At 43.2% G+C, this 248395-nt stretch overlaps 3 protein-coding genes across 8 annotated transcripts; 2 read left to right on the forward strand and 1 right to left on the reverse strand.

The window, feature by feature from the left end:
• Positions 1 to 19435: 19435 nt before the first annotated feature.
• LOC137383258 (actin-related protein 2/3 complex subunit 1A-B) lies at positions 19436 to 78871 on the forward strand. Of its 5 annotated transcripts, none has more exons than XM_068055791.1 (11): positions 19436 to 19654; positions 29240 to 29383; positions 43776 to 43875; positions 52269 to 52373; positions 63335 to 63557; positions 66834 to 66941; positions 70904 to 71116; positions 72795 to 72870; positions 73564 to 73757; positions 76097 to 76187; positions 78450 to 78871. In XM_068055791.1, exons 3-11 carry the CDS (start codon positions 43812 to 43814, stop codon positions 78486 to 78488), a joined length of 1113 nt encoding a protein of 370 aa, XP_067911892.1. In that variant the 5' UTR covers positions 19436 to 19654; positions 29240 to 29383; positions 43776 to 43811; the 3' UTR covers positions 78489 to 78871. The 5 variants fall into 5 exon arrangements, with proteins under 5 accessions (XP_067911892.1, XP_067911894.1, XP_067911895.1 ...); XM_068055793.1 differs by having other exon boundaries at positions 19436 to 19573; XM_068055794.1 differs by lacking the exon at positions 29240 to 29383 and having other exon boundaries at positions 19436 to 19658.
• Positions 78872 to 89097: 10226 nt separating this feature from the next.
• LOC137383261 (actin-related protein 2/3 complex subunit 1B-A-like) lies at positions 89098 to 137001 on the forward strand. Of its 2 annotated transcripts, none has more exons than XM_068055799.1 (10): positions 89098 to 89269; positions 93651 to 93730; positions 116596 to 116700; positions 118140 to 118362; positions 123613 to 123720; positions 126266 to 126472; positions 128284 to 128359; positions 130328 to 130524; positions 135341 to 135431; positions 136535 to 137001. In XM_068055799.1, the coding sequence occupies exons 2-10, from the start codon at positions 93667 to 93669 to the stop codon at positions 136571 to 136573; spliced, it is 1110 nt and encodes a 369-aa protein (XP_067911900.1). In that variant the 5' UTR covers positions 89098 to 89269; positions 93651 to 93666; the 3' UTR covers positions 136574 to 137001. The 2 variants fall into 2 exon arrangements, with proteins under 2 accessions (XP_067911900.1, XP_067911901.1); XM_068055800.1 differs by lacking the exon at positions 89098 to 89269 and adding an exon at positions 89301 to 89362.
• Positions 137002 to 150078: 13077 nt separating this feature from the next.
• Positions 150079 to 231423, reverse strand: wipi2 (WD repeat domain, phosphoinositide interacting 2). Its single transcript, XM_068055795.1, has 12 exons — positions 231190 to 231423; positions 199757 to 199839; positions 191704 to 191873; positions 181280 to 181376; positions 180488 to 180585; positions 175300 to 175392; positions 170086 to 170156; positions 167454 to 167561; positions 165466 to 165630; positions 164801 to 164908; positions 157652 to 157782; positions 150079 to 153689 (listed from the first exon to the last, which is right to left on the reverse strand). The coding sequence occupies exons 1-12, from the start codon at positions 231261 to 231263 to the stop codon at positions 153571 to 153573; spliced, it is 1317 nt and encodes a 438-aa protein (XP_067911896.1). The 5' UTR covers positions 231264 to 231423; the 3' UTR covers positions 150079 to 153570.
• Between the last annotated feature and the right edge of the window lie 16972 nt (positions 231424 to 248395).

Raw genomic sequence — 248395 nt, forward strand, 5'->3', positions numbered from 1 at the left:
CCACACCTCGCCACTTCTTTCCCCTCGGCCACTTGCTCCCCGCTTCACCCCCCTCCCCACCTGTGGGCCACTCGCTCCCGACTTCACTGACTTCATCCCCACTGCTCTGTGACTCCTCCCCACTCCCTCCTGCTTCTGCTCCACACTCCATCCCACTCGCAGTCTCCCTCCCCTCCCCTGACTATCTTGTCACTATCTCTCGGCCCTGCTTCCCCAGTGCAGGGAAGAAAGGTGGCGATCACAGGAGGGAGCAGGGAGCTGAAGTGGGAGGGAGCAGACAAGCAGAGGAAGAGCAGAGGGGATGAGACGGCGAGGTCAGGCGCGAGTGGCCCACAGGTGGGGGTGGGGGGGGAGGGCGGGTGAAGCAGGAAGCCAGCGACTGAGGGGGTAGAAGTGGTGATGTGGGGAGTGAGTGGCCCACAGGTAGGTGGGGAGGAGGGGTGAAGCGGGGAGTGAACGACCGAGGGAGGAGAAGTGGTGATGTGGGAAGCGAGCGGTGAGCAGACATTGCAGTACACAATGACTTTTTCGCATGCATGCGTGAATTAGTCCTGGCAAGCCGGGTGCTGATGTAGGTTGCACATGCGCAGCACCATTCTGACAGCAAGAGTCCATTCTGCGCTTAGGCAAAGTTGGGAGCGCTCTGATGACGTCGGCTCTGGGTGCGTTGTCAGAAGTCACTTTGTTTGGTTTATGAGTTCCTGAAATAATGGAACAGATTTTGCTGTCCAGGTAATAAGGCTGATGGCACTTCCATTATTTATGCAGAGATGTGACAGAAACCACACCTGCCAAATGGGAACATATTAATTTCATCATATGGGACACTGCTTAAATCTTTTACTAGACACTACAAATTACTTTTTAAAAGAAAAAGGCAGAACTGAACAGCTAAAAAGATGGTCACACACTTGCATTCTGAGAAGGCAAGGGCTGGCTGAGAGACAGCTGAATAGATAGACAATGGGAGTGCTCGCTGATTCAATTAGTGTGATTGGTTTTGCCAATAGGGGTTATCAAAAGACAGTGACACCCCTTTGGCTTTGAAAGAGTCAAACTCCCCCTTACTGAGTATGTCTGATGGACTCTGAAGTGCAAAGACCCCTCTAGAAGTTGCTGTTTCAAACAAAGAGATGGTCACATGACATACCTGCTGGTAACACTGAGGTCTTTTGAATTGTGCCTCAGAGTGAAAAAAAGACTGCAATTGGACTGGCAGAAAAAAGTCTCTCTCTGTCTCCATCTCCAGCAAAGTCCCAGGGAAACCACGGTGGCAGATTTTAAACTTCAATACTGCAGAACTTTACAGACAACCATTAAAAAGACAGTTGAAACCTGCCTTTAGCCTTCTGGTACCAGAGAAGCAAGCCTGAAATTGTGCATGTGGCCCCAGCGAGGACTCCTAGACTTTAACTTCAATCAAGGATATTACATCAAAGACAGTAAGGACAATACCTGTATTCCATTTATTGCCAACTCTACTTCAACCTCCCAATTATTTCTTCCCCTCTGTATCTATTTATATGCGTGTGTACCTCTCGTGTGCATGTGAACGTGGACGTGTCGCGTATTTTAGTAATTTTAACCAGGTTATAGTGATAAGGTTAATAAACTTACATCTTTCCTGTTTCAACACAAGAAAACCTGTCTAATTGGTTCATTTGCAATTGTAATTAGAGTGCAGTGAGCAAGGGCTCACTGAGGTGGTAAGCTAAAATCACTGTGTTTTAAAAGATAAACTCTGTTATGGCCAAATCAGAGGAGGGACGAGAGGGAAGCCTGAGACCCCTTCCTCACCTGGTTGTAACAGGTACAGCAATTTCATGTGAGGTGCAGATGTGCAATTAAATACGAATATCCAAAAATTGTTGTCTGAGTTGCATGGCTCTGCTGTTAACTTCGATTTCTGGCTCACCATTGATATGCATTGAATGGCATAAAGCTTCTGTATTTGCACAATAGACATGAACTAAACTTGCTGCAGATATTTCAGGCTAGTAATTATAAGCATTAAGTACCCTTTTAATGACATGATGGATGTTAATGACTGCTAATCAACCTCTCTGGCACGTGAAAGTAACTATTGTAAGTGTGGAGTCTCATTCCTTCAGGTTGTGAACCGTTTTAGGAGATTTTTTAAATGTCAAAATTAAATTTACAATTTTTTCTTACTTTTACTTTCTCTCATTTATCTCTCTTAATCCAATCTTTCTTTCTCTTTATTTAACTTTCTGTACCTGATTTGACATTGAATTCACCCCCTTTAATTCACCACCTTTCTCGGGCCTTCGGCCATTTATTTCCCAATTCTTAAATCTCATTGGTAAAGGAGATTGTTGTATTGTCTCTTTCTAGATAGTACAGATGAAGCTGAAGGGCAGGCATGAAAATTTGAATGAAAAGCTTTAATGGAGATTTGTTGCTTCAGCTTACACATGCTAGCTGTGCTAAAGAACTGAATCACGTGATATCACATCACTTCCTGTGATACACATTAGCATAAACATATACTTAAATGATTATATTTAATATACTAACAAATGCACTATCACAACATCCCCCTTCACTTAAATAACAATCCCATGTTGTATAACATTAATAAGTATATGAACAAGCAACCCTTATGAGATATAAGAAATATGACAGCTCTACATAAAATATTCAACTGTAACAAAAACATTTGGAACACTCCTCTTCGAGGTGTTGTCTATGTTTGGAACTGTTCTGGTTATCGGCTGACTCGACCAGACCTTGTGACAACGACATGTGGGTGTGTTCTCGAACAGTCCGTCCTCTTCTCCTGAAGGTTGTGTTTGGGACGATTGACTTCAGTTATAGGTGTGTTGCTTGTTGTCTCTTCATCTTCAAATGTACGTGGGTACACGTAGGCGATGCTGGTTGGTCATCTTGTGCGTGGCGAGCAGAGTCCCCTGAGGTAAGATCGGTTCCTTCGTAGTACCGCACCATTTGGTGTTGTCATCTCATATGAATGTTGTTCTTTGCACATCTTGACACCACTGCTGGGATCCATGTCTGTTCTTGCAGGTGAAGGACCCTCACCTTCTGGCCAATGTATAGTGGCAGTAATTCTGCACCCACATGCATGTCATGTGCGTCTTTCATCTTGTCTTGTTTCCAACATAACTGGTCTGTGATCAAGGACTTGGTAGTGTGGTTCTCACCAAATATAATCTCAGCAGGTGATGGCAATCCGGAGTCTAATGGTATTATGGGAAGTTGCAATAACACAACATGGATATTTTGCCTGGTTTCCGAACACTTTTTGATCATCAATTTGACTGTCCTAACCATACGTTCAGTCATCCCATTCGAATGAGGATGTCTAGGTGATGATATGACATGGTTGATGGACCATTGTTCACACATATCCTTGAACGGTTTTCTGGTGTACTGTGGGCCATTGTCAGACACCATTTCTATTGGCACACCAAAAAGACTAAAGATGGCATGAACAGTGTTGGCCACTGCTGTACTTGATGTGTCTCGAAGCTTCTGCACAATAGGAAATTTGGAGTGATAGTGATTAGCAGATAGTCTTCTCTGCCCACAGAGCACAGATCAGTTGTTATCTTGATCCATGATGATTATGGCATGTCATGCAGTTGGAGAGGCTCTTCTGTGGTTGCATCTGTTCCATTTGTACCTTAGAGAATGTGAGATGCAGGATACTCAGTTGATCAACTTGACAGATGATCTGATTCTTGCTGGTTGTCCATTGTCAAGGCTTTTTCATCAGATTCTCTCCCCGTGCTGTCAGATTTTATAGGGGACTCCTGTACCAATCCAATGACTGCTGTGGTGGCCATGTTAAGTTCATTGCACGCCGCAACCCTGCTACTGCTGGTCCTGACACATCCACTATGTAGAACAACTGGGTAGACCATGTTGATTGTTTGTACCTGCATTCCAGGTCTCAGGAACCTAGGCACTTTACTGTCAAGACATTGTATGCCATAAGTTTCACACTTGTGGGTTGGACCACAGACTTCCATGCCTCATGGTACATATCCCTGAGAATGCAGAAAAGTAGAGTGTTGGCACTTGCACCTGTGTCAAACTTCACTCTTAATCAATGCCATCCAGCCTTATTGAGGCAGACGATCTGGAGTGTTGCAAAAGCTTCCATCTTGTAAATGGAATGGACCTGTTCTGCTAAGATGATCATGTGAAATAGTTGTTCACCTGTAGTGCCTTCACCTCAATCCACCTCATTTATTTTGCTCAGGCATTTCCCCATTTTGTGGACGGATCTATGCTTTTGCTGATGCCTGAAAGTGTCTTACTGCCCTTCGCCTCTGGGTGGCGGACCGCTGCAGTTTGAGCGCTGCCTGCTCTGACATCTGCCCGTGTTCCTGCTGCTGGACCTTCTGCAAAGTTTGGCCCAGTGCCCTCTAAGTCCAAAATGTCATCCATGTGTCTGCATATGCCAAGCATCTATGCAGTTGGCGGGAGAGCCCACAGTTACTGCGCACCTTGTTCTGCCTAGATGCCTTGGATATTGTACTGACAAACGTTTCGGACTCTAAGCCTCACATACACTGTCTCCCTTTGATAATTGCCTCTTATCTGCGTCCCTCCTGTAATATACTCTTCACACTGTGTCCCTTTGGCTTTTCCAGGAGGCCTTTCTGGAACGCCTCAATAGGAGTGGCAGTGATAAGCAACTCCATGATTTGTTCTGGGAGTTCAGTATCCGAGAAGTTGCATTCTCTTGCTTTCTCTCTGCATTGGTTAACAAAGTCGTCCAAGCTGTCGTCAGCTTTCTGTCTATACCGTATGAGTTCCAGGCAGTGTACTCTGAAATTAACTTTAATCATAAGCTGATTTTCTAATGGTCCCCATAGCTTTGGTGGATCCTTCAGGTCAGCATCAGATAAACCAGAGGTATTGATTCTGCACAGACTTTCATTTCTTATGGCGATCCTAAATTTTATTGCCTACTTCTCTGCATCCACAACTTCGTGGTCTAGAAAACACAAGTTCAATCCTCTGTTTAAATAGCATATCAGGTGTTTTCCAGTCCATCTCCAGAAATCTGGCTGCCACTGCCTAAGCCTTCTACTCTTTTCTCCCCCTGAGGAGAAAACCTTGCTTTAAAAGTTGCAGCAAGCTGCGATGCCTGCAGAGCTGAGCAGGAGCCACCCTGTGAGCTGTGTTGTTGCAGCGCGGGCTTGTGATCTTATAGGTGGGAGGGGCTAATGACATACGAGTCCATCAATGGCAGGAAGGGATCCGTGCCAAACACAATGCAGCAAAAACAACTGTTAATTTTCTTGCCAGCTCAGGGCAAAACCAGGAGTGTGCCCAAATCACCTTTGATCTCTACTCACACCATTGCTCCCCCGATGTGAGAGCTGTGATCCAGTCACAGCGCTTCAGGTAGAGATTCTGGCTTGCTGCTCAATGCTGTTGACTTACTACTGCTGCCACCATATTGTATTATCTCTTTCCAGATTCATACAAATGAAGCTGAAGGGTAGGAATGAAGGTTTGAAAGCAGAGCTTTAATGGAGACTTGTTGTTGCTTTAGCTTACACGTGCTAACAGTCTGTGCAAGAGAACTGAATCACATGATATGGCATCACTTCCTCTGATGACATACATATTAGCATAAACATATATTTAAATGATTATATTTAACATACTAACAAATGCACTATCCCAACAGAGATACCCTGTTGGTTTCCCAGTTCACTCAGGTCCCAGATGCCGTTTCCCTTGCTGTGCCGTTATCAGCTCAATCATTCAGCAACCTTGTGGGCAAAATTCTTTTGACCTGTAAGGTGCAGGCACAAGTCTAACGAAAGGTATAAAACAGAAAATGCTGAAAATACTCAGAAAGTCAGGCATAAGGTCACTGACCTGAAACATTCTCTGTTACTCTCTCCACAGATGCTACCTAACCTGCTGAGTATTTCCAGCATTCTTTTGTATTTCAGATTTTCAGCATCTACAGAATCTTACTGTGTCTAACTAATGGCAAACACCATTAGATACCCTGCTATAGCAAAATCTGGCCGAATAATTCATTGTATTACAATTACAAATTTTCTTTTGTTACACTAATCTGCCATGTTGCATAAAATCTCAATTAGTCTTCCAGAATGAGATATTTCATATCTCTCATATTGTTGCAAATTTTCTTTTCAAACATTACATAATCCATTGTCTGCTCTCACAAGCTAGCTGGTAACCTCTGCAAGGCACTCAGTTTTATGCTTGAGAACAATTAAACCTCGCCTGCAGATAGTATATCAGGACAATTTAACAAATGCCAAAGAGAAGAGTTACATAGAGAATATTAAATGACCAGGAGGGAATCGGTAGCAATTATGTAGTTCCATATGAAAAACCGAGACCAACTAGAGAAAAACCCTCATCTATCCCTGGGGTAGGCGGTGGTGTAGTGGTATTACCAATGGACTAATAACCGAGAGACCCAGGGTATTTCTCTGGGGACATGGGTTCGAATCCCACCACAGCAGAAGGTGGAATTTGAATTTAATTAATAAAAATCTGGAATTATTGTCAATTGTAAAAACCCATCTGGTTCACTAATGTCCTTTAGGGAAGGAAACCTGCTGTTCTTACCTGGTCTGGCCTACATGTGACTCCAGACCACAGCAATGTGGTGAACTCTTAACTTCCCTCTGAAATGGTCTAGCAAGCCACTCAGTTGTATCTAACCACTACAAAGTCTATAAAAAGGAATGAAACCGGACGGACCACCTGGCATCGACTGAGGCACCGGAAACGACAACGGCAAACCCAGCCCTGTCGACCCTGCAAAGTCCTCCTTACTAACATCTGGGGGCTTGTACCAAAGTTGGGAGAGCTGTCCCACAGACTAGTCAAGCAACAGCCTGACATAGTCAAACTCACAGAATCATACTTTACAGACAATGTCCCAGACACTGCCATCACCATCCCCGGCTATGTCCTGTCCCACCGGCAGGACAAACCCACCAGAGGTGGTGGTACAATGGTATACAGTAGGGAGGAAGTTGCCCTGGGAGTCCTCAACATCGACTCTGGACCCCATGAAGTCTCATGGCATCAGGTCAAACATGGGCAAGGTAACCTCCTACTGATTACCACCTACCGCCCTCCCTCAGCTGATGAGTCAGTACTCCTCCATGTTGAACACCACTTGGAGGAAGCACTGAGGGTGACAAGGGCACAAAATGTACTCTGGATGGGGGACTTCAATGTCCATCACCAAGAGTGGCTCGGTAGCACCACTACTGGCCGAGTCCTAAAGGACATAGTTGCTAGACTGGGTCTGCGGCAGGTGGTGGGGAACCAACACGAGGGAAAAACATACTTGACCTCGTCCTCACCAATCTGCCTGCCGCAGATGCTTCTGTCAATGATAGTATTGGTAGGAGTGACCACCGCACAGTACTTGTGGAGATGAAGTCCCGCCTTCACATTGAGGATACCGTCCATCATGTTGTGTGGCACTATCACCGTGCTAAATGGGATAGATTTCGAACAGATCTAGCAGTGCAAATCTGGGCATCCATGAGGCGCTGTGGACCATCAGCAGCAGCAGAATTGTACTCATCCACAATCTGTAACCTCATGGCCCAGCATATGCCCCACTCTACCATTACCATCAAGCCAGGAGACCAACCCTGGTTCAATGAAGAATGCAGGAGGGCATGCCAGGAGCAGCACCAGGCAGACCTCAAAATGAGGTGTCAACCTGGTGAAGCTACAACCCAGGACTACTTGTACGCCAAACTGTGTAAGCAGCATGCAATAGACAGAGCTAAGCGATCCCATAACCAACGGATCAGTCCTGCCACATCCAGTCGTGAATGGTGGTGGACAATTAAACAACTAACTGGAGGATGTGGCTCCACAAATATCCCCATCCTCAATGATGGGGTAGCCCAGCACATCAGTGCGAAAGATAAGGCTGAAGCATTTGCAACGATCTTCAGCCAGAAGTGCCGAGTTGATGATCCATCTTAGCCTCCTACTGAAGTCCCCAGCATCACGGATGCCAGACTTCAGCCAATTCGATACATTCAATATCAAGAAATGACTGAAGGCACTGGATACTGCAAAAGCTGTGGGCCCTGACAATATTCCGGCAATAGTACTGAAGACATGTGCTCCAGAACTTGCCGCGCCCCTAGCCAAGCTGTTCCAGTACAGCTACAACACTGGCATCTACCCTGCAATGTGGAAAATTTTTTTTTTTTAGAGATACAGCACTGAAACAGGCCCTTCAGCCCACCGGGTCTGTGCCGACCATTAACCACCCATTTATACTAATCCTACACTAATCCCATATTCCTACCACATCCTCACCTGTCCCTATATTCCCCTACCACCTACCTATACTAGGGGCAATTTATAATGACCAATTTACCTATCAACCTGCAAGTCTTTTGGCTGTGGGAGGAAACCGGAGCACCCGGAGGAAACCCACGCAGACACAGGGAGAACTTGCAAACTCCACACAGGCAGTACCCAGAATTGAACCCGGGTTGCTGGAGCTGTGAGGCTGCGGTGCTAACCACTGCGCCACTGTGCCACCCTAAATTGCCCAGGTATGTCCTGTACACAAAAAGCAGGACAAGTCCAACCCGGCCAATTACCGCCCCATCAGCCTACTCTCAATCATCAGTAAAGTGTTGGAAGGTGTCATCAACAGTGCCATCAAGCAGCACTTGCTTAGCAATAACCTGCTCAGTGACACTCAGTTTGGGTTCCGCCAGGGCCACTCAGCTCCTGACCTCATTACGGCCTTGGTTCAAACATGGACAAAAGAGCTGAACTCAAGAGGTGAGGTGAGAGTGACTGCCCTTGACAGCAAGGCAGCATTTGACCGAGTATGGCATCAAGGAGCCCTAGCAAAACTGGAGGTCAATGGGAATCAGGGGGAAAACCCTCCGCTGGCTGGAGTCATACCTAGCGTAAAGGAAGATGGCTGTGGTTGTTGGAGGTCAATCATCTGAGCTCCAGGACATCACTGCAGGAGTTCCTCAGGGTAGTGTCATAGGCCCAACCATCTTCAGCTGCTTCATCAATGACCTTCCTTCTATCATAAGGTCAGAAGTGGGGATGTGCGCTGATGATTGCACAATGTTCAGCACCATCCGTGACTCCTCAGATACTGAAGCAGTCCGTGTAGAAATGCAGCAAGACCTGGACAATATCCAGGCTTGGGCTGATAAGTGGCAAGTAACATTTGCACCACACAAGTGCCAGGCAATGACCATCTCCAACAAGAGAAAATCTAACCATCTCCCCTTGACATTCAACTGCATTACCATTGCTGAATCCCCTACTATCAACATCCTAGGGGCTACCATTGACCAGAAACTGAACTGGAGTAGCCATATAAATACCGTGGTTACAAGAGCAGGTCAGAGGCTAGGAATCCTGAGGTGAGTAACTCACCTCCTGACTCCCCAAAGCCTGTCCACCATCTACAAGGCACAAGTCAGGAGTGTGATGGAATACTCTCCACTTGCCTCGATGGGTGCATCTCCAAAAACACTCAAGAAGCTCGACACCCTCCAGGACAAAGCAGCCCGCTTGATTGGCACACCATCTACAAATATTCACTTCCTCCACCACCGACGCACAGTAGCAGCAGTGTGTACCATCTACAAGATGCACTGCAGCAATGCACAAAGGCTCCTTAGACAGCACCTTCCAAACCCGCGACCTCTACCAACTAGAAGAACAAGGGCAGCAAATACATGGGAACACCACCACCTGCAAGTTCCCCTCCAAGTCACACACCATCCTGACTTGGAACTATATCGCCGTTCCTTCACTGTCGCTGGGTCAAAATCCTGGAACTCCCTTCCTAACAGCACTGTGGGTCTACCTACCCCAAATGGACTGCAGCGGTTCAAGAAGGCAGCTCACCACCACCTTCTCAAGGGCAATTAGGGACGGGCAATAAATGCTGGCATAACCAGTGACGCCCACATCCCACGAATGAATTTAAAAAAATTTATTCCCACATTACATTTTTACTTAATGAAATATCTAATCGGTGATTTTCTTTCTTGTTTTCATTTGTGAAATTTGGTTAGTATTTTTCAAAAATGGTAGGCTTGATTTTGGCTACAGAAAATGGGAGCGATATTCTGAAAATAACAAACGTGGCTGTAATTTTGTAAAATTGAGCAAGTTGTACTTCGGGTTATCATTGTTGGGCTCTAAAATGATTCAGGAAATCAATGTCATATAAAACAAAAATCACTATACAGTTTTTATATAAGGCCTTGTTTAGGCCTCATTTAGAAAATTTTGTCCCGTTTTAGTCCCCTCACATAATGAGTGATATAGAGGCCCTGAAATGGGTTCAGAAAAGGGTCATTAGATTGATATCTACTTTAAAAGGCTTAAATATCACAATAGGTTTAGCGAGCTGAGGAAATTTACTATTGAAAAGTGTAGACTTGTGTTCGTCTTCACAGTAGAAGACACAAGTTCCATAACAGAAATAGGCAGTAACCTAGCAGCTAAAAAGAATGAGGAAATTAAGGAAATTGATATCAGCCGAGAAAAAGTATTGGAGAAACTTGAGGGACTAAAATCTGACAAGTCCCCGGAACCAGATGGTGTACACCCTTGGGTTCTAAAAGTGATAGCTGCAGAGATAGTGAATGCACTGGCTAGATTCAGGAATGGTCCTGTCAAATTGGAAGTTGGCAAATGTTACATCACTTTTCAAGAAAGGAGGTAGAGAGAAAACAGGGAACTATAGGCCAGTTAACCTAACATCAGTCATTGGGAATATGCTGGAAACTATTATTAAAGAAGTCTTAACAATGCACTTGGAAAAGCATAGTATGATTAGAACAAGTCACATGGTTTTACCTGATTGACAAATTTATTAGATTTTTTTGAGCATGTAATTAGTAGGGTAGATAAAGGGGAACCAGTAGATGTAGTATACCTAGATTTTTAAAAGGCATTTGATAAGGTGCCACATAAAAGATTAATAGGCAAGATAAGGGTTCATGGTGTTGGGGGTAATATATAAGCGTGGATAGAGGATTGGTTAACAGACAAGAAACAGAGAGTGGGCATAAATCGGGCATTTTCAAGTTGGCAGGCAGTGAATAGAGGGGTGCCGCAAGGATCAGTGCTGGGACCTCAGCTATTTACACTCTATATTAATGACTTGGATGAAGAGACAGAGAGTAATGTATCTAAGTTTGATGATGATACAAAGCTCGATGGAAAGGTAAGCTGTGGGGAGGACGCAGCGAGGCTGCAAAGAGATATAGACTGGTTAAGCGAGTGGCCAACAAGATGGCAATGGAGTGTAATGTAGGGAAGTGTAAAGTTGCTCACTTTGGCCATAAAAATAGAAAAGCATAATATTTTTTAAAAGGTGTGAAACTGGTAAGTGTTGTTGCTCAGAGAGACTTGGGGGTACTCTACAAGGAATGCATAAAGTTAACATGCAGGTGCAGCAGGCTATTAGGAAGGCAAATGGCATCTTAGTCTTTATTGCAAGGGGTTTGGAGTACAGGAATAAAGAGGCCTTACTAAAATTGTACAGGGCTTTGGTGAGACCGCACCTGGAATACTGTGTGCAGTTTTGGTCTCCACATTTAAGAAAGAATATACTTGCACTGAAGGCGTGCAGCAAAGATTTACTAAATTGGTCCCTGGGATGAGGGGGTTGTCCTATGATGACAGGCTGAGTAAATTGGGCCGATATTCTCAGGAGTTTAGAAGAATGAGTGGCAATCTAATTGAGACATACAAGATTCTGAAAGGGCTTGATAGGGTGGAAGTTGTGAGATTGTTTCTGCTGGTAGAGGAATCTGGAACACGGGGACACAGTCTCAGGATAAGAGGCCAATCATTCAGGACTGAGGGTCCTCAAAGAGTTGTGAATCTTTGGAATTCCCTACCCCAGAGGACTGTGGAGGCTCCATCGTTGAATACATTTAAGGCTGGGATAGATAGATTTTTGGTCTCGCAGAGAATCAAGCGATATGGGGAGCAGGCAGGAAAGTGGAATTGAAGCCCAAGATCAGACATGATCATATTCAATGGCGGAGCAGGCTCGATGGGCCATGTGGTCTACTACTGCTCCTATGTCTTGTGTTCTTGTAGACTTCAAGGAGATTTGTTTGAGGTCTTTACAGTAATGAAAGGATTAGATTTAGTCCACATGGATAGATTATTTGAATTAGCTAGTTTAGCGAGAATCTAGAGACATGATTATTTTATTTCAGCATAGAATTAGGTTAGGTGTTAGGAGGTATTTCAGAAGCATCTACCTATGGAACAAGTTGCTGGCTCATGCGGTAAGTGCAGATAAATGCAAGCACTCAAAAGTGAACTGTGTGACTTCCTGAGTATGGCTGACATAATTACATATAAAAAGGAAAGACTTGCATTCATATAGTGCCTTTCATGACCACCAGACATCTCAAAGTACATTACAGCTGACGAAGTACTTTTGAAGCGTAGTCGCTGTTGGAATGTAGAAAACACGGCAGCCTACTAGCGCAGAGCAAGCTCTCACAAACAGATAATGACTAGATAATCTGTTTTTGCAATGTTGGTTCAGGGATAAATATTGGCCAGCACACTGGGAATAATTCCCCTGCTCCTCTTCAAAATAGTGCCAAGGGATCTTTTACATCCACTTGGGCGGCACAGTGGCGCAGTGGTTAGCACCGCAGCCTCACAGCTCCAGGGACCCGGGTTCGATTCTGGGTACTGCCTGTGCGGAGTTTGCAAGTTCTCCCTGTGTCTACGTGGGTTTTCGCCGGGTGCTCCAGTTTCCTCCCACAGCCAAAGACTTGCAGGTGATAGGTAAATTGGCTGTTGTAAATTGCCCCTAGTGTAGGGAGGTGATAGGGAATATGGGCTTACTGTAGGGTTAGAATAAATGGGTGGTTGTTGGTTGGCACAGACTCGGTGGGCCGAAGGGCCTGTTTCAGTGCTGTATCTCTAAATAAAAAAATAAATAAATAAAATTGAGAGGACAGACAGTTCGTAGGAGAGGCAGGGGTTGGGGGTATGTGTTTCCCTGTCATCATGGTCTCCTGGAACATTTGGGGTCAGAGAGAAATTTATCAGAGTATTTTCTTAGTTGGATTCACAGGTTGATTAACAGTTAACAGGTTGACAACCAATAATGTGAATGCTCCTTTCATGCCTGTAGCCATCTTTATAGCAGCTGATGGAATGGTCAGTCCTAGACAGTGGGAGGGCTTTTATAAGTTATATAATGAGGATGTGGGTGCACCCATACACACCAGATGCAGGTTTCCCTGCTGGATGTCAACTCACAATTCAGAGCCAGAGCTATTCACAGAATCGTTACAGTGCAGAAGGAGGCCATTCAGCCCATCGTGTCTGCACCGGCTCTCCAAATGAGCAATTCACTTAGTACCTTTCCCCTGCCTTCTCACCGTAACCCTCCACATTCTTCCATTTCATATAACAGTCTAATTCCCTTTTGAATGCTTCATTGAACCTGCCTCCACCACATTCTCAGGCAGTGCATTCCAGACCTCAACCACTTGCTGCGTGAAAATGTTTTTCTTTGCTGATGATCGAGAATAAACTGATGGGGCGGTAATTGGTCGGATTGGCTTTGTCCTGATTTTTGTGGACAGGACATTCCTGGCCAATTTTCCACATTGACGAGTAGATGCCAGTGTTGTAGCTGTACTGGAACAGCTTGGCTAGGGGTTTGGCTAGTTCTGGAGCACAAGTCTTCAGTACTATTGCCGGAATGTTGTTGAGCCCACAGCCTTTGCAATATCCAGTACCTTCAGCCATTTCTTGATATCACATGAAGTGAATCGAATTGGCTGAAGACTAGCATCTGTGATGATGGGGACATAGCATCGTAGGAACATAAGAGCAGGAGTAGGCTATTCAGCCTGTCGAGCCTGATCCAACACTCAACTAGACCATGGCTGATCATCCACCTCAATGCCACCCTCCCGCGCTATCTCCATAACCCTTAATGTCATTAGTATCCAGAAATCTATCGATTTCTGTTTTGAACATGCTCAATGATTGAGATTCCACAGCCCTCTGGGGTAGATAATTCCCAAGATTCACCGCCCTCTGAATGAAGAAATTCCTCCTCATCTCAGTCTTAAATGGCCTACCCCTTATTCTGAGACTGTGTCCCCTGGTTCTAACTCACCATCCTATCTAGATCCACCCTGTCAGAATCTATATCAATGATTTGGATGTGGGGATCAAATGTAATAGTTCCAAGTTTGCTGATGACACAAAATTAGGTGGAAATGTGAGTTGTGAAGAGGATACAACGAGGGTTCATGGGCTTCACAGGGTAAGTGAGTGGGCAAGAACATGGTGGATGGAATATAATGTGGAAAAATATGAAGTTATCCACTTTGGTAGGAAAAACAGAAATGCACAGTACTTCTTAAATGGTGCGGGAAAATGGCGTTGAGGCAGAAGATCAGCCATGATCCAGCTGAATGGTGAAGCTGGCCCGGGGGCCGAATGGCCCACTCCTGCTCCCACTTCCCATGATCCTATGTTCCGATGTTCTACCGGCATGTTAATAGCAAGCATGTAGTAAGAGATGGAGTGGGACCTATTAGGGACAGTGAGGGTAATACATGCTTGGAAGTGCAGGGCAAGGCTAGAATACTTAATGAGTACTTTGTATCAGTGTTCAATAAAGAAATGAAATCTGATAAAATATCAGTAGAAGTAGAGAGGGTAGAGTCAATGGATAGGATAAAAATTGAGAAGGGGGAGGTACTAAAAAGGCTGGCTATGCTTAGGATAGATAAGTCACCAGGTCCAGATGGCTTACATCCCAGGTTGCTAAAGGAAGAGGGGATGGAGATAGTGGAATCTTCTAATCTTCCCTAGATATGGGGGAGGTGCCAGAGGACTGGAGAGTCACAAATGTGACACCCTTATTCAAGAAAGGGTGCAAGGATAGTCCTAGCAACTACAGGCCAGTTAGTTCAACATCCGTGGTGGGTCAGGTTTTAGAAACAATAATCAGTGAAAATAGCAACACACACTTGGAGAGGTTCCAGTTAATAAAGGATAGCCAGCATGGATTTGTAAAAGGCAGATCATGCTTGACTAATCATATTGAATTTTTTGAAGATGCAACAGAGAAGGTTGAATAAAGGAATGCGGTTGTTGTTTATATGACTTTAAGAAAGCAAAGTACCACATAAAAGGCTGGTTAACAAAATTGAGACTCATGGAATAGGAGAGTCAGTGTCCAATTGGATAAAAAAAATTGGCTGAAGGACAGATGGTTTCACAGGTCGGCGCAACATCGAGGGCCGAAGGGCCTGTACTGCGCTGTAATGTTCTATGTTCTATATAGATGACTTGGATCTTGGAATACAGAGTAGAATCTCAAAATTTGCTGAAGACACCAAACTTGGAGGTGTGGCAAACAGTGAGAGCAAGATGACAAAGGCTGGGTCCTGAATATTCAAGAGTGCATGACATTTTGGAAGGACAGGAAACTAAGAAAAGGTGGAGAACTCTATTAATTATGGATGACATTAATGCAATAGGGAGTTCCAAGTTTCCACTTGCTAGAACTGCCTGGAGTGGGGTTTGAACCTTACACTATCACATTTAGAGGTGCAAATACTACCACTAAGCCAAAGACTCATTCCCTCAAGGAATACAAGTGAAACCACATGGTGTATTGCTCAACAGGGAGAAAAATAAATTGTTCTTCAGGCCTAGCTGCTAGATGGTGAATGAATCAGCAGGGACTGTGCATGGTAAAATGTGTGACAGCACGAAGCTACAGTCTTGGGACAAAGCTGGAAGTGTGTACTTATATTTTCACAGAGGCTATGCCGGCAAAGAGGCTGTGGTTAGACAAAACTGGTAGACCACCTTCCCTGGCCCCCACCCACCCCACGATGACAAACAATACATGGAAACGTGGTTGAATTGAGGTGGCACCATGTAGTGCCACAAAGCTTAGGCAACTTTCTTCACAGCCTATGGAATTCTGAGATCAGGAAGAATCGGCAGTCACAGTCAGAGTATACACACTTCTCAACTACTGAGCTCACATACAAGGGCCCTTGCTCAGAGGGGCAGTTAACATGTTTCAAGATTTTTACTTTTGTCCTAGCAGGGGTTTTAGAATTCATTTGTATTATGATGTTGCTATGAAGTTAAATTCAGGCCACGAAGGGTTAACTTCCAGAGATACAAAAGTTATATGATAGGTTGATTTAGGCCCATTGGCTGGATTATCAGAAGATGTAAGTAACAGAAATATACATAATTGTAATACCATGTCAGTTTGAGACAATGGAGGATCTTTTTAACATATATCAGAAAGGTTTGCACCTATAATATTGGATTGGTTTCATTCATTGAGCATAGCAGGAGGCCTAGCTTGTTCGGGCAATGTGGCCACCACACCAAAAGGAGAGGTGGTAGTTTTGATTGGCTGATGAATGAGCCAAACCTCAATAAAAAAAGTTTGGGGAAGGGCAGAGCTTTTATCTTTTTATTCTTTCTCGGTGGAAAAAGTCAGGTTCTTGGTCTGGAACAGTGAGAGATATTGTTCTTTTTCTAAGTTAATTATAGTTAGTTCAGCAATGCTACTTGCTAAGTGAAGTAGGCCCAGATCTAGGACAAAGTTTGCATAATTTATTATTTTTGATGTTACAAGGAGCAATAGAAAATAGGTAAATCCCACTGTGCAAACTTCTATTCAGTCATGTATTTCAAATAAAGTAAACCAGCTTGCTGGCTTACAATTAGCCACATGTTACTAGTGTTTATCAGTCTGCTCTCTGGAAAGTAGGAAAAAGGCATGTGGTGGATAAATACATGATCACAGTATCCAGTGCACACAACAATGGGTCTTGTTGCTACGGTCCATATGACATGCTGTCATATAAGTAGGTACTGGACAGTACAGGAAAGTGTCTGGTCACAGGAGATGCAGGGCCACTTACCATATGACCATGACTTTGTTACTTCCAGACACCACTATTCCAATGTTGTCCTGGCTAAACTCCCATATACAACCCTCTATAAACTTAGACTCATTCAAACTCTGCTGCCTGTATCCTAACTTGCACTATGTCCTGCTCACCCCTCTGCTTGCTCCCGGTCTGGCAACATTGCAATTTGAAAATTCTCAGCCATGCTCCCTCCATGGTCTTTCTATCTCTGTAACATTCTGCAGCTCTATAACCCCCTGAGAACTCTGCACTCCTTCAATTCTGACCTCTTGCCCATCCCTGATTTTCAACACGTCAATTGGAGGTCATGCCTTCAACTGCCTAGGTCCTAGGTCTGTTAACCTCACTACCTCTATACCTCAATCTCCTCTTTTAAGTGGCTGCTTAAAACCTACCTCTTTGTCCAACTTTTGATCACCTGTCCTAATATCTATTTTAAAGGCACTACTAAAATTCAAGCTGTTGTTGTGACTCTGAATCCCGAATGTGTGACAGTTGGAAACCTGCAGTGGGTAGGTCAACTGATGAAAGAGAATTCAATGCCTTAAGATTTTTATGTCACGATGTGAAACTTTCTTTTTTAAGGTACACATTGAAACAGGTTACAATTTTAAATCCCCCCCAAAAATTAGTGTCATTTACAAGGTAGAACCATCCACCAGTCTAGGTTGGACATGGGCTGTGGGTGTGGGCGCTGTGACTGCCCAGCTGTCTTGCATTTAAGGAAAGGTTGAGCAGGCTGGGCCTATACTCCTTGGAGTTTAAAAGAATGAGAGGTGATCATATTGGAACACATAGCATTTTGAGGGGGCTTGACAGGATCATATGATCATAGGAAATAGGAGCAGGAGTAGGCCATTTGGCCCGTCGAGCCTGCTGCACCATTCAAACAGATCATGACTGATCATCTACCTCTACGCCATTTTTCCCAACTTTCCCCATATCTCCTGACTTTTTTTTTTAGTTTAGAGATACAGCACTGAAACAGGCCCTTCAGCCCACCGAGTCTGTGCCGACCATCAGCCACCCATTTATACTAATCCTACACTAATTCCATATTCCTCCCACATCCCCACCTGTCCCTATATTTCCCTACCACCTACCTATACTAGTGGCAATTTATAATGGCCAATTTACCTATCAACCATTAGTTGCCATTAGTATCCAGAAATCTATCGATTTCTGTCTTGAAATGCCCAATGATTGAGCTTCCAGAGACCTTTGGGGTAGAGAACTCCACAGATTCACTACCCTCTGAGTAAAGAAATTCCTCATCTCAGTCTTAAATGGCGTTCCCCTTATTCTGATTCTGCATTCCCTAGTTCTAGACTCACCAGCCAGAGAAAGCATCCTATCCACATCTACCCTGTCATGCCCTGTAAAAATTTTGTAAGTTTCAATGAGATCACCTCTCATTCTTCGAAACTCTAGAGAATGCAGGTCCAGTTTCTGCAATCTCTCCTCATAAGACAATCTGCCATATCAGGGATTAGTCTGGTGAACCTCCGTTGTACTCCCTATATGGCAAGTATATCCTTCCTTAGATAAGGATATATATGCTGAGAGGATATTTCCCCTCGTGAGGGAAGCTAGAACTATGGGCCAGTTTCAAAATAAGGGGTCTCCCATTTAAGAGGGAAATGAGGAGGAATTTATTTTCATAGAGTCATTTAGGACATAATGAGGCCATTTGGCCCATTTGGGTTCATGCCGGCTCTCCATGGAGAAATCCAGTCAGTCCCTCTCCCTCACTTGATCCCTGTAGCCCTGCAAATTTATATCATTCAAGTGCCCATCCAATTTCTTTTTGAAATCATTGTTTGTCTCCACTTCCAACAGCTATTCCCCCTTGCCCAACACCTTCAATCCCATAGAACTTTTCCAGAGGGCTGTTAATCTTTGGAATTATCTACCCCCGATAGCAGTGGAGGCTGGGTCATGAAATATATTTAAGGCTGAGTTAGACAGATTTTTGATCTGCAAGGGAGTCAAGGGTTATGGGGAACAGGCAGGAAAGCGGAGTTGAGGCCACAATAAGATCAGCAATGATCTCATTGAATGGTGGTGAAGGCTCGAGGGTTGAATGGCCTACTCCTGCTCCTATTATGTTCTTCCACAGCTTTGCCAATGACGGGGTGACCCTGATAGTTTGCCAGTACGCTTGAGACCTTCTGCGATCGGTGGGCACTGCAAGGTCTTGTAGGCATTGTCGACCCAGGTGGCAACATTATTTATTTTGTTGTTTCCTCTTTTTTATGATTTGGGTTTCTACTAGCTGTGGCTGTCTAAAAAAAAAGGGGACACTTTTTTTTTGGTTTAATGGGCAACCTCTTTTAAATTAGGAGGCTGACCAAGGAAACTGGGACGCTGTGAAGGGGGCGCACCCTAGCAACCGTTTGCGGGCGCGCCGCCGGACTCAGTGTCGTGTGCACGCGCACGTATGCGCGCGACAGAGAACCCGCGTACGTGCGTGCTCGCGGGTGCCGCGCCCGGATCCCGACAGTCCCGTCTCCGCCTGGTGACCGAATTCGTGTCGACTGACCAGAGTCCGCGAATTCAAGCCCGACACTGACACCCTGCGCCAGGTAACGCCTGGGAAGGGGAATCCGGGGCGGCTGTGTGAGGGGACGGAGTCGGGGATCCGAGACGAGGACGCTGGGCCCCAAGTAGGTGAAGAAGTGGGTTGAGGCCTAGGCCGGGAACGAGCCGGCAAACCGACAGAGCCGGCGGAAGGAAGGGGCGGGGTGGGGAGCGGTGGCGACGAACCGAGAGTGCAGCAGGGCCCGGCCTGACGGTCACACTCGGCGGAGAGCTAGGCTAGGAAATGACCGCTGAGACCCAGGAAGGAGAAAAGCTGCCCCCCCAATGACCTCCCCTCCCCAGGGGGTAGGGCCGGCGTGGGAGTGCGCGGGGGCGGCTCCGGGTTGAGGTCGTGTCCTGGGGCCGAGGCTGACAACAGAACCGAGGGAGGGGGTGGACAAGTGAACACAATACAGTCACCGGGACAGTTCGGTGCACAGAATTACTGCAGCGCCAGGGTAACGAGGTTGTCAGCAACACTCACATTTTCCACTGGAGTTCATCAAAGTCCATTTACGATTCTGTCCCAAACTGAAGTTCAAGTGTTTTAATAATTCTCTATTGAAACGAATGAAAAGTGACATTGCTGTCCTTTGAGTTGTGCCTTCTGTTTCAACCCCATAATACAATAATGTGGGGGGGGGGGGGGGGGTGATGAAGTCGGTTTGTAGATGCCATAGTTTGATTTTGAGGAAGAGAAAGCCTAAAATGTTAGGCATTTCAGGCATGTAATCGGGAAATCCTGTTTGAATACCTGGCAAAGGATTTAATCAGATTGGTGATGCTCCTCAGAAAGCCATTAGGTATCTATCCTTTGTCAGCTGGGAGACAAAGTTCTGCATTATTTTCTTTTGTCCAATCAATAGAATGTAAAGTTTGTAAAGGAATTTACATGGAAACTTTTAATCATGTGAAGATTCTATTTTTTTACGTTTGTTCACATTTGGTGTGGGGTTTTCAGTGAAGCATAACGGACATGCAAAATGTTATGCATATATACCCTTTCAGATTTAGGTTGTGTCTAGAAAGAGAATGTTGAGCCTTTTGGTACTAGAGTGAAGCATTTATGGGTTAGTCCAGGGGTCAGCGACCTTTTTTTACCTAAAGAGCCTTTTTTAAAAAAAAAATGGCCTAAAATAAAAACTGAGTTGCAAGGTGAAAAAAAATTAAAGAATGGAGTAAAGGCATAAGCATACCTTAAGAGGAAAATATTGTTTTATTGGGAATCTAAGGAATATTATGCACTTATTTGCTGTAAAAAGTCATTTTCTTTAACCTCTCTCTGAAGTTTGTATGATTGGCCACAGTTACTACTGTATTTCATGTGATAGGAATCATGTATATAGGTCAGGCAAAAATCCAGTTTATACATTTCAGGAATAGGTAAAAACCATTATTTTTATTTTCAAAGTTGAATCTTGATGCTATCCAAATCTTAGATTTGCCTTTGGCTTTATCAACCTTTTTTTGGAGAATCATAAGGCACATTTTTCAGCAAAGATTTTGAACTTTGCTAACAAATGCCCCGTTTGTGATATTTCTCCTAACCTCTATATAATTTAGTAAATTCCAGCATTAAATAATTGTGAATTTTTTTTTTTTTATTCATCCATGGGATGTGGGCGTCACTGTCTATGCCAGCATTTATTGCCCTTGAGAAGGTGGTGATGAGATGCCTTCTTGAACCGCTGCAGTCCATGTGAGGTAGGTATACCCACAGTGCTGTTAGGAAGGGAGTTCCAGGATTTTGACCCAGCGACAGTGAAGGAACGGCGATATAGTTCCAAGTCAGGATGGTGTGTGACTTGGAGGGAAACTTGCAGGTGTTGATGTTCCCATGCATCTGCTACTGTTGTCCTTCGAGGTGGTAGAGGTCGCGGGTTTGGAAGGTGCTGTCTAAGGAGCCTTGGTGCGTTGCTGCAATGCATCTTGTAGGTGGTAGACACTGCTGCCGCTGTGCGTCGGTGGTGGAGGGAGTGAATGTTTGTGCATGGTGTGCCAATCAAGCGGGCTGCTTTGTTCTGGATGGTGTCGAGCTTCTTGAGTGTTGTTGGAGCTGCACCCATCCAGGCAAGTGGAGAGTATTCCATCACACTCCTGACTTGTGCCTTGTGGTGGTGGATAGGCTTTGGGGAGTCAGGAGGTGAGTTACTCGCCGCAGGATTCCCAGCCTCTGACCTGCTCTTGTAGCCACAGTATTTATATGGCTACTCCAGTTCAGTTTCTGGTCAATTGTAACCTGCAGGATGTTGATAGTGGGGGATTCAGCAGTGGTAATGCCATTGAATGTCAAGGGGAGATGGTTAGATTCTCTCTTGTTGGAGATGGTCATTGCCTGGCACTTGTGTGGCGCAAATGTTACTTGCCACTTATCAGCCCAAGCCTGGATACTGTCCAGGTCTTGCTGCATTTCTACATGGACTGCTTCAGTATTTGAGGAGTCGCGAATGGTGCTGAACATTGTGCCATCATTAGCGAACATCCCCACTTCTGACCTTATGATAGAAGGAAGGTCATTGATGAAGCAGCTGAAGATGGTTGAGCCTACGACACTACCCTGAGGAACTCCTGTAGTGATTTCCTGGATCTCAGATATTTGACCTCCAACAACCACAGCCATCTTCCTTTATGCTAGGTATGACTCCAACCAGCGGAGAGGTTTCCCCTGATTTCCCATTGACTTCAGTTTTGCTAGGGCTCCTTGATGCCATACTCGGTCAAATGCTGCCTTGATGTCAAGGGCAGTCACTCTCACCTCACCTCTTGAGTTCAGCTCTTTTGTCCATGTTTGAACCAAGGCTGTAATGAGGTCAGGAGCTGAGTGGCCCTGGCGGAACCCAAACTGAGCATCACTGAGCAGGTTATTGCTAAGCAAGTGCTGTTTGATGACACTGTTGATGACACCACCATTCACGACTGGATGTGTCAGGACTGCAGAGCTTAGATCTGATCCGTTGGTTATGGGATCGCTTAGCTCTTTCTATTGCATGCTGTTTATGCAGTTTGGCATGCAAGTAGTCCTGGGTAGTAGCTTCACCAGGTTGACACCTCATTTTGAGGTCTGCCTGGTGCTGCTCCTGGCATGCCCTCCTGCACTCTTCATTGAACCAGGGTTGGTCTCCTGGCTTGATGGGAATGGTAGAGTGGGGGATATGCCAGGCCATGAGGTTACAGATTGTGCTTGAGTACAATGCTGCTGCTGATGGCCCACAGCGCCTCATGGATGCCCAGTTTTGCATTGCTAGATCTGTTTGAAATCTATCCCATTTAGCACGGTGATAGTGCCACACAACACGATGGATGGTATCCTCAATGTGAAGGTGGGACTTTGTCTCCACAAGGACTGTGCGGTGGTCACTCCTACCAATACTGTCATGGACAGAAGCATCTGCGGCAGGCAGATTGGTGAGGACAAGGTCAAGTATGTTTTTCCCTCGTGTTGGTTTCCCCACCTGCCGCAGACCCAGTCTAGCAGCTATGTCTTAGAACATAGAACAGTACAGCACAGTACAGGCCCTTTGGCCCACGATGTTGTGCCGAACCTTTAACCTGCTCTAAGATCAAACTAACTACCTACCCTTCATACTACTATCGTCCATGTACCTATCCAAGAGTCGCTTAAATGCCCCTAATGTATATGCTTCTACTACCACCGCTGGCAGCGCATTCCACGCACCCACCACTCTCTCTGTAAAGAACCTACCTCTGACATCTCCCCGAAACCTTCCTCCAATCACCTTAAAATTATGCCCCCTGGTGATAGCCCTTTCCATCCTGGGAAAAAGTCTCTGACTATCCACTCTATCTATGCCTCTCATCATCTTGTACCCCTCTATCAAGTCACCTCTCATCCTTCTTCGCTCCAATGAGAAAAGCCCTAGCTCCCTCAATCTTTCTTCGTAGGACATGCCCTCCAGTCCAGGCAGCATCCTGGTAAATCTGCTCTGCACCCTCTCTAAAGCTTCCACATCCTTCCTATAATGAGGCGACCAGAACTGAACACAATATTCCAAGTGTGGTCGAACGAGGGCCTTGAAGAGCTGCAGCACAACCTCGCGGCTCTTAAACTCAATTCCCCTGTTAATGAAAGCCAACACACCATACGCCTTCTTAACAACCCTATCACCTTGAGTGGCAACTTTGAGCGATCTATGCACATGGACCCCAAGATTCCTCTGTTCCTCCACACTACCAAGAATCCTGTCTTTAAGCCTGTATTCCGCATTCAAATTCGACCTTCCAAAATGAATCACTTCACACTTTTCCAGGTTGAACTCCATCTGCCACTTCTCAGCCCAGCTCTGCATCCTGTCAATGCCCCTTTGCAACCTACAACAGCCTTCCACACTATCCACAACTCTAGCAACCTTCGTGTCATCGGCAATCTTGCTAACTCAGCCTTCCACGTCCTCATCCAAGTCATTTATAAAAATCACAAAGAGCAGAGGTCCCAGAACAGATCCTTGTAGAACACCACTGGTCACCGAACTCCATGCTGAATACTTTCCATCTACTACCACCCTCTGACTTCTATGGGCCTGCCAATTTTGTATCCAGACAGCCAACATTCCCTGAATCCCATGCCTCCTTACTTTCTGAATGAGCCTACCATGGGGAACCTTATCAAACGCCTTGCTAAAATCCATATACACCACATCCAGTGCACTTCCTTCATCAATGTGTTTTGTCACATCTTCAAAGAATTCAATAAGGCTTGTGAGGCATGACCTGCCCCTCACAAAGCCATGCTGACTGTCTCTAATCAAACCATGCTTTTCCAAATAATCATAAATCCTGTCTCTCAGAATCCTCTCCAATAATTTGCCCACTACCGACGTAAGACTGACTGGTCTATAATTCCCAGGGTTATCCCTATTCCCTTTCTTGAACAAGGGAACAACATTTGCCACCCTCCAATCATCCGGTACTACTACAGTGGACAGTGCCCTTTAGGACTCGGCCAGCTCGGTCAGTAGTGGTGCTACCGAGCCACTCTTGGTGATGGACATTGAAGTCCCCCACCCAGAGTACATTTTGTGCCACCCTCAGTGCTTCCTCCAAGTGGTGTTCAACATAGAGGGGTACTGATTCATCAGCTGAGGGTGGGCGGTAGGTGGTAATCAGTAGGAGGCTACCTTGCCCATATTTGACCTGATGCCATGAGACTTCATGGGGTCTAGAGTCGATGTTGAGGACTCCCAGGGCAACTCCCTCCGTACTGTAGGCCACTGTCCCACTACCTCTGATGGGTCTGTCCTGCCGCTGGGACAGGACAGCTAATTTGTACGTGCAAGATTCCACAAACAGCAGTAAGATAAATGACCAGTTCTGGGACTGTTGTTTGAGGGATACATGTTGGCCAGGATGCTGGGAGAATATCCCATCTCTTCTTGAATAGTGCAATGTCTTTTACATCCACCTGAAGAGGCAGGCAGGGCCTCAGTTTAACATTTTACCTGAAAGGCAGCACTACAAGCAATGCAGCACTCCATCAGTAATTATGTTCCAGTCCTTGGTGTGGGGTTTGAATCCATGACCTCTGATAGGTGAGTACTGCTGCTGAGCCAAACGGACAGATTTTTAAATTGTCGCTGCATTTTTTTCTGTGGGCTTAGGAAACTTTGCAATTTTATAAATAAGATGCGGCGCAGTGGTTAGCACCGCAGCCTCACAGCTCCAGCGACCCGGGTTCAATTCTGGGTACTGCCTGTGTGGAGTTTGCAAGTTCTCCCTGTGTCTGCATGGGTTTCCTCCCACAGCCAAAAGACTTGCAGGTTGATAGGTAAATTGGCCATTATAAATTGCCCCTGGTATAGGTAGGTGGTAGGGGAATATAGGGACAGGTGAGGATGTGGTAGGAATATGGGATTAGTGTAGGATTAGTATAAATGGGTGGTTAATGGTCGGCACAGACTCGGTGGGCCGAAGGGCCTGTTTCAGTGCTGTATCTCTAAATCAAATCACTACGTATTTTAGAGAGATTGCACCAATGCACACTGCAAAAAAAAAGTGAATGGAGGAGCTGCTATCAATGCTTCCTCAGAAATGTCTGATTTATTTTTGTATACAGTTGAAGTTAACCATGTTCCCTGAAATGTTTATTGCTGCAGAAGGTTGTACTTTGCTTGGTTTTATAGTAGGTGTTTATTTTGTGAGTTTGCAGTTGCATTGTACCAGCCTCTCTGGTCTTCAGTGACTTGAGTCATTAGGTTGAAGTCTGAATAGGGTGGGGAACAATAAGATAAGAGAGAAGGAATGTAAAGTGTTCTTGTCAAAGATAAGAATCACAGCAAAAATGAGTTGATGGTGACTGCAGGCTAAAAGACTTTGCAAAATTATTTTCTTGAAGTTTTGAAAATACAGTTTTCATGTTTGCTTCAGGAACTAGAAGCATCACAATTGAAATTAGATTAGATTAGAGATACAGCACTGAAACAGGCCCTTCGGCCCACCGAGTCTGTGCCGAACATCAACCACCCATTTATACTAATCCTACACTAATCCCATATTCCTACCAAACATCCCCACCTGTCCCTATATTTCCCTACCACCTACCTATACTAGTGACAATTTATAATGGCCAATTTACCTATCAACCTGCAAGTCTTTTGGCTTGTGGGAGGAAACCGGAGCACCCGGAGGAAACCCACGCAGACACAGGGAGAACTTGCAAACTCCACACAGGCAGTACCCGGAATCGAACCCGGGTCCCTGGAGCTGTGAGGCTGCGGTGCTAACCACTGCGCCACTGTGCCGCCCTGTTTGTGCTGTTTAGTTTAGTTCAGTCAACTTCTGTACATTTTACCTGTTGTACACACTTGGACATTGAATTTAAATCAGCAGTTCAGTGCAGAATTGAGAGAGTTGCATTAACGGAGGTGTGATGTTAAACCAAGGCCCAGTTCTCCTGTTAAGGTGGGCATAAAAGATCCCATGGGCATGTTAATTGTATATTAATCATGTTTAATTGTATGCAAGGGTGGGCATTAACTTGGCATTCACTTGTGCCCCTATAAATAAACACACACTGAAACTGTGGTTGGGTTAGGAGGTGTGTATGCTTGTAATGTGTGACTCCGTAAATGTATGCTAATAGTGAGTAAACATTGGCTCCAGTTCTAACCTTTACCAACCGGCTTTAGTTTAGTTTTTTTTTGTTTTTAGAGATACAGCACTGAAACAGGCCCTTCGGCCCACCGAGTCTGTGCTGACCATTAACCACCCATTTATACTAATCCTGCACTAATCCCATATTCCTACCACATCCCCACCTGTCCCTATATTTCCCTACCACCTACCAATACTACGGGCAATTTATAATGGCCAATTTACCTACCAACCTGCAAGTCTTTTGGTTTGTGGGAGGAAACCAGAGCACCCGGAGAAAACCCACGCAGACACAGGGAGAACTTGCAAACTCCACACAGGCAGTACCCAGAATTGAACCCGGGTCGCTGGAGCTGTGAGGCTGCAGTGCTAACCACTGCGCCACTGTGCCGCCCTCTGGAATATAACTTGGTAACGGGACAATTGCCTAAAGGTGGTTGGAAACTAAGTAAATAAAATTTCAGTTAGAAAACTGCAATAATTGTGGCAAAGGTTGAAAATAAGTGTAAATTGTTGAGGTATGATTACTCTCCCATATTCTTGGAGTCTGAACCATATGACCAGTGGAAGAATGAAGTGTATAGGTTTACATGGGGTATATCCCGACCAAAAAGGAAACATAGTATGGCCTTGGTGTTGTCGCTTCCTACAAGAGGTAAAATCAGAAGTATTTTTGAGATGGATGCTTGTCAGGTGATGAAGGTTTGGACCTTCTAGAATTCTTGGGTGAAATCTGGAAGAAAACAGATGGTCCTTCCATGGAAGAATATATTGTGGACTTTAACAGATTGAATTTAGTCACTCTTTATACAGTTTGGGATCCCTGGATTAGTGCTAGCTTTTAAATTGCTGTATTGTGCCAAGGTGTCTCATAAGGACAGGCTACTTGGTTCTAATGGTGTTTGGTTCTCAGAGAGGGATGACCCCATAGAATCAGATGTCTGTTGCCTTGAAAAAGTTCCTGGGGAAACAGTCGTTTCTTTCAGCCTTTGTGGAATAAATGAGACATTCCGCAATGACAAAGGAATCAATGATTGACAGGTTTCAAAATGGTCCAGATACAGGACACAGACTACAATACAATGGAAGGATTAAGGACAGGCAGAATGAGGATGAAAGCACCTTTAGCAGGTCTGGCTACCCTTTACAGCAGAAGACCGAATTGGAACAGCAATAATAGGTGAATGAATCCCTATTATTCAAGGAACTGTTGGTGCTTCAGGTGTGACTCGAAGTATCATTATGTGGTGAACTGCCCAAGGCGGAGAGGCAGAGTCCTTGAAATGACACATGCCAAAAAGAGTTCTGAGAAAGAGGATGACAATAAATGATGCATTCGAACAAATTATATTGGTCACAAGTTTTAATCCTGTGATGAATGTGTTCGTCACGGACTTTCTATCTGTGCAGTACTAGATAGTAGTTGGACTTCAACAGTTTGTGGAACAAATTGGTCAAAATGTTACCTTGATTCACTAAGTAGTAAGGATGGACACAAGGTTAAGGAATAAAAAAGTACTATTTGCTTTAGGTTTGGTGATAACTCTTTTTAGTGGCATCAATGTGTTATCATTCCACGTAAAATAACCAGACTAAGCCATTTTATCAGGACAGATGTCGGCTCTAGTGAAATACATATGCTGTCGAGTTAACCTTCTAGGAAAAAGGCACAAATTAAACTGGACATGGAGCATGATAAGGCAATTACTTTTGAAAAGTCAGTGAACCTGCAGTTTACCCAGTCAGGGCATTAATTGTGCCCCCTTAACAAAATCTGATGTTTCCCATCAGAGTGTTAGAGAAGTATTAATGGAATCAAGTAATATGAATGAGAGGGGGTAAAAAGAAGATTGTCTTAGATACATAGACAATTTACTCACCCTACTTGTCAAAAGTTAAAAATCCTGCTAAAAGATACAGTTGTGGCTGAAGTGTATACGAGCTCATAGATGAGTTTAGTGAGAAGAGTGAAACCTGTAAAATGCATCCAAGGAAGCTGCTGCGTCCTATTTATTGTAAGCCTTCCATTGGCGTGTGATTTTAATGAAAAGGTTGCCATGGATTTAAAGGTTTGGGACAAAGAAATATTTACATTCTATATTTTGTAAACTTGGTGACCAGATTTAGTCTTTCTACAATAATACTTAGTAAGGACAAGAAGGTTATTATAGACAAAATTATAGAGGGATGGATAGGGAGTAGACTTGGGGCACCAGCGAAGTTTTTGACTTGTAATGGAGGGAAATTTGCCAATGACTAGTTCAGACGTGTGAAAACATGAACATCATGGTCATGAGTATAACAGTTGAAAGCTGACAGGAATCTTGTGATAGATGAAATGCTGCATAAAATTTTAGCTGATCAACCAGACTGCAAGTTGGCAACCACCCTAGCATGGGCAGTTCATGCAAAGAATTTGCTCCGGATAGTTGGAGTGTATGGTCCCTATCAATTAGTCTATGGGCGAAATCCCAGATTGCCTTCTGTGCAGTGCGATACTCCTGCCCAAGAAAGTAGTACAACTAATTCAATTTTTTCTGCACATTTGAATGCTTTACATGCAGGGAGATGGGCTTTCATCAAGGCTGAAGACTCAGAGAAAATTTAAAGGACACTGAGGCATTGCATAAGACCATCTGAGACAGAATTTAATTCAGGAGGTTTGGTGTATTACAAAAGAGAGGGTCGTAGGGAGTGAAAAAGCTCTGGTAAGATAATAGGTTGTGATCGTAAGTCGGTACTTAACAAACATAGCATTCAAACAGTTAAGGTTCATTTCACAATTAATCAGAATTAATTACGAAATCTCGGACTCTGAGCACCTGATAGAAGTAAATGAGACACCTTTTGCCTCAGATACTCATGTGTTTTGTGATAAAGGTCCTGAGGAACAAAATACGGTAAATCAAGGGCTGGATAGTACTGTGAGTGATCATGACACACATGAAAGGGCTATCATGTCGAAAGACCAATTGCCCAGGGTAGATACTCAGGTGACACATATTCCAGAGGGGTCGAGTGAATGCAGGGATGTGATGCTCGTGGGACGTGCAGTAAAAGCTACTAGCAAGTTTAAGTACTGGTTGAATGATCAGGCGGCACAGTAGCGCAGTGGTTAGCACTGCAGCCTCACAGCTCCAGCGACCCGGGTTCGGTTCTGGGTACTGCCTGTGCGGAGTTTGCATGTTCTCCCTGTGACTGCGTGGGTTTCCACCAGGTGCTCCGGTTTCCCCCCACAGCCAAAGACTTGCAGGTTGATAGGTAAATTGGCCATTGTAAATTGCCCCTGGTGTAGGTAGGTGGTAGGAGAATGGTGGGGATGTGGTAGGGAATATGGGATTAATGTGGGATTAGTATAAATGGGTGGTTGTTGGTCGGCACAGACTCGGTGGGCCGAAGGGCCTGTTTCAGTGCTGTATCTCTCTATGACTCTATGATGGCCAAGAAGCGGGGTCCATGGACTGGTAGAATGGGGTGAAAGTGTGAAGAGTAAAAAAGCGCAGTGCAAGTACTGATAGTGGGCCTGGAAGTAACTTGGGTCAGAAAGTCACCACATACTGGAGAGAGATGGTGCAAGATGGTGATTTCACAGTAGAAATCCCAACAGATGTAAAAGTGCAAGTGGAGGCCGTAGCTTGAATAGATTAGACAATGAAATAAAGGCTCCAAACTAGAAGAAAAAGTCCTCATGATCATGAAGTTTCGGTAGCTGCCAATAAACTTGAGGATAAACTAAGAGGCAAAAAAAGGAATTAGATAGTTGGAGAGAGTTTGGAGTACCAGATAAGTGGTAGCCAGCTTGTCAACAGATGGATTTGTACTACAGATGTCCTTGCAGATGGGACATAAGGCTAAAGCAAAGCCAGGAATTCTGAAGAGCGATTGGGTGATACAGATATTCGAGTGGACTCTTCCATAGCTGGAAAAGTAATCTTGAAAATCTTTTTAGCTCTTTTGACCACATATCTATTGGAGTGTAGATCAATCAGCATAAAAGCTGCATTTCATCAGGGTAATACTTTTCAGTGGAAAGTGTTTCTGAAATCACCCAAAGAGGCAACAGATGCAGACAGAAAACTGTGGAAACTAAACAAATGCATCTGTGGCCTGAATGATGCTTCCAGGATGTGGTATTTTTCAGTGAGATCTATTTTGCTGGAAATAGTTGTATCCAACTAAAAGCAGATCTTGCAATGTTATATTGGTATCATGAAGGAAAGCTTTCAGGCATCTTCATGATGCATGGTGATTTCTTACTGTGGAATTTGAGAAATCTGAAATTAATAGTTTAGTTTAGTTTAGAGATACAGCACTGAAACAGGCCCTTCGGCCCACCGAGCCTGTGCTGACCATCAACCACCCATTTATACTAATCCTACACTAATCCCATATCCCCACCTGTCCCTATATTTCCCTACCACCTACCTCTACTAAGGACAATTTATAATGGCCAATTAACCTATCAACCTGCAAGTCTTTGGCATAATAAGATTGGAATAGAACGTAAAATTGGGATAAAAGCAAAATACTGTGGATGCCGGAAATCTGAAATAAAAACAAAGTGCTGGAAATACTCAGCAGGTCTGACAACATCTGTAGAGAGATAAAAACAGTGTTAACCTTTCAGGTCTGTGACCTTTCTGATGAAATGCTAACTGTTTCTTTCTTCACATGCTTACAGACCTGCTGATTATTTTCAGCACTTGCTGTTATTATGTAAAATTGGAAGTCAGGCTTGTGGGGCTTTTAAATATATTGGGTAAGATATTAAGCAGAGTATGTCTGTAATAACTTCAAATCAACGATCCTATTTAGAGAGTTACTCCCATCCCAGTTAATTGTACTAGGTCCTCGCAGAAAGATGTTATATCTAAAGAAACAGAGCAATTGTGAGGTTTGATTCATCAATTGAATTGGTTGAACACTCAGACTAGACCAGTTGCTAGTTTTGATGTGTTGGAGTTAAATACTATGATGAAACACCCTAAAGTCAAGAATGTTTTAAAGGCAAATAAACCATTAAAAAAATAAACTTGGAGAAATGTGTACTTAAGTTCCCATCCTTAGGTGATCAGAGCATGTTTAGCATTGCTTCAAATGCTGATCTTCCTGATGAGTATTCGAGTGCAGCTGGTTTCATAATATTTTTTATGAGCAAAAATTAGAAACGTCCTTTAAGCTTAGGAAGCAAAGAAAATAAAAAGGATTGTTCAAAGTGTTTTGACTACTGAAATATTGGCTCTTGTGGAGGCAGTGGATATGGGATTCTATTTGCTAAAATTTTGAGAGATTCTGTACAGTGGGCATACTGAAGATAGTATACCCATTGAATGTTATGTAGGTAAAGTGGGAGTGGGGAAAAAGTTACAGATTGACCTTGCTAGCTTGAAACAAATGCTGGAGAGAAAGGAAATCACCAAAGTTAAATGGGTGGATGCAAGTCATCAAACTGTTTGTACGTGCGTTTCTTTTTGTAAAACAATTTGTTTAGGGGTCCTGGAGGGGCATCTCACACTATAATGCTATGCACAGAATATGGAGGTTTTTGATATTTGTTTTGAAATTTTGTTTATGCATATAAATTCTAATTTTTGTTCATAGAGAAGAATCTGTTAATTGTATATTAATTGTGTTTAATTGTATGCAGATGATGGGCGTGATCTGGGGATTCCAAGCAAACTGTGGTTGTTGGATTAGGAGGTGTATACTTGTAAAGTGAAACTCTGTAAATAAATGCTTAGAAAAATGTGTAAAAGATTGGTTCTAGTTCAATCCTTCACCAACTGGTTTTCTGGAATATAGCAGGGCATATTTGAAGAACTAGAAGTTCTAACGGTATCCTAGCCATATTTTCATCCCTCAAACTCTTAACGAGTGATTCATCTTATTGCTGTTTGTAGGATCTTGTAGCTTGCGAACTGGCTGCCACTGTTGCTGATTAAAACTACAATGAATACACTTTAGAAGTAATTCATTGGCTGTGAAGCACTTTGGGGATTCAGTGGGTGTGAAAAGCATTGTATAAATGTAAATTCTTTCTTTCTCACTCTTGTGTATATACTCAGATAAAAATGTTGTCATTTATGCCTCACGATTTTTAATCAGAAAATTAGTCATTAGTCGATTCTAATTATCCTGTTGCCAGTCCATTGGCTAAGCCCTTTTAATACATTTGATCTCACTGTTCAGGTTCTGTTGCATGGAATCATGTTTATGTAGTTGGAATCGCAATATTCCGAAATCTCTCGTCAGCCTTAGGTAGTCGTGGTTGATGTAATATGTGAAAATGTGCTATTAGGATGCTGGACAAGTTCCACAACTTTGTTGAATCCTTTTAGGTAAAGGGTAACCGCTTACCAACAAAAGCTGGAATGTACCTAATCAAGAATATTGTGATACAGTCGGCACCTTAGGTGGCAAGAACAACATTGCAGATTGACATTAATCCTATAATTTTTTTAGAAATGTCAAATTTTATCAGGGTACTAGGTTTAGCTCTGTTTTTAGTCTCTATATTAGTAAAGTGTAATGGGTATGAGAGATTTTCGTGCTGTCTCCTTGGACTGTGGAAAGCACCGAGGAGTACAACTATAGATTTTTGTCCTACCATACTTGAGAGCACTTTGAACTATATAACTTTTTGTGGTAGTGGGGGAGTGATTGCAGGTGAATGAATTAAGTGCAACATACATGCAGCTATCGTTCAATATTGAAATGTGATTAATTTTTTTCTCCATTGCCTATTTATGTTGTCCTAAATCTACTAGAGGCTATAGTGCACAGAACACGTGAATGAGGAAAGTTCATTGGACTCAACAACACATCTAGTCCATTAATTCTCCCTTCATAGCACACAATGTTTCAGTTACTCAAAAGTTTACCGATCAAAAGAGCCAGGAAGCAGAGAGTTAGATAAATATTTAAGACCGGCTGACTGCATAGGCAAAACGCACCAGGATTATTTAAAAACGAAATGCTGACTGCAGTTCAATGACAAACAGTGCCATAGCGTCGCACTCAGAATGACACTAACCTCTAATGGTGCTGTTCAGCCTGTCATTGCTGTTAACCTGTGCTCCACAGTAACCTGAGTCTAGGCACAAGTGAGATACTGTATTTTTGCATCAGTGTTTGGCAATTAAGAGCACATTGACTGGCCATAAAACCAAAGGCCCATTCAAAGGTTTTATGCACAATTGGTGTTTTGACAATGCTTCCTTTAAAGTGCCTCACAAAGTAATTTCTTAAATTGTTAGGAGTTAAGCTTTTGCCTAGAACATTAGAAATATATACACACACGCAAATATACGTAGTCGACTCTTAAATTGTCTGAGTTGAATTTTTAGCATGGAATTCCACTGAATTAAATATTGAATTATACTGAATTCAATAATTCGGTTTATTTTAGTTCCAAGAATATGGTTGAATCGTGAGTAAACAAACTCTGGTCGTTGCTACGTTGATCAAAGTTTTCAAGATATTAAGGTGAACAATAGGGTAATTAGAACTATTTCCGCTGGTTAGGGATCAAAGACTAGGGTGTATAGCCTAAAAATCAGATCCAGACCTTTCAGGAGTGAAATTAGGAAATATTTCTACAAAGGGTGTGGAAGTTTGGACCTCTGCCGCAAACATCAATTAAGAATATAAGAAATAGGAGCAAGAGTAGACCATATGAACCCTCGAGCCTGCTGTACCATTCAGTATGATCCTAGCTGCTCTTCTGCCCCAGCTCCATTTTCCCGCATGCTCCCCATATCCCTCAATTCCCTGAGAGACTAAAAATCTGTCTATCTCTGCCTTAAATATATTCAACGATAGAGCATGCACAACCCTCTGGGGTAGATGGTTCCAAAGATTTGCAACCCTCTGAGTAAAGAAATTTTTCCTCATCTTAATCCTAAATGATTGACCCCTTATCCTGAGTCTATACCGCATGGTCTAGATTCCACAGCCAAGGGAAACAACTTACCAGTGTCTACCCTGTCAAGTCCCTTCAGAAACTTGTATGTTTCAATGAGATCACCTCTCATTCTGCTAAACTCCAGAGAGTATGGGCCCAATTTACTTAGCATGTTATCATCGGACAACCCTCTCATCCTAGAAACCAATCACAGCATCTTTGCTGTACTGCCTCCAAGTATATTGTTCTTTAAATAAGGAGCCCAGAACTGCGCACAATACTCTGGGTGTGCTCTCAGAAAAGTCCTGTACAATTTGTAGCAAGACTTCCTTAATCCACTTGCAATAAAGGCCAACATGCAGTTTGCCTTCTGAATTGCTTGCTGTATCTGCCTGCTAACTTTGTGTTCCTTGTATGAGTGCACCCAAGTCTCTGAACATCAACATTTAAAGTTTCAGGCCTTTTGAAAAATATTCTGCTTTTCTATTCTTACTACCAAAGTGAATAACCTCACACTTCCTCACATTATATTCTATCTTCCACCTTGTTGCCCACTCACTTAACCTGTCTATATCTCTTTGCAGCCTCTTTGTGTCCTCTTTGCAGCTTACATTCCCACCTAGCTTTGTATCATCAGCAAATTTAGATACATTGCTCTCGGTCTCTTTGTCTGAGTCATTAATATAGATTGCAAATAGCTGAGGCCCCAGCACTGATACTTGTGGCACTCTACTAGTTACAGCCTGCCAACTTGAAAATGCCCCATTTATCATTACTCTCTGCTTCTTGTCAGTTAACTAATCCTCCATCCATATTAATATATCACCCCAACTCCGTGAGCTCTTAGCTTGCATATTAACCTTTTGTGTGGTCCCTTATTGAATGCCTTTTGGAAATCCAATATACTCTATCTACTGGTTCCCCTGTATGTACCCTACTAGTTACATCCACAACAATCTCTAATGAATTTGTCAAACACAATTTCCCTTTTGTAAAAACATGTTGACTTTGTATGATCATACTTGATCTTCTAAGTGCATTGTTAAGACTTCCTTAATAATAGCCATCAGGAAAATGCTGGAATCTGATGTCAGGCTAATTGGCCTGTAGTTCCCTGTTTTCTCTCCATATTTTGAATAGAGGTGTTAAATTTGCTAACTTCCAATCCGTTGGGACTGTTCTAGAATCTAGGGAATTTTGGAAAATCATAACCAAAGCATCCACTAACTGTTTTAGGACCCTAGGATGTAGGCCGTCAAGTCCTGAGGATTTTGTTTGCTTTTCATCCCTTATGTTTCTCCAATACTTTGTCTCTACCGATATTAATTACCTTAAGTTCCTCACTCTTGTTAGCTCCTTGGTTACCATCTATTTCTGGTATTTAATTTGTGTCTTCTACTGTGCAGACACAAAATATTTGTCCAATGTCTCTACCTGATTCCCATGATTTCTCCTGCCTTTGCCTGTAAGGGACCAATGTTTGTTTTAGCTACTCTCCTTTTTATATACTTGTTAAAGCTCTTACAACTGTTTTTATATTCCTTGCTAGTTTACTCTCATTCTGTTTTTTCCCTTTTTATCAAACTTGGTTGATTTTTGCTGGTTCCTAAAACACTCTATAACCTGAGGTTTACTACTATTCTTTGCAACATTATAAGCCTCTTTAAATCTAATACTATCCTTAATTTAGCTAGTATGCTACGGATGCATCTTTCTTGATGAGTTTTGGTTTTTTAATTAGATTTATTTTTGCTAAACATTTTGAATTGTTTCTTTAAATGTTACCCATTGTTTATTTACTGCCATAACATTCAGTCGATTTACCCAATCAAGATCTCTCCTCATACCTATGTAATTGGCTTTGTTTAAGTTTAAGATTCTTGTTTGGGACTGGAGTATGTCACTTTCAAACTTAATATGGAATTCAATTGTATTGAGAACCAGCGGATCTTTTACTATGAGATTACTAATTAAACTTGCCTGATTGCACAATACTAGATCTAAAATAGCTTTATCCCTAGTTGGTTTCACAATATATTGTTCCAGGAAACTGTTGCGAAAGGGTTCTATAAACTTTTCTTCAAGACTACTTTTGCCAATTTAATTTTTTCCAGTCCAAATGAAGGTTAAGGTCCCCACAATTATTCCATTGTCTTTGTTACAAGCTCCAATAATTTCTTGCTTAATGCTTGTCCAACGGTATAACTACTGTTAGGGGGCCTATAAACTACTCCCACCAGTGTTTTCTGACCCTTGTAATTCCTAATCTCCACCCATAAAGATTCTACTTCCTTGTCTTCTGAACTAAGATCCTTTCTCACTACTGTCCTTATGTCATCTTTTACTATCAGGGCTATTCCTCCTCCTTTTCCATTCCTGTCTTTTTGAAATGTTGTGTACCCTAGAATATTTACTTCCCTACCTTGGTCACCTCGTAACCATATCTCTCATTGTGCCGCTAGTTCACCTATCTTATTGCGAATGCTTTGTGCATTCAGATAAAGAGCCTTTAATTTTTAAAATACTATTCTTTGTATGACCTTAATTATTGATGCACTATTACCATTAAACACTCTCCCTTCCTGTTCCATTCTGCTTGCCTTTACCCAAATCACTACACTGCTCTATTGCCTCAACTTTTCTCTTTAGATTTTCTAACTCTTCCTCCACTTGACCCCTCCCCACTCCCAATCTTTCAGTTTAAAGCCCTATCCACAACCCTAGTTATTCAATTTGACAGGATACTGATGCGGCCCAGTTTAAGTGGAGCCCATCCCAGTGGAACAGCTCCCTCTTTGCCCAGTACTGGTGCCAGTGCCCCATGAATCAAAACCGCTTCTTCCCGTAACACTGTTTGAGCCATGCATTTTAATTCTCTAATCTGCTTGACCTATGCCAATTGTCACATGGTTCTGGTAACAATCTAGAGATTATTACTTTTTGCGGTTCTATGTTTTAATTTGCACCTCTCAAACTCTGAGCAGAATATCATCCCTAGTTGTATCTATGTTGTTGATTCTTATGTGGATCACGGCAACCAGATTCTCCCCCTCCCACTCCAAGCTCGTCTCCAGCCACGAGGTGATATCTTTAACCCTGGCACTGGGCAGGCAACACAACCTTCGGAACTCCCGGTCATGGCTGCAGGGAACAGTATCTATCCCCCTGACTATACTCTCCCCTTGCACTACCACATTCCTTTTCACTCCCCCTGTTTCAATGGCATCCTACACCATGGTGCTGTGGCCAATTTGCCCATCCACCCTGCAGTCCTTATTCTCATCTGCACAGGTAGCAAGTACCTCTCGTACATGTTGGTCAAAGTCGAGGGCCAAGGCTCCTTTATCACTACATGCTGGATCCCCATACTTGCCTCACAATCACACCCTCCTGTCCCTGTTCATTGACCAGTTCTAAAGTTCTGCTTAAGCTAAGGGGTGTGACTGCCTCCTGGAACAAAAAATGTCCAGGTAACTGTCCTTTTCACTGGTGCCTCACATTGTCTGCAGCTTGCACTCCAGCTCAGCCATTCTGAGCCGAAGCTGCAGACACTTACTGCAGATATGGTTGTGCAGGATCGCAGTGCTTTCCACAAACTCCCACATGTTGCAGTTACGGCACACCTGCCCTGCTATGTCTGTCTAGCCTTATTTATTTGATTACTAAATGATTAACTAGTTAACTAAAGTAATAGCAAGCTATAATCCCCTAGCTAGGAGGCAAAAGAGGAAGACTCACCAGCTACTGGGGTAAAACAAAAAGAATAAAAAGCAGCACCTCCTTCGCCCTGTGCATCAAGCTCCCATTTGCACCAAATTCCTGACCTCAGCACTCAGTTTACAAAGCACTCTGCTCCCCGATCACTCTTTGCTTCACACCTGAGTGGTTGCAAACATTGTCTACTTACATTGTTGACGTTTGAACAGTTGAAATCTTGAGATTGATGGATTTTTGTAAACCAAAGGGATATGGGGCAAACGTGAGCATATAGAGTTAGGTTGCAGATCAGTGCTGATCTCATTGAATGGAACAGGATCAAGGGGGTAAATAGCCTAATTCTGTCCTTTTTTGTATGTAGACTATTTGTAAAAGCATTTTATATGAATCCTCATGATTTCATAGGCTTTTTTATATTAAGAACACAAATATTGACATCACTAAATGATTACACCAGTGACAACATTGGTTTTTATTCCTTTGTTGCTGTTATGTTATTGTGGCTCATCAAATGAAGTAGGAAGAAGGAATTGAGTGAGTTCTATTTGTGATGTAGAGTTGTCAGTCCTATGGATTCAGCATCTGGAAATGTCATTTTAAAGTTGTTTCTGCATGAATGTATTGAGTATTTCAATTAACCTTTTCTTTAGAGCTAAGCAGAAAATGACCAACCAGCTCCAGTTGGCCAAAGGCAAATTCTTGAAATTCCGATGAGTGAAACTGTTAATCCTAGTTAGCTGGCAGAATGTGTGGATTTTTTTGGTTTTGATAGAGCATTTCAGTCACCTTTTCAAATGAGATTCAGTCACTGTCTTAAATCAGGACGCAAAGTCAAGTGCAAAACTGGCCTTGCAGTAAATTGCCACATTTGGCCCAGCCACATTGTGCCTGGTCTTACTTTACATGGGAACATGAGAAATAGGAACAAGAGTAGATTATAAATTTGATAGAGATGTCCAAAATCATGGATCTGGATTGAGTAGATAGGGAGAAACTGTTCCAGTTGATGGAAGGAACAAGGACCAGAGGGCACCGATTTAAGGTGATTGGCAAAAGAAGCAATGGCGAGGTGAGGAAAAGCATTTTTATGCATCAGCTGGTTAGGGTCTGAATCCACTGCCTGAGAGTGTGGTGGAGGCAGATTCAGTTGTGACTTCCAAAAGAGAATTGGACAATTTTCTGACGAGAAAAAATTTGCAGAGCTACGGGGAAAAGGTGTTGCAGAGAGCCAGCAGGGCTATGACAGACCAAATGACTGCCTTCTGTGCTGTAACATACAAACATCTGAATTAGGAGCAGGAGTAGGCCACTCGGCCCCTCGAGCCTGCTCTGCTATTCAATAAGATCATATCTGGTCTGATTGTAATCTCGACTCCACATTTCCACCTACCCCCGATAACCTTCCCTCCCCTTGCTTATCAAGAATCTATCTACTTCCATCATAAAAAATATTCAAAGACTCTGCTTCCACTGCCTTTGAGGAAGAGAGTTCCAAAGACTCAGAGAAAAAAATTCTGCTCATCTGTCTTGCATGGGCGACCCCTTATTTTTAAATAGTGACCCCTAGTTCTAGATTGTTCCACAAGGGGAAACAGCCTTTCCATATTCACCCTGTCAAGACCCTTCAGAATCTTGCTTACCCACTGTTTTTTTTTTTCAGGTTGTTTTTTTCAGGTTTTTTTCAGGTTTTTCTTCAGGTTTGCACTTGCTGCTGTTCAATATTCAGTGTATTCACACCTAATCTGTACTAATGCTTTGTCTTTCAAAACACCATTAACATATTGTTTGCCTTTGCTCCGTGACCTTTTGGTCAGCTATGTGGCCTGGTCCAATCTGCACCTTCTCCTTTGTTATCTCTTGCCCAACCCCCACCTCACTTGTTTATAATCTGTGACTTTTCTAATATTTGTCAGTTCCGAAGAAGGGTCACTGACCCGAAACGTTAACTCTGCTTCTCTTTCCACAGATGCTGCCAGACCTGCTGAGTGATTCCAGCATTTCTTGTTTTTGTTTCAGATTTCCAGCATCCGCAGTATTTTGCTTTTATCCCTTCAGAATCTTATATGTTTCAATCAAGTGGCCTTTTACTCTTCGAAACTCCAGCGGACACAAGCCTGTTTCAAGTATTAGTCTAGTTGCATTTTGTCTGAACTGCTTCTGACACACGTACATCCTTCCTTAAATAAGGAGACCAATAATGTACGCAGTACTCCAGATGTGGTCTCACCAATGCCTTGTATAACTGAGGCATAACCTCCCGACTTTTGTGTTCAATTCCCCTTGCAATAAACGATAACATTCTATTAGCTTTCCTAATTACTTGCTGAACCTGCATACTTATGTTTTGTGATTCATGCACCAGGACACCCAGATCCCTCTGCATCTCACAACTCTGCAATCTCTTACCATTTCGATAATATGCTGCTTTTTTATTCTTCCTGCCAAAATGGACAATTTCACATTTTCCCACATTATACTCCATTTACCAGATTTTTGCCCACTCAAGTAACATATCTATATCCCTTTGTAGCCTCCTTATGTCCTCTTCACAACTTACTTTCCTACCTGTCTTTGTGTCAGCAGCAAATTTAGCAGCCGTACCTCGGTCCCTTCATCCGTCTTTTATATAAATTATAGAGGCCCCAGTACTGACCCCTATGGCACTTCACTTGTTACACCTTGCCAACCAGAAAATGACCCATTTATGCCTACTCCGTTTCCTGTTAGCAAGCCACTCTTCTATCTATGCCAAGATGTTACCCTCTACACTATGAGCTTTTATTTTCCGCAATAATCTTTGATGTGGCACCTTATCAAATGCCTTCTGGAAATCTACGTATAATACATCCATCGGTTCCCCTTTATCCACAGCGCATATTACTACTTCAAAGAACTCATAAATAGGTTAAACATGATTTTCCTTTCACAAAACCATGTCGATGCTGCCTGATTACCTTGAATTTTTCTAAGTGTCCTGCTATAACGTCTTTAATAACATTTTCCCTAAGTCAGATGTTAAGCTAACTGGCCTGTAGTTCCCTGCTTCTGTTTCCCTCCCTTTTTGAATAAAGGAGTTGCATTGGCTATTTTCCAATCTAATGGAACCTGCCCTGAATCTAGAGAGTTTTGGAAAATTAAAACCAACACATCAACTATCTCACTAGCCACTTCTTTTAGGACCCTAGGGTTCTAGGATTCTTTGAAATGTGTCTATATCCTAGTGCTGAGATTCTAATTGTCACAGACAAACCTAGCATGTTCTGATGCTGTAGATGAAGAAGTAACTTTGGTGACTGGTATGTAGGATATTCTAAGATGTTCTACAGTGAAAAACGCCCATTGTTCCTCATTCTTGAATGTCCTGTAATGATTATCTATGAAAGGCTTCATAATTGTTTATAACAAATCAGTAGTAACATTTGAGAGTCAGAATGTATTTGGAGCACCAAAGCAGTTGCTTGAATTTGGCATTCTGAAAAGGAAGATGTTCTGTTACCCAGGCAACCTTAAATTTCCTGCACCATCTGTCATTATTAATATGGGAATAAGAAGTCTTTCTCTGATTTGAAAGTACTTTTCATTAGGTTGAATTGCATAAAATCAGTCTTAATGGCAAATATCTCAAGTAAATGTATTTTACTTTGGAACTGTTAAAAGGTGTCTTAATCAAGGAATTAGGTACAGGATTTTAAGCAACAGTAAAACTGCTACACACTCTTGTAATTAACATTGTTAAGACACTGTTTTACAAATATTTGGCTGAATTGTGTCCTTTATTACCATTAATAATTGCTTCTGTAAGTAAATTCTTAACCTTGCCACCACAGTTCTCACTTAAGTTCAACTTTAGTTGAACTTTTGACAACAGTTGCACCTCTGGTTATTGCTGCTGTGATAGTTTGTTCCCACAGTGCAGGCTTCCTCTATTATATCTTTTCTGACACAGGAAAAATCAGTGCCAATATTTACTTCAATGTGGAACAATCAATCTCTTGCTGCTTTGGATTACAATATTTTCCAGTTACAACTAAGTAGTGCAAATAGAATGGAAATTCTTGATCAAAATTGAAGACAAAATTTGGAGAGTGAAATGTTGCTAATTGCAACTGCCTAATTTTTTATTTCATATTGAACACATGCACTGTTTTGGCAAGTTGTGCATAGGCTGTTGGCCTCAATCATTAAACCTGATGTTTACAGGAGATTGTTTAGGAAGGAAATTATTGAAGACATTAAATATGCCATGTGAGGTTTCATTTCAGTTACAAATTTATATTTGCTTTGTAAGCTAAGTGATGCACTGTTGTTGTTCTTTCCCCATGGTGACTAGGAGAGTGCAGTGTTCCTTTCTGTTCCATTATAATAGTGTTCAGTGACCTTCATTTAACTTGGTTTGTCCCTCAGTCAGCTGTCCAGGAAATCGGTGCACGAGGTCAGAAGGCACAGAATAGGAACAGCTTTTCATGATATTTTGTTCCACACACTGGTTCATTATATGTGAAACTAACTACCTGCAGTGACAGTGGAGTCAGTGTTGCCAAATTTGAGAGGGACTCGATTATGTTTTGGTGAAAAAAGCAGTTGTGGAATATGAGCTATTTTTTAAACTTTGGGGCCAATCAGATAGCTCACAATGGTCTTTTCCAACCTCCTACATTCCTCTACTTTGATGTAAATTGTTGACAGCCAATGATCAGACACTTTAGTGTTCAAAAGAAACATGGTTCGATTCGTTGGTATCTTCAGGCTGTAAAGGTGTTTTGGCTGGCTGCTCTGGAGCAATTAAAGTACAGATGCTAACCATTCCAGAGTACCCACCCTTTGAACACTATGATTAGAACACAGGTTCAAGCCTGCGGTTTTCCCAATGATGTAATCCCAGACCTCTTTGGAATTTTGATAAAGTGCAGGGTATAGGCTTGGTGTTCCTCTCTAATGAATATCTTTTGTTATTTAGAGGCATTACAGCAGATCAGCTACCTATTATTTAGGCTAGAGAATAGAAAGAAAGACTTGCATTTATCTAGCGTCTTACCTGACCTCAGGACGTCCCAAGTGCTTTATGGCCAATAAAGTAATTTTGGACTGTAGTCACTTTTGTAATGTATAATGAATAATGTATTTCATGAGAAAATTTTAAAAGCCAAAGATTGCCTCCACCAGAAAAGCACAACTAGTGTGTCTGTATTCAGACAAAAGGGTAACATTACACGAACTGCTGTGATAACAGTTGTTGCCCATTTGCTTTATTTTTAAAAAGCCTGGTCTTTCATAGTCAGTACCGTTAGCTGCTGTTACTGTCATGAACCCCAGGTAGTGTCTTGTACAGAAAGTGTGACTGCCTTCCTTTTAGTAATTTGGCATAGGATACTGAAGATACTAATGCGTTAATATTTTTGACATGGGCAGAATTAGTTTCTTTGACTAGATATGTGTTCGAAACATTGAAATTTTATTTCACTCTTTATAAAATCTTACAGGTTCAGTGACGGTCATAAAGAAGTTTTGACACTAGAATGTCTCGCCATCAATTTTTGTTTGAGCCAATCACATGCCATGCCTGGAATCAAGATCGGACACGTAAGTTTTATATTTTGGGATGTCTCTCCAAACAGGCAGCAATAATCAGTCTTGAAGCAAAAATGGAAAATTTGTTTTTAACGCTAATAGTTTTGTGTTTATACATTGAAGGCAATTTTACACTGACATTTGTTCGTGGGGTGCTGATGTCTTTGTGCTGGCTCCTCATGTTTGCATGCTAAATCTCATCCCAGTGGTAGAATGATAGACCCACAAAAGTTTGCTGTGTAAATACATAGCCAGTACATTAAAAAATCTCCTATGTTTCTCAATGTAAAAGTGTCGATTCACACCCTGAATTGTGGAAATTCCATTAAAAAAACTGCAAATAAAAAATCTTGTACAATTGACAACTTAATTGAGCCTGTCTAAAAGACCCAGTGGGAATTTTAAAAAGGCTCTACTTGACATGCAAATTTCTTCACTAGCTTTTATTTGTTTAGGGAGCGGCTAGTGACTGATGGTTGGTTAATTACATGTTAGGGATATTTCCACTACCCAGGAATGTGATCAATTACCCTTGAGAAAACTATCGTTATATTTGCATGAGATGGTATATTTGAAAGTATGCCCTTATAATTAACGTGATCCAATGGGGATAGCCTTTAAATTGTGAAAGAATTGTTAGGTCATTCCTATAATGCAGCATTGCTGGCGTATCATTTCTGTATAGTTTCTGTTGCTTCCTGGTGGAGCAGTTCACTAAATACTAGTTTGAGGATGCCATGGATAAACAGATGTTAGAAACTAGTTAGAATTGAGGAGGAGGGCCTTTGAGGACTTTAAGAATATGAAAAAATAACTAGGTTACGAGCAGGATATGAAAAGCTAATAAGGTGTCTGGTGGAATAAATCAAAAGGAACATTAACTTTACAAGTGTATCATTAAGTTGAATTGTTGAAGGCAAGGTGGTTACCCCTGAGATGAGAGGATTGCCAATTCAAGATCATAAAATGGTGCAGGTACTGAATAAGTATTTCACATTAGTCTCTACTAGATAGAGAGGTTGTTAAAGCAGAAATGAATACTGAAGTGGCTGAGAGCAAGATGAGTGACATGATGGATTAAAAGAAAGCTTTTTGTCAGAAATGGTTAGTTAGACTGAAGGAAGACAAAGCACCAGGGCCTGATAGGATACATAATCTTGAAGGATATCACAATTTTAGAAATTATACCTCAAGGCTCCATCGAATGGGGTGTGTGCCAGAGGAGTAGAATATGGCCAATTTAGAGCCCTTTTTTTTTAAAAAGGGACAGCTAAATCAGGTACTTACAGGCCATTTAGCATACAGAGTGTTTCCTGACAACAGAGCATGTGCAGAGCAATCGCTGATGTCATCATTGCGTCCAGACATACGCTAGCTTGCCAGTATTGGTCTGCACATGCGCTTAATGGCGTCAGACGTAGTCACGTCCGAGTGTTGCTTCATCCCTCAATGGCTGTTATCGCCGCCTCCATCCCCCCCAATGTGACCCTGCACCTGCACTTCCTCGCAATTGGCACCTCAGTCACTGCTGTTACCCCCCCAACCCCCGCTTCCCTGGGTGGGTTGGGAACTGTGAACAGACTGGCATGGGAGAGAACGGTAGGATGGAGTGGCAAGAAGTCTGGAGCTGTGGGACAGAGTGGCGAGAAGGTGGGCATGGGAGGGAGCAGGGAAGAGAAGCAGCAATCGCAGGAGGGAATGGGGAACTGAGTGTGGCGATGGAGGCCGTGATCGCTGGAGGGAGCGGGGAAGAGAAGCTGCGATCACAAGAGGAATGGGGTGTTATTGGGGGGCAGGGTGGGGTTTGCGATCATGGCCATTGAGGAGTGAGGGGTTTTGGGTTCAATTTTTTGTGTTAAATTGAGCAGAGCCATCTTTATTACTGGCAGCTGCCTGCGATGCCGCAGACAATGACATTTCAATCGATGAGGCTGCATTTGAGCACGTGCCAGTATTGTTGTCCGTACAGTTGTCGGCAAATGCAGCCTTTAGCATATCTGTAGCAGAGAAATTAGGGGAAAGTCTTTAAAAAATAGAGAAAATAATTAGAAATAGCCATCGTGGCTTTCAAAAGGGACAATTGTGCTTGACAAACCTCATAAAACTTGTGGGGAACAGGCATGCAAGGTGGGGGAAATACTGTAGATATGGCACATGACCTTCGGAAAGCCTTTGACAAGGTACCCCACATGAGAAGACTGGAAATGATTAAAGGCTATGATAATTGAGGGGAAGTGGAAAGCTGGTTCGAAAAATTGATAAACTGCATACGCTGTTTTTTCCTTTATCAGTGTGGTTGGAAGTGGGAAATGGTGTCCTACAGAGTTCAGTTCTTTTCACTGTATATACTAATGATTTGGATATAGACCTAGAGGGATTGCTGTTGAAATTTGCAGATGATACCAAGATAGATGATGTAGTTAATTATTCATCAGACCAAAGGAAATTATTATAGGTTTCTGATGAGATGGAGAAATAGATCAAAGCAGGTGGAATTTAATGTCAGTAAGTGCAAGGTGGTAAACTTGCATTAAAATAATGGCAGCCTCTCGTGCCCACCCTCTTTGTTTAATGGTGTAACACCCTCTGTAATTGCCAATAGAAATACATAAAATTAGAAGACGGGTGTTTTCCATTATTATATTTGCATGGTGTACTTCAGTATAGTGCAAGATCACTTCAGTAAATTGCAAAAGTGCCTAATAACTGAATGGGAGTTATGTTTTTTTTTAATTCATTCATATGATATAGGCGTCCCTGGCTAGGCCAGCATTTATTGCCCATCCCTAATTGCCCTTGAGAAGGTGGTGGTGAGCTGCCTTCTTGAACCGCTGCAGTCCATGTGGGGTAGGTACACCCACAGTGCTGCTAGGAAGGGAGGTCCAGGAATTTGACCCAGCAGCTGTGAAGGAACGGCGATATAGTTCCAAGTCAGAATGGTAGAGGTCACAGGTTTGGAAAGTGCTGTCTAAGGAGCCTTGGTACGTTGCTGCAGTGCTTCTTGTAGCTGGTACACGCTGCTGCCACTGTGCGTCGGTGGTGGAGGGAGTGAATGTTGGTGGGTGGGGTGCCAATCAAGCGGGCTGCTATGTCCTGGATGGTGTCGAGCTTTTTGAGTGTTGTTGGAGCTGCACCCACCCAGGCAAATGGAGAATATTCCATCACACTCCTGACTTGTGCCTTGTAGATGGTGGACAGGCTTTAGGGAGTCAGGAGGTGAGTTGCTCACCGCACGATTCCTAGCCTCTGACCTGCTCTTGTAGCCATGGTATTTATATGGCTACTCCAGTTCAGTTTCTGGTCAGTGGTAACCCCCAGGATGTTGATAGTGGGGGATTCAGTGATGGTAATGCCATTGAACATCAAGGGAGTTGGTTAGATTCTCTCTTGTTGGAGATGGTCATTGCCTGGCACTTATGTGGCGCAAATGTTACTTGCCACTTATCAGCCCAAGCCTGGATATTGTCCAGGTCTTGCTGCATTTCTACACGGACTGTTTCAGTATCTGAGGAGATGCAAGTGGTGCTGAACATTGTGCAATCATCAGCGAACATCCTCACTTCTAACTTTATGATTGTAGGAAGATCATTGATGAAGCAGTTGAAGATGGTTGGGCGTCGGACACTACCCTGAGGAACTCCTGCAGTGATGTCCTGGAGCTCAGATGATTGACCTCCAACAACCACAACCATCTTCCTTTGCGCTAGGTATGACGCCAAAGAGCAGAGAGTTTTCCTCCTGATTCCCATTGACTCCAGTTTTGCCAGAGCTCCTTGATGTCAAGGCTATCATTCTCACCTCTCCTTGAGTTCATCTATTTTGTCCATGTTTGAACCAAGGCTGTAAGGAGGTCAGGAGCTGAGTGGCCCTGGCGGAACCCAAACTGAGCATCACTGTGCAGTTTACTGCTAAGCAAATGCCGCTTGATAGCACTGTCACTTTACTGATGATCGAGAGTAGACTGATGGGGCGGTAATTGGCCAGGTTGGATTTGTCCTATTCTTGTGTACAGGATGATCTGGGCAATTTTCCACATTGCTGGGTAAATGCCAGTGTTGTAGCTGTACTGGAACAACTTGGCAAGGGGTGTGGCAAGTTCTGGAGCACAGGTCTTCAGTACTATTGCCGGAATGTTGTCAGGGCCCATAACCTTTGCAGTATCCAGTGCCTTCAGTTGTTTCTTGATATGATGCAGAGTGAATCAAATTGGCTGAAGACTGGCATCTGTAATGCTGGGGACTTGAGGCCGAGATGGATCATCCACTCGGCACTTTTGGCTGAAGATTGTTGCAAATGCTTCAGCCTTATCTTTTGCACTGATGTGCTGGGCTCCCCTGTCATTGAGGATGGGGATAGTTGTGGAACCACCTCCTCCAGTTCGTTGTTTAATTGTCCAGTACCTTTCACAACTCGATGTGGCAGGACTGCAGAACTTAGATCTGATCTGTTGGTTGTGGGATCGTTTAGCTCTGTCTATCGCATGCTGCTTACCCTGTTTGGCAAGCAAGTAGTCCTGGGTTGTAGCTTCACCAGGTGGGCACCTCATTTTGAGGTATGCCTGGTGCTGCTCCTGGCATTGAACTCCTGTACTCTTAATTGAACCAGGGTTGATCCCCTGGCTTGATGGTAACGGTAGACTGGGGGATATACCGGGCCATGAGGTTACAGATTGTGGTTGAGTACAAATCTGCTGCCGCTGATGGTCTATAGCGCCTCATGGATGCCCAATTTTGCATTGCTCGATGTGTTCGAAATGCATCCCGTTTAGCATGGTGGTAGTGCCACACAACACGATGGATATCCTCAGTGTGAAGACGGGACTTGGTTTCTACAAGGACTGTGCGGTGGTCACTCCTGCCAGTAGTGTCATGGACAGATGCATCTGCAGCAGGCAGAGTGGTGTGACGAGGTCAAGTATATTTTTCCCACTTGTTGGTTCCCTCACCACCTGCTGCAGACCCAGTCTAGTAGCCGTGTCCTTTAGGACCTGGCCAGCTCGGTTAGTAATGGTGCTACCGAATCACATTGAAGTCCCCCACCCCACCACCACACAGAGTACATTCTGCGCCCATGCCACCCTCGGTGCTTCCTCCAAGTGGTGGTCAATATGGAGGAGTACTGATGCATCAGCTGTGGGGAGGAGGTAGGTGGTAATCAGCAGGAAGTTTTCTTGCCCATGTTTGAACTGATGCCATGAGACTTCATGGGGTCTGGAGTCAATGCTGAGGACTCCCATGGCAACTCCCTCCTGATGATTTACCACTGTGCTGCTACCTCTGCTGGGTCTGTCCTGTCTGTGGAACAGGACATACTGGGGGATGGTGATGGCGGTATCTGGGACATTGTACGGTATGATTCGGTGAGTATGACTCTCAGGCTGTTGCTTGACTAGTCTGTGAGACAGCTCTCCCAACTTTGGCACAAGCCCCCAGATGTTAGTAAAGAGGACTTTGCAAGGTGTGCAGGGCTGGGTTTGCTGTTGTCGTTTCCGGTGCCTAGTTCGATGCCGGGTGGTCCGTCCAGTTTCATTTCTTACCGACTTTGTAGCAGTTTGATACAACTGAGTGGCTTGCCAGGCCAATTCAGAGGGCATGTGAGAGTCAACCACGTTGCTGTGGGTTTGGAGTCACATGTAGGCCAGACCAGGTAAGGACATTGGTGAACCAGATAGTTCGACGGTGGTTTCATAGCCATCATTAGACTAGCTTTTCATTCCAGATTTATTAATTGAATTCAAATTCTACCTAGTGGGATTCGAACCCATGACCCCAGAGCAATACCCTGGGTCTCTGGGTTACTAGTCCAGTGGCCACACCACAACGTCACTGCCTCCCATCGATTCAGTTACATCATCACCATAAACTGACAAAATCTGCTCGCTTGCTATGGTGTTCGGGATTACATAGGATTTTCAGCATAGAAACGGGCCATTCAGCCCAACGGGTCTATGCTGGCATTAATGCTCCATATAAGCCTCCTCCCACTTTACTTCATCTCACTTTTATCAACATACCTTGCTGTTAATAAAAACAGGAAATGCTGGAAATACTCAGCAGGTCATGCAGCATCTGTGGAGAGGGAAACAGAATTGACTTTTGTGATTGATGACCCTTCATAGAATCATAGACAATTTAAGGCACAGAAAGAGGCCACTTGGCTCATCGTGTCTGTGCCAGCCGAAAAACGATCCACCCATTCTAATCCCACCATCCAGCATTTGTTCTGTAGCCCTGCAGATTATGGCACTTGAGGTGCATATCCAGCCTCCTTTTGAATGAGTTGAGGGTTTCTGCCTCAACTACCCTTTCAGGCAGTGAGTTCCAGACCATCACCACCCTCTGGGTGAAAATATTTTTCCTCATCTCCCCTCTAATTTTTCTACCAATCACTTTAAATCTATGCCCCCTAGTCACTGACCTCTCTGCTAAGGTGAATAGGCCCTTCACCTCCACTCTATCCAGGCCCCTCAAAATATTGTACATTTCAATTGGATCTCCCTTCAGCCTTCTCTTTTCCAAGGAGAACAGCCCATCCAATCTTTCCTCATAGCTCCATTTTTCCAGTCCTCTGTACCCTCTCTAGTGCAATTACATTCTTTCTGTAATGAGGTGACCAGAACTGCATGCAGTACTCAAGTTGTGGCCTAACCAACGACTTATACAGTTCCAGCATAACCTCCCTGTTCTTATATTCTATACCTCAGCTAATAAAGGAATGGATTCCATATGCCTTCTTATGGAAGTCCATCACTTGCCTCAGACAATTGCCAGGGAGAGGGATGGAATCAGTGGTTAGGGAGCAGAGTTTGTGGTGGGGACCGAAGTCAATGGCTTCAATCTTTCCAAAATTTAGATGGATGAAATTTCCGCTCATCCAGCACTGGATGTAGGACAAACAGTTTGACAATTTAGATGCAATGACGGGATCGAGAGAGGTGATGGTGAGGTAGAGCTGTATGTTTTTGGATAATGTCGCTATGGAGCAGCACGTAGATGAGAAACGAGGGCGGCCAAGAATAGGCACATTACACTGGAAAGGGCCATTTCTATCCACCAGGCCAAACCCAAAATGCAATGACTTCATACTTTGATACATTTTCAAAGGTTATTAAAATCACCCTCCTGAAATCTATCATGACCTATTCAAAATGATTTGAATCTGAACAGGGGTAATATAGGATTTCAATTGAAGTGTAGTGTTAGATGGGACATTATCACAGGCACAATATAGAAATAGCAGCATAGAAATTGGGTGCAAAATTGTATTCAATACTTGCATGCAAGTGGGCATAGAACAGCCAGTCATTATATTAGCAACTCATGTAGGTTATTGGCCATATCAGCACTAATTCATGCTAATAGTTCAATTCTTCACATCTCATTTTGAAGAAAACAAAATTTGAAGACGATGCCAGTTTACAAATTGTGTTCTCCTCAGCCCCAGCAAATTTTGAGCACATTCAACAGTCTTAAAAATCAGGTGGCCATGAATTTGGGCTTTTGCCCTCAACAAGGACTAGCTAATGAGAATTTTTCAATGAAGTCTCCATTTAACTGGTGCTTTCATGACAGGTAAAACCCCATTTAGATCATTATGGTACTGTTTTAGACGAGTGTGTGGCTTGTTTATAATCGTTTTTATGTACTTCCATTATTTATGTATTGGATACTGCAGTTAGAAAATAAATCCAGTAATCCATCCCCTCCCATTAATTGAAGTAACAAATGCTATTGTCCGTCAGTTTTCCCACCAATTACTTTGGAACAAGATCAGGCTTTGGGTGTGCAGGTACATTTTGTTCCGCTTGCCTTTGTGCAAAATGGCAATTGTAAGAGTATCTGAAATGTTTAGAACATTCAAGGATGTAAATAAAAGCAGATGATTGCTTTGGATCAATCTGCTTTGAAGCACAGAATTTATTCTACAAACCTGATGTCTTACTATGTAAAGAAAGAATTAGTGTGTGTTATGAATTGTTAAGCATTTCACAGTACTACAATACAAATAATACCAGTACGGTCCTAGATGATGAGTCTGTGGAATTGAAGTTTGAAGTATTATGTATGTGATTATCTAGTAATGGAAAGTTAAGTATTTAGAGTTCAGATAATCAGATATTCGTTCACAGTACATGGATGTTGTTGGAAAGTCACCAGGTGTTTATAACTGTACCTTCATGTCTTAAGATAAACCTGCAATTGACCAGATCACTATTGTGTGTGTAAAGTGAATCAAACAATTCCTCAATTTAAAAGAATCTGTTTGGCCCGAGGTATACCAGTCTAATAAAGTTATCTTTAGAAACCTTGAATTTAAAGTTCAACGACCCTTATTCATATCTGACACTTAATACTGATTGGGTGACTTTTAATGTGAATTTTTACTAGTTTTTCTGCTTTCTACAGAGATAGCACTTAGCCCCAATAACCATGAGGTTCATATTTATAAAAAAAGTGGAAACCAGTGGATCAAGAATCACGAACTGAAGGAGCATAATGGTCGAATAACAGGTACAAAAACAGCTTGAATGCTTCTGATTCTAGATAGTAATACTGTAAATTTATTTGAAGAATAAATATATTAATTATATAAATGTCTTTGATGAAGGGACCGAAGGTATGGTTGCTAAATTTGCTGATGACACAAAGGTAAGTAGGAAAGTAGCTTATGAAGAGGACATAAGGGGGCTACAAAGGGATATAGATAGGTTGTGAGTGGGCAAAGACCTTGCAAATGGAATATAATGTGGGAAAGTGTGAAATTGTCCATTTTGGTAGGAAGAATAAGAAAGAAGCATATTATCTAAATGGTGAGAGACTGCAGAGCTCTGAGATGCAGAGGGATCTGGGTGTCCTGGTGCATGAATCGCAAAAGGTTCGTATGCAGGTGCAGCACGTAATTAGGAAAGCTAATAGAATGTTATTTATCACAAGGGGAATTGAATACAAAAGTAGGGAGGTTATGCTTCAGCTATTCAGGGCATTGGTGAGACTACATCTGGAGTACTGTGTACAGCACTGGTCTCTTTATTTAAGGAAGGATGTAAATGGGTGGGAGGCAGTACAGAGAAGGTTTACTAGACTAATACCTGGAATGGGTGGGCTGTCTTACAAAGAAAGATTGGACAGGCTAGGCTTGTATCCGCTGGAATTTAGAAGAGTAAGAGGCGACTTGATTGAAACATATCCTGAGTGGTTTTGACAGGGTGGATGTGGAAAGGATGTTTCCCCTTGTGGGAGAATCTAGAACTAGGGGTCACTGTTTAAAAATAAGGGATTGCCCATTTAAGACAGAGATGAGGAGAAATTTTTTTCTCTGAGGGTCATAAGTCTTTGGAATTCTGTTCCTCAAAAGGCAGTGGAAGCAGAGTCTTCGAATATTTTTAGGCAGAGGTAGATAGATTCTTGATGAGCAAGAGGGTGGACGGTTATCGGGGGTAGGTGGAAATGTGGAGTAATCAGTTCAGCCATGAACTTACTGAAGGCTCGAGGGGCCAAGTGGCCTGCTCCTGCTCCTAATTCGTATGTTCGTGTGAATTTGGATCACCATCTAATGTTGTGAAGCTGTTGCTAATTTTTGATATTCCAGATCAATATGCATCAGTTTCTTCAGCCTTATGGTAGCTTCATTCAAAGGTGCTACTAAATATCAGTTCTAAGAAAGGCAGGTGACCATGTAATGTCTTTCTCACTGTACTGATTTTAAAGAAAATTTTTTAGGTTCGTTAGTCGAAAAACCAAGCAGATTTTCAAACCGTTTCTGTTTTGTTTCAGTGTTACAAATGATGTAACAATGTTCTTCTCCAGAAAGCCAGTTGAAGGACAGAACTGGAGCCAATCTTTACACACCTTTTAGATTTATTTGCAGAGTTGCACATTCCAAGCATTTACCTCCTAATGCAACAACGAGATTGTCAGTCTGTATCTATAGAGACTTGTGAATCATTAGTTAATGCCCACCACCTGCATACGATTAAACACAATTAATATACAGTTAACAACAAGAGAGTGGCAGAAAATCAGGTTTATGCCTATATCACCTAATGAGCCCATAATCTGAGTTTTTCCTTTGTAAAACTGACATTTTCCTGTACTACAGAAATTTAAGCTGTTGAGCTGTTTAGGAAATGGAAGGCACAGTGTGGAGAACAGGTGCAAATTTCTATTCATGAAACAAAAAACAGAAAATCATTGGCTTTATGCGCCTCCCTCTTCTGCTTTGGCCATACTCCAAGTGGTGTTGATATGATGTACTCTTGACATTGAAAAGCTAGAGTTAAAATGAGGATGGGGGAGCAAGGATGCTCTTGTTTGCAAAATGAATGCATTTTTAAATTGCTGAAACACCTTATCTTAATGAGTACATGCAAATTAAAGAGCTATTGTTGTTCTTTTGGGGAACCTTTTAGACCAGCTCTGTTCCCATAATAGCTTGCTTGACGATTCCATTTTGGAGCTGCATTTGAAGATCATGTGGTGATACTACGACAGAGGCAGTATCTCCTCCAGAGCAAATTTTTGTAATAAGGTTTCTGTGGGCATGCTTACTTTTGCCTTTTTTTTTAATAAAAGAAGCTCTCCCTCAAGTCACTTGCTACTGCACTGTTAAATTCCCAAATATCTAGCCTTGGACTTTCCATTCAACATCACGACTTGGCAGTTATTGATTTGTTAAATCTCATGCTCTCCACGACCTTTAATGCCCTTGTCCTGACTAGCACTATTATTCTGTCACTCAACTTAATCATTCCCCTTAGTATCCCATCATCTCCGTTCCTTTGAATGCAAGAGTCTCAGACTTGAATGCCTTTGGCAAACAGCTGGTTTAACCATTCATTTCCTGATCTAGCTAGACCACTTAAAGCATTTTCGGGCAATGCTGCCCATCGCTAAATCTGCTCACTATTCGAAGATCATCCAGGAATGGAAAGATAAACCCCGCCTTCTCTTTATCTCTCAGTGTCGTCTTAAATTACGTACCCTGCCCCATCCACTCTTGCCTCTGATGGTAAATGCGAGGAGCTCATAGACTTTTTTGTCACATAGGTCTGCTGCTTCTGCCGTTTCCTTCCCTTCCCCCAGAAATGGCCCACTGCCCTAGCCCTGTATTCACGTCTTTCTCTAGATTCTATCCTATTTCCTGCAATGTTCTCTCCGACCCTATCTTGTCCATGAGACCTACTTCCTGCTCCCTCGATTCTATTCCAACCAAACTATTAAGCACCTAACTTCCCTTTATGGGCTCCATGTTAACTGATATTATCTGCTGTCTTCACCCCTCTCTTCAAAAAACCTACTCTACTCCTCTGTACCTGCAAACTGTCATCCCATTTCCAACCTCCCTTTCCTCGCTGAAGTCCTTCAATATGTTATTGCTTCCCAAATCCATACCCATCTTTCCCACAATTCCATATTTGAATCCCTCCAATCAGTTTTCCAGCCTGGCCACAGTACTGAAGCAGCCTCGTTAAGGTCACAAATGGCATTCTTTATGACTGTGACCATGATAAACTATCCCTTCTCATTTGTCTTGACCTTCTGCAGCTTTTGACACAGTTGACCATAACACCCTCCTCCAATGTCCAGGTGGTCAATTGTACATCATTTCGATGTGAATTGTATTCAGGTGGTGCATATTAATTGGGGACTCACAAGAGTAGGCTGAAAGAGGGATTTTTTTTGTTGGAGGTGTGCGGTTTGCAATGTGTGTCTGTACATAAAAGCTTGAGTAAATAAATGCTATGCTCCAGTTTTCTATCATTCTCCACCTGACTATCCGAGTTTTGATACAGGTGGATGGAGCAACTGCACTAACTTGGTTCCATTCTCATTTTTCTAATCTATGCCAGTGAATAACTTGCAATACCTTCTCTTCCCAATCTCACTCTTACCTCTGGTATTCCCCATGGATCTATTCTTGGCCCCCTTCAATTTCTCATCCACGTGATACCCCTCAGTGACATCATACAAAAACATGTCAAGTTTGACATGTCTGCCACTCAGCTCTCTCCCACCACGACTTCCTTGGATAGCAATAGCTTGTAATTATATAGCGCCTTTAACATCATAAAACGTCCCAAGGCGCTTCACAGGAACATTATAAAACAAAATATGATACTGAGCCACATAAGGAGATAATAAGGCAGATGACTAAAAGCTTGGTCAAAAAGCTACTTTTTAAGGAGTGTTTTAGAAGAGGAAAGTGAGGTAGAAAGTAGTTTGAGGGAATACCAGAGTTTAGGACCTAGGCAGCTGAAGGTGCAGCCACCAGTGGTAAAGCAATTAAAATCGGGGATGTTCGAGAGCAGCATTAGAGGAGTGCAGCTATCTTGGAGGGTTATGGGGTTGTAGGAGTAGAGATATGGAGGAGTGTGGCCATCGAGGGATTTAAAACAAGGATGAGAATTTTAAAATCAAGGCATTGCTTAACTGGCAGCCAGTGTAGGTCAGCAAGCACATGAGTGATAGGCGAACAAGTCTTGGTGGAAATTAGGACGTGGGCAACAGAGTTTTGGATGACCTCAAGTTTACAGAGGGTAGAGCATGGGAGGCCAGCCAGAAGTGCATTAGAATAGTCAAGTCTAGAGGTAACAAAGGCATGGATGAGGGTTCCAGCAGTAGATGAGCTGAGGTGGGAGTGGAGTCGGGCAATGTTATGAAGGTGCAAGTAGGCAGTCATGGTGATGGTACGTATATATGAACCCCTCAAATTTCTCTGATTTGTCGCATTGCTTGTTCCGCACCCAATGTTGGATGAGCAGAAATTTCCTTTTAATATTGGGAAGGTTGAAGCCATTGTCTTTGGTAATCGCCATAAGCACCATCCCTTGTCCACTGTTTCCATCCCTTGTGATTGACTAAGCTGAATAACTTTGTTGTGTTTGACCCCGCCTTGAGTTTCTGACCATGTATCTGAACCAGCCTACTTCCAACTACATTACATTGCTCATCTCTGGCCTTTGCTCAGCTCATCAGTGGCGCAGTGGTTAGCACCGCAGCCTCACAGCTCCAGCGACCCGGGTTCGATTCCGGGTACTGCCTGTGTGGAGTTTGCAAGTTCTCCCTGTGTCTGCGTGGGTTTTCTCCGGGTGCTCCGGTTTCCTCCCACAAGCCAAAAGACTTGCAGGTTGTTAGGTAAATTGACCATTATAAATTGTCACTAGTATAGGTAGGTGGTAGGGAAATATAGGGACAGGTGGGGATGTGGTAGGAATATGGGATTAGTGTAGGATTAGTATAAATGGGTGGTTGATGTTCGGCACAGACTCGGTGGGCCGAAGGGCCTGTTTCAGTGCTGTATCTCTAATCTAATCTAATCTGCTGCTGAAACTATCATCCATGCTTTTGTTAGCTCTAGGCTTGACTGTTCCAATGCTTCCCTTGCCGGCCTGCCATCTTCGACCCTTTGTAGACTTGTGTTCATCCAAAACTCTGCTGCCTATCTCTTAACTCATTCCAAATCTCATTCATCCATCAGCCCTTTGCTCGCTGGCTTTCACTAGCTCCCCATCTGACAACACCTCCGTTTTAAAATCCTTGTCCTTATTTTCAAATCCCTCCATGTTGTCGCCTTTCCCTATCTATGTAGCCTCTTCCAGCCCTACAATTGCCCAGTTATGTCCTGTACACAAAAAGCAGGACAAGTTCAACCTGGCCAATTACCGCCCCATCAGCCTACTCTCAATCATCAGTAAAGTGACGGAAGGTGTCATCAACAGTGACATCAAGCAGCACTTGCTTAGCAATAACCTGCTCAGTGATGCTCAGTTTGGGTTCCGCCAGGGCCACTCAGCTCCTGACCTCATTACAGCCTTGGTTCAAACATGGACAAAAGAGCTGAACTCAAGAGGTGAGGTGAGAGTGACTGCCCTTGAAATCAAGGCAGCATTTGACCAAGTATGGCCCTAGCAAAACTGGAGGTCAATGGGAATCGGGGGGAAAACCCTGCACTGGCCGGAGTAATACCTAGCGCAAAGGAAGATGGTTGTGGTTATTGGAGGTCAATCATCTGAGCTCCAGGACATCACTGCAGGAGTTCCTCAGGATAGTGTCATAGGCCCAACCATCTTCAGCTGCTTCATCAATTACCTTCTTTCAATCGTGAGGTCAGAAGTGGGGATGTTCGCTGATTGCACAATGTTCAGCACCATTCGTGACTCCTCAGATACTGAAGCAGACCGTGTAGAAATGCAGCAAGACCTGGACAATATCCAGGCTTGGGCTGACAAGTAACATTCGCGCCACACAAGTGCCAGGCAATGACCATCTCCAACAAGAGAGAATCTAATCATCTCCCCTTGACATTCAACGGCACTACCATTGCTGAATCCCCCACTATCAACATCCTTATGGCTACCATTGACCAGAAACTGAACTGGAGTAGCCATATAAATACCGTGGTTACAAGAGCAGGTCAGAGTCTAGGAATCCTGAGGCGAGTAACTCCCCTCCTGACTCCCCAAAGCCTGTCCACCATCTACAAGGCACAAGTCAGGAATGTGATGGAATATTCTCCACTTGCCTGGATGGGTGCAGCTCCAACGACACTCAAGAAGCTTGACACCATCCAGGACAAAGCAGTCCGCTTGATTGGCACCCCATCTACAAACATTCACTCCCTCCACCACCGACGCACAGTGGCAGCAGTGTGTACCATCTACAAGATGCACTGCAGCAACGCACCAAGGCTCCTTAGACAGCACCTTCCAAACCCGCGACTGCTACCAACTAGAAGGACAAGGGCAGCAAATACATGGGAACACCACCACCTGCAGGTTCCCCTCCAAGTCACACACCATCCTGACTTGGAACTATATTGCCGTACCTTCACTGTCGCTGGGTCAAAATCCTGGAACTCCCTTCCTAACAGCACTGTGGGCATACCTACCCCAAATGGACTGCAGCGGTTCAAGAATGCAGCTCACCACCACCTTCTCGAGGGCAATTAGGGATAGGCAATAAATGCTGGCCTGGCCAGCGACGCCCACATCCCATGAATGAATTTTTTAAAAATCCTCCAAGATCTCTGCGCTCTTGCACGTCCCTAATTTTCTTTGCTCCACCATTGTCGGCTGTGCTTTCAGCTGTCTAGCCCCTAAGGTCTGGAACTCCCTCCTGAATCCTCTCTGCCGCTCTACCCCTCTGATTTAAGATGTTCCTAACTTTTGGTTAAGCTTTTGGTCATCTTTGCTGATTTCTGCTTCAGTGTCTCAGTGTTAAAAATGCCAATTTTTTTTCTTCTTGCTCTTGTTAAGTGATTGGGACATTTTACTACATTAAATGCACTTATCTGAATGAGTTGAGGTAAATGGACTTTGTGACTGGAAGTTTTTCATATTACACATCTAAGATACAAGTGTAAACATTAGCCAAATATCTTTTAATGACAGCACATCCCCTAGTGCTGCTGTTTTGGACACATTAATTTTCTAATTTGCCTAATGCCATTTGCAGTCCCAATTTATATAAAATAATTCAGAATTAAATTGGACAAACCAAATCGGTTTTCTTTTTAAGTGCTGAAATTGGGTGTTTGTCTTCTTAAAGTGTATCCAAGGCTCATTTACAAACTACGTTCAGAGGTAGATGACCTTTGTGGCTTATCTGCTATCTAATCTGCTAACCACTAAAGTTTATTGATTGTTTAGTGAGTGGGGCAGATCACATAAAGCCATTCCTTTTGCTTGAGAATACTTTGGTCTAATCACAGGTTTTCTGTTGTCAGGCAGAAAGTAATAACTACACTAAAATTCTTCAGTGCAATTTGTAGATTTTGGCTAATGGACAACAAAAGTAGTTATAAAGTTAACTGTTCAGTGGGTTAAAGGTGACTCACGAAAGGTATAACGTACCTGTTGTGTTCTGAAAGAACAGGTACACATTTTCTGGTGAAATGCCAATTGCTTACAAATATTTTAGTACAGTCCAATTTTTCATTGTAAGCTGAAGGCCTTGAAATGTGTCTTCGGCAGAAGGGCTAAACGGGTGATAAGGAATCAGCATCCTGTTTTAAGCCCTGTATGATTTTCTTTTCTGTTGACTTCAGAGATTAGAAATGCTAGAGTGTAGTTAGAAAATATTTTGTTCAAGTCGAGCATGATCACTGGTGGGAAGTGTGTTATGTTTTTTATTTAGTATCTTTTAGGCAAGGGTAAGTTGTACTGATCAATCAGAACTATTTAGTTGTATGTTCACTCACTATGACAAAGCGACTTAATGATTCATACCAAGATTTTCCTAACTACATGTTAACATGCTGCACCTTCAGAGGGATTGGCAGAGTACACATACAACGGATAAAAACAGCTGGCCAAGATGTCATAGGATGCTGGTGTTCCATCCCTGGTTTATACCATTATACAAGTAGACATAAGGCAATGTGAGTCAACTCCCATGAATGCTCAGACTGTTTTGGGCACAACTGACACCACTGAACCTGAGAAGGTATCTACGACAGATCTGAATTGGTAACAGCATGTCTTGCACAAGCAGCTGCAACTCCAAAGTAAACTTGCCAGATTCAAATTTTACTCTGTCTCGGTATTGTCACCAGTTGAAGAAAGGTGGTTGTATAATGCAGCAATTATATAAAATTAAGGTGCTTTGTGACTTCTTTTTAGTTAATGTAATTCTTATACCTTATTTCAGCCAAAGTAAATCTGTTTTGTTAGTAAGGCAATGCTGTAGCTGTGCCTTTTAAAGGGTCCCACATGCTGTTTACAAAATACGAGGGTTAAATCCTGTCTGATTTCTTTAACCAGTTTTCCGTGCTTACTCCTCACTCCGGAATTGAGCTGTGGACTCAATACTTAGGATGCAAGGGACATGGCAGTAATTGACAGTATCTGCGGCATTGGAAAATTCAACTAACTCAGCTCATTAAATGTTTTAGCAAATGTGCAAGCCATATTTTTATTGAGTATATATTATCCTAAATTGAGGTACAATTTTTTTTTTTAAATGAACCAACTTGCAGAACTTCGCATGTTGGATGTAGTATAAATGTTTTGAGCCGGGTTGCGTTTTGTAGGATAATTATCACACTTCTAAACTTTTGGTAGTTTACAGTTTGTGTATCTTGCGCTTGCCATATTTTGAATCATTTGTTTGAGTGTCCTCTATTGTTTGGAACTTTTGCTGTGAAGTTTCTTAGTTGGCAGTGTTGTGTTTTCCCTTTTGGCTATCTTCTTCAACTCATGAGGAATGTGTAACATTTTTGGAATCCATATGTAAATTGATAGGTGCTTTGCATGTATGTAATTCATTGAACATAGCATTTCATGGTACTAATATTGGTTTTCATGAAATTGATTTTCATGCTATAAGATTCATGAACTGTCTCACTCATCACTCATGCCTGTAATTTGTTCTCCTTGACTATAAGCATCAAGAAAACCATGGTCATGGGACAAGGTGTTGTATCTCCGCCCCTGATCACATTAAAATAAACCCCACTGGAAGTGGTTAGCAAATTCTGTTACCTTGGGTTCATGGTGACAAACTATCTGTCCCTTGATGCAGAGCTTAATACAAGTATTGGGAAAGCAGCTCCCACCTTTGGCCGACTCACGAAAAGCGCACAGGATAACACCAAGCTGACCCTTAGGACCAAGCTGAAGGTCTGTAAGGCCTGTGTTCTCAGCACCTTGCTGTTTGGCAGTGAAACATGGGCGACTTACAGCTACCAGGAAAAGAAGGTTGATATCCATCTTCACAGTCTGCGGCTTATTATGGGTATATCCTGACAGGACAAAATCACAAATGCAGCAGTCCTCTCAAAGGCATAGCTCCCAAATGTGTTGGCACTAAGCAAACAGAGGCAGCTTCGGTTGATCGGACATGTCATCAGGATGGAAGACGGTTGTATACCCAAGGACACTCTCTATGGTAAGGTTGATGGGGCCAGACATCCAATGGGGTGCCCAAAGCTCCACTTTAAGGATGCTTGCAAACATGACGTGAAAGGCCTAAATGTCGACTATTGCACCTGGGAGTTACTAGTTGTTGAAAGAGGGAAATAGCGAGATATCCTGAGGACTGGTGTGCTCTACCATGATGACCAGTTGCTACAGTAGCTTGGCAACAGGTGCCAACGTCAAAAGCAACAACTCACAGCGTCACTTGGCAGCTTCACGTGCAGCACTTGTGGCAGAACCTGCCTCTCAAGGTTTGGCCTTCACAGCCATCAACAAAGGTGCAGCAAGAGAAGACACCCACTTAAATGAATTGTTTGCTGCGTGTCCATCATCATTCATAGATGGAAGAATGCCAACCGATTGTGTTAGAAGAGCCAGAAAGGAAGAGTATTTCAGAATATTAAAAAAAAAATTTCCTTGATTTTCTTTCATGTAATTGCAAACATATCTGCATCCAACCACGTCTGTCTTACACCAGCTACAATAGAGTACAAAAGCAAAATACTACAGATGCTGAAAATCTGAAACAAAAACAGAAAATGCTGGAAATACGCAGCAGGTCAGGCAGTGTCCATGGAGAACTAAACAGAGCCAATGTTTCAGGTTGATGACCCTTTAGAACAATAGGGGTTTTGTTTAATACAAGCAGATGAGGGAAAGTGGGAGAGGGTGACATGGTGGTAATATCACTGGACTGGTAATCAGAGGCCCAGGCTAATGCTATGGGGACGTGGGTTCAAATCGCACCATGGCAACTGGTGGAATTTGAATTCAATTATTAATAGAAAATCTGGAATTGAAAACTGGTCTCAGTATTGGTACCATGGTACCATCATCAATTGTCGTATCTGGTTCACTAATGACCTTTAGGGAAAGAAAGCTGCCGTCCTTACTTGGTCCGGCCTACATGTGACGCCAGACCCACAGTAATGTGGTTGAATCTTAACTGCCCTCTGAAATGGCCTAGCAAGTCACTCCGTTGTCCAGGACAATTAGGGAATGGCAACAAATGCTGGCCTTGCCAGCAATGCCCACGTCCCATGAAAGAGTTTTTTTTAAAAAACACTTCTCGTGTCTCCTACTGGCTTGAAAGCATTATTGGCATCCCATCTGGTTGTGTTTTCTGTATGATAAATTTAAGTAACTTGAGCCAATACTTGAGTAGAATCTTTAGACTTAACATATTTCAAAAACTCAAACTTAGTGAGCAAAAAATAATTGAACTTATTAGAATTAGTGGCCAGTTCTAATGTACATCCTTTAAATTAGACTTGGATAGATGTCACCACCATGGCAACTATCTAATCTGGCCATTATTTCTGCTAACAATGGTTAGGTTATGTATAATTGAAATATTAAGATCAAGAACTTTCTGTTTTGACCAGATATTTTTTGACATGGGAGGGAAAACATTTTTCTCAATGTTCTCTTTGACATTTAAAACCAAAGAAATATAGCAGCACGAATAAGATTTATCTTTTTTGTGCTGTTTTGGCATGTTCTGGTTGTTGAATTCCTAAAGAGTTTGCTATAATTGTTGCTGTATTTTCCGTACAGGCATTGACTGGGCTCCCCAGAGTGATCGCATTGTAACCTGTGGCGCTGACCGTAATGCTTACGTGTGGAGCCAGAAAGACGGTGTGTGGAAGCCAACATTGGTCATTCTAAGAATTAACCGCGCTGCAACGTTTGTGAAGTGGTCTCCTCAGGAAAATAAGTTTGCTGTAGGTAGTGGTGCTCGGCTGATCTCAGTGTGCTACTTTGAAGGAGAAAATGATTGGTGAGTGAGTACTTGGTAAAATCAAGAGTGTCGCCAGCATTAAATGCCTTCTAAGGAATTATATTCAGCTTTTGGCACTGTTTTGTTACTGGCCTGGTATGTCAGCATTTTTGTCAGGAGTTCATGATCTTTTTTCCTATAGTCATATATAATAGCTTTGCTTTTATTGTAAAATTATATAGGGTTATTGATTAATGAGATGTATCAAAAGTGAACTCTTGAACAGATACATTGTGCTTTTGAAAACAAGAACATAATAAATAGGAGCAGGAGTAGGCCATACAGCCCCTTGAGCCTGCTTCATTTAAAATCATAACTGATCCTCGACCTTAAACTCCATTTAAATCTATCGAACTCAATGACTCAGCATCCACAGCCCTCTAGGTTAGAGAATACCAAAGATTCACAACCCTCTGATTAAAGAAATTTCACATCAATCCAAAGTGGCCGTCTCCTTATCCTGAAATTATGACCCCAATTCTAGACTCTGCAGCTAGGAGAAACAGCCTCTCAGCATTTACCCTGTCAAACCCTCTCAGAATCTTATGTTTCAATGAGATCACCTCTCATTCTTCTAAACCACGCAAGTATAGGCCCATTTTATTTGATCTCTCCTGATAGGCCAAATCTCTCGTTTCAGAAATCAATCTAGTGAACCTGTTGCACCCCTCTGAGGCAAGTATAATCCTTCCTGAAGTGTGGAGACCAAAACTGTACATAATACTTTAGATGTGGTCTTACCAAAGCCCTGTACAATTGCAGCAAGACTTCTTTATCTTGTACTCCAATCCCCTTGCAATAAAGGCCAATATACCATTTGTCTTCCTAATTGATTGCGGTACCTGCATGTAAACTTTGTGCTTCTTGTACTAGGACACCCAAATCTCTCTCAATGCCAATAATTAATAGTTTCTCACCATTTAAACAATATTCTCTTTCTCTGTTCTTCCTACCTCACATTTCCCCACACTATACTCCATCTGCCATCTTCTTTCCCACTCACTTAACCTATCTATATCCCTTTGCAGACTCTTTGTGTCCCCCTTACAGCTTTCCCACCTAGCTTTGCATCATTAGTAAACTTGGATACATTGTGCTCAGTGCCTTCATCTAAGTCATTAATATAAATTGTAGATAACATGAGTTGAGACTATGCCTGTAAACCTGACATTTTGTTCTGCATTAAGCATTTACTAATTCATAATATTAGAATATGTTGGCACTTTTGTTTTCAAACCTTATTCTGCATTCCTCAAAGGGACTGTGAAACATATAAACGGATGGAAGGAAATTGGATCTTTTTATCTTTTTGTTCACAATTACGGGCAAGCTACGAAGTGCACATTCACTGCATTATTCAGGTCATGTTCTGCAGCAGATAGGTGATATTGTTTTAATGACAAATGTATTTTTAGCTGTACAGTTGTTTTATTCATTTCATAATTTGTTCAGGTTCGTTTTAACCTCCCAGCTAATTTGAACAATGACACTTTAAACTGCTTAAATAGTATGTTTCCTTAGCTTTTAAAATGTGCACTTTTTATTCAACATTGGGGGTTGGGGGGGGTGGTATTGGGAAATAGACAGTATAGAAGAGAAATAGATCTTTCTAAGCGGAATAGCAGTCTTCAAAGACTTCTTGTTAAAATACTTTAATGTTTTTCTTTTTGCTCATTGTTCTGACCCTCCATCTCATCTCATCTGAATGTGTTGACTCCTTACTTGGCTAGTTTCATAGGTAGTAGGTGCCCTCCCAGTGTTCCATACTTCATTTTATAAACTTAAATCGTGAGTGTTGGCGACCACTGGGTGCATGATAGTTAAACCTCATCTTCATTCAGATGCATGCACTTTGCAGCCAAAACTGATGGATAGCTATCCTGTGACAACTTTTGACTTGCCCCTCCCCTCACCAAAGCCATGGTATCTTGGACAATTGTCACACTCCTATTTATACTCTGCTAACTGGCATAGATTGAGTGTCAAATGGGACCTTCCCAGGTTATGCAGCTCAGCTGCTCACAGCCTTAACCAGACAGCCGTCTAAAGAAGTGTTAATCAAAATTTACCTAATACTTCAATTTTTATAGGAACCATAGGGAAGTACAGGAATGGGAAAAAATGCTGTCGTCCATCTGGCTGATGCCTAAAGTGAATGCTTCACCATTGTACATTCCCTTAAATATTTATCCAATTTACCTCTTAAATATTTTCACAGCATCTTCCTCCCTGGGCAGCCCATATTCCCTCTTAAACCTATGTCCTCAGATCTGGAATTTATGGCAATCTTGAATGTATTATCAGGGTTTGAATTCTCTCTTGCCTTAAAATGCTTGAATAATACTGCCATGGAAACTTGCCTTCTGCATAGTATCCTTGTTTTTTTTCAATATTTCCTCATGGATCCATTGCCTTAAGCAAGGTATCAGTTTGATTACTCTTTTCTGTGCTGCCTCCAAGTCCTGGTTATTCTTGCTGTAGTACAGCATCTGGAATTATACCATTTTTCAAGTGTAGCCATTGCAGATTTGGTTAGCTTTCCTTACTGTTGCTGAACACTGCACGATTGATTGCAGTTAGCTGTCCATTAATGCTCTTGGATCTTGTTATGTCCTCTAGTTTAGAAGCGTTTAGTTTCTGTCTGCACTGTTTTCCTTCCTTTCGTCTTATTACCTCGCATTTGCCTTCGTAATTGCAATTTGCCAGTCATCAGCCCATTTTCTCAATCTGTGCAGATTCCTTTTTGTTTGTTTTACTTCTGTGATTGTTTGAAGCCCCTCTCCAAATTTGGCATCATCTGCAAAGAGTTTTTCATCAACACACTGATTTTTCCATCAATACTTGCTTTCAGTTAGCTTGCAGCATGCAAAATCATGCTGCTGTACTGAATTGTGGCGGGATGTAGGTTTATGTCTTCAATTGTTCTCACAATTGAGTTTTTCTCACAAGCCTTCAAAGGGAGTTGCTGACCACAGACTGATAATTTTCCATCTGAAGAAGGAAAGCAAAGTTAAATTAATCTGAGACTCTTGTATACCTAATGTCCACCACATTGGCTAAAGCCTGGGAACTGGGCCCATCTGACCTTTGCATCATAAAATGATGCAATACAAAACAGTGAAGGTGGGGCATTACAAAACAGGAAGGGAGATTTTTGAACCAAATGAATAGAAGTTTCAAATCATAAATTTCATTTTAAGTGAAATTTATGATCTTATTTATGAAAGAGCGCATCTGTTAAGCTTTAACATAATTAGCTGTAGTTCTCTGTTCTAGGTGGGTGAGTAAACACATCAAGAAGCCAATTCGTTCTACTATCCTTAGCCTTGACTGGCATCCCAATAATGTCTTACTGGCAGCAGGTTCGTGTGACTTCAAATGCAGGTGAGAGGCACTGCAGCTTCTGTTGGAGTTTTTAAAATAACTTACAGATGCTAGTATTTGGTCATAAATACATAATACCACATCTAAATTAATTTCATACAACTTCCTCTCCATGTCAAAGAAACAGATATTTTCTTAGAAAAGCTTTCAATGTGGACAGTAGCAATCCAATTTAAAGATTCAGATGATATACTAAACACCTGGAATGAAACTATGGTAGACTATTATAGGCATTCAAATTTTGGTGAGAAGGAAAAGGTCATTTAGGTGCTGAAAACCTGGCCAGTTTTGCCCTCCCTAATCTATGGGTCCTAAGGAGGATTGTAATAATTCTGCCATCACTCTGGCTATTGCCTGTGCTGCCGATTAGTTCTCTCTGCAGCTATTTACTGTAATCTCATTTCAGTTCTCTTTCCCTGTATTTTATGTCCATCTTCCAAGTGTCTGTCTACTCCCCTCTTAAATAACATGATTGCCTGTTTCAATAACCACTTTGGTAGAACATTTGTTTCACTCTTTGGACAAAGAATATCCTTCTGCTCTCCCCATTTTTTCCCAGTACTAATTCCATTTATACTTTCTCGGTACCAACTCATCACCGAGGAAATAATCTTCCACTACTCACTCTTCAAAACCCTTCAAAATTTTTAATATTTCTATTAAATCCCCTTAAGCCTGTCTGCTCTGGTGAATACACCAATAGTCATCAAACTATATCATCTCTTTCTGTTATAATTTTAGTGCATATACAGTACGACTGTTCTATGGCGTGATATCCTTTCTCTAACAGTATGCCCAAACTGTGATATAACCAGCATTTTCTACCAATTCACCAACTCCTAGCTACTATATTCAGTGCTGCTGTATATAAAACCAAAAATCCTATTTGCTTTGGTCCTTTCCCTCTGTGATCCTGCTTCCACAGATCTCTTGCTTCCTGTACTCCACTGAGAATCTTACAGTTCCACTCTGACATTTGCTCAAAATATACTTCACATTGTTCTGTTTTAGTTCAATTTTCCACATAACTGCCTACTGCCTAAGACTTCATATAACCTCCACATTATACCTCGGAGAAAAATATCAGAACTCTGAAGTTGAATTACTGATCTGAGCTCTTTATTTTGTTCGGTTTTCTTGCTATATTGTATATTTGCTATTGTATATTTCCAATGTTTGAAGACTAAATAAGCCAGAAAGGACAAAGGGTGCTTTCAGTCGCATCACCAACATCTTAATGTAATGCATCACTTGACAATATTGAAAAAATATTGTATTTCATGGCAAATTGAGTATTAGAATTTAATGAACCGAATGTTAATGCAAAAGCTGTGGATGCTGGAAATCAGGAACGAAACAGAAAATGTTGGATTTGCTCAACAGCTCAGGTAGCATCTATGGGGAGAGAAACAAAGTTAACATTTCAGATCAATGACCTTTTGCCAGCACTGGAAAAAGTTGGAGGTAATTGGTTTTAAACAAGTGCGGAAGCAGGGAAAGTGGGGAGGGATTGTGATAAGGTGGAAGGCAGGAGTGATTTAAAAGACAAAAGGGATGATGGTGCAAGGCAAAAGGAGATGATAATGGGGGACATAAAGAAACAAAAAATGAGTCTCGAGGAGGTGTAAATGGGAAAAAGCAGAATCATCAACAGCTGCTGTCTAAATGATATTGACTGTGTTGCCTGCTCTCACCTTGAATTGGAAAATTTCATCAACTTTGCTTCCAATTTCCACCCTACCCTCGCCTTCAAACAGTCCATATCTGACACTTCCCTTCCTCAACTTCTGTCTCCATTTGTGAGAACAGGCTAACGACTAATATCCACTATAAGCCAGCTGACTGACTGACTGCCACAGTTACCTTGACTGTACCTCCTCCCATCCTGCTTCTGTTTCATTCGCCCGGTTTCTCCTTGTCCATCTTTTCTGACGGTGCCACCTTCTATACAAGTGTTTCCACTAAGTCTTCCTTTTTCTTCAACTGAGAATTCCCCCTCCTGAATTTTACTATCACCCGTCCCCTCCCTTGCAGAACCACAATAGGATTCGCCATTTACATAGAATGTACAGCACAGAAACAGGAGATTTGGCCCAACTGGTACATGCTGTATTCTAGCCTCCTCCCTCTTCATTTACCCTTATCCACACAACCTTCTATTCCTGTCTCCCTTACGTTTAACAAGCTTCTCCTTATGCTTTAGTTGTTTTTTATTTCCCTGATCAGATATGAACACAGACAAGCCAACCAATTTCTCCCAAGGCCAATTGTAGGGTAAGCAGTTACTGATGGTATTCAAGCAGGCTTTATGATGATAGAGAACATTGCAGCACTTCAGGAGACATGTCTCCCTGCGAGCGGATCTCTAACAGAGCAAGACTGCACCTTCTTCTGGCAGGGTAAGGATCCTGAAGAACCAAGACAGCATGGAGTGGGCTTCGCCATCAGAAACTCTTTGCTCAGCATGATAGAGCCACTTTCAAATGGCTCAGAACGCATACTGTCTATCCGACTGCTCACCGCCTCTGGTCCAGTACACCTACTCAGCATCTATGCTCCAACACTCTGCTCCCCACCTGAAGTTAAAGACCAGTTCTACGAAGAACTCCATAATATCATTAGTAGCATCCCCAATACCGAACATCTGTTCCTGCTGGGGGACATTAATGCCAGGGTTGGGGCCGACCATGACTCATGGTCCCCCTGCCTTGGGTGCTATGGCATTGGAACGATGAATGAGAATGGACAGAGACTGCTTGAGTTGTGTACCTATCATAACCTCTGCATCGCCAACTCGTTCTTTCATACCAAACCCTGTCACCAGGTTTCTTGGAGGCACCCAAGATCACGTCGTTGGCACCAGCTGGACCTCATCGTCACAAGGCGAGCCTCCTTAAACTGTGTTCAAATCACACGCAGCTTCCACAGTGCGGACTGCGACACCGACCAGTCCCTGGTGTGCAGTAAGGTTAGACTCAAACCAAAGAAGCTGCATCACTCCAAGCAGAAGGGCCACCCGCGCATCAACACGAGCAGAATTTCTTATTCACAGCTGTTACAAAAATTTCTAAATTCACTTGAAAAATCCCTTCAAAACACTCCCACAGGGGATGCAGAGACCAAGTGGGCCCACATCACAGATGCCATCTATGAGTCAGCCATGACCACCTATGGCAAACATGTGAAGCGGAATGCAGACTGGTTTCAATCTCATTTTGAAGAGCTGGAACCTGTCATAGCCACTAAGGGCATTGCACTGCTGAACTACAAAAAAGCCCCCAGCAAGTTAACATCCGAGGCACTTAAAACAGCCAGAAGTGCTGCACAAAGAACAGCCAGGCGCTGCGCAAATGACTACTGGCAACACCTATGCAGTCATATTCAGCTGGCCTCAGACACCGGAAACATCAGAGGAATGTATGATGGCATTAAGAGAGCTTTTGGGCCAACCATCACGAAGATCGCCCCCCTCAAATCTAAATCAGGGGACACAATCACTGACCAACGCAAGCAAATGGACCGCTGAGTTGAGCACTACCTAGAACTGTACTCCAGGGAGAATGGTGTCACTGAGACCGCCCTCAATGCAGCCCAGTCTCTGCCAGTCATGGATGATAGATAAGAATGGAAGCAGGCAAGTCCAGTCGCACCCAGTTGGACAACAGTGAAGAGGCAGTAGAGGAAGATAATGTGATCAGCTGTGTCAAAGACTGCAGACAGGTTGAGAAGGACGAGGAAGATTAGATTGCCTTTGTCACAGTGACAGCGAATATGGGAGGTGACAATATGTACAGGGCTAAGATTGTATAACAGTAAAATACTTGCATAGTATTAGCACATTACCTCATGAGCGCCTCTGTTTTACGCCAAATACTTTGTAATGCATCGATAGCTTTGTGATGCCTTGTGTCATTAACCGTGCTTGAGCATATCTTTGACAATTCAATTTCTATTTTCTTTAGAGTTTTTTCTGCATACATCAAAGAAGTAGACACAAAGCCTTCTGCCACACCCTGGGGTTCCAAAATGCCTTTTGGACAGGTGATGGCAGAGTTTGGGGGTGCTGGCAGTGGTGGCTGGGTCCACAGTGTTTCTTTCTCTGCCACAGGAAACCGCCTGGCATGGGTCAGCCACGACAGTACTGTATCTGTTGTTGATGCTGGTAAAAATATGACGTAAGTACCATTCCTTCTCTTCCTTTCAGATGAAAGGAGGATCATGCTAGCCTCCAAAAAATGTAATTTAAAAAAAAGGAAGCATAGGAGGGTAGGTTTTGAAAATGTATTTTTTGAATCTAAACATACTTGTGAATCACAGCTTTGCTGATTTTATTTCAAACTAAATTGGGATTAGGTAAAGTATATTGAGTGAAATTATAGGATTCAAATGCTTTTGAATTTGGTGTTTTACATTTAGTCTTTCACAAATCTGTTAAGCAGGTATGAAGAGACAATTTGTGTTTGTATAAAGTTATTTCACATCAATTGCACCATTCACTTGGAATATAGGGGCCTGTTCCTATGTTGCTCTGTAAAATGTTGGGGCTTGTTTTGAATTGAATTGTAGTTGAATTTTTTCAACACTTTCTTGTGTAATGCATGTTCACACCACATGGTGTCAGTGGGATGCCATGTAAACCTGCACATCCTGAAAATGGGAGTAAATGGGAGTAGCTTTGGTCAAAACAATCCCTGTTTTATCGAAATAACATTATACAGTTGCCAGACATTAACTTTTAAAAGCAATTTTATTTTGTGTCATATAGACCCTTGAGTTGGCTCTCCCTTCCTACTCAGCTGCTCCAATGATGTCTATTATGGGGTATCAACCATAAATCCATGAGTTTTCTGTTGCAAACAACAGTAGGTGCAACTTCAGGCCGGAATGAGGAATGCTTCATAAAATCTACTAGAAAATTGACATCCCCAGTCTTTAAGCATTGATTCCAGGGGCTGTAAGGCTACTGTGAAATCTCATGTCCTCTCATGTTTGTAATGGAGCCACTACTTGTAATTGTAATCACTTGATCGGTTGGGTAGGGAGTGAGATCGTCCCATAGGGTCATCTTAGCGGTTGCGATAAAATTAACTTCTTATTGTTAAATCAAAGTATTTGACGGGAATATAATTTTCTCCAAAACAAGCAAGGAGTATGTGAAATGTACTCTTCCTACACCTTCGCTCCCTGTGTACTATGGTAGTGCTAGTTATGAACACAAAAAAGAATTACATTGGCAGTTTCTCAATATGTGGCTGGTAGTCCAGTTTAGTTCAACATCAAAGTGTAAGAAAGGGCAATTTGACTAGTGAATAGGTCTTTTATTCTATCTGCCAAGGGTAGTACAGCCATATAGACTAGAAGCTGCCTGATCTGTCCTGAATTAGCTAATCTCAGCTGAGACAGTGGATGGGCCTCTAAAGTTGGCTTCAGTTGTCGTTCATTAGCGAGTGGGGCAAATCAGCTGGGGCTTCTGCTCCTGTTCACTACTGGAAAGTATGCATGTGTGAATGCCTAGTAAAAAAACAGAATGGAGCTCTTGTGATGCTTTCCACAGTTGAACAGTCTACTAGTACTTGGTGTCTAGCTGAACTTGTAAAGAATAATCACTTGGCTAAGGTAACAGAGGGCTAGTGGTTCCCATGGGTTAGTATCATAGTGGGGCCTATGCCTTCAGGAAAAATGGAGAGAAAATTGGGCTAACAATGTTGGACTACTGACTAAGTCTGTAGTCAATACTGCCCTTCTAGCTGAAGGGGTTCTTACTCTTAAAAGGGAAATAGGTGATTAAATTGTCATGGCTAAGGATGTTTAAAAGATAAGTGGTTAGAATTAAAGTGTAATCTTTCTTTATAGGGTTTCTCAAACGAAGACCGAATTTCTCCCTCTGTTGAGTGTGATTTTTGTCTCTGAGAATAACATAGTGGCAGCAGTGAGTACAACCTGGTTTCATGTTACTAAAGTCTATTGGATTGACTCAAGCTTCTGTATTGTCTAGTCCACATTTGCTATTAAAAGTCTTGAATATAGTATTTGCTACTGTATGGCAGAATGCCACTCACTGGATCCTCATTCCTACTTTGACATCCCAAAACCAATCTAATATTTGTAAATGAAAGACACATTTGATCCCTTGGGATATAAAACTTATCACTGGGCCCTGGGTTAGGGAGGGAGGTGGAGGAGGTGGAAGGAGAGTCAGCCTTGTGTGCTGTTCAGTCACCTCTGTTAGGAAAAGTATATATCAGATGGGGCAGGTTTGCACTTGGCCATGACGTCAGCCACGTACAATTAGTTTGCTGGCTGTTGGTGTCTAGGCTTCCATATAACTCGTGGCAACCAGAGGGCTGCTGGCATCTGAGATATCATACCCCAGTAGGGGTGCTTCCTAATGCTCTGTTTAAATGAACTTTATTAAAACCTGATCTCTACGTTAATGTTTATGTGTAATAGGTTGGTAATGCTAATTTTTTTAATAAGATTCCACTTATTTGCTGAACACTGATTAGAAGCAGATTTGTATGGAAGTAGAAAGGCTCTGGTTTTGGATTCTAAAATTGTGATATTTATCCATGATGAGCATTAAATTGGATAACCTGTTCTACAGCTTTCTCTGTATCTGCAGGGCCATGACTGCTGTCCGATGCTATTCACGTGTGATGATCGTGGTTCTTTGACCTACATCTCCAAGCTAGACATTCCAAAGCAGAGCGTTCAGCGCAACATGTCTGCCATGCAGCGCTTCCACAATTTGGATAGAAGGGCAACCACGGAGGATCGAAATACCACACTTGAGACCCTCCACCAGAACAGCATCACGTAAGTGTGAGACAGTCAAGGCCAGCAGTTTTCAGCCAAACTACCTCAGGTCCCATTTTCATAAGGTGTTTCATTAGGTTTGAGTGTTGATATTCCTTGTCAAAATTAATCTAATTGGAGTGTTTAGGTGTTTAATGGATTAAGAATGCTTCTTCTCCAAATTGGCAGTTGATGAGTTCTTATCCTCAGCTGGTTTTCAGTTAGATCACCCCACCTCACTGATGTTGAGTTTCAGCTGTTCCCATTACCACTGCAGCTCACAGGAACCCATGAGATGATAGCAAGCAAAATATATTATCATTCTCACTCATTTACAAACTGAGCTGGTTCCTGGCAATCATGACCATCATTGGCATTACTCGTTTTAAAATGTAACGTAAACCCCTTTTCCTCTGTCATCTTGATGAGTGTGATATGTTTTGTGATAGGAAGAGAGATGGGGAAATGATAGAAATTTGAAGGGACAGGTAATGTTATAAAAATGATTTGCTAACTTAATTCTATATAAGTGCTTCAGAGCTAGCGATTATTTCATGCTTAAAGCTTTGACTTGTGGATTTATTTGGTAGCTTTCAAACTATGATTGTCAATATTGTGAATGTAGAACTGTGTTCATGGTTTCAAACCTATTAGCATTTGTAACATCATTTTTTAAAAATCTGAACTGGGGAACCTTTGAAAATTTGCACGGTTAACGTTTTCTGCAAGGGAAAACCAGCTCTGAGCCACAGGAAGGTTGAGTGCTCAGCCTATATGGTTTTCACTTCTGCATATTCATAGGAACATAGGAGCAGGGGTAGGCCATTCAGCCCATCGAGCCTGCCCCGCCATTCAATATGATTGTGACTGATCATCCACTTCAATGCCTTTTTCCCACACTATCCTCATATTCCCTTAGGTCATTGGTATTTAGAAATCTGTCAATCTGTGCTTTAAACATACTCCGTGAGCTTCCACAGCCCTCTGGGGTAGAAAATTCCAAAGATTCACAACCCTCTGAGTAAAGAAATTTCTCCTCATCTCGGTCCTAAGTGACTTCCCTTTTATTTTGAAATTGTGTACCCTGGTTCCAGACTCCCCAACGAGGGGAGACATCTTAGCTGCATCTACCCTGTCTATCCCTTTAAGTATTTTGTAGGTTTCAATGAGATCACCTCTCATTCTTCAAAACTCTAGAGAATACAAGCCCAATTTCCCCAATCTCTCTTCATTCCAAGATAAGTTTGTGTTACAGTACACAGGAATGCACACAATGTTATAAATGGGGTGGATTTCAAATGCCAGCAGGCAAGGCAAACAATTCTTTGTACTAGAAGCAATTCTGTACAGTATAAAAGACAACATTCAAAGTCATAACCTACTCTTTCGAATTAGCTAATGAGAGTTGAGATTTTGTAACCAAATATTTTTCCATGAGCAACTGGGTGGGAGTGGATTCTTGGAGACTGAACTGGAAAAGCAAGAATGTGTTGGATGAAGATGCAATCCTTTCCTATTAACGAAAGATTGTTTTTCTAACTACAAATAGATTGTGTTGTTGCTCTTACAATTTTAGCTCAGTTAAACTGAAGTCTTTTGAGATTTAGACAAGCTATGTTAGCTCATTTATCAACCACTAGAATATATCTGTCATCTAATAGTGCATACATGTAATGCATGTGTTTGTTTCTTTGAAATATGCAGTGTGTTTGCTTCTAGAAGGGATCTCTTGTATCAATTAGTTGAAAGTTTTGGCCCCTCGAGGCTGACACTAGCCCTACAGCTCAGAATAGTGTAATATTGCACTATATTGCTTGATTTGTTTTCATTTTGGACTTTGACTGACTTTAAAAGGTTTTTAGAGGAATGGATTTACCTTTTTCTGTTGCTCAGCAGACTGATCCAGGACCTTGGAAATGCACTGCTGCAGAAATTGACTGTTAATGCCACTTGGAATTCAAAAGTAGATACTGACTACAATATAAAACAGTTTGGTGTTTAAGCCAGTTTGGTATTTAAGCCAGTTTGGTAAATGACACAAGGGTCCTTTCTGATGAATTGGACCCCTTCTGATAGGACCAGTGGTACTTTCAGATCTTAAGTGTTCCATGTTGTACAGGCCACTTTAACTTATCCAACTGATTGGGTTAGATAAAGTAAGGTGGGAGGAGCCACTGCTTGTGTGGAACATTAACACCAGCATAAACCAGTTGGGCTGAATAGCTGATTTTTGTACTGTAAACTGAAATGTAGCATCAAACCCCTCATATCTGAAGTTAAAAACAAGCTGGATTCTCCAAACAGCTGTTATCAACTGGACTGAAAAGTATTTTTTTTTAATTCTGTTTTTCTCTCCGTAGCCAAGTCTCGATATATGAAGGTGATAAAAGAGATTGTCGGAAGTTTTGCACTACTGGTATTGATGGCGCAATGACAATTTGGGATATGAAGGTGAAGTGGCATTTATTTTAGGGAACTTTTGATAGGTTCCAACCACACGAGGAAAGTTTATATATGGTTTATAATTAAGACTTCAAGCTTATTGTGTGCATTGTATAAAATGCTACGCAGCTGGAGTTGGTTATTAACCAGCTCAAAAGCTCTGCTTACCAGTTTCTTCAGAATTAAAAGATATTTTAAGTCTTGGACTTGTTCTTCTTCTTTGACCTCCTTGTCTCGAGAGACAATGGGTAAGCGCCTGGAGGTGGTCAGTGGTTTGTGAAGCAGTGCCTGGAGTGGCTATAAAGGCCAATTCTACAGTGACAGACTCTTCCACAGGTGCTACAGATAAAATTGGTTGTCAGGGCTGTTACACAGTTGGCTCTCCCCTTGCGCTTCTGTCTTTTTTCCTGCCAACTGCTAAGTCTCTTCGACTTGCCACACTTTAGCCCCGCCTTTATGGCTGCCCTTGAGAAATATCAGGATTAACTGTAAAATTGTTTGTGTTTACATTCTTGCCATTTTAAGAATCCAGCCTTTTATGTAGGTTGCATTGTTACTTCAGTTAGTTTTTTGTTCATCTCTAGCGTCCAGAGTCTTAAAACAGCTGTTTAATTTCGATTTATAAACAGCATTCAAAATTACGAATTATGGATATAATGGATAGAAAATAACTGCTTTGCAATTCAGCAAGGATATTCAGTATCCAAAGGTGGATAGCTGAGAGAGCAGAATGGCACGAATAATAGTTTTGAAGTAAAAGCAGAAAGAAAGAACTTGGATTTATATAGTACCTTTTAGATCCGTAGAGCACCCCAAAGCACTTCAGCGCCAATTAATTACTTTTGTCTGCTTTCACTGTTGTTCTGTGGGCAAATATGGCAATCAATTTGTACACAGTAAAGTACCACTAACAGTAATGAAATGAATGACCAGTTAATCTGTTTTCGTGACATTGCTTGAGGGATGGCCAGGCAAACCGCCACTATCGCCTCCGCACCTGCCCCCCACCTGCTGATCTTCAAAAAAAAATTGCTGTGGAATCTTTTACGTTATCTGAATGGGAAGACATGGCCTTAGCTTAACATCCCAATTAAAACATGCCCCCTCTGCAGTTCAGCATCACTCCCTCAACACTACAGTGAAGTGCCTGTTTAGTTTATGTGCACAAGTCTTTGAATGGGATTTGACCTAATTCAGTTGAGAATGCTACTACTGATCAAGCTGACATTTAAAAGCCCTATAAAATGCACAGATTAGGCAGCATCAAAATCCACAAACAATTTCTGAAAGGGCAAAAGGGAATTTTTTAAATTTTTTTATTTTGAGATACAGCACTGAAACAGGCCCTTCGGCCCACTGAGTCTGTGCCGACCAACAACCACCCATTTATACTAACCCTACACTACCCCCATATTTTCTACCACATCCCCACCATCCTCCTACCACCTACCTACACTAGGGGCAATTTACAATGGCCAATTTACCTATCAACCTGCAAGTCTTTTTGGAGGTGGGAGGAAACCGGAGCACCCGGCGGAAACCCACGCAGACACAGGGAGAACTTGCAAACTCCGCACAGGCAGTACCCAGAATCGAACCCGGGTCGCTAGATCTGTGAGGCTGCGGTGCTAATCACTGCGCCACTGTGCCGCCCAATGTTTCAAGTAGTCACTGGACTGAATTTGGATGTTCCCTACACTGGTTAAATTGCTATTTTTGGGCTGAGATGGGCAAAAGCAATAAGCTCCTAACACAGGGAGAGAATATTGGTGGGAGTCAAAAGTCAAAATGGATTTGGTGGCGGTCAGAGAGCAAATCACTTAATAATCCCATAGTCAGCTGTCTAGCAGTATTGTTGGGGTGATGAAATCTGCTTGAGAGACTGTGAAGATTGCAATTAGGTAAACAGAAAAACATAATTGACAAGGGACTGTAACAGGGAGGGATTCATTTAGGCTTCAAAGTGACCATTCAGAAATCTGGTAACAGCTGATCAGCAAAAATACTGACATCTCGGGTTGCATGTGTTATCATGACGCTTCTGCTTTACATTTCATTCCTTCAGCAGTTACGTTTCTAACTTAAATGCTGTGTTGTCTACTCACTCCACCCCACCCCCCTCAAATAGAATACCCTCAGCACAAGTGAAAATTACAGTCCCCAAATTTTGTGCTGAGGTTTTTTTCCCCCAACATTTTCATCCAGTTTGCCAAAACTTTATTCTTGCCCGCTGATAGCAAGCACTTACTTAGAGCTCTTATTTGCTTTCAGACTCTGGAATCCTCGATCCAAGGCGTGCGCATCATGTGAACAGGAATCCTTGCGATCTAGCACGACAGAACACCATGAGAAAAGAAGAGCCCCCCCCCCCCGCCCTCCCAGCAGCAGCTGACCAGAGGCTGGTGACAAAATCCTCAAAAGAAAAACACGGAAAGGCACTGAACAGTACTGAAATCAATGCTCCACTGCTTTATCGTTCTGGGAATTGTTTTTTGTTTTGTTTTTAAAGGAATTGGTTTGAAGTGGGTTCTCTTTTTTTTTTCTTTTTTTCTTAGCTAAACCTGCCTTCAAAGCAGTTTCTGCAGCATTCTGAGGGACATGCCCTATAAAAGGGTAATAATGTACACTAATTTAAGGGGACTTTTATGTAGTGTGTCTGCTAGAAAATAAACACTACAAAACTTGGCTGTTAATGTGCCTCCTTATTGTCCATTTGGATTTTGCAAACGCAATAAGTTGCAGAAGAAGCAATCTAAGTAAGTGTTGTGCTTGTTTCCAGAGAATGATGTGTCGGTGCACGTTAAATGAGATGAGTACTGTAGGAGCAGAGTGCAAAGTATTTTGAGTGCAAGGTATTTCTCTCTTCACTCACCTTTTCATCTTTTACAGCCTCTTATGACCAGCCAGTGGCTATCCTCTTTGGGGTTCAGCTGCTCAAACATGACATGCCTGGTGATGAAAGATGGAAACCGAGTGAATCTCGTGACATATTCGCTAATCCACTATCTAAGACGTGCAGATCTGCAGTACTCTGAGGCACTGTAGGTGATTGATTAGATTAGATTAGAGATACAGCACTGAAACAGGCCCTTCGGCCCACCGAGTCTGTGCCGACCATCAACCACCCATTTATACTAATCCTACACTAATCCCATGTTCCTACCACATCCCCACCTGTCCCGATATTTCCCGACCACCTACCTATACTAGGGGCAATTTATAATGGCCAATTAACCTATCAACCTGCAAGTCTTTTGGCTTGTGGGAGGAAACCGGAGCACCCGGAGAAAACCCACGCAGACACAGGGAGAACTTGCAAACTCCACACAGGCAGTACCCAGAATCGAACCCGGGTCCCTGGGGCTGTGAGGCTGCAGTACTAACCACTGCGCCACTGTGCCGCCCTGATCTGTTGGTCTGCTTTATTAATGGGACCTGGAGGGGTAGACCTTAGGAGTTGGTTGTCTTCGACTGTGCTTCAGATACCCTCAAGCCAGTACACTAATGGATAGTGTGATCCTGACTTAAACAGCAGGAAGCTTTCCAGTGCTCCATGTTGGTAAGCTGCTTGCTGTTAGATTGTTAAACTCAGCAATAGCCTTCACAAGCTTGGATTCTTTAAGCCTGTTGCCAGTCAGTGTGCTTCAGCATTGCTGAACTTGCACAAGTGAGGTGTGTCTCCACAGACTAAGAGTGTGCATTCCATATCAGGCAAACAAAAAATTATACCCATGTGGATTTTGGAAACTTGAACTATCATGATGTTCCACTTTTGTCAGACATTGGGCTGGTCAAAGCAAAATAAAACCTATTTGGAGAATTCATTAACAGTAGAACTGTGATATATTCCCAAAGAGGTTCATCATCTTAGATCAGGCTGAATCGCATTAGAGATACCTACTCTTAATTCAATTTTCCCTGCTTTTCCCCCTGCCCTTGAATAGTGAAAGTTTAGATCAAAATTATTTTCTCTTTCTCAATGCTGGTAGGGAGCATTCATTCCCCAGCCCATTACCAGTTTATTGAAAGCTCCCTCTATAGGACTCATCTCCTTTAAATACCTGAAGCAGATGTGATGTGTCTCATTCAAAATAACTAAATGTTATATTTTTGTGATGCTAGGTGAATCGAATGGAAATGCATGTTTGAGGTGCATAACTTGTGACTTTGTGTTCCATAATTTCAGTGTATTTATGTAACCTTTATAAAGTTGTAGCTTTATGACCTCAAGATTAGTTCTTGTTCAAGACATCCATGTAACGGATCTCTTGGCTAAAAGAGTATGGCTGTCTTTCTCCCCTCCTGCTGTGCCTCTTAAGTCTTCCACTCTTTGACAATGTGTTGTGTTCTCATAATGAGAAAGATGCAGGAAATGGTATGGAGCTCATTGGTAAGATTACATCAGTCTCTGGCTGTGATTGGAGACTGATATAGCTGTGCCTCTCAGCAGCAGTCCTTAAATACATTTTGTACGATATATAAATATTCCATCTGACCAGTGAGCTTTACACCCTGTATAGACTTTTTTTTATCAGCAGCAGTGGCTACGCTATCCATCCAGTTGTATAAATGAACCCCAGAACATTCTAGGTTTTAAAACACTGGTCACATAACTTGAATCTACACTACTGATGAAAGAAGGTTAAATATGAATCCTAACACTGGAAAGAATAAGACTGCTTTTTAAATGATTGTGTCCCTCCCAAAACTCTTCATTCAGTAGGGATATTTAGCCTGTGCATTTGGACATTCATTGAGGAATTACAATATAGAATTCAGTGAGAAACCTCCGAGGATTGACAAATTATGATCGAGTATGTGATGCAAGTCTTTATGAATGGTTAATGTACACAGCTGCTCATAATTAGTTGTGATTAACGAGTATGTAAAAGACCTTTGGGTACTTAATACCCCAATTAGGCACAGTCTAGAAATGATTGCAGAATATGATTTTAAAAATTATGTTTGACCCTTGTTTGGAGTAGGACAAGGGGACACACTAGTAAAAGGTAACTTTAAGACCGATATCAGGAGTTATTCATGCAGAGAGCGATGAACACTTGGAATGGACTTTGAAGCTACGTGATGGAGATGAAAACCCTGGAATCATCTAAGAAACAATTAGATACAGTATGATGGGCAGTGTCGGTTGTTATGGATGAATGAAGTAAGATGGCCCAAATGGACTTCCTTATCTTTAAGTATCTTGTGAACTTAGGCATGAATTACTTTTCACTGGCACTCGTTATGTTTTCTCTTGGGTCACAACAAACTTTTAACTTGGTGACTTGATTTATCAAGATGTTAAAATATAAAATGTGCATTTATTGGGAAGAAATCCAGGGGAAGTAGTTCCAGCTAATTCCATTCAGTGGTTGAACATGATGTAACATTTTATTTTTTATGTAACTAACTTACCTGTGATACTACACACTGAGTTGACAGACATTTTTATGTACACCAGGTGAGAACCTCCAGAAACTTATTTCACAGAGCTACCTAGTGGCCAGGGCCTGCAATTACATTGTGACAGTTGTAACAAAATAGAATGGGAAATGTTGATGTTGGGATTTACAATGGTAAGTGTTAACAAAGAGTGACCAAAAATTGTGATAACAGGAAGTCAGGTTTTTAGACAGAAGCTCATTTGCCCCATCATGTCTGTAAGTGCTAACAGAGGCAACAAAGTCATGGATTCAGAGAAGCTGAGGTGTGGTGGAGACGAACAGTATTGTGGAGGTGGAAGTAGATGGTCTTGATGATGGTGAGGGTGTGGGGTCAGTAGCTCAGGTCAGGTTCAAATAGGATGCCAAGGTTGTGAACAGTCTGGTTCAGCGAGGGAGAGAGACGGAGTCGGTAACTAAGAATGTAGTTTGTGGCAGGGACTAAAGACAACAGCTTCGGTCTTCCCAGTGCTTAATTGGAAGAAATTTCTGCTCATCCAATACTGGATATTGCACAAGCAGCATGGCTAATCAGAAGCAGTGGAGAGGTAGATCTAGGTGTCATCAGTTTTCATGCAGAACCTGATACTGATTTCGGATGATGAGAGGCAGCATGTAGATGAGAAATAGGAAAGGGCCAAGGATGGATTCAAATAAAAAATGTCTACAAATGCAGGTAACCTTTCAGAACTTAATATGTGCAGCACCTTTGGAAAGTTAGTCATCACAGCACTGTATGAGAGCCACTATTTTTGTGTCGTAAAAGAGAAAAGTAGTCAAAAGATTGAAACTCAAGTTATTCAGTTGTCAGGATTGAACACATAGATGTGGATAATATGGAAACCCGACTAGAACAGTGAAGAGGGAGTACGAATAATGACTGGCAGCCAACATAAAAGATATTTGCAAAGACTTAGAAGCATACTGGAAGCAAGGGAGAAATTAGAGAAGAGACCTCTATTTGGGCCTTTAAATCATCTATCTTGTTGCAAATGCTGCGTGCGTTCAGGTACAGTGTCCTTAACCTTGTCGTCTTGACATTATTCTGCATTCTAAGCCTAGTTTATGCTCATCTTTGTTTCGCCTGCCTTCTAATGTTGCTTGCTACTTTTCTACCTCCTGCTAACAGCTTTACTTCCTTCCAATTTGAGCTACCCCTCAGGTTCCCATCTGCCTGACAAGCTAGTTTAAACCCCAACAGCACTAGCAAATCTCACCATGAGGATATTAGATCCAGTCCTTTTTTAAGGTGTAGCCCATCCATCTTGTACAGGTCCCACCTGCCCCAGAACCAGTCCCAGTGCCTCAGAAATCTGATGTCCTCCCTCCTATACAATTCTGCAGCCACCTGTTCAATCAATCAGTCAATCCTCCTATTCCTATGCTCACTAGCATGTGGCACTGGGAGTAATCCTGAGATTACTGCTCTTGAGGTCCTGCTTTTTAATTTCCTTCCTAACTCCCTAAAATCTGCTTTCAGGACTTCATCCCTCTTCTTACCTATGTCGTTGGTACCAACGTGGAGTACGACCTCTGGCTGTTCACCCTCCCCCAGAAGGATATCCTGCAGCCGCTTTGTGGCATCCTTGACCCTCGCACCAGGGAGGCAACACACGATCCTGGAGTCACGTTTGCTGCCGCAGAAACGCCTGTCTGAACCCCTGACTATCGAACCCCCTATCACTATTGCTCTTCTTCCTCCCTTTCTGTGCAGCTGAGCCACCTGTGGTGCCATGGACTTTGCTCTGGCTGCACTCCCCTGAAGAACCATCATCCTCACCAGTATCCAAAATGGAAAACCAATTAGCAAGCAGGATAAACTCAGGGGACTTCTACACTGCCTGCCTGGCAGTCACCCGTACTCTCTCGGCCTGCATGTTCCTAACCTGTGGTGATGCTCACATCCCGTGAATTAATTTACAAAAAAGCACCCTGTTCCAGCAGCTCGAAAGTCTCACTAAAGCTGCACATCATCTATCAAAACAACTGTTTCAGGTGGTCTGTGGAATGACTTATAATAGGATGCAAAACATCTGAGAGTACAGGAAGCACTTGGACTCAGTCCAAGATACAGGTTATAGGTCACATCTCCGAAGAATTCAATTTTTTGATGCTGAATTTGATTCTGCATTGGTCATGCATTTGAATTAAATCCTGTGTAGGCCTGGAGAAAGCCAAGGATTCTGTCACAGGCCAATTCAAGAGTTTGAATATCCAAAAACACTCTTGTGACTCTACCAGATGTGCCATGAGTGTGTCTATCGCTACATACATAAAGATGTAAAGCTTTTCATATTTCCTCCAGAACTCCAAGTGTGTGTTCTTCAAAAGAATTCATGTTGAACAATGCGCTCATGCAAAAAATTCTAAAGCCATCTTGCAACATGAAGTTTTCTGTTCTTATTCGGCTTTTAAATTCAACCTTTATAAACCCACAAGATAGTTACTGTCTCTTCAAGACTCTTCAGGAGTGATGGGGGTGGGGGCACTATTCATAATATATGGATTGCTGTATTTAACTCTTCCATGGTTTTTCTTTGGTTATTCCCCATTAAGCTGCTTATTTATAGGATATACTGTGAAGACAGTGGCAGCAGAAAGGGTTGTGCAATTCAAGCTTTAAAAAATCTATCTGGCACTGCATCCTGAGATGAAGAGGAAACACGCCTGTAACATTCCTGAAGTATAACCAAGAATAACATGAAACATGTGTGGCTGTGTTTCGACAGAGGAATGGAAACCACAGGGTGTAGGCAGGTTTCAAAACTGAGCAGAACACTACTGTACTGAACCTTGACCACAGCCTAGACAGCTAATCATGCAAGGTAGCCATTACTCCAAATTCCTGAACTCTTCACTGGACTTTTTTTATTTTTCCTATACTCACAAGGCAAGTGGGACTTATGTTCATTACCTGAATGTTAAAATGGTCTAAACTTTAGGTAATATTAACAGCACTGCTTTTAGGAGGACATAAGAAATTTTGACTTAGTGAGTAAAAGAAGGTAATAAGAATACAGGATTATGCTATCCCACCTCCCTCTTGTTCTTAAACCTGTGTAGATGAGAGGGTTAAAATCATGGAGGGGGCACTTTTCATCTTTGGACCACTCCATTCACGGTAAAAAAAAAAGGGGTTTTAACAACCTACTGCTCACTAGCCACCTGAAACCTCTGAGCAGTGGACAGCCAGCAATCCTGCCTAAAACAGGCAGAGGGTCTACTTCAAATATTTATATCAGGGACCTACGCCTTTTGTAAGAAACAATTTTGGTGTTCCACTGGGCTGAACCCACGCTCCGCTCAGTGGGACTGACTGGTCAGCAGCCAAACCAGCAGTAGTGACCCCATAAAAACCTTCCAACCTGCTGCTGCTCACTCATTGGCCCCCTATCCATGATTGGCTGCTTGCAGTTCAGCTCTGGAGAAACTGCTGGATTTCTTGCACTCATTGAGTGCTGGCAGCTCACCAATCAAACTGGACAATCGTGAAAATAATTTGGGCCTCTTGCTGGTGTGGTCAGGCACATGGTGCAATCAGGCTGGTGGTGCGATTGGGAGGGCACAGTGTTACTTTCTGTAATGCAAAGTAATGTAATTCCTCACTTTAAAACTTCATGAGTTCAAGTTATTAAAGATGTAGGGCACAAGATTCGTCTCGGTACGCCCTTTTGGGCTCATTGGGTTCCTCAATGCACCCAAAAGGGCATACTGGGACTTGGCTTTGGAAGGATTGCAGGCTTCCATTGCAAGGTGCCATTGACTGCATGCACATCGCTTTGCAGGTGCCTCATGTCAACTCCGCACTAGACCACAACTGAAAGGAATTCTACTCCCTTAGCATCCAGCTGCTCTGTAACCATACGCAGGGAACCATGCAGCTCAATGCCCAGTATCCTGGCAACAGTCATACTGCCTTCATTCTGTGGCAGAGCACTGTACCAGCTGTATTTGAGTCATCATGGCAAACCAAAGTGTGGCTACCGGCTGACAAAGGCTATCCTCTGACAAGATAGCGGATGCCTCCAGTGTGCAACCCACGGACACATGCGCAGCAGGCATAGAATGAAAGACATGCTGCCACCCAAAATGTGACCATTGACATGCTGAAACAATGCTTTTGCTCCCTAGACTGCTCTGGAGGAGCCCTACAGTACAAGATTCATGATGATCTACTGCATGCTGCATAACCTCACCATCATGAGGCAACAGCCCTTGCCGCCAGCTATTTGACAAGCAGCTAAGGAGCAGGAGCATGAGAATAAAGAGGAGGAAGGGAGCAGGCAACATAGCCAGTCCCTTTCTGTCAGTGAAAAACTAATTTGAGTGCGTTATCAGTAACTGCAATCCCAATTCCCCATTCATCAATAATCCAGCAATTTACCTTCTGTCATCATCACAGCATCCGCATGGCCACTCTGCAGGAATAAAAGCCAACACAAAATAAACATTTCTAAACCAAATTTATAAAAGAAATTATGCTCTATCACACACAAATGTAAACTAATCACCCTTATGCATTCCCATAATGTCTGTCTTCCTTGTGCTTTCGCCTTCCTAGTGCTCCTGCACGGTGCTACCCCAGAGTCCGCAGCATGGCTGGAGGAAGACTGATGACTTGCATTGGAGGAGTCTCCAGTTGGTCTTGGAGGATGATCTTGAGCAGCTCTGGGTCTAGAAGGCCTGACTGCAGACTGCACCATCTCTGCATTGGCAGCAGCAGTCTAGGCTGGCTGATTGAAAGGCGACAGCAAGGGCACTGGCAGAGTGACAGGTGGGAGGACAAATGCTGTCATTCAGAGACAGGACATGCTTCATGGAATCACGGTCACTCCCCTGGGGTAGCACCTCAGCAGTCCTAGTAATCTGTTGAAGGGCAGATTGCTGAATTGCTTTGACACCTTGTAAACCCATTTGAACACTGGTATCCAGAGCCATGATGACAGCAGTTTGAACATGCATGACAGCAAGCTGAGCTTACATGGCAGCAGTCAGATTCCACTGCAGCACTCAGACTTTGGGTGACTGCTGCTTATGCTGCAGCGGAAGTTGTGACGTTGGCCATTAGAAGCTGCATCCTGGTTGGGTTCACAAGTGTACAAACGGAGTTAGCTACCACTTCCATGCTGGAGAGAATGGGCTCCAAGCTCTGCACAAAGCCCTGTGCCAATTTGGTGCAGAACTCCTGCATGTTCCTTGACATTGAACGCAGACTTCCCAATGGACGAAGCATTTCATTGTGCATACCTAGCAACATTCTTCTGTAGGGTGCCCCATGAAATCTTCATCTGAGTCCTTTGCAGTGAACCCATGTGTGACCTCACTTCAGTAGCTGGCACCTGTGCTATCCTTGCCTTCTGCCCCAGCTACAGCACACTCATGTCTCACCACATGCCTCTAGTCGCTGTTAATTTATCCCCCATAGTTTCCACCAGCATTTAGGGAGCCATTTGGGTGATAACATGTTGACATGGTAAGTTGTATCTAGGTAGCAATGCCAGAAATTTAAACATGGACAGGTATTTCCTAGATATATGAACACTTAGCTAAGCTTTGAATAAAAGCAAAATTCTGCAGATGCTGGAAATCTGAAATAAAAACAAAGTGCTGGAAATACTCAGCAGGTCTGGCAGCATCTGTTGTGAGAGAAGCAGAGTTAACATTTCAAGTCTGTGACCTTTCATCAGAACTGTTCTGATGAAAGGTCACAGATCTGAAACGTTAACTCTGCTTCTCTCTCCACAGATGCTGCCTGACCTGCTGAGTATTTCCAGCACTTTCTGTTTTTATTTTATAAACTTTGAATCCTGGATCTTCTCTGCTGCAATATCAAAGAGCATCTACTTCCACCTCTGCAACTGTGCTCACCTATGTCCCTAGCTCACCTTCACTGGTGCTGAAACCCACAAGCATTCCTTCATTTCTTCATGGTTTGACTTCTCGCTGGCATCTCAAGCTCCACCCTACATTAATTCAAATGCATTCAAATACGACTACTTGTATTCTGTCCTGTCCTTACTGACTCCATTGGCTTCCCATCACCAAATCTTTCCATGATCTTCATCCCACATCTGCAATCTCACGTAACCATAAATCCCAGCAATACAGCATCTTGGAAGTCTTCTGATGACTGGCTCTCCCACACTGATGTCGTCCCGCCCCACCCCACCCCACCCCAAATCCACTGCAGCATCACTGGCATAGCCTTCAGCCACCACACTCCTATACTCTTCTGATACCCCACCACCTTGTCAATTCTCTGTCCGCCTTCAAAATAATCAGAGGAAAGTACATCGGACTCCCCCTCAGTCAGTCTAAAGTGGAACATGAACTGACTGCTGACCTTCTGACTCAGAGGTGAGAGTGTTACTGACTGAGCCACGGCTAACAATAGACAAGCACCTATTGTCCTCAAGTTTGTTATCCAGTGAGCATTGACTGAATTTGGCCATGCAGGATGTCACAGTTGAAACTATTCTTTCCTCTACTAATGTCTGTGCAGTTAGTTTTACATGGAGATCACTGGAGATCAATCAGGACTGCAATTTCTTGCCTTTCCACCCCCCGACGGTAAACACTTCACCAGAGTCTGACTCAGATCAATTAACTTAGCACAGATCGGGCGGCACAGTGGCGCAGTGGTTAGCACCGCAGCCTCACAGCTCCAGGGACCCGGTTTCGATTCCGGGTACTGCCTGTGTGGAGTTTGCAAGTTCTCCCTGTGTCTGCGTGGGTTTTCTCCGGGTGCTCTGGTTTCCTCCCACAAGCCAAAAGACTTGCAGGTTGATAGGTAAATTGGCCATTATAAATTGTCACTAGTATAGGTAGGTGGTAGGGAAATATAGGGATAGGTGGGGATGTTTGGTAGGAATATGGGACTAGTGTAGGATTAGTATAAATGGGTGGTTGACGTTCGGCACAGACTCAGTGGGCCGAAGGGCCTGTTTCAGTGCTGTATCTCTAATCTAATCTAATCGTGAATTGGATTTTACTCCTGATGCAAGTACAGCACCAACTGGTGCGTGCACCCAGGGAACCTCACTCCTGTGTGAGTGACCTCCCTCTGTGCTGTTAGATTCTATGGAAAGAGGAAGGGAGTGGACTAATTGGATAGAAGTTTCAAAAATCTGGTGCAGGCCAAATGATCGTCTCCTATTGCTGTGGGATTCTATGGAACTGAAGAAATATATAGAACCAAAACAACTTTTAAGATTAACAGGTACTCGCTGAATAAAATGAGAATCTGTTCATTTTAGTTTGGCTTAACAATTCTACTGTGGCCCACAGAGGGTTAATCAGTTTACTACAGCAAATCTGCAGGACAGGTTTCCTAAGAGTGGCTATTGCAGTTGTATGAAGCAGGGAGGGAGGGGACTTGCACAATCCTGTGCTGCAGTTAGAGCACTAGCGTGAAGGCAGCTGTTGAAAGAGTTAGTCGCCCACATCAGGAAGTGGTCGGATCTCTCAGAGGAAGGGGAAGTAGGAGAAGGTTCTCGGTGAAGCAGGCTGTCAGCCCTTTTTTTTTCACTCTTAACGACTGCACTGCTGTTCATGTTGACGGAACAGAGTCCATGAACTAAGGCAACTCCTTTTTTTAAAAAAAAAATTTAAGTTTCTTTTTAACTGCTTCATTGTGCATTTTTACAGGTAAGTTTGCTATTTTGGATGCTCCTTCATTTCGAGCGAGGGTGGTTAACAACTTGGTTGCGTAAAAGTTTATTTCAGTGGAGCCTTTCAATAGTGAGTAATAGGGCAGAGCTTGTAATGAGTGTTTGTAACTGTTTAAGCTTAAGCTGTCATTTGTCCCAAGGAATTACCCCAAATTATCTCAAGGGGAGCAACATCTTGTTCACTTGTGTCTGGGAAAACGGTATATCATGAGCTAGTTTATAGGAGTTCTCTGTACGGTTAGTATTGTAGGAATCGGATCAGATGGAAGACAGTACTTTAACTTGATATTTCCCCAATAAAGGTGTCACCATAACCAGGGTGGCGTCCCATAGCAAACCCAGAGTTCTGAATTGGGTCGGAACTCTCAATCCTCCAATCCAGAGGAGAAACAATTACCAGCTGACATTTTTTTTACATTTGTTCGGTTCAATATGCTGCTCTCAACCGCTTGAGAAATGTTTGTCTTTAACTCTTTGTGTGCTGAAGAAAATATCAGCTCCAGCTGCCAGCTTGTGTGGTCTAACAATGCACGATTGTGTCATTTTACATGACAATTTTAAAGGTTGCAGTCATTTTATTTTTGAGCTGATCTTTTGGAAGATGAAAATGGAGTTTCAGTGCTCAGCAGTTCCTCCTATTTGCTCTGGCATGGAGCATTAGGAAAGAATGATTAACCAGCACTGGGAACCTGGATAGGATTTCTTTGGAAAATGTGGTATGAGTAGAGTGATGAAGGTGCAGGAGTGATGAACTGCAACAGGATATTATAGAAATGGTTGCTGTGGGTCAGCAGTGGGTTGTGTAATTGGAAAGTATTAGTCAGTGAAAAAACATTCTGCTCATAATGTGTGTTTCTGTTCAACATTTTATATACGCGACAGCATCACTTAACAGTAAGTTGGTCGCACACTCGGCTCTCAGTCAGAAGGTTGTGGATTCAGATCCCACTCTTTAGCCTTGAGCCACAATCTAGGCTGACATTGAGGGAGTGCTGCACTGCCAGAGGTGCCATCTTTTGAATGAGATGATAAACCAAGGCCCCATTTGCCATCTCAAATGGATGTAAAAGATCCAGTATTTCAGAGAAGAGCAAGGGAGTTCTCCTCAGTGTCCTGGCCAATATTTATCCCTTAGCCAACATCACAAAAAAAGCTACCTGGTCATTTTATCTTATTGTTGTTTTTAGGAACTTGCGCAAATTGGCTTCCACATTTCCTACATTACAACAGTGACCAGAGTTTAAAAGTTTGGTGCTTTGGGATGTCCTGAGGTTGTAAAAGGCGTTATACAAATGCAAGTCTTTTAAAAAGGAAAATCAGAAAATGGTGGAAATGTGTAGAAAGCTGATCAGCATCTGGAAGGGAAAAAATAAGATAAAGCTTCTGGTGCAATCTGTCAGAACACAGTTGTCCTGATTCAAGATCGCACTCAAGATATTAACCCGTCTTTCTCAGATCCTGATCTGCTGTGCATTTCCAACATTTACTATTTTTATTTCAGCATTCCAGCATTTACAGTTTTGCATTACTTCTGATTATGATTAACGGTAATAGTCATCTAAGGTCGACCCAAGCTTGTTGGTTCTGGTATTACTGGCAGATATTTTTGTGTGTTCACTATTACAGGCTCTTACTGGTGCATTATTGGCAAGAAACATGTCGCTGTGAGTTTCCGCCCCTTTCTCCCTTACACAACTTCAGTTACTGCATTCTCTGCATCTGTGGCTGTGGGTACACAGTCAGTCAATGCAGCTGTAGCTCTGATGTCCCTTATGTCACCAACCCAGACTTGGCATTGTCTGATGAAGGGTCACTGACCTGAAACGTTAATTCTGCTTCTCTCTCCACAGATACTGCCTGACCTGCTGAGTATTTCCAGCATTTCTTGTTTTTATTTGATTTCCGGCATCTGCAGTATTTTGCTTTTATTTTGGCATTGTCATTTATCTATTGACAATAACACATCCAATGGTTAATGAGTGCATTCAGTCAATTGAGACACAAGTCTGGGCATCATTTAATTCTGATGGGAATTATTTTTAGCTCCATAGAGACATTGACTCTTGATATTTTGAGGAGACAGATTTAAACAATTCTCAAACTGAAACCGGTCTCAATGATCTGATCATTAGCTCCAAGCATAATTTTAAAACATTTTTAGGTAAGGTGGACAAAATCTGTTTTTCTGGACTTTCTTTCCTACCAGTTAATGCAATGGAAAATTACATCTCAACTTACCTTATGCTGTTTTTTGTGTCTGTGTTTTGGAGGCTGCAGGCTTTCCCTGCTTCCAATGCTTACTTTCCTTGTTAGAAGGAAGTAAAGGCCCCATCAATATACCTATCAATGCTCTCAGTGTTCTTCCTTGTTCACTGATCTAATTAATGCTCGAAAGTGCTGGGAGAGGCCCTCAGAGCCTTTCAGTGAAATGGTTTCCCCTTTTCCCCTAAGCTGATAGGCCCATTTTGTCGGAAAAAGCCAGAGTGCTTTCATTAAAAAAAAAATCATTTTAGGGATGTAGGTGTTGTTGGCAAGACCATTTATCGCCCATTGCTAGTGCCCTTGAGAAGTTGGTAGTGAGCTACTTCTCGAATTGCTGCAGTCTGTGTGGTGAAGATACTCCCACAATGCTATTAGGTAGGGAGTTTCAGGTTTTGACTCAGCAACAATGAAGGAATGGCAATATATGTCCAAGTTAATATGGTGCGAGACTTGAAGAGAAATTTGGAGATAATGATGTTCCCAAGCGCCTGTTGCTCTGTCCTTCTAACTGATAGATTTGGGAGGTGCTGTCGAAGAAGCCTTGGAATTCAAGACTGGAATTCAAACTCAAGACATTATAGATAAACCTGACACTCTTGTGTTGAAGCCATCAAGATATCTGTTACATCTTAATTAAAAGTTATACCATTAACACAGCTTAGCAAACGATTCAATTTCTGTGAGTTGTGCACTGATGTAGTTCAATGTGTAGGGTTCATCCCACTGTTCACTTAAAACTTTTTTTGCTTAATGAGTAAAGTGGGGGATTTGGCATGTATTGGTCCAGTACAGCTAGCATCAAAGAACTGACCTATAGTCTTTCTTGAAAGGTATTTGTTTCTCTGTTATCTGCTAGATATTTTGAATCCAAACCAACTGAGATTTTGTTCCCCAACTGTTAGGTCAACCTGTTCCAGAGGGTAGAATGGATTCTAAAATAATAACAAATATTGTAGGTGAGATAATTGTAAGGTACAGAATTTAGGCCTAACCCAATTGTTTAGCATGTTGCTAAGGTGAGTAGCTGAGTCATACAGCCTGCAATTGTTCCCAGGTTCAAGTTGACTGACCTCAGTGACAATTAGTTACAGTGCTGCTAGATTAGGATGGGGAAAATCAGTCAGTATTCCCACTCCTGATCAGTATCTAAAAACTCCTAATGTTGGGTGTGGAAAGGATCAAGCTCATCTGTGATAACCTTTGCGGTCGAATACTCACTACCGAGGTTTTCACATGAAGAATGGCATTTGGGCATCAGATGGCATCCCTTGGACCATACCCACACAAGAAATCCAAAGTTTTGGGGAGGGAAGAAATTGGTCAGAAAAATATGCATAACATATATTTAAACATATAATTTGCAGGACTATGGGGAAAGAGCAAGGCAGTGGGGCTAATTGGATATTCTTTCAAAGAACTGGCACGGGCACTATGAATTAAATGGCCTCCTGCAATATATAAAAGTTAAGGTGAAATGTTAATTTTTAGTGTGTTTTTCATCTATCTTTACAAACTAATTAAATATTAATTGGTATTGATGAAAAGCTGGATGTAGTTTTTAAAACAAAAGTACTGTTTCAGGTTAGCTACCTGTTGGTGGTGAGACAAATATAAAGTACAGCTGCGAATACAGAGGTAATGGTTAAGATGACAGGTGCAGTAACACAGCAGTTTAGCTGCTGTACAAAGGTGAAAGATTGTTGTTCAGGTGTGAGACCAGATATGTTATACACACTATTGCTGCAATGGGTTTACCTGTTAGGAGTTGCACATGTGCCCCATTGGAGGTTTGGGCACCCATTTAGCAGTCCTGTCAAGAGGAAAGAAATAGGACAATCTGTAGTAAATGTTGATTAAAAAGGTCACACATTTGTAACCAGAAGCTTCTGAAAAATATGCAAGAGTTATCTTTGGAAGTATAGCAAATGGGATGACTGCTTTTGAGTTTTGTGAGCTGCATATAAATATTTTATCTAAAGTTATGAAAAGCCCATTAGTGCATGCCACAGTTGTTACAATAGCCAATGATTTCATCCTGCCCTGTGTCTGTATCAATGCACAGTTTCGTGACTACTAATTTGCTCCGTCTGCTTCAGTTCCAGAAGAACAACAATGTCTTACCACAGCTTCCTGCTTGAACCAATCAGCTGTCATGCCTGGAATAAAGACAGGACCCGTGAGTATTTATTATACAAATAAACACAGATCCAACAGTTCTGGCTCCCGGGAAATAAAGTAATTGTAACCAAATAGTCTTGATTTCAAATGCTATCCAACTTCAATGATTTTAATGTCATTTCACATCCCTAGAACTCAATAGCCTCATGCCCAATACAGTTTGTTTCACAGAAAGAATTTGGAAAAAGAGTTACGTTTAAATGTGTTGTTAAAACATAGTGCATTCACACGCACTGTAAAAGAGCTGTTAAGATGATAGATACTTAAAATGATAATGAGTGAAAGTTAAGTATAGTTTCCCCATAGAGTGTCACTAATAAGAAATTTGTTAGCCTGTTTCAGCACTTAATACGCTTGTCACACCCATTGTGGCTGATCCCTTTTGGTTGTGAATAGATGAAGATAAATATCAAAGACACACGGGGCTTTTTAACACACAAACCTGCAAAGAAAGTTGGGTCCAACTAAGGCTGCAAGTTAAAGGTTTGAAACAGAAAACTGGAAGGGCAAGGTTTGGCCAGACTCTGAGAGAATCCAGGAGGTTAGTTAGGAGTTGATTTTGTTTAAATCAAGTAAAACAATGCACGAATGTGTTGCATAGTATGTTCAATATTTTGTATTGACATGCAAAAATAAGTTGGACTGATTGAACTGTGAGTCTATTTATAACTGTCAGTCTGTAGCTTCACGTGTAAGTGAAATAAAACAGCTTAAGAATTTCATATCTGGCTTGGTCTGACCAAGCCTTTTCTCAGTCTGCTTTTGAAAAGATTAAAGACGTTTACATGCAAAAGATATGAACATCCATTCAGATCACACTATTAGACAGTTAGATGTGGTGTAGTATGGACACAGACCTAAATATAAGACATTCCCATCACATACGGGAGCGACTAGCATTACAATACCCAAGAGAATATCCAAGGCAAGAGCCCTAATTTACAATTGTGGGACAATGGCACTTGTCTCATTAGGCAGAGTGAATGTATGATTTAAAGCCATTGTCACTAGATCTCTTCCCTTTGTACATTGAGCATAAATTAGCTCTTAATCCCAGCATATCCATTGTAGATTGTTTGATCGCTCTGTTTAAAAAAATAGTGCTCTCATTGGTTTAATGCTGTATGCTCCAACGCAACTGAGAACAGTAGTGACTGATCAAAGATACCCTCATGAGATTGTAAGTGACTAGTCAATTCAAGCGCTTTGAAGTTGGTGAGTTACATACTATAGGCAGCAGCTTGCAAAATTTTCAAAGACCTGCTTTGTTCAATTATTGGAGACTATTTGACAACTCATAACAAAAAGAGCTTTATGGAGGAAGCTGATATAATTCACAGACTTAGAAATGTCTGCGTTTAGCTAAAATTCATTGAAACAGCCTGTGCAGTGATGTAAAATCCAGATGGGCAAAACACAAGAGAAGGATTACAGAGTTGCAGTGAATCAAATGCAGACGGATCAAGGATCACTTTGGCACTCATTGCTAACCAGGATTTTGTCCCCTGTTTGTACCTTCATACTGTGCTTTCTGTTAGACCAGTGTGTCTTATTTCAGCAGTTTCTCTGGCCCACTAATCTTTAACCTTTCCCAGTCCACGATACTGCTGTCCTTTGACAGATTCGCATCTCAGTGAGTGCAGAGCAAACCCAAGCATTTCTGTTAGGCTGTGATGAAGGGAACCACACATGAACCTTAGGTAATTTTACTGGTGAGGAGGGTGAAAGGTGCCACGTTGCTTCTTAAGCATTTACAGTGAACATTTTTCATAGAAAAAACCCACTTTGATACAAAAGTGTATTCATATTTTTCAATGGAAAAAGATCACATCAAAACAATTTCGAAGAGAGATGAAACCCTGCCCCACCAACCACCCCGCACCCCCCCCCCCCCCCAATGTTGAACTGTCGTTCCTCTGGTTTTATTCTGCACATTCAATTATTTCTATTCAAATTTACAACATTTTTTCCTTCAGCAATGTTGGGGCTTGTCTGGAAGTAGACTGCTGTTCATCTTGCAGCTGACTTGTTGAGTGACACTGGTATGCTGAAGGATTGCTCAGACAATTCGTGAAGTATTTGTTCTAGCCCAGGCTTGTATGGTCATGCAGTGCTGTTTCACAAAAACAAATAAATAGAAGGTAGTTTGGGCATGTTCAAATGGAGTTCATTTAAAGTTGCAGCGTGTCCTGCCTTTTTTCCCTGCCCCATTTTGTTTTTGCAGGTGTTTTTCTTTCTCCCTTCCCAAAGGCCATCTACCATTTGAGAACCAAGAGAACACACAGCTGACCTATTCATATCAGGGTTGCCAGTTCTGGTTGAGCATATTCCTGGAGGTTTCAACATATGACCTCCCACCTCCAACAGCCATTAAAGAGCCCAATGCAACAACCCTTTATTTCCCATCCCCAATATTTTAGGCAGCACAGTGGCGCAGTGGTTAGCACCGCAGCCTCACAGCTCCAGCGACCCGGGTTCAATTCTGGGTCCTGCCTGTGTGGAGTTTGCAAGTTCTCCCTGTGTTTGCGTGGGTTTCCTTCGGGTGCTCCGGTTTCCTCCCACATGCCAAAGACTTGCAGGTTGATAGGTAAATTGGCCATTAGCAATTGCTCCTAGTGTAGGTAAGTGGTAGGGAAATATAGGGACAGGTGGGGATGTGGTAGGAATATGGGATTAGTGTAGCATTAGTATAAATGGGTGGTTGATGGTCGGCACAGACTCGGTGGGCCGAAGGGCCTGTTTCAGTGCTGTATCTCTAAACTAAACTAATAAATGAATGTGTTCAAAGAAAATAAAAAAATGATGTTTTTAATGCCCTTAAGATTGTTCTCCTGGTTGCCCACAGCGGTGTCACAGGAGATTAATCTTTAATTCCTGGAGACTCTAAGACAAACCTGGAGTTTTGGCAACTCTATTTAATATGCCTATTCCAAATGTGTCAGCCTGTTGCAGGTACACACAGTAACTAGAGAAGCTTCACCTGCCTATTTTGCTGGACTTTCTCTCACTTCCTCAGTGGCTTGGCAGAAAATCCTAGGAGCAAATCCGCAGGCTTTCATTTCTCCCATCAGAAATTTGTGCTTTTTGTTTTGTTGCGTCATCAGTTTCAAACTATAAATAGCATAATTATCAATTAATGTGCCGATATTGACCCCAGAAAGTGTTTTACGGATCTGTGATGAAATCATTCAGGATTATAATAACATGTAAGTAGATCTGCCGGCACAGAAACTGCACTGTGCTTCCGGGTACCAAGCTGAGGGTTTATAAGGCCTCTGTTCTCAGCTCCTTGCTGTATGGCTGTGAAACATGGGTGACTGACAGCTACCAGGAAAAGAAGCTCAATAATTTCCATCTTTGCTGTCTGTTGTGCATTATGGGTATATCCTAGCAGGACAAAATCATAAAGGCAGCAGTCCTCAAAGGCGGAGCTCCCTAGTGTGTTGGCACAAGAACACAAGAAATAGGAGCAGTAGTAGACCAGATGCCCCCTCGAGCCTGCTCTGCCATTCAAAACTATCAAAACACCTTCAGTGTTGTCACGCCAAGTGAAGAAGTGCCTGGCCTTTCTGAGTATCTCCATAGAGGCAGTGTGACTAAGAGTTGGTGCTAAGCGGGTAATTTAATGAGTCCACGGTGCTGACTAGAACGCAAATCAGAATTTCAGGCAAGATTTTCCAATCAATAAAATGAATGGTCAGAAAATCATGGTTAGCTTGTTTTGGAATTTCCTATTTGCACTGTCAGATTTCCTGCTGCAAGTATGGATTCAACAACAGCATTTACATCGTACCTTTAATGTAGAAATGCATGCCAAAGAGATTCAAAAAGTCATAATAAAAAACATGGATGCCAATCCAAAGAAAACTGGGCAGCCAAAAGCTGGCTCAAAGACATGGGTCTCATGCAGGGGATTAAAGAGGAAAATGGGAAACTGAAGGGATTGAGGGAGAGAATAGCAAAGCTAGGAGTCTGGGTGGTTGAATGGATGACCATAGATGGTGTAAAGAAGGGAAGACTGCACAAGAGATTAGAGTCAGAGGAACAGAAGTTTGAATGTGGGGGTTGTAGGATTGGAGGGAATAGGGACCTGAGAGTCCGTGAAGGGGTTTATACATGAGGATGAGAATTTTAAATATGAGGTGCTGGAGGACCAAAGCCAATGTAAGTCAAGGAGGACAGGGGTGATGGGCGAGTGGATTGGTGTGTGATATATGTTGTTGGATTTATATAGGATATTGTCATATCCATATTGCCCATACATGGAGGTATTATAGATATTGTCGTATATCCTTTACCTTTAATACAAGTTTGAGCATGCGGGAACATCGAGATGTCAGGTTAATACTCTATTTATCAAATCAATAATGTAACGCAACCCCTTGCATACAGTGCCCATGAGACTGGTGCGAATAGTAATTCACCTGTAAAGGAGTCATCAGGAATGCAGCAAGTGTGACTTCTTGACCGCTTACATTGCTTCAGTAAGACTTGGCTGAAATCTCTCAGGAGCTCTGGGTGCACCATAAACTGAGCATGTGGGAGCAGTGATCTCTCTCCATTGTGGGTAAGAACCTGGTCATCAGGTGCGAGGCGCTCACATTGTTGGGAAAAATATACCCATCCTGATGACCACCTTAGTGTGTGGCTGCATCAAGCTGTGCGTACAGCCCCAGTACACAAACACCAAGTGTCACTATGTGCTGAGGATCTATCTGTCCCCGGTGTCGCAAAGGATCGGTCTGGTCACATTGCCGTGGAACGCTCCATCCTGTTGGACCGTGCCGTACCACCTATCCTTCGCGGGAAGGTTTCTGCGAGAAATCACCTTTGACCACCAATCCATCAGGCAGTGGTCTGCACGGAATGTCCTCAAGGTCCTACGGGAAAAGGAGATGGAAAACCATCCAGTCGGATGGTTCCCCGAGCAGACTGCCAAAGTCATTTGGCAGAATGCCTCATCACCAGAACTTTCCAACAAGCACCAAGGCGTAGCTTGGCTGGTGATGAGAAGGGCCCTCCCCCATCAGATCCTTCCTGCATGCCCAGAGTCTCGCCCCCTCCACACGCTACCCTCGAGGTGGCTGTGATGGGGAAGAGACAGTTGCCCACCTCCTTCTGGAATGTGTCTTTGCAAAGCAGGTGTGGAAAGAGATGCAGTGGTTTTTGTCGAGGTTCATCCCAAGCAGCTCTGTAACATAGGAGTCTGTGCTCTACGGGCTGTTCCCAGGGACGCACACCGAGATAAACATCAACTGCTGCTGGAGGACCATCAACTCGGTGAAAGACGCTCTTTGGTCTGCCCGAAACTTGCTGGTCTTCCAGCACAAAGAGTTGTCCACGACCGAGTGTTGCAGACTGGCACATTCCAAGGTCCAGGACTACGTGCTGAGGGACGCACTAAAGCTTGGGGCAGCTGCTGCACAGGCTCAATGGGGAAAGACCACTGTGTAAGGTCCTCCCACCATAGTGAACTGAGGGGCTGGACACATGGGAAACCTCTCCAGCTGTACACACCAAATATGGTTTTGCTGTAAAATGTGCGTGGCAGGTAAAATGGAATGGAATGGTTATGAGGCAAGTCACTCCTGGGATCATAGAAAGTTTACAGCACAGAAAGAGGCCGCTTGGCCCATCATATCTGCACCGGCTGTGAGAAAATGAGCCACCCAGCCTAATCCCACTTTCCAGCATTTGGTCTATAGCCCTGCAGATTATGGCACTTCAGCTGCACCTTTTAAATGAGATGAGGTTTTCTGACTCTTCCACCCTTTCAGGCAGTGAGTTCCAGACCCCCAGTAACCTCTGGGTGAAAAAAAAAATTCCTCATCTTGTGATGGGGTATAGGTATAATAGACTTAATTAGGTAGCATTTAGATATAGTTGATATATTATACCTTTTGGAACTAAAGATTGAATAATTGGTCAGTTTTCAAGACTCACTGACATTCCCCTTTAAGAATGCAGAGTTAAAAAATGTCAAGGTCCCTGCTATGAACCAGAAACAAGTTGGGAAATCCATTTGTGCCTTTGTTGTCAGGGACTTGAAAGATAAACACACACATTGAAATATCCTGTGTGCCATCATTAAGAAGTAGCAATAAACTTAATTAGTTTATGGGGTTGTTGATGCAGACAGATTGCTTTAAGGTACCATAAAAAAGCCAAATGTAGATAATAAAACAATAAATGGAATGGGCTTACAGGAACAAGAGGTCAAGTAAACACAATTATAAACATTTTGACCAGATAAATGCTCACAACTTCGAGAACAGGGGGTTTCCAGTAAACCATTAAGTGGATTTTAAAAGCAAGAAAAACACAAACTGAAAGGTAACACCTATATGCTAAGAGGTCATATGACATCTTAGAAACAGTATAAAATGAGAGTATTGAAGAAAACTGATTTCCTTTGCACTTTTTGGAATGTCAACTTGGTGCTGTTTTGAACTGTTTTGTAATGTATTTTTTTTTTACACATTTTTATGAATAAAGTACATTTTGGAAAAAGAAAGCTCTGGTATTTTCATAGGATTGATCACATCTTCCTAACATGATGCCATTATGTCAATGTGTCCTTATATCTGGTTAATCTCCCTTCACCAGTTTGCACATCACTGCCTGTTTCTTGTTCATTGTATTCACTAAGGAGAAACCATGTTTATCAGTTATGGTCTTCCTTTCTTATCTCCTTCCAATATATCCATAACTATGTTCAAACCAGTTACTCCCTTGCATTCTCCTAACTATCTGGCTAGATTACTTTATCTCTTTTAACATACTGTTAGTAAGATAATGTCTGCTATACTCCAGGCTTGATATATTTTTGCAGTTACTGCAGAATTAGTCTTTAATATATGTGCATATTTTATATTCTATATTAAGCAAAGCTTACTGTGGCTGTTCTACCTGGTAAACCTATTCTTACAATGGGTCGCGCTGTTTTTTTGGGTCTCTTGAACTTCACAGAGCATGGAAGCTAGCCAGAGGCTCCTTGGATTAGGAGAGTCTAGGGATAACATGATGGTTTCAGCAGCAGTTGGGCTGACATAGGCAATGCTACAAAGGTGAAAGTAGGTGGTCTTTATGATGGCGAGGATATGGGATGAGAAACTCCGCTTAGAGTCGCAAATGGAAAATTACCTTCACAGCACCTGTAGTAGACAAACGGACATGAGCTTAAGTCTAGCAATCTTTTAGGGTATTCAGGTCCTGCATCTGCTCCCTTTAAATGCCTCCATTTAATCATTAAATCAGGAACAATTAAAAAAACAAGTTACACTGTAGTATCTGGGCAGCTGATTACAGCACAAGATCTTTACAACCTTTTATTATCATATGATAGGAAGAGGAAAAAGACTTGCATTTATATAGCGCCTTTCACAACCTCAGGATGTCCCAAAGTACTTTACTGTCAGTGTAGTTGCTGTTGTAATGTGAGAAACGCAGCAAGCTCCCATAAACAGCACTGTGATAATGATCAGATCACCTGTTTTTAGTGATGTTGATTGAGGGATAAATCCCATGCTGTTCTTCAGAATAGTGCCAAGGGCTCTTTTATGTCCATCTGAGAGGGCAACAGGGCCTCACTTTAATGTCTCATCTGAAAGACAGGCCACAGTATCGCTCATAACCACTGTATTTGTTTATTTGTCATGTGGATTGTAACTGTCACTGAATCATTTCAAAACAACTCTGGATATCATTGGGAGTGCACTCATTTGAAAGATTTATGTCAGTGGAATTTCCCAATTATTTCAAAACAGTAGCTAAATGCCGTAATGCCAAGATGTTCGAGCAGATCATTATTGTAACAGTGGCCCTTAATATGTTGCTCACTGCCAAGTCACTGGCTGTCCCCATCCCAGAGGGTCACTAATACCTTAACAATCTACCACTAACAACCATGAGCAAAGTAATCTCCATAATAGCTCCCCTTCATCTCCGTTAGCTTGAGCTCATCCATTCATACTGTCCTGTTCACCCATCACCCTGTACTCACCGACCTGCATTGGCTATGGTAGCACCTCAATTTAAAGAAGTTTCATTCTTGTGTTCAAATCCTTTCATTGGACTCTACCCCTCCCAATCTCTGTAACCTCCTCTAACCCTAAAACCCTGTGAGATTTCTGTGCTTCTCCAATTCTGATCTCTTGTGTATTCCTGATTTTCATTGCTCCACCATTGGCAGCCATGCTTTCAGCTGCCTAGGCTGTAAGCTCTGAAATTCCCTTCCTAAATCTGTCCACTTCTCCACCTCTCCCTCCTCCTTTAAGACGCTCTTTAAAACGTACCTCTTTGACCAAACCTTTGGTCACCTGCTCTAATATCTCCTTACGTAGCTGGGTGCCTGACTTTGTCTCCTTGGGACATTTTACTACTTTAAAGGTGTGATACAAATGTAAATTGTTGTTGTTGTTAGGTTCTGACTGAAGGGGTGAGGAATCACTGCAGTAACACAAAAACATCTTCCAAATGTCTGATATTAATCAGCAAAGGAAACCTGCAGTCAACATGAATCTGTAGAGATCAGAAAATAAACTCAGCTTGAGTGCTGGAACGCTATATGCAGCGGATATGGAAGAATCTATGATGCCTGCACATTTTCTTTTCTCTGGGCAGTTGTACTAGAATATGAACCTAACCAGATGTGCAGAAGGTTCCCCTTCAGTGAGCATCAACCGTGGCTCCTGTCTCTGAAACAGAAGGTTTTGGGTTCAACTCCAACTCCAGAGGCCTAAGCACATCGTTTAGGCTGACACCTCAGTGCAAAGTACGGAGAAGGGATTGCACTGCTCGAGTTGCTGACTTTTGGATGAGATGTTAAAATGAAGCCTCATCTGCTCTCTCAATTGGATGTCAATGGTCCCATGGATTATTCCTGAAGATTTATCCCTCAACCAACAACACGAAAACCAATTATCTAGTCATTTATCTCTTTGCTGTTTGTCAGACCTTGTTGCACCCAATTTTGCCTGCTACACTTTACGTCACATCAGTGCCTACAGATCAAAAGTATTTCATTAGCTGTAAAGTACAAGTCTGTCTTTCTTCTGCAGAGAGCGGGTTGCAGAAGTTCAGAGGATGTTGTGAAATTTTTGTTTCTGCAGAAACCGCAATACGATGACATACAGGGCCAAAGCTTGTGGCTGCCTGGCCAGGGTAGAGGAAGCTGCAGAGCCAGCTCCTGCTAGCTTAATGAACAGTTTTGTTTGCCGAGGTGACACAATTCTTTTCAGTCTTGTTAAATCTTCGTATGGAACGGAAAGGCTTAGTGTGACAGTGAGACAGCAACAGGTTTGTTTTTTCCTAGGCCCTAAGCTCGGAAATGCCCTCTCCTCCTTTAAGATGCTCCTTAAAAGCTACCTCCTTGACCAAGCTTATGGTCAGCTGCCTTAATATCTCATGTGGTTTGCCATCAAACTTGGTTTGATAATGCACTTATGAATGTTTTACTACATTAAAGGCACTGTATAAATTCAAGTTGTTATCATCTGTCAAAGGAATTGAAACTCAAGCTGAAGAAACTTTCTGGTACCTCAGCTGAATGTAAGCAGGGGTGATAGTGGAGAGAGGCGATCACAGCCGAGCTCCATCCTACCTTCACACATTCACGCTTCCAGCTGGAGTGGATGGAGGGCAATCAGAAGCAGGAACTTCAACTGATTGTTTTAAAACAGGAGCCGGGAGGCCAGTGGCCCTGATGCCTCTGTCTGATGTTGGTTAATTTAGGAAGAATAGAACTTGCGTTTATATAGTGCCTTGCATGACCTGAGAACATCTCAAAGTGCTGAACAGCCAACGAAGTACATTTGAAATATAGTCACTGCTGTAATGTCGGAAACACAGCACACAGCAAGCTCCAACAACAGAAATGTAACAACCAGATAATGTTTTTCAGTGATGTTGGCTGAGGGATAAATGTTGGCCGGGACACCAGGGAGAACTCACCTGCTCATCTTTGAAATAGTGCATTGGAACCTTCTACCTGAGAGGGGGCCTCAGTTTAACTTCTCATCCAAATTTAGCACAGACTGTGAATCAAACCTTAAATCTTCCTGCTGTATGCAGCTCAGCTACTTATTGCCTTAGCCAGCAAAGCATTGAGGAAGCCTTGTGAGAAGTTAAAAGTTTACTACCTCTTAAATAATGCTTCTGACCGAGTTAGTGGGCAAATCTCTTGAACATTTGTGCTGATTTCGAACTCTATATTATTACTGTATTTTAGTAACTTGCCAGTTATTTCATTAATTTGATTTATTTTTCCAGGAGGGCCAGTAGTCCAAACATCTAGTTAAAAGTGGCAGAAACTACACCCACAGTTTCATAGTCCTTCAAAAACTCCTTTGTATACTTTTTAATATCTCAAGACAGATAAATGATTAAGTCCACAGGGCACAAAAGGTGTTTGCAATAAAAGGCAGTGCAGTGATTACTGGAGCTGTGAATACTGTTCAAAGAAAGGCTTTGTCAACTAGAGATTACAAAATGTTTCCATAGTCAAAACTTCAGTAGGAGAAGGAATATTAACTCTGTTGAGTCAAGGAGCCCATGCTGGAATTTGAATGCTTTTTAAAAAACATGTTTTATTCTAGTGGTGTTGCAGCTGGTTTTCTCGCTGACTTAGGTGGTGCAGAACATTTTAGTGATTTAGAATGTTAAAAAGCCGTCACTGAATTTTGGGCACAATTTTATTACCAGTACACTTAGTTATTAGCCTTTGCTCAGTTGGTAGCACTCTTGCCTCTGAGTCTGAAATTTGTGGGTTCAAGCCCCACTCCTGAGACTTGAGCACATGATCCACACTGACACTCCAGGGACTGCTGCACTGTCAGAGGTGCCGTCTCTCTGATGAGATGCTAAACCAAGGTCCCATCTGCTCTGCCATGGCACTCTTTCGAAGGAGAGCAGTGGAGTTCTTCCTGGTGCCCTCACCAACATTTCACCTTCAACCTACATCAAGAAATAGATTATCTGGTCACTACATCGTTGCTAATTGTGGGATCTTACTTTGTGCAAATAAGCTGCCTTGTTTCCTACATTACACCAGTGACTACATCTCAAAAGTGCTTCATGGCAGTTTAGAACATCCTATGGTTGTGCAAGGCACGATATAAATACAACTTCTTTCTTTCTAAGATGCCCAGCATCCAACTACATTTGGGTGTTCCCTTATGTTTTAGGCCTCTTGTAACTTGATAACTCAATTTAAATCATATTTTTCAATGTCATAGCTTATGTCTTGCACTGGTGGGACTAATGAGAAAGCAGTTGGTTGTGATACCATTATGAAACCTAAATGCACAACAATAGCTACTGGACATTTTAAAGTAGTACACCATTTTTATAAAAATATGGGGAAACAGCAAGGGAGTGGGACAAATTAGAAAGCTCTTTCAAAGTGCCAGCACTGACATGATGGGCTGAAGGGCCTCCTTTTGTGCTGTATAACTCTCTGATTCTAATCTCTGCTACTCTGCCTAGCAGATTATTCTAAACATTTAATAAATATTGAGTTAAAAAAATTGCTTTATCTGCGTTAACAATGACAAAAAGATTCCTGTGGTAATTTATTCAAATGAGTGAATCATATTACATTGCCAGTGTAAATGCCAAGTCTCCTGAAAATAATGTTGATTTCTGCCAACACAGTGCTGTGAAATCCGCTTGGCACTGGCAATAGTTCTGGTTCATAACCACAAGCAAGTTGTAGTCTGACATCCAAAAGCAGCCGCACCCAACTTCAGTTTCTTTGTGATAGAACTTCTCTAAACAACCTCACTTATTGCTGTTTCATCTTTGGTCAAGATTGTGTTCCTGTTTCAGTGCTGAGGCTGGTTGTCCTAATTTGGAAATAAGGTTGACTGAATTTTGAGTTCTGCTTCCTATAGCTCACTGTTCACAATTATAGTGTTCCACAGCCTAATTGTATAACAACTGGCTTGGTACAACACACTGAATAGTTATTAGGTGAAGAGTGGTTGATAAATAACCCAGCATCTGAACCTCCCACTTGTACTGAAGGGCAGCGGGGAATAAAGTACATCCAGGCCAATACCTGGGAACAACCAGAAACATTCAAGTCAAAAGAAGCAACAACAACATCATGAAAAACCTTTTTACTTAGCGAGTGATTAAGATCTGGAATGCACTGCCTGAGCGTGCGGTGGAGGTAGAATCAATCAAGGCTTTCAAAAGAAAACTGGAATTATCTGAAGAGAAAAAATTGCAGGGCTACGGGGAAATGGCAGGGGAGTGGGACTAGGTGAGTTGCTCTTGCAGAGAGCTGTCACGGACATGATGGGCTGAATGGCCTCCTCCTATGCTGTAACAAGGCCAAGCCGACTGTCGGCATCAGAAATCTGGCAAATGGACAAGTCAGTTTTCACCTCAAAAATGGTGTCATAATAAAATGATAATGTACTTCAATTAGATGCACTTCATGATTGCACATCACTAGATTAAATTGAGAAAAAAATAAAGGAAATGATACTCAGAATCAGAAGTACAAATGAGTGAGCCATTCATTCTACCTAGCTCATCCCTCCATAGGGATCTGTAGTTTCCTTGTCACCATTTAATCCCCTCTTGAACTATTCGAGTTTTTGCCACCATTAGTGTACCCGGAAGTCCACTCTGCATGAAAGAAGTATTTTTTGAATTTAATCCTGAACTTCCTTTTACCAGTTTGTACCTGTTTACTGCAGTGTGGTTTAATTTAAAATGTGAGCGGTCGCAATTTTAATCGCAAGCCTGTTAGGGGTGGGGCAGAGTGAGTGTAAAATGCACACTTTGGCCTCATTTTCGGGTCCAAGTTATTGTAACTCCCGACTCTCATTTAAACACTGTTAGCTCACTTCCTGGCTGAGGGCTGTGGCAGGGAGAGACCACGATCAGTGGGCTTTGATCCTGCAGGTGGTGTTTTTCTGTTTTTTGGGGGGTTTCAGCACCATTTTTACAGCATTTTGCCCTTTGGGATTGGAGATCTACCATGGTTGTTTTCTTGTTGGTTGTAGTTTTAGTACCTGTCCCAGGAAAGCTTCAAGCAAAAAACGGCTGCAACCAACACCAGAGCTCCAGGCCAGGTGGTGCGTAACACCGTTAGGGTGGCGGTGAAAGATAACGAAGGAGGTGCACCCATCGACCGCGCCTTCTTCATTAAGAAAATCCTGATTGAATGTTGTGGATTCCAATCTACAGACATCTTCTGCCTTCAAGACTTCCCCAGCAGTGGATATTTTGATGTGATGTTCAAGAATGTGGCGGGATGCATCAAGTTCCTGAAGGTGTTCAAGGAGAGAAGAAACCAGACACTGCTGTCGATCCTCATGGTGGAGCTGCTCTTCACACTGCTGTCACAACGGAACCGGGTGGTGACAATCCACCTCTACAGCCCCCATGTTCCAGTCGTGGATGTGCTCACCTTCCTTACCAGGTACGTCGAGGTGGCGGGGAGCAGCACCGAGGTCAAGGACCCGTTTGGGATTTGGACCAGCAAACAGCAGGTCAAGATCGACGCCAATGGAGTCATCATCCATCCTCCCTCCAGCTTCGCCGTCAGGGGAAGTCAAGGCTTCTTGGCCTATGCGGCGCAGCCCACGGTTTGTTAGACATGTGGTGGCCAACTGCAGCGAAGTTGTCTGCAAGAACTGCCAACAGGAAGGCCATCACACAAAGGACTATAAGCAGAGTAAGTGCTGCAACCTGTGTGGCGGGGCGGGCCACCTCTACAAGACCTGCCCCAAGTGCCACCTCAGTTATGCACAGGCGGCAAGGTCTAAGTAAAGGCTGGAGGAAGGAACCGTGAACATGCCTCATGCTGCGAAGGAGACCCTGCAGCGAGGAAAATCCATCTAAGAAGGAGAAGAAAGGGGAGGCAGCTGCAACCAGTGTCCCAACACTTACCCCGTGCTCAGAAACCCCTCCTCAACAGACAGTATTAATGGAAGAGGAGGCAGCAGATGGACAAACTGGTCAGTGGCAAGTAGTCAAAAGGAGAACCACAAAGAAGAAGCCCCAAAAAAAGGAACAGGTCACCACCCAAACCAATGGCAAGAGGAAGCTGCCGTCTGAAATAGACTACGGCAACTGCTCCTCATCGGATGAGGAAGGGCCGGAAAGACGACACCTACAAAAGAAGCATCAGAACGTAAGGGAGCTGAAAAAGTCAATCCCCCCCCCGTTCCGTGGCACTGGAAGTAGCGATGGTCCCAACATCAAAGCGCTGAGCAGCGAAGCGTCTGGTGCACTCCAGCTCCGGAAAGCCAAGAGCAGAAATGTTCTCGAGGAGCAACAGAGGGGAAAGACACCACCAGCAGAGGACAATCCAAACCTTGCTGCCTACAAGAACCCCCCCCCACCTGATGTCACTCCAGTGGAACAAACCCCCCCCACCCCCACTCCGAGTGAGCAGAAGGACTTTGAGCCCAATGAATGTGCAACAACTTGTGCACAGTATGGGTATGCAGGAACATACCCAAGGACTGGGACTCATAAGGACACATGGTGTGGTAAGCAACATCCAGTTTACAATGGGTCTCCAGATTGCTTCCATTAACGTGCGTAGCGTTAAATCCACTACGCGATGTGTTTCAACCTTGGGTTACCTTGCCAAGGTCAAAGCCAACCTGCTGTTTTTGCAGGAGTGTGAAATACCACACCTCAACACCTACAGGCAATGGTCATGATGGTGGTCCCACGGGCCATCGATCTGATCGGGGGAAATGATTCCCGTTCCTCCGGCCTGGGTATTTTGCTGCGGGGAGGCAATTTCACCATCTCTGAAGTTAAGGAGGTGGTGGGCGGTTGCCTCCTCATAGCAGAAGTACTGTACAAAAATGCTCCGCTCCGGTTAATCAACATGTACGCCTCGGCCCAATACAGCAAGCAGCTGACCGTCCTCCAGCAGCTCCCACTGCTGCTGGCGACGTCCAGGCCGGTCATTCTAGGCGGTGATGTCGACTACATCATCGATGCAGCTGGATGATCCAGTAGTGACGACAGCAAACTGAACGCTACATTCAGATCCTAATGGAAACAGTAAAAGATGCCAAGCTGCACGACATCTTCAACAACCCTGCAGATAGAGCGCAGCGTAGATGCACCTGGTCAAGACTGGACGGGTCTGCCCGTTCCAGGATTGACTTCCTGTTTGTGTCCCGCACTTTCACAGTCAGATCCACCGACATCAAGCCAGTGTTCTTCTCTGACCACTGCTTCTTACTGGCTGACTGTCACTTACAAGACAACCAGTGGGTTGGCAGGGGGACTGGAAGCTGAATGTAACACTGCTAACCCCAGAGAACATTGAGAAGCTCAAAAGGGATTACAAAGGTTGGAGAACCGTGAAACCCCTCTGTTTTCCACCAGTGCACCGGACACTCAATCAAGGCAAACATCAAGAGGTTCTTTATCCTCAAAAGTGTTCAGAGGGCAAGAGAGAGACAGAGGGAAATGTCCCGACTCCAGACCAGAACGCAGAATCTGCTCCTGCTGCAGTCGATGGGGGTTGAGGTCAAGGAGGATCTCCAAGAGGTGAAGAGCCAACAGGCCTCACTCTTTACCACGGAAGCCTCCAAGATCATCTTCCAGTCCAGAGTCCACTCCGTTGAGCAGGATGAAATGTGCTCGTGTTTCGTCTTCCAAAAGGTACTCAGAGAGCTCTGTGATCAGCAGCCTGAAGGAAGAGGACGGATCGGTAATGTCATCGCAGCCTGACATACTAAGGATTAGCAAATCCTTTTATGCTGGGCTGTACGGCGTGAAGCCCATGAACAGCATGGCCTCCCAGTCCTTCCTGTCATCTATCACAGAGATCTGAGGTGACAACATGAGGGAGAGACTGGACAAACCACTAACTCTGGATGAGCTGACAAACACTGTCAGGTCCTTCGAGACGAGTAAAACTCCTGGAAGCGACGGTTTACCGGTTGCGTTGTATTCGACCCTGTGGGACTGGGTCAGCCCAGACCTGCTGGAAGTATATGAGAGTATGCTTCTGGTCAGCAGCATGTCAGAATCCATGAGGAAAGGCATCATCACCCTCATCTACAAGAGGAAGGGGGAAAGAGGGCAGAAATCAGAAATCGGCAGCCCATCTCACTGCTTAATGCTGACTACAAAATTCTGTCCAAAGTCATCGCCAGTCGGGTCAAGTCTGCTCTGGAGTTGGTGATTCACCCTGATCAGACCTGTATTGTACCCAGCAGGAAGATCCCTGATAGGCGATCGTATCCCTGAGTAGCGCAAGACTATGTACGGGACAGGAGGGTGGACACCTGCCTCATCAGCCTGGGCCAGGAGAAGGCCTCTGACAGGATATCGCATACCTACATGATGGACGTGCTTTCCAAAAATGGGGTTTGGGGAGGGAATCTGCAATTGGATCCAACTGCTCTACACAAACATCAGTAGCGCAGTCTCAATCAATGGGTGGGAATCGGAAAGTTTCCCGATCCAATATGGAGTCAGACAGGGCTGTCCTCTCTCCCCTGTTTTGTTTGCTGTATCGAACATTTTGCTGAGTCCATTAGGAAAGATGCGAGCATAAGAAGAATGACAATCCCAGGTAGCGGAGGCACTCGGGTCAAAGTCTCCCTGGATAACGTTGCCGTCTTCTGCTCAGATCTCCTCTCCGTTCGCAGGCTGATGAGCATCTGCGACCAGTTCGAGCTGGCCTTGGGAGCCAAAGTAAATTGCGGCAAGAGCGAGGCCATGTTCTTTGGGAATTGGGCTGACCGATCATTCGTCGCCTTCACCGTCAGGTCAAACTACCCGAAGGTGCTGGGTATATGGTTCGTAAGGGCTGGGGCATGCGCCAAAACCTGGAAGGAGCGAGTAGCCAGGGTACACCATAAACTGAGCATGTGGTAGCAGCATTCTCTCTCCATTGAGGTTAGGAACATGGTCATTAGGTGCGAGGCGCTCACATTGTTATTGGACGTGGTGCCGGTCTGACCCATACCCCACTCCTGTGCCGTGGCAGTCACTTGAGCCATCTTCTGCTTTATCTGGAGATTGAAAATGGACTGTGTTTTAGGGACACGATGTGCAAACCTATAGACAAAGGGAAAAAACATACCCAACGTCGCCCTCATCCCAATGGCCATCTTTGTGTGCGGCTGCATCAAGCTGTGCGTAGAGCCCCAGTACGCAAACACCAAGTGTCACTATGTGCTGAGGTTCTATCTGTCCCCGGTGTTGCAAAGGATGGGTCTGGTTACATTGCTGTGGAACGCTCCATTCAGTTGGACTGTTCTGTGCCACCTATCCTTGGTGGAAAAGTTTGTGCAGAAAAACACCTTTGACCACCAATCCATCAGGCAGTGGTCTGCACAGAATGTCCTCGAGGCCCTGCGGGAAAAGGAGATGGTGGATTCTGTCAGATGGTTCCCTGAGCAGACTGCCTGAGTCATTTGGCAGAATGCCTCATCGCCAGAACTTTCCAACAAGCACCAAGACGTAGCTTGGCTGGTGGTGAGAAGGGCCCTCCCCGTCAGATCCTTCCTGCATGCCCGGAATCTCACTGCCTCCGCACGCTGCCCTCAAGGTGGCTGTGATGGGGAAGAGACTGTTGCCCACCTCCTTCTGGAATGTGTCTTTGTAAAGCAGGTGTGGAAAGAGATGCAGTGGTTTTTGTCGAGGTTCATCCCAAGCAGCTCTGTAACACAGGAGTCTGTGCTCTGCGGTCTGTTCCCAGGGACGTATACCGAGATAAACATCAACTGCTGCTGGAGGACCATCAACCTGGTGAAAGATACTCTTTGGTCTGCCCGAAACTTGCTGATCTTCCAGCGCAAAGAGTTGTCCACGACTGAATGTTGCAGACTGGCGCATTCCAAGGTCCTGGACTACATGCTGAGGGACTCACTAAAGCTTGGGGCAACCGTCACAAAGGCTCAATGGGGAAAGACCATTGTGTAAGGTCCTCCCACCATAGTGAACCAAGTATCTGGAACCTACGCAAAACCTCTCAGGCTGTATGCACTAAAATGTTTTTTACTATGTCATGCCAATGTACATTGCATTTAAAATGGAATGGCAAGAATTGTGAGGCAATTCATGTTTTTCTGTATCGCAGAAATCTGATCTCTGTTGTACTTTCTGAAATGTGAAATTTGAACTGTTTTGTAATGTATATTTGAAAATTTTTATGAATAAAGTATATTTTGGAAAAAAAAAGAAGGGATGGGTTGCTTTGGCCACCTGCTGCCTTCCAGCTGGGTGGTGGGAGGGGTCATTCGGAGGGTCTCACAGGATGGGAGTTGAGGGAAGGGGAGGCTGGACTTTTCTTGTCAGGGGCAGAGGAATCCTCCTGTTCCTGCTGGCATCACAAAGGGAAGTTTTACATTTATTGTGAAAGACCCCTTCTGTGTGCAGAGGTCTGCTCGCTCAAGCCGCAGTTAAAATGCAATTGGGGTTATATTGATATAATAGGACCTGGATTTGCACTAATTTATGAAGCCCCTGCTTGTTTTCATTGGGCACCACATCCCTTTGCAGGTTAATATTGAAAATGGCACAGAAGAGACGCATTTCAAACGGGTAAGTAAATTGTTCATTTTTTAACTGGTCACTGCCCAGTTTCCACTAGACAGGTAGGGTTAAAATCGATACCACATTCTCAGTTGACATTCTGTTTTGCTATTGTATTTATCTCCGGAAGATCCCCTGTAATTCCCCTCCTTTCAGGATTGAGAGTCAATGCTTTTCTTTATAACCCAGTCCACCGATAAGGGAGGAGCCATATCAGGACATGATTTGGCTCATTACAACTGTATTTGGTCTCATATTCCTTCATGCTGGCTCTTTGCCAAGTTAACAGTCACAGAACCTAGATTTAGCTAAGGTTGAGGAGCGGATGTTATAACTGCTGATTGTTCTTGTTTCAGGAAGTTTGTACTATGTGCTGTGTTCTTAAGGCTACAAAGTTTGAACTGTAGGATTCCACTAAGTGTACTGGCAGTGTCATTCAAACCAGACTTACAAGAACAACTTGCATTTATTTGACACTTCTCAGTTGGAGGGAAATATGTCAGAGTCCTGTGCAATGAAGAGGAATGGGATATGGTGCACAATGGACATGGGAAGAGGGCAGAGGAATGGAGAATTGAAAGGCATAGGGACAGGGCTTAGGAATGGAGAATTGAGTATAGTATGAAGGTGTGCTGCACTATTGGAGGTGCCATCTTTCGGAGGAGATGTTAAACCAAGACCCTCTCTACTCTCTCAGGTGGCCAAAGAAGATTCCATGGCACTATTCCGAAGAAGGGCAGGGGAGTTATCCCCAGTGTCCTGGCTAATATTTATCCCTCAGTCAATATCACAAACTGATTATCTCGTCATTATCACATTGCTGTTTGTGTGAGTTTACTGTACGCAAAATTGGCTGCCACGTTGCCTACATTACAACAGTGACTGCACTTCAAAAATGCTTCATTGGATGTAAAGCACTTTGAGGTGCCAGTGGTCATGAAAAGTGCTATAGAAATGCAAGCCTTTCTTTTTTTAATCTGTCTCTTTTAGGATCTGTAGAATAAAGTGAAAGCACAACATTTTTAAACCCCAATATTCCAAAATAATCCTATCTAACTTACAAATAATCATTTGGCGTGCTTTGGGATATTAAAGCCAAATATATCAACAGACTTGCATCTTGCCCAGGTCGAAGGTCATTGGCTAAAATGGGGAACTTTGCAACTTGGCTATTGATCACCTCTGATCCTTTCCATGCATGGCAAGGAAGTGCTTCATACTGCATTAGAAGATCCCTGAATATGCAAACATTCTGAGACCCACGTGGGAGGAGGTGATAAACTAAGTACCTTTTTGAGTAATAGTGTAGTCTGGATCCAGATGTCCACTGACGGATGTTTCTTAAAAGACACTTCACAAGGTCTGTAAACAGTGTGGTTCCTGATAGCCTAAGCGGTGACATTATTGCTACCAGAAATCTTTGATGTTTAATAACAAATTTGCAACATAAACAGACCCTCACAGCCAATGTGATGGGCTTTTTGGGAAAGCTATTATAGGTTTGAACATGCCCACTAACTCCCCAATACAGGGGTAGCACCCCTTTAAAGTAACTGCTTTTATTTGCAGTTTGAGGATGATTTATGAAGCATGCAAAATGCATCACACACTATCAACCAGAAGGTCATGCTTGCATTATTTAGTGACTGCTGCTTCCCTAGCTCTTTCAGAAGCCTTGGCAGTGCATACTAACCACATTTGGGCTATCTTTCATGTAAAATTATACTCTACAAGTGTTGCTAATGGACTGCATAGCAGATTGTGTCTTAAAATTCTGGAAATCACTGCTTTGCCAGTGGAAAGGTTAACCCAAAATTGCGTGCCTTGGCATAAGAATATCACCTGGCTGAATAGCAAGAGCTTTTGTGTTTGAGAATGATGTTTCCTCTTATTAAGCGTGAGTGTGAAATCTTATCTACATGTGCTGTGCACAGGGGATTGCAAAACAGGAAGTTAAGCACTGGAAACCCACATCCGTTAGCTAAGAGTTAAAGGCATGTAATTCCTCTTTTAGCCAAAAATGGTAGAATGCCTGATTTCCTAGTAGTTAATGATCCATTAATGACATTGAACAAACACTGGGTTTTGACTCATATGATTTGTTTAGCTGGTCATTAATGATAGAGAAAATGGCCATTTGTCATTAGAAGGGAATTTCACCTGTAACCCTCTCCAATTCTCTGAGTCCCGAGTCTTAGTTTCTCCTCTCCAAAATATCTTGATGCCTGGCTATTAATAGCCAGGATTTTCTAAGATATAAATAGTTGTTCTTGCATATGTGTAGTTTATAGGGACTCTGAAAAAAGCCCATCAAATTTTTTTAAATTTTCAGAACTGCCCAGAGGAAAGGTTGCCAACCCTCCAGGATTGTCCTGGAGTTTCCAGGAATTAAAGATTAATTCCGCAGCACTGCTGTAAGCAAACCAGGAGAGAAATCATTGGGGAATTGTGTGAATTTTCACCTTTTTATTTGAAGATTTTTGTCTGTTAATTGTAAAATATTGCAGACGGCGAAGAAAGGGTATTTGACTGGGGAGGGCATGATGAAATCTCCAGCAATATGTCTAACAACAGGTGGCAACACAAGCAGAGCTTTGCATTCCATTGGACACTCCCCACTGGTGATTTAATCTTTTTACAATTTTTTTAAACAAATTTTACAGTTTTTTTTTTACAATTTGCTGCTTGGTTTTATTTACATTGGTTGCCGAGATCTACACAGCACAATAAGATAATCGTTGCACAGTCTGAATCCTTGTGGCCCCACAAGACCCCATGCTAATTGGGCTGAATTTTACCGACCCCTGACATCGAGGGTCTTGGGGGGGCCCCGGAAGATGCCGCCGGGAAGGGCCTGCCCCATGTTACTGGCGGCGGCAAGGCCTCGTGGCAGCCCCCCCACCGCTTGGCAAGGGGGCCAAAATTTAAATATTCTAATGGATGTTAATTAAGGAATCATTACCTCGTCGTGCCGGCCGTCCCGCTCCCATATTCCGGTCGGTGGCCGGCACTCCTGCGCCGTCTGATCCCCGACCAGTGAAGCATGTTGGAACACTGGTGGGGAGGGGGAAGGAGTTAAGTTTCAGGGTTGGGGGGAAAGTGGGGAAAGCTATTGCGATTGGTGGAGGGGATGGTGGGAAGGGGTTGTAGGCGAAAGTTAATAAAGTTCGGGAGGGAAGATTGGGATCGCAAGGTAAGTTTTTTTTTGGCGGGGAGGGCAATTAATAAATTGTTTAGCCATGGGGAGTGGGAGAGGGGCCTGATTCTTTCATTAAATTTATAACTTTAATTGTATTGTGCATATATCTTTTAAAATTCAAATGTAATGGAAGAGCTTCAAGCCCTTTCAAAAGGGTGCCGGACCACCCGCCCTCTCCACATCATCGGGGGGGGTGGGGGGTGGGCGGTGGGCGCAGTCTGCCCCTTCCATGTGAATGAGCTGCCATGTCTAATATCGCGAGCTTGACATTAATTGGGTTTTACTTGAACACATGTAAAGAGACAGTTACTGAAACAGTGTGTGGTTGAGTTAGGAGGTATATGCTTGTAATGTTTCACTCTGCAAACAAATATAAGGCTGCGTAAAGATTGACTCCAGTATCATCCTTCACCAACTAGCTTTCTGGGCTATGACACCACATTCTTCACATTCCCCCATTCCTTGCCATTATCATATTCCCCATTCCCACTGCTATTAAGAACATTGCAGTCAACAAGCCAGCCTCATTTTGATAGATTAAGCAACCAGCTACTAGGGGCGGCGCAGTGGTTAGCACTGCAGCCTCACAGCTCCAGCGACCCGGGTTCAATTCTGGGTACTGCCTGTGTGGAGTTTGCAAGTTCTCCCTGTGTCTGCGTGGGTTTCCTCCCACATGCCAAAGACTTGCTGGTTGATAGGTTAATTGGCCTTTATAAATTGCCCCTAGTATAAGTAGGTGGTAGGGAAATATAGGGACAGGTGGGGATGTGGTAGTAATGTGGAATTAGTGTAGGATTAGTATAAAATGGGTAGTTGATGGTTGGCACAGACTTGGTGGGCCGAAGGGCCTGTTTCAGTGCTGTATCTCTAAACTAAACCTAATTACCATATCCTTCAATCATGTCTCCAGGAACAGATTTAATTATCTCCTGAACTCATGATACTAACTCCGTCTAGGGCTTTCTCTGTTAACTTGTTACCCTTTGTGTAAAAAAAAAAAAATTCCCTTCTCAATTCTAACTTCCTCATTTGCAACAGTTTCCACATATATTTCAACTCTTCACATAATGGTTCCTGAATTGTTGTTTTGGCCTAGCCACATGGTTTACATTTTCTAATTGCTTTCACAGAAATTGCTATATGTCCCAACAACCATGAGGTTCACATTTACAAGAAAGAGGGGTCCAAGTGGAGCAGGATTCACGAGCTGAAGGAGCATAGCGGACATGTGACAGGTGAGACACACTGTAAATTACTCTGTTGTATGCCAAATAGTGCAAGATGTCTGTGTTCATGCAAACTCCCTGTGTTCAGGACAGACATACATCTTGACGGCTCATCACTGATGAAGTCTCAACACAGGCCAACTAATCCCATAGCACAGGGCTTTCTTGAAGCTACAATAAATCAAATATTTTTAAAAATTATAACCTATACGATTTTAGCAAATAAGGAAGAAAGAACATTGCATTTATATAGCACCTTAAACAACCTCAGGATGTCCCAAAGCTGTTCAAAGCCAATGATTTGCTTTTGAAGAGTAGTCACTGTAGTAATATTAGAAAATTAGCAAATACCAAAATAATAAATATTTTTAAACAATTATTGAAGGGCTGAATGGCCTTCTACTGTTCCTATCCAATATCCAAGTTCTAATTTCGATAATTTCCATCAGTATGTTTAAATCATTATTACCAGAATATATGCACAACAGGTTTACTCCTTTATATACACAGATGTACTCCAGTATAGTATATATTGTATACTCCAATGTAGAACACCTATCTCAGGGATATTCAACTATAACATACACAGTATATGCTAGTATAATGTATGCACAATATACTTCAGTATAACATATACACATGGTATGCTCTAAATTGACTTGCACAGCATGCCTAAGTATAACCTAACCACAGTCTACTTCAATATGGGTTACTCATGACAGGAATGTAGTCTACACAAGTACATTCCACCAAACCCCACACACCCACAAGGAATACAAGTTATTACAAGTTACGGACAACAATTATACACCGAGAAAATCATTACAGTACAGATTATATCCTAATATACAATATGTTCAAGACAGCTGTTTTCCAATAGTTGCTGTAGTATAATTCAAGCCCTTTAATAAACTGTAAAATATAAATGCCTATTAACTGAATGAGTTTAGTATGAGCCCAGTTCAGCTACATCTTCACTATACACTGACAATTTGCTCCCTTGCTAGGGTGCTCAGGATTACATTGAATTATATAGAATTTATAGCACAAAAACAGGCCATTCGGCCCAAGTGGATATGTTCTACACGAGCCTCCTCCCAATCCTCTTCTTCAAATCCTATCAACATATCTTTCTATTCCTTTCCCCCTCTCGTACTTATCTAGCTTCTCCTTAAATGCATCTATGCTATTCACCTCAACCACTCCATGTGGTAGTCAGTTCCACATTCTCACCCCTCTCCGGGTAAAGAAGTTTCTCTTCTATTCTTTGTTGGATTTAACAGTGACTTTCTTATATTTATGGCCATTCAGTTCTGCTTTCAGTCAGTCCTAGTTACTGTTTACGAGTTTCCCTATTTATATATTAAGGACTGTAAGACACTCTTGAGAATCTGTTGTCTGTTATACATTGTGATCAATCCAGTCCAATGACATTGCTCTTGAATTAGGGATTGGCTGGGCTCCGGAGAGCAATCGAATCGTGACCTGTGGAACTGACCGTAATGCCTATGTCTGGTCCCTGAAGGGCAATATTTGGAAGCCAACTCTTGTCATCCTAAGAATCAACCGTGCCGCCAGATGTGTGAAGTGGTCACCAAAGGAGAACAAGTTTGCGGTGGGCAGCGGTTCACGACTGATTTCAATCTGCTACTTTGAGCAGGACAATGATTGGTGAGTTTGCAATGATTAGAATAGGAAGTGAACCTAAAAGAGCAGAGGTGTGATAGAGCAACCCATGACGCTAGCACCGAGTGGCCTCTATTTGACAGTAAATCAGCAATACTGAGAGCTCAGACTGGTATGGGAACTGGCAAATATTTCACTAAAGACTTGCATTCATATAGCACCTTACACAACCTTAGGATGTCCCAAAGCACCTTACAGCCAATTAAGTACTTTTTGAAGTGTAGTCCCCATTGTAAGAAACGTGGCAGCTAATTTGTGCACAGCAGGATCCCACAAACAGCAATGAGATTTTTAAAAAAAATCTTTAAGTAATGTTTGTTGAGGGGTAAATATTAGCCAGGGTACTGGGAGAACTCTTCCTCCTTGAATAGTGTTGTCCACCTTAGTGGACAGAGGGGGCCCTGGTTTAACCTCTCATTCAAAAGAAGGCACCTCCAATAGCACAGCACTTCCTCAGTACTGCACTCGAGCGTCAGCTTAGATTATGTGCTTAAGTTTCTGGGATGAGGCTTGAACCCACAACCTTTTGATTCAGGCAAGAATGCTACCCACTGAGTTATAGCTGACAATATTATTACGTCAGTGCAATAGGGCTGAATACATTGCTGGAACAGTGTAAGTGATTCTTTCAAATGTAATCAGTGTTATACCTCACCTGCAAATGTTTAATGCTAACTGAGTGTCTGAAATGGGGAAGAGTTCCATCTCCCAGTGCTAATATCCCTCCGAGGGATATTATTGAGAGGAGTTATCGGGAGGCAGTCATACCATCAGGGGAAGGAGAGGGAACCAGCAGGCAGTGCAGGGATCCCCTGTGGCCGTTTCCCTCAACAACAGGTATACCGTTTTGGATACTGTTGGGGGAGACGACTTACCAGGGGTAGGCAATGGGATACAGGTCTCTGGCACAGAGTCTGTCCCTGTTGCTCAGAAGGGAAGGGGTAAGAGGAGCAGAGCATTAGTCATTGGGGACTCCATAGTTAGGGGAACAGATAGGAGGTTTTGTGGGAACGAGAGAGACTCACGGTTGGTGTGTTGCCTCCCAGGTGCCAGGGTACGTGATGTCTCGGATCGTGTTTTTGGGATCCTCAAGGGGGAGGGGGAGCAGCCCCAAGTCGTGGTACACATAGGCACCAACGACAGAGGTAGGAAGACAGATGGGGATTTAAGGCAGAAATTCAGGGAGCTAGGGTGGAAGCTTAGAGCGAGAACAAACAGAGTTGTTATCTCTGGGTTGTTGCCCGTGCCACGTGCTAGCGAAGTGAGGAATAGGGAGAGAGAGGAGTTGAACACGTGGCTGCAGGGATGGTGTAGGAGGGAGGGTTTTGGTTTCCTGGATAATTGGGGCTCTTTCTGGGGTAGGTGGGACCTCTACAAACAGGATGGTCTTCACCTGAACCAGAGGGGTACCAATATCCTGGGGGGGAGATTTGCTAGTGCTTTTCGGGGGGGTTTAAACTAATTCAGCAGGGGGATGGGAACCTAAATTGTAGTTCCAGTGTGCAGGATGTTGAGAGTAGTGAGGGCAGAGATAAGTTATAAGGACACAAGAGGGCACTGGCAAGCAAGAGCTTGGTTTAAAATGTGTCTACTTCAATGCCAGGAGCATCCGGAATAAGGTGGGTGAGCTTGCAGCATGGGTTGGTACCTGGGATCTCGATGTTGTGGCCATTTCAGAGACGTGGGTAGAGCAGGGACAGGAATGGATGTTGCGGGTTCCGGGATTTAGATGTTTCACTAAGAACAGAGAAGAGGGTAAAAGAGGGGGGGGGGTGTGGCATTGTTAATCAAGGAAAGTATTACAGCGGCAGAAAGGACGTTTGAGGACTCGTCTACTGAGGTAGTCTGGGCCGAGGTTAGAAACAGGAGAGGAGAGGTCACCCTGTTGAGAGTTTTCTATAGACCTCCAAATAGTTCCAGAGATGTAGAGGAAAGGATAGCAAAGATGATTCTTGACAGGAGCGAGAGTAACAGGGTAGTGGTTATGGGGGACTTTAACTTTCCAAATATTGACTGGAAATACTATAGTTCGAGTACTTTAGATGGGTCTGTTTTTGTCCAGTGTGTGCAGGAGGGTTTTCTGACACAGTCTGTAGACAGGCCAACCAGGGGCGATGCCACATTGGATTTGGTACTGGGTAATGAACCCGGCCAGGTGTTAGATTTAGAGGTTGGTGAGCACTTTGGTGATAGTGATCACAATTCGGTTAGGTTTACCTTAGCGATGGGCAGGGACAGGCATATACAGCAGGGCAAGAATTATAGCTGGGGGAAAGGAAATTATGATGCGATTAGGCAAGATTTAGGATGCGTAGGATGGGGAAGGAAACTGCAGGGGATGGGCACAATCGAAATGTGGAGCTTATTCAAGGAGCAGCTACTGCGTGTCCTTGATAAGTATGTACCTGTCAGGCAGGGAGGAAGTTGTCGAGCAAGGGAGCCGTGGTTTACTAAAGAAGTTGAAGAGCTTGTCAAGAGGAAGAAGAAGGCTTATGTTAGGATGAGACGTGAAGGCTCAGTTAGGGTGCTTGAGAGTTACAAGCTAGCCAGGAAGGATCTAAAGGGAGAGATAAGAAGAGCAAGGAGAGGACACGAGAAGTCATTGGCGGATAGGATCAAAGAAAACCCTAAGGCTTTCTATAGGTATATCAGGAATAAAAGAATGACTAGAGATAGGTTAGGGCCAATCAAGGATAGTAGTATGAAGTTGTGTGTGGAATCGGAGGAGATAGGGGAAGTGTTAAATGAATATTTTTCGTCAGTATTTACAGTGGAGAAAGAAAATGTTGTCGAGGAGAATACTGAGATACAGACTACTAGGCTAGATGGGATTGAGGTTCACAAGGAGGAGGTGTTAGCAATTTTGGAAAGTGTGAAAATAGATAAGTCCCCTGGGCCAGATGGGATTTATCCTAGGATTCTCTGGGAAGCTAGGGAGGAGATTGCAGAGCCTTTGTCCTTGATTTTTATGTCGTCATTGTCGACAGGAAGACTGGAGGATAGCAAATGTTGTCCCCTTGTTCAAGAAGGGGAGTAGAGACAGCCCTGGTAATTATAGACCTGTGAGTCTTACTTCGGTTGTGGGTAAAATGTTGGAAAAGGTTATAAGAGATAGGATTTATAATCATCTTGAAAAGAATAAGTTCATTAGAGATAGTCAGCACGGTTTTGTGAAGGGTAGGTCGTGCCTCACAAACCTTATTGAGTTTTTTGACAAGGTGACCAAACAGGTGGATGAGGGTAAAGCCGTGGATGTGGTCTATATGGATTTCAGTAAGGCGTTTGATAAAGTTCCCCACGGTAGGCTATTGCAGAAAATACAGAAGTATGGGATTGAAGGTGAATTAGTGCTTTGGATCAGAAATTGGCTAGCTGAAAGAAGACAGAGGGTGGTGGTTGATGGTAAGTGTTCATCCTGGAGTATAGTTTCTAGTGGTGTACCGCAAGGATCTGTTTTGGGGCCACTGCTGTTTGTCATTTTTATAAATGACCTGGATGAGGGTGTAGAAGGGTGGGTTAGTAAATTTGCGGATGACACGAAGGTCGGTGGTGTTGTGGATAGTGCCGAAGGATGTTGTAGGTTACAGAGGGACATAGATAGGCTGCAGAGCTGGGCTGAGAGATGGCAAATGGAATTTAATGCGGAAAAGTGTGAGGTGATTCACTTCAGAAGGAGTAACAGGAATGCAGAATACTGGGCTAATGGGAAGATTCTTGGTAGTGTAGATGAGCAGAGAGATCTTGGTGTCCAGGTACATAAATCCCTGAAAGTTGCCACCCAGGTTAATAGAGCTGTTAAGAAGGCATATGGTGTGTTAGCTTTTATTAGTAGGGGGATCGAGTTTAGGAGCCACGAGGTCATGCTGCAGCTGTACAGAACTCTGGTGCGGCCGCACCTGGAGTATTGCGTGCAGTTCTGGTCACCGCATTATAGGAAGGATGTGGAAGCTTTGGAAAAGGTGCAGAGGAGATTTACTAGGATGTTGCCTGGTATGGAGGGAAGGTCTTACGAGGAAAGGCTGAGGGACTTGAGGTTGTTTTCGTTAGAGAGAAGGAGGAGAAGAGGCGACTTAATAGAGACATATAAGATAATCAGAGGGCTGGACAGGGTGGATAGTGAGAGCCTTTCACCTCGGATGGTGATGGCAAACACGAGGGGACATAGCTTTAAGTTGAGGGGTGATAGATATAGGACAGATGTCAGAGGTAGTTTCTTTACACAGAGAGTAGTAGGGGCATGGAACGCCCTGCCTGGAACAGTAGTAGACTCGCCAACTTTAAGGGCATTTAAGTGGTCATTGGATATACATATGGATGAAAATGGAATAGTGTAGGTCAGATGGTTTCACAGGTCGGCGCAACATCGAGGGCTGAAGGGCCTGTACTGCGCTGTAATGTTCTATGTTCTACCCCAAAGGCCCTAACTAACAATCCAATCCAAGTTTTATTGCAAGGTTCCATGTTACCTGAGAAACTATCACAATGTGAAGTGGAAACTCCCTCTCTGCACTGTTCCCTGGCCATAAGGTCGCTCCTAATGCTGCTAAGGGGAAAGTACCAGTTGCTTCCCTCCGAGTAGTGTCCGGCCATTGCTCAGTGTCTCCTCTCCATTAGTTCAGCCAAGCAGATTGGAGACTTGGAGGAAATAACAAGCTGGATAGTGCAGTGGGGTAGCATCTAGTCCTTTTACCTTTTGACTTTCAAAAAGCCTAGATCAAAATTACCTCTGTCTAAAGCAAATGAGTTGGCAGACTGAACCTAGTTTCTCGTGGGCGGGACCCACTGCTTTTAATTAGCACTAACGTCACCTAGAACAGCCACAGGAAGACCAGTAAGGGTAATGGAAAATGTTGCACTGGTTCAGTAGAAGGTGCCCTTCTGAGTTCGGAACTGGGCCACCTTGAAGTGGAATAGTAGAAGGAGTTTTACTTTGCATCTATCTCTACCAAACCTGATACTGACAATGAGTGCCTGTAAAGGAAAGTGTTCCATTTCCCAGCAGCAAGAACCCTCAGGCAGATGAAAAAAATATTTTTACAAGATAGAATGCACTGTCACTTACTGTACCTGCTGTCAGATGAAGGAGAAGCCATTGCCTCATGCAAATTGCACTCTCACATCGAAGGATGTGTGAGTGTAAGGAAAGGAATGAAAGAAACATGCAATTAAAGAAAACCTGAATTGTTTGCATTATGCATCACCTCAGGCTTTAATCTTGTACCTTATATTTTACAGGTGGGTTTGCAAACATATTAAGAAACCAATTCGTTCCACTATACTGAGTCTGGACTGGCATCCCAATAACGTCCTGTTGGCTGCTGGATCATCTGACTTCAAATGCAGGTAACGTGCACAAGATTTGATACATTTATCACGTCAGATGGGTTTGTGAGAATTGACATTAATATTCTCTCTCCAAAAATCATTTGATTTAATAATCGGAATTCACTGATCGTGTTCCTGCTTTGTGAATTTTACTGGATAGTGTGGCCTGCAAGGACCCATATTGCCACATCACTTATCTCTGTTTATTGATGCAGAATATGTTCATGGTGCACTGTGAAGGAATCCAGCTATAATAAGGAGGACCAAGGTTTAAAAAATTATTTTCCTATGAATGAGGGATTAAAACGTTTTTAAAAGGTTCATCTTCCTAGAAGATTAAAATGTTCATTTCTATAACACTAAAAGCCTCAGTGAAAAAGCTTGCTCATCTTAGAACATAAAGGCAGCTTCTGATAAGAAGGATTAGCTCCCTAATGTTACAAAACTCACCACATGGTAAAACATTGATTACATAGTTTTGCAAATTATCACAAAGCTACCACAGTGTAATAGTTGATAAGAAGGGTCACTGACCCGAAACGTTAACTCTGCTTCTCTTTTCACAGATGCTGCCAGACCTGCTGAGTGGTTCCAGCATTTCTTGTTTTTATTATAATAGTTGATAAGATGGTTTTATGCTGACAGCCCTAAACCACAGTCAACTGAATTTTTGACAAAGCTAACCAAACCCAAAAACTCAAATTATAATCTTGAAAGACAGATGACTAATGAAAAATTGACCAACGCAACGCTCGCAGCTTGGCTTTCCTAGGAATCAAAGAGGATGGATCTTACCTAGAAATTAACAATAATACAGCCTTATTTGGAAAATAAAGGGGGCAAACATACTTACAGTTGAGGTAACACCCCTTTACGTTAGAAATTAAGAACATACGAATTAGGAGCATAAGTAGGCCATTTGGCCCCTTGAGCCTGCTCCGCCATTCAATAAGATCATGGCTGATCTGTTTGTGTCTCGAATTCCACACTCCCATCTACCCCCAATAACTTTTGATTCCGCTGTCTAATAACAATCTATCAATCTCCACTTTAAAAAATATTCAATGACCCCGTCTTCACCACCTTCCGAGGCAGAGAGTTCCAAAGTTACACAGCCCTCAGAGAAAAAATTTCCCCCATCTCTGTCCTAAAGGGCAACCCCTAATTTTAAAACAGTGGCCCCTAGTTCCGAACTCACCCACAAGAGGAAATGTCCTTTCCACTTCCACCTTGTCAAGACCTTTCAGGATCTTGTATACTTCAATCAAGTTTCCCCTCACTCTACTCATCTCCAGTGAAAATAAGCCCAGTCTGTCCAACCTTTCCTCATAAGACAACCTGTTCATTTCCAGATATCAATCTGGTAAACCTCCTCTGAACCGCCATCAACCCATTTACATCCTTCCTTATATAAGGAGACAAAAACTGAACACCGTATTTGAGATGTGGTGTCATCAATGCCCAGTATAACTGAAGCATAACATCCTTACTTTTAGTTTCAATTCCTCTTGTAATAAATGATAGCATTTCATTAGCCTTCTTTATGACTTGCTGTACCTGCATACTAACTTTGTGTGACTCATGCACTAGAACACCTAGATCCCTCTGCACCTCGGAATTCTGCAGTTATTTAAGTAACACTCTGCTTTTTTATTCTTCCTGCCAAAGTGAACAACTTCACATTTTCCCAAACTAGCTCCGTGTATTCACCAGCTTCTGGCCCAGTTCTGCTCTCCAGGCTGCTGTTGATTCTCTAACTGTAGGCTTCCTGTCTTCTGGCTCCTGATTTCCCAGTTTCCCCTCTCTCTCATATCTCCAGTCTCTCCGCTCTTTGACTCCCATTTTCCTAATCACTTGTCACAAGCTTCTGGTCACCTGCTCATATCACTGTAACTCCCTTTCTCCTCCTACTCCCCTCTCTCCCTCTGATCTCTTACATCCAAGTTTTGTTGGTAAAAATAGGTTACAGCATGTACAGCAGTGAGCATGTGCATTGAAATCTAATTTTCCACTCTAGAGAGTTGTTTAACATCATGTGCTGGGACACAATGGCTTTGATCCCCGGCATTGTACCAAGTTGATCTGATTTCAGCCGAGGCATCGTTAGGGTGGTTAAAGTTGGTTTCAGTGCCTTTGAAGCAGAGTGGTGAAAAAAATCATCCTTGACTACCTGCTCCTGCTTGGGTATCCAATGATTCCCGCTGGGTGTCAGGGTCAAACTCAGGAATGTGGACCTCCACAGACAAGCATCCACCCCCTCGGGTCACATGCCAAGAATGACAAATTCAGTGAGAGAAGTCCAATAAGGCACTAGAGCATTCCTGTTCTCTTGACCTAGTTCCATTACTGTCCGTGGTTTTAAAATGAACACCTTGAAATAGTAGCTGCATTGAGGCTGCAATGGAAAACTCTTGAAACTGAGCCAGAGTCCACATTCATTGGATTTATTACAGCCCGAAGCCAGTTAAAATCGCAAAAATGCACAGTGCTTGGCAGTCGCCTGCTGTAAGAATTTAGACACGTCGCCAGCAATCTAATTACACTAATGCACTCTTGTCGCCAGGGTTTTCTCTGCCTACATCAAGGAGGTTGAGGAGAAACCATCGCCCACGCCATGGGGGTCGAAAATGCCGTTCGGAGAGCTGATGTTTGAGTCCAGTGGGACCGGAGGCTGGGTTCACGGAGTTTGTTTCTCCGACAGTGGGAACCGCTTGGTTTGGGTCAGCCATGACAGCACTGTGTGTGTCACCGATGGTAACAAGAAGACAACGTAAGCCTCCATTTTACTTCATGCACATTTGGTACTGTTGACTCTGTCAACAGCGCATGTTTAAGTACAAAAAATAGTAATGCAAACAACATAATACAGTAGAGTTTAGTTAATGTGTGATATTTTGTGAATGAAATGTAGATAGAAAAAATGTGTCAAATAACACACCAGCCACATTTAACAGCAAATGGCTCTTAGTACTCGGCCCCCCCACAGGCGTTACATTGACAGTTATCAGCCAGTGAGTGGGTTTTAAAGGTCATCTGACAATGATGGCGATATTCACAGTAAACCTTTTTCAGGTTAAATGTTTGCAGTACTGCTCTAAGCAGTTTGTCATAACAAAGTCAGATTCCAGAGTCCACATAGTTTCATGCTGAGAGGCCTCTGCAACATTCTCTCATTTGACCAGGGTAATATACACATCATTAAACATCTCCCAGTGGATATTCTAAACTTTCTATTAACATAAGGCAGCCCTAATGAGAGTAACCATTTAGCTATGGGGTAGAAAATGGACATCATTGTGCCCATTTTACTGATGTAATGTGGGTGCAACGATGCCCAATTTTGGGGACCAACCTCCTGTGCCCCAAGGATGCCTGAAGACATCTGACCTGAAATTGAGTTGCATAATTCCTCAGGCATCCTTAGCAATCACCTAAAACAGGCATTAGGCCCCTTACGGTATGTCCATGAGGGCCTAACATCCATTTTGGGACCCCTCAGGAAATTGATGTCCCAAGAAGCCAAGTAGGCTCTGGGCCTGCTCTGCTAAGCTTCATCTGGAGCGGGTGCAGGCTAGGAACCACCTGTCGCCGTAACAGTAAGTTTTAGTCATTTTATTTTAAAATGTGAATGGAGCCAGGGAGAGCAGGACAGCTTCTCCCCTCTACACAGCAATCCTGCTGGCAGTAATCTGCCTGCCTCCAGCTGTCCTCCTGTCCCTCCAACATCCACCTGAGACTGCCACCAACAGTCACCCAGCAGATGGCACGTCCCCAGCCTAATGTTCCTTCATATGTCGTGGGAAAGCTGCCTGTGAAGGTGCAACAGGCACCAGTAGCTGGCCCAGACTATTTAGACAAGGCCTGAAGCCAAATTTCAGGCTGGACCCTGGCCTCTCCAAATCGGGTACGTAATCGTGGCCTTTCACATCTGAAACTAGGCGCTGATGAGTATCTAACCCCTCTGTACCTTTCAATTACTATTGATGATTGAAGCACATTGTTAGTGACAGCACACAGCTGCTTCTAAGGGGCTGTGACCATATTTAACACTGTTCTACCTTCAAACCTGTTAAAGGGGCTCTTGTTAGTTGTGCGGCCCATTGTGGAGCTGAGCAATACAGACTAGAAGGGTTCCAAATTTGACCTAAACCCTAACCCTACTCACTGAGTTAACTGATCGCAGCTGAGGCGAGAATAGGAACATTATGATAAGCCTCAGTATTCCTAGCCTCAGAAGAGGTCCTACTCCTGATCACTATTTGATAGACCCTTCCCTGCCCCTCCCCCACCACCACCCTCAGCTGGATAGTGTATGAGTGGATGTTGGGGAAGGATGGGATTGGGTTCATCTCTTATGTGTCCAGGTTGAGCAGCTGTCTAGTGCAGAGTGGCAATCTGGCTGAGGTCCTAGCAGATGGCACGTCCCCAGCACGAGACAGTGTCTTCAGAAGAGAGGAGAGGCGGGGGAAGAAAAGAAAACTAAGAACTGAACCTTGCAGTATCGAGAAGTTTCAAGAATGTGTTTATCATTTTTCTTGCCTGGCTTTGCTACTGACTCAAGCTATTTTCTCTTGCCTACAGCATTGCTACCCTTGACACAGAGTCTCTACCTCTCCTGACTGTTACATTTATTACTGAGAACAGTTTAGTGGCAGCGGTAAGTCACGTGGTAGAAATACACTGGCGTCCCTCAAACGGAACCTGGTAGCTGAGTGTCCCTGTGCGCTCTCGCTACAGAAAGGACCAAGTTGTTTACAGGGATATTCCTTTCAAACCTTAAAAAAAAAAGTTATTTCACACACTTTAAGAAGGATGTCAAAGCCTCGGAGAAGGTGCAGAAATGATTTACTGGAATGGTACCAGGGATGAGGGACTTCAGTGATGTGGAGAAGCTGGGGTTGTTCTCCTTAGAACAGAGACGGTTAAGGGAAGATTTAATGGAAGTGTACAAAACTTATGAAGGGTTTTGATAGAGTAAATAAGGAAGAACTGTTCCCACTGACAGGGTTAGTAACCAGAGGACATAGATTTAAGATAATTGGCAACAAAACAACTTATATTTATATAGCGACTTTATCATAGTAAAACCACTTTTTAAAAAATTCATTCATGGGATGTGGGCGTCGCTGGTTATGTCAGCATTTATTGCCCATCCCTAATTTCCCTTGAGAAGGTGGTGGTGAGCTGCTTTCTTGAACCGCTGCAGTCCATTTGGGGTAGGTATACCCACAGTGCTGTTAGGAAGGGAGTTCCAGGATTTTGACCCAGCGACAGTGAAGGAACGGTGATATAGTTCCAAGTCAGGATGGTGTGTGACTTGGAGGGGAACTTGCAGGTGCTGGTGTTCCCATGTATTTGCTGCCCTTGTCCTTCTAGTTGGTAGAGGTCACAGAAGTATGATCAAACATTATGACACTGAGCTACATATGGAGATATTAGGTCAGAGGTCAAAAAGTTTGGTTAAGGAGGTGGGTTTTCAGGAGTGTCTTCAAGGAGGAAAGCAAGGTAGAGAGGTGTAGGGAGGGAATTCCAGAGCTTAGGGCCTAGGCAACTGAAGGTGCAGCCACCAATGGTGTTGGGGCGCTGAAATAGCCAAGGGAATTAGAGGAGCACAGCTATCTCAGAAGGTTGTGGGGCTGGAGGAGATTACAGAGATAGGGAGGGACGAGGACATGGAGGGATTTGAAAGCAAAGATGAGAATTTTAAAAGCAACAAATTGCTTGACCAGGAACCAATGTAGATCAGTGAGTACAGGGGTGATGGGTGAACCAGAGGTGAGACGAGGATTCTTTTCTTATGCAGTGAGTTGTTATGCACTGCCTGAAACAGATTCAATAATAACTTTCAAAAGGGAATTGGATATGTATTTGAAAAGGGAAATGTGTGCAGGGCTATGGGGGAAAGAGCAGGGGAGTGAGGCTAATATGCTAGCTCTTTCAAAGAGCCAGCACAGCCATGATGGGCCGAATGGCTTCTTTCTGTGCTGCAAGACTCTATGATTCCATAAAAACTTGTGCTGCAGCAGGTTTTTTGATCACATACTCTGTGTTGGTGCTGAAGGAGATGTATATGGCAGTTATATTTTGCACCAGCTCTAACTGAGAAATGGCTCAGTGAATAAATGTATCCTGTGCTAAGCTAATGCCAACCAGAAGACTGCCTAGACTGAGTTAACTAGGGCAGTATTTTGAACACCAAATTGGCCCAGCACCTCAGTGAGGGAGAGGGGAACATCAGTCAGACTGTTCACTCCAGACTGCTGCCTGGTCACCTCTGCTGTGCTTGTGTGGACATGAGCGGAGGATAGGACCAGGCATCACTGTGAATCCCTATAGAGATTAACCTGCTGATGAGGCTTACCCATGGAGCGTGAACTACTGAAAGGCTGCTAATACCCATAGGGCCTCAGTCCAGCATGAGACAGTGCTTTATTAAGAAGGAAGTTAGAGAGAGAAATCTTTTCCAAGTTTTACATTGAATCAATTGGGTGTAGTGTTTTGAAGACATGCACGTCAACAGAAGACAACCTCTGGCAGTGTTACTGTAACATTCAGTCCCTGGATGTAAGTAAATTGCAATTTAATGGGACTGAGGATTCATTTTGTGTCTGCCTTGTTCTCGCAGGGTCATGACTGCTACCCAGTGCTGTTCACTTATGACAGCGGCAAAGACACGGTGTCATTCAGCAGGAAGCTGGATGTTCCTAAGCAGAATGTGCAGCGTGGGATGACAGCTTTGGCAAAGTTCAGGAACCTGGACAAAAATGCCTCTGTTGGTGACAACAACGCCACCCTAGAGTCTCTGCACAAGAACAGCATCAGGTAAGGAGTACGACTGGCCTGCCACCAAAATATGGGGCCACTAGGAGCAGCAAGGTGGTGTAGAGCACAAGAGAGCAGCACTCAGAGTGAGATAGTCGCGGTTTAGACCCCACTCAAACATATCGCATTCAAAATTAGTAGGAGGAAAAGACTAGCTGGGTCACCAGGCCTTCCCCACACTCTCAGTGGCTGTAGCAGTGTGATTAAACACTTCACTGCACCACCCCCACTGCGATGTAATCTTCTGGGAGAGGAGGAAAATAAAACCCCAGGACCTACCTGTCCCTTCCTGTTACATTTAACAGTTAATTTTAAAAAAAAAATTTTGTTTAAAGAATCATAGAAACTTAAAGCACAGAATGAGGCCATTAGGCCTGTCATAATTGTGCTGGCTCTTTGAAAGAGCAGTCATGCTTAGTCGCACATCCCCACTTTCTATCCATAACACTAAGTTCCTTATCCTCAGGTACCTGTCTAATTCCCCTTTAAAGTTATTTATGGAATCCGCTTCCACCAAGATGAACAGTCCTCTAACTTTTCCAACCTCGCCTCATAATTGAATTCCATCATCCCTGGTAACATCCTCTGCAACCTTTCTAACGCCTTTACATCTTTTCTGAAGTGTGTTGCCTAAAATTAACCATAATACTTCAGCTGAGGCCTAACCAGTCACTTATAAAGTTCTAGCGTGACCTCTGCTTTTTTTCCCCCTCTATTTATAAACCCAAGTAACCCATATGCTTTTTAACCACCTTACTGACATTCCCCGTCATCTTTAAAAATTTGTATATATGGACAGCAAGCTCTCTCTGCTCATCTACACTTCTCAAAATCATGCCATTTATAGTCTACTGTCTTTCTATATTAGTCCTCCCAAAGTGCATCACGTCACACTTCTTTGCATTGAACTCCATCTGCCACCATCTTCTGCCCATTTTAACATCCTGTCTGCCATTGTGAAGTCTGCAACTATCCTCATCATTATCTACTACTCTGCCAAGTTTCATATCATCTGCAAATTATATAATGCTGGTCCTGCACACGAGTTAAGACCATTTTTAAAAATTGAAAAGACCAATGGACCCAAAACTGACCCTTGGGGAGAGGCTTCGGTACAGGGCACGGGGCTTCGGTACAGGGCACAGGGACCTCATGAAGGACATCACCAAGTTCATAAAACAATGGAGAGAAGATCAGATAAAATGAAAAGAAATAGGTTGCTCAAGCTCTAAAACCTGAGAATGCGACCTAGAATCATAGAAGTTTACAGCTCAAAAGGAAGCCATTCAGTCCATCACACCTGTGCCAACTCAATGAAAGAGCTACCACTTAGCTCCATTCATTAAACCATTTTTCCCCATGCACTTTTAACTGCTTAAAATAGTTATCTACAGCTGTGTTGTATGTAAGTGGGGATTGACTAGGTTTTGGTATCAGAGCTGGGACAAGCCAGCAGTAGCTGTCCATATGTACCTGCTTCTGAGGAAAATTCAGTTTCGGCATGACTTGTGAGGAGTCACTTTCCATTTTCAATGATAGTGAAAAGCAAAGGAACTTTTCAACTTGCAGGTAACTTCAGGGTGTTGATGCCTCCACCTCTGGTGTGGACTTTCCATTGCAGCTGCTCTTGTGTGGCCAGTTACAACCTCTGGCCACTGCACAGCTCTCCCAGATTGCACCACAGGTTCATCTTGTAGCTCATAAAAGTTCGTATATTGGTGAGCAGTTTCCCGGAGGAACTCCACTGCTCAGCAGACCTAAGAAGCTGGAGGATCAGCTCAGTTGTCGTCAATCAGGAGAAAGAAAGAATGAAGAAGTTGTGGGACTCTGTAGGTACAGTCGAGGAGAAGGGTTCCTGAGAGGCAGCAAAAGAAAATGACTTGGAGGGAGAATTGTGGAAGGCAGGACTGTAAAGACCAAATGGAAAGGCCATTGATGTGGAGGAGCGGGAGAGAAGCAGTCACCAATAATGGAGATCACCGGAAATGGGTCTTGGAGGGATTTGAAAACAAGAAAGAATGAGATCAAACATTGATTCAGTTGGTTAGCAGTTGCATAATAGAAAGTGAATTTAATTATTGTGGGTCTTGTAAGTGAAAAATTAGTTCCACAAACATAGCTATTTATGTAACACAGAGCCTATAAATGTTCAATCCAGGAAATCATTTAGACCAATCAAGCTGTTCATTCAGGAGATATTGAACCCAACCAGGAAGTATTGGTCCAGACCCTCAACTTGTCTGGATTATAACTTGTTTTCATCCAGCAATGTTCAAACTTTTATTTTCTTATAATGAATTCAGCATTCTGGGTGACTCAATGTACCACACCCACAGAGACTGGCTTGAGAACGAATCAGACAGTCCTTTATGTAATGTCTAATATTGCGTTTTCTATTGATTCAATTATTTGTTTAGTTTTATTTTTGCACAAGTTTCTGATGTTTTATCTGCCTCTTTAAACTCCTCCTTTACTATAAACCATTCCCAGTGAATGAGCTTCTAACTTCTCAGGCTTCTTGCTAATATCTCTGTTGCGCAAGTGCATTGAATTGTAAAGGACCAACCTTTCTTTCCTCCAACCCTCTCCACATCTTCATCCCATTCCCTGTCATTATTTTTTCTATTTTTGCTGTTACCTTCCCCATCTCCTTCCCTCTCCCCTCTCAATCTCTTTCCTGTTCTGCATCTCTCCTTCCCCTCCACGTTTCTCTCTCTCTCTACCCCCTTCTCTACCCTGTGGAAAAACATATGGCAATCCATCCTCAGCAGTTTCTTTATTAACATAATATCACTGACACAGTTAATATTCTTATCGGTTGCATTTTATTTGCTTCAGGTAGAAGTGTCTGAGTTCATAAATAACATCATACAAAATGCACAATAGGTTAGCTTGAGGTATTTGTCTCCATACCCAAAAGAAGTCTTGGCCCAAGTTGATAGCAGAATATATGGAACCAAGAGGGGTAAATGGAATTACGATACAGATTAGCCATGACCTAATTGAATGAGGAACAGGCTCAAGAGGCTGAATGACATACTCCTATTCCTATGTTGGATGATATTTTAAAACATTCTCCATCTTGCCTCTATATAACATGCTATTTGCCTGCCTCCAAACTAGCTTCCTACAAGGACAAGTATCCTCAACTTTATTCACATTGCCTTTCATTTATGGCTTACACCTTGCCACACTGAGTAAGTTACCCATGAGCAGTTTGTCTGTCACTTAAGAAATCAACTGATGTATTGCAGAATTGCAGAACATTCTAGTACAGATTCTGTTAGAATGAGAAAAACAGTTTTTTGACTTAATAGCCCATAAATTGTATCTTAACAACAAAAAATGTAGTATCTGCATATATGGCTGAATTCCTGTTCAAAATCTGCAGATGACTCAAATCTTGGAAGTATTGTGAACTGTGAAGAGGATAGTGATAGATTTCAAGAGAACATAGATATAGGTGGAATGGGCGGAAACATTTAAATTAATGCAGAGAAGTGTGAAGTAATACATTTTGACAGGAAGAAGGAGGAGAGACAATATAAACTAAAGAATACAATTTTAAAGGGGGTACAGGAACAGAGAGATCTGGGGGTATATGTACAGAAATCATTGAACGCGGCAGGGCAGGTTCAGAAGCAGGTTATAAGGCATATGGGATCCTCGGTTTTATAAATAGAGGCATAGAGTACAAAAGTAAGGAAGTTATGGTGAACCTTTATGAAACACTGGTTCGGCCTCAACTGCAGTATTGAGAACAATTCTGGGCACCATACTTATGAAGACTTTAGAAAGAAAAAGATTTGCAAGAATGGTTCCAGGGATGAGCAACTTCAGTTGCATGGATAGGTTGGAGAAGCTGGGGTTGTTCTCAGAAGAGATGGTTGAGAGGAGATTTGATAGAGGTGTTGAAAATCATGAAGGGTCTGGACAGAGTAGATAGGAAGAAACCCTTCCTTAAGTGGAAGAGTCGAGAACCAGACGACACCAATCTAGGGTGATTGGCAAAAAAAAACCCCAAGGCGACATGATGATTTATGCAGCGAATGGTTAGGATCTGTAATGCACTGCCTGAGAATGTGGTGGAGGCAGATTCAATCATGGCTTTCATAGGGAATTGGATATTTATCTGAAGAGAAAAGATTTGCAGGGCGAAGGCAAAAGACGGGGCAGTGGAATTAGCTCAGTTGCTCTTGCAGAGAGCTGTAATGAACATGATAGGCCGAATACTTCAGTGCGGTCACCATTCTATGATTCCATTCTGTGGTTAGTAAAGACCAATCAGAACTCTACATAATGCACCATTATCTATTATATTCTTAAATGGGACCAAACACATCCTATAACTGTTAAGACAGAACACAGCCATGCAGGTCACATTTCCCTCCACCCCAGTACTGTTTTTGATTTACTATTGGTGAGTGTGCTGACCATACAGCCCATATAGCTAGAGTTTGCACATGCTGAGTGCCCTAACAGTCAGACCCAAAACCAGATCAGACTAGCCTTCCCTTGGCTCTACTGCTATGCCTGTCCCACCAACCCAGCTTCCTTCCTATTTGCCAACAAGGCCACCAGGAATCTGCTAGTGCGTTTCAGCTGGGGCAAATGATTTTCTATCACTTGGGTACACTTAGCAACGTGATGTTCCGTTGCCTTTACACAAATCGTAATGCTCGGTTGGGCTGTGTGGGAAGAGTGTAGAAATTTGCAGGGTATCACAAAGAACAAAACGACCTGCCCAGTTTCTGTATTTCTAGATATATGAAAGGCAAATCAAAACTTTGTCCTTAACTCTTAATTTTCATTACAGCCAAATCTCCATTATTGAGGGTGGAAAGAAGAACTGTTCTAAGTTTTGCACCACTGGTATGGATGGAGGAATGGCAATCTGGGATATTAAGGTAAGACCCACCTGCTCTTAAAAGTTACATTGACCTCTTTCTCTCTTCTACACTTCCACCCCCCACCTCACCCCCACACCCCGCAACCCCAACCTCTCCACTACCAGATCTCAACTCAGCAAGTTCAGGAGCAACCTCCTTATACGTAGAACCATGATGTGATACATGAATATACTGCCTAATGTGGTACTGAGCTACATAGACCAGGAAGCAAAACGTTCTGTGCTAAGTTAGTTAATCTCAGCCAAGGCATAACTTGGGGCCTGCTACTTTTTGCCTCAGCACCCCTAGTCTAGGAAGATGGAAGAATAAGGAGCCAATATTCCCACCAGACTGATCACATGTGTGAAAAGTAGGCTAAAGAAAATATGAGCCCCTCATGATAAAATAGGCTACCAACATTTAGAATGTTTTTCTCTTTTAAAGGTACAAGTTGTTGCTGTCTGTTACGTTATCATTTTTTAAAGACTCTTAGAGATTTAATAAAACTGTATTTATGTTGTAGTTCATTTACTGTTCAAACGTTAGGCTTAGTTGGCACCTGTGATCTCACGCTATCCAAAAACCACTGCTATTTTCCAGTTACAGCATCCAACTTTTCCTTACATCAATCTGCAATGCTGACTTTAACCACCAGGTGATGGAGTGGGTTAACAGAGACATTTCCATCGTCCCAGCTGAAGGAGCAAAAGCTTTAAGGGCTGCACCTGGCATAAATTAGTATTATGACTGTGAGCACAGCACAAACCTGCTTACAGTTTGGCACAAGCTGGCAAAACTCAAAAAGGCCATAAGGTTGAAGGCCGAGTTGGGAAATGGAAAACATTCTACTGTTTTTGGAGTTGAGATGTTTTTCCAAGGTTTTGGTTAGTCAAATGTTTTTAAAAATGGAATGATAGAAGTTTTGATCAGTATCTGACTTGTGATCTACCAATCCTGGATCTCCTCATTGCTGACGCTGGGAGCCAAAATTAGAGTTCCACTCCCAACATTGTGTCATCCCTCATCTGTTACAAACAGCACAAAAACATCTTTTTTTAAAGGAGTGTATTGTGGCATCCTTGTTTTTAAAAACTTGCTAAGCTGTTTTATATTTTTTCCAGACCCTGGAGGCCGATTTGAAAGACTTGAAGATAGTCTAAATCACTGGACCAGTCTCTTTGAAATCTGCAAGTCCTTAAATTGTCCTGTCACACACCCCGCTTAACGCAACATGTTTTCAACCAATTCTGATAAGACAAATGATGTTGAAATGGGTATCGCCCTTTATAATAACCCATGTATCTAACAATATTATGTACTCGTAAAGGTACAGGAGTCTCACATTCAGTGAATTGCTTTGCAAAGACTCTGTGCTCTACTTTTAAATGCTGCATATGGTGCCTTGGGCAAGTCCCAGTTACAATCCTCAGGGATTTGTCAGTTTATACTCAAGATTTTTCTTTTAACTGAGAAGAGAAAATGGAGCAAGAATCTGTGCTGTTTAATTATTTTCAGGCTATCTTTGCTGGTCATAAGATGAAATCTGTATTAAAATTCTTGCAATAATAAAATGAACTAATCAAGCACATTTTAGTTTTCCTATTATTTTTTTCTGATTGCAGTCATGGATAAACAAATCCTTTGAATAAGCAATTTTTCCATTGAATTTGGACAAAAAGCAAAAAACTGCCTTTTCTGTGACGAGAAGGGACAAGAGGTATTGGGTATCACAAAGGGTTCATGCCTGAAGTATTTTGTTTGTTTTATACCATTGTCAGCCTGACTTTTGCTGAGTTTCTAGTATCTTCTGTTTCCATTTCAGTTCTGGGGCTGTTTACACATATCTTTCATGGTGCCATCCAATGGCTCGACTGAGATAACCTTTGTATTTCATTGAGCACTTTCCAGCTTTAAAATAACATCTGTTCAACCACAATTTATGCAGAGAAGTTTATGGGAGATTTAACAGAGGTGTTCAAAATTATGAAGGGTTTTGATGGAGTAAATAAGGAGGGTAGGTAACCAGAGGACACAGATTTAAGACAATTACAGAAAAGGGGGGGGGAGGAAGAATGGGAATTTTTTTTTTAAGCTGTGGTTATGATCTGGAAGGCACTGCCTGAAAGGGTGGTGGAAGCAGATTCAATAGGAACATTCAAAAGGAGAATTAGATATATACTTGAAAAGGAAAAATTTTCAAGACTATGGGGAACAGCAGGGGGTGTGGGACTAATTGAATAGCTCTTTCAAAAGGCACAATGGATTGAACGATGTCCTTCTGTGATGTACGATTCTAATGAATTCATTAACCCCAACTTTGCAAATTATTTACAGGCTATTAAAACCATTAGCTCCCTTTCTGCATTCATTGTTCTCAACCGTTCACAACAGCTATTCTCTGCTTTCTGTGTCTTGGTCAATGTTAGATACAGAGTAAAGCTCCCTCTGCAATGTCCCCATCAAACACTCCCAGGACAGGTACAGCACGGGGTTAGGTACAGAGTAAAGCTCCCTCGACACTGTCCCCATCAAACAAAGAACAGTACAGCACAGGAACAGGCCATTCGGCCCTCCAAGCCTGCGCTGATCTTGATGCCTGCCGAAACTAACACCTTCTGCACTTCCGGGGCCCATATCCCTCTATACCCTTCCTATTCATATATTTGTCAAGATGTCTCTTAAACATCGCTATCGTACCTGCTTCCACCACCTCCCCTGACAGCAAGTTACAAGCACTCGCCACCCTCTGAGTAAAAAAAACCTGCCTCGCACATCCCCTCTAAACTTTGGCCCTCGCACCTTAAATCTATGTCCCCTAGTAACTGACTCTTCCACCCTGGGAAAAAGCTTCTGACTATCCACTCTGTCCATGCCACTCATAACTTTGTAAACCTCTATCATGTCGCCCCTCCACCTCCGTCGTTCCAGTGAAAACAATCCGAGTTTTTCAAACCTCTCCTCATAGCTAATGCCCTCCAGACCAGGCAACATCCTGGTAAACCTCCTCTGTACCCTCTCCAAAGCCTCCACTTCCTTCTGGTAGTGTGGCGACCAAAATTGCACGCAATATTCTAAGTGTGGCCTAACTAAGGTTCTGTACAGCTACAACATGACTTGCCAATTTTTATACTCTATGCCCCGACCGATGAAGGCAAGCATGCCGTATGCCTTCTTGACTACCTTATCCACCTGCGTTGCCACTTTCAGTGACCTGTGGACCTGTACGCCCAGATCTCTCTGCCTGTCAATACTCCTAATGGTTCTGCCATTTACTGTATACCTCCCACCTGCATTATACCTTCCAAAATGCATTACCTCACATTTGTCCAGATTAAACTCCATCTGCCATTTCTCCACCCAAGTCTCCAACCGATCTATATCCTGCTGTATCCTCTGACAATCCTCATCATTATCCGCAACTCCACCAACCTTTGTGTCGTCCGCAAACTTACTAATCAGACCAGCTACATTTTCCTCCAAATCATCTATATATACTACAAACAGCAAAGGTCCCAGCACTGATCCCTGCGGAACACCACTAGTCACATCCCTCCATTCAGAAAAACACCCATCCACTGTTACCCTCTGTCTTCTGTGACTGAGCCAGTTCTGTATCCATCTTGCCTTTTGCACCAGTCTACCATACGGGACCTTGTCAAAGGCTTTACTAAAGTCCATATAGACAACATCCACTGCCCTTCCCTCATCAATCATCTTCGTCACTTCCTCAAAAAACTCAATCAAATTAGTAAGACACGACCTCCCCTTCACAAAACCATGCTGTCTCTCGCTAATAAGTTCGTTTGTTTCCAAATGGGAGTAAATCCTGTCCCAAAGAATCCTCTCTAATAGTTTCCCTACCACTGACGTAAGGCTCACCGGCCTATAATTTCCTGGATTATCCTTACCACCCTTCTTAAACAAAGGAACAACATTGGCTATTCTCCAGTCCTCTGGGACCTCACCTGTAGCCAATGAGGATGCAAAGATTTCTGTCAAGGCCCCAGCAATTTCTTCCCTTGCCTCCCCCAGTATTCTAGGGTAGATCCCATCAGGCCCTGGGGACTTATCTACCTTAATGCTTTGCAAGACACCAACACCTCCTCCTTTTTGATAATGAGATGACAGACTATCTGCACTCCCTTCCCTAGGCTCATCATCCACCAAGTCCTTCGCCTTGGTGAATACTGATGCAAAGTACTCATTTAGCACCTCACCCATTTCCTCTGGTTCCACGCATAGATTCTCATCTCTGTCCTTGAGTGGGCCAACCCTTTCCCTGGTTACCCTCTTGCTCTTTATATATGTATAAAAAACCGTGGGATTTTCTTTAATCTTGTTTGCCAATGACTTTTCATGACCCCTTTTAGCCCTCCTAACTCCTTGCTTAAGTTCCTTCCTACTGTCTTTATATTCCTCAAGTGCTTCATCTGTTCCTAGCCTTCCAGCCCTTACAAATGCTTCCTTTTTCTTTTTGACTAGGCTCACAATATCCCGTGTTATCCAAGCTTCCCGAAACTTGCCAAACTTGTCTTTCTTCCTCACAGGAACATACTGGTCCTGGATTCTAATCAGCTGACGTTTGAAAGACTCTCACATGTCAGATGTTGATTTACCCTCAAACAGCCGCCCCCAATCTAAATCTAAATTCTTCTGGCCCACTCTCTCTTGGTCAGACCTTTTTAAGGGTATTCCTGCTCTTCAACTATCCTACTGCGGTGTATCGACCTGAATTGTTTTGTTACATTGTTTTTAGATGCGAGTGGGCTTTGTACTTGTTCTGTTTTTAATTCATGTCAGTATTTGTGATTATCCCTTGTCTGTGGCTAATGGTGCCACCTTGTGGTGTCAGTCAAAACTACACACACAACTAGACAGGAAAATAAGGCCATTTAGCTCTTCAAGCCTGTTCTGCCATTCAATGAGAGAGAGCATGGCTAATCTGTGACCTAACTTCATATATCTGCCTTTGCTCCATATTCCTTAATACCTTTGGCGAACAAAAAACTATCTCTTTTAAAATTAATTGATCTAGCATCAATTGTTGTTTGCAAGAGTTCCAAACTTCTACTGCCTTTTGGATGAAGAAATGTTTCCTAATTACACTCCTGAAAGGTTTGGCTCTAGTTTTTAGACAATACCTCTAGACCTAGATGCCCCAACTAGCAGAAATTGTTTCTCCCAATCAACCCTGTTCCCCTTAATATCTTGAGTACCTCGATCAAATCACCCCTTAACCTTATAAATTCCAGGGAATACAACTCTCGTTTGTTCAGTCTCTCCTCGTAGCTTAACCCATGGAGTCCAGGTATCATTTTCGAAATCTATGCTGCACTCCCTCCAAGGCAAATATATTCCTCCTAAGGTGTGGTGCCCAGAACTCTCAGTACTCAATGTGATTGAACTGGGCCTTTGTAGAACTGAAGGATGACTTCTACCTCCTTGTATTCTATTCCTTTAGAGGAAGGCCAGCATTCCATTAGCCTTGTTACTTTAAATATCATGAACAGGTACAGAAAGGAAGGATCTATGTACCTGGGCCCCTAAACTGCTTTAGACCTCCACAAGCATGACGCCGAGCTTCCGGTTGCTTGCCATTTTCAACTCACCACACTGCTCTCTCAGCCACATTTCTTTCCTTGGCCTGCTGCAAGCTCGGGGAATAGCAGCTCATCTTTCATAGGTACTCTACAGCCTTGTAGACTCAACATTGAGTTCAACAATTTCAGAGCATTTTTATTTTATTTTTTAACCACTGCCTGCCTTAAGCTCATTATCCCTACTCTCTGTCTCTTTCCACTCAGCCAATTTCCTAACCACGTCAATAATTTGCCTACAATTCCATAAGCTTCAACTTTAGATAACTGTCTCGTATTGGCGACTTTATTGAATGCCTACTGGATTGACTGCTATCCCACCAATTACTATATACTTCAAAGTACCAGCTAGACCAAAGCAAAATACTGTAGAAGCTGAAAATCTGAAATAACAGAAAATATTCAGCAGGTCAGGCAGCACCTGAGAAACCGTTAATAGGCTGGATTTTACACAGCTAGCAGGGGTCCTGATGTCAGGCCAAAAAGGTGAAGGGAACCTCGGACATTTGGGGGTCCCCGTTCCATTAAGGAGAAAAATCAGAGGGAGAGCAGGGCCACCGGCAGCAGTAGCCTCTGCTGGAACTGCAGCAGGCCCTGGTGCAGTGCTGAAGCCTTGGACTGCAGGTAAATGGGGAATGGGCTCACTGGGGCCAGTCAGGCAGGCCCTGGAATGGGGAGGGTGGGGGGGTGGATGATGGCACAGGGGCAGCCTCTGTGGGCTACAGATTGTTCAAGCTGGAGTGTCTACCTCACCTCCCCACATGGAGGCCACCTGGTTTTACTGGGCAGCCTCCGCACATGGTGGAGGGCCCCCTGCCACTGGTAAAATAAAAAATGCCAGTGGCAGCGAGAAGAGGCCCTTAAGTGGCCATTGATTGGTCACCTATGAGCCTCAATTGGCCTCAGGGCAGGAAGGCCATCCTCGACCTTCCCTGCCCCAGACTAAATTCAATGGTGTTAGAAGGTGAAGGGAACTTCATTCCCCCCCCCCCCCTCCCCCGGGCCTTCCCTCACAATTTTATGTGCTCCTCCCCCCCGCCCAGCCCTAGAAGGCTCTTAAAATTCAGCCCAATGTTTCAGGTTGATAACCTTTCATTTTTCCAGTGCTGACAAAAAGTCATTGTTCTGAAACGTTAACTCTGTTTTTCTCTCCACAGATGCTGCCCGACCTGCTGCGTAGTTCCAGTATTTTTTGTTTTTATACCAGCTTATACTCACTATTACGTGCCTCTGTACGTGACTGTCTGCTCTGATACCCATGCCTTGCCAAAATTACTATGCTCCAACATGCCGGTATAAAGATCATACATTTAAATACTTTCAAACATCCTAAATTATCTTTTTGATATCATACAACACAAAATTAACATAACACTTGTGAATAAGGATTTTAAAGTCAGAGAAGTGATTTCTGTTGCACACCACACAATTACAAGCATATGCTATAGTCATAGGGGATATAACACGAGTGTGAACTGCTCTTGTATGAGGCAACATAAGATGCATTGAAGTAACATAACTTTATTAGAACTGTAGAATTTGTAGTGTCCAGCACTCTTACTCTCAACCATATGGAATGTGTTTTTCAATCACTCTAGTCTTCGTTCTTTCTCTGCTGCTTCCTAGCCCTGTTTGTTTTCTTTCTGCTAATGACAGCATTCCAGTGAAAGCAGCACCAAAATTCTGGTGGAGTGTGGTGAAGATACAATAAAAATTCAAATGAAAACACTAACATATAAATGTGGTGTGGGATTTTCGAGTGTGAATAAGTTAATGGGAAATACCTTCCTCTGTAATTTAGTATATTAGCTACATAAGTACTGTTTAGTTAATGTTGATTTTGAGTTTAGTTATGGTAAAAATCTTTGAAGAACTACACAACACGAATTCATGTTTTATCAGTCTGGGGAGTTCATATCTCGTTTTAAAGTTAACGGTAGGGACTGAGGTCATATTAGTATTTCCTCTTCCTCTTCACTGAAGCCACTCGAGACTGTAATAAGGGCTTTCTTTGGTGATGGTCTTTGTGCTTGCACTTTCAGAAATGGTTTCCAAACTATTCTGTTTAGGTTTTACCATAGGCATGAATGGGCTTTCCTAGTCATTGTGGTTAACTTTCTCAATTATGCCCTCATGCTTCCATTAATATTCTTTCCTGTTATGGATATACAGGAAGACATGATTTTTTTTGGTTTGTGGAATGGTTTCTTCCTCAGGTTCCTCGTTTGAATCTAGATCATGGTTGCTGGATTTTATCGGTTGTTTTGATTCCTCAGTCCTATGATATGAGTTAGGGCCATCGATTCTTCTCCCTGCCTTCACTAGCAGCATTAGTAGTTCTGGCAACACTTGGCTAAATGATTCCATGTGATTATGGCATTTATATTCAGACAAAAGCATTGGTCTGGATGATTATTTTTACATCGCCTCCAACATGATTGATCGATTCCTCAATTTGAAGCTCTAGGCCCAGTGGCCTGTACCTCACTACCATTGCTGATGCAGTCTCCATCCCAAATGCTATTTTGAGAGTTTGCCAACAGTTCCCCTTGTATTAATGTTTCCTTCAAACCACAATTTCATAGTTGAGAACTCCACCAAAGTTGCATTTCGTAGTTTCCTCAGTTCTGCCATAAACCAAGAAATATTTTCATCATCCCTTTCACTCCTCAGGTTAGACTTGAATCGTTCTGCAATAACGAGTGGTTTTGAGCTCATGTTGCTCTTTGATCACTTGGACTAACTCCTCATACATTTTGTCTTTTGGCTGGGCAAGAGCAATCAGATTATCAACGTATATGTTGCAGGCCCACAGATCGTAACCAAAACTACTCACTTTATCACAACCTTCCTCAAAATGAAAATATAATCTTCCGATATACTTACTCCAGCTTGACCCCATTTGACATTCTCCAATTTTTCCAATATAGACATCATTAAAAAAAGTAACAAGGTGGCCACTGCCTAAGTAATAAAGAAGTGCAATATTCAATCTTATCAATGCACTGACCTTAAACCACATTACTACTGTTTTATCTGAATAACCACTCGTATTGGTGTATTATTAACTAGCTGCTTTTATTTCCAGATCGTCTCAAAAATTCCCGTCCAGGACAAAGAAGGCTGTGATTGTACCAGCCTCTCTACCATATTTGTCCTCACCCACCTAATGGTTTCCTAAAAATTCAAATGCCATTAAGAATCTGTCAAGAAATGGAATAAAATTAGATTCAATAAATTTACTTTGATCAGAGATATGGGCTGAATCAGCTGAGCCCTCACTGGTCTCAATCATCAGTAATCACTTCCAATTCAAGGACCCAATAGTGCAATTTCTCCTTTTCATCAGAACTAATGAAGGGTCACTGACCTGAAACGTTAACTCTGCTTCTCTCTCCACAGATGCTGCCAGACCGGCTGAGTATTTCCAGCATTTCTTGTTTTTATTTCATTTCACTCCTGTTCACTGGCAGACAATACTTTCCATAAGCAGAGTCCCTTATATAAGGAATCTTATTGAATGCCCATATAGTTTAGCTTGCCCATGGTTAACAATTAATTACATTATAATTGTTCACTGCAGAATATGTGTAATGTCCACCACCCTCAACTCTAAAGATAGAAAATAACATTGCCAGACTAATTAACAGGAGAAGCTGAACAGTCTGGAGCTCTTTTCTCTAGAAAAGAGAAGGCTAAGGGGTGACCTAATAGAGGTCTTTAAAATTATGAAGGGGTTTGATCAGGTAGACATGCAGATGTTTTCACTTTGTAGGTGGAGACCAAAACTAGGGGCTATAAATATAAGATAATCACCAGTAAATCCAATAAGAAATTCAGAAGAGATGTCTTTCCCCAAAGAGTGGTAAGAATGTGAAATTCATTTAAAAGGAAATTAGATAAGCACATGGGAGAAAGGAATGGGTTATGCTGATAGGGTTAGATGAAGACAGGCAGGAGGAGGCTTGTGCAAAGCATAAATGCTGGCACAGACCAGCTGGATCAAATGGCTTTTTAATAGGATCTGGGCATCACTGGCAAGGCCAGCATTTATTGCACATCTCTAACTGCCCTTGAAAAGGTTTGTGCACTTTAGATGCAATGTAATTTTATTTAATACCTACAGACAAAGCACGTGGTCAAATTTATTTACAGGTAAAATGCACAGAAGCAAAAGGATATTATAATAACAATAATCAAACTTTATATATTAACTGTCAAATTTAAATTCTTAGTCATTTCTAATGGGGGTTACAGGAGATCGCTTCCAAAGTTCCTATCAATACAATATATGAAGGTTAGACAAAGATGACTGAAAACTCCAAGGACGAGTTGTGAGGCATGATCATATTTTAAGATCAAATAATTTATCAATACACAGGCTACCAAAATGCTAATAGGATTTTAATACTAAAGCAGACTCAGATCTGTTTTGATATCTGACAACTGGGAAAAAAAACTAAATTTGAAATGAAAGAGCATATAAATTGATTAATTCAGGATCAAAGGCTTACTGGACTATGACCCAGTGATGCCATCTGTTTTTCAAGGAAGCACTTGGATATCAACTCAAGCTGACATAGCACTAAAACTATAATATACACACACACAAACACCCCTCCAAGGCGACAAGCCTATATTTATCAGCACACACTTACCAAAAGACAGATAGCAACATCCTTTGCAAATAAAAAAACACCATTGTCACTGAGCTGTTAGGCTTGTGAGGCAAGTACAACTTACAGATGACTGATCTGAAACACCAGGCAACAATGCCTTTCTTGGCTCAGCAGAATTATTCTACTGTGAGACGTGAGATATTAAAAACGTGAAATGATTCTTTGACAATTGCAAGTTGCCTACCTATCACGCTTTCTGGGAAGTGGCAAAATATAACAACCATAGCTTCATGAGTCAGTGTCACCACAGCCATAACTGTGTGAATGATACAATACTTTCCGATACAGGGCTGTCCATATAGGACCAATATAGAACCTACTAGTAACCAGTCAGTCATTACTGGAGTACCTCAAAACATATGCTTTTTAAAATCAAGGGTTTGAGGTCTTTCCAAGAGATTAGATAAACCTAAAGTAGCTCATTATGCTGTGTCACAGTAACAGTAACTAACTGGATGATATAGAAAGTTCAGCAGTCTATTTATCTGTCTTGACATCTAAAATGGGCTGTACAGATACAATCAATTTACACTGTTGTTCAGTAATGGGATTACGGTTCCAATCACAAAGGAAATTAAGCCTCTGTCTTAACTGCTACATCACTCAGTCACTATCACACCACTTGGAAACCTCCTTAGTCCTGTCAACTCAACAAAATTTGCTAAGTTACTTTGCAGTCAATTTTCTGTGAAAGTTTCAGAGAACAGCTATAAAATAAAAGGGCATCATTCTCTCCATGATGCATTGCACTAAAGTAGAAATGTGCTCTCCTTACATTAGAAGGAAATCACTGATGAGCAGCATTAGTCAATGATAATACTTATGCTTTTCAGTGAACAGCAGAATTTTTCCACCTTAACAAAATGACTTTAAAGTGGAGTCCTCCGCAAGTCTGAGGAAGGTGAAGGGCACGTGCAGTAGCAGAGAACCTTGCAGCTGATAATTTTGCTTTTATGTCTGAAATAAGACTGTGTAAGAGGCAAAAAGGCACTATGTTAGGTATGGAGCAAAACACCCACGTTTCAAAACAGTTAATTCAGACTGAGCTTAAACATCTTAAAAGTTCCATTATCTTACACCAATCTGTGCAAATTAATATTAGGATGTTGTACCTTGAACAATTCTGTACTAGTGTTTGTAGCTTCTACATTATGTGTACTTTTCCTACCACAGCAATATGTGCAAGAATAAAGCTTTATAGCAAACATAAATGAGAGAAATTTACATGCCAAAAAGAGCATCTCCAATTGATCGTGTTGTCAGAACATAACATACTGATGGGACAAGTCCAGTTGATAATAGTTGCACTCCCATCAAAAGCCCTTGTTGCCTAACAGAGTTGCAATGAGTATTTGTCAGTCCTTGGATGAATTGTTCTTCCCATTACCCACGGGTGTCAGCAGGCTGCCAGTTGTATTCCCAGGTACCATTACTTATCTATATGCCTGAACTGACAAGTGGCCACGAACTAGTCAATACAGGTGCATCAAATCAAAATCTGACCATGTCCCTCACCTGGCGTCAATATCATTGGCAGTAAAGCACTTTGGGACATCTTGTGGTCTTGAAAAGCACTCTATAAATGCAATTTTTTTTCTTTCACACATGGAGTAGAAGTGAATAGATAATGAGCAGGAACAGATTCTGGGTACTGCCTGTGCGGAGTTTGCAAGTTCTCCCTGTGACCGCGTGGGTTTTCGCCAGGTGCTCCGGTTTCCTCCCACAGCCAAAGACTTGCAGGTTGATAGGTAAATTGGCCATTGTAAATTGCCCCTAGTGTAGGTAGGTGGTAGGGATTATGGGATTACTGCAGGGTTAGTATAAATGGGTGGTTGTTGGTCGGCACAGACTCGGTGGGCCGAAGGGCCTGTTTCAGTGCTGTATCTCTAAATAAAAATAAAATAAGCAGGAGCATTAGAATAATAGAATGGTTACAGCACACAAGGAGGCCTTTTGGCCCATCATGTCTGTGCCTGCTCTCTGCAAGAGCAACTCACCTGGTCCTGCAATTTTCTTTGTCTTCAGAAGTGATGGAAGGGGTCGTCAACAGTGCTTTCAAGCGGCACTTGCTCAGCAATAACCTGCTCACAGACGCTCAGTTTGGGTTCCACCAGGGTCACTCAGCTCCTGACCTCATTACAGCCTTTTTCCAAACATGGACTAAAGAGCTGAACTCCAGAAGTGAGAGGAAGATGCCTTGACATCAAGGCAGCATTCGACCCAGTATGACATCAAGGAGCCCTAGCAAAACTGGAGTCAATGGGAATCGAGGGAAAACTCTCCACTGGTTAGTCTCATACCTAGCACAAAGGAAGATAGTTGTGGTTGTTGGAGGTCAATCATCCCAGTCCCAGGACATCACTGCAGGAGTTCCTCAGGGTAGTGTCCTAAGCTCAACCATCTTCAGCTGTTTCATCAATGAGATTCCCTCCATCATAAGATCAGATGTGGGGATGTTCGCTTATGATTGCACAATGTTGAGCACCATTCGCAACTCCTCAGATACTGAAGCAGCCCATGTCCATATGCAGCAAAACCTGGACAACATCCAGGCTTGGGCTGATAAGTGACAAGTAACATTCGCACCACACAAGTGGCAGGCAATGACCATCTCAAACAAGAAATAATCTAACCATCTCCCCTTTATGTTCAATGGCATTACCATCGCTGATTCCCCCACTATCAACATCCTGCAGGTTACCATTGACCAGAAACAGAACTGGACCAGCCACATAAATACTGTGGTTAAAAGAGCAGGTCAGAGGCTGGGAATTCTGCAGCGAGTAACTCACCTCCTGATTCCCCAAAGCCTGTCCACCATTTACAAGGAACAAGTCAGGAGTGTGATGGAATACTCTCCACTGCCTGAATGAGTGCAGCTCCAACAATACTCAAGAAGTTCAACACCATCCAGGACAAAGCAACCGACTTGATTGGCACCCCATCCACCACCTTCAACATTCACTCCCTTCACCACCGATGCACAGTGGCAAAAGTGTGTACTATCTACAAGATGCACTGCAGCAATTCACCAAAACTCCTTCGACAGCACCTTCTAAACCAGTGACCTCTACCACCTAGAAGGACAAGGGCAGCAGATGCATGGGAACACCTCCACCTGCAAGTTCCCCTCCAAGACACACACCATCCTGACTTGGAACTATATCACCGTTCCTTCACGGTCACTGGTTCAAAATCCTGGAACTTGCTTCTTAACAGCACTGTGGGTGTACCTACACCCCAAGGACTGCAGCAGTTCAAGAAGACAGCTCACCATCACCTTCTCAAGGGCAATTAGGGATGGGCAATAAATGCTGGCTTAGACAGCGACACCCACGTCCCATGAACAAATAAAAAAAAAATTATCCAATTCTCTTTTGAAATCCACGATTGAATCTGCCTCCACCACGCTCTTAGGCAGTGCATTCTAAATCCTAACCACTCACTGCATAAAAAAGATTTTCATGCTGCCGTTGCTTCTTTTTCCAATCACCTTAAACTGGTGCTCTCTGGCTCTCGATGCTTCCGACATAGGAATGGTTTCTCTCTACCTACTCTGTCCAGACCCCTCATGATTTTGAGCACCTCGATCAAATCTCCTCTTAATCTTCTCTTCTCCAAGAACAACAGCCCGAGCTTCTCCAAACTATCCACGTAACTGAACTTCTGCAATCCTGGAACCATTCTTATGAATCTTCTCTGAACCCTCTCTAATGCCTTCCTAAAGTGTGGTGCCCAGAACTGTACACAATATTCTAGTTGAGGCTGAACCAGTGTTTTCCACAGGTTTATCATAACATCCTTGCTTTTGTGCTCTATGCCGCGATTTATAGAGCCCAGGATCCCATATGCTTTATTAACCACTTCCTCAAACTGCCATACCATCTTCAATGATTTGTGCACATATACCCTCTGCTCCTGCGCCCCCTTTAAAAATGTATCCTTTATTTTGTATTGCCTCTCATCATTTTTCCTACCAAAATGAATCACTTCACACTTCTCTGCATGAAATTTCATCTATTTGTCCGCCCATTCCACCAGCCTGTATGTCCTTCTTGGACTATATTTGCTCTCCCTAGCTGCAGGATATCAAGATCAATTGCACTGTACCCACTGAGGCCCAGCTGAGGTCAGTACAGATCAGAAATCCATCAGGGAACTTCTTTGTTGATTGGCTGTCTTCAGCTCCAAAGTATGTGGTGCATTTATTCACTGAGTTGCTCGGATCTTCAAGATCAATGTTAGACAGTGAGCTTCACAGTCAAAAGCGGTGACAGTAAATAGGGAAAACAGCAGCCACCGGCACCTAACTCCCCACACACAATCTCATCAGCCTGTAGTGAGGCAACTTAAAAGATAGGAAAGCAGACGTGGATTAAAAAGTAGCACTTTTTGCTAATTAATTGTTTTTAATAATCTTCTGTTGAAACCTTTCTTCAATACAGAGCCACCTGTGCTAAAATGTGCAAATTCATCATTTCTCACTCTGATACAAAATGGATTATTCAATTTACCACTTCAATTTTACCAAATTCATTTTTAAACTGGCAAAAACTGTTTTACTGTAACTTTAATCTGAGCCAGGTGATGAGGAAATCAGGAACAATTTTCCATGGGAGACAGATCCCCTTCCACAGCTTATATTTCCTATTTAGGCAACAATCCAACATAGTCAAAGTTAAAAACCTACTCTACACATCTCATAAGAATGATGCCCTCATACTATAAAACAAATGTTTTCACCACAAGTATACTTGCTATCAGGAGGATGTTGCTGCATTACTGCGAAAATGTGCATTTTGGGGAGGATAACAATAAACTGCAGAACCAATCTGGAACAATTAATGTGTCAAAGTATATCATAATTTGGGATCATACTTTTAGATAGCAAAAATACTTGGGTTTACAGTAAATAAGTATAGAAAATGTCAGTGCCCAAAGACTGATTAAAACATACAAAATGCATTTCTGTTCAGTGTATAATTTGGTTAGGTATGTAATATTATGAGCAGAGTTCACAGAATACACTTTTATTACTCTCTCCTTTTTCTGACAGTTCATATCTCTCACCCTTTCCTCCCCCTACCTCCCCCCACCCTGCCCCCAAAAGCAAAGATTCTTTGCTCATGTACAGTCTCACAGGCACTAGGCAGTCTCCTGTACCACATCCAATTGGCCATTCTTCACTTGCAAGTCTGGACTTAAGTGGATTGGCAGGCTTTTTGAACCAGAGGGTATTGCATAGCTGAGCCTAATACCCTCCTCACATTATATCTTTATTTCAAGCAGGGTTTTTTGGATAGCAATCAGGAGCAAGAAATTTAGGTTTGAATTTCCTTCCATAGCCCTAGGACCCTGAGGCCAACATGTTGTGCTTTAACGCAGCCACGACTGAGATCAGCTAATTCAGTCCAATCAAACCAGCCCTTTCTGGTCCAAATGGCTCAGCTACTCACAGCCTACCCAGCACCCCCACTGGAGAAGCCCTGCAGTATACAATTCTTGCAATATAGAAAAATTAAATCTTAGTTTGCTAACGAAACAGGAATTCTGAACAGTTGAACACAGCAAATTTAACAAATGCTACCTGTGTTTTCACATCTTCAGCAATTTGACTTGGATTAGTCTCCCTTTACCCCTCAGGTTTTAATCATCATAGGCTTCCAGTTGTTACAGTACACAATATAAAATGCTGCTGAGAGTTACATGGGTCTAATACAGATTTAAAAACACAGAAGCATTGTTGCGGTTCAGGGATGTTTTCAGGCAGCCTCCTCCAAAAAAGGTTTGCTTCAATAACCCCATAATCGGTTGCTGCGGAAAAGAGTGCGCTGCAGGGATCGTGTCGCTGCAACACCAACTATTGCAAAGCAGTTTTCACATTGTTCTGTCAATCTTTAAACTAAGCAGTAAAAGTGGAACATTTCAGCAACAGATTTCAAAACAGTGGAACATTTTAGAATCACCAATCACATCCTTGTACACATCTGATTACAATATTGGTAAAAGGGCATGCAAGGCACCTACCAGGACAATGATACCCCTTGGGTTACAGTGGATTGCAGATGGAACAATTGAGTTAAAAATACCGGGTTAATTCTAGGTAGGTGCACACTTCTATTAAGCATGGTTATAGTCATAAGCTTAAAGGAAATTGCTAATAAGTTCCTGAAAGGCTGCAGAGGAGTTTAAATAAAGTAGTAGTCAATTTCCTCAATGCGACTATCATTTAATTTACATTACGTACTGCTGCAGAATTTTTAAGACTGATTGGTTATAAGCAATAGGCGTCTATGAATACTAGAAGAGTAACAGAGAGGCTCCTCTATGCCACCACTGAGATGACCAAGGGGCATCTGGTGCCATTGACCAGATTTTCAATAGCTTTTGGTGGTACTAATCCCAAACATGATAAGTGCTGAATAACATCTGTCACAGATTTGACATAATAAACGTATTGTTCTTCTCTATCATTAATAGAGGGGTTTTATGTAGAACATTGCTGCTTTGATTTGATCCAGCCATTTTATACATTTGTAACAAAAAAATTGGTCTCTCCTGTATCAATTAGTCTGGAAATGGCCAAATTCCAGCAAACTAACGGCTGTAAAACATTGCTGCTTCTTGGCAATTCTTGCAAATTGATTTTCCGTATCATGTTAAATTCAGTAGTTCAACACCAAAAATGCAAACCCCCAAATTTTCAACTTACTGCTGTAAAATAGAAATATTCCATGGTCCCTTTCATTTATCTAATTTTAACAACCAGCACTTGAAATGTATTTCTTTGTTGCTGAAATTGTCAAAATAAAGAGCCGTTATTGCAGGAGTTCTACTCACTGCAAGAATTCCTGAAACAATTTACCGATCAGAGGGCACAAGTGGACTTCAGTGCTGGCTGGACACTGGCTTGCTGAAGTTTGGCCATTTGGACAATATACACAAACTCAAAAACATCAGACTGCTAAAACCTTAGGCTCAAAGTAGCAACCCCACCCCATCTGATACAGTTTGAGTAACTGCGGCTGTGCCTGCGGAAATGCAAAGAGGTCAGGAAGCAGAAGAGGAGTATTGTCCTAAATATCACTTCTCTGGAAAAGAAACTGTCGTACTCACAAGATTCAAAAACATGTGGGATGCCAGCTTTTATTTTCAGAGTAAATTACAAATATTCCTCAATATTTAAACCTTTAGGATTAAGTTAAGATTCATTCTTAGTGTCGCACTCAATGTTCCTGTTTGGACCAAGCTTATTTTTAAGTCATCATTTTCCCCCTAAAAGACTGAAATTTGAAGGACCAGAACTTCACAGTACAGAGTCTGATTTGAGCAGCTCAACGAACACACTTTCAGGAAATTCCAAACACAGGAGGCTAGAAAGAATGTTTTATTTTTTTAAAAATTGGTTTGGGTGGGGTTGCTACCTTATAACTCTTTGGAAACCTATATCCCAGGATGAAGGAACAAAAACGTCCTGCAATCTTTTGGTTGGGTGACATAACTAGAGAAGAATTCAATGAGAAAACAGTTAGACTGGCAATATTATAGTGGCTTCTAAACTCTCAATTCTTGGCACATGTATACATGCAAAGCTAATAGGCTCCAGGGCTGCATCAGGCAACAGTTTTTGGCCAGAAAGGAAAAAAAATGACATATTTACTCTAATTGTTCACAGCAATTAAAAGCCACTGGGGGAAAAACAATATATTTTGTATCCAATATTATAGAATTACGCTACAGCTACAAATTTTTTTCTTTAAAATTTTCCTTTCATATTTTTCTTCACTTTCTGTCCTGCAACGATAAAAGTCTGTAGCAGCATCACAATACAGTCAATTGCAAGTGTTCTCTGCCAACATTTGCCAGTTCACAAGTCAAAGGTCACTCGCTCTTAAGAATCAGGGGAGGAGTCTCATTGTCCTCATCTAATCGCAGTGTGCCAATATTCAAATCGTCATCTGGGTCAACTCCGCCCACTGCTCCTTGGTCCTCCGGGTAGGCTGCATGAACAGGTGATATAAAGTACAAGTTCCAATCATTTCATTTTATCACAGCAAATAAGTTGGGCAGAACTTTGAGGCCCCAGACCATCAGCAAGTTCCTGTCCATTGACATCAATGGAAGGGAAATGGTAGGCAAAACACCCTGGTTTACCCAATAGGCTGTATATTGTGTGCAGAGCCCTGCTGACAGCACAGAGCATTGCAAAGTTCCACCTATTATGTTTAAGTATATATCATCATTGCGTAGTACACACTGAGTTGGATGTGTTTTTGAACCAGACAGTTTGAGGGAGCTGATGATTTTGGATGAAGATACCATCAGTTAAAGATGTTTCAGTGATCCATGAGTCCACTATTACTACAAAGTAGAAACATCCATAAATTTGAATCTTCCACAAAACTGATCAGTCTTACACTGGATGATGAATATTCTGGAATATCCATCTAATATTTTGGATCCCCACTCCCTATTTGTCACCAGAGGTAAAGGAAGACACTGGCAAAATTTCATCAGGAGAGTAAATGGTTTGAATAGGTAGATTTCAGGATAGACTGGATTATGCATGATCTATTGAAGGAACAGGGTTAGATGGTCAAATAGCTTTTTTGCTATTTCCACATGTTTTTCTTAACAAAAGAAGCTCTTAACTATCCTCTAACTAGAACTTCTCTGCTGTTGTCATCACAGAGCTTCTGCAGTGCTGGTGATCCAGTAGATTTGAAACAGTTGCCATTTACCTGTGAATTTCATATCATGTATATTAGGATCATGCAATCAGGACTAAGATTCTTAATTTTTCTAACAAGTTGTGTTATTAAACTGTAGTTTCGCATATCAGTGTAACAAATGTTGATTCACACCAACAGATCAATGTAAAACTGAGTAAATCTGGTCAAAATGAGTGCAGTGTATAATGCAAACTATAAAAGCCCATTAAAATCAAATCAAGATCTTAAAATGTTTCAAGTATAAGTAAGAAAAAAATTGCTACAATGTAATACACCCTAGCTACAATCAAATTTTCAAGATCAAAATCACAATGAAATTATTTACAGGCATGCAGACACTAGACACCATTAATGCCTTCTGAAATGTCAGGGCAATTATTGATGAAAGTTACTATGGCTATAGTTTTTAATATTTCTAAACAATTAAAGACTAATGCACAAGTAAACCAAAAAGCAGTTGATGTAGATTCCACAGTCACTAGAATAGCACACAGTAAACACAGTCTCAAGCTTTTTCACTCTTCCACACTATCCTATTAGCTCTCTGAATTTATAAAGTAATCAGTTATCCTAATGGTTAATATACTGAATAAAGTCTGCATAGACTAAGAAACAGAATCTTTACTCCTCCAAATAAATGGTGCCTTTGGATTGACTCATAGAATTACATAGAATTTACAGCACAGCAACAGCTCATTTGACCCAACTGGTCAATGCCAATATTTGTGCTCGACATCAGCCTTTGGCTTTTCTCCCTCATGGGCAAGTAGATGAAGTAACAGTGGGTGACCATTTTGGAGATAGTGACAGTTAGCATATCATGGAAGAGGACAAAGATAAAATAGGAGCAAAGGTTCGAAATTGGGGGAAGGCAAATTTTACGAAACTGAGAGGTGACCTGGCGAAAGTGGACTGGTTACAGCTACATGAAGGAAATTCAGTGGGAGGCAGATATCAAGAGCGAGATACTACAGGCACAGTGTAGGCATGCCCCCACTAAGATAAAGGGTGGTACGGGCAAATCTAGAGCCCCCTCGTTGTCTAGAAGCTTACAGGGCAAGTTAAAGCAGAAAAAGAAAGCTTATGATGATCACAAATATCTTAATACTTTAGAAAGCCTAGAGGAGTATAGAAAGTGCAGGGTGAAGTAAAAAAGGAAATTAGAAAAGCAAACAGAGGACATGAAAAATTATTGGCAGGTAAAATCAAGGAAAACCCAAAGATGTTTTATCAGTACATTAAGAGCAAGAGGATAACTAAGGAAAGGGTAGGGCCTATCAGAGATGTACAAGGGAACTTATGCATGGATACAGAAGATGTGGACAGGGTTCTTAATGAGTTTTTGTCTCTGTCTTCACAAAGGAGAGGGTTGATGCAGACATTGTAGTTAAAGAGGAGTGTGAAATATTAGATACGATAAACATAATGAGAGAGCAAGTACTAGAGGGTCTAACATCCTTGAAAGTGGATAACTTGTCAGGATCGGATGGACTGCATCCCAGGCTGTTAAAGGAAGCCAGGGAGGAATAGCAGATGTGCTGAGGATCTTCAAATCCTCACTAGATACAGGCAAGGTACCAGATGACTGGAGGTCTGCTAATGTTGTACCATTGTTTTAAAAAAGGGTGCGAGGGATAGGCCAAATAATTATAGCCGGTCAGTCTGACTTCGGTGGCGGGTAAATTATTCATATCAATTCTGAAGGACAGGATAAACTCCACTTAGAAAGGCAAGGATTGATCAGGGATAGTCAGCATGGATTTGTTAGGGGAAGGTCATGTCTTACTAACTTGATTGAGTTTTTTGAGGAGGTAACAGAGAGGATTGATGAGGGTAGTGCAGTGGATGTGGTCTTACATGGATTTTACAAAGGCATTTGACAAGGTCCCGCACGGCAGACTAGTCAGTAAAATGAAAGTCCATGGGATACAGGGGTATCAGACAGGTTGGATCCAGAATTGACTCAGGGATAGGAAACAAAAGGGTTGTGGTCGACGGATGTTTTTGCAAATGGAAAGCGGTTTCCAGTGGCATTCCACAGGGCTCAGTATTGGGTCATTTGCTGTTTGTGGTATATATTAATGATTTGGACTTAAATGTGGGAGGCATGATTGGGAAATTTGCTGATGACACAAAAATTGGATGTGTAATTAATAGTAAAAAGGACAGCACTAGACTTCAGAATGATATCAATGGTTTGGTTAAGTGGGCAGGAATTCAATCCAGAGAAGTGTGAGGTAATGCATTTAGGGAGGGCAAATAAAGTGATGGAATACACAATAAATGGGAGGATAATGAGAGGGGTAGAAGAAGTGAGAGACTTTGGAGTGCATGTCCACAGGTCACTGAAGGTAGATAAGAGTGGTGAAGAAGGACTGCTTTCCTTTATTGGCCAAGGTATAGAATACAAAATCAGGGATGTGATGCTAGAACTGTATACAAGGCTACGGGCCAAGTGCTGGAAAACAGGATTAGAATAGTTAGGTGCTTGATGGCCGACACAGACATGATGGGCCGAAGGGCCTGTTTCTGTGCTGTATAACTCTATGACTCTAGTCTATGACTAAAACGCTGGTTAGGGCCACAGCTGGAATATTATGTACAGTTCTGGTCACCACATTACAGAAAGGACATAATGCGCTGGAGAGAATACAGAGGACATTTACAAGGATGTTGCCAGGACTTGAAAGTTGCAGCTCTGAGGAAAGATTGGATAGGCTAGGGTTCTTTTCCCTGGAACAGAGGAGGCTGAGAGGAGACTTAATTGAGGTGTACAAAATTATGACAGGCCTAGATAGAGTGGACAGGAAGGACCTGTTTCCGCTAGTGGAGAGGCCAAATATCAGGGGGCGCAGATTTAAGGTGATTGGTAGAAGGATTAGAGGGGACACTAGGAAAAACGTTTTCACCCAGAGGGTGGTGGCTGTCTGGAATTTGCTGCCAGGAATGGTGGTGGAGGCAGAAATCCTCAATTCTTTGAAAAGGTACCTGGACATGGACCTGAAGTGCTGTAACCTGCAAGGCTATGGACCAGGTGCTGGAAGGTGGGATTAGATTGGGCAGCTAGCATTTTTTTCCAGCCGGCATGAACACGATGAGCTAAATGGCCTCCTCCTGTGACGTAATTGTTCTATGGTTCTATGTACTTATCTAGCTTCCCCTTAAATGCACCTATGAATCAATATTAACTGCAGTAAATATGATTGTGTAAGTCTACTGCAGCTCCTTACCATGCCGTGTTGGCGACGACGGGGTATAAGTAGCTTTGGCAGCAGGTGAACTATACGTCTGAGACACTAATGGCCGATCATGCGGTGAAGGCTCCAGAATCTCATTGGCTGGCTCCACACTACCATCTAGCCTGCAAAGAAAGGGACAACAGAGAAATCAAAAGTCTTTTAAGAATGAAATGTGAAATTAATTTCCCTACATTGCGTTAGAAAGGTACCAGTATTAATCTGAATCACTGGACTGAAAGGAAATGTCACGGTGCCAGTATTAATGATTCAGAGACCCTCAATCAAAGTTGTAAGAATCAATAGTAGGGTAGCAGATTTTAATTTACAGCCTTATTAAATCTCCTGTAAAAGCAATCTAGGGAATAAAGTGTGCATGACAAATTTTGGAAGGGGAGGGAAAAAGGGCAGGATCATAAGAGGAATACTGAATTCGACCAAAACCATTGTGATTTTATTAAACTGTTTCTTTGACTTTTAAGGAAGCAATTATTAATAAACTGACTGACAGTCTCCCAGTCTTTCCTTATTTTCTGAGTCTCATTGTAGAATCATACAGCACAGAAGGCGCCCATTTGGTCCACTGTGCTTGTGCTAGCTCTTTGAAAGAGCTATCTAATTAGTTCCACTCCTCTGCTCTTTCTCCAAAGCTCTGCAATTTTATTCCCTTCAACTATTTACCCAATTCCCTCCCGAAAGCTATTATTGAATCTTCTTCCACTACCCTGTCAGGTAGTGCATTCCAGATCATAACAACTCTCTGTGCCACAAAACACCTCCTCCTCTGGCTCTTGCCAATTAACTGTGGCCTCTGCTTACTGACTCTGCCGCCAGTGGAAAGTGTTTCTCCATTTTTCCAAAACCCTTCATAATTCTGAATACCTCTATTGAATCTTCCCTTAACCTTCACTGCTTTAAGGAAAACAATCCCAGCTTCTCTAGTCTCTCCACATAACTGAAGTTTCTCATCCCTTGTACCATTCAAGTAAATCTCCTCTGCACCATCACCAAGATCTAGATATTCTTCCTAAAGTGTGGCCCCCAAACTTGGATACAATACTCCAGCTAAGGCCTAACCAGGGATTTATAAGCTTTAAAATCGCTGTTTAACAACTGAGGGAACAGCAGATTTAATCTTTATTCTTCACCGACATGGACTCCATGCGCCAAAAGCCCCCTTCTGTGTCGTAATGACTCTATGACATATGGATATTTGCCTTTTTAACTTTTAGGAATATGTGCCACCTCGGATTTAAACACTTTACATAAACCTATGTTCATTAGTCCCAACCTCAGGAGAAGCCTTCTAACCTATGTGAAATGTCCAGTTTCTATTGCAGATTCACAACCAAACTAAAATGGTGCATACAGATCTCAATTCAAATGAAAAAAAAAGTATTAAAATCACAATGTTTGTGGTCAATTCTCATCTATTTATGTTCTCCCTCAATTCATCATCGACGTTACACCTTCTAAATTGTCTTTTGTAAATTAAGATGTGCCTTCATTTCTTGCTTTATACACCAGCATACTATTGGTGCAAATACGCAGATTCTCCAATGTGGAAGAACCGTTCCCTAACCAGAGCAGACTTATTAATAATGGTACAACAACAAATGTATCGGGTACTAATTCACCTAGTGCATTATGCATTTTATTACATGATTGTCAGTTCAAAACTTGCAGCATACTCTCACTTTAACCCACAAGCTGATTTGGTAGAATGAACTACAATTAATATGGAGGATTTCCACTGTAGTGATCAGTGAATACAACAGTTGTAAAAATCCAGAGAGAACAGTTCTATCTACTAAGGTGGTCAACAACACGTCTATAATATTACGCATAGCAGGGCAGATTTCTATCTGCACCACCTGGGCCAGGTGGTTTTCATAAACAGCAGACAACCCAGTCCGCCCATTTACAGTCCAGGAGGTGAAGATGAAAATTTACTCAAGAATTTTAAATGCAGCACATTAAGGAGTACAATTGTTATGATGAGAAACACATTCAACAAATATTCAAGTGACTGAAAAGCACAATTGTACATTTAGGTTGTTTATCCAAAGGCTGACTGGGAAGACCAGTTCCACCCAAATTAAAGTTCTCCATATCTGATTATTTTTGACAGAAAGTCACACAGCAATAGATCTACAAAATTTCTCCCAATAACAATATAGTTCAGATGCTCAGATCTGACTGCTCAGTCAACACTCAAAAACTCAGAAGGGCTGAGGCATTAAACCATAACACAACCAAAAGTAAACATATCAACAGTACGTAGAGCTATTACATTTCCACATGAATGAGATTATATCTTTGTATTAATCAAAAGAAGATATGTGCAAGGTAGTACTTCTGGAGAACAAATAGGGTATCTCCTGTCACACACAATCATACCAATCCCTGTACAATAAAAGTTGATTTTATTTCATAAGGGGGCATAAACTAACATAATTCAAACTGCTTTTAGTGTAAGACAGACAACAATTTCAAACACAAGTTTTCTACTGAAGATAGCTGTTCAACAACATTGGGGAAATGACAATTTGTATGAGAAAAAGTATCACCACACGTAGCTAAAAATTAAGCAGAATATTCAGGTCCTAAAACTTACATCAAATTAATTGTTTCAAGAAGATTGCCCAAGTCTCCCAATTATGCACCATTGATTCATTTCTCCAAATGTGTCTCTGCTGTTTCATTGTTAATGCTCAACTTCTTACACAGCTATTTAAATTTACATTACATACAGCAGATTGGTGAGCCGCTTAGAATGGCACTATAATCTTCTTCTTCTTTGGCCTCCTTGTCTCGAGAGACAATAGGTAAGCGCCTAGTGGTTTGTGAAGCAGCGCCTGGAGTGGCTATAAAGACCAATTCTAGAGTGACAGACTCTTCCACAGGCACTGCAGAAAAAATTGGTTGTCGGGACTCTCTCCTTGTGCTTCTGTCCTTTTTCCTGCCAACTGCTAAGTCTCTTCAACTCGCCACTCTTTAGCCCCGCCTTTATGGCTGCCCGCCAGCTCTGGCAATCACTGGCAATTGACTCCCACAACTTTGTGGTCAATGTCACAGAACTTCATGTCGTGTTTGCAGACGTCTTTAAAGCGGAGACATGGACGGCCGGTGGGTCTGATAGCAGTGACAAGCTCGCTGTACAATGTGTCCTTGGGGATCCTGCCATCTTCCATGTGGCTCACATGGCCGAGCCATCTCAAGCACCACTGGCTCAGGAGGGTGTATATGCCTCGAGGACTTCTGAGTCAGAGATATGGTCCTGCCACCTGATGCCAAGGATTCTCCGGAGGCAGCGAAGATGGAATGAGCTGAGACGTAACTCTTGGCTGACATACGTTGTCCAGGCCTCGCTGCCCTAAAGCAAGGTACTGAGGACACAAGCTTGAAACACTCGGACTTTTGTGTTCCGTGTCAGTGTGCCATTTTCCCACACCCTCTTGGCCAGTAGCAGCGGACGCCTTTCCCATGCGCTTGTTGATTTCTACATCGAGAGACAGGTTACTGGTGATAGTTGAGCCTAGGTAGGTGAACTCTTGAACCACTTCCAGAGCGTGGTCGCCGATATTGATGGATGGAGCGTTTCTGACGTCCTGTCCCATGATGTTTGTTTTCTTGAGGCTGATGGTTAGGCCAAATTTGTTGCAGGCAGCCGCAATCCTGTTTGAGTCGCTGCAGATACTCTATGTGGGATGTTAATACAGCATTGTCAGCAAAGAGGGGTTTCCTGATGAGGACATTCCGTACTTTCGTCTTCACTCTAAGATGGGCAAGGTTGAACAACCTGCCATCTGATCTTGTGTGGAGGAAAATTCCTTCTTCTGAAGACTTGAATGCATGTGAGAGCAGCAGTGAGAAGATGATCCCAAACAGTGTAGGTGCGAGAACACAACCCTGTTTCACGCCACTCAGGATAGGAAAGGGGTCTGTTGAAGGACTGCTATGCTGAATTGTGCCTTTCATATTGTCATGGAATGAGGTGATGATACTTAGTAGCTTTGGTGGACATCCGATCTTTGATAGTAATCTGAAGAGACCACGTCTGCTAACGAGATCAAAGGCTTTGGTGAGATCTATGAAAGCAACGTAGAGGGGCATCTGTTGTTCGCGGTATTTCTCCTGCAGCTGGCGAAGGGAGAATAGCATGTCAATGGTGGATCTCTCTGCTCAAAAACCACACTGTGCCTCAGGGTAGACACGCTCAGCCAGCTTCTGGAGTCTGTTTAAAACGACTCGAGCGAAGACGTTCCCCACTATGCTTAGCAGGGAGATTCCACGGTAGTTGTAGCAGTCACCGCGGTCCCCCTTGTTCTTATAGAGGATAATGATATTGGCATTGCACATGTTCTGTGGTACTGCTCCCTCATCCCAGCACAGGCAAAGCAGTTCATAGAGTGCTGAGAGTATAGCAGGCTTGGCACTCTTGATTATTTCAGGGCTAATGCCGTTCTTTCCAGGGGCTTTTCGATTGGCTAGAGAATCGATGGCATCACCGAGTTCCGATTTTGTTGGCTGTTCGTCCAGCTCATCAATGACTGGCAGAGACTGGGCTGCATTGAGGGCGGAATCAGTGTCATTTTTCTTGGAGTACAGTTCTAGTTAGTGCTCCACCCAGCGGTCCATTTGCTTGCGTTGGTCAGTGATCGTGTCCCCTGATTTAGACTTGAGGGGGCCAATCTTCTTGATGGTTGGCCCAAAAGCTCTCTTAATGCCATCATATATTCCTCTGATGTTTCCGGTGTCGGAGACCAGCTGAATATTACTGCATAGGTGTTGCCAGTCGTCATTTGCATAGCGCCTGGCTGTTCTTTATGCAGTGCTTCTGGCTAATTTAAGTGCTACAGGTGTTAACTCGCTGGGGGCTTTCTTGTAGTTTAACAGTGCAGTGCGTTTAGCGGCTATGACAGGTTCCAGCTTTTCAAAGTGAGATTGAAACCAGTCTGCATTCTGCTCCTCACGTTTGCCAAAGGTGGCCATTGCTGAGTCATAGATGGTGTCTCTGATGTGGGCCCACTTCGTCTCTGCATCCCCTGCAGGAGTGTTTTGAAGGGCTTTTTCAAATGAATTTAGAAACTTATATAACTGCTGTGGACGAGAAATTCTGCTAGTACTGATGCGCAGGTGGCCTTTCTGCTTGGAGTAATGTAGCTTCTTTAGTTTGAGTCTAACTTCGCTGCACACCAGGGAGCGGTCGGTGTCGCAGTCCGCACTGTGGAAGCTGCGTGTGGTTTGGACACTGTTTATAGAGGCTCGCCTTGTGACGATGAGGTCCAGCTGGTGCCAATGACGTGATCTTGGGTGCCTCCATGAAACCTGGTGACAGGGTTTAGTACGAAAGAACGAGTTGGTGCTGTAGAAGTTGTGATAGGTACACAACTCCAGCAGTCTCTGTCCATTCTTTCATCCTTCCAATGCCATAGCGCCCAAGGCAGGAGGGCCATGAATCATGGTCGGCCCCAACCCTGGCGTTAAAGTCCCCCATCAGGAACAAATGTTCGGTATTGGGGATGCTACTGATGATATAATGGAGTTCCTCGTAGAACGTGTCTTTAACTTCAGGTGGGGTGCAGAGTGTTGGAGCATAGATGCTGAGTAAGTGTACAGGACTAGAGGTGGCGAGCAGTCGGATGGACAGTATGCGTTCCGAGCCATTTGAAGGTGGGTCTATCATGCTGAGCAAAGAGTTTCTGATGGCGAAGCCCACTCCATGCTGTCTTGGTTCTTCAGGATCCCTACCCGGCCAGTAGAAGGTGTAGTCTTGCTCTCTTAGAGATATGGGAGATGCAAAAGTAGAGCTGCATTCTGAACAATTGAAAGTTCAGCTTCTACATATTTTTTAGTTTCTAGAGTGCAGTTATTCCAAGGAAGATCGTCTAAGTCTTATCGTGCAGCAAGTGTGTTAAATTATTATTTTTACTGGATCTGAAATGCAGAGTTACATTATTTTTTTCAAAAAAGATACATTATTTGTTGCCTCAGTTAGGGCTTCTTCGCATTCTTCTATTTCTCAGTCAAACAAACAAACATGGGTTGAAAACATTAGATTAGATTAGATTAGAGATACAGCACTGAAACAGGCCCTTCGGCCCACCGAGTCTGTGCCGACCATCAACCACCCATTTATACTAATCCTACACTAATCCCATATTCCTACCAAACATCCCCATCTGTCCCTATATTTCCCTACCACCTACCTATACTAGTGACAATTTATAATGGCCAATTTACCTACCAACCTGCAAGTCTTTTGGCTTGTGGGAGGAAACCAGAGCACCCGGAGAAAACCCACGCAGACACAGGGAGAACTTGCAAACTCCACACAGGCAGTGCCCAGAATCGAACCCAGGTCCCTGGAGCTGTGAGGCTGCAGTGCTAACCACTGCGCCACTGTGGATTTTACAGTCGGCACCAAAGTAGACTTCCCCTTTCCCAAAGGCAGTTTAAATCTGCTTCCAAGTCAAGGGGATTTCCAGGTGTGCAGCAGCAGTGATGTCATGAAGCAGGTTAAGTAGCCAGATTGAATTATTGTCACAGACTGCAAATCAGGAAGTTATAAGCATTTTATCCGTCACTTTTAATGACTGGCTTCAGATAGAAACTAAAATAGCAATATAAATAAACTTTTAAAAATTTGAAATGTGATTTTGTTTTTATCATAATGGTGAAATTTGATATTCCACAAATATAAAATTAACTTTTCAGGCCCATTTAGCAGTAATTATGAAATTACTATGCCATTAAAAACACAGTTACACCTCATCTAACAAGGTGTAACTTTTCCAGGGTATTTTTTTTACAGCAATTCTAACAGCGTAAGAGTGAAAGTTCTTGTCACAGATTTCCCATTGATTGCAGTCTCAGGGTGCCTCAACAGCACATCTCGGAGAAGTGTAAAATCACTGACAGCAACTTCTGGATTTCCGTGTTATTCTGCACATGTGCAGGCTCCAGACGTTGCTGTCAGTTTCAGTGGAGAATTGACAGCTAATGCTGACAGTTTCACTGTCATTACCACCACAAAATCTGAACTAACAGGTTTCATCTTACGGCTAAGAGTTTCAAATAATCATTTCACGCAGCTAATTCTGGAACGTACTTCCAGCGGGCCAGTGCCGTGTTGCTTACTTGTGCTGTTTCATTAGTGTGCACTCGCCCCCTTCTTGTGGGTCCAAATTATACATGTAGAGATAACCATCTGCCGCTGCTACCAATAGCCGAGGAATCTTCTGAATTCTGGAACAACAGAATCAAATGTCAAATTAAGATCATAGCAGCTACTGTTTTTTTTCCTCCTACTTCTTGGTGAAGTGAAGAATGGAATGGATGACAACTTCCACTGCTTGATACTTGTCTAAATAAAATGCATCTCATTTTTCCTTATTTATCCTCTGATTTTTTCTCACAATTCTTTCGATTCCCACTTCTCCAACCCTTCCTGATGTCCCATTTCTTCCTTTCAGATTGATTTTTGGTTTCTTCCCTTCTGCTATCTGATTTCTTTTGCTCAACTCTTTTCAATATTTGTTTCTTTATTTTAATATTTCATTATCTCAGACCAATAAGCAACAAACATTGTACCAAGAGCGGCAACTTCCCAATCAGACTGCAATATTGAACAATCAAACTTACTGTCTACCCAATGTGTTTTATACCACTAACAACTCAAAGCTAATGAAATGCTCAGTTTGACAGTCAATAAAGGTTCTGTGTATTTTCTTTTAAACCAGGCCCATGATGGATTCTTCGAACATTGCCACCGTTTCTGATGTTTAGCATAATGTTATACTTACGTTGCCAATGCACAGATATTTCGGTGCCCTGAGAATGGCAATCGGACAGTCGCAAATGCCCTGCCTTGGTTGAACATCTCGGTGACCTGGGAAGGCAGATAACTAGTAGAAGCCATGAGCACCTTCCCAAAGTAACCGGTCCATGTGGTTGGTTCTTCCTGTGGTCTGGACAAAGAGAGACATTCGGAAATATGATGTGACCAGTTCTGCTCCTCAGCAGCCCCATCCCACCACTTTCAGAGGCAGAGGGGGAGTTGCTGAATAAATATTTTATTTCAAATCACACATCGTTATTTTTTTATAAAACATATTCCCCTTCCATATCAGCCTTTGACAGAATGGGGCAATTAGGTAAACTGTTCCCAAAGCCATTTCTGAGACAGCTGCCAGAAGGTGTACCACAGTAATGGAACTTAGGAACAGGAGTACTCAGCCTCCCAAGCTTGTTCCACAATTGGTGACAAGCCCCCTGATTTTCTCTCCCCCACTGGTAGGGAAGTCTGCACAAGCATGCATACCTTACAGTTAAAAGTAATACTCAGCATTAAAAATCATCACACAGGAAGTGTGACAAACAGAATGCGCATATCAGACTCTATAGTCCAGATTTTCCTGTCAGCGCCAAAGCAGCAGTGCTCGCCACTGAGTACACAAAAATATCCATACTTACCTAGTTCATAGGCTGCAGCGAGAATCTCCTCTTCTTGCTGCCCCAGGGCCTAGAGGTGGGACAAATAGCAAGGTCTTCCAGCGTGGCACACTGCCAGCGAAACAATGCCCCCAGTGATGTCACGAGCAGAAGACACGGACCTGGAGGTCAGTCTTCAGCTCAATGTGAGGCAAGGGTTTTTCTTTTATGTAATGATTTGAAATATTTTAAAACTGCTATGACACTTTTCAAAATGGTTAGAAACTTTTAACACTTCTACAACCGCTTTCAAAATCAGGGTCTGTCCCTCACCACCCAGCTCCTCTTCACCACCTACCCCCATCACTCCACTTCCCCTGCTCCCCTCCACCCCCACCAAACACTGGCTCCTCTTCATCTCACCCCAGTACGGCTCCTCAGTCAAGGTGATGTCGGAAACAGCACTTGATGGACCGGAAACAGGGAAGAGGAGCCGGGGAGCAGGAGGAGAGGAAGAGGAGCCAGGGGCGCAGGGGATGATGGGAAGGAGGAGCAAGGGGAGAATGGAAGAGGAGCCAGGGAAGCAGGAGAAGAATGGAAGAGGAGCCGGGGGTGCAGGGGAAGAGGGGAACGAGGAGCCTGAGGAGCAAGGGAAGAATGCAAGAGGAGCCGGAGATGCAGGAGAAGAATGGAAGCGGAGCCGGGGGAGCAGGAGAAGAACGGAAGAGGTGCTGGGGAACAGGGGGAAGAGGAGCGGGGGGAGCCATGTGAATCATTAAAAACATTTTTATTGCCAATGGTAACAGTCTACTGCAATGAAACCTTGGATTTTACTGCTGATACTTTCATTTACCCTGCCTGACAGATTTACTTTTCACTAACTTTGCTGGCTTATGCCTGTGATTATGTGCCCTAACTTTCTGCATGTAAAAATCTGTGCACGTTGTGCACAAATAGGCAAAATTCTCAAATTAATGGTCCCTGCTGTTTTAAGAATCACAATGACACATCTGGCACTGTGGGCTCCTCTGGAGACCATTGAGACACCCCGCTACTTCTGGATTTCAGCTGAAATCAGGTCGCCAGAAGTTGTGGGGCCATTGCATTCCTCAATAGTGGCGACCTTCTCAACTGTCGCTGCGACTGAGGGGGGAAAAGTTCAGGTGTGTATGTCTGTGTATCTGTTATTATCCACAGCTGGATGTGTAAATTAATGACCACTTGCACAGTATATTCTGGAAAGTGTTTGAAAATAGTCATGATAAACATAACACTGTTCTTCTGATGGTGCTTAATGGAAAATCTTACACTCATGATGCTTGTCAATCAATTACTGACAATTATTTTAGCGTTTACCTACTTTTCTTTTTGTGTCTCCAGTTTGAAGATATGTACCGTCTCTGTGTTACTGGATGCAGACAGGAACATTCCATCCATACTGAATGCTAGTGAACAAATACTCACGCACCTAAATGGCAAGAAACAAGTCACTGAGGAAAGGAGAACCTGCTTATCAAACTGAAAACTAGATATTAATGTTAACAATCCTATGATAAGAACACAACATAATTAATTTCTCTCTATGCTACTTTTCTGCTAAAATACCAAAGCATTTGTCTGGAAGTGCATTCCATGTGTAGTCAATGTTGAGTGACACTAATGCAGTAGCACACCCAAGAGCAGTCTTAAATATACTTTTAACGAGTTTAAACCTGTGTCTCCTTGTCTTGATCCCTCAATTTAGATTAGCATAACATTCCAGATTTAGCTTTTCCATTTATTTTACTATCCTAAATACCTATGATCATTTTCCAGAAGCCTCCCATCTAAGATAAAAAGCTCAAATTTATTCAGTTTTTCCTCATAACTCATCCTCACACTAGGGATCAGTCTTGTGACTCTTAGCTGCACTGCCTCTAGCACTTGAATATTGCCTGAGCTTCAGTGGCCAGCACTGGACAAAATGCTCAAGATGTGGTGTGACTAGAGCATCGTACAATTTCATCACAACTTTCTCTGACTTGTCTTCAACTGTTCTGGTCATTTAGATCATTGTTCTGTTGGCTGCTTTGTATGGTTTGGACATGCGGAGCACTGATCTATTAAGACTCCTAGATCTCTTTCACCTTCTTTCTTAGCTATTTCAATATCATTCATGGAGTATCTACAAGACCCTACTTTCCTTCCTATGAGCAACACTTTACACATTTTCAACATTACATTTCATCTACCATTGTTCTGTCCACCTACATATTTTGCCTAACTCAGTCTGTAATTTGAGCTTCCTTCCTCGATTATACTGCCCCTCCAATTTGGCATCACCTGCAAATTTTACATTGCATTGGGTTTTTGGATCCATATTATTCATTGAAATAGAAACAGTGGTGGCCCTAAACACTGAGCAACCAGCTCACAACTCCCTCCTCCCAACCCAATGTCATTCCTTTAACAAGCAACCATTGATTTCTATTATTCAGCCAGTCTCTTATCCATTTACAACATTTATCATGAATCGCTACAGCTTTGAGCTTAACTTGCTGCCGTTTTTGTGAAACTTTTTCAAATGTCTTTTGGAAGCCAAAGACTTCTTTTGGTAGAAGTCTCAAAAAAATACAGGAAATAATGAGGAACCAAAGGTCTACTGAGAATGAAGAATTTAAAGAAGTCAGTATTAATACAGGAATAGTATTGGAAAAATTAATGGGACGAAAAGTCAACAAATCCCCTGGACCTGACAACCTACAATCTAGGATTTTAAAAGAGGTGGCTAGAGAGATAGTGGATGCATTGGTTTCGATCTTCCAGAATTCTCAAGGTTTTAGAATGGTCCCTGCAAAATGTAAGGTAGCAAACATAACCACACTACGCACAAAAGGAGGGAGAGAAAACAGGGAACTGCAGGCCAGTTAGCCTGACATCAGTAGTAGACAAAAAGCTAGAATCTATTACTAGAGACATGGTAACAGGGCACTTAGAAATCATCCTATGATTGGAAGAGTCAATGTGGATTTATGAAAGGAAAATCATGTTTGACAAATCTGTTAAGAGTTTTTTGAGGTTGTAAATAAGGGGGGACCCAATGGATGTGATGTATTTGGATTTTCAAAAAGCATTCGATAAGGTGACAGACAAAAGGTTATTACACAAATTTTGGGCTCATGAGTTTAGGAGATTCGATTGATATTAGCATGGATTGAGAATTGGTTAAGGAACAGAAAACAGAATAAACTAACTCATTTTTGAGTCAGCAAGCTCTAAACTAGTGGGGTGTTGCAAAGATCAGTGCTTGGGCATCAGCAGTTTAGAATCTGTACCAATTACTTAGATGAGGGAACCAAGTGTAATATATCCAAGTTTGCTGACAATATGAAGCTTGGCGGGAAAGTAAGTTGTGAGGAGGATGCAAAAGGGCTGCAAAGAGATATAGATAGGTTTAGTGAGTGAGAAAGAATGTGGCAGACAGAATACAATGTGGAGAAATGTGAAGTTATTCACATTTTGATATTTAATAAAGTAGGCTTATATTCCCTAGATTTTAGAAGAGCAAGAGGTAATTTCATTGAAATGTATGAAATTCTTAAAGGGGCTTGACAAGATAGATGGTGGGAGGATGTTTCCCTGGCCGGAGAGTCTGGAACTAGGGGGTTCACAGTATCAGAATACGGAGTTTAGGACTGAGATGAGGAAAGATTGCTTCACTCAAAGGGCTGTGAATCTTTGGAATTCCCTATCCCAGAGGGCTGTGGCGGCTCAGTTGTTGAGCACGTTCAAGACGGAGTTTGATAGATTTGTGAAGGACTGAATGGCTCCAATTTGTTTTATTTTTATGTCCTTATGTTTCTTAGTTAACTTGGTTGTTAGTTTGTTAGAAGTCCAGCAGGTTTTCCAGACAGGATTATACTCGTCTAAAACCACGGTGACTAATGTTTTACCATATTATTGTGAAAAACATATGCATAAACGTCAAGTTTAACTTTGCCCTCATTTTTTACCTCTTGACCCCCCTTCGGAATTCAAAGAGTTTCTGTCCCTCTGGAATGGAGAACACTCGGATTACTGTTCCCTGAAGATACAATAGGCGAAAGAAACAAAATCAGCAAAAGAAGCATGAAGGCAAAAGTTGTACTAAGTAAAGCTGATTCAATAAGGAAATATTATTGTTCAGCAGTATATAAACATATTTATTAAAAAACAACTCCAGGACTGTTTAAAAGACAAAAAGTGCAAAATACTATTTAATGAACATAAATATACTCACTTACATAGAGCATAGACCTTATCAACAGTATGAAGACAAAGTGGTTGAACAGCAGCCTGGTGCAGCAGTGCATTGCACCAAAGTGATAACCAATGGGTATGGAATCACTATGTTCTATATAGCAACTTCTGGTCTTCGTGAAGCTGCCAAAGGCAAGGTACTTTGCAACAGGGACAGAAAGTACACTGGAAGGCCAGTCACACTGGGCCATTCCCACATATTTGTAGCAGCAGGTCACATGCGCCTTAGGCCAGCAATGTCTTATCTGTCTGACCTCTAGGCCAAGGAAAGGTCCCTCTTATTTTAAATTTTCCATCACGCCTTATGCTTAAGTACTCGTAAAGGAAGAATATAAAAAGATATAGGGAACAACGAGAGAAATAGGATTAGACACTCCAACTGCTGGTATGGTGGTGTAGTGAATACAATACTGAACAGGCAACCCAGCAGTTGCAAGTTCATAATCCCACCATGGCAAGTCATGAAAATGAATTAAATAAATCCGATAAAGCTGTAAAACTGACAATTGTCATAAAAATTCAACTAGCTGATTAATGTCCTTAGTGAAGAGAGCCAGCCAGCCTACCAAGTCAGTCCTACACAAAACTCCAGACTTATAATATGTGGTTCACTCTTAATGTCTTCTGAAATTGCCTAGGAAGTCACATATTAAGTTGTGAAAACAACTGCTACATTCAAGAAGGTGGAAGTAAATCCTGCCATGTCATCATTGTCCACATCCCAAGATTTTTTTTTGGAAAAAAAGCAAGCACCAAGGCAGGAACAATGGGCCAAATGGCCTTCTCTTGTGCTGTAATTGCCATGATTCGACACTGACATTTTTCAAAGTTCTCGATTCAGGGCTCAATTGATAGTTCTTAAATCAGAATTAATTTAGCCACTTTTAGAACTTGAAATAATTTTAAGCCAAGGTTTTGATACACTATATTGCATTATCAGGTGAACATCCAAGCTGGCAAGTCTGCAGCATACAGCAAGATAGAATGATTTGTTCGCAGCGAATTTTTAAAGAGAATCTGCCAGTCTACCAGGTTTGGACAACATACAAAATCAGACCCTACTATATGGTTAATGCTTACTGCCCTCTGAAATGGCCTAGGAAACCACCCACTCAGTTAGAAATACAGAAAAGTCAGCTGTTGGAATTGGTGCAGGGCTAGAGGTTTTAGATCCCATTAGATATTTTTTTTTAAATACAGATGATTGTGACCCTTGAAAAAAATCACCTGTGGATGGATTTAAGTGAATCAACAACTTGGGTTTAACGGATTGAGGTACAACAAACTAGTTCAATGTAAAACATAGGGCTAGATTTTGTTCCCAGTCCAACGCCAGGTTTTGTGGTGGGGGGGCCGGAGAATTAGAGCGGCAGCCGGCGCCTCAGAACCAAACGCCGGGCCTGCCAGACCCGATCTTGCCGGGAGCGGGATAGGTCAATATCGGCCTTCTCGCCCAAAGGCCACGCAAGGCCCTAAAGTGGCCTACTGACAGCCAATTAAGGGCCTCTTCCTGACGATGCTGGGATCTTACCAGAGGCTGGTCGGTGGGTGGGAGCCTCCACCATGTGGGGAGGATGCCTTGGTAAATGAGGCACCCTCCTTGCGGGCTTGCGGTTGTGGGGGTGTGGGGGGGTTGGTCCTTCCTTCATGGGCAATTCATGGCCCACAGAGGAACTCCCTGGTAACCAATGTACCCCCCAGGACACCCTTCCCCTGGACCGAACGCCCACCCTCTCGCTAGGGCCTTCCGGACCGGCCCCGGCAACCCCACCTCACCTACCTCGGGCCCGGGGTTTCAACGTTAGCCCTGGGTCCGAAGCCTCTGCAGTATCGGCAGCGGTCACCCTTCCTGGTGATGCTGCCGATACTGTTGAGCTGTCAGCCCTGTGATTAGCTGGCAGCTCTTGGGCGCAGGATCCCCATCTGTATTAAGTGTTTAAAGGGATGGGGATCCCACCCCCTTCAACTTTGACAGTCAAAGACCAGAGGATCGCTCCGGGGGCCTGAAAAAGTGCAGAGGCGGGGTTACCCCTGGCTTTTCAGCCCAGTGCCAGGACCGCTGCCTCTCACAAAATTCAGCCCACAGTGTGTAGCACAGTATTCAGCATAGAATGATTACAGCACGTAATGAACCCATTGAGCCTACTGTATCCACGCTGACTCTCTGGAAGAGCAACTCAGCTCACCTCACACCCCCTCCCTTACCCTGTAACACTGCAATTTTTTTTTTCAGGTGCTTATCCGATTCCCCTTTGAAAATCAGAATTGAATCTGCCTCCACACATTGTCAGACAAGTATTTCAGATCCTAACCACTTGCCGCGTAAAAAAGTCCTTCCTCATGCCGTCTTTGGTTCTTTTGCCAATCACCACAAATCCGTGTCCTCTGGTTCTCGACCCTTCCGCCAATGGAAAGTTTCTCCCTATCTTTGTCTAGACCCCTCATGATTTTGAAAACCTCTCATCAAATTTCCTCTGAACCTTCTCTTCTCTATGGAAAACAATTCCAGCTTCTCCAATCTACCCATGTAACTGAAGTCTCTCATCCCTGGAAACAATCGCGTAAACCTTTTCTACACACTCTCCAATGCCTTCACATCCTTCCTAACGTTGTGGTGCCCAGAATTGGATACAATATTCCAGTTGAGGCCGAACCAGTGTTTTATAAAGGTTCATCATAACTTCCTTACTCTTGTACTTGATGCCTCTATTTATAAAACCCAGGATCCCGTATGCCTTTTTAAGTAATTTCTCAACCTGCCCTGCCTTTCAAGAATTTGTGCACATATACCCACCCCCCCAGGTCTCTCTGTTCCTGCACATCCTTTAGATTTGTACCCTTTATTTTATATTGCCTTCCCTCATTCTTCCTAACAAAATGTATCACAGCACACTTCTCTGCACTAAATTTGACCTGCCATGTATGTGCCCATTTCACCAGCCTACCCATGTCCGCTTGATGTCTATCACTATCCTCCTCACAGTTCACAATACTTTCAAGTTTTGTGTCATCTGCAAATTTTTACATTGTGCCCTGTACCTCCAAGTCCAGTCATTAACACATATATCATCAAAAGTAATGGCCCTTGTACGGACCCCTGGGAACCCCACTATACACACCTCCGTCCAGTCAATAAACAACCGTTCACCACTATTCCTTTTTCCTGGCACTCAGCCAACTTCGTATCCATGCGGCCACTGTCCGTTTTATTTCACGGGCATAACTTAAAAGTTGCAGCAATCTGATACAGGTTGGATGAGCTTTCTTGCTCATAGTTTATTAGCTGAAATTACTCACATCATTGCATGTGTACATATATGTGTTCTTGAGCTCTACAACTCTCCAAGATCTCTGGGCTCCTCCAATTCTGGCCTCTTACACATCCCCAATTTTCATTGCTCCACACTGGCGGCTGTGCCTTCAGATACCTATGGCCTAACCTCTGGAATTCCTCCCTAGATCTCTCCAGCTCTCTCTTGCCTCCTTTAAGATGGCCCGTAATTCAGTAAGTTGCAGCACAAGAGGTTACAATACAAAAGTAGGACTCATGGGGATGGGGGGTAATATATTAGCATGGATTGAGGATTGGTTAACAGATAGAAAACAGACAGTAAAAATAAATGGTTAATTTTCAGGTTGGCAGGCTCTAACTGGTAGGCTGCCGCAAGGATCGGTGCTTGGACCTCAGCTATTTACAACCCGCATCAACGACTTAGATGAGGGAACCTAGTGTGACATATCCAAGTTTGCTGACGCTACAAAGCTAGGTGGGAAAGTTAACTGTGAGAAGGCTGCAAATGGATATAGACAGATTATGTGAGTGGGCAAGAATGTGGCAGATGGAATATAATGCGGAGAAATGTGAAGTTACCTACTTTTGCAGGAAAAATCGAAAGGCAGAATATTTTTTAAAATGGTGACAGACTAGGAAATGTTGATGTTCAATAGGACCTGGGTGTCCTTGTATACAAATCACAAAGTTCACATGCAGGTAAAGCAAGTGATTAGGAATGCAAATGGTATGGTTAGCCTTTATTACAAAGGGTTCGGACAATAACAGAGTGAAGAGGACTTACTGCAACTGTATAGGGCCTTGGTTAGACCACACCTGGAAAACAGTTTTGGTCTCCTGAACTAAAGGAATATATACTTGCCTTAGAGAGAGTACAACAAAGGCTCATCAGACTGATTCCTGGGATGAAGGGACTGCCTTATGGGATGTGATTGAGTAGACTAGGCCCATCTTCCCTAGAGTATAGAAGAATGAGAGATGATGTCGTTGAAATGTATAAAATTCTTAAGGGATGTGACAGGGTAGATGGTGGGAGGATGTTTCCCCTAGCTGGGGCGTCCAGAACTAGGAGGTCAATGTCTCAGAATAAAGGGTTGGCCATTTAGGACTGAGATGAGGTGAAATTTCTTCACTGAAAAGGTTGTGAACTTTTGGAATTCTCTGCCACAGAGAGCTTTGGATGCTCAGTTGTTAAATACTTTCAAGAGAGAGAGCATAGATTTTTGCATACTAAGGGAAGCAAGGGATATGGAGATAGTGTGGGAAGGTGTAATTGAGGTAGAAGATCAGCCATGATCTTATTGAATGGTGGAGCAGGCTCAAGGGACTGAATGGCCTACTTCTGCTACTATTTCTTATGTCCTTATGTTCTTAAAGCCTACCTCTTTGGCCATGTTTTTGATCACCTGTCTTAATATCTCCTTATGTGGCTCGGTGTTAAATTTTGTTTGATAATGCCTCTGTGAAACGCCTTGAAATGTTTTGCTATGTTAAAGGTGCTATATAAATGCATGTTGTTGTTGAATGTTTAGCCTATCAAGAAATAACTTCTTTTTGCATTCTATTGTTATTGCGAACAAACAATGCTAAAACTCACTATGCAAAACATGTTACGTGTCTGCCTCAAATGGCTTACCTTTTCAGAGGCTGTCGCCAGTTTCGTACCACTTGCATCAAATGCCAGAGCAGCAAGGGGACTGTCATGAGCCGGGATCATATTAGCAGCTCTCTTTAAAATAATGAAAAAGTGCCTTACGTAAACATTTTTTACTAAACACTAGGAGGTAAAAAAACAATCCATCCTCATTTGCTTTTGTGCATGTTACTCTAAGGAATAACAGCTCAGGGTAAAATATGATTTTACAAGGAAGAGAATGAATAATTCAGAATCTCATCATGCTAAAAATCAACCACATAATGCTGATATGATCAATATCAAGCATTTGCTTATGTCACAAAGGCCTTCAAATCATTGCCATCTCATTGCAGGGGCCATGAAAATTTGTACATCAGATATTTGAAATGTTCACATTTAAAAGTATTCTATTACAGTTCTTTGTAAACATTACGCAATGTGCGCAAGATAATACTGTGTGCAAAGGATCGTTATCTCAAGATTTAACAGGTCATCTGAAGTGACAGACTGTGCAACTATACTCCAACTCAACCCCTACTCACAAATTGCATGTATGCTAAAACAGCATGCAAAAAAAACAGAATAATTAAAATTTGTTTTGTTTTTTGCTTTATGACAATGTACACCATCAGAACGATCAATTGGACCAAAGCAGGGTCTTCACTTATGCAAAATGATTATATTTGATTGAATCATCACAGAAACAGTCCCACATACTGACAGTTACTTCTTCATGCACTAGTTGTGATGTGTACTGTGGAGCACTTTGCTTTTCTGTAGACTGATACCCAAAGAAAATGAAATTGAAACCTCAGAGAGGAGAAAGCGAATATATGCTTTCAGTGCTCATTCAATCTGTCTGGGTTTAATTTCAACCTTGATCCAGTAGATAACTGGCAATGTTTTAAACCACAATGCTGTCCAGTACAGTTAAAATACAGCTTTTCTGCAAACCAAACTCCAAAGGAACCACCAACCCAATTCTAGGCTGCTCAGAATAGACAGCTGAGTCAACAATCGCAGGGGTATTTCCAGCCTTGCTGGCTGATAAATGGGCAATAGACTCCCAGAAATTTACCTTGATGAGCATGGTTTTCTAAAGCAAGGATATCTCTTCAGTCATGATCTCACTGAATGGCGGCAGAACAGGCTCATGGGGTTAAATGGCCTACTCCTGTCCCTATGTTAATGGATTACACTCAAATCCCAGTTCACAAAGAAAAGCTTCCAACACTCAACACAGCATTAAACAGGTAATTGTTAGTCCCACAGCTGCCATGCATGACACACACAAGATCCTAAATTTTAGAACTTGGCACCTGTGGGTCCACTTATGGAGCCTGACTTTCTGTTATGATTCTCAAGTAAATATTTTAATACAGATTTACCCTAATGTTTTTAAAATATAAAAATCAAAGACAAAAAAGCATTTTCGTCACATATGCAAATAAAGAGAGGATAAGATAATAGGACCTGTTGGGCCAGATATTTTGAGTTCCCTTTTAACTGCCACCATCTTCACAATCACACAGGTATTATGAAATCTGACTATCTGCCATCAAGTCACAGATAAATCAGAACATTCTGAGACTCAAAAACAAGACCATAGTGTCATAGAGTCTTTTAAGGTATAGAAGGAGGCCATTCAGCTCATCAAGTCCATGCTGGCTCTCCAAAGAGCTATCCAGTGAGTCCACTCCCCCACTTGATCCCCATAGCCCTGCAAGTTTATTTCCTTCAATTGGCCATGCAATTTCCTTTTGAAATCACTGATTGTCTCCACTTCCCCTACCCTTGTGGACAGCCAGTTCCAGATCATTACCACTCACTGCTTAAAAAAGCTCTTCCTCATTTTTCCCCTGCATCTCTTGCCCAAAACCTTCAATTTATGTCCCCTAGTCCTTGCACCATTAGTTAATGGGAACAGTTTTTCATTGTCTAACTTACCTAAGTGTCATAATCTTGTACACCTCTAATAACTCTCCCCTCAATCTCCTTTGTTCTAAGGAGAACAACCCCAGATTTTCCAACCTAACCTTCCAACTAAAATCTTCCATTCCTGGAACCATTCTGGCAAATCTCCTCTGCACCCTCTCAAGGACCCCCTCATCCTTCCTAGTGTGGTAACCAGAACTGGATGCAATACTCTAGTTATGGCCTAACCAAAGCTTTATAAAGGTTCAGCATAACTTCTCTACTTTTGGACTCAATGCCTCTATTTATGAAGCCCAAGATACTATATGCTTTCCTAACCACTCTCTCAAAATGCCCTGCCACCTTCAAAGATCGATGCACATGCACCCCAGGTCCCTCTGTTCCTGCACACCTTTCAGAACTGTGCCATTAAGTATCTATTGCCACACCCTATTCCTTCTGCCAAAATGCATCACCTTACAGTTGTCAGTATTAAATTCCATCTGCCATCTGTCTGCCCATTCTGCTAGCCAATCTATGTCCTGTAGCAGGAGGTTCATATCATACTCACTGTTTGTAACACCTGCAAGTTGGCGGTCATCAGCAAATTGAGATTCTACTCTGTATTCCAAGATCCAAGTCATTTTATATATAGCATATACAGCATTAGTCCCAGCACTGACACTTGGGGAACACCCTCCAGTCTGAAAAGCAACCATTTACAGCAATACACTGTTTTCTGTTCTTAAGCCAATGTTTTTAATCCAATTGAACACTGACCCTCCTATTCCATGAGCCTCAATTTTGTTAACCAGCCTTTTAAATGGTACCTTATCAAACGCTTTCTTAAAATCCATATAAACATTCATTGTATTCCCTTCCTCAAACTTGTTACTTCATCAAAAAAATCAAGTAGATTAGTCAAGCATGATCTGCCTTTTACAAATCCGTGCTAATATCCTTAATTAACTCGTATCTCTGCAAACGTCTATTGATTTTTTTCCCCGGTTTATGTTTCTAAAACCTTACCCACCTCTGATGTTAAACTAACTGGCCTGTAATTGCTAGGACAGTCCTTACACCCTTTCTTGAATAAGGGTGTCACATTTGCCACTCTCCAATCATCTGACACCTCCCCCGTATCCAGGGAAGATTAGAAGATTATAGCAAGCCGTTCTACTATCTCCGTCCCCACTTCCTTTCGCAACTTGGGTGCAAACCATTCGAACTAGGTGATTTATTTACCCTAAGCACAGCCAGCCTTTTTAATACCTCTCCCGCCTCAATTTTTACCCTATCCATTGCCTCTACTCTCTCCACTTCTACCAATACTTTGTCAGATTCCACTTCCTTCGTGAAACAGATACAAAGTAGCCATCAAGTAAATTAGCCTTGCCCTGTGCCTCTAAGCATATATTACCCTCTTTGTCCCCAACAGGCCCCACTCCATCTCTTACTATCTGCTTACTATTTACATGCCAGTAGAAGATATTTGGGTTCCCTTTTATGTTGACTGCCATTCTACTCTCATGTCTCTTTCCCAGTCTTATTTTCCTCTTCCCTCCCCACTTGCACAAGACCTGGTTCTCACTTGAAAAATTCACCTGACATGCATCATACACCCTCTTTTTTTTTTGTTTCATCATAATCACCACCTCCCTGGTCATCCAAGGAGCCCTGTTTTTGGTTCCCTTACCTTTCACCCACGCTTCAATGTACCTAGCCTGTACCTGAAGCATCTCTTCCTTAAAGATAACCCAATGTTCGGATACAGCTGTTCCTGCCAGTCTTTGGTTCCATTCTACCCTGGCTAGATCCCTTCTCATCGTGTTGAAATTGCCCTCTTCCAATCTAGACATTCCACCTTCTTTTGTTCCTTGCTTTTCTGCATTACTAGTCTGAACCTTACAATACGAGGATCACTCTTACTCAAGTGCTCCTGAAAGACATTTGGTCCACCTCATATCCCAGCACCAGATCCAGCAATGCCTTCCCCTCCTCACCCTTTACTCTAACAGTATCCCAATTGATATTTGGGTAATTAAAATACCCTAGTATCAACACTCTACAGTTCTTGCCACATCTCTGCGATTTCCCTGCAGATTTGCTCTTCTACCTTTCTCACTATTTGAAGGCCACTAGTAACATGATCATGCCCTTTTGCTTCTCAAATTGAACCATGGATTCCGTCCTTGTCCCCTCAAAGACATCCGCCTTTTCCAACACTGGCAATATCTTCCCTACGCTGTTCAACCATCACCAGAAACAGACCACTTAACCCCAATTTCATTCCCCTTCCCAGCAGCTACCTCAAGCTGAACCCAACCATGCGCAAACCCTATGTTCTGCATGATCCTGAACTGAGCTTCAAGCTCCACACCAAGGCCGTGATCCAGATCCCCTATTTCAACCTCCACCCAAACCTTACTTCCACTGCTCGCAAGATCCTCACTGACATCATCTTCAACTCTAGAGCCAAAACTCATCAACACACTCCTTTACCAACCTTCCAAATTCTGCCTGACACAAACAACAACTCACTTAGCCTGCTTGCTATCCCACCCCAAGTCCGTCTCCCATTTCCTTGTTGACCTCCACTGTTTTCCCACTCCCAACACATTAGTTTCAAAACCATCATTCTTAGTTTTAAATCTCTCCCTGGCCTTTTTCCACAATACATAAGCAACCTCTTCTAGCCCTATATCCCATCCAGCATCCTCGCTCTTCAGACTTTCATCTGCTGTGCAATACCCCCATCCCTTTCATTCCACCATATCAGCAGAGCTTTCAACCATTACATATATGCCCTCTGAAATTCTCTCCCTTAACTCCCTGTCTTGCATCAACCTCACTATCTTTAAAAGCCTGCCAAAAAATCTTCATCCTTTGGTTACTCCTCCACATAAGCTTTCTTCTTTGACCACGCATTTGTTCACCTCACCTAAATCTGTTCCAACTCTTGCTCCATTCCTGTTTCATTCCATCCCCAATCCTGATGAAGCTGTGTAAAAAGTTTAATTTGTTGCTGTGCCAAGTTAAAGTTTCTTTCATAGGCAATGAAGTTCCAGCTGAGAGAAGAGCCACGCAGTTTGCAAACCAACAATGTTAGTGATAAATAAATTACGGTTACATTAAACATAAATTTTGGACAGTTTTTAAACAATGTGTATGCTGAAAATATTATTAATGAAAAAGTATCAGATAATATTGTACAAGTTAAAATATATAAACACAGTTAATGCAGTATTTATCTGCTCAATATGTAACTTCTTACCAGATTGATAGTATCGAAGACCTGCACCTCCCCAATTGTTGCACTTCCAGGATATGCAAGGTAGCAATTATCATTATTAATGGATAGTGCACAGAGACCTGAAAATAACAAAACTATCTTTAGTAAGGAGTTTCATAAATGTTTCAAGATTGAATATGCATTACAGTATTTATGCACTTATGAACTAAATTACCTCTAATGAGAATGCCACAATAAAACAATGCAGCACAACTTTTAATCTATACAAGACAGTAAAAACTTTTTTAACACAAAGAGAACCACTGCTTTCAACTTACTCAATTAGGTCACTGCACTCAGTGAACTCCCTCAAAACCCAGCAATAAAAGATAGGAACTCAAAAGATACAAGACACTTCAACAAAACTTAATTAATCATAACAGTATAATGCTGATTTTACATATGAACAGCAGTTGCCTATGGGTTTGGGAGACAGTCCGCTTTGCTTTGTTTTATTTTTGCTAGTTTTATTGCCTGCATGCAGCTGATTAGTAGCTCTTCTACCTGTTCAGTAATATTTGAGATAGTCAGCATTATTCAATTAACTGTGATATGATGCAGTTTTATGAATATGATATTTCAGCCAGACAAGTAGGCTGAGCACGTTGTATGTGACATGGATGATAGGTGCATGCTGGACACTTTTTCATTGGATAGGTTCACTGCTGTTGTTGGCTGGAAAATATATACTGACAGATCTAGATGAAACTTGGTACATAAAGTCACTCCCCCAGCTCTTGGTATAATAGCTGGTGTTCACTGTGTAGGAATTACCTGTGGGGTTTGGCGGTGTTTCTCGGATGGTATGCAGTACTTTCATATCTCGGATATTGTGAATGTACAAACTCTCTTCCAAGCATACTATCAATCTCTACAGGGAGTAAAACAAGTCAATATTAGCCTTGGGAACTGCAACATATTTACACTATGAAACAAAAAAAACTAATATTTTAAATGAAACAGTGGTAGAATTTTATTCTACAATACTGTGCATTAACATTGTATGGGGTGGGGATGCCGTTATTGAAGGATTGAGGAGAAAAATGTACCTATTTTGTAAATTAAAAGGTCATTCAGTAACTGCAAAGCAGTCCACTACAGGTATATGGATTTCAAGAACATTCTAAACTGAACAGAGAATTCCGATATAACCCGTTTTTCTTTTATTTATTTGTACCAAAAATATTCTTGATGCAGCATAAAATGTTCTCTTACTAACCACTTTAAATGTCCGCATGCTAAATGTAGTTAAGCCACTGTTAACCTAGACACAACACTGGTCCAATGAATGTCCCAAAGAATACATTTTTATTGCAAAAGAGTTTCTGTTGGCTATGTTTAGATCAAATCTATCAATAATATAAACTGTGGAATAAAAGAGAGTTGCAGCCACCACACACCACCATATAACTTCTAAACAGCAACAAATGTGAAATACTTTATAAGGTCAGTAACCAGTGCACACAGATTTAAGGTAACTGGCAAAAGAACATGAGGCAAAAGAAAATTATGAAGTGAATTGTTATGAGCTGGAATGCACTGCCTGAAAGGCTGGTGGAAGCAGATTTCAAACTTTCAAAAGTTGGACAAATACTTGAAAAAGAAAAAAGTGCTGGGATATGGGGAAGAGCAGCAAGGGGGACAAATTGGATAGATCTTTCAAAAGCTGGCACAGACCCAATGGGTCAAATGGCCCTTCTGTGTTGCTTCATTCTACGATTCAATGATAAGACAGCAACTTCATTATTTGACACTCAAGAAACACACGCACTTGATCTCCTTAACTTACATTAACAGGCTTCCTGGTAATCAACTGAAATTTAGCAAATTAACATTCACCAAATTTAGAAAATTATGTTACAAGTATCAAATGTTCACGTGGACATCACGTGTTAATTGTATAAAGGTGGTGGACATTAATTGAGGACTCACCTGCACTCATATATATATATATATATATAGTAGGCAGAAAGGTTGGTTGTTGGCTGAAGGTGCATGATATGTAAAGTATGTCTCTGTAAATAAAAGCTTGTAAATGTGTAAAGACTATCCTTCACCACCTGGCTATCAAAATTCTAACATCATGCACCAATGTCCAGATACAGGCATTTAATTCACAACCTTTGGCGGGGAAAAAAAACACACAAAATCCCCAGAAACTCTACAGTGCATATATTATATGAAAACCAAGTGTATAGGAGCTTTATATCTCTTGGTTTTGGTGATGGTTCTGTGAGATTACAACCTTAAAATCTTGACGGGACATCCATTATTCTTTATGCAATACACTACCAAGAGTCTAATACACAGAAATGTTCTACTAAAATACATAAAAGCAAAATACAACATATGCTAGAAATGTGAAATAAAAACAGAAAATGCTGGAAATTTGCAGCAAAGTCTGGGGGCATCTGTTTCAGCTCTGTGACCATTCATCAGAACTGGAAAAAGTTAGAAATGTAACAGGTTGACAGCAAATGAAAAGGGGGAGGGTGGGAAAAAGAACAAAAAAGGGAAGGTCTCTGATAGGGTGGAGGGCAGGAGAGATTAAATGGCAAAAGTGCTCATGGTGCAAGGCCAAAGGGAGTGATAATGGGCCAAATAACATAAGAACGTAAGGAGCAGGAGCAGGCCACACGAACCCTCAAGTCTGCTCCGCCATTCAGTAAGATCATGGCTTCAACTCTACTTTCCTGCTTGTTCCCCATAACCCTGGACTCCCCTACAGCTCAAATCTGTCTACCTCAGCCTTGAAAATATTCAAAGTCTCTACAGCTCTCTGAGGTAGAGAATTCAAAAGATTCACAACCCTCCTCATACCCATCTAAAACGGGAGACCCCTTATTTTGAAACTATGCCCCCTAGTTCTAGATTCCCCCACAAGGGGAAACATCCTCTTACCATCTACCCTGTCAAGCCCCCTCAGAATCTTATATGTTTCAATAAGATCATCTCACAATCTTCTGAACTCCAATAACTATAAGCCCAACCTGCTCAACCTTTCCCCATAAGACAATCCCTTCATCTCAGGAATCAACCTAGTGAACCTTGTCCAAACTACTTCCAATGCTAGTATATATCTCCTCAAATAAGGAGATCAAAACTGTATGCCAGTACTCTTAGATGGGGTCTCACCAACATCCTGTACAGTTGCAGCAAGCATTCCCTACTTTTATACACTGCCCGCACCCCACTGCCCCACCCTTGTAATATAGGCCAACATTCCATTTTCCTTCCTAATTACTTGCTGTACCTACAACAAAACATGTGTCTAGAGGAGGTGTGGATGACAGGTTGGGAATAGCTGTCGTCCAAAAGCAAAGAAAAGGGGGAAAAAAAGAAAGAGGGAAGCGGGAGAGAAAAAAAAACAAACCTGCAAAGAAAAAGGAAATGAGATGGGGCAGACATTTCAATATAAAATTGTTGAAGTCAATGTTGAGCCCAGAAGGATGTAAAGTGCCCAGCTGAAAGATGAGGTGCTGTTCCTTGAGCTTGCATTGAGCTTCCTCAGAACACTGCAGGAGGCTAAGGATGGAGAGGTCAGAGAGGGAGCAAGGTGGAGAACTAAAATGGCAGGCATCCGGAAGCTAGGGGTCACACTTGCAGACTGAACGAAGGTATTCCACAAAGTTGTCACCCAGTCTGCATTTGGTCTCCCCAGCATAGAGGAAACCACATTGTGAGCAGCAAATACAGTATACTAAATTGAAATCATCGTTTCACCGAGGAGTGTTTGGTGCCTTGGACGGTGAGAAGCGAGGAGGTAGAAGGGCAGGTGTTGCATCTCCTGCGCTTGCATGGAAAGATTCTATGGGAAGAGGAAGGCATGTCGGGGGTATCCGAGGAGTGGACCAGGGTACCCAAGAGGGAACCGTCCCTTCAGAATACTGAAAGGGCAGGGGAAGGGAAGATGCGTTTGGTGGATGGCATCACGCTGGAGGTGCCAGAATTGGCAGAGGATGATCTACTGAATATGGAGGCCGGTGGGGTGGAAGGGGAGGACAAAAGGAACCCTATCGTGGTTCTGGGAGGGAGGGGAAGGGTTCAGAGCAGAAGTACATGAAATGTAATGGATATGGTCGAGTACCCTCTTAACTAGGTTGAGTGAAATCCTCAGTAGAGGAAAAAGACATATCGGAAGTGCTAGGACTTTTTTTTTATTCATTCATGGGATGTGGGCGTCTCTGGCTATGCCAGCATTTATTGCCCATCCCCAATTGCCCTTGAGAAGGTGGTGCTGAGCTGCCTTCTTGAACCGCTGCAGTCCATTTGGGTAGGTAGCTCCACAGTGCTGCTAGGAAGGGAGTTCCAGGATTTTGACCCAGCGACAGTGAAGGAACGGCGATATAGTTCCAAGTCAGGATGGTGTGTGACTTGGAGGGGAATGTGCAGGTAGTGGTGTTCCCATGTATTTGCTGCCCTTGTCCTTATAGTTGGTAGAGGTCGCGGGTTTGGAAGCTGCTGTCTAAGGAGCCTTGGTGCATTGCTGCAGTGCATCTTGTAGATGGTACACACTGCTGCTACCTTGCGTCGGTGGTAGAGGGAGCGAATGTTTGTGGATGGGGTGCCAATCAAGCGGGCTGCTTTGTCCTGGATGGTGTCGAGCTTCTTGTGTGTTGCTGGAGCTGCACCCATCCAGGCAAGTGGAGAGCATCCCATCACACTCCTGACTTGTGCCTTGTAGATGGTGGACAAGCTTTGGGGAGTCAGGAGGTGAGTTACTCGCCTCAGGATTCCTAGCCTCTGACCTGCTCTTGTAGCCACGGCATTTCTTTGGCTACTCCAGTTCAGTTTCTGGTCAATGGTAGCCCCTAGGATGTTGATAGTGGGGGATTCAGCGATGGTAATGCCGTTGAATGTCATGGGGAGATGGTTAGATTCTCTCTTGTTGGAGTTGGTCATTGCCTGGCACTTGTGTGGCGCGAATGTTACTTGCCACTTATCAGCCCAAGCCTGGATATTGTCCAGGTCTTGCTGCATTTCTACACGGACTGCTTCAGTATCTGAGGAGTCACGAATGGTGCTGAACATTGTGCAATCATCAGCGAACATCCCCACTTCTGACCTTATGATTGAAGGAAGGTCATTGATGAAGCAGCTGCAGATGGTTGGGCCGAGAACACTACCCTGAGGAACTCCTGCAGTGATGTCCTGGAGCTCAGATGATTGACCTCCAACAACCACAACCATCTTCCTTTGCGCTAGGTATGACTCCAGCCAGCGGAGGGTTTTCCCCCTGATTCCCATTGACTCCAGTTTTGCTAGGGCTCCTTGATGCCATACTCGGTCAAATGCTGCCTTGATGTCAAGGGCAGTCACTCTCACCTCACGTTCAGCTCTTTTGTCCATGTTTGAACCAAGGCTGTAATGAGGTCAGGAGCTGAGTGGCCCTGGCGGAACCCAAACTGAGCGTCACTGAGCAGTTATTGCTAAGCAAGTGCCGCTTGATGGCACTGTTATGACACCTTCCATCACTTTACTAATGATTGAGAGTAGGCTGATGGGGTGGTAATTGGCCGGGTTGGACTTGTCCTGCTTTTTGTGTACAGGACATACCTGGGCAATTTTCCACATTGCAGGGTAGATGCCAGTGTTGCAGCTGTACTGGAACAACTTGGCTAGGGACGCGGCCAGTTCTGGAGCACAGGTCTTCAGTACTATTGCCGGAATATTGTCAGGGCGCATAGCTTTTGCAGTATCAGTGCCTTCAGTCATTTCTTGATATCACGTGGAGTGAATCGAATTGGCTGCAGTCTGGCATCTGTGATGCTGGGAACTTCAGGAGGAGGCAGAGATGGATCATCAACTCGGCACTTCTGGCTGAAGATTGTTGCAAATGCTTCAGCCTTATCTTTCGCACTGATGTGCTGGGCTCCCCCATCATTGAGCATGGGGATATTTGTGGAGCTACCTCCTCCAGTTAGTTGTTTAATTGTCCACCACCATTCACGGCCTGATGTGGCAGGACTGCAGAGCTTAGATCTGATCCGTTGGTTATGGGATCGCTTAGCTCTGTCTATCGCATGCTGCTTAAGCAGTTTGGCATGCAAGTAGTCCTGGGTTGTAGCTTCACCAGGTTGACACCTCATTTTGAGGTATGCCTGGTGCTGCTCCTGACATGCCCTCCTGCACTCTTCATTGAACCAGGGTTGGTCTCTTGGCTTGATGGCAATGGTAGAGTGGGAGATATGCCGGGCTATGAGGTTACAGATTGTGGTTGAGTACAATTCTGCTGCTGCTGATGGCCCACAGCGCCTCATGGATGCCCAGATTTGCACTGCTAGATCTGTTCAAAATGTATCCCATTTAGCACGGTGATAGTGCCACACAACACGATGGACGGTCTCCTCATTGTGAAGGCGGGACTTCGTCTCCACAAGTACTGTGCGGTGGTCACTCCCACCAATACTGTCATGGACAGAAGCATCTGCGGCAGACAGATTGGTGAGGACGAGGTCAAGTATGTTTTTCCCTCGTGTTGGTTCCCCACCACCTGCCGCAGACCCAGTCTAGCAGCTATGTCCTTTAGGATTCGGCCAGCTCGGTCAGTAGTGGTGCTACCGAGCCACTCTTGGTGATGGACATTGAAGTCCCCCACCCAGAGTATATTTTGTGCCCTTGTCACCCTCAGTGCTTCCTCCAAGTGGTGTTCAACATGGAGGAGTACTGAGTCATCAGCTGAGGGAGGGCGGTAGGTGGTAATCAGTAGGAGGTTACCTTGCCCATGTTTGACCCGATGCCATGAGACTTCATGGGGTCCGGAGTCGATGTTGAGGACTCCCAGGGCAACTCTCTCACTACTGTACACCACTGTGCCACCACCTCTGGTGGGTCTGTCCTGCTGGTTGGACAGGACATAGCCGGGGATGGTGATGGCAGTGTCTGGGACATTGTCTGTCAGGTATGATTCCGTGAGTATTGCAATGTCAGGCTGTTGCTTGACTAGTCTGTGGGACAGCTCTCCCAACTTTGGCACAAGCCCCCAGATGTTAGTAAGGAGGACTTTGCAGGGTCAACAGGGCTGGGTTTGCCGTTGTCGTTTCCGGTGCCTAGGTCGATGCCGGGTGGTCCGTCCGGTTTCATTCCTTTTTATTGACTTTGTAGCGGTTAGATACAACTGAGTGGCTTGCTAGGCCATTTCAGAGGGAAGTTAAGAGTCAACCACATTGCTGTGGGTCTGGAATCACACATAGACCAGAGCAGGTAAGGACAGCAGATTTCCTTCCCTAAAGGACATTAGTGAACCGGATGGGTTTTGACAACAATTGATGATAGTTTCATGGCATCATTACTGAGACTAGCTTTCAATTCTAGATTTATTAATTGAGTTTAAATTCTACTACCTGCCATGGTGAGATTTGAACCCGTGTCCCCAGCGCATTAGTATGGGTCCCTGGATTACTAGTCCAGTGACATTACCACTACGCCACCGTCACTGCAGATGTGACGGAGAGTGAGAAACTGGGAGAATGGAATAGAGTTGGTACAGGAAGCGGGATGTGAGGAGGTGTAGTCAAGGTATCTGTGGGAGTCAGTGGGCTTATAGTAAATATTGGCTGGTAGCCTATCCCCTGAAATGGAGACAGTGAAGTCAAGGAACGCAAGGGAAGAGTAGGAGATGGGCCGTGAAGGCGCCAGAAGAATGGAAATTGGAAGTAAAGTCGATTAAATTTTCTGTTCAAGACAAGAGCAGGAAATGGCACTGATACAGTCATCAATGCATTTGAAAAACAGGTGAGGGAGTGGGCTTGAGTAGAATTGGAACAAAGAATGTTCCACATAGCCCACACAAAGGCAGGCATAGCTAGGGCCCATGTAGTTACCCAAAGCGACACCTTTTATGTGGATGAAGTGAGTGGAATTGAAGGAGAAGTTGTTCAATAAGAGAACAAGTTCAGCTGGGCGGAGGGAGGTGGTGGTAGATGGGGACCTGTTGGGCCTCCATTCAAGAAGTGCAGCTGTCAGACCATCCTGATGTGGGATGGAGATATAGAGAGATTGGACACCCATGGTGAAAAGGAGACAGTTAGGGCCATGAAACTGGAAACTGTTAAAGTGACAGAGGGCATCAGAAGAGTCATGAATGTAGGTGGGAAGAGACTGGACAAAGAGAGAGAAAATAATAGAGTCACGATAGGAAGAAATCGGTTCAGTGGGGCAGGAAAGAGGCTGAAACAATAGGTCTATCAGGATAGTCCTGTTTGTGCATTTTGGGAAGGAGACAGAAGTGGGCTGTTCGGGGTTGTGGGACAATGAGTTTGGAGGCTGTGGAGGGAAGATCGGACAGTCCTGGAAACAATGGCTTGATGTTCAGTGGTGAGTTCATGTTCCGCGGGAGGTAGAAGGAAGTGACACAGTTGGTTTTCAGGCTCTGCTTACGTAGAGGTCGGTAAGCTAGATAACAACAGCATCACCTTGTCAGCCGATTAGGGTTGGGCCTGAGAGAACGGAGTGCCGCAAGTTCAAAGAAAGACAGGTTAGAGTGCATAAGGGAAGCAGAGAAATTGAGACAGCCGATGACATGCCAGCAGATCTCAATGAAAAGATCTAGAGAGAGGGTAAGAGGCCAGAGAGAGCTGTCCAGATGGAAGGAAAATACTGGAGACAGGTAAAAGGGGTCCTCTGTGCAGGAGAAAACTCCTGGCTAAAGAAGTGAGCGCGGGTGAAGGCTGCAGACTAGCAGCTCAGCATTGTGCCATTCTTGAAATTCATTCCATTATATTGGTTTGTACTGTAGTGTGTCAAGTTCACAGGGCAGATCAGTGACTGCAAGATCTGCTGCAGATGGTAGGTCAGGAATTGCAAAATCACAGAACTGTTACAGCACAGGAGGCCATTTAGCCCATCTTGTCTGCACTGGCTCTCCGAATTCGCAATTCACCTTGTGCAGTTCCTCTGGCTTCTCCCCGTTATCCTGCACATTCTCCCTGTCCAGGTAAGAGTTTAATTCCCTTTTGAATGCCTCGATTGAACCTGCCTGCACCACAATCTCAGGCAGTGCATTCCAGACCTTAACCACTCACTGTATGAAAAAGTTTTTCCTCATAGGCTTCTTTTGCCAATTACTTTAAATCTGTGCCCTCTCATGCTCGGTCCTTTCAAGAGTGGCAACAGTTTTGCCCTAACTACTCTGTCCAGCTCCCTCATGATTTTGAATACCTCTATCAAATCACCTCTCAGCCTTCTCTTTAAGGGGCAGTTTAAAGGGACAGGCCTGATTATCAAATGAACATGACAGCTATTCTCCAGACCCCAGAACAATATCACACATTATCTACTACTACAAAAGCTTCCTCCTTCTGCTGACTGTAACATTCTGTAAACTAGGATGTGCAGTCTCAAGCCAGAGTTCAGTACAAGCTATCTTCATAAATGAAGCTACCGAAAGAGTGAGAGCTGGGGCATACAGTTGGAGATCATATAGGTAGCAAAGAATGAAGGCATGAAAGAATTTGTAAACAATGACAGAACCTTTGAAATCAATGAACTACTAAACTGGGAGCAGCTGGGCCAGGACATGGGTAATGGAAGTACACAGATAATTGATAACTGGAATAGCCATATAAATACCGTGGCTACAAGAGCAGGTCAGAGGCTAGGAATCCTGCGGCGAATAACTCACCTCCTGACTCCCCAAAGCCGTCCACCATCTACAAGACACAAGTCAGGAGTGTGATGGAATATTCTCCACTTGCCTGGATGGGTGCAGCTCCAACAACACTCAAGAAGCTCAACACCATCCAGGACAAAGCAGCCCGCTTGATTGGCACCCCATCAACAAACATTCACTCCCTCCACCACCGACGCACAGTGGCAGCAGTGTGTACCATCTACAAGATGTACTGCACCAAGGCTCCTTAGACAGCACCTTCCAAACCCACGACCTCTACCAACTAGAAGGACAAGGGCAGTAAATGCATGGGAACACCACCACCTGCAAGTTCCCCTCCAAGTCATACACCATCCTGACTTAGAACTATATCGCCGTTCCTTCACTGTCGCTAGGTCAAAATCCTGGAACTCCCTTCCGAACAGCACTGTGGGTGTACCTACCTCACATGGACTGCAGCGGTTCAAGAAGGCAGCTCACCACCACCTTCTCAAGGGCAATTAGGGATGGGCAATAAATGCTGGCCTGGCCCACATCCCATGAATGAATAAAAAAAAAGATAATTACTGCAAACTAAGGCAAAATCAGTAATATCATTAGGAAATGAAGGAAGGGAATTTCAGTATGTGACTGCAGCTGTGGGAGGGTGTGTCTTACAGTGCGGGCATTGTGAGGGAGGTAGGCCCTGAGTCACAGTGAGAAAGGCAGTCAGAATACTAGGAAAGAAGGTCTCAAAGTCTACAAGGACTTGGGAGTGATGTCATGAAGCATTGGGGAGGGAGAGGCATTGTCGGGCAGAACTGAGGGAGACATGTTCTGATGCTATTAAGCATTGGGGGGCAAACTGTGATAGTATTAAACGGTAGGGGTTCTGGAAAAATGTGGCTGGTTCTCCCTGGTGCGTTTAGCCACCCCTTTCATTATTAGAGTATTAACTCACCCCTTCCACCACCAGAGCCCAAGAAGTGGCCTACCCTGTTGAGTTCATTAACTGACAACCAGCTTTTCATGGCTTACAAGTTTTTACAGTACTGTTATCATATTTACCAATGATATAGAGTTCTGACAGCATATAAATTGCTTTTGGTCCACTGAAAGAAGAAATGCAGAAAAGTGTGCAGGAGCAGTTCAGCAACAAGGATCAGCAAGTGGTTTGGGCAGGAAGGCACCGGGGCTTGGGACAAATCCAGCGATAGGCAGGATCAGTAAAGGGGAAAGAGGTTAGACACACCAGGAGCTGGGCACAGAGAGAGATTCAGAGTGGCTCAGAGATGGAGAGTGTCAAGCAAGAGGAGAATTTTTGCACACCTTAGGTGGATGATACTACGAAGGACATCACGACAGTGCAATCCACCTTATAGGTGAAGCTGGGAGGTCTCACTGAGAGACATGTAAATGAATATGCAAGCTTAAACATGACAAGATAGATGTGACAGAAATATCATTATAGGAAAGCATTACATTTAAAGGAAGTTTATGCTTATGCAAGATTTTAGTAATATTATAGTTATATTTTGACAAGACTGGTTCCTTAAACCCTGCTACTACCCAACGGATGGTTTTGAAAAGCTATGCCACAGATCCTCACCTGTCTATTTAGTTTGACTGCCAGGATTGTATTGGAATAACTGTAGTTGCAGATCTCTGTTCCTTTCTTAAAGTGACAAACCTTCAACTTCCTGGGTGCTTTAAGGCTCACAATAGCTACTAGACTGCTGGAAAACAGTCGTTCCACAATAGATACATCTTCTGTGTCAGCTGTATATCGACATTAAGAAGAAAAAAAAAAGTTAAACAAGTGAAGAAATTAAAAAATTCCTGTAAATTAACGTTATGCAGTGAGGTACAATTAACTGTAGCTCACTCAGCTGAATCGAAATTACTCCTCTCTCCAAAAAAGACATTCCGTTACTCATTATTTCATCTCAATTAATAAACACAATAATTATATTTGTGACATGTCCTGATAATCAGTAAAAACGTAACTGAGGCTAATTTATACTAACTTTTATATAAACAAATCTCCGAAGACAAAGAATGCATTATTTTATATTATATTATAATTTTCACCCCCACTCAGGCCAACGAAGCAATGATTATCCGAAAAGCTGTTGCTGCAAACAAGGAACAACCGTTGGCATAGATTTTGCAAAATTACACACAGTTTTATTCTTCTGTCAAAGTGTGGATGTGCATCCTTGAACAATTTCCTTTCTTTATATAATTTTCTTTGCAATGCTACAAGTACTGTTTATATGGACAGATAAAATTTTGCATCTAGCGCAGGCTCATTACACTTTGTTACAGATGCAAAATGATCTTAAGTAGCCTGGCATCCCATCCTGGGTTCTTCTAACTGGGAGCATGAAATTTACAATTTGCTGATTTTCAATTCACCTGAAGAATTTACAAGCATCTACAATTTCATGAATTCCCACCAGTTTAAAGGGGCAGGCCAGATTGTCCACTGAACAGGACAGCTATTCTCCAGACCCCAAACAATATCTCAGATCATCTATTGCTACAAAAGCTTCCTCCTTCTGCTGACTGTAACATTCTGTAAATCAGGATATGCAGTCTCAAGCCAGCTTTCAGTACAAGTGATGTCCACACCTAAAACTGCTCATTATTCAGACTAAACTAACAGATTTGATTCAAGGTGGCCAGAAGGAAGTTTAGTATAAATGGAAATGCAAGAGCCATGCAAAGGAGGTAGTGTTTTGTAGACTTGTGTAGAATTGCACTGCTGGCAAAGCTGAAGCTTTATTCTGCATCTGAAAACTAATGCTGTACCTTAATCTGGAATTAACTGAAATGCAGACCAGTGGCAAGAGTCAGAGTTATGCTGCCCCTATCGTGACCTGCACCAAACCCCATTCACCCATGATCCCTGTGACCGCTGACTTACATTAAGCTCCTGGTCTAGGAATGCCTTGAATTTAAAATTTCCATCCTTCTATTCTATTCTGTCACAACCTCACTGCTCAAATCTGTGCAATCATCCAATTCTAATATCTTGAACATCTCTGATTTCCTTCACTCCACCATTGGTGGCTATGCCTTCAGCTGTCTAGGCCCTAATCTCTAGAATTCCCTCCCTAAACCTCTGCACCTCTCTCTCCTTTAAGACACACCTTAAAATCTACCTCTTTGACCTAGCTTTTGATTACTTTTCCTAATCTCCAGTCAAGCAACATCTTGATTTTAAAATTCTCATCCTGGTTTTCAAATCTCTCCACGGCCTCGCTCCTCTCTATCTCAGTAATCTTCTCCAGCCCCACGACCCTCAAAGATATCTTCACTTCTCTAATTCTGGCCTCTTGTGCATCCCTGAGTTTAATCGCTCCCCCATTGGTGGCCACGCCTTCAGTTGCCTAGGGCCCAAGCTTTAGAATACCTTCCCTAAATCTCTCTGCCTCTCCACCTCGCTTTCCTCCTTTAAGACACTCCTTAAAATCTACCTCTTTGACCAAGCTTTTGGTCATCTGACCTAAACTCTCCTTATGTGGTTTGGTATCATACTCTGTTTTATAATGCTCCTGTGAAGCACTTTGGGGCATTTCATTATGTTACAGGTGCTATATAAATATAAGTTGTTGATGTTGTTGCTGTTTGATGTCAACGCTTAGTTTAGTTTAGAGATACAGCACTGAAACAGGCCCTTCGGCCCACCGAGTCTGTGCCGACCATCAACCACCCATTTATACTAATGCTACACTAATTCCATATTCCTACCACATCCCCACCTGTCCCTATATTCCCCTACCACCTACCTATACTAGGGGCAATTTATAATGGCCAATTAACCTATCAACCTGCAAGTCTTTGGGCTGTGGGAGGAAACCGGAGCACCCGGAGGAAACCCACGCAGACACAGGGAGAACTTGCAAACTCCACACAGGCAGTACCCAGAATTGAACCCGTGTCGCTGGAGCTGTGAGGCTGCGGTGCTAACCACTGCGCCACTGTGCTGGAAACTTTGAAAGACATGAGGACAGATAAGTCCCCGGGGCCAGACCTAAACTCTCCTTATGTGGCTTGGTATCATACTCTGTTTCATAATGCTCCTGTGAAGCACTTTGGGGCATTTCATTATGTTACAGGTGCTATATAAATATAAGTTGTTGATGTTGTTGCTGTTTGATGTCAACGCTTGTCTGATAACACTCCTGTGAAGCGCTACGGGACATTGTGCAATGTTTTAAAAACTATATAAATCCAACTTATTGCTATGTGTAGGGATTGTAAGACTGGAGGAGTTCACAGATGTAGAAAAGGCCCAAACCATAGAACAATTTAAACACAAGTGTCATCATTTTAAATTTGAGGCAATAGGTGACTAGAAATCAATGTAGATCAGTGAGGGCAAGGTTGACGGATTGATGTGTGAGCAGAATAATACTTGGAGCAGGGACAGAACACAGGCAGCAAAGTTTTGGATGTGCTGAAAGTTACACATTGTGGAGGATAGGAGGCTGGCCAGGACAGCAATGGAACAATTGAGCCTGGAAGTGGCAAAGGCATGGATGAGGGTTCAGCAGAAGAAGGGATGAGGTAGAAATGGAGATGTGCGACATGATGGATGTAGAAGCAGGTAGATTTTATTCATCCTCTTACAACCACCACCTCTCCCCCAATCATATGTAGAATACAAGGGTTGCAGCTTCCAGAGTCCTATTTAAAAAGAATATTCTTTTCAGTTACATTTGGCATCTGCCCTCCCCAAAACGAGAACATTGTTGACATGTCAGGCTGAATTTTACGAGCCCCTCGCACCGTGGGTTGCGGCGGGGAGGTCCGCATCGACCCCCGATGTCGAGAAGGGCCCGCCGCATATTACGACGGCAGGGGGACCTCAGTGCAGCCTTCATCTACATATTCAGATCAACCTAAATTATATGTATATGCACTTACCTGCTGGCGGTGGCCATCCCACGCCAATTTTATGGCTGCCGTTCGACCTTAGAGTCAGAGTCATAGAGTCGTACAGCACAGAAACAGGCCCTTCGGCCCACCGCTTCCATGCCGACCATAATGCCTATCTATACTAATCCCATCTGCCTGCATTAATTCCATATCCCTCTATGCCTTGCTCATTCAAGTACCTGTCCAGATGCCTCTTAAATGTCGCTACTGTTCCTACCTCCACCAACTCCTCAGGCAGCACATTCCAGATACCCACTATTCTTTGTGTGAAAAATTTACCCCTTTGATCCACTTTAAACCTCCTCCCTCTCATCTTAAATCTATGCCCTCTAGTTTTAGTCACCCCTACCCTATCTATGCCTCTCATAATTTTATATACCTCTATCATGTCCCCCTTCAGCCTCCTTCGCTCCAGGGAAAACAGACCCAGCCTATCCAATCTCTCTTTATAACTCAAGCCCTCCAAACCAGGCAACATCCTTGTGAATCTTTTCTGCACCCTCTCTCGCTTAATCACATCTTTCCTGTAGTGCAGCGACCAGAACTGCACACAGTACTCCAAATGCGGCCTAACCAACATTATGTACAACTGTAACATGACGTTCCAACTCTTGTACTCAATGCCTCGGCCGATGAAGGCAAGCATGCCATACGCCATCTTCACCGCCCTGTCTACCTGTGTTGCCACTTTCAGGGAACTGTGCACTTACACCCCAAGGTGTCTCTGCTCAACAACACTCCCCAGCGCCCTGCCATTCACTGTATATGTCCTGCCCTGGTTTAACTTCCCAAAATGCATCACTTCACACTTGTCTGCGTTAAATTCCATTTGCCAATCCCTTGCCCACTTTCCCAGTTGATCTATATCCTGTTGTAACCTTAGACAACCTTCTTCACTGTGCACTATACCACCAATTTTGGTGTCATCTGCAAACTTACTAATCATGCCCCTTACATTCACATCCAAGTCATTAATATATATGACAAATAACAGAGGGCCCAGCACCGATCCCTGCGGCACACCACTGGTCACCGGCCTCCAATCTGAAAAACAACCCTCCACTACCACCCTCTGCCTCCTATCACCAAGCCAATTTTGTATCCAATTGACTAGCTCACCCTGGATCCCATGTGTTCGAACCTTCTGGACCAGCCTATCATGTGAGACCTTGTCAAAGGCCTTGCTAAAGTCCATGTAAACAACGTCCATCGCCCTGCCCTCGTCAATCCTCTTGGTCACCTCCTCGAAAAACTCAATCAAATTCGTGAGACATGATATCCCACGCATAAAGCCATGCTGACTATCCCGAATCAGACCATGCCTTTCCAGATGCATATAAATCCTCTCTCTCAGAATCCCTTCCAATAACTTTCCCACCACTGATGTAAGGTTCACCGGCCTGTAGTTCACTGGCTTATCCCCGCTGCCCTTCTTAAATAAAGGCACATTAGCTATTCTCCAATCTTCAGGTACCTCACCCGTGGCTAACGATACAAAAATCTCTGCCAGGGCCCCAGCAATCTCCTCCCTTGTTTCCCATAGCATCCTAGGATACACCTGGTCAGGCCCTGGGGATTTATCCACCTTAATGCGCTTCAAAACCTCCAACACCTCCTCCTTTGTAATGTTGATATGCTCCAGGATATCACTGTTCCCTCCATTGAACTCACTAGCTTCCATGACCTTCTCCATGGTAAATATGGATGAGAAATATTCATTTAAGACCTCGTCCATTTCCTGTGGCTCCACACATAGATTGCTACACTGATCCTTAAGGGGACCTACGCTCTCCCTAGCTACCCTTTTACTCTTAATATACTTATAGAATCTTTTAGGATTCTCCTTTATCTTATCTGCCAGGGAAATCTCATGGCCCCTTTTCGCCCTCCTAATTTCCTTCTTAAGTGTAGTCCTACATCCCCTATACTCCTCGAGGGACTCGCTCGATCCCAGCTGCCCATACCTGACATATGCCTCCTTCTTTGTCCTGACCAGACCCTCAATATCCCTCATCAACCAAGGTTCCCTAAACTTGCCAGCCTTGCCCTTCCATCTAACAAGAACATTCCGGCCCTGAACTCTTCCTATCTCACGTTTAAAAGCCTCCCACTTGCCAGACGTCCCTTTACCTGTAAACAGCCTCTCCCATTCAACTTTTGAGAGTTCCTGTCTGATGCCATCGAAATTAGCCTTCCCCCAATTTAGGACCTTGTGGGCCTTTGGAACTCCACACCGAGTTCCGAGGCAAGAGCCTTGGTGGGGGGTGGGGGGTGGGGGTAGGAATAACATTTTCAGGTCAAGAGGGGTGGAGGAGCGGGGAAAACATTTTTTACTGACGGTAGGGATGGTGAGAAGGGGTTGAAGGGCAAAGAGTGCAAAGTTTGGAGAGGCAGGGATTAATCAAGGATGGTGAGCATGGTTTTGTCAGGGGGAGATCATGTCTAACAAATTTAATCGAATTTTGAGAGGAGGTGACTAGATGTGTAGATGAGGGTAAAGCAGTTGATGTAGTCTACATGAACTTCAGTAAGGCTTTTGATGAGGTCCCACATGGGAGATTGGTCAAGAAGGTAAGAGCCCATGGGATCCAGGGCAATTTGGCAAATTGGATCCAAAATAGGCTTAGTCGCAGGAGGCAGAGGGTGATGGTCCAGGGTTGTTTTTGCGATTGGAAGCCTGTGACTAGTGGTGTACCGCAGGGATCGGTGCTGGAACCCTTGCTGTTTGTAGAGTACATTAATGATTTAGACGTGAATATAGGAGGTATGATCAGTAAGCTCACAGATGACATGAAAATTGTTGGTGGTGTAAATAGTGAGGAGGAAAGCCTTAGATTACAGGACGATATAGATGGGCTGGTAAGATGGGCGGAGCAGTGACAAATGGAATTTAATCCTGAGAAGAGTGAGGTGATGCATTTTGGGAGGACTACCAAGGCAAGGGAATATATAATGGATGGTAGGACCCTAAGAAGTACAAAGGGTCAGAGGGACCTTGGTGTACTTGTCCAAAGATCACTGAAGGCAGCAGCACAGGTACATGGCTAGGAAGGCATATGGGATACTTGCTTTTGTTAACCAAAGCATAGAATATAAGAGCAGGGAGGTTATGATAGAGCTGTATAAAACGCTAGTTAGGCCACAGCTGGAGTACTGTGTCCAGTTCTGGTAGCCACACTATAGGAAGGATGTGATTGCACTGGAGAGGGTGCAGAGGAGATTCACCAGGATGTTGCCTGGGCTGGAGCATTTCAGCTATGAAGAGAGACTGGATAGGCTAGGGTTGTTTTCCTTAGAGCAGAGAAGGCAGAGGGGTGACATGATTGAGGTATACAAAATTATGAGTGGCATAGATAGGGTAGATAGGAAGAAACTTTCTTCCCTTAGCAGAGGGGTCAATAACCAGCGAGCAGAGATTTAAGGTAAGGGGCAGGAGATTTAGAGAGGATTTGAGGAAAAATTCTTTCACCCAGAGCGTGGTTGGAATCTGGAGCTCACTGCCTGAAGGGGTGATAGAGGCAGGAACCCTCACAACATTTAAGGAGTATTTAGATGAGCGTTTGAAACGCCATTGCAAAGAAGGCTGCGGGCCAAGTGCTGGAAAATGGGATTAGAATTGATAGGTGCTTGATGGTCAGCACGGACACAATGGACCGAAGGGCCCGTTTCTGTGTTGTATAACTCTATGACTATGAAAGGTCGGGGCTGTCATAAATGTTTTTTCGGTGGGGGAGGGAAATAAATTTATTGTTTGATCATTGTGGGGTGCAAGTAGCGCTTTTACATATAATTTAATGTTTTTAATGAAATTTACAGTGCTGGTCCCTTTAAAATTTTACATCAACTTACAAGGCTTGAAGCCCTTTAAGAATGGCACCGGCGCCTGTGTGGTGGCACCAGACGCCATTGCCGGGTACACGGCGGCTGTCCTGCACGTGATATCGTGGGGGCTATGCTGCGGCACCTCCATGTCGGAAGGCCGCCGCTCTCAGAGCGCTATGCGCTCATAAAATCCAGCCCATCATGTCTGGAATGGCCTAACTGCCTTACTGTCAACACTTTCACTGACCAGAAAGATACTGGTCCAGATTTTCCTGTCAGTACCAATGCTGCGGTGCTCGCCACTGACTGCACAAAAATACCCATACTTATCTGGTTCATAGGCTGTAGCGAGAACCTCCTCTTCTTGCTGCAGCAGGGCCTAGAGTCGGGACAAACAGCAAGGTCTTCCAGCGTGGCACACTGCCGGTGAAACCATGCGCCCAGCGAACTCACAAGCAGAAGACACGCTCCTTGAGGTCAGTCTTCAGCTCAATGACAGGTGAGTTTTCTTTCATGATTTTAAATATTTTATAACAGTTATGACTTTTTGAAACAGTTATAAACTTTTAAATTCTTTTAACACTTCTATTATAGTTTTTAGAAGTCTGCCAGGGTCTGTTCATCGGTTATTAATGCCACCAAATCCTCTCCCCATCTTTACCCCAACCTCAGCTCTTCTTCCACACTACCCGCCCCCGCCACCCCCCCCCAACCCTCAGTCCCACCAGTGTCAGATCAGATGGGAAAGGAAAATCCGTGCCAATGTACCCCTCAAGGTGGGTAATTTGGCTTTTATTACTATAGCACAGTAATGAGGAACACAGCAATCTTTACATGTACACTGCATTTTGAGAAGTGTTTTGGACAGTTGCAATCAAATTTGGGTCACTTACTGCATTCATAGATCTGCTCTAATTTATCCACCGATGAAAGAGAGAAAAACTTGTAGCCAGATTTGGTGCCAACAGCGAGGGACCTATTTTTAAAAATAACAAAAGATTATTTTCAATGGAGAACTGAAAGCAGGTCAGTTCTAATCAATGGCATGCTGCTCAAAAATTACAGCTACTTTAATCTAATTATAGATGAGGAGAAGACTTATCCTGTCACATATGTGGGTCTTTTCCACACTTTGTACTCAGGTCCCATATCTTAGATCACTCTCACAGCTGCCCTTGAGAATACATTAGGCTTGATATTTAGGGTTAGCTTTCAGTAACTCGCCCAGGATAATGAACAGAACAATCATTCCGTTCATTATTTTACTTGCGGAAAGCATTCCATGCCTCCATAAATCTCTCTCTCTTCTTCAATAATGGTGCAGCATCACATCAGACCTTGTTTTAGGTTTAAACGATTAAGTAAATTTACTTAAAAAGATAATTAAGTGAATCACATTATTATAGCACATACATATGTTTACTGTAGAAATACTTCTAACTAGTAACTTGAAATATAAGCAATAAAAGATCTCAAGATAAATGCTAATAAGCTTATTAGCAAATACCTTTTATGCATATATTCTTTTCCCTGTAATTCTTACATGCGAGAAGTGTGCGCTCTGAACTTTATCTCTTGGAAGTTCCAAACTGACTCGCCCAGACTTGCACTGTATAGCTCTTTAAATATCCTCAAGAAAAGTAACTAGTACGTCCTGGATTTGGCAAAGAAACTGGCCATCACACAAGTAACGAAACAGATCCCACAATCTATGTTTGCTCAAAAGTAGCGTGGATCCTCCCTCGAGTTTTGCAGACAACTGATGAAACTTGCAACATCTGTATCCAGTTAAATATGGGACAAGATTTTGGCTGCAGCCAGTTTTATCAAACCTGGGCCAGAATTTGTCGTGACTTGGTGGGTGCCGAAGGCGCTCCCGCTCCGCACTCAACTGCTGCCCCGATTGAGCACGAAGTGACCAATTAGCGTCTCAGTAACGGATTTTTGATCAGAAAAGGCGCGCGCGGGAGGGAAGGTCAGCGCGGCAGGGGCGGGGCAAGAGCCGGAAGATGATGCTGAAAGCCATTCAAAAGGGTTGTCAGCACCTTTAGTGGCTCTGAGAAGGCTGCTTGCTTCTCAAAAGGATGGTGGGAGGAGTAAGAGTCCAAGATCAAACATATACCAGGCTGAGGGGAGCAGGAGCTGTCCTTTCACTTAAAGGGGCGACCCACGGTCATTCGCAATAAATCTACGAGACATTGGAGGACCAGAACCCGCTTGCGGCAATTGCAGAGAGCCAGCCACATGGCCCCAAGGTTCACAAAGGACTCCCTACATGCCCTCCTCTAGGCGGCTGAGGCCAGGCGGGAGGTCCTCTTCCCAACAGACAGAAGGAGGAGATCGCCCCAGATCACCAAGAAGGCCTGAATGGAGGTTGCAGAGGAGGTCAGCAGCTGGGGTCTAGTTAGGAGGACATGGTTCCAGTGCCACAAGTGGGTCAACGACCTTCTCCGCTCTGCCAGGGTAAGGGACATGTCTCAGTCCTCATTGCTGCAAAGTGGAAGCCATCCAACTGGAGTGAATGGCTGCAGCCCTGTCATGGGGCATATGCTGGGCACATCTGAGCCACACAATGGACCAGAAATGTGCCAACCGTACACTTGAATGGCAATGGTCCCAGAGGTAGTATGCAGCACAAAGGATGTGCGGGTGCTCCCTCAAGTTAAGTAACTTAACTGATTGTCATGTGTCTCCACAGGAGAAGAGGGCCCAGAATGCCCGAGGGGGGGCACGGACCAGTAGCGGTGTTGCAAATCTTTTGCACTTCTCCAGTGTAGAGGAGGAGGCACTGTTGCTTGCTGGGGAGGACGGAGGCCATTCAGTTGCCGATGGTGAGGCCGGAACACCTGGCCAGGAGGGCGAGTTCCCCAGGGGGCAGGCATGCTCAAGCAATGAAGGCTGCTCGCAGACAATGTGGCCACACTGCAGTCTATGATATGTCCTTCAGTCTGGAGTGTCGCTCTTGCCTGATCATTCTGTTTTCCCCTCCAGGTAAAGTGCAGCAGGGGCACATCCGTCCATCTCGGATGAGGAGGCGGGGACCTCAGAGGGTGCAGTGACACATCCTTTCCCCACACTAAACACCAGCTCAGATCCAGTCACCTCAGTTGGGCTGTTTGTGTCTTCCGATTCGTGGCCACAACCTAGTACCAACACCGCACAAGTCCCGGACCAGCTGCCAGAGGCAGTATCGGGCCATGCCTCTGACACTCGGGAGGACTGTGGGAGGCCAGGCCAGTGCTGAACCCCAAGCTAAAGAGGAGCCTCTGAAGGTATCCATTTGGCGGGAGATGCTGTAGGTACAGCGTGAGGTGTGTGGAGATCTGGCGGAGTTACCAGTGACGATGTGTGCTCTGGCTCGGACTTTGGAGGTTTCAGGCCATGAGTTCAGCGCAGTCCCTGTCATCTGCGTAACTGGCTTCCTCCATTGACAGATTGGTGGCTGCAGTGGAGGGCCCGATTCAGCAGGCCATCCAAAGACTGCCAGAGATGCGCAGAGATCTGCAAACCCTCACAGAGACAGTGAGCTCAATGCAGCAGATATCGAAAGGGCTCCTGGGAGTATCCTCCAGGTGCTTATCCCTCTGAGGTCAGCAGAAAATCCCAATTGAACGTCGTGAGGGCACAGGAGCAACAGCAGTATGCATCTGGGAGCTCCTCTCAGGGTGCACCTGATGCGTACAGTGGCTCCATGGCCCCTCTGCCCATGACACTAGCACCTCAGCATCCCAGGATGACAGAGGGTGATCCTGAGACTGCTCAGGGTCACCTCAACATGCCGGGGCCCTCACTGCCTCGGGCAGTCAGAAGATGGTAGCCAAGGTCATCCCAAGCCATGGGACATCCTGAACAGCCACCTGCCTCTGCCATGGCTGGCAGCGAGGGGTCTTGGATAGGTGTGAGCACTCGTAAACGTTTTAAGAAATCACATTAACTGTACTTAGGGGGTTCACTGGTGCGATTTGGAATTATGTTAATTTATGTTCTACTGTCCACAAAATTGATTACATTTCTCACTTGGCTTATTTACATGTCTCAAGTCACTGATGATATATGAGGTGATCTTTTTCTTCTGCATTAGATGGAGATTTGAGGGAGATGCCAGACTGGGCCATGGTGTGTTAGATGGAAAGGTGGACCATTGCAGCTGAGATTAGCGCCTGCAGGTGAGTGCTTTTGCGCTTCCAGAAACTGTGAATGCCTGAATTCAGATTGACATTTCAGTCGCTGGCATACTACATGGGTCATGAGCCTCCGATCAGGACGAATGCCCGAGTATTAGAGCTTCCCTTGCACCCAACTCCTGCAAACCTCCAAGTGCTTCCCCCAGATGTTCAGGTGGCTGCGCCTCCTCCTCAGCCCCTTCACCCTCCTCATCTGCGAATGCCTCGTGCTGAGCAATGTCCTCAGTATCCAGGGCCTCCCCCCTCTGCAGCGCCAGGTTATGTAAGGCACAGCAGACAACAACAATGTGAGAGATACCCTTGCTGGCGAATACTGAAGGGCACCACCTGAGCGATCCAGGCACCTAAATCTCAGCTTAAGACCTAAATCTCTGCTCACTGGTGACTCTGGTGGTCGCATGGCTCACATTGTAACGTTCCTCTAATTCATTCCATGGGTGCCTCACAGGTGACATCAGCCAGGTCTTCAGCAGGTAAGCCCTGTTGCCAAGTCTCCATCCTCCCAGGCACTCAGGGGGGCTGAAATGTGCTGGCAACTGGAGGTTCCGGGGAATGACTGCATAGTGACTGCTTCCTGGATAACTAGCACACACCTGCCATATACTCTTACGGTGATCACAGACAAGTTGCACATTCATCAAGCGAAACCCTTTCGATTAATGAAGGCCCCTGACAGACCTGCAGGTGCTCTGATGGCCACATGTGTACTGTTAATCACGTCTTGGAACATGGGGAACCCAGCCATAGCGCTGAAGCCTCTGGCTCTCTCGGCCTGACTGGCGGAGTCTGTCTGGAACATAATTAACTGGTTGGCACATCTGAATATGGCATCAGTTACCACCATTATGCAGTGCTGCGCTGACAATTGTGAGATTCCGCACATGTCTCCTGTGAAAGCCTGAAATGAGCCTGATGTCTAGAAGTTCAGAGCGACTGTGACCTTTACTGCCACTGGCATTGTATGTCCACCAATGCAGTTATAGCTAACCTCCACTGCCATCATCTCCCACAGAGATGTGACAGTCTGTCGAGACAGGAGCAATCTTCTAAGGAACTGGCGCTCTGACATCTGAAGAAAGCTCAGCCGCTGCCAATACACCCTGCCTACTGGGCAGACTCATCTCCTCACAGGTGTTTATTCCCGCTGCATTCTGTGGCCTTCTGTCCCTCCCCCAAAACCAGGCTGCAGTTCATCAGCAGGTCGCAGATTTCCTTGGCCACTTGTTCCCCTATCCCTCTTTGTAGCATTCTCTTCTGCACTGAAGGACCCTTCTCCAGAGTGGGCAATACCCATGGCTGCAGTGTCCCAAAGATATACTGGGGACAGCTATTTGCTGCCTACTGCAAGGACAGGCGCTCGCAAACCCCTCCCTTACCCAGGATAAATCACTTATGCCGTGGCCCTACCAGGAGTTTTACTCACTCAGGTGATTCTTGGTGAGCTAGCAATATCAGCCCAACCTTGCAATTAACTCAAATACAACAGACAGGAATGAAAAATCAAGTACCTCCTATTCCTTCACTGACACAGCGGTTACCGCTCTTTAAAAACAGCCAGGTTCGTGACACCACCCCTGACCCACTTGTACAACGTAAAATCGAATGGCCAACATAAAATGGCTGTCAATTGCCTTTTTAATGACCTCAATTGGCCCTTAACTGCCTTAAGCGCAAAATTGAGATTCAGCGTAATTTTTTTTCATTCATTCATGGGAAGTGGGTGCCGCTGACTAGGCCAGCATTTTTTGCCCATCCCCAATATCCCTAGAGAAATTCCTGGGGTAGGTACACTCACAGTGCTGTTAAGAAGGGAGTTCCAAGATTTTGACCCACGAACAGGTAAAACGGCGATATAGTTCCAAGTCAGGATGGTGTGTAGCCTGGAGGGGGATTTGCAAGTGCTGGTGTTCCCATGCATCTGCTGCCCTCGTCCTTCTAGGTGGTAGAGGTCACGGCTTGGAAGGTGCTGTCTAAGGAGCCTTGGTGCGTTACTGCTGCCATTGTGTGTCAGTGGTACAGGGAGTGAACGTTTGTGGATGGGACGCCAATAAAGCTGGCTGCTTTGTCCTGGATGGTGTCCTGCTTCTTGAGTATGTTGGACTTGCACCCATCCAACAAGTGGAAAGTATTCCACCACACTCCTGACTTGTGCCTTGAAGACGGTGGACAGGCTTTGGGGAGTCAGGTGAGTTACTTGCCTCAGGATTCCTAGCCTCTGACCTGCTCTTGTAACCACGGTATTTATATGGCTACTCCAGTTCAGTTTCTGGTCAATGGTAGCCCCTAGTATGTTGATAGTGGGGGATTCAGCGATGGTAATGCCGTTGAATGTCAAGGGGAGATGGTTAGATTCTCTCTTGTTGAAGATGGTCATTGCCTGGCACTCGTGTGGCGCGAATGTTACTTGCCACTTATCAGCCCAAGCCTGGATATTGTCCAGGTCTTGCTGCATTTCTACACGGACTGCTTCAGTATCTGAGGAGTCACAAATGGTGCTGAACATTGAGCAATCAGCGAACATCCCCACTTCTGACCTTATGATTGAAGGAAGGTCATTGATGAAGCAGCTGAAGATGGTTGGGCCTAGGACACTACCCTGAGGAACTCCTGCAGTGGTGTCCTGGAGCTCAGATGATTGACCTCCAACAACCACAACCATCTTCCTTTGCGCTAGGTATGATTCCAGCCAGCGGAGGGTTTTCCCCCTGATTCCCATTGACCTCAGTTTTGCTAGGGCTCCTCAATGCCATACTCGGTCAAATGCTGTCTTGATGTCAAGGGCAGTCACTCTCACCTCACGTTCAGCTCTTTTGTCCATGTTTGAACCAAGGCTGTAATGAGTTCAAGAGCTGAGTGGCCCTGGCGGAACCCAAACTGAGCGTCACTGAGCAGTTATTGCTAAGCAAGTGCCGCTTGATGGCACTGTTGATGACACCTTCCATCACTGTACTGATGATTGAGAGTAGGCTGATGGGGCGGTAATTGGCCGGGTTGGACTTGTCCTGCTTTTTGTGTACAGGACATACCTGGGCATTTTTCCACATTGCAGGGTAGATGCCAGTGTTGTAGCTGTACTGGAACAGCTTGGCTAGGGGCACGGCAAGTTCTGGAGCACAGGTCTTCAGTATTATTGCCGGAATATTGTCAGGGCCCACAGCTGTTGCAGTATCCAGTGCCTTCAGTCGTTTCTTGATATCACGCAGAGTGAATCGAATTGGCTGAAGTCTGGGATCTGTGATGCTGGGGACTTCAGGAGGAGGCCGGGATGGATCATCAACTCGGCACTTCTGGCTGAAGATAGTTGCAAATGGTTCAGCCTTATCTTTCGCACTGATGTGCTGGGCTCCCCCATCTTTGAGGATGGGGATATTTGTGGAGCCACCTCCTCCAGTTAGTTGTTTAATTGTCCACCACCATTCACGGCTGGATGTAGCAGGACTGCAGAGCTTAGATCTGATCCGTTGGTTATGGGATCGCTTAGCTCTGTCTATCGCATGCTGCTTACGCAGTTTGGCATGCAGGTAGTCCTGGGTTGTAGCTTCACCAGGTTGACACCTCATTTTGAGGTATGCCTGGTTCTGCTCCTGGCATGCCCTCCTGCACTCTTCATTGAACCAGGGTTAGTCTCCTGGCTTGATGGTAATGGTAGAGTGGGGGATATGCCGGGCCATGAGGTTACAGATTGTGGTTGAGTACAATTCTGCTGCTGCTGATGGTCCACAGCGCCTCATGGATGCCTAGTTTTGCATTGCTAAATCTGTTCGAAATCTATCCCATTTAGCACGGTGATAGCGCCACACAACATGATGGACGGTATCCTCAACGTGAAGGTGGGACTTCGTCTCCACAAGTACTGTGCAGTGGTCACTCCCACCAATACTGTCATGGACAGAAGCATCTGTGGCAGGCAGATTGGTGAGGACGAGGTCAAGTATGTTTTTCCCTTGTGTTGGTTCTCCCACCACCTGCCGCAGACCCAGTCTAGCAGCTATGTCCTTTAGGATTCGGCCAGCTCGGTCAGTAGTGGTGCTACTGAGCCACGGTGATGGACATTGAAGTCCCCCACCCAGAGTACATTTTGTGCCCTTGTCACCCTCAGTGCTTCCTCCAAGTGGTGTTCAACATGGAGGAGTACTGAGTCATCAGCTGAGGGAGGGCGGTAGGTGGTAATCAGTAGGAGGTTACCTTGCCCATGTTTGACCTGATGCCATGAGACTTCATGGGGTCCGGAGTCCATGTTGAGGACTCCCAGGGCAACTCCCTCCCTACTGTATACCACTGTGCCACCACCTCTGGTGGGTCTGTCCTGCTGGTGGGACAGGACATACCCAGGGATGGTGATGGCAGCGTCTGGGACATTGTCTGTCAGATATGATTCCGTGAGTATAACTATGTCAGGCTGTTGCTTGACTACTCTGTGGGACAGCTCTCCCAACTTTGACACAAGCCCCCAGATGTTAGTAAGGAGGACTTTGCAGGGTCGACAGGGCTGGATTTGCCGTTGTCGTTTCCGGTGCCTAGGTCGATGCCGGGTGGTCCGTCCGGTTTCATTCCTTTTTATTGACTTTGTAGCAGTTAGATACAACTCAGTGGCTTGCTAGGCCATTTCAGAGGGCATGTAAGAGTTAACCACATTGCTGTGGGTCTGGAGTCACATGTCGGCCAGACCAGGTAAGGACAGCATATTTCCTTCCCTAAAGGACATTAGTGAACCAGATGGGCTTTTAAAGCAATCGACAATGGTTTCATGACCATCATTAGACTAGCTTTTAATTCCAGATTTATTAATTAAATTCAAATTCCACCTTCTGCTGTGGTGGGATTCGAACCCATGTCCCCAGAGAAATACCCTGGGTCTCTGAATTACTAGTCCAGCGATAATACCACTACACCACCGCCTACAGGTCCGATGTCCAAAATCCAGCACCCTCAGGACCGAGACCAAGCTGGATTCCAGATTTTGGACACTAGACTGTCAAGATTAAGCTCCTCAAATCTTGCCTCTGACTTCATTCCCTTTTATACTTGAGATCATCCTTGTTGCTGCCTGCTGCTCCAATGCATGAACATCCCTTTTGATTGTACAGAATTCAGTATTGCTGAAAATAGGGACATGTTGTCGAAGCTTTTCATCTTGCACTCATCAGGACAATCCACAAGAATACCAATGTAAGGGAAAACAACAAGAACTTTATACTGTATGAGAAGAGTGTGCTGATTGGTAGAGGCATTGCCATGGAGAATGCACCAGTTTACAGTGACTGACAGCTAACTGCCAAGCTTTGACTGAAATTTAAACCAGGCAGCTTGACTCTCTTCAGGGCAATGCCTTGACCAATCAATGAACCAGTGAATGGCTGTTACTTATTTTGTTTAGCTGAAACAGGCTCAATGTTTGTACATGGTCTTTCTGTCTGCAAAGAACAGGGCCCGGTGTATTAATATATGTAGCTTCCAGTATGCACAAAGACAGGTTCTACACCCCATTGCTTCATTCTACTTTCCTCACACCAACACAAAGTATACAAACATTTACAATCTGTCCAGCACTAACACACCATAGTCTTAGCTGCCGCTGCATTTTTTCATAATACTTCAGTTTTTTCCAATTCATTTTAATATTTAAAAAACAATATATATCAAGCAGTACTTTTAAAATTTTCACTTAAAATGTTAAAAGAAAAAAATTTGCCTCACCTGTGGAAATAATAATCTAATTTCACAGACAGACATGGCCTATCTCCATTTATAGAAAAATAAAGCTTTTGAAAAAATTGAAGACATAGAAAAACATCCAATTCAGCCGAAACACTAAATATCCACTGTAAGCAACTGTGTTTGAACCAAGGCCAGGGGTGTCAAACTTTCTGACTACATAGATAGATTAGTTACATACCACGAAGCCACATAGAAAGAATTACAATACACAACACAGGATTCATGGAAAACAAATACAAGTACCTCTTTATCTGGCCAGCAGTTTCAACAGAATCTGGGAAGATTTGCTTTGATGCTGCTACTGACAACACAAGACCTGTACATCAGGAGCAAGCAGCAGTATAGCAATATAAAGGGGAAAAGGGAAAACACCAAAGAGGGGAGAAAATAAAGTACATTAAAGATGAGTAGTATTCTGGAATCTTGCAATTTATTTAGGAGGCACAAAGTAACTGGCTGTTAATGGCTTCACACAAAGACTTGTTAGTTTCAAGTTGACAATTCCATCAAACTATTTGAAGAGGAGCAGCAAGTTATCCTGGTATCCTGCCTAACATTCTTTCCTCAACCAATACCAATGAAAAACAATAGACTGATCAGTCATTCCTCTTGCTGCTGTCTGAGAGGTGCTGATGCTTCAGAGCAGCTGCAGCATTTGCTAACCCGTCCAGAGCTTTAAAAAGAATGAATAATGTATTATGCTATATAGTTCAAACAAAGAAAATTACCCATCCAATTTTTTTTATATTTACAAATTAAATCTCTATTTAAAAAAAAATTCTTTCATGGGATGTGGGCATTGCTGGCAAGGCCAGCATCTATTGCCCATCCCCAACGGCCCTTGACAACTGAGTGGCTTGCTAGGCCATTTCAGATGGCAGTTAAGAGTCAATCACATTGCTGTGGGTCTGGAGTCACATGTAGGCCAGACCAGGTAAGGATGGCTGATTTCCTTCCCTGAAGAACATTAATGAACCAGGTGTGTTTTTATGATAATTGATACTGTCATCATCAGTTGGCCAAATACAAGAAGAAAACTCGTAAGTACAAATGGAAAAAAAGCATCCTAACAAAAAAAGACGTGCAAAGCTTTACAGCCACAGAAAGGAAAAGGACTCCTGAGATAAACTACTGTTAAAAAAGTGCTTCTACATTTTTTAAGTATATGTTTTTGAGGATTTATAATTAAATTACAGAGCTGGATTCATTGGAAGGCTGAAGATTTCATAGAAGCTGGACTTTGCTTTGTTGTGGATAGCTCATTGAAAGGACACGGAGACGTTGTTTTAAAACAGCCTTGCTGGAAGTCATGTGCTTTAAGCAATAAACAGAAACCTTGGTGACCTGGGAAGATGTGTACAAAGAAGTATCAGGTCAAGATTTATAGCGGTCAGCAGGCTTGACTCGAGATATTGTTTTTGGTTTTGCTTTGGACAGTGTGTTGGGGTGTGAACTATTTTGAAGATGGTTGGAGAAAACCAGCCAAGAGGGTAGCCTCTTCCATCTCTGAGAACTTTGAGAATCAAGTATAAGAAATAGAGAAAGTGATGCTACATTTCTCCTAGAAAGCCTGCCAAACTGATCCTCAACGTTGCCTGAAAAGAACTGCTCTAGAAAGATCCCAGTGACAGCCGTCAACGTGTATTTGGGACTCCAGACCAAAAAGGACCAACTAACATCTTTCCATATCTTCCTTTTTTTTCTTCAAGAATTAGCAAGTATTTGGCCAAAGTATTCCTTTTTGTCATTTTTTTGGAACAGACCTCTGCATGAAAGAATTTCTGTATTTTTTCTGTGTGTGTGTGTGTATGCGTGTGTGTGGGGGGGGGGGGGGGATTTAAAAAGTGGAACTTTCATATTTCAATTTGCGTGTTAATGCTTTGTTACTGGTTAAGTCTTGTTTTATAATAAACTGATAATTTTGTGTTTATTAAAGAAACCTGGTTGGTGTATTTTATTCTGAGATAAAGAGTAGAGTATATGATTGACTTCATCGGTAACTGGTAAACATTTTAAAAAAATATATGTTGTGACCTGTGAAAAAGTGGAACTAGAAAAGATAGTGTACTCCCTCCTGCCTCAGTCATAACACTACTGAGGGAACACAGGAAAACAAATGGATAACCTGCACAAAAACAAGATATATGCCTGAACCTGCACCACTGCAACTGAACACTAGAGACATTTAAAAAAAAAGTTTAAGAGCCAAGGAAGACACACATCTCTTACCAAAGAAAACACATACACAGGTGATACAGCACCCACTGAATTGAGCCAAATGCTAGAGATGTCAAGGGAAATAAAGACCGAATACACACATCACTAACAGAAAATGCTCAGGCATTGGAACCAAAACCAGCATATAAAATCACAAGAGGAACAGACTTCCCACAACCCAAGGACTCAACTATATTTACATTCATTTTTAAACTCTGAAAGAGAGGAAGAGCACAAGATCAATGTGACCTGTCAGACACAGTTAACAAAAAAATTGTGCAAAAAGTCAGCTAGCAAAGAATAGACAAGACACGTATGTCTTGATTTTCTTAATCCCTGGATAAAATTACAGCTTTATCTCAAGGCCTCAATAAAAAATATAGGACATGTCTAAACAGCAGGAAGATAAATACAAGATCCTTGACAGGAAGCTGTTAAACAGTGACATCATCAACTAAAGGACTCAAATAACTTACAACTACCGCATGATTGCAACTTGGAATGAAGTAACTCTTTGCAGCACATTTGCCAAACCTTACTGAGGAAAAACAAATTTAATTTGTGATTTTTCTACTCACTGTGTGGAGAAGATCCCACTAATCCCACATTCTAATCAAATAAGTTCAAAAAGAAGCCAGTTTAATGACAATAGCACAAAGAGGTTGTTGCACTGGGTAGTTCTGCAGTACTAACTGTGCAATGTTAATTTGTGGTAAGTGATAGAGCTACAGAAAGTGCAACAATAATCACAAGTGACAAAGAGAACATGCATTGGGACTGTGCAGCCTTGAAGGGGAAAATCAGTTGTGTATTCTGCTAGACAGAAGATTATAAATGGAGAATGAGTGTTGTGATATTGCAACACAATTCAAGAATGGGATTCCAACATTCTTCAGTATTTTATCTTTCCCCTACCGTAGACCAAAATGGGCACTCTCTGAGCCCAATCACATCTTACAAACCACAAAGTAATAAAACCAGGAAACTATCATGAACCAGACACAACTTTACCTCACGAATATGCAAGACTGAATAGCACTTTTAGGTTTGTGATATTGTTTATTTTGCAGCAGTGTGAAGCAGTTTTACATTGAATTACATAGACTTTACAACACAGAAACAGACCATTCAGCCCAACTGGTTCATGCTGTTTATTTTCCATGTGAGCTCCTCCCATCCCTCTTCGTCTAACCCTATCAGTATAACCTTCTATTCCTTTCGCTGTCATGTACTTATCTTATGGGCCTGTATCCATTAGAGTTTAGAAGACGAGAGGTGATCTTATTGAAACATATAAAGATCTTGATGGGACTTGACAGGCTGGTACTGAGAGAATATTTTCCCTTGAGAGAGAGAGACTAGAACCACGGGACACAATTAAGACACAGATGAAGAGAATTTTTTCTCTCAGAAGGTTGTTAGGCTGTGGAATTCTCTTCCCCAGAGAGCAGAGGAGGAAGGGTCATTGAATATTTTTAAGGCCGAGTTAGATAGATTCTTAATTGACAAGGGAGTCAAAACGTATGAGGGTAGACAGGAAAGTAGAGTTGAGGCCACAATCAGATCAGCCATGATCTTATCAAATGGTGGAGCAGGCTTGAGGGGCCAAATGGCCTATTCCCGCTCCTAATTTGTATGTATGTATCTAGTATGTTTGTATGTATGTATGCTTCTCCTTAAATGCATCTATGTGATTTGCCTCAACCACTCCAAGTGATAGCAAGTTCCAAATTCTAACCACCCTCTGGGTAAGTTCCAACTCACTGAGTCTCCAAACTGAAGTATTAACCCTTTTCACATGCTGATTGACCTGCTGTGCATTCCTGTTTGCTCCAATAATGTATTGCCTTTAGACAACTAATAAACAAGGCCCACATTAAAGCAAGGTGAAAAAACAGGTAGTTTTCTGTTGATTCAACAATGTAGTTCCATAGGGGAGGCGGTGGCGTAGTGGTAATGTCACTGGACTGGTAGCCCAGAGCCCCAGGCTAATGCTCTGGGGACGTGGGTTCGAATCCACCACGGCAGATGGTGAAATCTGGAATTAAGAAGCTGGTCTGGTGTGACCGTAAAACCATTGTTGTTGTTGTAAAAACCCATCTGGTTCAATAATGCCCTTTAGGGAAGGAAATCTGCTGTCCTTACCTGGTCTGGCCTACATGTGACTCCAGATCCACAGAAATGTGGTTGACTCTTAAAATGGCAATTAGTTCAAGGGCAATTAGAGATGGGCAATAAATACTGGCCTAGCTAGCGATGCCCACATCCCATGAACGAATATTAAAAAAATGTATGCGCACTTTGTACTATAATTAAGGTAAAGTCACTGGGATCAAATTCTGTTTGCAATGGTTACAAGATGACCTTAAGGAGGTAGTCTTGCATTGCAACTGATGTAAATACACACAACCTAACTCTCAGTAAAACAAAAACTTGCTGCATCTTCATTAATAACATTAAGAATTTAAACAGCATTTCAAAACTGACCAGAGAAGCTCTGTGCATTGATGTAAAGACACATTCACAGAGCTCTGCTTTGTCCAGCAGTATAATTCAATGTTGCTGACTCTGCATCACTCTAAAGCATGTGGGGTCTCAAATAGGTATCTGAAATTAAATATCAGAGGAACAAATTGGACGAGACTAAAACCACCTCAAGTGTTAACAGCTCCAGCAAAACTGACTAAGAAAAATGTCCATTTTCCTCAATAATAAGTAACAAATACCTTCCCCAACCATAGCAGTAATGCTGACTATACTTGTTTATTAATGAAAACCTTTGCTCTTATCAACAACTTAATTGGTCCAAACCTATCATTTATAATTCATGCTGTCCCTCTGAAGAGCATTCAAATCCATCATGACTTCAAAAACATGCTGGTATGGGCCTAGTTTCTGGAACAACAACAGCTGATGCCAATAGTACTAGATTCTAATATATGTGCCCTTGGATATTAAAGGGTGGGTGGAATATGAAACAGATAGCAACTTATCAAGAATTACTGTTTTTGAAATCCTGAAAGACAGATATCTCGATATCTTTCTCCCAAAACATAGTAAACAGCCACTTCATTCCCGTCCTCTCCTCAAAATTGGGCAAAATCTTCCTTTTGTCTATCCTTCCAGAAAAATCTGATTGAGATGTCCCCATTAGACACCAACCTGAAGAATTTAGCAACGGAAGATTCGTTCTTTAGTTCATTCAGCTACATACATATTTATATGGGAGGATATCCACAAATGACATAAGCATTTCTTGGTAAACTCAGCAGGAGATATACTGAAGTAATGTTCAATGGGATTCCCACAGGTCTTTTCCTATCAACTTACTTTTGAATAGCATGCTCCTCATACAAAAAAATTCTGAGTATTTAACAGAGAGCAACAAAATGGGGAGTATCAAGGCAGAAAAAAAGAATTCAATTGTGGGGGAGGGAGGAAGCTAAGAGAGAGATAAAATCAAAGATATCAGCAAAGAGAAGGGAGGCATTTGAAGGCAGGGCGAGAGATAAAGCAGTTCTGGAAGAAAATTCCAAGGCACAGGGGATAGTGCCTGCAAGTGGAATTGAGGACATGGGGTTCAGACAAACTTAGGACGAGGCAAGGCAGAAGGTCAAACAGACTACAGCAAAGTCTTGGAAAGATCAGAAGACAGGGTGAATTTCCTGAAGTTGGAAAGCCAGTAAAGTTTTTTTTTATTCCTTCATGGGATGCGAGCGTCACTGGCAAGGCCAGTATTTGTTGCCCATCCCTAGCTGCCCTTAAGGTGGTGATGATCTGCCTTCTTGAACCGCTGCAGTCCATCTGGTATAGGCACACCCACAGTGCTGTTGTGGAGGGAGTTCCAGGTTTTTGACCCAGCGACAGTAAAGGAACCGTGATATAGTTCCAAGTCAGGATGATATGTGGCTTGGAGGGGAACTTGCAGGTGGTGGTGTTCCCATGCACCTGTTGCCCTTGTCCTCATGTCCCGGTGGTAGAGGGAATGAATGTTGAAGGTGGTGGATGGGGTGACAATCAAGTGTACTGCTTTCTCCTGAACGGTGTCAAGCTTCTGAAGTGTTGTTGGAGCCGCACTCATCCAGGCAAGTGGAGAGTATTCCATCACACTCCTGACTTGTGCCTTGTAGACAGTGGACAGGCTATCTGGGGATTCAGAAGGTGAGTTACGCACCTCAGACCAGCTCTTGTAGTCACAGTATTTGTAGGCTGGTCCAGTTGAATTTTTGGTCAATAGTAAATCCCCCTAGGATATTGAAGTGTAAAATAATGAATTCCAGGGAAGAGTCAGAATAAATCTGGTTTGCATTTGAAGCTGCACGATTCAGTTACAATGTGATAGCATTTTGTTTATCACCAATTTGTTCTTGTCCACATGGTCAAATGTGGTAAAGTTCAACTTTAGTCAAGATACAAAACAGATCCCAGATTAAAAAGTGGGTATCCAGGAGAAACACTCACTGCACCTAAAAGGTAAATTAGTGTAGAAGTGCTTTGAGCATTCTGACATGACAATGCAGGATATTAACACAAGTATATTATATTAATATATTCATTAGTTAGAAGAAGTGGTTTCAAGCCCCACACCAGGCTGGCATATCAGCACAATACTGAGCGGCACCTGCATTATCAGAGGTACTAAATGGAAATTTTTCCAAGCTGCTCCCATTCCACCATCATAACTCCGCAGAAAGTGAAATTACAGCTTCAGAGCAGGGGCAGCTCCAACAAAATTACTGGCCATTGCCTTTTGGATGGGCTGTTAAACCAAGGTGGCCTCTGCCATTCAGATGGTTTTAAAGATCCCATGATACTATTTGAAGAAAAATGGTGGGGGGGAGGTGTTCCTTTCAAAAATAGATCAACTGGCCATTAATCTCAGTGCCATTTGTGGAACCTTGCACTTTACAATTGGCTGTCGCATCTGGCTACGAGGCAACAATGACTACATAGCAAAAGTAATTCAAAAGCAAAATACTGCGGATACTAGAAAACTAGAAATAAAAACAGGAAGTGCTGGAAATACTCAGGTCAGGCAGCATCAGAATCATTCTGATGAAAGGCCATCGACCTGAAACGTTAGCTTTACTTCTCTCTCCACGGATGCTGTCTGACCTGCTTAGTATTTCTAGCACTTTTGATTTTAGCTGTAAAAGTAATTCATTGGCTGAGACGCAGTTTCAGACATCCTGAGGATGCAAAAAGGTGCTGTATAAATGCAAGTTCTTTCTTAAATCTTAGAGCTTCTAAATGAAGCCACTTTTTAAATTTCAATTTAGTGCAAATGTTCAAGTGGAAAAAAATCATAGGCATTCATTCATACAAAACTAATGTTATCTGCACTATACAACTGGCTTCTTCAAGTATTTTACAGTGCTGAGGACCTTATGTGTAGAATTGGGCTCTTTGTTGTTGCTGACATTATTATACATCTCCTCAGCCAATTATTGTGCTATAGTGATGACTGGGAATATAAAGTCATTGCAGTAAGCAGCTGAAAAGGCTGCCAGTATTCACATAAGTAATGAACTACATTGACAGGAGTCAACTGTGAACCCTACCAACCACCACCTCCACCCAAAAAAAATCTGGAAGCATTCTCCATTATGTGGTTAAAATTGCACAGTAAAAGACTGCAGAGTAAGCATCAGCTCAGTGCATGCAGGGACAGTCAAGCAGACTGCACAACCCTGCACAAACATTTTCACATAGCAGCACAAATTCGGACCAGGCTAATTAACCAAGTATTTAAACTGGAAACAAGCTGAACAGTTGATTATTGAACCTACAATAAAGGCTTGTTAACTTATAACCTACCAAGACAAAGAGATTGGAACTGCTACAATGTGGGCTCTCTCCGCATTTTATTTGTATTCACGGTGAAATGAAGTTTCCATAAACAAACCCTCATCCTTAAAATGTGTAATTTACAACTTTTTAACATGCCATAAATAGGACTATGATGCCACAGAATTAACAATCATCCTTCTCTCCAAGATATATCACATCACAGTTGCACAGTGGCCCCCTAATTACTGCTCCTGACCTCTATTAGAATTATTCAGAGGCAAACGATTACAGCAAAATACTAATAGTATGAATACTTATAAAACAAAGGTTGAATCAGTCCCAAGAGCTAAAAACACCCAATAAATTGAATCTTTGTATGTGGGTGAAGCAAATGATCTTGCCTTCTGCACAGAAACATTGAACAGCAAAATAGGGACAGTCATTTGTATTTGTAGCATCTAAGCAGGTTTACAACACTCCAGATATCCTATTACACTCAGTATCTTCCTTTGAAGTCTCTGATCCTTTCTCAACTGGCCAGTAATAAGCATCTTTCTATCTCCTATGTGAATGGAGAGTTGTTTACATGGCCAGTCTGAAAAGAAGCTCTTTGGAATTTCCATAAGGCATGGCACCATGGTTAATGGTTACAGCAAATCATAGGTAACTAGTTTGCATCTGGACCTCACTCGGTTCTGTTTTCAGGCAAGGACATAAACAGTGTGGGGCCACTTACCCTTGAAAATGATGTCTGAGTGTTTGCTTCACTACCTTTCACACACAAAGTACTGCAAACAGAAATCCATTTTAAAGTCACAGTAATTATCAGTGCTGATCTAACCCAGAATTACTTCAGGGGTAGTGCTGTAAAAGTTATTTCAGCAAAGAAAAAATCCTGAAGTCAATTTGGATATATTCAGATGGAGGATACAGAAAACAGCTGCTGTATTATTCTTTAACACCAAGCATCAATCCTCACTCCCTTCATTCACCTATTCCTCCCAACTATTTCCCCTTCCCGCAAACACTAAGACTCTTGGATAATATAAATGAGATGCTTACGATCTCACAATAAAGGAGGCAAGTTCTAAAAAATAATATGCTTTATCTCCTGCTAAGATGCGGCTGTAAAACAGCAATCTCCTACCTCAATCCTGCACAAGGATCATTGAGACTGCTGGTTAACACAAGAATTTACCACTGTCTACATCACCAATTAACTTTTTAAAATTCTCTCTGTAAGTTACCAAAAGACACTTACTTCAGCCTTTTGCTGTCTTTTAAAATAAAATTTTAAAATATGACCCAAAAGCAGGGCTGACCTTGTTCTCTATCTGTCCAGTTATACTTCCAGGATGGCAACCAAAATATATTGCAGAGAACACTACTATTAGGAATAGGATATTAAGTTGCATGCCAGAAGTTAATTGGAAGAACTAACGTTAGGAGCAACCTCCTCACCACACTGATTTATCATTCAGAGGCTTCTCATCTGTCCCATTTTTAACAGGCCTATATTATTTATTATATGGTGCACAGCTAACCAAAGCAATTTTATAATCCAAACCAGAAACTGGAGTTTAGTTCTGTATTTGTCTGAAGCCAAAGTGAAATATCAAAGGCACAGTTGAAATGATTTCCAGAAAACGTCTAAACATGTTGTCATGTCAAATCTGCTCAAATAATTTGTTCTATGAAATTAAGGAAGTTCCAGAATAATCATACTGCAATTAGAAGATAGAAGTAGGCGTATATGTGTAGCAAAGGCGAATGTTCAAACAAAAAAAACTCAGCACAGAAGCCTATCACGTCCATCCTGCTCGTGCTAGCTCCACATCTGAGCACTCTGATCCTACTTCCCTGCACCCTTGAAAGATTTTTCGTCCAAGTGCTGAACTAACTCATAATGTACTCTTTTTCCTGACTAAAAATTAAATTGAGATTGTTTTCACAGTGAACTTACAAACCCTGTTCCGTGTACAAGGTCCTTTGAAAACAGTTTTTTTTAAAAAACCTTCCTCTCCCTTTCACCCCCACCAAACATCCACAGCTGCTTAAAGGCCTCTGTGTATGTCATTTGTCATGATTCAAACATCAGTAAAAACAGATTATCATTTATCTCATTGCTGTTTGTGATACCTTGTGTGCAAATTGTTGCATTTATATCACAACAGTGACCACATTTCAAAAAGACAGCACTTCATTGGTTGTAAAGCACTGTGAGATGGCTTACGGTTGTGAAAGGCATTATGTAAGTTCAAGTTCTTTCAATCTTTGTTCACATCCTCTTTGTGCAGAATTTCTGCTTCACGATAACAGGTGAAGAGCTGGCAGGCCTCACTCTTTGCCATGGAGGCCTCCAGGATCATCTTCCGGTCCAGCGTCCGCTCTGTTGAGCAGGATGAGATGCGCTCGTGTTTCTTCTTCCAAAAGGTACACAGAGAGAGCTCAGTGATCAGCAGCCTGAAGGAAGAGGTTGGCTCTAACATCTTTGCAGTCTGACATACGAAGGATCAGCAAATCTTTTTATGCCGGGCTGTATGACGTGAAGCCCACAGACAGCACGGTCACCCAGTCCTTCCTGTCATCTATCACGGAGGTCTGAGAAGACAGCATGCGGGAGAGTCTGGACAAACCGCTAACTCTGGACGAGCTGACAAAGGCCGTCAGGTCCTTCGAGATGAGTTAAACTCCCGGAAGCGACGGCTTACCAGTTGAGCTGTATTCGGCTCTGTGGGACTTGATCAGCCAAGAACTGCTGGAAGTGTTCGAGAGTATGCTTCTGGCCAGCAGCACGTCAGAATCCATGAGGAAAGGCATCATCACCCTCGTCTACAAGCGGAAGGGGGAAGAGGGCGGAACTCAGAAATCGGCGGCCCATCTCACTGTTTAATGTAGACTACAAGATTCTGTCCAAAGTCATCACCAGTCAGGTCAAGTCTGCTCTGGAGTTGGTGATCCATCCTGACCAGACCTTTACTGTACCTGGCAGGAGGATCTATGATAGTCTCACCGCTACTCAGGGATACGATCGCCTATGTACGGGACAGGAGGGTGGACACCTGCCTCATCAGCTTGGACCAGGAGAAGGCTTTTGACAGAATATTGCACACATACTTGAGGGACGTGCTCTCCAAAATGGGGTTTGGGGAGGGAACTCACAATTGGATCTACACAAACATCAGGAGCACAGTCTCAATCAATGGGTGGGAATCAGAAAGTTTCCCGATCAAATCTGGAATCAGACAGGGCTGTCCTCTCTCCCCTGTCTTGTTTGTTTGCTGTATCGAACCTTTTTCTGAGTCTATTAGGAAGGATGCAGACAAAAGAGGAGTGACAATCCCAGGCAGCAGAGGCACTCAAGTCAAAGCCTCCCTGTACATGGACGATGTCACCGTCTTCTGCTCGGATCCGCTGTCCGTTCGCATTTGCGACCAGTTCGAACTGGCCTCGGGAGCCAAAGTAAATCGCAGCAAGAGCGCGGCTATGTTCTTTGGGAACTGGGCCAACCGATCCTTTGCCCCCTTCACCGTCAGGTCAGACTACCTGAAGGTGCTGGGGATATGGTTTGGAAGGGCCGGGGCGTGCGCCAAAACTTGGAAGGAGTGAGTTGCCATGGTACACCATAAACTGGTCACGTGGGAATAGCGTTCTCCCTCCATTGTGGGTAAGAACCTGGTCATCAGGTACGAGACACTCACGTCGTTGCTGTATGTGGCACAGGTCTGGCCCCTACCCCACTCCTGCGCCGTGGTGGTCACCCAAGCCATTTTCTGCTTTATCTGGAGATGCAAAATGGACCAGGTCCAGAGGGACACGATGTTCAGACCTCTGGATAAGGGCAGAAAAAAAACGTACCCAACGTCACCCTCATCCTGATGACCACCTTCGTGTGCGGCTGCATCAAGCTGCGCACAGAGCCCCAGTACGCAAACACCAAGTGTCACTGAACCTACGTACTGAGGTTCTATCTATCCCCGGTGTTGCGAAGGATGGGTCTGGTCACATTGCCGCGAAACGCTCCATCCAGTTGGACCGTGCCATACCACCTACCTTCGTGGAAATGTTTGTGCAGAAAAACACCTTTGCCCACCAATCCATCAGGCAGTGGTCTGCACAGAATGTCCTCAAGGCCCTATGGAAAAAGGAGATGGTGGATCCTGTTGAATGGTTCCCCGAGCAGGCTGCCTAAGTCATTTGACAGAATACCTCATCACCAGAACTTTCCAACAAGCACCAAGACATAGCTTGACTGGTGGTGAGAAGGGTCCGCCCCTTTAGATCCTTCCTGCACGCTGCCGTCGAGTGGCTGTGGTGGGGAAGAGACTGTTGCCCACTTCCGTCTGGAACATGCCTTTGCAAAGCAGGAGTGGAACGAGATGCAGTCGTTTTTGTCGAGGTTAGAACATAGAACAGTACAGCACAGTACAGGCCCTTCGGCCCACGATGTTGTGCCGAACCTTTAACCTACTCTAGGATCAAGCTACCTACATACCCTTCATACTACTATCATCCATGTACCTATCCAAGAGTCGTTTAAATGTCCCTAATGTATCTGCTTCTACTACCACCGCTGGCAGTGCATTCCATGCACCCACCACTCTGTGTATAGAACCTACCTCTGACATCTCCCTGAAACCTTCCTCCAATCACCTTAAAATTATGCCCCCTGGTGATAGCCCTTCCCACCCTGGGAAAATGTCTCTGGCTATCCACTCTACCTATGCCTCTCATCATCTTGTACCCCTCTATCAAGTCACCTCTCATCCTTCTACGCTCCAATGAGAAAAGCCCTAGCTCCCTCAACCTTTCTTTGTAAGACATGCCCTGCAGTCCAGGCAGCATCCTGGTAAATCTCCTCTGCACCCTCTCTAAAGCTTCCACATCCTTCCTATAATGAGGCGACCAAAACTGAACACAACATTCCAAGTGTGGTCTAACCAGGGCTTTATAGAGCTGCAGCATAACCTCGCGGCTCTTAAACTCAATCCCCCTGTTAATGAAAGCCAACACACCATACGCTTTCTTAACAACCCTATCAACTTTGGTGACAACTTTGAGCGATCTATGGACATAGACCCCAAGATCCCTCTGTTCCTCCACACTACCAAGAATCCTGTCTTTAAGCCTGTATTCCGCATTCAAATTCGACCTTCCAAAATGAATCACTTCACACTTTTCCAGGTTGAACTCCATCTGCCACTTCTCAGCCCACCTCTGCATCCTGTCAATGTCCCGTTGCAACCTACAACAGCCTTCCACACTATCCACAACTCCAGCAACCTTCGTGTCATCGGCAAACATGCTAGCCCAGCCTTCCACATCCTCATCCAAGTCATTTATAAAAATCACAAAGAGCAGAGGTCCCAGAACAGATCCCTGTGGAACACCACTGGTCACTGAACTCCAGGCTGAATACTTTCCATCTACTACAACCCTCAGTCTTCTATGGGCCAGCCAATTCTGTATCCAGACAGCCAACATTCCCTGTATCCCATGCCTCCTTACTTTCTGAATGAGCCTACCATGGGGAACCTTATCAAATGCCTTGCTAAAATCCATATACACCACATCCACTGCTCTTCCTTCATCAACGTGCTTTGTCACATCTTCAAAGAATTCAATAAGGCTTGTGAGGCATGACCTGCCCCTCCCAAAGCCATGCTGACTGTCTCTAATCAAACTATGCTTTTCCAAATAATCATAAATCCTGTCTCTCAGAATCCTCTCCAATAATTTGCCCACTACCGACGTAAGACTGGCTGGTCTATAATTCCCAGGGTTATCCCTATTCCCTTTTGTGAACAAGGGAATAACATTTGCCACCCTCCAATCATCTGGTACTACTCCAGTGGACAGTGAAGACGCAAAGATCATCGCCAAAGGCGCAGCAATCTCTTCCCTCGCTTCCCGTAATATCCTTGTGTATATCCCCTCTGGCCCCGTGGACTTATCTGTCCTCATGTCTTTCAAAGTTTCCAGCACAGTGGCGCAGTGGTTAGCACCGCAGCCTCACAGCTCCAGTAACCCGGGTTCAATTCTGGGTACTCCCTGTGTGCAATTTGCAAGTTCTCCCTGTGTCTGCGTGGGTTTTCGCCGGGTGCTCCGGTTTCCTCCCACAGCCAAAAGACTTGCAGGTTGATAGGTAAATTGGCCATTATAAATTGCCCCTAGTATTGGTAGGGGAATATAGGGACAGGTGAGGATGTGGTAGGAATATGGGATTAGTGTAGGATTAGTATAAATGGGTGGTTAATGGTCGGCACAGACTCGGTGGGCCGAAGGGCCTGTTTCAGTGCTGTATCTCTAAATCTAAAATCTAAAATCAACCTAACAAGGGAGTAAGTGCTCTACGGGCCTTTCCCGGGGACGTACACCGAGATAAACATCCACTGCTGCTGGAGTATAATCAATTCGGTGAAAGACCCTCTTTGGTCTGCCCAAAATCTGCTGGTCTTCCAGTGCAATGCGTTGTCCACGACCGAGTGTTGCAAACTGGCACATTCCAAGGTCCAGGATTACGTGTTGAGGGCCACATAAAGCTTGGGGCAGCCGCTGCACAGGCTCAATGGGGAAAGACCACTGTGTAAGGTCCTCCAGCTATTATGAGCTATGGGGCTGGACCCATGGGAAACCCCCTCGGGCTTTATATACTAAATGTGGTTTTTCTGTAACATGTACATGGCATGTAAAATGGAATGGAAGGGTTGTGAGGCAACTCACTCCTGTATTGAAGAAAACCTTTGCGCTTTCTGGAATGTCAACTTGGTGCTGTTTTGAACTGTTTTGTATTTTTTTTAAAAACAGATTTTTATGGAAAAAAAAGTGCTTAGATCTGAGCGAGGGGGTTATGAATATCTACAAATACCACAGTTTTTTGCACATGAAAGCATTGTTTTACTCTCTACAATTTTTAATTATCGTGATCCTCTGAGGAAAACAAAAAGTGCATCCACTGGGAACTGAATATATAAATCAGGTTAGTGTAGTCTCACAATTCCTTGGGGTTACAATGCACTAGGCTATGAAATGATAGAACTGAAAAGGCAAACAAGTCACTGTGATGCTCCTTTCTGTTGGTGGTTCAAAAGTGACATCTGACAGATGGAACACAGATTACTCATCTTCTCAATGATAATGGTGCATGACACAGGAAAGATACAAATTCCAGGAGTTAAAATAAAACTAAAGGGGTCGAGGTACAACATACCTGTGTATATAATAACGGGTGGTCTGACTGTCCACCAACAAAACACACAAAATACACCAGGACAATTTAAAAGATTCACAGTGATTTGGGTAATTTAAGTCAATTAAGTCCTTATTGTTCAACTACTAATTAAACTACAAAGGAAATATCCAAAATTATTGCAACCAGATTGCAATTTGAGAAGGAAACAATTTGACCATTTGCATTTTGGTGCATCCAAGAGCAAGTCTGCAACATCTGGGTGGAATCTAAATGATAATGGGAACATCTGTATTCGTATATAGGCCAGAGACAGCAACAATCACTGGATGGTTAACTCAACCTCTTTACTCCAATAATCATGGTGTTTTTATCAACCAACCACCAGCATACAAGCCCTCTATTCTATCCAGAGTGCACTGTTAATATTAGACTCGCAAACTCAGCAATAACATTTCAAACAAGTAACTTGTAGAGTATTTTAAGCTTTGTGCACAATACTTTGAATTTCCATTTTCCACTAAGGAATCATCTGAAAACAGTGTCATTCTTACTTCAAAATTCATTTTTTAAAACTGTGTGCAGTTTTGGTCTCCACATTTAAGAAAGGATTTACTTGCATAGGAGGCGGTACAGCGATTAGTTCCTGGGATGAGGGGGTTGTCCTATGACGAGATTCAGTAAATTTGGCCTATATTCTCTGGAGTTTAGAAGAATGAGAGGTGACCTCATTGAAACACACAAGATTCTGAACAGGCTAGATAGGGGTAGACGCTGAGATGTTTCCATTGGTCAGGGAAATCTAAAACAGTCTCAGGATGAGGGGCCAATCATTTAGGACTGAGATGAGGAGAAATTACTAAACTCAAAGAGTTGTGACTCTCTGGAATTCTCTACGCCAGAGGGTTGTGCATCCTCCATCATTGAATACATTTAAGGCTGGGATAGACAGATTTGTGGTCTCTCAGGGAATCAAGGGATTTGACGGCGAGCTCGCGGGAAAGTGAGTTGAAGCCCATGATCAGCCACAATCGCATTGAAAGGCGAAGCATGCTCAACGGGCCATATGGTCCACTCCTGCTCCTATTTCTTGTGTTTAACATAGCTATCGGTCACCCTACCCCATACGTTAAAAAAAAACAATAGAAGAGTCGACCAACGATAGTGAGCACAGGTAATCAAAATCTGTAAAGGATGAGTCTATGTTGCTGTTCTTTGAGTACATCTACTGCTGAGGTTTTTTTTCATTTGGTGTTACATCACTTTATTTTCTTTCCAGTTCTTTGGTAGTTGGACCCAGCTCATTGGAGAATGACAATTCCAACTTAGTTGCATGAGGGCAAAAATATGAATAAATGCAAAATACTGCGGATGCTGTAAATCTAAAATAAATACTCAGCAGGTTAGGCAGCATCTGTGGACAGAGAAACAGAGTTAATGTTTCAGGTCTGTGACCTTTCATCAGAACTGGTCAGTTCTGATGAAAGGTCACAGACCTGAAACAGCAAAAGAAAATGAAGTCTGCTTCTCATCATTATGGCACAATGCTATATTATAAAATATATTTCTGTCTCCCAAGTGAAGGGATACCACTGCTAGAGACTGGACACTTTTGTCAGCCAATGTCAACATCAAGCAGTTGCAGATCATCTTGGTCTAGATGCAAAATAAACCCCCTCCCTCTCTGCTCAACAACAGCCCAAAGGCAAGGTGAGGTGTTCCTAATGTACCAGCATAAAGTTTTATATTTCCACACTGGACAGATGCTCTTTGTGCTGTCTAGATGAGAAGACAGTTTCATCCTAATTTGTGAAATTACATGAGTAATTTTGTGATGTAAATTTCTATCAGAACTCAATTCTCTTCAGGCTAATTGCAGGTGACAGAGCCTTTTAATTCATCAGTTTGAACTGCATTCAAACCCAGGTCGCAGATGCAACTAAACTAACATATCACACAGCTTTTTTTAAATAGATACTTCTTTCTTCAGCATTTTAAAAATTTACTGAGTGGGGGGGGGGGCGCAGTGGAAGCTTCACTGCTCACATATAAAACCCAAACTAAAAGGAATCACTATCAGCCACCAATGAATCTGCTGTATATCTGGGAGATTAGCAAGAAGATTTGACATAACATATAATGGAAACCCAGCTGCTGAGTTCAATACAATAAGCAGAAGTGGGTACAGAAACACAAAATTATCACAATACAAAGCCATCACCATCAGAGGAAAATATCACCTGTGGATTTACAACCACCTATCACTATATGGAAGATGTCCGCAACACAGTTGGGGGTCCATAACCAGTCATAACAAAAATGATGCAGCAGAGAATAAGCATCAGTCAACAAAGTCAAATATTTTTGCTCTCGAGCTCAGAACTTTCCTAAACCCTTTTGAGGCTGAATAACTTGTGAGAGGGAATCAGAAAGGTTCGAGGCGACAAAACATGGTGAAAATGGAAGGTGCTTTAAGAGACTTCTGAAAGCAGAGACCTTGTAAGACAGTGTTTTAGAAGACAGTTTCAGATGGCAGGGCAAAACAGTGACTGAAAGAGCAGCCACTGGCTTTGCAACCAATAAAAATAGGGAGGGAGGACTGAGCCAGAGTCAGAAGAATGGAAATTGTACACAGAGATTTACAGCTAAGTAGGGCAAGGTTGTAAAAGGATCTGAAGGCAAAGACAATGACCTTGAAATCAATTTGCTGCGGCACAGGAGTCCAGGGGAGCTTTCCAAGAACAAGGGCGAGCGTGGTTATGATTACATAGAAAAATAGGAGTAGGCTATTCGACCCTTCGAGCCTGCTCCGCCATTCAATACGATCATGGCTGATCATCCAAACTGAGTACCCTGTTCCCGCTTTCTCCCCGTATCCCTTGATCCCTTTAGCCCTAAGAACTATATCTAACTCTTTCTTGAACATATTTAATGATTTGGCCTCAACTGCTTTCCGTGGTAGAGAATTCCACAGGTTCACCACTCTCTGGGTGAAAAAATCTCTCCTCATCTCAGTCCTAAATGGCTTACCCCTTATCCTTAGACTGTGACCCCTGGTCCTGGACTCCCCCGCTATCGGGAACATTCATCCTGCATCTAGTCTGTCCAGTCCTGTTAGAATTTTGTAGGTTTCTGTGAGATCCCCTCTCATTCTTCTAAACTCTAGCGAATACAAGCCTAATCGACCCAATCTCTCTTCATACGTCAGTCCTGCCATCCCAGGAATCAGTTTAGTGAACCTTCACTGCACTCACTCCATAGCAAGAACATCCTTCCTCAGATAAGGAGACCAAACCGGCACACAAAACTCAAGGTGCGATCTCACCAAGGCCTTGTATAATTGCAGCAAGACATCCCTGCTCCTGTACTCAAATCCTCTCGCTATGAAGGCCAACATACCATTTGCCTTCCTAACTACCTACTGCATGTTTACTTTCAGCAACTGGTGCAGAGGGCCACCCAGGCCTTGCTGCACCTCCCCCTTTCCAAATCTATCGCCCTTCAGATAATAATCTGCCTTTCTGTTTTTGTCTCCAAAGTGGATAACCTCACATTTATCCACATTATATTGCATCTGCCATGTATTTGCCCCCTCACTCAACCTGTCCAAATCACACTGGAGCTTCTCTGCATCCTCCTCACAGCTCACACCCAGCTTTGTGTCGCTTGCAAACTTGGATATATTACATTTAATTCCCTCATCTATATCATTAACATATATTGTGAATAGCTGGGGTCCTAGCACTAATCTCTGCGGTACTCCACTAGTCAATGCCTGCCACTCGGAAAAGACCCGTTTATTCCTATTCTTTGTTTCCTGTCTGCCAACCAGTTCTCTATACATATCAGTACCTTATCCCCATTCCCATGTGCTTTAGTATGTGGGACCTTATCAAAAGCCTTCTGAAAGTCCAAATACACCACATCCACTGGTTCTTTCTTATCTATTCTACTAGTTACATCCTCAAAAAATTCCAGTAGATTTGTCAAGCATGATTTCCCTTTTGTAAATCCATGTTGACTTTGTCCGATCCTGTCACTGTTTTCCAAGTCCTCTGCTATTACATCTTTTATAATGGACTCTAGCATTTTTCCCACTACTGATGTCAGGCTAACCAGCCTATAAGTCCCCGTTTTCTCTCTACCTCCTTTTTTAAAATAGTGGGGTTACATTGGCTACCCTCCAATCCGTTGGTAATTTGAATGAGCTGCAGTTGGATGGAATTGCGGACACGATGGGCCAAATTGCCTCCTTCTGCACGGTAACGATTCTGTGAAGTTGGGAAAGCTGGTGGAGAAAGTCCAAAGGTGGGAACGACTTGGATTCTAGCTGCCACAACAGCGGGGAGCAGTAGTGGCAATATTTTGAAGGTGGAGAAAAGCAGTCTTAGTAATGGACTGGATGTGGGGAAGGAAGCTGAGCTTAGGCACAGGCAGTACACATCAAGGTTCCACACCAGTGGATTTAGACTGACATGACAGTCAGGATGATTAATAGGCCAAAGCCACATAGGTGCAGGTGAAGAGAAAAGCTTTTCCCCCCCCCCAACATTTAGCTGAAGGAAACTGTGACTCATCCAAGTCTTAAATGTCAGACAGGCAGGTGAAGAATGCAACACCAGCCTAGGGGCCAATAAAAGAGGTGGAGGGGTAGAGCAGCAAAACATCATACTTGTGGAAGCAGGTCCTGTGTTTCTGGATGACATTGTTGAGGGGAGCATATAAATGATGGAGAAGAGGGACCAAGGTTGAAATCATGAGATATTTGTTTCTGCACCTAAACCTATTAAACAAGATTACTCCCTCCCTAAAGCTCTCGTCCTTTAAGACACTCCTTAAAAGCTACCTGTCCCAATATCGCTTCATGTGGCTAATTGTCAAATTTTGTTTGATAATGGCTTCTATGATGCACCTTGGGACATATTACTACATTCAAGGTGCTGTATAAATGCAAGTTGTTGTTATCATAAATAGCTTGTGATGGCTGCCCTTTGAGCAACATTAGTGGGGCTCACATACCCACAATTTACCTGTAGTTGGACTTTAGGTAAATTGTAGATGGTCTTTACAAAGAAGATCTTTAAAGGTGCATTGTTTATGAAAGGTCTGAAAGTAGTACTAAGGGACACACAGAATGGAGGGTAATCAAGTGACTTCCCATTAAATCTGTTTCAAACTACAATGCAATAAATTCTCTGTCACAGGTGGATAGCACAGTTACTAAGTAAATCTAGCCACATTCGCAAAGATAGTCGGAACACAGACAAACTGATTCTAGCTTCCTCTTTACCCCTATCCAACAAAACCCTACAAGGATGCTGCAAAACCTGCCAGCATCACTACCACTCCGAGAGACTATAGCTCGTGTGTGAATCTCTGGAGGATACACCATGAGAAACAGCATAGAAAAATACGTCATCAAGTGAGCGTAATCAAGGAAGACATATGTGTTACAGATACACTCACACAGATTAGGCCACAGGTGATCTCATTTATACTGCTTCCAAGCTATGCAGCCTGTACCATTTTGAAACAAGAACAGAAAATTCTGGAAATAAATCAGCAGGTTAGGCATAGGAAATAGGAGTAGGCCATTCAGCCCCTCGAACCTGCTCCGCCATTCAGCTAGATCATGGCTGATCATCTACCTCAATGCCATTTTCCCACACTATCCCCATATCCATTGATGCCTTTACTATCTAGCAAGCAATCGAACTCTGTCTTGAACATACTCAATGACTGAGCCTCCAGAGGGCTCTCTGAGGTAGAGAATTCCGAAGATTCACAACCCTTTGAGTGAATAAATTCCTCTTCATCTCAGTCCTAAATGGCCTATCCCTTATTCTGAGACTGTCTGCTGATTCTAGACTTCCCAGCCAGGGGAAAAATCCTTCCTGCATCTATCCTGAGAATAACCCATTTATTTCTACTGTCTGTTTTCTGTCCATTAACCAATTCTCAATCCATGCCAGTATATTCCCCCCAATGCCATGTACTCTAACTTTATTTAGAGATGTTCTGATAAACGGTCATCGACCTGAAACATTAACTCTGCTTTTCTCTCCACAGATGCTGCCAGACCTGCTATTTCCAGCATTTTCTGTTTTTGTTTCAGATTTCAAGCATCTGCAGTATTTTGCTTCTGTACCATTTTGAACTGTGGTGAAAGGCCACCCTATTGTTAATCATCTAGAATCACTCCCACTATCAAAAGACAGTGAAGGAACACACTCAGAATAAAATGTTCCTTGATCGACAACTTTAAAGAAAATCAGAGTAAAAATCTCCCACTTTGAAAGAAATGCAGCTAACCTCATCACCAGCCCACTGCCCGCAGAGTGGCTCTGGGGACCACGAGTCAACTGTGGGAACGTAATATTGTTAGGTACAAGTGTAACTGGGTGAGGTTCTATAGAATAGGCCTGAATCAGCACAATGAACCTCAAGCTAGAGATACTAGAACCAAAGCACCAGTGCCCATCAAGTCCTTTGTACTGAGGAGACTATTTGATAATTCAACACAAGTGGAGGCCTGAACAGTAGCTCTCAACGAGAAAAAACGGACAAAAAATGCAAACAGTTACTACACAGATCTCCACCCAATACTGCAGGAATAGTCCACACTTAAAATACATCTCCCTACATTATGCTTCCCATCCAATTATCGGATCAGATGTGAACCTGTACAAGATGAACTGTATTTACAAACTACCACAGGATCAGTCCCTAAAGCATATCTTTTTTAAAAATCAAAGGAAACTTGTTGCTAACACATTACATAAATCAGATCATGCTAGTTATATACTATGCTAGATGCAAAGTTGCTTTCGAAAGATGTTTTTTTCTAAACAACAATAATAGTGTCCCTTTAAACTGGATGTTACAGACTAGGATCTGCTAACCACATAGTAAACTGACATTTTTTCCAGTTGCATCTGACTTTTAAAATAAAATGCATCCCAAGAGAATTTTTCCCAATGACTGTCGTTTAACAAATAGTAAAATCCAACTTTTATGATGTTCTTTTGAACAGCACTTCAAGAGGGGAAAATTAAAATTGTAAAAATGGAAGCAGAAATAGTGAGCAGATTGGCAGAGGATGTGTGGCAGTGTTGCTGGTCGCTTTCTGCCCTCCCCTGCAGCCTAGGCCGCAGATCCCCGACCTTGCCCAGCCTCAGCACGCTCTCTGCCCCGACCCCTGCCAGCCCCCTTCCCCGGCTCTCCTTACGTGGTGTCCTGATTGAAGTTGGCGAAGAGGAGCTGGCTGCTGCCGCCCTCCCCGCTCTGACTGGCCAGGTTCATCGGTCCGAGCGTTTCCCCCCCGTGTGGGGGGAAGGAGAAGCCCAATCTGCTCCGGCTTCTCCGATTATTTCGATTTAAATCGGCCCGAGGTTTGTTTTCTTTAATGAACCAGTCGCCGCATCTCGCGCACCGCAGCTGTCATGGTGTTTGTGCAACGGCACCCATACTGCGCATGCGCCACCCCTCCTCCCTCCCTCCCCCAACAATAACATGAAGTTCAAGCAGCTCCTATTTGCAATACACTCACCATGTTTTATTCACCCCCCCATCTCTACTCCTCTTGCTCTTCTCACTGCCTCTAGCACCAGCACTGAGTGGCCATCCATCCCGTGCAAGCTCAGCAAGGTTGTGCAACTGCATCCTAGGGGGGCATGTCGAGGGGAGTGCAGTGGGCATCACAGGCCAGGCCAATCGTGTCTTCGTCTCATAACCACATGCATGCACTTTGAGAAGGGGCCGCCTTAGTACCATGATCTCTGCCCCCACCCCACCCCCTTCCTAACATATGACTACTTACAAACTTGCATTTTATAATTCGTCAAATTGATAATTCCACAATTCCGTGCTTCCGAAGAGATAGCCAGGCTTGAAGGTAGTGTGGATCAGAAATAGAGTTCTGACACTGTAGCTTCAGTTCTCTGACTGTTCACTCCTAAAATTCCACTCCTAACAGGTTTGTTTTCCTTTATCCAAAAGGATGGTTATGTAGAATGAAGGGTGTAACAAGAGTATTCTTTTTACTGATGCTAACAGGCTCTTTGTGTATTTCCAATATTTTCCAATTTCATTTTAGTAGTCATGTAAAAATGGGGAAATTGTGCACTTTGTAAATAAAGTGATTTGTTTTAATTTAAAGTGGGCACCCTTAAATAACACCAGTCCACCTCCCTTTCGGTAGAAAAATTAAAACTCCGACAAATTTACAAGGATGATACAGGAACTGAGATATTCTAACTATCAGGAAAGAAGCTGTAGCTCTCCAAAAAAGGGGAGGATGGGGGTGGGGGGTGTAGACCAAATAGAGTTTTTTAAAATTATAAAAGAGTTTGATGGGATAGATTGAGAGAAGATTTTTCTACTTGTTAGGGAAGATCAAAACTATGGGCTATAAATATAAGATAGTCCTAATAAAACCAATAAAGAATTCGGGAGAAACATCTTTGCCCAACAAGTGGATAGAATGTGGAACTTGCTACCACATGGAATAGCTGAGGTGAATAAAACATATGCTTTTAAGGGGAAGCTAATTAGGTAAATGAGGGAGAGAGGAATAGAAGGATATACAGGAAAGGTTTGATGAAGTAGGGTGGGAGGAGTCTCTTGTGGAGGATAAACACTGGCACAGAAGAGTTGGGCTGAAAGGCCTGTTTCTGTGCGATAAATTATATGTCATTCTATGTAGATGATGTGAAAATAAAATGTATAATAGTGTTTTTTTTAATAAACATGTGTGTCAGCTATGGCTCAGTTGGTAGCATGCTTGCCTCTGGTTCTGAGCTCCAGTTCCACTCCAGACTTGAGCACAGCAATCCGAGATGACGTTCCTATGCAGTACTGAGGGATTGCACTGTCAGAGTTGCCATCTTTTGGAGGTGATGTTAAACTAAGGCCCTGCCTGCCTTCTCAGGTGCATGCAAAAGATCCCATGGCACTATTTCGAAGAAGAGTAGGGGGGAATTATCACCAGTGTCCTTCCCAATGTTTATCCCTAAATCAGCAACACAAGATCACAGGTTATTGGAGGTAGGCAGGAATGTGGAGTTGAGGTTACAGTCAGATCAGCCGTGATTTCATTGAATGGCGGAGCCATCTTGAGGGGCCGAGTGGCCTACTCCTGCTCCTAACTGGTATGTTTGTACGTTCGTATGTACGTTCACAAAACTAGATTATCTGGTGACTGTGCCTTCAGCTACCTAATGGTGTGGTGAAAGACAAAACATTAGTCCAGACAGAGTGTTAATGACAGAATAATAGACAGCGCTGTCCAAAAGCGCAACCATGAAAAACCAAGTTCAAGGCAGGCAGGTGGTTAAAAAATGCTTGCCATTTCAATTCAGCACCCTGCTCTCACACCCACATTTCTGTCCTTGGCCTGCTGCAATGTTCCAGTGAACATCAACACAAGATCAAGGAACAGCACCTCATTTTCTGATTAGGCACTCTACAGCCCTCCAGGCTCAACATTGAGTTCAATCATTTCTGAGCATGACTGGCCTTATTTATTATTATTTTATTTTATTTTTTAACCATGTACCACTCCCTTTGCCTTTGTCCCATGACATCTTTGTCATTTAATCTCTCCTGCTCCCTGCCCTATCACACACTTTTGTTCTCTTTTCCCCCATTCCCGCTTCACTTGCTTAAAACCTATTACATTTCTAACCTTTGCCAGTTCTGATGAAAGATCACAGACCTGAAACGTTAACCCTGCTTCTCTCTCCACAGATGCTGCCAGACCTGCTGAGTATCTACAGCACTTTCTGTTTTTATTTCAGAATTCTCATGCTCTTCTTCAAATATTGCCATGGGATATTTTACATCCACCTGACAGAGCAGACAGGACCTTCATTTAACATCAAAGTGCCATATGAAAGATGGCATTTCCAACAGTGCAGCACTTCCATTGGAATGTCAACCTGGGTTTTGTGCTTAGGCGTAGAGCTTGCAAACTACAACCTTCTGATTCAGAGATGAGAGCGCTACCAACTGAGCCACAGTTAACACTTTTCTTATACCCTTCCACGTTACGTCTACTGTTGTGATTCTTAGGTATCACTGCATGCCATCTTACTGATTGGAACCTCTCTTGCTCATCTTGCATGAAAAGATAGACAGTTACGAGCATAAGAGATCATTTACAGGATGATTTCTATCTTCTGACCACTAACTCCATGTGAGGAATCAACCCTCAAAATCCTGGGAAGGGAATTCATTGAGGATGTCAGAGATGGGAAAATAGAAGGGCAGCTGCCAATCAAGTTCCATCTTACATAGACTATGCTGCACTGAAACAGGCCATTCAGCCCAATTAGTCTGTGCTGGTGTTTATACTCCAGAGGAATCTCCTCCCATTCCATCTATCTCACTTCAGCTTTTCTGATCTTTCTTCTCATCCTATTCTCTCATTCACTAACTACCAGCAAAGTAAAAACTAAGACCCTTTACCCTTGTGAAGACGGCTCATCTGGACACCATTGTTATCTGTCTTGCCTTCCCTAGCTGTGCCAAAGAAATACAAGTCAGTCCCCAGTACATTGGGAAATGCCAGCATGCACAGTGGCGCAGTGGTTAGCACTGCAGCCTCACAGCTCCAGGGACCCGGGTTCATTTCTGGGTTCTGTCTGTGTGGAGTTTGCAAGTTCTCCCTGCGTCTGCGTGGGTTTCCTCCGGGTGCTCCGGTTTCCTCCCACCGTCAAAAGACTTGCAGGTGATAGGTAAATTGGCTGTTATAAATTGCCCCTAGTGTAGGTAGGTGGTAGGGCATATGGGATTACTGTAGGGTTAGTATAAATGGGTGGTTGTTGGTCGGCACAGACTCGGTGGGCCGAAGGGCCTGTTTCAGTGCTGTATCTCTAAATAAAAAAAAAATATATTATTCTATTCCTCTGAAGCACCAGCTCAGGGTCATCCATCTAGTGATTTGGACAGTGAGCTATAAGGGATGGCCTTGAGTGAGACATATAACAGGATACATCACGGGAGCAATTGGTGGAGAAAGAGGAGGAACCTGCTGTTTGGAGCATCAGCCTGTCTCAACCACTGAGCCTGTGGACCTGAATTTTACAGGACTTGTTTATGAGGGATTGATCACTGAAGAGTGTCTGCAGAGACTCATCGACAGGTTTGCGGCTACCTGTAATGAATTTGGCCTAACCATCAGCCTCAAGAAAACAAACATCATGGGACAGGACGTCAGAAATTCCCCATCCATCAATATCGGCAACCACACTCTGGAAGTGGTTCAAGAGTTCACCTACCTAGGCTCAACTATCACCAGTAACCTGTCTCTCGATGCAGAATTAAACAAGCGCATGGGAAAGGCTTCCTCTGCTATGTCCAGACTGGCCAAGAGAGTGTGGGAAAATGGCGCACTGACACAGAACACAAAAGTCCGAGTGTATCAAGCCTGTGTCCTCAGTACCTTGCTCTATGGCAGCGAGGCCTGGACAACATACGTCAGCCAAGAGCGACGTCTCAATTCATTCCATCTTCGCTGCCTCCGGAGAATCCTTGGCATCAGGTGGCAGGACCGTATCTCCAACACAGAAGTCCTCGAGGCGGCCAACATCCCCAGCATATACACCCTACTAAGCCAGCGGCACCTGAGATGGCTTGGCCATGTGAGCCGCATGGAAGATGGCAGGATCCCCAAGGACACATTGTACAGCAAGCTCATCACTGGTACCAGACCCACCGGCCGTCCATGTCTCCACTTTAAAGACGTTTGCAAACACGACATGAAGTCCTGTGACATTGATCACAAGTCGTGGAAGTCAGTTGCCAGTGATCGCCAGAGCTGGCGGGCAGCCACAAAGGCGGGGCTAAAGAGACTTAGCAGTTGGCAGGAAAAAAGACAGAAGCGCAAGGAGAGAGTCAACTGTGTAACAGCCCTGACAACCAATTTTATCTGTAGCACCTGTGGAAGAGTCTGTCACTCTAGAATTGGCCTTTATAGCCACTCCAGGCGCTGCTTCACAAACCACTGACCACCTCCAGGCGCTTACCCATTGTCTCCCGAGACAAGGAGGGCAAAGAAAGAAGAAAGAAAGATCTTTGTTAATGAAGGAGTGTTGGTGAAGCACTGGGGACCGTTGCCAATCAATATGCTACTAATGGCAGCACAGGTCATGGAGTCTAGGAACATATGACTGTAGAAACAGGAGAAGGCCATTTCGCCCCTCGAGCCTGTTCCACCATTCAATGAGATCATGGCTGATCTGTGACCTAACTCCATATATCTGCCTTTGCCCATATTCCTTAATATCTTTGGTTAACAAAAATATATCAATCTCAAATTTAAAATTAATAATTGATCCAGAATCATTTGCCATTTGCAGAAGAGAGTTGCAAACTTCTACAATCCTTTTGTGTGTAAAAATGTTACCCAATTTCATTCCTGAAAGGTCTAATTTTTAGACTATGTCTCCTAGTCTTCTCATTTTGTGTGCAAAAAGAAAGAAAAAGTTGCATTTATATAGCACTTTTTACAACCTCAGGGCATCCCAAAGTGCATTACAGTACTATTGAGGTGTGGTCACGGTTGTAATGTTGGACAACCTTGCATGAGGGTTTCACACAGATGGTCACCACAGAGCATGTGGCAAGTCCAGGGGCAAATGCAATGGAACAATGCAACTCCCAGGTCAGAGACCCAAAGGACATTCAGTGCCACCATAGAGACCAAGGTTCCAACGAGAAATGGGTGATCTCTAATGATAGACTTACCTAGGATTCCTCAATTGATCCTCCTCTTCTTCCTCCATAATGCAAAGATATAAGGGGAGAGCAATGCAAAAGCCATTGTAGCATTATTGTGGGGGGGGGGGGGGAAAGGCAACAGAAAAAGATTGCCACGAAGACTTCTGAAAACTTAACGCAAAAGAAGTTGAACAATCACCTGACAATTTTAATTCTATCCTTTTTAATTTCCCTTTTAATTTACTTTTTGATTTCTTTCCCCTTGATTTCTGTTGCTCCCTGCCTACCTGTGAAGGTGAAATCCATTGAAAGTTCTTAGGTCAAATTCTTCCCTCCAGTAGCTTTGTGGAAAGGGAAGCATGTGGTGCAATGCTGAGCTATACAGAAAAGGAAGGTTCCAGATTTGATCATTTAGCTGTGCTGAGCGAGTTAATCCTGGGCTAACAGTGGGGAGAGGCAGAAATTAGCATTAATATCCCTGGGTTAGGAATGGAAAAATGAACCAAGTTTCTTGGTTATGATTGTTATAAATTGATACCTGCTGGAAGTACTTGTGTGTAGATGCTTTGTGAGGACAGGGCCAGGTTCATTTGTTCAAACACTCCTTTCAGGTGAAGCAGCAATTTACTTGTACTTCTTTCAATGTAGCAAACTGTATTCGCTGCTCATAATGTGGTCTCCTCTACATTGGGGAGACCAAACGCAGACTGGGTGACCGCTTTGCGGAACACCTCCACTCAGTCCGCAGGCAGGACCCCGAGCTTCCGGTTGCTTGCCATTTCAACACTCCCCCCTGCTCTCATGCTCACATCTCTATCCTGGGATTGCTGCAGTGTTCCGGTGAACATCAACGCAAGCTCAAGGAGCAGCATCTCATTTACCGATTAGGCACACTACAGCCTGCCGGACTGAACATTGAGTTCAATAATTTCAGAGCATGACGGGCTCCATTTTACTTTTATTTTCAGTTATTTTTTTCTTTTTCCTTTTATAAAATTTTTTTTTGTGTTTATTTTATTTTATTTCATCTTAGTTTGTTCAGTTTGCTTACCCACTGTTTTTTTTTCATGTTTGTACTTGCGGCTGTTCAATTTCAGTCTGTTAACACCCTATCTGTACTAATGCTTTGTCTTTCAACACATCATTAACATATTGTTTGCCTTTGCTGACCTTCTGGTCAGCTATTCTGTAACCTTGTCCTATTTACACCTTCTCCTTTGTTATCTCTTGCCCCACCCCCACTTTACTTACTTATAACCTTTTACATTTCTAACACTTGCTAGTTCTGAAGAAGGGTCACTGACCTGAAATGTTAACTCTGCTTCTCTCTCTACAGATGCTGCCAGATCTGCTGAGTATTTCCAGCATTTCTTGTTTTTATTCCAGGTTCATTTGTGATGGCCTACACAGTCAGACATCCAGACACTCAAGCCTAGTTGCTACCAGTTGCCCATTCTGGTGGTGTCAAATGGTCAGGACATCTATGCAGCCAGAACTCTGCCTGCTCTGCAGCATGGCATAGCTTCTGGTGTTGAGTGTACCAAACAGATGGATGCTTCATCTAAGTATTTAGTTCCCACTACTTGCACCCAGAACATTATTCGTCTTGGGAAATGGGCTATTCAGCATTGCTAGGCAATCAGCAATATTGCCGATATTGCAGTAACCTGATTTAAAGGCCACAAGTAAGAAAGTTAAGAGGGACGATTTGCAACGTTAAAGGCACTATATCAATGCAACTTACATCAAATTACAGAGAATGTACAGCACAGAAACAGGCCATTTAGCCTAATTGGTTGATGTTGGTGTTTATGCTCCACTGGAGCCTCTTCCGATACCTCTTCATCTTACTGTATTAGCATAACCTATTCTTTTCTCCCTCGTGTTTGTCTAGCTTCCCCTTAAATATATCTATGCTATTCACCTCAACTACTCCTCATGGTAGTGAGTTCCATATTCTAACCCCTCCTCCCCCGCCGGGTGAAGAAGTCTCTCTGAATTCCCTACTGAATTTATCAGTCACTATCTTATATTTACACTGGTCCTAGTTTTGGTCTCCCCCACAAGAGGAAATATATTCCCTACATCTACCCTATCAAATCCTTTCATAATCTTAAAGGCCTCTATCAGATCACTCTCACAGTGCAACAGTCGTAGTTAGAAATGATATATATTAGAATTCACTCCATCCACAATTTTAATAAAGGCATTAATCCATCTGAAATGAATGGGTTAAAATCCTTTGTTAAAACAGTAGACTGATGACTACATTAATGAGTTCCGAAGAAGGGTCACTGACCCGAAACGTTAACTCTGCTTCTCTTTCCACAGATGCTGCCAGACCTGCTGAGTGATTCCAGCATTTCTTGTTTTTGTTTCAGACTACATTAATGCATTTGTTGCTGATAATGCACAGTGTGGTTTCAACCCCAACAAATAGGCACTGGACTGTCAATGTAGCCATTTAGGTGTCAGCAGTGGCTCAGTGATAGCACTCTCACCTGATTAAACAGGTATTAGTTTCAAGCCCCAACTCCAGGAGCTCAAGTACGTGGTCCAGGCTGATACTCCAGTGCAGTGCTGAGAGAGTGCTGCACTGTCTGAGGTGCTGTCTGTCAGATGAAATGTTAAAACTAAGCGTCAGCTGCTCTCTCAGGTGGATGTAAAAAAATCCCACAGCACTTATTCTGTGTAAGAGCAGGGGAATTCTCCCAGCTGTCCTCACCAATCTTTATCTCTCAACTAACATCACTAAAACAGATTATCTGGTTATTATCATATTGTTATATATGGGAGCTTGCTGCGTGCAAACTGGCTGCCAAGCAGCCTACATTGTAAAAGTGACTATATTTCAAAAGTACTTCATTGCTGTAAAGTGCTTTTGGACATCCTGAAATTGTAAAAGGCGCTATAGAAATGAACGTCTTTTTTTCAAACAATCCCCAAATGAGTCATCACCTTGATGAAAACAGATATAATGAAAGACAATTGAAAGAAAGGAAGGAAGTGACTAGGTTCCAAACTATCTCTAACTTACTCTAATTTTTCTTCAAGGTGGACAGGAGAAACTTCAAACACTGGTTACAGTACATTGTAATTTGGATTGAATAATGTTGTGTTTAGGTGACACAACTACTTCCAAGCAGCTGCCCCAAAAGCTTCACAGCCCTGTGAAATTTGTCTTGTGGTACAACAGAAAAACAACTCTGCTTGTGAAGTCATGGCTTTGAATTTGCTTCTGACTGTAATACCTCCCCCTTCCTCCCCACCCCAACCCTCTCACTCCCTGGCTGGGAAGACTCGATACTGATCAATAAGTGGAAACCACATCCCGGCCCGATTGATTAATGTTTAAGCTCAGTTCCTTAGCCAACCAGCACTTAGAAAAGATCGCAGTCTCAGCCACCCGTGTTTTTCACCTGTCACATTGAAATTAAGCAGGAAAAGTGAATCCAGAAAACCCAAAAAATATGGAGCTTTGTGTTCCTCAATGCATGTGGATTCATATTAGAAGCATCACTGTTGATCTCAGAACACTGTGAAAAAAACATATTCAAATATAATCATATGCTAAAAAATTGGAAATCAACATGGCTTTTTGCCATTCCTGTGACCAAGCAGTTCTCCACATAGTAAAATCATCCAGCACATTGCTGGAAGGCCTGACTGGACTAACGTAACCATCATGTGATTGGTTTACAAATATTTCTGGCAGGTTCTCAGGTTTGATAAGTGTGCGAAGCCTGCTTGGCTTGTGCTCAGACAAAAAAGATGCAGCTGACGACATGTGGCAACAGTGTTCACTCACTGGCAAGAGACCAGGGATGTGGAAATGTACTCAACCATAGCTTATTGAGGGCCAGCACCTGTTATTCCTGTACAAAAGCAAAATACTGACGCCTCCGCTAAGGGAAAAAGTTTCTTCCTAGCTACCTTATCTGTGCCCCTCATAATTTTGTATACCTCAATCAGGTCTCCCCTCAGCCTTCTCTGCTCTAAGGAAAACAACCCTTGCCTATCCAGTCTCTCTTCATAGCTGAAATGCTCCAATCCAGGCAATATCCTGGTGAATCTCCTCTGCACCCTCTCCAGTGCAATCACATCCTTCCTATAGTGTGGCTATCAGAACTGTACACAGTACCCCAGCTGTGGCCTAAATAGCATTTTTCACAGCTCCATCATAACCTCCCTGCTCTTATATTCTATGCTTTGACTAATAAAGGCAAGTATCCCATATGCCTTCCGAGCCACCATATCTACCTGTGCTACTGCCTTCAGTGATCTACGGACAAGTACACCAAGGTCCCTCTGACCCTCTGTACTTCCTAGGGTCCTACCATCCATTGTATATTCTCTTGCCTTGTTAGTCCTCCCAACATGCATCACCTCATACTTCTCAGGATTAAATTCCATTTGTCACTGCTCCGCCCATCTTACCAGCCCATCTATATCATCCTGTAATCTAAGGCTTTCCTCCTCTATTTACGACACCACCAATTTTCGTGTCATCTGCGAACTTACTGATCATACCTCCTATATTCACATCTAAATGATTAATGTACACTACAAACAGCAAGGGTCCCAGCACTGATCCCTGTGGTACACCACTGGTCACAGGCTTCCAATCGCAGAAACAACCCTCACCTATCACCCTCTGCCTCCTGCCACAAAGTCAATTTTGGATCCAATTTGCCAAATTGCTCTGGATCCCATGGGCTCTTACCTTCTTAATCAATCTCCCATGCGGGACCTTATCAAAAGCCTTAGTGAAGTCCATGTAGATTACATCAACTGCTTTACCCTCATCTACACATCTAGTCACCTCCTTGAAAAATTCAATCAAGATTGTGAGAGAAGATCTCCCCCTGAGAAAGCCATGCTGACTATCCTTGATTAATCTCTGCCTCTCCAAGTGGAGATTAACCTTGTCCCTCAGAATTTTTTCCAATAGTTTCCCTACCACTGATGTTAGACTCACCGGCCTGTAATTACTTGGTTTATCCCTGCTACCCTTCCTGAATAATGGTACCACATTCGCTGTCCTCCAGTCCTCTGGTACCTCTCCTGTGGCCAGAGAGGATTTGAAAATTTGTGTCAGAGCCCCTGCTATCTTCTCCCTTGCCTCACATAACAGCCTGGGGTACATCCCATCTGGGCCTGGGGACTTATCCACTTTTAAGCCCACTAAAACAGCTAATACTTCCTCTCTTTGAATGCTAATTTGTTCAAGTATATCACAATCCCCCTCCTTGATCTCTACACCTACATCGTCCTTCTCCATTGTGAACTCAGATGAAAAGTAATCATTTAAAACATCACCTACATCCTCCAGCTCCACACACAGATTGTCACTTTGGTTCCTAATGGGCCCTACTCTTTCCCTGGTTATCCTCTTGCCCTTAATATACTAATAAAACGCCTTGGGATTTTCCTTTATCTTGCCTGCCAGTGTTTTTTCATGCCCCCTCTTCGCTCTCCTAATTACTTTTTTAAGTACCCTTCCGACACTTTCTATACTCCTCTAGGTCCTCAGCTGTTTTCAGCACTCTGAATCTGCCACAAGACTCCTTTTTTTCTCTTATCCAATCCTCTATATCCCTTGACATCCAGGGTTCCCTGGAATTGTTGATCCTACCCTTCACCTTTATGGGAACATGTTGGCCTTGAACTCTCACTATTTCTTTTTTGAATGACTCCCACTGGTCTGATGTAGACTTTCCTACAAGTAGCTGCTCCCAGTCCACTTTGGCCAGATCTTGTTTTATCATATTGAAATCGGCCTTCCCCTAATTCAGTACCTTTATTTCTGGTCTATCTTTGTCCTTTTCTATAACTATTTTAAATCTTACAGAGTTAGGGTCACCATCCCCGAAATGCTCCCCCATTGACACTTCTACCACTTGTCTGGCTTCATTCCCTAGGATTAGGACCAGTAACGCCCCTTCTCTTGTAAGACTTTCTACATACTGACTCAAAAAGCTCTCCTGTATGAACTTTAAGAATTCAGCCCCCTTTAAGCCTTTTGCACTAAGACTATCCCAATTAATATTGGGGACGTTGAAATCCCCTACTATTATTACCCTATTATTTTTACACCTCTCTGAGATTTGCCTATATATCTACTCCTCTATCTCTCCCTGACTATTTGGAGGCCTGTAATACACTCCCAGTCAAGTGATTGCCCCCTTTTTGTTTTTAGGTTCTCTCCATACGGCCTCATTTGAGGAACCTTCTAAGATATCATCCCTCCTTCCCGCAGTAATTGACTCCTTGACCAATAGTGCAGTGCCACCTACTCTTTTACACTGCCCCCCACCCCATCGCGTCTGAAGATTCTATACCCTGGAATATTGAGCTGCCAGTCCTGCCCTTCCGTCAACCATGTCTCTGTGATAGCAATAATATCATATTCCCATGTGTTATTCAACATTCTCAATTCATCTGCCTTACTTGTAAGATTACTTGCATTAAAATAGATACAATCCAGCCTTGCATTATTCTCTTGTGCCTCAACAGGTCTATAGTTGCTCTGTCTTCCAGACTGACTTAATTTCTCTTCTATATTTGGCTGTGCCTCACCCCCTACTGTACCTCCACTCTGTACCCCATCCCCCTGCCAAATTAGTTTAAACTGCACCCTCCCCCCCCAACAGCACAAGCAAACCTCCCAGCAAGGATGTTGGTCCCGCTCCGGTTCAGGTGCAACCTGTCCAACTTGTACAGGTCCCACCTTCGCCAGAAACAGACCCATTGATTCAGGAAATTAAAGCTCTCACTCCTTCACCAGGTCTTCAGCCACGCATTCATCTGCTCTATCCTCCTATTTCTATATTCACTAGCACGAGGCACCGGGAGTAATCCAGAGATTACAACCTTTGAGGCCCTGCTTTTTAATCTGCTACCTAGCTCTCTAAATTCTTGTTGCAGGACCTCATCCCTCTTTCTACCTATGTCGTTGGTAACAATGTGAATCACGACCTCTGACTGTTCACCCTCCCCCTTCAGAATGTCCTGCAGCCGCTCCGTGACATCCTTGACCCTAGCACCAGGGAGGCAACATATCATCCTGGAGTCACCTTTGCGGCCACAGAAATGCCTATCTGTACCCCTTACGATAGAATCAGCTATCACTATAGCTCTCCCACTCCTTTTTCCTCTCCTCCTATGCAGCTGAGCCACCCGTGGTGCCACAGACTTGGCTGTGGCTGCATTTCCCTGAGAAGCTATCTCCCCCAACAGTATTCAAAGTGGAAAATCTGTTAGATAGGGAGATGCACCCAGGGGACTCCTGAACTACCTGCCTAGTTCTTCTACTCTGCTTGGCAGTCACCCATTCCCTTTCTGCCTGAGCAGTCTTTACCTGCGGTGTGACCACATCCCTGTACATGCTATCCACATCCCTGTACATGATGATCTCAGCCTCGCAGATGCTCCACAGTGTCCCCAACCACCACTCCAGATCCAAAATGTGGACTTCGAGTAGCTGCAGCTGGAGACAATTCCTGCACACGTGTTCGCCTTGGACACTGGAATTGTCCCTGACTTTCCACATTTCACAAAAGGAGCACTCCACACTGCCAAGCTGCTCTGCCATGACTTACCCTTAATTTACTCCCCTAAATTACTCAATAGATTGAGATTATTTACACTCGGGACCTTTATTCCCTAAAACTACTACTTACTATATAAAAATAGTTTAATAATTACTAGTAATTATTGATAAATTACACTAATTAATAAAATACACACTTTAGTAGTACTAATCTTTTCACCGATAAGGAAGGTTTTGAGGTTTTTTTTCAAAAAAAGAACTTTCTCCTGATTTTTTTCAGCTATTTACAGGCAAACAGCTGTTACTTACCCAACCAATTAGCTTACAGATTTTCCATGATGTCACTGTAAGTCTTTTTTTACCCACTTTTGAACCTCGGTACGCGGCAGCACAGAGACAGAGAGAGCCTGCTGATGCTCCAGTCTTCGGGTAGGTGAATGTCAAGGGCAGTTACTCTCACCTCACCTCTTGAGTTCAGCACTTTTGGCCATGTTTGAACCAAGGCTGCAATGAGGCCAGGAGCTGAGTGGCCCTGGTGGAAACCAAACTGAGTGTCAGTGAGCAGGTTATTGCTGAGCAAATGCTGCTTGATAGCACTGTTGACGACCCCTTTCATCACTTTGCTGATGATCAAGAGTAGACTGATAGGGTGGTAATTGGCCGGGTTGAATTTGTCCTGCTTTTTGTGGACAGGACATATCTGGGCAATTTTCCACATTGCCGGTTAGATGCCAGTGTTGTTCTGTACTGGAACATCTTGGCTAGGGTGCAGCTAGTTCTGGAGCATGAGTCTTAAGTACTATTGCCGGAATGTTGTCAGGGCCCATAGCCTTTGCAGTATCCAGTTATCCAGTGCTTTCAGTCATTTCTTGATATCGTGTGGAGTGAATCGAATTGGCTGAAGACGAGCATCAGTGATACTGGGGACCTCAGGAGGAGGCTGAGATAGATCATCCACTCTGCACTTCTGGTTGAAGATGGATGCAAATGCTTAACCTTGTCTTTTGCACTGATGTGCTGGGCTCCCCCATCGTTGAGGATAGGGGATATTTGTGGTGCCTCCTCCTCCTGTCAGTTGTTTAATTGTCCACCACCATTCATGGCTGGATGTGACAGGACTGCAGAGCTTTGATCTGATCCATCGGTTGTGGGATCACTTAGCCCTGTCTTTCGTATGCTGCTTACGTTGTTTGGCATGCAAGTAGTCCTGCGTTGCAGCTTCACCAGGCTGACACCTCATTTTTAGGTATGCCTGGTGCTGCTCCTGGCATGCCCTCCTGCCCTCTTCAATGAACCAGGGTTGGTGTTCCAGCTTGTAGGTGATGATAGAGTGGGGGATATGCCGGGCCATGAAGTTACAGATTGTGGTTGAATACAATTCTGCTGCTGCTGATGGCCTACAATGCCTCATGGATGCCCAGTTTTGAGTTGCCAGATCTGTTCAAAATTTATCCCATTTAGCATGGTGATAGTGCCACACAACATGATGGAGGGTATCCTCAATGTGAAGACAGGATTTCATCTCCATAAGGACTGTGCGGTCACTCCCACCAATACTGTCATGGACAGATGCATCTGCGACAGGCAGGTTGGTGAGGATGACCTCAAGTAGGTTTTTCCCTCTTGTTGGTTCCCTCACCACCTACCACAGACCCAGTCGAGCAGCTATGTCCTTTAGGACTCAGCCAGCTAGGTTAGTAGTGGTGCTACTGAGCCACTCTAGGTGATGGACATTCTGTGCCCCTGCTACCCTCAGTGTTTCTTCCAATTGGTGTTCAACATGGAGAAGCATTGAATCATCAGCTGAGGGAGGGCGGTAGGTGGTAATCGGCAGGAAGCTTCCTTGCCCATGTTTGATCTGATACCATGAGACTTCATGGTGTCCAGAGTCAATGCTGAGGACTCCCGGGGCAACTCCCTCCTGACTGTATACCACTGTGCCGCCACCTTTGCTGGGGCTGTCCTGTCAGTGGGACAGACTATACCCAGGGATGGTGATGGTGGTGTCTGGGATATTGTAAGGTATAATTCCGTGAGTGTATGACTATGTCAAGCTGTTATTTGACTTGTCTGTGGGCCAGCTCTCCCAATTTTGGCACAAGCCCCCGCATATTAGTTAGGAGGACTTTGCAAGATTGACAGGGCTGGGTTTGCTGTTGTCGTTTCCAGTGCCTAGGTCGATGCCGGGTGGTCCATCCGGTTTCATTCCTTTTCTTTGGAGACAGGAACAGATTTAATGTTTAAGGTCAATGACCTTTCAGCAGAACTTAGAAAAGTTAGATAGATAATAGGTTTTAAGCAAGTGAAAGAGGTGAAGAGTGGGAAAAAGAAAAAAAGGAAGGTCTATGTTAGGGTGGAAGGCAGGAGAAATTAAATGACAAAAGGGAATGGTAATGGGGCAAGGAAAGAAACAAAAGATGTGCCTAGAGGAAGTGTGAATGGAAGAATCATGAACAGCTGCCGCCCGAAAGCAAAGAAAGGGAAAAAGAGAGGCAAAACAAGAGAAAAAATACAAAATCAGCCAAAAAAGGAAATAAAAAAGGGGCAGAGGTTATGGTCTGAAATTGTTGAACTATTTGTTGAGTCGGGAAGGTTGTAAAGTGCCTAACCAGAAGATAAGGTGCTGTCCCTGAGCTTACACTGAGTTTCATCGGAACACTGCAGGGGACCGAGGACAGAGAGGTCAGCATGAGAGCAAGGTGCAGAATTTAAATGACTTTTTTTCCCCAAAATATACTTTATTCATAAAAATATGTAAAAATTACATCACAAAACAGTTCAAAACAGTATCCAGTCAACAATACAAACAGTGCTAAGGAGATCAGTTTCCTTCAATACAGGAGTGGGTTGCCTCACAACACTTTCATTTCATTTTACATACTATGTACATTTTGCAGCAAACCCATATTTGCTGGATACAGCCCGTGGGGTTTCCCATGGATCCAGCCCCTCAGTTCACCTTGGTGGGGGGACCTTACACACTGGTCTTTCCCCATTGAGCCTTTGCCGCGGTTGCCCCAAGCTTTAGTGTGTCCCTCAGCACGTAGACCTGGACCTTGGAATGTGCCAGTCTGCAAGACTCAGTTGTGGACAACTCTTTGCGCTGGAAGACCAGCAAGTTTCGGGCAGACCAAAGAGCGTCTTTCACCGAGTTGATGGTCCTCCTGCAGCAGTTGATGTTTATCTCGGTGTGCGTCCCTGGGAACAGCCTGTAGAGCACAGACTCCTATGTTATAGAACTGCTTGGGATGAACCTCGACAAAAACGACTGCATCTCTTTCCACGCCTGCTTTGCAAAGACACATTCCAGAAGGAAGTGGGCAACTGTCTCTTCCCCACCACAACCACATCGAGGGCATTGTGTGGAGGGGGTGAGAGTCCGGGCGTGCAGGAAGGCTCTGACGGGGAAGGCTCTTCTCACCACCAGCCAAGCTACATTTTGGTGCTTGTTTGAAAGTTCTGATGATGGGGCATTCTGCCAAATAACTTTGGCAGTCTGCTCGGGGAACTATCTGACCGGATCCACCATCTCCTTTTCCCGTAGGGCCTTGAGAACATTCCGTGCAGACCACTGCCTGATGGATTGGTGGTCAAAGGTGTTTTTCCGCAGAAACTTTTCCACGAAGGATAGGTGGCACGGCACGGTCTAACTGGATGGAGCGTTCCGCAGCAATTGACCAGGCCCATCGTTCGCAACAGCGGGGACAGATAGAACCTTAGCACGTAGTGACACTTGGTGTTTGTGTACTGAAGGTCTACACACAGCTTGATGCAGCCGCAGACGAAGGTAATCATCAGGATGAGGGCGACGTTGGGTACATTTTTTCCGCCCTTATCCAGAGGTTTGAACATCGTGTCCCTCCGGACCCGGTCCATTTTGGATCCCCCTATGAAGGACCAACGAGCAGAAGCTCAGGGTCATATTTACAGACTGAATGGAGGTCTTCTGCAAAGCGGTCACCCAAACTGCCTGTGGTCTGCTCAAAGTAAAGGAGACCACACAGTGAGCAGCGAATACAGTATACTAAATTGAAAGAGGTACAAGAAAGGAGAGTTTAGGGCCTTGGACAGTGAGAAGGGAGAAGGTAAAAGGGCAGGTGTTGCATTTCCTACACTTGCATGGAAAGGCGCCATGGGAAGGGTAGGGAGTAATGGGGGTGAT

The sequence above is a fragment of the Heterodontus francisci genome, chromosome 24 (genome assembly GCF_036365525.1).
Source record: "Heterodontus francisci isolate sHetFra1 chromosome 24, sHetFra1.hap1, whole genome shotgun sequence".
NCBI lineage: Eukaryota > Metazoa > Chordata > Chondrichthyes > Heterodontiformes > Heterodontidae > Heterodontus > Heterodontus francisci.

Coding starts and splice junctions, on each gene's coding strand:
- LOC137383258 (XM_068055794.1), top strand. CDS start 43,812: ATGTCTCGCCATCAATTTTTGTTTGAGCCAATCACATGCCATGCCTGG. Junction 73,758..76,096: donor CTCCACCAGAACAGCATCAC/GTAAGTGTGAGA, acceptor TTCTCTCCGTAG/CCAAGTCTCGATATATGAAG. Junction 76,188..78,449: donor TGACAATTTGGGATATGAAG/GTGAAGTGGCAT, acceptor ATTTGCTTTCAG/ACTCTGGAATCCTCGATCCA.
- LOC137383261 (XM_068055799.1), top strand. CDS start 93,667: ATGTCTTACCACAGCTTCCTGCTTGAACCAATCAGCTGTCATGCCTGG. Junction 118,363..123,612: donor TTTGAGCAGGACAATGATTG/GTGAGTTTGCAA, acceptor TATATTTTACAG/GTGGGTTTGCAAACATATTA. Junction 123,721..126,265: donor TCATCTGACTTCAAATGCAG/GTAACGTGCACA, acceptor TCTTGTCGCCAG/GGTTTTCTCTGCCTACATCA.
- wipi2 (XM_068055795.1), bottom strand. CDS start 231,263: ATGAACCTGGCCAGTCAGAGCGGGGAGGGCGGCAGCAGCCAGCTCCTC. Junction 180,586..181,279: donor AACACCGCCAAACCCCACAG/GTAATTCCTACA, acceptor TGTTATTTTCAG/GTCTCTGTGCACTATCCATT. Junction 164,909..165,465: donor AATATCTGTGCATTGGCAAC/GTAAGTATAACA, acceptor CTGTTGTTCCAG/AATTCAGAAGATTCCTCGGC.